This window comes from Ptychodera flava, chromosome 4 (assembly GCF_041260155.1).
Source record: "Ptychodera flava strain L36383 chromosome 4, AS_Pfla_20210202, whole genome shotgun sequence".
Taxonomy (NCBI): Eukaryota; Metazoa; Hemichordata; class Enteropneusta; family Ptychoderidae; genus Ptychodera; species Ptychodera flava.
Window position 1 is genome coordinate 9097164 of NC_091931.1, and position 243982 is coordinate 9341145.

Consider the following 243982-nt stretch of genomic DNA (forward strand, 5'->3'; position numbering starts at 1 on the left):
CCCGAGCTTCATTTCATTGTTGTGAGAGAATACTAAAATGTATTTTTTTGTCAATTACTTTTTAGCTTAGATCAAATACCAAAGGACAGATAAGTCGAGTAATAACCCTATTTTGTTTTGCAAGTAGCCATGTTGTTTCAACAGACTCGATGTATCCGATTATGAAAGTCTTAACAGAAGTCAAACAATACAACGTAGTCAATTACGCAAAAACAGCTGGTTAAAAATTGATCTGGGAATGTCTAGGTTTCAAAATTTGGCGGTCCATTTTTATTATTTTTGTCTTAGTTATTGTGACTTCCGAAAGCTCTTTGAGTCAATTGCGGTCAATATAGTTTAAAGTCCTCCGTGAGGTTTGTTTGTTCTGACATATAATGTGATGTCAATTGACTATCTTTCCGTAATATTTACTTGACATGCTTTAAATAAACACATTTATCTACATAACATTTTCACTTGCCACTGTAACCGTAATTGACATTGCATCACCGATGGCAATGGTCAGAGTAAGTCATCGGGATATGTACGTAAAGAAATCCAACGCCCGATGAATTCAGTGAGGAAAGATGTTTTAATTGAGGGCTTTAATGGAGGGCGACTTGGCACATGACTGAATTTGACGCTCGAGATATCTTACTTAAATTTCTTAAATTCCTATGAGCAATACTGCACAAAGCAGCATTCAAAAATGCAGCTTATGCGGCCCGTCTCCCATTAACTGCAGAAGATTTTATTTTAATCGCATACTTTCCAGTTTGTAGCCCAATTCTTTAAAAAGGGAATCTTCCGCAATCAACACATGACTTATTTTCATGACTTACGCTGTACTCTCCGCACACGAAGACGATTCGATCTCACTGAGATCGAATCGCCCTAGTCTGTGGCACAGACGCCAGGTACGACCGTTCGCTAATAATACTACGTGAGGACTGGTGGCGAAGAAATACATGTATTTCGAGTAAAAGGTATTAGAAAGATTAGATAATCTAATAACACACCGTAATTTACATTGTTGAGTACCTTACTGTAAAAAACTCGATCTGCCAGATATAAAAGTCTTCAAAATTAAATAATGGGAGCCCACAAAAAACATACCAGAGCTGGTTAGATGAGTTTGATGTAAATAGTCAAGCGTTGATTTGAAGGTCTACGAAATTATGACTCTTATAGCATATAAGGTCGATGATATGCAAAAATGGCCTGTTTCATCGCCAACACAGACAATATTGATTCAGGAAAGGCTTTACACTAAGCCTTCAACTCTTACTTGATCGTAGCAAAGGTATGACTATTGCAAAGAAAGGAAACCATAATAGGTTTTGGAAATACACACGTGACAATTTTGCAAGTGTTAATGAATGTTCTGAATTTCGTTCGCTCGAAAATGTTGCTTGCCTATGCGTTCAGACCGCCATATGGAACAGAAATTAGTTCCCGTCAACCATCGTGATTGTCACTTAGGTCTTCTCTTTGATTTACACCGTACCACTAAACCAATAAAATAAATTGTCATAAAATATAGATGACCTGTTTTGCGATCAAAGAATTATATGAAATCATTTTACGATAGAACGCGCCTCGAAACTAAACGACTACATCTTTTCAAAATTGTCCAAGGGCACTTTCCCAGAGTCGTACTGTGTAGGCAAATAATGAAACATAACTTGTTGCGCGAAGAGCTGATACTGATTTGGACACTGGTCTCTGTGATAGGTGAAATTGCTGTAGTTGGTGTATCGTATTTAGGGCTGCTCGCTGAAAAGGTAAGCTGATGTAACTAAGGCTGTAGATATCATAAAACTCAACTGTGCATATGAATAAATAGCGTGGAACATCGACATCGCTCGCTGCTGTAACTGTTATAATGGGCCAAGGCATTAGAAGGATATTGGAGTAAGAACAAACCATGGCATTATGAAACCGGAATAAGATCAGTTTGATTCATCAAACGTGACCATGGGGTGACACGATAGTATGAAAATGTTGCGATAATGGCCGTACTGAGGGATTATTTCATGGTATCCTCGCTTTTACGGAAAAAATAAATTTTGCAGCTTTCATAATTATTGTAAAAACTAATTGTATGTGATATTGATAGTTGACTTTGTTCAAGTCGATGAATTTTCAAAAAATAAAATATTTGCAACAGTTTTTCCTGTGTCTCTCCTTTCCATACAAACCTTTCTGATATTTGGCAACCAAGGTCAGGTTTCCTAGCGATCCATACAAACCTTTCTGATATTTGGCAACCAAGGTCAGGTTTCCTAGCGATCGACCGCATTACCTTTCACGGTGAAACTCCCTTGTATCGCATTCATCCCAGTCATTGCGTTCACCCCACTCAACGTTATATAAGAAAACATAAATCATTGCGTCTACCCTTCTAACACATTCACAAATCACAGACTTGAATAAAGTCAATATTGATAGGTACTTATGCGAAATTTTGTCAGGCATTGAGCTTTAATTGCTAAATTTATATAGAACCGAAATAAGTTTGACAGTTTAAGTCCGGGACAGTAGGCTCGGAGCCCCACTTTGCAACGGTTTTTAATCAAGCATGTACGATTATAAATCTCGTTAATACTCAAAACTATTCTTTACCTGCGACTACATTTACGGCGAAAAGTACAAAAAGTTAACAGCCATCTGTTATTCTCAAGACTTTCAAAGTTCATGTGTCAATAACGTCTGACATATACTCGTCACAGAAGTTCTCGCTCGTACAATATCGAGACCTGAGGTTGAATCTTTCTGCTGTGCGTGAAAGAATGAAAAGAAATCACGACTCCTGCATCAGATAGGCAGAAACACAAGGGGCCAAACTGTATTTTACTTGGCATATGCCCGATATTTGCCAGACATAAACATAAAGATGCGCATATTTTCTTGGAATTGCAACATACTGAGCAGATGGAGCGACAAATCATTAACTTTTTATTTAACTTTTACATCTCTATTTGCTGAGATACTCAAAATGCTACTTTTAAGTAACTATGATTACTCCCGTATGATAACCTAGGCTACAATTATGGATACATTACAGAAGAATTATTGAGGGCGCTTCATCCAAAACAGAGTAGTTAAGTACCATCAAAACTTAAGCGAAGTAAATGTTAATATTCCTTCGTGAGTGTGTAGACATGTTTAATTGTATTACCAGGTGTTCTGTGGATTATTACCATATCTTGTAGGATTGTACCATACGTAAAACACGCCAGGATCTCTGATACTATTTGCCCCAGATAACTAATTGTTATAAGTATCCAAATTTGACAAACATTCCCTACACTGCATGTGAGCTATCATGCCTCTTCAAATTACGTCGACGAATAGTTTATTCGCATCGTGACGTACACAATGCTCTTATAGACTGTGTGTAATGTCGAGCGGATTTCTATATAATTATTAATTTATTAAATTAAAATTCTTTTCAATTTTCATGATACCAAGGACTGCTAAATGGGTTATGTGATCCCTCGAAATTGTAATGTAATTTACTAATGATCATTCACATTTCTATCAACTTTGTAACACAACATGAGGAAGGATGCTACATCATCAGTCTTTTGTAATGTACCGTAAGGTAGAACTCTCAGACATTACCAATATTCTTTTTGCCTTGTGGGGGAATTTTGAAGCTTAATATGAAGTACAGTTTTCACAGGCTTGCTTTTTGAAAATTAAGAATCTTATTTTTCCCATAGAGATACCACAGACTGATATTGGTAAATATTGGGTAGTAATTTGTTTCTCATGTACCAAAGTGACACTTGAACACTGTCATTTTCGAGGAACCAACTACCTTGGTGACAGGTTACTGACTATGTGCAAGCAACGTTTTCAATGCCACGCATACTTGTATGGCGGGTAATTGAGGCCAATACTCGAACTCAACATTCAACATTCGTATTCCCAATTTTCAACTATCGAATTCAACATTTAAGATTCGTATTCCCAATTTTCAACTATCGAACTCGACATTTGGGATTCGTAAACGCAATTTTCAACTATCGAACTCAACATTCAACTATCGTAAACTCAACATTCAACTATCGAACTCAACATTTGGGATTCGTAAACGCAATTTTCAACTATCGAACTCAACATTCAACTTTCTAACACAACATTCAAGATTCGTATTCCCATTTTCAACTATCGAACTCGACATTCAATTATCGAACTCACCATTTGGGATTCGTAAACGCAATTTCAACTATCGAACTCAACATTCAATTATCGAACTCAACATTTGGGATTCGTATTCTCCCAAGGCATCCCTAACTTGCTTCAATGTAGTTAGTCACGTTTTTCCTCCTGGGCTATACTACGTCGGAACGCGTCATATATACGTCTTATGACGTTATCGGCCTTCTTGGGTTATTCCTGTATGATGCTCTAAAGGGTCCAGGAAATGTGAACCGGCGCAGTGCAGTTTTTATCCCCTGCCGGTCTTATCCCTGCACATTCTTCGCAAGGATTAGATTGGTAGCTGTCGATCCGGTTCTATTGCTAATGTATATGCAGTGGTTTATACTGCTGAATTTTTACTTTTTATTATACTTTAAGAAGTGATAAAAGATTTTAAAAATATGAAAATCTGCCCATTCATTTGGCCATAATGGCTATCGATTATATGACTGATTCATTTTCAGTGTTCCAAGCCTATCGGACACCCCTATGTCCGAAACATAGTGTATGTAAAAATATTTAAATATGTAAAATCCTATTTGAGACGTCCATGTTTAGAGAGCTGGTGTACATATCTTCCAAACTGAAGTATTTCCGGTCCTATTCAAAAACATTAATGTAATGAAAAATATTCCAGAAAAATATTAGAGCCGTCTTTTCAAAATCATGCACAAAGCATAGTGTTTTGAAAACTTTATGTGATTTGGAACAACTTGGGCCTTAAGAAAACATGAACCTTAGTAAATGGAATGTAAACCATGTGAAAAATATCATGCAGAAATGACATTACATCCGAAACAGGTGATTATACTTAATCTCAGTAATCAATTTCCAGATGTAAACAGGGCGGAACTTCTTACCCATTTCTAGACAGTACTTACTCCATGATATCATGATACATGCATCTAGATTTTGAGTTGAATAAATTTAATTTGGAACACTGAACAGTGTCTCTTTGGCACCGTTTTAGGTCCAAGGACGAGAAAAAGCCTCTAATAAGAATTCTTTGACGAATATTGTTATAGAAACACCCTATAAACTATGTTATAGTGACTGCATTTCAGCGCATCTCGGTAGTATTCATTTTAGGTATAATTCTTACCGCAAATGTTTTAATTCAGAGAGGAATTAGAGAAAGGAAACGAGAACATGATCTTTTCGCCGACAGGTTCGCGGTGGTCGTGCAACCGTAAAGCAATTTTTCGAACTAAAATTGTGCAACATTGTATCCATTACCATCCAGTAGCTTTACGCTTGACAAGTGGAAAACCTATCTAATTAGCAACCCATCTGGAGTCACTTCGTTGTCATTTTATAAAGAAGGATTAAGTACCCTTTCAGAAATCAGTTTTCAGTACTCCCGTATTGACGCTTGCCGGGCAGTGCGACTCACGTCGGCCTACGAACTTTGCCGGGGAAGTTTTTTCTTGAGAAGAAATCAGGCCATTGCCTTCAAAAACAGTTCAAATACACTTTATAACCTTTTTTTATTCCTGGGTACCCTTCAAAAAGCCGAGGTCGTAAAGCGAAGCTTGTCCTTGCTGCCACTTCTTACTTTTTAATAGGTTATTTTGAATGGAGCTTATGAGGGTGACCAGGAGTAGTACGCACGTTTTCATTGGAGCATAGAAAGGTCACCACACTGAAACAGCAATTGCAGTAGAATATAGAATCGTCCGTTGCAATTCATTTACCTTTTTTATTCAGGCTAGACATGCTGTGCTCCAAGGTGATTGTAGTCGATCGTCATCTAAACTTCGTTTCACATTAATAATTTGATTACGTAGGTTGTGATACATACCCTAACATTTCAGAACATAAAACATATTTAGGGCTTAAGCAATGAAAGATCATCAGTGTTCAAAAAAAGGTCGCCGGCGCAATCGTGAGAGTTATTCTCCGGGTGCCGCTGGTGGCTGTTAATAAAATCCCTGTAATGATGAAGTCATATTGCTCCAACTCTCGGGGCCCGGGCAGTTTTACTTTTTTCAAAGGAATTTTCTCAAAATTAGCGCTGAAACTACAATGTATGTTACTTCCGTGTTGACGGACTCATAGAAACTTTAGGGTCGGGGGGAGGGTTTGAAAAGAGTAGGTCGGGTTACCGGAACCACACATTTTTTCCCTGGACTTACTTCTTTCAGGAGATAACACGAAATCCATAAAAAGATAATTTAATTGCAGTATACTATTTAGCGTTTTTTCGTAAATATAATTACCATCTTATCATTGTTGTGGCATTTCATAATAGGTTTTTCCGAATTAGGTCATTCGGTGTACACCACAACAGACTACAGTAGCTCAATCTACCACACTTTTTGATGCTGCGTGTAATACCTATTGAGATAGCCAAGACGTAATAGATATGAGAAGTAAATTATCAGCAGCAGAGCCTTCACAAATCAACCAAAAAAGAGTCGCGGAGTCCAAAGTTACGGTTAGTGCATTTTAATAGTTAAAGCCACTCTTGTCATGGGTTATATAAACTGAAATGTTATCGAATGCACAAGCCAAGTTTGTCCCCTCCCCCAAAAATACAGAGTCTATACACCTTTCTTACTTTGTCGTACAGGATGCCGCGCATGTGATATCACCAGTTTCTTACATGACATCTATTTTGCACCACAGAACAGAGGCACTGCGTCGGAGACCTAAGTTCAGCTCGAAAGTTGACGTTACATCAATATTTCCATGGACTTCAACGAAAATAATGGCGTATAACAGGGATTAGACTTCACGTTTTCTTTGTCGAGCTCATTTTCGTACATTTTCGAAAGGTAATCACAAGAATAATCTTCGGAAACAACTAGCAGCTGGTCGCGTTGCACGTCACTCTACTTGTTTGGACTCTGAGGAGTTACAACTTTCCTTCGATCTTCGAGTGTCAACCGTGGCGAGTTTCAACGGGGTGAGTGTTCTTGCCGTTGAGATTCTGTCGAATTGTGCCCCTTGTCTGACGTAAATTTCTGAGCAAATGCAACTTTTGAAATCTCATGTAACTTTGCGATCTTTCTGATGACTGTAGGTAGAGGTCTCTCGCGACATCTCGACAGGATTGACAACTCGTCCGCAGCCTATTGATATCGTTACAAAGGTTGTTAAATTTTGACGGTGGACTCAATTGAAAAAGCTCAATGTATTTTTTCAAAAATAACATTTCTTGGCTTGTGCATGTGCTAAGTATACTATCAATACAGCTTTTCTTCGTTCAGCTCAGAAAATACTACTATAGTCATCTTGTATTCGTGGTAATAGTTATTTCATCACGTGTATTTTACTTCGCTCAACGAAGAAAAAAAGGTAAAAACCATCAAAAATCAATGACTTGCTTTCTTACAAAAAATCACAGAGGCAAGAGTTATCGTTAGTCTTAATAAAAAATATGAAATTCCGATGACATGCATTTGAATTACTGTTAGGTAAATAAAAATATGTGGTTCCAATTACATGCATTTCAAAAATAGGTAAAGGTATGTAGCCTGGGGATATTTTTTGTTTGTTCAATAATTTTCATTTCTACAACGCAGTTTACTTCCGTCACAACACGTTAAGTGTCAGATTAGATAGTTTTGTTATATCCATGACAACACTAGTGAATCAACGCATGAATGTGTTTTAACGACATAAAAACTGAACTGACTGATAGCAAATCTACAGAAAACTGTACATTTCATCGGTCACTACATACTAGGTTTTAACAGATGAAAGCATATATATATATATATATATATATATATATATATATATATTATATATATATATATATATATATAATATATATATATATATATATATATATATATATATATATATATATATATATATATATATATATATATATATATATATAACTTGATTGATACACACTACCACACCCAGTTGTTTGGTCCGAACGTATTTTAATGAACTTGTGACACAACATTTCTCTCCAAAACTGGAGCTTCTTCAGGTGTACTGTATAACGGAAAATACCAAGATCGTGCTTATAAATAAATGCTGTACATTAATTTCTTAATGTACAGCATTTATTTATAAGCACGTCCTATTGATGCTATATATATATATATATATATATATTATATATATATATATATATATATATATATATATATATATATTTATATATTAGGTCATCGGTGTATATATATATATATATATATATATATATATATATATATAATATATATATATATATATATATATATATATATATATGCTCATCAATTTATTACTAAGCCAGTCTTTTCCGAGACAAATCAATTTTTCATTTCATTGGATGGAATTGGATTGGTCTAATTTACCAAGAATTTGTAAAACTTAAATTGAGACTAAAAAACAAAAACAGAGGAAAGCAGACTGTAATGGTGATGAATTAGCAACAAAAACCTACTCCGCTCAAAGCGTCCCCGATCCAGTTGTGCCTCCACTCCTTTTGTTGTAAGACCAGTCAATACAGATTTACACTTTGTATACATTTCTAATCGATTTGGACTACGATGATAGTACTGAAAGTCGCTTTAAGAATGTCCGAAAACACATTTATCCGAAAGCTCATACTGTCGTTCCCAACGATTTTACACAGAACGTGCAGGTCATTGGGTCAATCGTGCCATGAACCTACCGAAGATAGGGTCATCGTGTCACACCAGTCGGCTGGTTGACGTTAAAATATATTGTTGCTGTACTGAGGACCATTAATCATGTCGATGATACATACATGATATACGAAGTATCGAAAATAATAACGAATTCTCTGCGAGCATTTTTATCTTTAACGGCAATTTCTTTTCGGACATGGCACGATTACCTCGGAGACCTATGGATGTGTACTGCATGGCCCGTCAACATCGTTGGAAACATTGACCGCGAACGGAAAGGGCTTTATATAATAACAAAACACCTATCGTCTCAAAAATTGCTCGAAAGTCTGTTTGTGAGCAGCCAACGAAAGATTTCCCGTCTCGATGATTACATTTTCGGAAGAAATCGAGTAAAGGTTATGGGTATCTTTGCAAATGTTGCTTTGTTGCCTGTTTCGTACTTGCAACAAAGATCTCCTTGAAGTAACTACAGATTTGCACTTCGCCCCATTTAAATTGCATTATATAATGTGTTTCAAATTCCGCATTTTACGTAGGTCTTTACAAAGTTAAGGGCCAGGTAATTGGAACCACATAATACTTTACTTAACTTAATACTTAATATGTAATACTTAACTGAGATAATGGATACTATAAATTGATTACTGCAATTGATTTCGTTTGGTTCATTACATCAATGTAGGATTATTCAAATCGTAGTAAAAGACAACTCCAAGAATTTGTCAGCTTTAGATCGTCACGCTGAAAATTATCAATATCTCGATTAATTAACACTGCTCTGTTTAGTAAAATTAACTCCTTATTCAATTCCAAACTATGAAATGTAGGATAACAATTCATTACAATCGAAATATTACATAGCTAAGAAAAATTGTCGTCAAAACTATAGTAATTGTGGTTAATATGTTTAATATCAGTAACTTATTTAAATTTGACACTTATAATCGATCTTGAAAATCTAAACAAAATATGTTTACTGAAGCCTGATAGATAAAATAATATGAAACGTACTTTGTGTACACAAAGAAAAAAACCTACAGATTTGCAACTGATCAGTATTTGTTGTTTGAATAGATTGATGAGTGTCAATTGATATTAGTGAACAGTATTCGAATTTGTACCTATAGAAATGACACTTCAAAGTTGACAGTATTCGATCGATACCCAAATGACGCTTCAATTTGAAAAGTCTTTCTTTGAAGCTGTGATTTTGTAACGATGACCAAAGTAAACACATTAACGTAATGAAATGATTGTTTTGGAGTTGAATTCCAATTTTGAACTTAATCGTTCAGTCAATCGCTTGTTTCTATTTCATACTAGTAAGTTGCGAATCATTTTCGTTTCACTTCCACTGATTAGCATTTTTTTTCGATATTGTAGTCATGTGTCTGTGATCATATCATTTACATAATCAAAGTTCTATATTGATAAAGCCTCGCTGCGCTCTAGGAATGATACATTTTCATAGTGCAGTTTTCGCATTTGCCACATCGGTACACAGGAGGTGTTCCATCAGTAGCAACCACAAAAATACCTGGAAGCAATATAATCTGTACGGGTTTGTAGGTCAGCTTCTGGGGCTCGTGTCGAAGTCGTCTTACCATTGAAACTGGTATCTTTGCAAATGTCGCCTTGTTGCCTGTTCGTACTTGCAACAAAGATCTCATTGAAGTTAATACGGGTTTGCACTTCTCGCCCTATTCAAATCGCATTATATAATGTGTTTCAAATTCCGCATTTTACGTAGGTCTTTACAAAGTTAAGGGCCAGGTAATTGGAACCACATAATACTTTACTTAACTTAATACTTAATATGTAATACTTAACTGAGATAATGGATACTATAAATTGATTACTGCAATTGATTTCGTTGGGTTCATTACATCAATGTAGGATTATTCAAATCGTAGTAAAAGACAATTCCAAGAATTTGTCTGCTTTAGATCGTCACGCTGAAAATTATCAATATCTCGATTAATTAACACTGCTCTGTTTAGTAAAATTAACTCCTTATTCAATTCCAAACTATAAAATGTAGGATAACAATTCATTACAATCGAAATATGACATAGTTAAGAAAAATTGTCGTCAAAACTATAGTAATTGTGGTTAATATGTTTAATATCAGTAACTCAATTAAATTTTATTCTTATAATCGATCTTGAAAATCTAAACAAAATATGTTTACTGAAGCCTGATAGATAAAATAATATGAAACGTACTTTGTTTACACAAAGAAAAAACCTACAGATTTTGCAACTGATCAGTATTTGTTGTTTGAAAAGATTGATGATTGTCAATTGATATTAGTGGACAGTATTCGAATTTGTACCTATAGAAATGACACTTCAAAGTTGACAGTATTCGAATCGATACCCAAATGACGCTTCAATTTGAAAAGTCTTTCTTTGAAGCTTTGATTTTGTAACGATGACCAAAGTAAACACATTAACGTAATGAAATGATTGGTTTTGCGGTTGAATTCCAATTTGAAATTAATCGTTCAGTCAATCGCTTGTTTCTATTTCATACTAGTAAGTTGTGAATCATTTTCGTTTCACTTCCACAGATTAGCATTTTTTCGATATTGTAGTCATGTGTCTGTGATCATATCATTTACATAATCAAGGTTCTATATTGATAAAGCCTCGCTGCGCTCTAGGAATGATACATTTTCATAGTGTAGTTTTCGCATTTGCCACATCGGTACACAGGAGGTGTTCCATCAGTAGCAACCACAAAAATACCTGGAAGCAACCTAATCTGTACGGGTTTGTAGGTCAGCTTCTGGGGCTCGTGTCGAAGTCGTCTTACCATTGAAAGTATCCGTGCGCGTTATGCTTTCTGCATTCAGAGATCGGCTTTTTGTTGTACTATCAAGGTACCGGGTGACCTCGGAGGCTTGGTGTTACCCATGACCTGATCATCGACCTTGTGAAGCAAAGAAGGTAAAAGGAATGTCCTGAATGTCATTGACTACTTTAACGACTGAGCAATGCAGTTTAGTACCCTTTTCGTTGATTTAAAAAAGTTATGATGTAACAATCACTAATAGGGCTGTTTTATTATTACCAAATTTTCCTGTTCTGATTTTCTGCCAAATTAAAGAGAATAGGCTAGCTGCATTAACAAATAGGTTAATCGCTAAATGCCAGTGAATTGTTTTGCATTCAAAGTGTTTGACTTACCCAGTTCGTTAATCATTGTATCCTTCATCTGCTGATGTATCACTTGCAAGAAATCAACAACCATTGATCAGAACTCGGAATTGCCAGTCCTCGGTCCATCTACGGTATTGATAAACTTTTAGGTTTCAAATGTTGATGGGATCATCATCAATTAGTAATCAACTTGACTGACTAAGACAAGTTCATGTTGGATCTTGATGAGTTACTCGATTAAACGATTGGCTCCCTTCAACCGAACTACAGCAACCTCTACACAAACGTCATCAACTCCGTTGGAAATAAAAGGTAAGAGTTTCGATAGAGACATGAGCAAACGTCTCTGGATAGAACTCTTTATCAAACTAAAAAGAATTAAAGACCATCTTCTCAGTAGAGAGTACTGTATACGGATAGATGTCATCTGAAAAAAGTGGCGTAGGTCACAACTCGAAAAATCTGAGAGATCTAAAAGATTTACTGTGAATCCTGCAAAAACGCAGACTGATTTGCGAAACTAAAGTGACTTTCTATAAAGACCTCATAACCCCCCCCCAAAAAAAAAAACCAACAAATACAAAAACCCAAATAAAAACACATGACCAAAAGTTTACAGGTTCAAAACAGTCATCAATTTTGTGATCACCAAATGACAATTAGTTCTCAATCATGCGCCTACTCTTGTATTAAGTACAAGGTTCAGTACCTTTTTTCTCAGAAGATCACGGATATCTGTTCAAGCTTAGATGCGCGAAGCCAAGACAACGACTTTAGCGATGCCAAAGCATTTCAAACCCATTTTAGAGAAGGAAATTCATGACATCATCCAGGATGCATCAAATGAAACAAGCAGTTTGGATCCGTTTACGACATTGTTTTGAAGCAAGGTCTAAATAAAGTTCTTGTGATTATCGCTGAATTATTGACCTGCCACCGCAATCTCCTTGTGTACTGCATTTATGGAACTCTGCAATCGTCAAAGTTAATGTCAAGAAACCAAATCTATCTCCAATCAACCATGTATGTTTAAGCTGATTGGAAGTGTGGTTGCTGCTCAGTCCATAAACGCGTCGAACGACAAAATATTACTAGAGCCTTATTTTCAATCTGTATTCAGTCCGCACCATAGGGAATAGAACTTCTCTTTGTCCATAATGATATTCTGAACAAACTCGACTCCGTTGTTGTTCTTGTCCTACTCGATCTATCGAGTCTATGATACCATCGATCATGATATAAATCTACAGCATTTATCAAATATTGGTATCAAAATCACGTCTCACATTGCGTCACATCTAACAGAGAGTTTCAGTCATATATGGTAATGAAACATGTCACAGTTATATTACGATTTGGAGGAATGCCTCAATACCTTATATCCTTACCACTTCCGTTGGTCATCTACATTTTACCACTTGGCTAGCTTATACGCCGTCATAAAATTCGAATGATAAATTCGCCCATGACAGCCAGTTGTTTTTCAAGGAATCAATTCGCGTCAGCTGTATTATTGATTACAACGCGTTCGCCATCAGGCAATCTTCTTTCTTAGGATACATGCCTTCTGCACAGACCCGGATTGAACGTGACTTTGTACAATCGCGACGAATTCTCTCCAGCGGCTCCTGTCTTTGGGAACTTTCTACCCTTTGACAATAATACCTCTTCCAAGATCGACACTTTCCAAAGACGCCTAAAATCGTAAATTTTCAGACACCATTTTCATTTGCCTCATCTCTAAAAGCGCCATTGAGCCAACTTCGGATGCTAGGAGCTATATACATTTGTCAGGTGGATACATAGATAAAGGTCGATTACAAAGTAGAAAAAAATACTTTTGAAAATCGAAGAAAAAACAAAAAGTCGCAAGTAAATGGAATGGTCATGTGCTCGAATTTTCTCTTCTAAACTTGGCTTCAAATAAATCTTGTAAGGCCATAACGTCCACCAAAGAGAAAGCTACCGTTCACGTTTAAAATGACAATCAAACACTTAGTCCAGCTACAGGGAATTAATCAGACTAATAAAAGCTTTACAAACAAAAGCAATGGAAAGGAAAAACGCATCAGTCGTACAACAACACACAAAAATTAGACATAAAAAGAAGACAAATCTGTGAGAACTTAAACATCATTGGAGATCCCCCATAGACTCACAATAAATTCCAGGCACAGGGCATAGTGCCAAATCGCATGAGCTCATGGTAAACATCAACAAATGCCTTTATAGAATGAGAGAGTCTTTCAAACAATCAAACACTTATCTATTCAAAATAACAAACAGCAAAGTAGAAATCCCGAACAAACAACAATCTTCAGCTTTTAAAACTTTGCTAAGAAAAAAGTATCAAACATACAACAAAACCGAATATAACATGAATAAAAAAGACATTACAATAAAACACCGTCAATTAACAAGGAAATTTCCCACAAAGAAAGTGGTGTCATAGAATAGTTTCAGTGAATGGACAGGCATCTACAAAATAAAGACAAATGACGCGAATATTTAGCATAGAAAACACAAAAGATTGACACAGAAATATATCACAATAAGCTGAAAAAAAATAAAACATTGAAATGTATTGTCTTATCAACATTAAAATACGCAGACCCAAATGACCACTACTGCCTAATATTCACAAACAACGTGAATTAATTTTATCGGACATCTCATAGCCAAGGTTATTGAAGCCCAAAACGAATCATCGGCAATTAGAAAAAACGAAACACAACAACAAGACTAACAACAACAAAAGCAACGAAACAAAAACTCAACTGATTTTGTCAGTAATCCCTGTACAGGGCAAATACCTACAAACCATTCATAGTCACAAAATGTACACTGAGAAACCAGAAGCTGGAGTAAGGCAACCGAAGAGTCCGAGAAAGAATGTTTTAAGGTTACTCAATATCGCAATATGGACAATCTTTCCAGCTTTCACAAATACTGCAATATCAATTTTCTTTTGACAATAACTCACATTTTGGTTTCATGATCGACTTCACTTGTAGTTTGATTTTTATTGTCGAAATTAAATGAATTGTCATTCTCACTTTGATTATCCTCCTGATTCCAAAACAAAATAGTTTAACAAAGATTTCATTTTCAATTGATATTCTTATGTTACTTTTCTGTGATTTATATATCATCGTCGTTACAATATTTATTATGATTTATGTTCTGATTGAAAAAAATTCAGTTTGCTCTTGATTTTAATTTTCATGAAATTTTCATTCGAATTTGACTTCATTTTTGATTTTGGAATGAAAAATGGCAGCTGTAATCACTAGCCTTTGAAAATCGCCCTGTTCAAAGTGATTGTAACAAGAAATTTGCATCCAATTTTATGGTTGTCCAAAGTTTACGGACACTCATGATTTCACCAATGTACCAATGATTGTTGATATTGCAGGTGATTTGTTTCACAAGAAGTGGAGGGGGCCAAAATACAAATTTCATCTTATCGGAGTTAATACTAATGCAATCTTCACCATATAATTTTCAGGCCTATTTATGAATTTATTTGTGGAAACAAAAATCAAAACGTTAAGGAGAAACAAAACTAAAATAAAAATAAAAGTGAACTTTATACTTGCAAAAAGAACACTGAAATTACACAAAACAATTTGATACTGAAATAATGATGAAAGAAGGAAGAATGGCCAATTTTACGATATTAAGGAACTTTAAAAAATGAGTTTGTAAGCCTCCTCGGTTGCTATACCTGAAACGATTAAACAGATATTGATGTGCTTGAAACCATCCATAAAACGATTGACATCAAATAGCATTGACATTTGACTTCAATCCAGAACAATGCTGCGCAATCTGCCCAGCCAGTTTTCGAAAAAGCAAACAAAACAAAATTAACACACCACCAAACAACGGCACAAAACACAAAACCAGGAGACTGAAAAATTATTAAATGATTCACTAGAATCTTATGAAAGAGCAAAATCGCAAACAGGACAAAATATACCACTCTCCCGACTCAAGGCTTTTCCAAAGAACAATATTAACTAAAACACGCATGTTTACCTTAAAATAACTGTGATAATACACTAACTCAATCGACTGATTAAAAGGCTTCATAATCAGAGCCTCGAAACGCTCGTCAAATGGATAACAAATTAAGCGAAATTTTCACATGTACTTTACGGGTAAAGTAACGCCCTATAGTAGCATTTCACATACAACAATCAGACAATAAACACTAAACGAATCCTGACTAAACACTAAAACAGTTTCTATACGTTGAGCTTGCTCAGATCTGCACACTGTCCTGGCCTGTTGGTCCAGAGTTTGCTGATCTTCCCTTGTCGTGTGGTTTGCGATAGTCATCAAGCCTTTTCTTCCATTCTACTTTCATTTCATGTATGACATACCCTTTAACATTTCTAGATTCTAGATCGGCGATCATGCGATTAACCTCCTTGTCAGCTTGTGCTTCACTAGGTTGTGTTTTTCTCAGGTGACACGCAGCTCGGAGAACGGCTAGACGACGATAGAAAATGTTATCAACCGGCTCTCCTTGGCTGTGTAGATGATCAATTGCTTGTTTTGTTGATTCAAGAACTTCATCAGCGAGCACTTTGGGATCTTCCTTCTCGACTTTAAGGCTTTGTGTTCCTATTGAAAGCGCTTTCCTTGATGAATAAGCGAAATTTCGATAACAGAGTGCTGCTATCTCCAAAGCCAATTCTTTACAATCTTCGGAGCTTGCAAGCTCCTTTGTGATGAACCATTTTGTCTCCTCATATCTCATAGAACTTGAACCACCCAATGCTATGAACTCACCAACTCTGTCAGTGAAGAATTTATTGAATATCTTCGGTTCACCCTTGTATTCCTTGATTGTAATTTCCACTGGTTCCGTGACAACATTGTAATTACCAAACAAGTAGACAGCCTGGATGCTATAATCCCCTGCTTCTTTGAAGTAGAATCCCTTCGTCCCATAAACTAAAGGCACCACTTCACTTATTCTGTCTGCCTCATCTTTAGATTGAGGTGGGTAGAGTTCTTTCGGACAATAAGTAACCGATCCACTTGTCAAGGAATCAACTGCCTTTACAGTACCATTAGGATCGCTGATGTATATTGTAACCCATCCTGCAGTGGGGTCTAACTTACTTTCAACTTCGAGTACCTGATTGTGCATATTCTTTAGCTTCAGTTCCAGTCTGACCACTTCCATCTGCATATACCTCACCTTGTTTGGTTTTAGAGTAAACTTCAACCTCTGCGAGATTTTGTCTTTACTTTTCTCTGGCATGTTGAGTTGTGGTGAATGCATCAGGAATGGCGAAACTCCAGGCTGCACCCAGTTTACTGGGCCATGACGAAGAAATCGAATCTCCTCATCGTCAAAGGAAAACAGGAAATTCTTGAAGTAGCTATCTTTTCCATTTCTGATGTTATAGATATGCTCGTAATTCATGAAAGAGAGGGAATCTGGTTTGCCTTTAAGAAAGGAATGCCACAAATTAAATGAGTGGCCAATCTCATGCACAATGGTATGGAGAAGTCTTCTCTGAGCAGTAGCTTTTATTTGACTATCTTGCGAGTCCAACCCTTGAAACCACAAGTGACCTGTGAAAACAGCACACCCTTTGCGGTTTTTGCTGTCGAACATCAACCCTAATAAGTCAGGGTTAATGTAATGAGGAGCCAGCAGAATCCATACATTCCATCTTGAGGGGTCCTTGTCATGATGTGTAGCCATAACTTCATAAAGCTCAGAGTTGGTCCAAGGTGTAGAGGGCTCAGGGTCATAAACCTAGAAAGGAGATGGGTGGCCAAACTCTTGTTTTTGTATATACAAATACACAAGATTGATGTATAAAACCAGCAGTAACAAAAAGTTTACATGTGATTATAACGAATTACTTTTGAAAGCAAATGGTATTCTCGATCGGAGCAGTGTTATGCAAAGAGGAATTTCTGTCATCTTCTTCACTATAGTAAGCCAATCATGTTTACTGCTGCACTAAAATAACAATACAAGAATGACCTAAACGCTTTTCTTGGAAATACTTGTATTCAGAATCATTGTACAAATTGTTCATTCTATCGTGAGTGGAAATACTCTTACATACATGCAAATGCATAATAACAAAAAAGGTGAAAAATTGATGTGTATTTGTAATTTTCAAAAACATTTTCTCATGGTTTGTAATTAAAAATTAAAAAGCTTCCTATTTGTATTGGGAACTGTATCGTTCGGCGTTATTCATCGAAGTTTAAGAAAAAATCCCCGAGACTCCACTTCCAGATTACTCTTGATGATTTCATCAGTATATTACATTTGAACTAACCTTATTTGAAGTGGCCTTAGAATTCGTGATTTCGATTCCGGCATCTTCTAGGACACTGAACACGGTGATTTCACGATCGCCGTCCACAGCCCTTTCAGGGTGACTTGATGTATTATAAATCGGTAACAATAACTCGTCACTTCCACTGTAATCTATATCAACTGTAACATGCCTGAAAAACTGCAAAAATGCCAAGTACACACGAAACAGTTGTTACATATTCAGGTACAAGCAAACATGGAGGTAATATCGATGTAAATAAACGATGGGAAAGCGAAGAGGCTGGATGTTACAGACATTTGAAAGTACTTCCGATATTTAATTACAATACTCATTGTGGGCAATTGAAATTTACCTTGCTATATCTGACACACTTATGAGCGATGCCAAGTTGGCGCAATGTGATTTCTGCCGTCCAATCACCATCAAGATACTTTATACTGACTGAGAATGCAGTCGGTACCTGTCTTCCTCCTGAAATAGCATTACCATACCCGATCAAATTGCCATCTTCCTTTTTCCTTAAAAGGAAACAGAGAGCGTATAAATTCCATGTTATTGCGATTGTTTTGGAATCATGAACCTTTAATCTACTAAATTTGTCACCACATTATTGTAAATAGAAAGCTGAACTCCAGTTGCAAGATGAAAATATGATATTAGTTTCTAGAAGGTAGTGACTGATCATGATATCTTTCTCAGTAAATTGACAAGGTGCTACGCTTACTTGACACAAACGTAAAGAATGGGCCGACTATATTGGATATAATTGTAGATATACTGCAAAATGAAAAATAGTTTCAATGAACGGTACGCGATTACGTTTTAGGTAACTCATATGGACGTAAAATGCTTTCCTATTTGGTTTTTAGACATGTAGACTTCGGTTCGACGTATCAGCACCCCAACATTCTTTGTATTCCTGCTAGAGCTACAAACTGCAGAGATCTAGAAGACCTTCCTCAAATGAAACTATTTATAAAATTTAATGAACTATCATAAATGAAAAGCAGGGCAACTTCACTTCCTTAAGTGTGAAAGGAGGGAATAGTTATTCTAAAATAATTTATATACAAGACGCGCCTTATTGGAATTTATCAGTGCTGAATCCCTCTAAGATACCAAGATCAATTGAAATTAAAGCTGCAAGAAGCCTTGGCGGGGTCCAAGCTCTTGTCACGGTTTCTAGCATATTGTCTTGATTTGTGTCCAGTGCATAGTTGATACTTTTGCTGCAAAAAATGCCATTGGCTTGTTGTTATGGGACTAGTCACCAGGGAAGACAAAGTGATATTTAGGTTGTTTGTCAAGAGGAGTAGTGTTAACGATGTTCAATATGGTCAGAAAAATATGGGATTTTTGTTGCTAAGGACGTTATTGCTATTAAAAGTATGATTTGACAGTTTTTTGCAGCATTATTAGCGCTTTCACACTGCTTTATGGATGCGTTTGCTAAAAATAATCCACCATTTGCTTGTTTCTGTGGGTGCGTCATTGTTGCTAAGAAGGATTGGTCATATCTAAGGTGTTTACTGAGTGGAGCAGCCGTATCCTTGTACAATTGGCAAGAAAAATATGTTGCTATGGGCGTGGCATGGGTGCTAGAGTCACTTATTCAAATGTGTGTGGTGACATTGCCACTTGTACACTGCAGAAAGGCTATTTTTGTTAAATTTATTAAAATTTTCCTGTCGCTGTCGGTGTGCTCAATGTTGCTAAGATTACTATGTTCTTATTGAATAGAGCAGCTGTCACTCTTGTTACTTTGGCGCGAAAAACATTGAGTTTGATATTGCTATGGGCGTGGTCATGGTTGCTCGGGTCATTTCTTCACTTGTAGTGTATTTGACTTATTTAACAGCTCAGTGGACAATTTTGTAATCACATTAATGAGTTTAAAGGTAAACGTTGAGCTCAAATGGTCTTTTCCAAAGTCCTGTCTTGTCGCCACCAAGGCAACAAATTGAAACAGCGGGCGCAAACTTGCAATTACTCGCACTAATGGAAATGTGGCAAAGTTTTAATACAGATGGTCTGTTGATCACTGTGAAGAAGAATTTTAGAATATTATTTCTTGGTTCTAGTAGGTTTTTTGCAAATACCAATATAACGACCAAACCGCGTGACTGATTGAAACCACTTTATGAAAAATTCAAGCACTCCAGTAACAATGATATTCGTAACATTTTAGTTCAAATTTGGTGCGCTCTTACAAAAGTAATTTTTGTAGATTAAACTTGATGTTTCAGAAGTTTACGTGTAATGGTTTTGAGTCCGAGGTTGACAAAAAAGAGAAGAGAAAGAAGTAGATGAAAAACTAGATCAAGCACAAATGAGATCCAAGCCTCAATACTGAGAAGTCGAGAATCTAAAGAAAAGTGCAGTCGTCGCTTTGGCGTGTATTGATGTAGGGGCTCAGCGCGATATTGCGGTGCATTGCCCATAACTTAATTGACGCAAGTAGATACAGTGGACTTTGATTGAGCTCGACGAGTCTACATGTTGCTTATCACTAGAAAACTAAACATTTGCAACAAATTGAGTCTTTGGTCTTAGATTACAGCGCGCTGTGAATGTTTCCCATACACTGACTAGTCTACAATCACGACAGTCGTTTAGCATGCCACTCACAACAAGCTTGACACTGCTCTACACATCACCAAAGTTTTGTTTCAGGTATTTACCTTGATTTGGGAAATACAACTCCGACGAAAATCACTGGCATATTTTTTGAGTGTACATGTCGGATCTATATCTCGAAGAAAGTCCTCAACATCAACCTGACTGACTCTGGACGTTCAGTTGAACATTGCTTCGGCAAGGTGAAGAACATTATCGCCGTCTCCTACATGCTAACTTTAATACCCGTTGCCGTGTGTGATGCCGTCTGGGAAATTACGTGCCAAAATACAGTGAATTATTTCAGAAACGCTGGATATGTTATTTAATGGCACAAAATGTACTGTGTTGATTGAGAATCGCACTTGCATGTGTAAAACCAACACTTTTTTCCAGTCCATTTTGCTGCTGTGTTATGTATTTGAGAGAAGTGTCAATGAAGAAGTTTCATTTAACTGAGACAAAAGAGAAAGCAGGAAAAAAGTTTCACGCAGGAGCATGAGGAGTGTTAAGAATTTTCCGGTTGATAATATTAATTGAAGGCCCTATTGATTCAAACTTGTTGATAGAATTGACTGCACTGGACATGCAACAGACTGTATGCCAAAGGAACTGTTGTCGTGATTGCTGACATGGAGAGTAGAAGAAAAGTTTATTTTGAAAAGAGTTTACTAAAGCTTGTTCCTTCATAAAGTTCAAAAATTAAACACCCAGAAGAAAACTTTGGTGATGTGTCTGTAGTGCAGTGTTAAGCTTGTTGTGCGTGACATGCTGAAATGAATGTCGTGATTGTAGACTGGACAGTGTATGGGAAACGTTCACCGCGCGCTGTTATCTAACACCAAAGACTCAAATTGTTGCAAATATTACTTTCCTAATGATAAGCAACATGTAGACTTGTCGAGCTCTGCAAGGCAAACAGGACACTCAAACAAATTGCAGACCCTTGTATTCCAACTTTCAAAAACAGAGTGACACCCCGCGACAAAGGTAAAACAAATGGTGATATATATATATATATATATATATATATATATATATATATATATATATAATATATATATCAAAGAATACGGCCTGATGTCCTCGTGGGAAATCACAGTGCTCGATGCTAAGACCTTAAATTTGCAAACATCAAGATATCTCTGATATATATCTGTGATATATTAATGATCCGCACCCGAAGGGCGGGCCAAAACATACCAAAAATGCAGATATCACTGATATATATGTCTGATATATTAAAGTCACGCGCCGAAAGGGCGCGCTGAAAAGTATATGTCTGATAATATGTTATAGTTACTGCCCCGAAAAGCGGTCGGAGTAAAAATAAACTTTTCTTGCATAGTTCTTACGCTGTTGTTCGACACTATACATCTTATCAACAGGTGTTAGAGCCCTATAACTATAGGGCAAATTCTTAATTTGATTCATTTTTAAATGCATCAGTGGACTTTTTGGATTTATCCGCCCCAGCATACTTTAGTTTATCCAACTCTGGCAAAGATCAATGGCATCAGCTAAAGAGCACACAAACTGAAAATTATGAAAGAGTATGCAAATTGTGAATTCCTTGGCGACATTTTGCCAAATTGTGAAAAATTGAGCACAGTAACCTACCGAAAAACATTTTTCCGAAAAGTACAAGACATATACAACTTAATTGGTACTTAAAATGTTTTTAAAAAATGACAATACTGAAAGGTAAAAATATTCAATTAGATAAATGTTCTAATCTCAGAATTGTTGGCTGTGAAAATTGTAAATTTGGTAAAAAATAAATTATTCCATTTAGTCACACATTTTCTCATTTAAATTAGTCTTTACTGTTCAAAGGTTTACTTTTTTGTTACTGTGCGATGAAATGTTTGAATTTCATTCACTGTATCATAGACCCTAGAGCAAAACTGCATGAACTGGAAATGAATGGTTTTACATATTGATAAGTGATGTGAGAAATTGATTTGATTTCATCATAGATTTGTATAAGATCAAGCGTGGTGACCCCATCATTTTCTCCAATATTTGACTATTCTCATTTGCCAGAATTCAAACATCCATGGTAATTGTTAAGTCTCCTAGTCTTCTATATGTTGCTCTCTGGCCTGATCTTGTGTACAAGTATATATGTTTCATTATCAATCGAGTGTCCTATGGTAAGAGTTTCTTGTTGCGACTTCCACGTGGATTATTGTCTGAACTTGTGCGTTAAGCTGCTGAATATTGTCTGAACTTGTGCGTCAAGCTGCTGAATATTGTCTGAACTTGTGCGTCAAGCAGCTGAATATTGTCTGAACTTGTGTGTCCAGCTCTGTGGCTGTTTCCGTGGACTGACGCGTCGTGGAGCGGAGTGGGCACTGAGAACCAGCATGATTAAAGTGAGGAGAGAGCTCTCGTCGTCGGGTCTGTGAACATTCTGTTAATTTTTTAAGTTTAAACAATTTTTTGTTCGTACCTGGTCACGCTTGTAGAACAAATAATTTCAATATTATGAATAGTTGCTTTTGCTGTTACTATGTGACGCTCTGTGATTAAATAAGGATAAGACATTTTTAACCATAATTTTGTGTATAGTTTCCTTTATTTGACCATCTTTTGTTGCAGCCAGCGGGTCTGTTTGGAGTCGTTTTACTTGTTAAAAAACGCAGTAGACGACAACTTTCATTTTGCCTTGTTGAGTACTTGTGGTCATGACAAATGTGACCGGACAAGGTTTAAGGGAATTTCAGCTTCGAGTTTGAGACAACAGGAATACTACAGTACCAACTCTTTTCACATCCATTTGAATGTTTCATCGGGGAATTGCTTCGTACATGTACATAAATCCAGTCCTAGCGAGACATAAAAGGTACCTTTGTAATATTTTTGTAATTGAGGACGAACACGCCGGTAGAACTGAGGTTGATGAAACTTCACCCGAGTTACAATTTCAGCAGGCTAATATCCTCTGTCACATAGAATAAATGCCATTCTCCTTTGTTATGAGGAGTGTCCATCTTTTAACGAAGTGTATATTAATTCCGAATGTCCTACTCATCCACTTCGTTCATAGAGATAAATGTGGCCAGGGACAAATAATTACTGACTTAACAGTGACCCAAGGCTTAAATTAATAGCTTCAGTTTAAACATGACCATAAAAAAAACCAAAAAATAAAATAAAAATAAAAATTGCGTAATCTTAGCTCTATGTGATCTCTGACCTCTCAAAATTGAAAATGGCCAGCTTGGATAACGCACATGAAGGAAAAGTATGACTCACTGACTATTTTAACCCTCGGCGACAACTTCTGCTTAGGCCGAACAAAACAAGTTGTGCTGTTCCGATAACCCGACGTACCCAAACTTTTCAACCTGTCGACCCATAACTTTTTAGAAGTACGTAAACATGGAAATAACCAAAAAATCAAACAATTGAACCCGTAAAATCACGCGTTCGTTACTTGGCATTTGATTCTTGCTTGAACGAGGATGTTGTTTAAGTTTTTTCCTTTCATATGTATCATACATTTTTCTGTAAATGTTGTGGCCAGTGTTTGACTGCCCTGAACCCCCAAAAATGCATATTTAAAAATCAAAATATTTTGGGGAAAAAAATTGAACAATGTGTAAATTTTGGAAATCAAGCATGGTGATCCCCATCTTTTTCTTTAATATATGATCATTCTAATTAACAGATACCACAAACCTTGCTCTCTGGCCTGATCTTGTGTACATGCATGTTTTACTGTCATGAGCGTCATTTGAACCAAACGCTTGTTAAACTATCTTGTACATCAGAGTCAGAGCTAGCTCTGTCAATGTTTAGGCATGCAGTGAAAGTGACACTGCAGTAGCACGGCAGTACCTGATAGTGACACTGCCCGTAGTTAGTGGCTGTATTAACATGAGATAATTTTGACAATATTTTGGTTTAGTTTATAAAGCTGCGTGCTTGTTCTACTGCCTACAGCATATTGAACGGTCGAGTATTCAGCTTGCCAACACAGCATGTGTATCTATAACATTCATTTATATCATTGACAAATGACCGTCAGTCTGGACTCTACTTATTAAAATTTATATTTCTATAACCTGAGTGGACAGTTCTGCTGGTGGATATTTACTTGTCCCCGAGTCTGTCTGATAGCTCAGTAAAAAGCTTCGTACTTTCCGATTACTATACATGTGTGTACTTTGTGTGTGTACTGTGTCTGTGTGTCGTCTGCTCACGCATACCGTGTTGCTCGGTCGCGCACAGAATTGAAACATCTAAGTCGGTTACTGTGACCAACTCTTTTGGGTTGGAAGCAGTGGCCGACTGGTTTTGTGTGAGGCCTAGCAGCTAGGCGATGTTGCCGTGAGTGTGTGGGGGTTCGAATCCCGTTTGGATTATAGTAAAATTTACATTTATATTAAATTATCACCTAATACATACACAAGCTTTATATCTATACTTATTTATTTATTTATTTACACTTAATATTTTACAGTTTTATTGAACATTTTACACATTTATTAAACAGTCATTTTCATCGGGGCTCATTCAAAAAATTGAAATAACAGATCATAGAAATACGTACAAGAAGAAAGAAACTACAGGGAAACAACACTTGGATGATATAAAAATGGTATTTTTTTATTATTAAATTACCTACCAAAACTTTTGAAATGTGTCAGAAAATATAAAAAGTAAAAGGGGACCAAACAATTCTCAGGTCCCCTCGACAAGCATAGCAAAACTTTCAAGTCCCCCTCTACTATCTCCAAAGTTTCGAATCCCCCTAAATTCCTCCATCCCCTCTCACCGTTTTTGTTTTAAACGTAGCCTCATATAATAATATTAGACTAAACATTTAGTGCTCATCACTTTAAAGTGGTTGTCTTTTCAGGAAGGGTTAAGTCTTAAGTCTTTGTCTGGTTACAGTGTGACCAGACAACTTCTAAGGGAATTTCAGCTTCGAATTTGTGACAATAGGAATACTACAGTACCAACTCTCTTCACATCCATTTGAATGTTTCATCAGGGAATTGCTTCGTACATAATCCAGTCCTAGCGAGACACAAAGGGTACATTTGTAATACTTTTGTAATTGAGGACGAACACGCCAGTAGAACCGAGTATGATGAAACTCCACTCGAGTTACAATTTCAGCAGGCTAATATCCTTTGTCACATAGAGTAAATGCCATTCTCATTTGTTATAATGAGTGTCCATCTTCTAACGAAGTATATATTAATTCCGAATATCCTACTCATCCACTTCGTTCATAGAGATAAATGTGGCCAGGGACAAATTACTGACTTAACACTGAACCAAGACTTAAGTTAATAGCTTCAGTTTAGACATGACCAGAAAAAAAATTGCGTAATCTTAGCTCTATGTGATCTCTGACCTCTCTGTCAAAATTGAAAATGGCCAGCTTGGATAACGCACATGAAGGAAAAGTATGACTCACTGACTATTTTAACCCTCGGCGACAACTTCTGCTTAGGCCGAACAAAACAAGTTGTGCTGTTCCGATAACCTGACGTACCCTACTTTTGAACCTGTCGACCCTTAACTTTTTAGAAGTACGTAAGCACGGAAGCAACAAAAAGAAAGTAAACAATTAAACCCGTAAAATAACGCGTTCGTTACTTGGCCTTTGATTCTTGCTTGAACAAGGATGTAAACGACATCCTCATTTTTTCCTTTCATATGTATTTTTTTCCTTTCATATGTATCATACATTTTTCTGTAAATGCTGTGGCCAGTGTTTGACCGCCCTAAACCCGCGAAAAATGCATATTTAAAAATAAAAATATTTTGGGGAAAAAAATTGAAGAATGTGTAAATTTTGGAAATCAAGCATGGTGATCCCATCTTTTTCTTTAATATATGATCATTCTAATTAACAGATACCACAAACCTTGCTCTCTGGCCTGATCTTGTGTACATGCATATTTTGCTGTCATGAGCGTCATGTGAACCAAACGCTTGTTTAACTACCTTTTATATTAGAGTCAGCGCCATCTCTGTCAATGTTTAGGCATGCAGTGAAAGTGACACTGCAGTAGCAGGGCAGTATCTTATAGTGACACTGTCAGTAGTTAGACGCTGTATAAACATGAGATAATTTTGACAATTGTTATGTAGGTCATTTTCACACACTCATCATGACCTGAGTTCAATTAGTATAGAACATTCTCAAGGTCACTGCCCCTAATGACCTCACAACCTTGAATTCAATTAGTCATATTTGGAATGTTCTGGAAATTTAATTAGTTGTGTAAGAGGATAATCTTAGAACAGTAATTAGCATGTCGATAAAAGTTCTATGTAAGCACATGGGTATAAAAAGGGACGTGCACAGCTTCCAGTCAGACTTTTGGGATCGTGTCTCTTGTGTGTTACTACAAGTGTTTCGAAACTCCAACAGTAGCCATTCTCAAGACTTTTCAAGACCTTCACTGCCAATGCTGGATTTATACTGTGGACTTGTGCAACTTCAAGCCTCCCAGCCAAAGGACTGTTCACTCATCCGACTGACTGTTACAACTCTGAGACTGGAGCTTTGCCGTCCCAGCTGGGATAAGTAGTCTGTACACTTTTAAAGCTTGTACTCTATCCCGACCTAGCAATTAAATTTATTTTCGTAATAAATTTTGTTTAAACGTTAACTGCTGAGTTCACCCTTTTGTTCGTTTTTTCTGCACGTAACAAGAAAAACGAGCAATGTAGAGTTATAAGTCTGTGAAAATCTGGAAATGTACATGAATGACAGGAGAGACTAAAAAATTACAATGGTTGAATTGTATAGAAAAACGAGCAATGTGGGGTTACAAGTATCTGAAAATCTGTAAATGTACATAAATGAAAGGAGAGAGACTAACCTCGAGGTTGTGAGTACGGTCAAAACTGTCTGGACCTACGCCGAGAGCTGGAAATTGGCGCGCTGAAGTCCAGGGGGGTCCCTTTAAATACTCAATACTTTTGAGTATCATCAGATCCCAAGTCTCATCTCCTTCTGACAAACAATTCTGTACACTTTCTTGTAATTATTGTAAGGAAGACGGTCATTTAATGTCAGAGTGTTTCAAATTGAAAAGAAACTGTGAAGGTCAAAGTGGTCAAAGTGGATCTAAGCCCACCGGCTTTATTTCTTCATCACTCAATTAGAGTCTAATAATGTGTGTAACACATTTTCTAAGGTTAAACCCCTCTTATCCCCAATTAATGAGGTCAAGGTCAATTCTTCTCAAGATAGTATTATGGGTATTTTCGAACCATTTATTCATGATGGTTTATATCACTTTCTAGTGATTTTTCTTCCACTACCCCTGTCAAAATTTGAGAGATACCGGGGCTTCCCAGTCTTTTTTGTTGGCAGATGCCCTGCCGTTTTCTGAAAAGCCATTTCAGGTTCTAAAGTTCTTATTAAGGGGGTAGATTGCAATGACTACATTCCTGTTCCTCTCCATAATGTCTATTTGTCTTCGAACTTTGTTTCTGGACCTGTGACTTTAGGTATTAGGCCTTTTTTGCCTTTTGAAGGGATTCACCTTCATCTTGGAAACGACCTTGCTGGGGACAAGGTCATTACTAATCCACTCGTGACTGATAATCCTAGTTTAGATCAGAATCCAGAGCCAATAGAGGAAGAAATTCCCGGCCTTTTTCCTTCATGTGCTATTACTCGAGCCATGTCAAAGAAAACTTCCGAGAATCAAAATACTCTCAAAAATAATGTCACAGATGTTGACTTAAATGACACCTTTCTCAGTCAGGTGTTTACGAGGATCATTCCGTCATCCCTCAAGGATTTGAAACTTCCAGTAAAACTTCTGCTGACAAAAGTCAGACATTTTCTAGATCAAATATCATTGCAGAACAACACAAAGACCCAGATATTATGTGTTTGTTTGCCAGGGTAGATGATGAAGGTTAAGCTTCAGATAGCTCTGTTTCCTATTATACAAAATCTGGTATTCTCATGCGTAAATGGAGACCTCCAGACGTTTGGTTGATGACGATTGGGCTATAAAACATCAAATTGTGGTTCCATAGCCCTATCGTGCTGAAATATTGCGCCTGGCCCATGACACGCCCTGAGCTGGTCATTTGGGAGTAAGGAAAACTTATCATAAAATTCTCAGTCACTTTTATTGGCCAGATCTCAGGCAGGATGTAACACATTTCTATAAAACTTGTCACACATGTCAAATGGTAGGAAAGCCGAATCAGACCATTCCAAAGGCCCCTTCACAGCCAATTCCTGCATTTCAAGAACCATTTAGTAGGATTCTAATAGACTGTGTTGGGCCCCTACCAAAAACAAGATCAGGAAATGAGTACTGTTGACAATAATGTGTACATCAACTCGGTTCCCAGAAGCCATACCTCTGAGAAATATAAAGACAAAGACTATAGTGAAAGCTTTAGTCAAATTTGTCACTTTATTCGGCCTCCCTAAATTTGTCCAGTCCGATCAAGACTCCAACTTTATGTCTGGTATTTTTCAACAAGTAATGGATCAGCTAGGCATTAAACAGTATAGGTCATCCGCCTATCATCCAGAAAGTCAGGGTGCTCTTGAGCGATTTCATCAACTTTGAAAAACATGATTTATACTGAGGACTTTGTGCAACTTCAAGCCTGCCAGCCAAAGGACTGTTCATTCATCCGACTGACTGTTACAACTCTGAGACTGGAGCTTTGTCGTCCCAGCGGAGATAAGTAGTCTGTACACTTTTAAAGCTTGTACTCTATCCCTGACTTAGCAATTAGATTTATTTTCGTAATAAATTTTGTTTAAATGTTTACTGCTGAGTTCACCCTTTTGTTCGTTTTCTCTGCACGTAACACAATATTTGGTTTAGTTTACACAACTGCGTGCTTGTTCTACTGCATACAGCATATTGAACGGTCGAATATTCAGCTTGCCAACACAGCATGTGTATCTATAACATTCATTTGTATCATTGACTAATGACCGTCAGTCTGGACTCTAATTAAATTATCACCTAATGCATACAGAAGCTTTATATCTATATTTACTTATTTATTTATTTATTTATTTATTTATTATTTATTTATTTATTTATTCATTATTTATTTACTTACACTTTTTTTTAAAGTAGGTCAGTGTTTGGCCGCCCCGAACCCCTGAAAATGCATATTTGAAAATTAAAATATTTTGGAAAAAAAATCCTGCCGACCTACCTACCCTATTTTTTAAAACCATGTTATCAGAACAGCACAGTATTTTTTTGCCTTATCTTTACTGATCATACGGGCCGGAATTGCATTCGTCGGCGGTGGAAAAATAACGCGTACATGGCGTTTTTAAGGCTATATGTGCCTCTTTCAGTTGTATAAGCACTGTGAATTGGAAGACTTAGTCTCGTTAGCGGAGCTATACATGGTGAGTTAATTTCGTTCTGACTGTGCATGGGATGATAAGGACTGGATTGAAATCTTTCGGGAAATGTAAATTTGACGATCAAATCATAAGCCTAGACCCTTATAAACGTGTAAGATCAAACTTGACGGTCATCTTGGACGACGGCCTGCTTACTTATTTTAAATTCTGATACAAAAGTATCCAATTGAATTTCACCGTGCTGAAGTTTACTTTGATGAGGATTATGATTGAACACCGGCTAATTAGATAATTCTTAAAGGGCCTGTGGAACACCTTTATCTACTAACAACCCGTATAATCGCTCTCTGAATCTTGAAGTCAGTTTGGTTCGCCGTCTAGCATTATGTATGGTTTGGTAGTCGGCTTGAAAAGTTGTAGAAGGGTATGTTCCCCAAACGCAGTCGACTTTTTTCGCCATTCCGAAGTTTATCCGTCAGCATATCCTCTGTAACTACCATAGCCACAAGTGTGAAACGAGTACTTTCGTTTACATCGTACGAAACCCCCTGTCATTCTCACTCAGTACACTGAAGTTATGCGGGCTTTATCACAAATGCCAAATAAAGACAAGTAAGTCATCGTTGATGACACAGTCCCATTATTGGGTAAATTGATTACGAGTCCTCGGAGAGGATAGAATCCTGTTCATGAATTGGATTTGCGATTAAAGATACTGCGATACAGATGGGGCTAAATTGCGAGAATTAGTTCCGTGGTGGTGAAAACGTAAAACCAATCTGGGCTGGCACCCTATCTACCAAAGGTCATAAAATAAGTCAATTAGTAATTAATCGACAGAATGTTGCCAAAACGGTTTGTATCCTATAACACCTGTACTCAATTTAATAAAATGTGATGCAGTGCTTCTGGACTTTTACCCCAAAAATCATTATATGCAAATAAGCAATAAATTTCAACACTACTGCTAAGTGTCATTGAGTTTTATTTCAGCACTAATGGATCAATATCTGTAGCAAATTTCATCAAATTCTATGCAATATTTCTGGACATATCATTCTTATTACGAAAAGTCATGAAATATGCAAACGTAAAATTTATTAACATGACACTGATAAACGTAATTATTCACCGTTAAAGCTATGTGAGCTCAACATCTGTATCAAGTTTTATGAAATTTGTTGAATTATTTCTTGGCATATCAGCCTAATTACGAAAATTCATTAGATATGCAAATCAGCAATTAATTGACATGATACTGCTACATATCTTTGCATGCCATTTCTCTGCAAAGAGGTCAACATCTGTATTACTTTCCATCAAATTTTATGCATCAGTTCTAGACCTATCACAGTAATTATGGAAGTTAATCAAATATGCAAGTTAGCAATTAATTGATATGATACTTCTCAATGTCTTCAAACGGCATTACGGTCATGAGAAATCAACATCCGTACAAGGTCTCATCAAATTTGGAACTGTAGCGCTAGACATATCACCCTAATTACAAAAATTCATAAAATATGCAAAATAGCCATTAATTGACACAATATTTACATATGTTGTTGTGTGCTATTAGAGCACTGTATGAATAACATCCTTACAAAACTTCATTAAATCTGGCGCTGTCGCAACAGAAAGAGAACTTTTCTAAAAAGTCCCTAATTATGCAAATTCACGCTAATTATGCAGATCGGACGTGCATATATGAGCTACTGTGTTTTGTTTTTGTACTAAGTTTGAAAGAAATTGGCTCAGGCATGTCTGAGATATCTGCGTGAATGGACATATGGACGGACACATGGACATGACCAAACTTATAAGTCTTTAGGGACATTGTCAGTCGGGACTAAAAATGCTCGTACACAAAACTAGATTTAATAGCATTATTCTTTATTATCTTAATCGGCCAATCTCGAGCTGCTGTGCGTGGACTTAAATACAGGAAACAAATGGCCGTCACGCGGCATATTGGATCGGATCATAAAAAATCGATGTATGACATTGAGAGTAATCCTTGTACAAAGTATGAAAGAAATCGTTCCAGGCGTCTTTGAGAACTTTGCGAGAGAGGACGGACGGACGAAAGGACATAATCAAATTCATTTGTCCCCCGGACGATGTTTGTTGGGACTAAAAATTAACTATTTGACAGAAAGGGCTGAATATTGTGCAATCGTGAAAAATTAAACTTACTTGACTTCTGATGACTTGAAGTAAACTTCTATTTGGCCATTTTCTATTAACTCCCCGCTGATAACATTCAGGACTGGAGAATATTTACTAAGTTTGTCGACATCGACACGGAGTTCGAAAATTTTTCCTTTGGTCCTAACATCATGGTAACTGCCGCTGACCGGATGTTTATCTGTACTGTCTTTTATCTTGTCATCATCTAGTGCACGCTGAGGGACTTAGAGAGAAATAATAAGAAAATGTAAATCTTGACATTTGCAGCGTATGGTCTAAAATTTATTGCGTATAAATAGTCCGTTGCTATAAGTTTGACATTTTTGCGTTTAAAGGAGCAAAGCGGACCAAGATCGAAGTTATTGCATTGTCAATTTGCTGTAAATTTCTAAAAAGCCGTTTAACAAGTTTCTTTCAGATACATTGACATACAGTGGGTTCCTGTCCGAGTAATTATGATGCCATTGATGAAAACGATGTTTCCACAAATATAAATGGTTGTAAAGAATGATATATTTCGATTCCTTATAATTTTATATCAAGCATTGTCACAATATTTTTGATTCATATATCAATACTTCTCCGAAATCTTTCTTTGATATGTCCAAATATCCAAGAAAATGAAAGCTTCATTCACAATTCTCTTGCTCCGGAATGGTGTCATGGTGCTTATACAATAATATTCGAAATGAAGCGTATTTAGATATTTTAAAGTATCAGAACAAAAGTTTTACGAAACCAAGGCGTGCAAATTCACAAATTTCTTGCAGGTCATCATATGTACCAAAGCAGAAAGAAGATAGAACGCGAACAACACAACGCTTTTATCCTGATTCCCTGTCGTACAATTTTGATACGATGCAGCATGCGATGAATAAATTAAATGAAATTACGTTAAATCTCTTAATGCAAAAACTGTTGATGTTCGTATCAGCTGCCCATGCAAGAACATCAGAGTAACAATGATTGAGGTTAGATTAGCTTGATGTAAATCACATGCCACGTCTACAAATGGGACATGATCACGTACAATTTTTTCGAACTGCCATTGTAACTAGTGCCGAATGAAATTATCAGAAATAATGGCTTCAATTTGTGTACTATTTGTTGTATCGGTGTACTTTAGGCACAAACGTGTTAGCATTAATCGTCACAGATTCATCTAAACCAACCTTTTGGGAGTTCTCCAGTCGCCATTCTAACTGTAGTGTAGCAGCTGGTGTGTCCTCACCGGCTCTCGGTCGGTTGTACATTAAGCTGATACAAGGCCTAGAATTTATAAGTACCCGTTGGCAATAAGTCAAAGGTCACTGCGTTTGTATATTGCTACGTGCCTCTCTCCGGACAGGAAGCTGAAAACGCTCTGACGATTTCGCAACCAAGGAGAGGAAAACATAATATCATCGGACTTCGCATGCAAAATCACATAACTTTTTACGAAAAATGTACGAAGCCAGCCATTTCTTAGCTTTATAAGGAACACTACAGTGTACAGTTAATACGCTAGTCTATATTAACAAGAAGATTATCCCCAGATTTAACTCCGAGTGACAGTTGTTCTGTAAATAAAGCTTAACGATTACGCCGCGAACTGGCTGTTTCAATGTTCATTTTCTTCCAATTTTCACGTCATGTATTATTTCAATGATACCTCAAATTCAGACAATTGTGTAAAAAAGTCTTGAACTTAATTACCGGCTAGGAGTTTCCACCGAAAATGTGAGCGAACGGGCTTTTTAACTGAGTTTTTACGACTCTAAAGGTCGTATACACAAATCTCTGTCATTTACTCTCTTCCGCTTTTGGCATTTCAGTGCAACGTCTGGAGAGTGTAACTTGGCGCGACGTTGACGGATTAGCCTCATCTTTGCACAGGTGGTAGCTAGTGACTATTTCTACAATACCTTGTCCCAAAATTCCGATAATGTTCCGTCAACAAAAGATATAGTGACGACGTGGACAAAAGCCGTTAATTTATTCAGAATCCACCACATGACTTTCAAGGCTAATTGTGCAAAAACAAAGCTGAGTATCAAAAATCAAAGACACAGTTTTTTAAACACTTTACCCTCCTGTCGATTGCCGTAAGCAGCTCACGCAATGTCATCACTTCCTCGTACTTGAGTGAAAAAACACAAAAACACACATTTTTGAGCAAAGCAAACACACGCACACAGGTTTTGAAACATTCTCACAAGTTTAGTAATCTTAAATTGTCGAACTACCAAAATATATACTGCATGTCGGGTGTGTAGATTCATTTGTATAGTGAAAAGTCTGTTTAAAGAAATGCAGTGTCTGCGAACAATGGTCTCCCCCTTAAATTTGGCCACTTCATGGCAACCCCCATTATAAATGGTACATCAACACGATTGGAACCAAATTTGGGATAATTGGATTTTCATATTTTTCAAATTTCTCAAAACTGTGTGGTGTCCTATAGCTGAATGTTGCGATATTACAAATTACTCATAAAAACAAGTGCATAACTTAAATCAAAAGCAGACGAGCTTACATTTGCAGATCAAATAGACATATATGACTTCACCATCCAATTATCCCAAATTAGTTCAAATCGTGTTAAACATAAACGGTGAGGCCATGCAAAGGAAGCCCTATGAAACGTTCCTGCGTACATAAATCCCGTCAAAAAACTTTCTTGAGCTCTGATTCACAATATTAGGTCTTGCTTGTCTAATTTTAAGAGGGACAGCATGATACAAATAATTCTTGCTGTAAATTTTAGAGCAGCCGAACAGTAAACTATAGCGAGGCGTTTGGAGAGCGAGCCACTCACATGACTTAGCGACGTTTTATTCGCTGTATCACGTGATAGAGGGATTTTTTGTTCTGGCCACGGGTCGGCTGTTCTTTATTTACACTACTGTCGAGTACGATTTGTTCTTGTTAAATTGGCTGCAAATGATTAAATGAATTGTAATTTCAATGTTAATGGTGAGAAAATTTTGTGGACAAAATGGCCATGAAAATAATAAATGCTCAGTTCTAGATAAAAGTAGCACAAAGGGGGATTCAAAACAATAGTATTTTTACTGTATGTCAATTGTCAGGCGCCTGTCGTTAGTAAGCACCTTTCCAGCCAACTACTCCTATATTTCACAGACAAAAGCGCTCATTATATTGTACAATAAGTGATGCATAGTTGCTACATTGCAAAATGATGTGAAATTGGTTGCGACGCCCCATAAACCAAATTCCAAAGTACTACCCCGGCCGACAACCATACAAGCCAAGTTCTGTACTTTTGCATGCCTCCATGCACCACAGTGCCCACCTAAGTGGCGACGGTTTTTCAATCGTGCGTAGGATAACATCAGTGGCCAATTTTTGATAAGGAATTCAACTGAAATTGGAAGAAATCTGTACATTTTTGTTTAAAGTAAAGAGGATTTTCTCTACACTCAAAAGTCAAGGGCTTCCCCGCATATTTGACTAAGCCATTTAGCCGATTACACCACGGCCATTGTATAGCTGAATGATCTGGGCCTGACAAGACGTGTTACACTTTGACAACTCACAGTATTGTTTTATTTAGATCTGGCACTTTCTCCCAAGTTTTGATAACAAACAGCTGTTTGTTTAACCTTATGAAAAATTTTACAATTTTTTTCCTGTGTTGGTTGTCTTCAGTTGGATCGAGTGGATTTTGGCTGAAATAATTGCAGTTAGGCCAACTTATGCATCAGTCGGTCTCCCAGTAGTCCTCGGGCATGTACAGGGAGTATTTATTTAGTAGGACCGATATCATGAGGAGTTACCTAGTCTGTAGCACTTGTTGCATTGCTGTCAGAGTGCACGCTAGTAGTTATAATAGAACAAATGTATGCGTGTTGTCATGCTCTGATTGTCGCAGTTCCTGGTTTTGACAATATCCACACTCATTTTGTCAAGTTGGAGCCCGCTTACACATTTAATATGCAGTGCATAAGCTTAAATCATTGTAATAGAATTCAACAGTATACACAATGGATATAGAAGTGTATTTTCTATACCTGCACTTCTCACACCCCAGGGGATCTGCAATGCATTATGGTTAGAGAATCCAGCAATATTCAATGGGATTACGAAATGTATTCCCAAAATCAACTTCTGAGTGTTTAAGTAGATACTAACGGAAACCATTGTGTATTCTACCACTATATTCTCTACACTGGATAGCAACGGATTCGCTTGTGGATTCCGCTGTATACTAGTAGAATCCATCGAACTATATTCTAGTGGATTTTGAGAAATACGGAACATTTGGCACAGTGTAAGCTGATACAAGGTCCTAATTTATAAGTACCCGTTGACACATATTTAGATTAAAAGGTCACTGCGTTTGCATAATACTACATTATTATTATGAAGCACAGGTAATGGTTTCTAAAGCCATGGAAATATGATAGTGTGAGTCTACACTTTAATATATCACCGTTGTAACCGAAAGAATGATAGCGCATTGTATTCGTTGCTAGGACAAAGGCAGCATCATATTAAATTGACTCAATAAACGGTTTTTCTCAAATGTCAAGGGAAAATAAAATCGTTAAGCCACAGTATCATATAATTCATTGTTGGCGGAGCAAACGTCTTTTCAGTACGCTAGTGCAAAAAAATATAAAGAACCCTGAGAAATACTAAATTCAATAGGAGCTGAAGATTTGATTCAGGGCATAAAAGAAGAAAGTAGTCCCAGAACTAAAATAATTACTTATACCGCATATGTCATCTTGACATATCCTCAAGAGTCATATTCAAGTTTTCATTAACAAAAAGTATCTGCTGGAAATCATCTAAAAACCTAAGCATGTTGTGTTTATAATTTAACATTCTCCGACAAATCAACTTTAATTACATGCTTTCCTGCTCTGTGAAAAGGAGGGTAAGCATATCTGGTTTGATGTCTAGTGGTTTTATAACTTCTTACTACTTTCCGTAGGCAATACTGGTTTGTTTGCTGAAATTGTTAGAAGGTGCAACATCTTATGAAGGTTCCTTTTCAATACTGTGGCAAGCTGGATGCTATCATAAAATTGTTGTATCTGCAACCGCTGATGTTGCTGTCATGCACTGCATGATTACTCGTTGGTGTAAATGTTGGTTGAATACCTGCTGATTTTGAGAAATGTGCCCATCGTTCGTATTTTCTTGACGATAAACATTCCACGACAGGATTTGTTGGCCTGTCTTTCCCAACATTGAAGAACAGTAGAGAAATTTTAAACAGCAGAAAGAAATTTCAAACAGTAGAGAGAAATTTTCCGGAGAATTGTCGTTTTCGTTCCTGGTACATGTGTGGTTTGGTTTGCTTTACAGATCAACGTTTACCTGTCGCCATTCACTACGCCCTAGCCACCAACGATTGTATAGGTAAAATTCTACTCTGAGATGTTCAGGTAACAAAGCTCGTGGTATCTGATTATATCGTAAAGAAATCGGTTGTCTCTGCTCCTTTGCCCGTGATTGCATTCGGTTGAGCATTACCGCAGGTATATTATCAATCACATGTACGGTTTTGTTTACATAACAATGTAACGTTTACCCGTCGTCTTTCACTACATCTACGATTGCGTAGCTGATACGTTACAGTTTAGAAAATAAATGTGGCAATTTTGTTCATTTGACAAAGAAATCTGTTTTCTCTAGTACTTGTACTGACTATACCATGATTGCGTGGGCGAAACTCTTCCGCGGGCAGTTTTGGCAATAAAGCTCGTGGTTTTTTAACACAATAAAACGAATCTGTTTTCCATGCTACTTTGCCCACGATCCCATGGGTGGAATTCTACCGCAGGTATGTTTACAAATATAATCGTGTTTTTGTTCCATTAAAAATTAACTTTTACCCGTTGCCTTTTACTACAACCATAATTACGTGAGAAAACATTTATACCCCAACAGTTAGGATAATAAATGTTATGGTTTTCAGCATTTGACAAAGAAATATCTTTCTATGTTATTAGAAGCACGATTGCATGGGTGGAATTCTATCGCAGGTAAAGAAATCGTTTTCCCTGCTCTTTGGCCCATGATCGCATCGGTGGACATGTACCGCAGGTATATTACCAATCACATGCATGTAGGGTTTTCCTTTACATAACGATATAACTTTACTTTGCCTGGCTGCAATATTACAGTTTCGAAAACAAATCTGGCAGTTTGTTCATTTGACAAAGAAATCTGTTTCCCCTAGTATTTGTACTGACTTCTGAAATCAGTTTTCCATGCTACTTGGCCCGCGATCACATGGGTTGAATTCTACCGCGTGTATGCTTTCAATCTTATTTGTAGTTTTGTTCAGTGACAAACAGCTCTTACCCTTTGCCTTTCACTGCACCCACGATTGCGTGAGAGAAATTCTACCCCGTCAGCTTCGATAATAAAAGTAGTGATTTTCATCATGTGACGAAGAAATAGCTCTCTATGTTACTTGACCCTCCATTGCATGGGTGGAATTCTATCGTGGGTGTATGTTGTTCATAATATGTGTGGTTTTGTTCACAAGACTAAGAAACTTTTGTCGTTTGCCTTTAACTACGCCAGTAATCTCGTTGGCATGGAGCTCACCAACTACACGTAAAGTAATCAAACTGAAGGGAGATTGCTAATGTAAAACAGTAAGTTATTTATAATTCTACCTCACTAAAGTTAATTGGTATTGCAAATGGTTTTGTTTGGATGACAGTACAACTTGATTTCATTTGCTTTAACAACTACACGACGGCATGGGTAAAACTCTACCAAAGGCATATTTAGTGCTCAAATCTGTGATATCGTTTACACTACAGAAGAAGCAGGTCCCCTCACTTACTCTGTAAGGTCGCTTTGGTTAAGAATCAACCTCAGGCAAATTAGGTCTTTATTGGTACAGTATCTATTGATCACATTGGTAGATATAGGGACATAGTTTCCAAATATGAAATAACTGTTACACAAATGATGCGTGACAGTATTCTCAACTTTGACTTTATACGGTAGTTTCATTGAGTTGCCATTGATATTGATATTTCAGGGCCATGCTTATGGGTGTAGCATGCTAGCAGGGTATGTTTACCTATTCCGGACACCTAGTACTACAACTTATGTTTTTATTCGTGGTACAAAATGGTCCTCCATTACCTTGTAAATATTTCATTTTGATATTTTATAAAGGACCTGGTAATTTATTACGTTGCATGATTTGGATTGTTGACTTTGTTTTGACGTCATACTGATTTGAAAAGCAATAAAGTTGTAATAATTTGTCATTTTCTTTTCAATAACTTCTCACATGATCTTCGACACTCTTTCAAGTTGGATTCTAGCTCCATGATTGGTGATTCGCTGGGTTTTGAGCAAAGAAGTAGACAGTGTCAAGATGGTATCTGAACGCACAGTGCGTGACGTACATTCAGTCCATTTCAGTACATTCGTGGGGAAAATACATATAGCACTGCCTTCTCCTGATAAGAGTTGGTATAAAATTTAAATTCAGTTATAATCTTGCTGGTGCGTTCGTTGTTGACTTTGTCAATGTTAATCCGGTGATAATCTGGTGACAGCGTCCATAGATTAGTAATTTACCCTTGATTGCTTTGGCAAACTCATCAGATAATAGACTAAATTACTACCTTGCTTGCTTGGCGAATTAGGCAATCAAACTGGCCAGATAAAAGACGCAACACAGTGACGAAACTTCGCTTTAAGATTGTCAAAGGACAAATACGTTGCACGGCGAAGGAGGAAAATAAATCGTTACAAAACCAGTGCTAAATTAAGACAAAACACCAAAGCTGCAAGAAAGGTTGGTAGTATAAATATTTATTAGCAATACATATCATAGTCAAACGTATTAAATTAAAAAAGTAGCAATAAGGTCTTTGTTCTTAGACACCCCTACCCCCAACCCTATCCCTGGGGAAGGATTTTGTGCGATCCCCTATGCTTGAATCTCAGTGCACGCGTAGTTCAATTAAAGAACTATAATAGAAATTATTTTAGCATCAATGGCTATATTTCACCAATATTGTTAAGTAGTACTATTTGTTTTCCCGCGTTCCTTCGTTCTGAGCGCATCGAGGTGACAGGAAGCACCAAATTGTATGAATATGCAATGCCTACTCTTGTAAACATCTCATTGCGAAGCGTCCCTTGCATGGGCAAGGCTTAAGAAGGTTACTTCAAGATCATAGGAGAAGTATTCATAACCATAACTTTATTATTTTACACTCTTGCTATCACATATAATGCCTTACGGCCCTTGTATTGACTGACACATGTTCATTTCTTCAGACTGATACCCGGCTGACAAAAATCAGTACGAACGTTTCCCGCTTGGTGAAAATGTTCATGTTACAAAATGAAAACCAATCTAACAGCCGTTTACGAAGCCTTCGCGGTCCCTCCTTTCTGCCTTTTTGATTGGACCGAACGTGGTTTGACGTAACCGTAACGCTGTTGTTTTCGAGGCCTTGAAATACCATTCATTTACCGATTGAAGAAATTTTTTGAAAGTCAGGTCATTCAGTCGAATAAATAGAGACTGAGAGACTGCGATAGAAATGATATAGAGGTAAAATAACATTTTGAGAAAAAACAGGGTGGTCGAATTAAAAGTTATCGAACCAATAGGGTTTTATAACAAGGACACTGCACAGTGATTTTTTAGTGTAATATTGTTCAATTACATGACAAAAGTAAGTTCTTTATCGCAATAGGTTAACACGATTAGCCATACACAGTAAATGCTATCCCATCGCATACATGAGTTATTTACGCAGTGCAATGATCCCGTTTTCATTGCAAATGTATGAGAATTTAGGCCTCTGCGAGTCTCTGAATGACTGACAGTTGTTTGAAACAGGCAACAACCGTTTCCCACGGGCGCTAAAGAATGGTTTGCGGCCGATTTTCCGGTAAGATCTTCCTTATTTCGAAAAACTGTGTGTTATATATAGATATGTGCCCAACGTGTTTACAAAAATCTTACGTGCCCGTTTAGACCTCTTTGGCGTGGTTGAAGCTCGTTTAGGGCGATTTTCACGAAGCACCAGGCTGAGCTGTTGCCACTTGTCACTCAAATTGCTACTGAATCTCTGACGAATTTGGCAGCTTTTCATACCGCGCAGAGGGGTTTAAGACAAAATGAACATGATATAACGCGGTGTAACTGATAGTTTCCCATTTTATCATAATTTCAGGAATTTCCCGGTACGATGTGAACCAAATTTTCGCGAAAAGGAATGGCACGTCTTAGGGAGATCAACATTAAAAAAAATGTGCTTTGAAACTGAAGCGCAACATAACCTTAAGTGTGGTGCTTTGTATTTTCTTAATGAAGATTTTGGGAGAGAAAAAGCCTCACAATATGACACAAAAAATGCTATTGCTGCAGTCTAGTAGGGCTTTGCAGTCGTTGACACCTTTGACCATGATACAAGGAATGACCAGAAACAATCATATCACCCATAAAAACGTCCACAACCTTGTGGTTCTCAAACAAATCCTCACCTTTCAGAATAATTATAATGTTCATCGTTGCATTTTCAAGTAATTTGTTGCCGATTCTTTATTTAACTAAGTATGGTCACTAAATATTCTTTTCTAAACTGAAAAGTTTGTAATTCTACTATTTTAAGTAATTTCAGTAGCATTTTTGTAAGTAAGGCTGGTTTTTTATTGTGCAAGAACGTATCACAACACTTCCTGCTTACTTGAAAAATTACTTACTGTTGATCATTTTATATCAAGTAAATTGCAATTGTCAGCTATCGCAATTTTTTGCCGGCGATAATGCTTGATATTAAAAAGGTGGGAGAGTGTAATGCCCCACTTGTAAACATTTTATCTCCAAGCATTCCTTACGCGGCCAAGGCGTGTGAAGGTGTGTTCAAGATCGTATGCGCACGATATAGAGATTTCGTACATCTTTAATTAATAATTGGTAAAAAATGATTGAGAACAATCGAGAACAGGATTTCAATGATGTGATCTTGTTTAATCTTAAGAAGCAATCAAAGACTGACGGAATTTTCTACGTGATGACTGAAAATTTGAAGAGATTATACAATAGGGAGAATTGGAGACGGTGAAAGAAACATTTGCAATTTTATAATAAATATCCAAAGCCGTGCTTATAACCGACATTTTATTGCCTCAACTTCAGTTTATTGCATTTCAATGTAGGCTCCTACCTCACCTCTTATTCCGTAACTACGAGCGCAACAAATATCCATTCACAACACATTGGGATTAGAGGCCACTACGTTGGCGTAAACTCCCTTGTTTGGTATTGTTTGTCAAGAAATCGTGAGATGTGATTGATTACGTTCATAATTGAGACAGTTTGCCTTTGTCGAAAACGAAAGAACGATAAAGCAATGAATTCGTTGCCTGGATAACTCACAAAGACGGCATAACGCCAGTCAATAGATGATACTTCTCACATGCCAAATTTATTGAAATAAACAAGCTATACACAGGAATCATAACGCGTTTCTGAACTACAAAAGAACACGGAGAAGGTAAGAATCAGGACTTGCAAAGAGATATTGTGAAATCAGAATATGAACTTAAACGTAATTCGAGTTAACACTATTGACACATTCTTTCACGTAGACGAGAAAAAGGTGACAACTATGCTGGGGATCTGTTAAAACTGGAAATATTCATGCACAATATTGATTGCATACGTAAAGTATATCTTTGCATATGGAACATTTCAATACATTTCAATACGTAGTGTATATCGATGCAGATCAAGAGTATACGTAATGCAGATGTTTGCACACCAAGTGTAGACTGTAGTTTTGCAATTTAGGCATTAACTTAACGCATTTGACAAATGTACAGAATCAGTATATATATTATATATATATATATATATATATATATATATATATATACACACACACACACACACACACACACACACACACCACACACACACATATATTATATATATATATATATATATATATATATATATATTCATATGTATATATAGCATGTTGCCCAGTGAATGCTTGATATATTCAACAATATATACACATATACTGATTCTGCGTAATTGTATTAAAGCACAGATGTTTTCCTTTTACCCATTCTCTGCAATTGTGAAATAATGCTCATTAGTATACTTAATATCTCATCTACTTCTAATAACTTGAATGCAAGCTCGTTGTTTGCTTAATGGAAGTATCTCCTCTGAAGGCCTTTGCAGAATTTCCTTTCCCTTCTGTGAAAAAGCAGCCAATTCAGACCTTGTTTGAAATCAGGCAGTTGCAGCAGCAGTCACTTGATATGTACAGTGGCTTCCGTACTGAGAAAACGCTAGACCGGCCAGTGATGTGTAAGTTTAGTCTGTGAGTGCAGAACACCAACTCTAGGAGAACGGAGAGAAGGGACGGTCGAAGTCTGGTTCCCTCCCAAATGACTATCACTGGCAACGCTCTGGTAGCGAAATAGGGTCAGTGATGGACTTTGTAAGTATGGTCGTTATTGGTTCTGAATATTGATCGAAGTTACATTTCAATAACAAGACAGCAATGGTTTGGTGAAGTTGAATTAATTAGTCATAGTTGCAGAAACCGACTCAGTTTGAGGTCCCTTCCTTACAAGGTAAAGTATTGATTGCCCAAACAAAGAGTGATAATCGTCGTTTGACTTCTCAAAGTTATCACACTTATTCATACACACTTATGACACACACTTATTCATTACGAATAAGTGTGTAGTTTTATGGTGTATTTTGGTCTAATTTCGTGGCTTGCTATTATACATGCGTGTTGTCTTTCAGTTAATGCTAGCATGATTTTTTGTGTAATCTAAGTCCAATTAACGAACTTAAATAGCAATTATATGACCATTGTTCATCATGACTTATATCAGCCAATCTTGTAAAGCACCCTGGTCACCCTCTTGACTTCTTTGACAGTTCTTGCTTTCTTCCCACGTTCCTTCGTCTGTTGTGCATAAAAGCGATACAAAGACCTAAATTTATGAATATCCGAATATTGAAATTAGATGCCATTGCGTTTTCGTAAAATGCCCTATAGGGTATTGTTTATTGACACGCACGGGAGTTGTTTTTTCTGAAGCTATGGAAACCTGATGGAATGCGTTCATATTTGCGACACGATAAAGCAGTTATTTTTTTGCTAGGATGGCCCACAACGACGGCATAACAACAGTGAATATATGACATCCAAACATGCTAAATTTAATTGAAATAATCCAGCTATACTCGAGAGTCACAACGTGTCTCTCAAATACAAAAGCGTCAGGCATGTACAGAACACGAACAAGGTGAGACCCAATGCGCTAGAGATTTTGTAGAATAAGAATATGAGCTTCAAAGTATTTCCCATTGGGTATACTATTGAGGAATTCTTTTCTGGAGAATATCGGAAAAAGATAACTATGCAACGGATATGTTAAAACTAGAAATATTCATGCACATATTTTGAAGAACGACACAAATTGCAAACCATTGTTTTTTCAATTGTAGCATAGATTTTATCTATACCCATCCTTCGCAGTCATAGAAAAATTTCATTAATATACTTTATCTACTGCTAATAATTTAGAGGCAAGGTCGTTGATAGCTCAATTGAACAATCGCGAAGGTCTTTTAGATGATAATAATATATCTGTTGTGCGAAAAAAGCAGTGCATTCAGGCCCCTTTTTATATCATGCAGTTGCAACCACGGGCACTTAACGCACATTGGCTTGTGTAGCGGGAAAACGCTAGGCCTGCCATTGCTATGGAACATGAGTCTAAATGTATATTACCAACTGTCTGAACTGATAGAAAATAAGATGAGGTCGTAGTCTGGTTCTCTGCCACGTGACTACCGCCGGCTGCACTGTTGTAGAGAAATAGGGTCAGTGATGGGTTTTGTATGCCATTTGTTAAAAGTAAAGAATACAGTGATCGAAATTACATTTTAGATACCGGACATAAATGGTTTGATGAAGTTGATAAGAAACAATTATCGTCGCACCCTGGTGATCAGGCGGCTGCTACTTTGCTACTTAACTGCCGACAAGCGTTCTTGCAATGGAATTGTATTGTATACCACCGACTGGTTACGGAAAATGGCTCATTTTCGGACTGAGTCCCTTCCTTATATACAAAAGAATAGATTGCTTTGACATTTAAAAGTTACCTCAGGAGAATAGAGCCTGAGGCTCGAATGTGAAGTCGCTTGGTGTTTCCTCGTCCAAATTCGAGGCTTGCCGTTATATGCGTTTTGTTCCACGCTGAAATCACACACAAACGTGACATATTTCATAATGCGTATAGGGAAATGTGTCCAAGAAAGGTAGCTCGTATTCTATCCGACGAAGCCCATTTTATTAAAGTTGAGTTCACAAAACAGAGTGGGGACTGGAGGAATTCAGGAGGGGGATTCAAAAATTCTGGAGGTAGTCGAGGGGGACTTGAAAGTTTTGCTCTACCTAGGGGGTCGTGATTGGTTCGCAACATTTTGTCGTCATCCAATAGTTCTAATGTTAGTTATAATTTAAAAAAAACTACAACCGATTTATCCTATTTTATGGCTTTAATCGCGAAAAAATCTAAAATGTATGTGTGATATTAAATTTCGTGAAAACAAGTTTGCATTGTAACGGGGCAGAAGCTGCAACTCTTAATAATTTTTCAATATTTCTATGCAATGTATCAAATACAGTTTCTTTGTGTTTCACGATAGCATGCTGAAACACATTATATTCAGTTTGTCAACAAAGCTTGTATATCTAAATATAGGTGATAATTGATTTATAGTCCAGACTGAGAGTTATTTGTAATGATACAAATGTACGGAACATGCGCACAGGCTATGTTGGCAAGCTGAATACTGGAAAGATCAACAAGCTGGGAGTTGGGAGTAGAACAAGAACGTAGTTGTCTAAACTGAACAAAAATATTGCCAAAATACAAAGTTAATACAGCTACTGCCCTGCTACTGCCTCAACGCAATGTCATTGTCACTGCATACCGGCAATGACAGCGATAGCTCTGACTCTGATGTAGTTGAAGAAGAGTTTGGGTCATAGGGCACTCAATTGACAGTGAAACTTTACACAAGATCAAGCCAGAGAGCAACACATGAAAAACTAGGAGACTCAACATTTACCAGGGATTTTTGAATTCTGGTATATGAGAATAATCAAATATTAGAGAAAAAAAGATGGGTCAGTCACTATGCTTGATTTTCTACAAATGTATGATTAGAAGCCGCAGTTTTTCTCGAAAATCGCTTAAGATCAATATATAAAACCATTCATATCAAGTTCATGCAGTGAATTAAATTTTCACCTCTTATCATACAAAAACGGAAAAGTAAAATTTTAAACATAACGACTCAAATGTAAATAAAAAAATGTGTCACTAAATTAAACCATTTATTTTTGTACCAAATTAGCCAGACTTTTGTTCCACAAGATTCAACTACACCGAGTTCATGAAACTCTATGATAGACGTTTAAAAAAATAAAGTGTTTACTTGAGGTGCGATTTGACAACGAGACGAGCGCTTAAGTTCGAAATTTTAGTTTGCTTATAAAGTCTTACTCTTTCAGTTGTGAGCAATTTCAATTGAAAACAAACATCTATATCCCATGATCCCCTCACCTTAAAACAAACTCGATACTCAGTATCAAGTGTTGTCAGTTTTGCAAAACATTTATAACGAGGATTTAAATCATATTTGTCTTGTACTTTTTGAATAAAAAAATCAGTAGATCATTGTCCTCAGTTTTTCACAGTTCGGCCAAATGTACTTAGAAATTCACAATTTTCATACTCTCTTATGATTGTCATTTTGTGTGCTCTTCGACTGGTGCCATTGACCTGGTCAGAGTTGAATAATATTTAGTCGACTTAGACCGATGAACTAAAAACAACCACTGATGCATTTACAAATGAATCAATTTAAGAACTTGCCTTTAGGAATATAATTCTACAACCTGCTGATAAGAGGTAGTGTCAAACGTCTGCGAGTAGAAGTACGCAGTACATGTTTATGTTTACTCTGCGTTTTTTCCTAATAAACATGCGGCTAAATTATAATTTTGGGGGACATGAAAATGTTGATCATATAGACGGCAGGGGACTTGAAATTTTTGCGGGTATTGAAAGGGATCTGAGGGGTGTCTGGGGGGATCTGTGTCAGCCAATATTGTTCGTCTAAATTAGAATGATGTTACCCTAGGAAGAGATTTCAAAACACAAAATGCTAAAACATAATTAAAGTTGTCTTGTCAACAAATGCTGGCATTAATCTCCTTAAATGCAATCAAGGAACTTATAAATTACACGGCAATTGTAAGTCATTGTACTATATATCATCCAATCTTGTAAAGCGGTACTTATCACCATTTGAACTCTTTTTTTGACAGCTTTTGTTTTATTACCCACTTTATCTCGTCTTTTGTGGACCAGAGCGATACAAAGCCAAAAATTTATGAATATCCTAAAATTGGCTGGGCTGGCAAGCGCTGAGCAAGGCTAGTCCGAAAGTGTACAGCACCACCAGAGGACTTAGGGAAGAGAAAACCAAGTCTGGTCCCATACCCCATGAGTACCGCTGGCTGCGCTCTAGGTGCGACTTACTGCCAGTGGTTGGCTTTGTAAGCACAGTATCGAGTACAGTGATTTAAAGACGTTACATTTCATTTACCGAAAAAAATTTTGGTGAAGCCATATGATAATAATAACCGTCTTATTCTGGTTATATGCTACGTTATGCCTTTGAGCACCCTCGCAAGGGGGCTGTATTGGTCTGCTATCAACTGGTTACGGAAAACTGCTCATTTTGGGTTCCGTCCTTACGTACGAATGAACGGATTGCTAGAGCAAAGAGTGATAATCGTCATCTCACTACTGCATGTTATCATAGAAGAATATAACTTAGGGTTTAAATGTCTATCTGCATGGTATTTCGCCGTCTATCAAATTTCAAGGCTTGTCATTATACACGTGTGCTGCATCAGGCTGGTAACACACACTGAGCTAAAGTTTTGTCTTTGTATATTTTAAAGCAATGGTTTTATTGTGATAAAACATCATTAACAGCTGCTTTAATTTACTTGTAGCAGATAAAAAAGATGGTATTGATGGTATGAGTGATGAAAAATTTCTATTTGTAACTGTATTTAAGCCTGTGGAAAAGGTATAAGTACAAATCTTGTCAATTGATTTTGGTCATATATGTTATTGTCAGGCGATTGTCCCTGTCACTAAGGAAATAAAAAAATCAAATAAAAAATATCAGTCGAAGACCTATATTTAAGAAAACATTAAAAAATGTATCTAATATATGAATAGTTGACATTAATTGTACACATTTCTCAGGTGTTTTGTTTGTCGTGTATTACTTTATTGGGATACTCTTTATTGTATTTTCTATTTAAACATGCGTTTTTCAATGTGTTATACCTATTTATTAGGATAGTGTAGATTTGCTCCCCTTATTTTGTCTATATATTTTTTATCAACAAAGTCTAAGCTTGTGTATATTTTCTTCCAACTATTACGAGGTTTCCATGGACTCATTCCGCATATCTTGTATTGTAAACATCAATATCTTACACAGGTGCGCACTTCTTCAGTTACATTATGATTTACTATTACCAAGGTCACGGACTAGACTAGTTCAGATAGAACTATTTTCCCACTATTTTCAGCACACGTGTATTTTACCTGGTACCACAACTAACAATCAGGGGTTCAGGATGGTCCTAATTAAATTTGTAAATCACAAATGTCCCATGGACGTGGTAATGTATTACTTTGAATGGAAATGATTATTGGACCAGTTTAATGTCTTATTACATGCCTCGTATATCGAACGTCGCGCGCTCGATAGGATTGAATGGTAACTCGTCGATGACGTCGCGGGCCGCATAGTCATCATTGGACTGAAAGTGAACCGGAACTATTTTCAACTTGACAACTTTTTGATGTAAAATGTCGAAATGTCATGTTTTGTTTGTCCGGTTTTGGAAAGTTTTGCAGAAAAAAGATTGATAAACCGCATAACAGTAGTTTAAATATATCATTGCGCCATTCGATGATGAAAATCGTTCCATTTTTAACGGATATTCGTCTAAGATGGAAATAAAGCATTGAATTATCGTTTGCCAATAAGTCTTAATATTTTGAGTGAAAATTGTGTAAGAGAGGCATGTAATAAAAATATTATAGCCCAAACATGGGACTATGTACCCTCAGGGTAGGAGACAATTTGCCCTCCTTACGTCGGGCAAATGGTCACCTGCCCTCGGGCACATAGTCCCATGTTTAGGCTATAATATATAATATTTCCGTGACCCACATCAGATGTAGACGTTTTGACTTTGATTTTGTGTTATTTGTTCTTTTATCATCTGATGAAATAAATGTACAATACAATACTATTCAGCCAAATTTCTGACTCAAATGGCGGCCCAGACCGAACATCTTTCCAGTGGTAGAAATTGGGTAGGGACTAGATACAACCAATTGTAGACATTTGAGATCAATGTTTACTGATATGACATGCAGCTAGCTTGCTGATATCTTCTTGAGAAATGTACAGAATTGTACAGTAACAGCGGAATCGAAAGACTCTAATCCGATCATTCAACACAATCATACCTTTCCGTCCAACCAATGGCGGCGCTGTGCAATCCCAAGTTAGCCACCTTTCTTTGTAGGACTGTAACAGACGACAGGTTGATAATCTGAGCTAGGAGACATGGTGACGTAAAAACATTTTGGGGAAGAGTGGCATGCACTTTACTTTTTGTAGTCTGCTGTATGCCAACATAGGGATCCTGTGTCTATGGGTCTAAGTCAAATATGACCTTATGACACTTTAAGGTAGCGACTCAGGTTCATTGACACGTATTTTCAATCCGCATTTTCACATAGAAGAAGTGGTCACACATCCAACATGTAGTACTTTTTTATCTGTTCGGTCACCAAAGAGTTCAGAAAATTTGTTAGTTTTTCAAAAACAGTCCACATACGGTTGTTTTACTCAAAAACACTTGTTTTTTTAGTATTTTTTTACTCAAAAAAGTGTAAGTACAAATCTCCAATCGGCCTTGGTGATCTGTTTACGGCAATCGACGGCTGGATAAACTGGGCAAAAAAACCGTTTCCCGGATTTTTGAAATTCGCTTTTGTTTTTGCTCAATGAGCATTAAAAATGTCAATTTGACAATTTTTGCATAGATTATCGGCCTTTGTTCATGTTTGTCACGATAACTTCACTTCCAGGCCTTTTATCGGAAATCTGAGACACTGTCTTTCAGATATGTTCATTCACTGTCCACGGGTGAAAAATCAGGTTAATCTGTCCAAGCGCCACCGACTTATACTTATTTGAATAATGTATGCACTACCAAAAAACGGAACTGAGAAAATCGGCGATTTGTGTAAACGACCTATGCGTCACACATTTTGGCCAAGAAGTCCGACTCGCGCACTATTTTCTGCGAATGTTATTACACGAAGGACTAATTTGAAATATCTAGCGTCAGTTTTGGGAATTAGAACATGTTTGGGATTGCAGATTGTGTGAAAATAGAAAGAAATTATACACTGAACTGACAAATGCTTAGGGCCCGCAGTGGGTGGTATTTACACAACAAACACAGAAGGGTAATTAGCGATGTAATTATCCAGTTTTCGAACGTTTAAAGCCGCAATTTTCAATCCCAGGTTCTCGCATTAGTGGAGTTCTCCTCCCAGTCAAACACTTGGCCAGTACGATGTTTGATTTCTATAACATTAATTACACAAACTGATCTCAACCTTTTGTCACCTTTTGCTAATCCTGCAAACAGAGTTTATACAAGCGTTTGATTGACGGTCGGTTAAAATCGCCAACGGTCATTGATTCCCAACCACAGACGCTCGAATTTTTTAAATATTGTCTTCCAGTTGCGTGAGACTTTGAATATAACCACAGACTTCGATCGGCAGCAACTTCGCGCTGACCGCTTGGCAGTCTGTGTGCGTTTTTGCGGCCGGGGAGTACTAAAAAGTGGAATTTTCTGGAGCGTGTGCCCGCGTGTTGCCTGTTTGGTGTCCACTTACATGATGAATGCCGCCATAGCTTCGCGTCCTTTTAAAGGGAGTCTCCGCCAGTATTATGGCACGTGGTGTAGCTGATAGTTTGCCATCATTTTAGTAATGTTTCAGGAATTTCCCGGTACGATGTGACCAAACATTTTTCGCTAAAAGAAAGGCCACGTATCAGGGGTTCGAAATTTGAAATAAAAAAACATTGCTAAAATTGACCTTTGAACCTGAGTCGCATCGTTAAATTTTAACAAAATAAGTGTTATTTACACAATGAAAAACACAACAACAATTTAATATAACAGCAAATCACGATAGGATGAAACTAGCCGAGACCTTGAATTTGGACACTTAACCGATGACTTTGACCTTCATGGTGGCCTTTGGGCATCGTGAAATCTAATATCGTCGTTCGTAAATATGTATGGAAAACTGGATACAATAAGGGTGAGTCATTAAACACTCATCAGGAATGCACGATTGTACTGTGACGATAAGGTTGACATCAACAGAACGGTAGTGGCAATGAGCCCAAGCAAGAAACGTTACAACCAGAAAGAAGCGAGGAAGCCTTCATGTTCTACGGGAAGTGGTTACTTGCCCTGTAAATGAAAATATTGACTACTCTTAAAGCGTCAATTGTAAACTGTGTCAACAATTTGTCATCGACAGTGGTGTTTTAAAATTTTTGCACTTATCTCTTCAAAGTGATAGTCTGTCACTCCATATTTATCGAATGATGAAAGGGATGGTCAGAAGAAAACGTTAATATTCAGAGTAATTTTACAAGAGGAAACGAATTTCAGGCATCTCGCTGATTGTGTGTGTACCCGTCCTTTTTCTTCACTTTACTTCTACAGCAATATTTCTCTTTAGAAGAACAGTAACAGTATTGAGAATTTTCATTGTTTAAGGTCAAACAAGTTGTACTAGGTGACAGTGTTTCGTCATCTCTATTAAAGAAATGTTAGTAAACACTTTGCACCGTTCACATTTGTACAAAACCGCAACTCTCAAGGGATTGTGAAACCGATACGTATTCCAACAATGTGCCATTGTGCTGGAAGACGGATGTGTTATAATATATCATTTTTATGATCGATTGCGACGGCCTCGCTTTCGTCAAAATATGTTTGTAGGACGAAGAAAACAAACAAAGCCGTAACATGTTCCATGACAGCAGTCTATCATAACGACAGAAATAACCTTGTTTATTTCAAATAACGCCCAGCCTTGAAGTTTGAAATATTGTCATCTGTGCGGGATTGGAAAATAAACGAAAGTCGGTGTACTTTCATAGGTTATCGAACCACTCTCACAATATAGCTAATCACATATCGGACGTAATAGAAACATAAATACATATCATATCATATCAAATATAATTCATTACAGGTAACTACTGGCATGGATGGACGTGTATCAATGCAGTCCAATACAGTACTTTGGATGAAGCCAATTACAGGGCGTATGTAGACTTAAACCGATGAATATCATACAAAGAAATATCAGTAGACTAAATCAGATAACATGTTACGGTTTAGGCAAGTACTGACCATTCCAAAATACTAAGCATGATGTTAACATGAATTACGTCAAAGTTAGTCAAAGCTGATTTGTTTTCTTGAATCATACAGTACGTTTACGTAGAACGCCAGTCAGAACGTTCTCTGTCCTGAGAGTCTGAATAAAGCTCTTGGTTACCTTTGAAACAGCTTCCACTAGGCCACCATGTATTTACCACAGAGTATTACTTAAAACATATTAAACTGAAAATTCATACCTCCAGAAACTTATAAATGATTGTAAATGATTATTCCGCAATCAGACTTTGAGATTACGTCATTCAAATGTAGGTACAATCTCTTTCTGATCTCATCACTGTGATTGTGTTTACATATAAACAGAAAATGATATACATATCTACAATTTCATCAGGGCAAAACTTGCATCTTCCTGTCTCTTTATATCATTAACTTATTCCCTTCAAGGTCAATACGATTTGAGCGTATTTTAATGAATAACCGAGATAGCATAATGGTCTTTTTAACCAACATGTAATACTGTAAAGATTGCATATTTTCAATATTTCGCGGGAATGATGTAATTTCCTTAAGACCACTTACAGTCTTAAAACGTTTCAACCATTGCTCGTGTAACGGTGGATCTAAATAAACATGGTCTAGTCCATTTTATATGAAAACAGTATGCACATACTTTAGGCAATTCCATATAATATTAATCTTGCTTTAATATAGTTAATTAAGTTTACAAAAACGACTTTGGTCGACATATTATAATAAATTCTTTGTACTCTATCTAAATATTAAACCCGTGTTCTTTAGAATAATGTATGTAGATCAGTCCAGCCTAAATCCCCTCATATAGCAGGACGTGCAACATTTTTGTTCTCAAAAAAAATGAAATTTCCGAATTGACATTGTAAACTTTTCAATTTCATAATATCACAATTCTATCTGAGGACCATACTGCTTCGATAGGTAATTTATCGCAAATTTATACTGCTCCACAGGGGTGTCATTATATACAAATCTATTAAAACTATTATGGTGATTACTATATGATAGACGTGCCATTCATTTCTGAGAAACTTTACTAAAATGCTCATGATCTTTTAATGAATATGTGAGAGTTCATCCTTGTAATAAACTTACGGGTGTATTTCTGTTAATAACAAATCTCCAAATTTCCATTATATCTTTATTATAAAATCTTCAACTAAGATCTAGAATTACCTGGTCGTCAATCTTGACACCTACTTCTAATAATATTATAAAAATAAATGAAATTATTATTATTATTAATACTTTCCGCATTTTCGCAAATTCATGAAACAGTGTAAATTGAGAAAAAGTGAGTGCTGAGAACAAAATCTTGTTTAACTCCCTCATGAAAGTAGTCTGTTTCGATATCATGCACATTAATCCTTATTTTGACATTGTAATGTATATCGTCAGTAATATCCCGAAAAACATTTCCACAGGGTGTCATTATATACAAATCTATTAAAACTATTATGGTTTGTTTAGGGCAAACAATCCATTAGCTGGACGGAGCCCTCGGATTATAATATCGGACATACTCAAAGAAAATATAGAATGTGATTGCTCTGTGTCACCGTGTACTACTAGAAACTGCAAAACTTGCAACATTCTTATTTCAGATACTGTGACACAGAGTAATCTATCCAAAAAGACTTACCACACAAAGGCATTTGAACCACTCTCTTGCCAATCTAAAAACATCATCTATGGCATAGAGTGTTCTTTGTGTGGTTTAATATATGTTGGAGAGACCGGGGAAAAACTTTCAAAGAGGATGTGTGGGCATAGGTCTGGCATAAATAACAATTTGCCTACCTGCCTATACACCCACTTTAATAATCCTCTACATTCAGTTTTAAACATGAAAGTTAGAATATTGGAAAAAATCTACCATCCTTCCAATAGTTCTAAACTAAGCAGGAGCTATCGCAAACAGCGTGAACACCATTGGATCACTGAACTCGGCACAGCTATGCCATATGGCTGTAATGACAATGTTCTAGGTGTGGGTAATCTATCAAGCCCTAGAGGGAAATCTGTCAATGTCATGGGTTTGTTCAACTCTCGTCCGAGAAGACGACGAAGCCATGGTCATAGACATGGTAACAACACTAGAAATCCCCAGTTCAGTGATCTCTTACCCATGCTTAACCAACCTTTTGGTGTTCACAAAATAAGAACTGAGCTGTTTGGATGTTCCTTGCAAAAGTTAAGATCGCTTTTGTTGACTGTTGATAACATGAATTACAATCTGGAAACACCCGAACATCGGTTAATATCTATTATTATAGATATAGGCCATCATCGGCTATTTAGACCTGTTCGGACGGACAGCATCAACAGTCAGCAGAGGATGTTTTTCCCTGTACGGTTGTCAACAAAGGAATTGACAGTATTAATATCAGCAATATTTTACACAACAAGGATGTCATTGATAAAGTTCCTCCACATTTTAAATTTCAAGAACCACCTATAGTTTCCTACAGCTATTCTAGAACTATAGGTAGGAAACTATTTAATTACAACAAGGTTTTAAAGGATCTAGACCTGGAGAACATTCATGACATTACTTGTGATTGCACGTCATCTTCCTTTTGTTACAAGCCGTATGGTCATGTAATAACTGGTGACCTTAACATCGTCACGAATAATAAACTTCGGCAGTTGTTCCAGTATGGCCCTAAATATCGTGAGCCACCAACCATAAACTGGAACTATAATTTTAAAATCATTATGGATGCTGCCGAGACTTATGCAAAGAAGTGGGCCTCTGTAGAAGATGAAGACGTTGAGTGCCTCTCTGACTGGTTACGTACTGTCAGAGATAAAGTTCAGAAACGTATATCACGTCTTCGTTCTTCATATACTGTCATCAAGACAACATCTTCATTTGATGACTCCACCATACGTGAATGCCTAGATGCATTGCATGATAAATATGTTGTCGTGCCTGCAGACAAAGCTTCTAATAACATCATTTTTGTCTGCAAGCAATTCTACATTCAGTGTTTGATGAATGAACTGAAAATTAATTCAGGTGACAGTAATGCCACCTACTGTCCATCAAGCCTGTCCAAACAGGAAATATTTGATAATCATTCATCGGTTTTGAATGCATTTGGCATCAAGCTATCAAATGATGACAATGTTCTACCTCGACTATATTGGATTCCCAAAATCCATAAGAATCCATATAAGCAACGTTTTATAGCAGGTTGCAGCAGATGTACAACCAAACGCTTGTCACAACTCTTGACCACAATTTTGTCAACCATCAAATCTGGTCTGGTACGATATTGTGACAAGGTTTATGAAACGAGTGGGATTAATCAGATGTGGATATTGAAAAATTCTAAAGAATTATTACATACTCTAGATACCAACAAAAGCAAGTATGGTTCAATCCGCACATTTGATTTTTCTACACTTTACACCACCATCCCACACAACAAGCTTAAAACTAGGTTGTCATCATTGGTTAAGCAGGCCTTCTTTTACAAGAATGGCAGTCGTAGGTATGATTACATTGTCATCAAACACAATTCAGGCTATTTTAGTAACAACAGTGATGCCAAATGCAAATACACTGATACGGAAGTAATTAAGATGCTACACTTCCTAATTGACAACATATATGTCTCATTTGCCGGTATGACATTCAGGCAAACTATAGGCATTCCTATGGGTACAAACTGTGCACCACTTCTTGCTGATTTATTTTTGTATTCATATGAAGCTGAGTTCATGCAGACTCTTCATAGTTCAGGATCTAAAAGAGTTGCAAAGTCCTTTAATAATACCTATAGATATATTGATGATCTCATCAGTTTGAACAATCCTGGAATTTCTAATTACCTCCATCACATATATCCAGATGAATTAGAAATTAAAGAAACAACGGAGAGCATGAACTCAGCATCGTATCTTGATCTATTTATTGAAATTAGACACAATGCAATACCACACCAAGTTGTATGATAAAAGGGATGATTTTAATTTTGAAATCATTAACTTTCCCTACTTGACCAGTAATATTCCGTCGAGTCCAGCTTATGGTGTGTACATTTCACAACTACTGAGATACTGTAGAGCTTGTGATTCATATGGAGATTTTCAAGAGAGACACAGCTTATTAGTCTTAAAGCTGGTGAGACAAGGATTTTCACAAAGTAGGTTGGTTAGATCTTTTAAGAAGTTCTATGGTAGATATGGAGATCTTATATCTAAATATGGCAAATCTGTCACTCAGATGATGAAAGACAGTATTCCCGACTTTGACTCAGAACAGTAATTTAGCAAATAGCTGAATTACCGTACAATAACTTTGTCACACTAGTTCAATCTTGACGGGTGTAGCATGCTAGCAGGGTACGCTTACCCATTCCGGACACCTGGTACCACCACTTATATAGTGGTTCAAGATTGTACTACCGATTTTGTCAGTGATCTTATGTTTCTTTGTGTGTTTGTTTTTACTGTTTATTGGACCTGGTAATTTATTTGCCTTGAATGATAATGATTGCTGGAATCGATTTGATGTCATATTATCATAACACGCCGTAAGATTACTCTGGGATCATCTCTCCATACACGATCTAATTCTTTCGACAAGTATATCTGAAGGATACGAACCAAATAGTAATTTTCGTATTCACGCAAAATCGCAAGACGAAAGCAACAGCACGTACAGATATTACAATGATCTAAGAAAGAGCACATTTTCTACACACTGTGCTTATGGAGTACATGTAAATCTTACTCGAGAAAGAACAAAATCTAACTATATTTCTAATCGCAAGATTAAACACCAAGCATTCTCACTCTAGCAGCCGAACAATCAAAATGGATTGTTCAGTGAGAAACGGCTCAATTGATATCAATATTCATAGTAAATTCAGACTTCAAAACCTTCATTTCACCAACTGGACCCGCAGTAACACTAAAATGTTCCGTGTAAACACAGTTAACGAATGCCACTTAGTGTTGTACGTTATACTCTGAATGCACTGGCTATGCTCCTAAATGATCGCCATGTCGCTTACTTTGAGACAGAGCTTGTACTTGTTCAATGATGAATGACTCGAGGAGGAATGTAATGCATTCAAATTGTTACCAATCATAGACGGCACAAAGAGAGGCACAAAATCCTCCAGTTGTATGTCCGCAAACATTAGCGCACAGGAGCAGAATTTCACATTGTATGATAAGCAGTCATAGTGGTTCTTGAGTAGAAAAAACATTAATCCTTGCCGTACGGAATTGCTTGAAACTGTAAATATTGAGAAATTTACACTTCTCGGCATATGTTCAGAAGTGAGTGGTTCCAAACAAAACCGTGTCATGAAAATAAACATAGCCAAGCTTACTGCTGGGCTTACGCAACAAAGAGAAACAGAACCCGACACGGCGTTAAATGATTGACTTTATCCTTTGATTGCCCTGCAGTGTGAGAGATTCACCGACAAAGAGTCGTACTTTCCACATGAAGCAAAGTGATTTTAAAAGATGAGTAAAAGATCGGTTTTACCTTGGACATTCCAGTGTCTGATTTCTATATTATCACGCAATGTATCTACAATTCACATAGTGAGTGGTACAATTGCATAGAAAATCAAGAACAACAGAAAGTTCACAGTTCAAGGAACCGTATGACTCACACCTCGCTGAAGTTGATTTCGGAAAACCCGGGCATTGGCTTACTAACAACAATTGTACTGGTCATGTCACATGTTGCACGTGATTACGCGTCGCGCCGTGTCTAGGGTTTGAGCTGTGGTTGAACTTTCAACCCGGAACTTGCCCTTTGTACTACACAATACCTTGTCAGAGGGGCAACCGAATGGTTGCTATGTTCATGAGCTACAGTTGGCATATTTGCCAGCTTTACTGTTCGGTCAATAATAATCTGAAAAGAAACAACAGGAATCAAGAAATTGATTGTCTTCAGCTACTAACGCCCATTGGTATATAATGAATGGATTACCGATAATTTTGATTGAACTTTCTGTCGACACTAGTCGATAAGTGACATTATCGCGTAAATATGGTTCTCGTCACTGGTACAGCAAACAGTATTTACATTGAGAGATGGAGACATACTTATATCCCGTAGAAAAGTTGCACCTGTGTAGAAATGATTTCTGAGTAAATTGGCCTTTGAGTTGACAGTTCGTATAGTACCTTGCACAGGTATATCGTCTTGTACAGTGGAGACCTTACTTTTCACGGCAATAAACTGAAAGGGAACCATGTATCCTCCTATCCGTTTTCTTAAATTTGTGTTTGTGGCTCCAGGCTAGTAAAAGCAAGTACATTCCTCTATTTTCTTTTTCACGACTCTCTCCACTAACGCAGAACGAAACGAAAACTTACCGGGGGGGCAATATCTTTGCTATGAGTAACTTAAGTATCAATACCACAAGAACACTTCCCCTTTTGTCTGAACACATTTAGTTCCTTCTTGTGTACGGCATCGATGCGAAACACTTGCAGTTACGTTTATGACAAACCCGCAAAACATGGACAGAGGAGGTAGCTCACGCCAAAATCGTAGAACATCTTGGATTGCATGCACTGTGTTGGTGTTTGTGATCCAAACGTGTCATTTGTACGAGACGGAGGGAATCAAAGATGGGTATGGATCGAACACTACAGGTAAGGAATAAGTTACATTTTACAATGAGGTCGGTGTCTTTCTATTGCAATTTTTCCTGTATTCAGGCCAGTTACACAGTGAACGGAGATTGCCAACAGCAGAACACATCTTTGATCTAGCACTCCGGCAGTCGCTCGTAACTATTTTGTAGGCTGTGTCCTGCGGCGGCGTCAAAGCCGATCGTGCCTACTGTTAGCAAATATTATATCCCATTTTCTGAAATATGAATGCTCGTTTGTTTGCTCCAATCATGATAGAGGGACCGTGCTTTAATATAGCTGTAGAAGGTCAAATAAGCGGAACAAACAACTGTAGATGACCTATTGCGGGGTTAACTCTCTCATGCACCATTGACAGATTCTTTGGCTTTATAGTTGACAATTTTACAATACTAATGGAGACCTACTTTTTGAACCCGCTCTTTTGGGAAAGGAATCCTGTGGTATCATGTTAGCTACGATTGGATATTTTCAACACCTTTATAATTTTATTGGTGTTACTGTCGCCAAGATGCTGGCTCTGCTGCCATTTTAACTCTAAATTAAAGATGACAACCAAATTTGTAATTTGTTTTACATTAAGTTTCCTTAAGCGCCACCAGTAAGCATTTCGCGGCGAAGTGTAAATGAAGTCAGTTTGCTGTCAGTATTAGGTAAATGAGGGGATTATTGACGATGAATTTTCTGGCCAGCATTATTGCAATACGGACCGTGATATGCTCACCCTTAATCTCTCAATACGACACGGACTGTGGATGACCACTACCTCAATAGGTTGATCCATAGAGCTGGAAAATGACGTCTCTTGCTTGGAGGAGGGACTGTCACAGTAATAATTCGATACCGGTTTGGCCCTGCAATGCAAGGGTACATTGGCACTTGACCATATGTACCTAGACGTGTATACATCCTCAGCGACATATACAGTAGTGCAAAGTATTGGTATAAGCATGGAGCCAGATCCGTGTCTAGCTCCATGGTGTAAGACTACGAGTTTATTTTTGACTGACTACACCAGCGATGGTCCGCATCAAACAGCACTACAGTAAAAAATTTACATGGCGAATATCCATTGAATTTTTTCATTCTTTTGAACTATACTTGCACCTATCGTGAAGGCACACGTCCCAGCCGTAAAACATTAGTAAAAGCTACGTTTTCATATGAGTGACGTGTGCATGTGCGCAATTTTACTGTTGCTAAAGAGTGTCGATCGACCTTGTTCTGTATTAAATGCTCTAACACTTCTCTGAGCCATAGACCCTCGAGGGTCTATGTCCGAGCCATAGAGAAAGATAGATAGAGTGGCAACGGGTATTGTTTAAGGCGTGAATCGGTTACGTAACCCATCCATGTTCGCCTCGCCTAAGGTTGCTCTCGCCTCTCTTTTCCGAACAGTGCCGACCATGAATCCATCGGTAGTTTTCGGATTTTCGCCAATTGCTAAGCGAAAGTATGTCGGCAAAGTTTGTGTTGTTGTTGTCGTGTGGTGCTGAGCAGAATTGACGTGCTGGCGAAAACGGGAGTGTTTTGAGCTTCAGGAAAACGAGTTTTACCGTTTTAAAATTCCTCTCATATTTTTATGAATAATAATGAGTGTGTTTGAACCAAATTTGAAAGTCTTTTATCGATACTGTCTGGTTTTACTCAATGGTTTACGGTCAGTCGTACCCTGTTTTACACGTGCGTCAAGGAAAGACATGTTTATGAAACTGCTGGCGTGTTATGTTTTGATTGGCGTGAAGCAGTGTTTCTGCCTGAGAGCTCACAAAGTAACTATGGTTGCTACGCGACTGGCAGTACGATGCCATCTCGTCGTATTTTTCGCATAATCTCGTGTAATCATCAACCACAAACAAAGCCTCCAAAAAGTTTAACACCTTTGGAGCTCATTTTAATATGAAAAGCCAATAGTCTACCGAGACGACCATGGAACAAAAGGCATGCAAGTGTTGCTACTCTGTCTATTTTACTCTGTGGTCCGAGCATAGCATCAATAACTTGCAGTGTTGTGAAGTAACATCCCCGGAAGGTTTTATTTGCTGACATTTTGATGCTGCATACCCTCCGCTTTTAAAATACTTAAACATCTGTCTGGAATCAATGGTCAATGGGCACTGTTTTTTTCAGCGTTTTGACTTCATCGTCTGTTAAGCCATGGCAGATTATATGCAACTAGCGTGGAGTGTTGACAAGCGATGAAGCGAACGAACGTACTACTGTTCAACATATCGTTGCCGCGAAAACGACTACTGGGCAGTTAATTTCAACTTTTCAAATTTCCATGGGAGCACGAGAAAATGGATGTAACCAATATTTCAGATAATTTCCTGGAACTATCAGGCTATAACCACATGTGACCCTATCATCACCCGTTTTCCGAACGATCTCATGATATTATTGTAGTGTGTTATGATCAAAGTTTCACTTCATTACAATGCTGAAATTCTTTCGAGAAACTTAGAAATAAAGATAGATTATTTTTACCATGAATACACGCCAACGAGTTGAAGATGTTTAGCAGGAGCGGAGATTTAATCCCCATGGGTCATGAATGCGTTCTGATCAGAATAAAACGTTGTGTATCTTCACAACGGCAGTGTTTCACACAAGCGGAGTCGTCTTTGTCTCGAGACTTACCAGAAGTTGACCAGGCAATAATTCATTTCGCTTTCCAGTTTCTTCCAGTTATTGTCATTGCGAGTGTTTTATCACAAAGGAACGAACTATAAAACTTCTCGAACAATATTTGCAATTTGCATAAATCAAAATATAGCATTAGATAAACAGAGAGACAAATTAGTAGATAGATAGATCATCTCCGTTGATAGATAGATTCTTTGTGTGACAGTATGGACGTATAGTGACAGCGAATGTGTATGTACAGATAGACAGAGAAGAGAGAGGAACAAAGAGACAAAGAGAAACAGGAAGAAATATAAATTACACTATAACCCAAATGGGATTCAAACCCTCACACACTCACGGCAACATCGCCTAGTAGCTGCGAGGCCTCACACAAAACCAGTCGGCCACTGCTTCCAACCCAAAAGAGTTGGTCACAGTAACCGACTTAGATGTTGCAATTCTGTGCGCGACGTCGACCGAACAACACGGTGTGCGTGGAGCAGACGACACACAGACACAGTACACACACACACACACATATAGTAATCGGAAAAGCACGAAGCTTTTTACTGAGCTATCAGACAGACTCGGGGACAAGTAAATATCCACCAGCAATACTGTCCAATCAAGTTGAAGAAATATAAATTACACTATAACCCAAACGGGATTCAAACCCCCACACACTCACTGCAACATCGCCTAGCTGCTAGGCCTAACACAAAACCAGCCGGCTACTGCTTCAAACCCAAAAGAGTTGGTCACAGTAACCGACTTAGATGTTGCAATTCTGTGCGCGACCGAACAACACGGTGTGCGTGGAGCAGACGATACACAGACACAGTACACACACACACACACACACACACATAGTAATCGGAAAAGCACGAAGCTTTTTACTGAGCTATCAGACAGACTCGGGGACAAGTAAATATCCCCAGCAATACTGTCCACTCAGGTTAAAGAAATATAAAAAAAGAAATAAAAAAGAAATAAAATATAAAAATAAAAATAAATAAAATATAAGAGAGAAACAGTAAGAAAGAAAGCGATCATTGTTCGCCGCGTTCGTTCAGTGAAATTTAAAATCATCGTGGGTGACGCTATACCAACAGAACTAAAATACCAACATTGATGTGGAAATGAAAATTGGAACTTATGGTCTCTGTTTAGGCCATGAAATGATGTGATTTAAAGTGACATATATCCTTTTAAAAATTCAGCGATGGTACATCACAAAACTCCTTCAGGTGAGTCATTTTGAAGGCACGTCTGCAATTACATAATATGGGGATTGCGATATTGGCGTTGGTTGCCTTTTTAACCACAACTCGCAGTGAGAGATATCCTTGTTTTAGTGTAAATTGACTTCCTTCAGTGACTGTCTTTCTCACTGTGTTTTTAGCCTAAGGGGACTTTTCAAAAATAATGTTTACCACCGACAATTTGTAGTTTGTAAGCTATGATCCAAAAGGGAACGCAGTCCTCGCTTCTAGCGTTTATGTTGGCATTAACATAATCGAATTTGAATAGAAACGGCTAACAACGTAAAAGAGAGCTCTGTAAAACTCTTGCGAATCACTACCAGAGAAATAATTTCGACATGTTTTCATGCTCCATGAATCCATGAATGCCCATCAAATGTTGTTTCAACAAATTTTGCTATATTTTGATCGCATTATTTAGACAAAACATTATCTAACCTTTCGCTAAAGGAGATAAGCAGCCTGGACCACGTGATCCACTGCCGTCCGCAGATAGTATGTAAAGTTATGGTGAACCGTTCGTCTTACACTTTACACGCTTTCGTGCAGCAAATACCGAGTCCGAAGCACAACAAATTCAAGTAAAACAAAGTCCAAATCAAAAACCTTTATCTGCGACTGAAAATGAACACCATTCCGTTCGAGGCCCGCGGCCCCCTCAATATCACCGGCATGAAAATCGGCGTCATCAAGGGACTTTCAATTTCTATTATTATATTTATTGATTCGGATTTAGCTTTACCTACACTTGGGGTATTTAAAAATTGAATTCGTTCTCCACTGCTTGATGTAAATGTTTCGCAGGGAGTGTTTGAAGACTGTGAGTTAATAACAATTATCTTGCTGAACCTCAGGAATGGTCCAAATTTTCATTACGATTTTCTTGTGACGAAAGTCCTTGTCTGATTCAAAACGTTTGATAATACTATTGTGACTAGCAAGGCTACATTGGGATGCAATGCACTATAGTCGAATACGTAGACGATGCTTCTGTCTTTCTTGTGAGGTGAGGTGAGGTGAGGTAAGGTATTACAGTTGCAGCTATGTCATAAGTACGGGTTGAAACAAAGTAGGAGTTATACTTGCAAAATGTGAATTTTAGTAGCAGTCAATACTACAAGCTATAGAAGTCGAGCGAAGTCTGTAAGCCACGGTCATTCCACTCTTTTGTGAAGTGACCGTGTTTATATCGAACTGGCTTCGACCATTTTCAGCTTTTGTGCCAGGTGTTGGCAAAACGCGTCTTTTCAGTTCTGTTGTACGATGTCGCATCGCAATTGCCAACTGGTATAAGGCTTTGGAAATACCAATAACCTTCACGAAACCACAGTCCCTCGTGGAGGGACTGTGACGAAACTAATATTCAGTCAAATAACACAGGAGAAATAGTCACCGTTTCCACACACTGCCTTGCATACAAATGCTGTTCAAGTAGTTTGATTTTGGTATTATCTATATGTACGTGATTCACACCTTCCGACCGGCTTAGCATGTTACTATTAGCTAACCCAGAAATTTCGGGGTTGCATACATGGTGAGTTAGCATCGGCGAAGTTGTAATGTTTTGCAACGTTTTAGATTTCTTGTTGATATGTAAGTACAACTTATTGTCATTCACCATTATTAAAATCTAGTTTTGTTGCAATTTTAAAAATTTTGATTGAAAATGAATCCACTCATTGAATTTTATGACGAAGATACCTTTTGCAATAAATTTTGAAAAGACTTAGAAAATCGTATCTTTGTTAGGTAACTCTGTAGTAACCCCATGATTAATTAAGGTAGCTAGATACCTTATAGACAATTTCAGATTTTTATTTTTTTCTCGGTTTTAGAAGTCTCAAACCCGAATAGTATATATTTTCTAAAAGCCCTGGTATTGGGAAATGTGACCGTGCACAGTACATAGTCATTATTTGCATAATAGGCACGTGACAAGCGTTTTCAAAAACGGTTTTTCCTCCCTCTAGTGAACACGATTTCCGGTTGAAATTTGTGCTTTGACAAGCCTTTGTAATACCCTTCAAATCCGTGCCTGGGATTTCCTTTATATGTCTTTTTTTGTTATGCACTATTAAAGTGCTTTTCAAGGAATTGTAATTGTCGCGCCATGTAATTTGAATGGAGACTCGGAGAAAAAATCGCTGACACGGATTGGAAGGGTGTTTGCAAGGCTTGTCAATGCATAAATTTCAACCGGAAATGGTGCAGACTGTTCGCTAAAGGGAGGATTTTGGAGGGTTCAGCAAAACGCTTGTCACGTGACTATTATGCAAATAATGCCTGTGTACTGTGCATGGTGGGATTTCCCAATATCAGAGCGTTTTAAAAATTTATACTTTATTGGGGTTTGGGATTTCTATAATGAGAAAAAAAATCTGAAAGTGACTATAAGGTGTCTCGCTACCTTAAACCTGTATTTTTAAAACAGTCAATAATTGTTAAAATTCAAACTCAGAAAAAGGTGTAGCCTTGAAGCAGTGATTCTCAGAAACATTTTCTTTTGTGGCTCAATATGCAAGTGTGCATTTCAAAAATAGTCGGTGACAATCAGTAATAGTTCATTTATATTTGTTTTACATGTAAATTCACCACTTAAGAGATACAAGGCTTCAATGAATCGTCTCTTTTTAGATTTTTATTTTTCTGTCCTTGTGTAGGAGGAGATCCTTTCTTCAGAGCAACAAGTTTAGGATGAGATCCTTGAGCAAATACTAAAATGAGTATCGTCGCTAGACGGCAACCTTCACGCGGGGGCTGTAGCTACTGCTTCAGAGGTTTCCAGGTTACTGCCCCCGCCGGTGCCACTTTAAGTGAACATTTCCGTCTCACGGTCTTATTAGGATTTCGAGACCTTTCGTCTCGAAACCCTATTATCATCGTTCTGTTTTTTATAATTATTCTTCCAACGGTTTCGTCTCCAATTCAAATGTGACACATAGGTGACTAACGGGACATATTTTTATTTCGTTACCATGCCAACTGGTCACATGACCCGGCAACAATCTTTAATATAAACATTTGCATAAATATTAATCAATCAAAATTCCGCGATGTCATATTATAGACCATATGGCCAGGCTTCTTCATCCCACATTTCAAGGGCACAGGCCCTACCACGTTTGAGAAGATTTTTAAAGCATTATTTTTCATATTTTTCTATGACCTTTGACCTGCCCTATAACTAAGCTATGGCCATATCTCATTCCATATAGAGGTCCATAAAAGGGGCCTATTTAAGAGTCCCAGAGGACTGATGTCTATTGAACAATGTCAGGCATGGGACCAAATTACAAACGCAAAATTCGGGAATGACTTTTTACCCTTATACCAAATTGTACCTCATTCAGTATGCAAATATCTAATTCTGGACTTTCCAAAAGAGCTAAAGGTCTGAATTTTGGTACATTAGGATAACTATACGATAAAAACCTTTGACAAAATGTCACATAACCGAGCACTTCCTGTACCACATTAATTATGCACATATCTAATTGTAGGCTTGAAAGAGTTCTGATTTTTGGTATAAAGGGATAACTATGGGGAGAGTTTTTTTGAACAAATGTCACATGACCGGACATCCCCTGTACTTCATTAATTATGCACATACCTTATCCTAGGCTTCCTAATAGAGCTGGAGGCCTGAGTTTGGTAGACAGCGCTAACTATGGGAACAAACTTTTCTGATAAAAGGTAACATGAACGGGCAAATCCTGTACCTCAATTATTACGCACTTACACTTGACGATATTTGATCTCACGTATACTTTTATACTGATTGATTAGTATTCACGATGTTATAGCTATGTGACTTTTCACTCATTTTCTCGAAACCCTTGATTTTATCATCACTATTATTAAACTGTATTTACTGTCGATATCTTTTACGGCCAATTAAGCCGGTTTTCCACAAGGTCGGCGATAAAAATTTACAAAAGTTAAAAGTACAAGTATAACGGCACACCATTTAAAATTGATGTCTTCTGAGTAAAGGATAGAGACAAAGTCAAACTTGGAGAATATAACACGCACAAATCTTGAAAATCCAAGAGCGACTTAGTTGTGTTTTGTGTCAGAACGCACGAGACAGTGTACGATTTGGTAAATCTAAGCATCGATCTTACAATTCGCCTGGTTATCAGTACCTTTAACTAAATCTTGATTAACTACAGGTGAGATATTTTTACAATGAGTAGCGCTAGTTTTTGTGAAAGTTATTTTTGAAATTTCACGAAGAGAAAATCGATTATGCACGTCTCGGGTATCTGCGTCCGCACGGCATTGGTCATCTGCTGTCAACGCACAGGCGGCGTGTAACGTCCAGAAATGTAATAATCACCATAAAAAGAAATAATAATCTACCACAAAGGCAATAAAGCAATCAATCACTGATTTAAGAACCCGGAACCACACAAATCAACATAAATGTAATAAAATTCAACCATAAATGTAATAAATTTGACCTTATATATGTAATCATTTTTTATCTATGCCCTGAGTAAATAATAAACTTTAATAACACTAATGTAGTGTTATTGCAAACTTTCCTGAAACTAGGTTTCCTTTCAAAAACACAGAATAGAATACATTAAAACATTAACAGAAAACCGTGCCGATCAAACCGTTAGATAAAAGAAGTGGAACGGCAGTTATAGACGCTAATGATGACATAATAATGAAGCGTCAAGATAGCTCGTCGACCAGTGATACCACACAAAGTTTACAACAGACGACTCAGAACAAACATCAGGAATGTAAAACCTTACGACACAAAACATGTTGACAACCTTATAACAGAAAGTTACGACACGAAAGTTTTTTACGAGAACATATATCTGTAATTCAACCTTTACGAGCGTTACCTTGAACACATTATTGACAAAATAAGACACCCTTACATCCCAAGTATAAGAACAAACTTGAAAAGGTACAACACGGGAATAATGAAGATCTATCAATTATTCCACACAATTTATCCACTGAAGATATATTTGTAGCGACTGATGAAGAAAGTATGGCAAATTTTTGATAAACAGCGTTAAAGGATCATAGTGTTATACAGTCTATCCACTCTAGAAAAGAGACTGCACTGACACACAGTTTACTGCATGTGTCTCTTCGTGGCCAAGTTCTAGACACAAAACAGCGAAATGTAAAAAACACTATGTGTCGAGGCAATTTATCCACCATGACGTTTACCACTTGGTGTCTTCTAATAATTTATGAAATAGTTCTGTTCAATAATTACAAATTTCTAATCCCTTATATGTAAATGATGTAACAGCCGCCCAATTTCGTGAGCCCCGGTGCCGTGCCGATGTTATCCCTCGCTGATTTCGTCCCTGCACATGCGCAGACTATATCCAACGTGGTTTCTATTCATAAAACGGCCCCAGACATGTAGCCCCGAATCTGAAGCCACTTTCTTCTATCATATGTCAGCCGTTTCGACTTTTTGAAGAGAAGCATTCTTATCATAGCCTGTCAAATCGTATACTTGTACCGAAATTCCTGCAGATGAAACAGTATTGGTCGATAATGGGGCGCAAACTGGCAAGATCGCGTACGCATCCGAGGCATGGCCGGTAAGTAAATGCATAAATCACTACAATACCCAATATTAACGCCTTCGTCGCACGTTGATTTGACAAGTCTTTAAAGGTGTTTTCGGCATAAAACAATTAATTGCTTTGATCAATATGTCATAATGGTTATGGCCTACGCGTGAGAGCGTGTTTAATGCGCCTGTGGATGACTCTGTGTAAGATTTTGCCGACGTACTTGTGAATATGGGCGGCCATTTTTAATGCATTGTATTTGGCGTTATCCGTTCAAACCTGTGGTGGGCGATGGTTCGTTTCAAATATGATTTTCTTTGAGAACGAAGTATTTGAAAGTGATAATTTATTCCTATGTTGGCGATATAAGTGCTGCAATCTAAGCACAGAATGGCTGAATGATACCGTCATCAATCATTGCCAGTTCCTCATAAAGCAGCAGCATCGACATATTGATGGCTTGCAGGGCGTAGGTGTCACCACCACAGGTGTCTTTGTTGGCACACCAGATAGGGACTTTATACATATTTTGAACATTCCAGAGAGTCACTGGATTGTTGCATCAAATTTAAACTGTAATGTAGGAACTGTTAGTATTTATGACTCTATGTCATCATCTATTGATCAGAATGCAAAGAAGTCATTAGCATGGACGTTGTACCACAACATTCCTACCATGAAAGTTGTTTGGCCGTCTGTCCATAAACAGAATGGTGGGTCTGACTGTAGTTTGTTTGCTGTAGCTAATGCATTTGCACTTTGTGTGGGTGACGATCCAGCAAATATTATCTGGGATCAGGGAAATATGCGTTGTCATTTAAGTAAGTGTCTTGCCAAAGATAACCTTGTCCCTTTTCCAGTAAGGAAAGTACGTCGTGGTTGATGTTTAGCCCCCAAAGTGTTATCAGTTGAGCGTTATTGTCATTGCAGACAGCCTTATGTTAGGGACACACTGATGGTTCAGTGTCAAGAATGTTGACGATGGTACCACAGCTCATGTGAGAGTATACCAGGAGATGTTTAACAAAATATCAGTTAGTATGTTCTCGTTGTTAGTATACATGTTAGGGCATGATAAATAAACTTGGAATGTTGCTTTCACTGCAGAAATTAGTACAAAATGCTAAGACTGTCATTACTGGATGAAATAAAAATTATATTTTCCTTGTAAACCATATACCAATGCTGTTTCATTTTAGTCGCCTCATACATCATGTAACCACACTCTATTGATAGAATAAAAGATGGAAGTATGACAATGCAAAGATAAACCGATTAAGTACTCCATTAAAATATTGTATTGTTGCATTGCTACTGAAGACAGTAAAGGCATACTCATACCTAACATCTTTCCTATTTTGCATGAATTTATGGCAAGGTGTGAATTCACATGGATCTTTGAAAATTACCCCCAAAATATGTTCATAGCTCCATTCCACATATGTTATCTGCCAAAAAAATCTAAATATTTTTCGTTTGCTTTGATTTGTTTGAAAACGTATTTGGAGTGTGCCGTTAGAAACATGAGAGAATTTAATTTCTAGGGACCCTTGAGTTTCAAATGGTCACTGACTCATAAAAGGCAGTGACTCAGTTACTCACCGGCCTTTGGCAAATGGCCGGTTTTTTTGCAAAATATCGTAAAGTTTTCTTGGAATTTCTGACAAATGGCTGAAAAAATTGTCACAAACCAACTTCAATCGGCCCTTGAAGCATAGTTAAAGCTGGTTCCACACTTGAGATTGTAAACTGCGTAAAAGTTATTCAAAGTGGCTACAAGATTTTTGATTTGGCTAATGAGTTGGATAATCATTTTGGTGATCTAGGGGAGCCTTACAGTTTATGCGAATGCAATAAACTAAGTGATACTGATATTTTCATGTTGGCATAATTTGACACAACGCTAGTGGTCTATTATAGACTTACCTTTAATGCACTCACCAGACTTGCCTATATAACACCAAATATGGTACCAAGTCATGATGACACTGTACTGTGTTATTTTATTGAAATACTTTACCTCCCTCAAAATGTATTTTGTCCCCATTTAAATCTACTATGGGTCACTGTGTCCCCATGCTAGCAAAACCTGGGTGAAACACTGCTTAATTATGGTATAATACCGCATAAATAATTACAGTAAGAAAAAATGAATATTTATTGATCTTATGAACAATGTCCCCCCCACCATTATCAAAAGAAGCCCCCAAATTGAAATCCATGGGCCAAAATACCCCTACTTTCTAGATTCAACACAGTGTCAGTATTTTATTTCACAACAAGTGTTATTGAACAAATCATATCCTCACACCCTTTAGAAATCGTTGAATTGTTAACCATCAAGATATGATGGTGAGAGTTAAAATTTAGGGACCACTGATATTTGAGATGGATTTCTCAAATATTCTCTCAGGGCCATCCTATGGAAAATCTTTTCTGCTATAGATGAACCTGTATGAAAATTAAAATTTAAAGTTCGAAATCGGCAACTGCAGAACCAAAATCGGAACTTGGACTTGAACTTGGATTTTGAGTTTAGGGTCGAAATCGGCAACTCGGCAGCTACAGCAGTTCTATGTTCCAAGTAAATTACACTAATTGATGCACTTCCCCAAACTTATAATACATTTTCAACTAATTTAGACACATAAAATTGACCACCGGATAGATTATATACGAAGAAATTTTAGCGTGAACTTTTAGCGTGATTTTTAGTCGAGGGTCGAAATCGGCAGCTATAGCAGTTTTATGTTCCAAGTAAATTACACCGACTGATGCACTTCCCCAAACTTATAATACATTTTGAACTTATTTAGACACTTAAAAGGGACCACCGGATAGATTATATACGAAAGAAATTTTAGCGCGAACTTTGATTTTGAGTCGAGGGTCGAAATCGGCAACTGCAGAACCGAAATCGGCAGCTATAAGCTTCGCAGTTCTATGTTCCAAGTAAATTACACCGACTGATGCACTTCCCCAAATTAAAATACATTTTCAACTAATTTAGACTCTTAAAGAGGCACTCCCACTTGGTAACATTTTTAAAACACATTTTTTAATGCCAACGGTCGAAATTTGACATGGCGAGTACGTGCGGATCACGAGATATCGATAAAAATATATCCTCAAAAAAGTTAAAGTTTGAATTCCGGTGGCCCACCTGAATTCAGCTTCCGAACATAGAACGTTCGGCACTGGGGCCATTGTCAACTAAGCTATGGAGTACGAGTCTACGCTGACGCTGCTGTACGCCACAGCAGTACCACTCGCGTCGGTGATCGGTCATGTCCCGCGGGAGAAAGCCGAGTCTTACTGACTCAGCAAAAAAACGAAAAACAAAGTTTGCTGATTCCACAAGAATTCACATAGGTGACTAGCACAGATAGGTGCGGTTGATACATAGCATGCATAGTGGCCGCCGCGTGGTATGCGCGCATACACACGCGGCGGCCGCTATGTATCGAACCACGCGTAACTGTGTGGCAGACGACAAAATGTAGTCATCAGAGGCAACTAATATTTTACACGTTAAAACTGATATCTATGTGGTATTGTTTAAAAATCTAATACAACTGATTGAGAATAATGAAAACGACAAAAACTAAGGAGAAGTTTTAAAAAAGAATTACCAGAGGGAAGCACATTGATAATGATGTATATTAAGTCATCACAGTAGGAGGTAAATTAATTGCGTCATTCGAACGTTTTTGGACTCCCTAGAATATCGCATATCAGCACAACAACACACTTTCGGGGGATTTCGGGTCATAACCAAAAACGATCGTAAAACTTCGGGATGTGAAAATACGCTCGGGAAATGACATGTTTTTATCGATATCTCGTGATCCGCGCGGAGTCGCCACGTCAAATATCGACCGTTGGCATTAATGAAATGTGTTTTAAAAATGTTATCAAGTGGGAGTGCCTCTTTAAAAGTGACCACCGGATAGAATGTACGAAAGAAATTCTAGCGTGAACTTGGATTTTGAGTCGAGGGTCGAAATCGGCAACTGCAGAACCGAAATCGGCAGCTATAGCAGTTCTATGTTCCAAGTAAATTAGACCGACTGATGCACTTCCCCAAACTAAAATACATTTTTATTAATTATATGAATCTTAAAAGGGACCACCGGATAGATTGTACGAAAGAAATTTTAGCGTGAACTTGGATTTTGAGTCGAAGGTCGAAATCGGCAACTGCAGAACCGAAGTCAGGCTATAGTAGTTTTATGTTCCAAGAAAATTACACCCACTGATCGCACTTCCCAAAATTATAATACATTTTTAACTAATTTAGGACTCTTAAAGGACCATCGGATAGATTGTACCCTGAAAGAAATTTTAGCGTGAACTTGATTTGAGTCGAAGGTCGAAATCGGCAACTGCAGAACCGAAATCGGCAGCTATAGCAGTTCTATGTTCCAAGTAAATTACACCGACTGATGCACTTCCCCAAACTAAAATACATTTTTAACTAATTTAGACTCTTAAAAGGGACCACCGGATAGATTGTACGAAAGAAATTTTAGCGTGAACTTAGATTTTGAGTCGAAGGTCGAAATCTGCAACTGCAGAACCGAAATCGGCAGCTATAGGAGTTCTATGTTCCAAGTAAATTACACCGACTGATGCACTTCCCAAAACTTATAATACATTTTTAACTTATTTGGACACATAAAAGGGGGCACCGTGGACCAGTGGTTAGGGTAACGGACTCACTATCGGAGGATAGTGAGTTCGAGACCCGGTTCAAGTCCCAGTAGATCCAGAGTAGCGGAATCACTGTCAGCGGACGGTGAATTCGAGACTCTAGCTCGATGTTGTGTCCTTGAGCAAAACACTTTACTCCTCTGTGCTCCATTGGAGTAGCGGGTTGTGGGTACCTCATCTTCTAAATGGGCTAGCGCGCGTTGGACGATGGACTAAATAAAAAAATAATAAAAAAAAAAAAAAAAAGAAAAAAAAAAAAAAAGGGACCACGGATAGATTATATACGAAAGAAAATTTAAATTTTAGCGCGAACTTGGATTTTGAGTCGAGGGTCGAAATCGGCAACTGCAGAACCGAAATCGGCAGCTATAGTAGTTTTATGTTCCAAGTAAATTACACGATTGATGCATTTCCCCAAACTTATAATACATTTTGAACTTATTTAGACACTTAAAAGGGACCACCGGATAGATTATATACGAAAGAAATTTTAGCGTAAACTTGGATTTTGAGTCGAGGGTCGAAATCGGCAACTGCAGAACCGAAATCGGCATGCAGCTATAGAAGTTCTATGTTCCAAGTAAATTACACCGATTGATGCACTTCCCCAAACTTATAATACATTTTCAACTTATTTAGACACATAAAAGGGACCACCGGAGAGATTATATACGAAAGAAATTTTAGCGCGAACTTGGATTTTGAGTCGAGGGTCGAAATCGGCAACTGCAGAACCGAAATCGGCAGCTATAGTAGTTTTATGTTCAAGTAATTACACCGACTGATGCACTTCCCCAAAGTTATAATACATTTTGAACTTATTTAGACACTTAAAAGGGACCACCGGACAGAATGTATACGAAAGAAATTTTAGCGCGAACTTGGATTTTGAGTCGAGGGTCGAAATCGGCAACTGCAGAACCGAAATCGGCAGCTATAAGCTTAGCAGTTCTATGTTCCAAGTAAATCAGACCGACTGATGCACTTCCCCAAACTAAAATACATTTTCAACTAATTTAGACTCTTAAAAGTGACCACCAGTTAGATTGTACGAAAAGAAATTTTAGCGTGAATTTGGATTTTGAGTCGAGGGTGGAAATCTGCAACTGCAGAACCGAAATCGGCAGCTATAGCAGTTCTATGTTCCAAGTAAATTACACCGACTGATGCACTTCCCCAAACTTATAATACATTTTTAACTTATTTAGACACTTAAAAGGGACCACCGGATAGATTGTACGAAAGAAATTTTAGCGCGAACTTTGATTTTGAGTCGAGGGTCGAAATCAGCAACTGCAGAACCGAAATCGGCAGCTATAGTAGTTTTATGTTCAAGTAAATTACACCGACTGATGCACTTCCCCAAATTTATAATACATTTTGAACTTATTTAGACACTTAAAAGGGACCACCGGATAGATTATATACGAAAGAAATTTTAGCGTGAATTTGGATTTTGAGTCGAGGGTCGAAATCGGCAACTGCAGAACCGAAATCGGCAGCTATAGCAGTTCTATGTTCCAAGTAAATTACACCGACTGATGCACTTCCCCAAACTTATAATACATTTTCAACTTATTTAGACACTTAAAAGGGACCACCGGATAGATTATACACGAAAGAAATTTTAGCGTGAACTTGGATTTTGAGTCGAGGGTCGAAATCGGCAACTGCAGAACCGAAATCGGCAGCTATAGCAGTTTTATGTTCCAAGTAAATTACACCGACTGATGCACTTCCCCAAACTTATAATACATTTTGAACTTATTTAGACACTTAAAAGGGACCACCGGATAGATTATATACGAAAGAAATTTTAGCGCGAACTTGGATTTTGAGTCGAGGGTCGAAATCGGCAACTGCAGAACCGAAATCGGCAGCTATAAGCTTAGCAGTTCTATGTTCCAAGTAAATCACACCCACTGATGCACGTCCCCAAACTAAAATACATTTTCAACTAATTTAGACTCTTAAAAGTGACCACCGGATAGATTGTACGAAAGAAATTTTAGCGTGAATTTGGATTTTGAGTCGAGGGTGGAAATCTGCAACTGCAGAACCGAAATCGGCAGCTATAGTAGTTTTATGTTCAAGTAAATTACACCGACTGATGCACTTCCCCAAAGATATAATACATTTTGAACTTATTTAGACACTTAAATGGACCACCGATAGATTATATCGAAAGAAATTTTTGCGTGAACTTGGATTTTGAGTCGAGGGTCGAAATCGGCAACTGCAGAACCGAAATCGGCAGCTATAGCAGTTCTATGTTCCAAGTAAATTACACCGACTGATGCACTTCCCCAAACTTATAATACATTTTTAACTTATTTAGACACTTAAAAGTGACCACCGGATAGATTATATACGAAAGAAATTTTAGCGCGAACTTGGATTTTGAGTCGAGGGTCGAAATCGGCAACTGCAGAACCGAAATCGGCAGCTATAGCAGTTCTATGTTCCAAGTAAATTACACCGACTGATGCACTTCCCCAAACTTATAATACATTTTGAACTTATTTAGACACTTAAAGGACCACCGGATAGAATATTACGAAAGAAATTTTAGCGCGAACTTGGATTTTGAGTCGAGGGTCGAAATCGGCAACTGCAGAACCGAAATTGGCTGCTATAAGCTTAGCAGTTCTATGTTCCAAGTAAATCACACCGACTGATGCACGTCCCCAAACTTATAATACATTTTTAACTTATTTAGACACTTAAAAGGGACCACCGGATAGATACGAAAGAAATTTTAGCGCGAACTTTGATTTTGAGTCGAGGGTCGAAATCGGCAACTACAGAACCGAAATCGGCAGCTATAGTAGTTTTATTTTCCAAGTAAATTACACCGACTGATGCACTTCCCAAAGTTATAATACATTTTGAACTTATTTAGACACTTAAAAGGGACCACCGGATAGATATATACGAAAGAAATTTTTGCGCGAACTTGGATTTTGAGTCGAGGGTCGAAATCGGCAACTGCAGAACCGAAATCGGCAGCTATAGCAGTTCCATGTTCCAAGTAAATTACACCGACTGATGCACTTTCCCAAACTTATAATACATTTTTAACTTATTTAGACACTTAAAAGGGACCACCGGATAGAATATATACGAAAGAAATTTTAGCGCGAACTTTGATTTTGAGTCGAGGGTCGAAATCGACAACTGCAGAACCAAAATCGGCAGCTATAAGCTTAGCAGTTCTATGTTCCAAGTAAATTACACCGACTGATGCACTTCCCCAAACTAAAATACATTTTCAACTAATTTAGACTCTTAAGGAGGCACTCCCACTTGGTAACATTTTTATGCCAACGGTCGAAATTTGACATGGCGAGTACGTGCGGATCACGAGATACCGATAAAAATATATCCTAAAAAAAGTTAAAGTTTGAATTCCGGTGGCCCACCTGAATTCAGCTTCCGAACATAGAACGTTCGGCACTGGGGCCATTGTCAACTAAGCTATGGAGTACGAGTCTACGCTGACGCTGCTGTACGCCACAGCAGTACCACTCGCGTCGGTGATCGGTCATGTCCCGCGGGAGAAAGCCGAGTCTTACTGACTCAGCAAAAAAAACGAAAAACAAGTTTGCTGATTCCACAAGAATTTACATAGGCATTACAAACATAGGCATTGTTAAACGAGAACAAAACTGAAGTTATGCTCTTAGGGACAAAACAACAATTAGCTAAATAAGGAGCAAGCATTTTGATATCGGAGGTAATCAGATCAAATTAGTTGACCACGTCCGCAATCTTGGAGGCTGGCTTGACTCAAATCTATCGATGTCTTTTCACGTCAACCAAGTTTCCAAGAAAGTCAACCATAACTTATATAATCTACGTCGTATTCGTAAATACTTGAATCAGAAAGCTTGTGAAACTTTGGTCCATTCTCTCGTCAGTTCTCATCTTGATTATGCAAATCTGATATTGTATGGAATGCCGCAGTACTTGTTCGATCGATTGCAGCGAGTACAGAATAATGCTGCACGACTAGTAAAAGGTCTGAGGAAAAATGACAGAATATCACAATCTCTCATTGAGCTTCACTGGCTGCCTGTAAAGGCGAGAGTCGATTTTAAAGTAATTTTGCTAGTTTTTAAGGCCTTGAATGGCAAAGCACCTATGTATATTCAGGATTTGTTCACACCTACCAGCAATACACGTTACAATTTACGTAACGATAGTATTCACAATCTTCTTGTACCTCGTTCATTTAATACACTCAATGATAGAGCGCTCACTATTTGTGGGCCAAAACTATGGAACTCAATTCCCAGACAACTAAAGTTAACCACTGACATCGATCTTTTTAAGCGTGATCTTAAAACACATTTGTTTAAACAGTACTATAAATTGTAGGGACCATTTGCAATGTGCTTTTTTAAGCAACAGCTTAAGCCCAATTTTTAACATTGTTTCCAGTTTTATTATTCGTTTTCAGCAGTGATTTTTAACTTGCAGACTTTTTTATGGTTTATTATTAATGTGTGTAGCGCTTTTGAATATTTAGGAATAGAAAAGGAGCTCTAGAAAATAAAAAACTTTAAACTTTAAACTTTAAACTTCCCCGATGCTAACTTGACACCTATTTGTGAACACACCACCGCTAAGTTGAGGAAAGACAGGAGGGTTTATTGCAAAAGGAGAATGTAAACGCCAACGAAGTAAGAAAAAAGCACAAGATGAAACGGCAAATAGAAAGCAGTAAAGGGCATAGAACTAGTGCCCTCGCAGATCTCAAACTAAGTACTATCAAAACTTACAATACAAAACAGTCAAAATAGAAGTAGCAAACTAACCTACAATAAAATGAGCAAAATATATGGGAGAGGGCCCCTTCAGTCAAGCAACCGAGCAACAGTCATTGGTGACCTTGGGGTCAAGGTCTGAATGACCTTGATGATGAATCCATCCTGAGAGGCCGCAATGTGGGAAAGGAGTGGAATTCCCGAGAAATGGGGGTCAGGATGGAATCCAAAGCCCAAACGAAGGAAGTATGACTGAAGTGACCCCCAAAAGGAGGGAAGAAATTGAGAATGATGTTAGTAAAGGGTTCTCGCACCCAGGGGAACACCGCGGTGGTGATACGGCCTGGGGGAGGGGGTCCTGGGGGACAGGTAAACTGTACGAGCCCAGGTGGAAACATGATGAAACGGAGACGAGGTTCTCGCACCCAAGGGATCACCGCGGTGGTGATACGGCTTGGGGGGGGGGGGGTCCTGGGGGACAGGTAAACTGTACGAGCCCAGGTGGAAACGTGGATTGAACAAGACAAGGTTCTCGCCCCCACGGGATCACCGCGGTGGTGATGCAGCTTGGGGGGAGGGGGTCCTCGGGGGACAGGTAACTGTGCGAGCCCGGTGGAAACATGGAACGAAGACAAGGTTCTCGCGCCCAAGGGATCACCGCGGTGATGATACGGCTTGGGGGGAGGGGGTCCTGGGGGACAGGTAAACTGTACGAGCCCGGGTGGAAACGTGGATGAACAAGACAAGGTTCTCGCCCCAAGGGATCACCGTGGTGATGATACGGCTTGGGGGGGAGGGGTCCCGGGGGACAGGTAAACTGTGCGAGCCCGGGTGGAAACAACGTACATGTAGGAACGTTAGGTGACAGAACACAGACGTGAAACACTACATAGGCTGAGCTTGTATGCATGAACTCAGCGGCTGAATGAATGAATGAATGAATGAATGGGAGCGATGAGACAAAGGCTTGATTATGTAGTGTCGTGTGCAAACGTGGCTGATTGGCTGGGAAGGAGGATTGATAACAGTCATGGGTAGAAGAGCCGATTGGCTAAGGGGATGACAGTGAAGATGTAAGGAAGGCAGATAGCTAGGTGTAATCACAAAAACACATCTGTGATAAAACACAGATTCCACTTAAAACCTGTTAATCAGATGCGAAAAGCGCCACCTGTATGCATTTTGCGGCGAACTGTAAATGAAGTTAGTTTGCTCACAGTATTAGTTAATGAGGGATTATTGACGATGAATTTTTCGGCTAACATTATGGTGAATGCGGACCTTGATATGCTCACCCTCACGTCCTCAACACGATACGGACATGGCTGACCCTTATAGTCGGGTCGGAAGGTAGGGTTCCCATGCACCCCATGGATGTATTTTTTTAACCTACATTTTTGTAATCCTTAGGGTCTATATTTAATGAATTTTGATGTTCCCAAAATCAAATCGTGTCCCATGGGGTTCATTTGGCGCCATCTTTGCCGCCATCTTGGCCGCCATCTTGGATTTCAACGATGGGGTAGGGGTCACGTATCTACCGCTCGACGGAAACAGAAACAATAAAATACTATAAACGTTACATTTTTAGAAAGCCAAGATCATGGCCTTTTCATTGATATATAACTTAATAGGGATTAATTAATATTCGAACGTCGATTAGACTTTATATCGGCCATTGGCCGTAAATCGTAAAATTTGCTAAATTTCACACCCAATAATTAAGTTCCCGTTCCTCCAAACAATTTTTCATAAGGTATTTATATATTTTTTGGAAGAACTCAGTGCAATAAACAAGAAAAACAAGATTAAAAGTATGTGTCTTGAGATTTAGTGGGTGCATGAGCTTGTTTTCTTATTACGCGGTATGCCACATATCGGTGTGTAACATAAGGGGTAGGGGTAATGTTTCCCTTTCTGTTTCGAATCATGAATGATGAAACCATAAAAATGTTACATTTTTTGAAAGTGCTGCATCAGACCTTTCTAAAAATATATAGATTTATGGGGAAAAATTGCATATTTAAAAGTTACAAAGCTTAAACCTTTCGGTTTGTGTCGATTTGAAGTGATTTTTTAAGAACGAAATTACAACATATGGGGTAGGGGTAATGTTTCCCTTTCTGCCTCGAGCCATGAATTATGAAACCATATAAATGTTATACTGTTTAAAAGCTCTGAAATTGGCCTTCCCAAACATGTATAGTTTTATTGGGAAAAGTCCATATTTGAAAGTTACAAAGCTTAAACCTTTCAGTTTGTGTCAATTTTAAGTCATTTTTTAAACAAAATTATAATATAAGGGGTAGGGGTAATGTTTCCCGTTCTGCCTTGAACCATGAATTATGAAACAATGTAAACGTTGTACCGTTTGAAAGTTCTGAAATTGGCCTTTTCAAACATGTATAGTTTTATTGGGAAAAGTCCATATTTTAAAGTTACAAAGCTTATGCCTTTCAGTTTGTGTCAATTCTAAGTGATTTTTTAAACAAAATTATAATATAAGGGGTAGGGGTAATGTTTCCCGTTCTGCCTTGAACCATGAACTATGAAACCATATAAATGTTATACTGTTTGAAAGCTCTGAAACGGGCCTTTCCAAACATGTATAGTTTTATTGGGAAAAGTCCATATTTGAAAGTTACAAAGCTTAAGCCGTGCAGTTTGTGTCAATTTTAAGTGATTTTTTGAACAAAATTATAATATAAGGGGTAGGGGTAATGTTTCCCGTTCTGCCTGAACCATGAATTATGAAACCATATAAATGTTATACTGTTTGAAAGCTCTGAAATGGGCCTTTCCAAACATGTATAGTTTTATTGGGGAAAATTGCATATTTGAAAGTTACAAAGCTTAAGCCGTGCAGTTTGTGTCAATTTTAAGTGATTTTTGAACAATATGCACAAAACAGTTAGTCCGTGGCCAGGTATCGAAATCATCCCCTCTAAGGCATTTACCTACTATGATTTTCTGTTAGCTAGTATTCTCAGCTGTCATAATCTGCTTATTTTTCATGGTGTGTGAGTGTAACGACTTGTTTGTGAAGGGCTGTCACGCCCTCAGTAGTAAAATAGGAATGGGTTAGGGGTAACATATTTACCGCTAGTCGGAAACAAAAACAAAAAGTACCATAAACAATACATTCTTAGAAAGCCCAGATATAAGTTTTTTACTTTTATGATAATTATTCGACTTTAGATGGCGCCAATATTCCGTATGTACATGGCGGTCAGCAGCTGAATCATTCACTTAAAAACTATCTACTGTTGATTGACCAATCAGAGTGCTCAATTCAGGGGTGTTTTATTTACTCGTAAAGCCCTGGTCACCAAATTCCAGAAATGAATGACAGCGCCGTAGTAAAGTACTGTCCAATCAAAAGTGAACATGTCATATTCTGTAGACATCTGGTACGTTTTAATATTCTAATTTGGTAACACAGCGGAAACCAGCTGCAACACAAATCTGCTGTGCCCTAGGGCATTATATAATGTGCCCTAGGGTATTTATGGGATGTTCCATTACATTGGAAGGCTATTTCACAAATAAAAGTTTTAATTCATATCCTAAACATGTTACATTGACAAAGGGGACGGTTGACGTAAACACATTAAAAACGAAAATATATCAGTTAGGGGCGATAGTTTTTAAGTCGGATAAAACCCTCGTACTCGGGCTCTTCTGGTATATAAAGTCCAACCCTACGATAAAATGTCTCGGCCTGCGGCCTCGACATTTTATCGTTTGGTTGGACTTTATATACCAGAAGAGCCCTCGTACTCGGGCTTTATCCTATACTTAAAAACTATCCACTGTTGATTGACCAATCAGAGTGCTCAATTCAGGGTGTTTTATTTACACGTAAAGCCCTGGTCACCAAATTCCAGAAACGAATGACAGCGCCGTAGTAAAGTACTGTCCAATCAAAAGTGAACATGTCATATTCTGTAGACATCTGGTACGTTTTAATATTCAAATTTGGTAATACAGCGGAAACCAGCTGCAACACAAAATCTGCTGTGCCCTAGGGCATTTATATAATGTGCCCTAGGGCATTTATAGGATGTTCCATTACATTGGAAGGCTATTTCACAAATAAAAGTTTTAATTCATATCCTAAACATGTTACATTGACAAAGGGGACGGTTGACGTAAATACATTGAAAACGAAAATATATCAGTTAGGGGCGATAGTTTTTAAGTCGGATAAAACCCTCATACTCGGGCTCTTCTGGTATATAAAGTCCAACCCTATGATAAAATGTCTCGGCCTGCGGCCTCGACATTTTATCGTTGGGTTGGACTTTATATACCAGAAGAAGCCTCGTATTCGGGCTTTATCCTATACATAACGAACGTTGATATCGCCCGAAACTTCGGTAAATTCATTCAAGCAAACTCTTGTTTGATTAAGTTGATAGTTTTCCTTTCTTTTTTATTTCGAGTATTTGCCATGGCATGACTGAAACGAATCTTGAAACGAAGGCTGTACGTATCTAAATTAGTCCGAGCCTGAGCGTGATCTGAGAGCAAACAGATCCGCAGATAATGCGAACGATCGCAACCGTTACCAACAGACTCATTATGCAGAGCCATGCCCCAAAACGCCCAAACCAAACTTGGCACTAATCATGATCCCAGTCCATTTCGAGCCGGGCTTTAAGGGAAGTGCGGTGGCCTTTGAAAGACCCTTTGGTTTGGTTTTGTACCGTAGTATAGGAAGAAAACCCGACCTGTCGTCGTTGCTATGAATTGTGTTGTTTTTAGCCTCTTTTTTTGCCTATTTGAAGAATCGTCTTTGCAGCCTTCCATCCTGCGTTCTGTGTAGCGAGTGTCTTCGATTGCTCTCTTAAGTTTGTGATGTACAACTGTCTTGAGTCCCGGTGCTTTATTGGGTGTAGAGGTAAATAGTTAGAGATCAGGGTGATAAGTTGGTTGGCGCAGTGTCTTTCCAGGTGTTGACACTTTGAAGGAATTCAACTCTCGGTATTTTGCCTGGTAAGTATTCTTTAAGGTGTACCTGTAGGCTACGTGGTACTGAATAGGGGCCACTTAGGTTTCAACACATTTGATACTCTTGGCTTTCGCTTATACCCCGTTGTATGAGTAACTGGGATCGGAAATGGGAAAGGCTCAATTAATATCCATCTTTGCTAATATTAATTCTCGTTTGGCTTACAGATGGCCACCTCTACTTGTTTCGGTGAAAATTTGACTTTCAATTGGAAAAACATGAGTATGACTTTCTTCTGTGTGTTATTTAGGCCTATGAAAAATATGAAAATTGCATACATATTGTTGTCAAATATCTCAAATCTTAGATTGTAAGAGATAGGCTTAGGCTTCCCTGTAATCATACAAATGAGTTAAATGGGAATTTATTGGAGTAGATTACAGTAATCGAAGAGAATGGTTGACACTATAGAAAGACTTATCTCGGATTGCGGGGACCTAACTATAAAAGAACAGCACAGAATACTTGCCGGATGTATATTGACTGTTCATTTATAGTACAAGCTAGTACAACATGGAATGTAAAACATACAAATCAAAGAAGAGGCAAATTTTCTCAACTTTAAACAAAGTTTATATTCCATCAATACTATCAGGATTAGGATTTTCCCACTCTTTAAATAAGCTATTACTTGATTACACCTTGATTCAGCATGACTAACATTTTGCATTTGCCACGCAACCAGCCATGCCCGTCCCTGGGATCGCGAACAATGCCTTTAATGAAGCTTTTGAACGCTTTTTTTGAATTGTGTAAGAATGTCCTCTCTGTGGAGTATAATGTGTGAAGCCGTTGTCTAGCTCGCTTGACTCTGATGATTATGTTGACTTATTTTTTCTCAGCTGCTGGTGGCTGATCTAGCTCGAAAGTTAGATCAATCTAGTCTCTCTGATTCGATCATGCTGGTGGGAATGGTATCTTCAAGCATTGACCCTAAAACGTCCGTTTGTAGGGTCTTTGCTTCAAAGACGTCAGGGTCTAACATTGGTTAAATGTCATCCATGATAAGAAACTAATGATAGATTCACTCACAAGGCATTTTAAACATTGAGGTGTCAATGGGAATATAAGCCTTTTTAGTCATTTTCTGAGGTTTGTCTCGCCTTCTTATTGCTTGGTGTAGAGAGTGTTTGTTCGCCTTCTGTTTACTATTTAGTTGCGTAATTTGAATGCGTTCTGTGACATTTGGCTTTTCGGGTTTTAGTTCCGGAATTATTTTGCTATTGAATTTTAGTACCCAGTCGAAAATATAATCCTCATTGGGAGTATATAGTGTTCTACGTTGTAAAATAATTTCGAAAAATTGGTATGATCTCTTGTTTTCTGGTAAGGAAGGTAAAGTGTGTCGATCCAGCTATCTTATTATGGAGAAGCTATATTGTGGATTAATGGTGATTGGTTTTCAGCGATAAAAGATTCTCTCGTGTTCCCGTGTGGTATTAAAAGTAACACTATTAATAGTGAGCTCTGATTTGCCCAGACGGTCACGTGACTGTGCATGTATTTACGATATACTGTAAAGTTGGCCATTCTATCTCCAAGTGGGTTTTCTTCACATTGTTTGTATTTTCATCACAAGTTTCAATATACTGATATAATATAGCGATAAACACCCCTATAAGTTGGGTACACCACTCGAGCTCGGTTTTGACCATTTCACTCCTTATACACACGACTGAAGTTCGTGCGTATATGTTGTTTACCGGTCGAAACCGTGTGGTATCCTTTCAAAGTGGGGCTTTATTGCTTATGTATCTCTCGCGATACAATTAAAGAAAAGGTATTGATTGTTGCTGCTGTCATATCAACTTTGCATGACGACTATGACATCCAATTTAGTGTTTGTGGGTTTGGAATATATAATTTTTGACATATTATAGCTGTTAACTTTCTTTCCTAATTTGAGTTATTGAAATAAGTAAAACGTCTTTTATTAACCACCATTTTAGCTTTTAGTGCTATTTAATGCCTATAGAGTATTTTTCTATGTTCCTTTTAACAAGTAAATGTCAGTAAAGTAACACAAACTTTTGAGTTTAGGCATTGTCACTGCATAATTTTTGAGTTTACCCATCAAGCCATATCTTGTTGGAAAAACAACTGCGTTAGTGTTTAAGAGATATGATATTTATGTGGCTTCCTTATTCGCTGCGCTTGGTAGGAGAGGAAACATTACCCATACCCCTATCCCTTAAATGTATATTATAGAGGGATGTACGGCATACCATATATTAGGTAAACAATCGACGCACCCTATAAGTCTCAAGAAGATACACTCTTTTAATGTTTTTTACTTCTCTATTGCATTAAGTTCTTTCAAATGATATATAAATACCTTGTAAAAATTGTTTGGAGGAACATGAACTTAATTATTGGGTTTGAAATTAAGCAATTTTACAATTTATATTTCATGTCCGATATAAAATCTAATCGATGTTTCAATATCGATTTATCCCCATTTAGTTGTATACCATGGTAAGGGGATTATCTGGGCTTTCTAAGAATGTATTGCTTATGGTATTTTTTGTTTTTGTTCCCGACTAGCGGTAAATATGTTACCCCTAACCCATTCCTATTTTACTACTGAGGGCTTGACAGCCCTTCACAAACAAGTCATTACACTCTCACACACCATCAGTTAAATGGAAAATAAGCAGATTATGACAGCTGAGAATACTAGCTAACAGAAAATCATAGTGGGTAAAATGCCTTAGAGGGGATGATTTCGATACCTGGCCAACGGACTAACTGTTTTGTGCATATTGTTCAAAAATCACTTAAAATTGACACAAACTGCACGGCGTAAGCTTTGTAACTTTCACATATGCAACTTTCCCCAATGAAACTATACATGTTTGGAAAGGCCCATTTCAGAGCTTTCAAACAGTATAACATTTATATGGTTTCATAATTCATGGTTCAAGGCAGAACGGGAAACATTACCCCAACCTTTATATTATAATTTTGTTTAAAAAATCACTTAAAATTGACACAAACTGAAAGGCATAAGCTTTGTAACTTTAAAATATGGACTTTTCCAATAAAACTATACATGTTTGGAAAGGCCCATTTAGAACTTTCAAACAGTATAACATTTATATGGTTTCATAATTCATAAATCGAGGCAGAAAGGGAAACATTACCCCTACCCCATATGTTGTAATTTCGTTCTAAAAATGACAAAAAATTGACACAAACTGAAAGGTTTAAGCTTTGTAACTACAAAATATGGACGTTTCCCAATGAAACTATACATGTTTGGAAAGGCCAATTTCAGAGCTTTTAAACAGTATAACATTTATATGGTTTCATAATTCATGGTTCAAGGCAGAAAGGGAAACATTACCCTACCCCATATGTTGTAATTTCGTTCTTTAAAAAAATCACTTAAAATTGACACAAGCTGAAAGGCATAAGCTTTGTAACTTTAAAATATGGATTTCCCAATGAAACTATACATATTTGGAAAGGCCCATTTCAGAGCTTTCAAACAGTGTAAAATTTATATGGTTTTGTAATTCATGATACGAGGCAGAAAGGGAAACATTACCCCTACCCCATATGTTGTAATTCGTTCTTAAAAAAATCACTTAAAATCGACACAAACCGAAAGGTTTAAGCTTTGTAACTTTTAAATATGCAATTTTTCCCCATAAATCTATATATTTATAGAAATGTCTGATGCAGCACTTTCAAAAAATGTATCATTTTTATGGTTTCATCATTCATGATTCGAAACAGAAAGGGAAACACTACCCCTACCCCTTATGTTACACACGGATATATGGCATACCGCGTAATAAGAAAACAAGCTCATGCACCACTAAATCTCAAGACACATACTTTTAATCTTGTTTTTCTTGTTTATTGCACTGAGTTCTTCCAAAAAATATATAAATACTTATGAAAATTGTTTGGAGGAACGGGAACTTAATTATTGGGTGTGAAATTTAGCAAATTTTACGATTTACGGCCAAAGGCCGTTATAAAGTCTAATTGAAGTTCGAATATTAATTAATCCCTTTTAAGTTATATACCAATGAAAAGGCCATGATCTTGGCTTTCTAAAATGTAACGTTTATAGTATTTTATTGTGTCTGTTTCCGTCGAGTGGTAGATACGTGACCCTACCCCATTGTTGAAATCCAAGATGGCGGCCAAGATGGCGGCAAAGATGGCGCCAAATGAACCCCATGGGACACGATTTGATTTGGGAACATCAAAATTCATTAAATATAGACCCTAAGGATTACAAAAATGTAGGTTAAAAAATACGTCCATGGGGTCCATGGGAACCCTACCTTCCGACTAGACTATTACCCTCCATGGGTTGACCCATGGAGCTGGAAAAGGACGTCTCTTGCTTGGAGGAGGGACTGTCACAGTGATAAATCGATACCGGTTTTGGCCGTGCAATGCAAGAGTAGATTGGCACTTGACCATGTGTACCTAGACGTGTATAGATCATCAGCGGCTTATACAGTGGTACAACGTATGGGTGTAAGCATGGAGCCAGATCCGTTTCTAGCTCCATGGTGTCAGACTACGACTTTATTTTTGGCTGACTGCACCAGCGATGGTCCGCATCAAACAGTACTACAGAAGAAAATTTACACCGCAAATTTCCATGGACTTTTTTCCATTTTTTGAAATCACATTATACCTGCACTTATCGTGAAGGCTCACTTCTCAGCCGTAAAACATTAGTTAAAGCTAGGTTTTCATATACTAAAGAGTGTCGATCGACCTTGCTGTGAATGCTAAAACACTTCTCCGAGCCATAGACCCTCGAGTGTATATGTCCGAGCATAGCATCAATAACTTTCAATGTTATAAAGTAACATCCCCGGAAGATTTTATTTTCTGACATTTTGATCCTGCATACCCTCTGCTTGTTGACAAGCAATGAAGCTAACGAGCGTCCTACTGTTCACCATATCCTTGCCCCGAAAACGACTACGAGGCAGATTATTTCAATTTTTCAAATTCCCATGGGAGAGAATGGATGTAATCAGATAATTTGCTGGAACTACCAGGCTATGATCATCTGATCCAATCATTACCCGTTTTCCGAACGATCTCTTGATATTAATTTAGTGTGTCATGATAAAAGTTTCACTTTATTACAATACTTAACTTCTTTCGAGAAACTTAGAAATAAAGATCGATTATTTTTACCATGTGTACACGCAAACGAGATGCTGTTGTTTAGCAGGAGCGGAGATTAAACCCTGTGGGTCATGGATGCCTTCTGATCTGAGTAAAACGTTGGATATCTTTAAAGCGGCAGTGTTTCACCATGAAGGCGCGACTTTGCACTATTTTTAAATATCGCATATTTACTATCTAGTACCGAAGTTTGACGATTTCGGGACAAGTATCGATACTAGATGATACTAGAATGAACTGCGGTTGTGCTACCCGATATTTTCGGCGATTTTGGGACTCTAATATCGATACAAGAAAATACTAGAATTACTTGCCCTGTGCCTCGGCACGCTGGATCTGTGAAATCTTCACTACGGCCCAAAGGCGCCCCATTTTGTACGGTAATAGCGTCCCGAATTTTCGCCACACATAGGTGGAGTGCGCGTTCAGAGAGTCAATTTCACCTCCCGCGTCATGTTGAAAATTTCGCCGTATTTCCTTGCTGCACATCTAAATATTAATGAAAGAGCAACAGGTCCTATTTCCGTATATGCTGCCCTAACAATTACAATGTTTTGGGAAGAATTTCACGAGGGAATTCCAAAAATACGTAAGCGATAACAGACATATGCAAAATCAAGTAAAAACAGTCAACAGCAAAACGATCTTCAACTCGTCATTTCATAAAAATAAGAGGGAAACTCAAAAAAAATAAAACCATAGAGTTTTAGTTACCCTTCATGATGTGTGTCATACCAAATATTATAAAAATAACAGCGAAATTAAAAATTTAAACCAACGGGTTTTTTTTAAATGTATTTTTCATTTTACGATGTGTCTAATCTGCTCGCTTTCCATAGAAAACAATGGCGTTTAATGTACTGAACAGACCGTACAACTCTCGCTCGTTCAAATTTCTCAATTCTGAAGCAATTATAGTGAAAAGTGGCACGGTGTTTCCTTGATATATATGCAAAATGGCTGTCGTTTTAGTTTTTTGAATTTCTCGACGAAACTTGTTTTAGTTGCATTTTTTTTTCCGACCGCTGAATTTTTGCTCTGCCCTCAATAAAATGCGATCTTACGGCGTTTGCATATGCAAAATCAGGGTCTAATATTGACCCATTTTAATCGGTTAGCGTCTCTTAAATTGTACAGACCGAATACCAGTCAGGTGTTGTAATTTATACCAAATTTTGGCGAATATAAACTATGAAAATTCCAGTAAACTGCAAAAATAACACAGTACAGAGGCGAACGGGTGTAGAGTCGCCACTGTAATCGTGCAGTGAACGTTATCGATCGATATCCTTTTGTCCGAAATTGATACATGGTGTCTCGCTCACTCGCGTGTAGTCCCCCCCCCCCGTTCACAATGGCGCCAAACTACGCCGAGGTGCGCCAAAATGTGCTGAAACGTACGTAAAAGTATCACCAAAACTGAAAAAAGTGTTGTATATTTACTGTCAGTACAGGAAACAAAGGGATACCTTGATATTAAAGTGTATAAGTCAATATATGGGTTATTGCGGAAATTTTTATGACGTGACCTCAACACATGAGCGCCCGGCACAAGCGGCGCCCAAACAGATTTTCGATCGATAATCTATTGAAAATAAATTGATACAATGTTCGCCGTTGTCAATAGCGACCGGCTGAGAGCGCTGTTCGATAGAAATTATGCTTCGCGGAATACCGTACACTGAGGCATACTTTTGGGCCGTAGTGCTCCGATATTTATCCGATATTTTTCGGCGACTTTGGGACTTTAACATCGATACTAGACGATACTAGAATGACTTGCCTCGTGACTCGGCACGCCGGATCTGTGAAATCTCAGATATTTACCCGATATTTATCGGCGATTTGGTGACTCTAATATCGGTACTAGACGATACTAGAACTACTTGCCTTGTGTCTCAGCACGCCGGATCTGTGAAATCTCCGACAATTACACGATATTTATCGGCGATTTCGGGACTCTAGCTTCGATACTAGACGATACTAGATTCAGTCAAATCGCGAGTAAATATCCGATATATATCGGAGATTTCACCACCTCACAGTTCTGGTCAAACCAGACTTCCAAGGACTGACTCTAGTTACGATCATACTAGACGATACTAGATTCAGTCAAATGGCGCGTAAATATCCGATATATATATCGGAGAATTCACCACCTCACAGTTCTGGTCGAACCCGACTTCCCAGGACTGACTCTAGCTTCGATACTAGACGTTACTAGATTCAGTGAAATCGCGCGTAAACAACAGATATATATATCGGAGATTTAAGCCCTTTATAGATCTGACTAAGCCAATGTAATTTCGATATTGTATAGTCTAGAAGCCGTAAATATCGGATATCATATAAAAGTGAAATGTCGCGGTGTCCTCTGTTTCATACAAACGAGGTCGTCTTTGTCCGACAACGAAGTTGACCAGGCAATTCATTTCGCAATCCAGTTTCTTCCAGTGATGTCATTCGAAGTGTTTTTCACAAAGGAACAAGCTATAAAACTTCTCGACAGACAAATAGCTAGATAGATAGATCATGTGGGTGGATAGATAGATTCTCTTTGTGACAGCGACTGTGTATGAAGATACAGACAGAGAAGATACATGTAGATGGACAAAGAGACGAAGAGAAACAGGGAGAAAGGAAGCAATCATTGTTCGCCGCGTTCGTTCGTTCGTTCAGTGAAATTTAAAATCGACGGAGGCTACGCTACACAAACAGGACTAAAATGCCAACATTTATGTGGAAATGGAAATTTAAATTTCATGGTCACTGTTTTGGCCATTATAGTAAATGATAAGACTTTAAAGTGACACACACACATATATATATATATATATATATATATATATATATATATATATATATATATATATATATATATATATATATATATATATATATATATATCCCTTTAAAAAAATTCAGCGATGGCCACAAAACTGTTTCAGCTGAGTCATTTTGAAGGCACGTCTGCAGTAATATAGGATGGGGATTACGATATTGGCGTTGGTTGCCTTTCAACGACAACTCGCGGTGAGAGATATCCTTGTTTTTCGTGAAAATTGTCTTCCTTCAGTGACTGTCACTCTCACTGTGTTTTTATCTTAGGGGGACTTTTCAAACATAATGTGTACCACCGGTAAATTGCAGTTTGTAAGCTCTGTTCAAAAAAGGAACGCAGTCCTCGCTTCTAGCGTCACGGTCCCTCCGTGCTTGCGTTTATGCGGCTTATGCTGGCACAATTTTGTTTATCTAATTTAAATAGAAAAGGCTAACAACGTAAAAGCCAGTTCTGTAAAAAGCACGCGAATCACTACCAGAGGAATAATTTCGACACCTTATCATGAATGTCCATCAAATGTTGTTCAACAAATTTTGCAATGTGTTGATGCATTATTTAGACAAAATATAATCTAACCTTTCGCCAAGGGCATTTGGCGAGAGATAAGCAGCATGGACCACGTGATCCACTGCCGTCCGCAGATAGGATTCAAAATTATGGTGAAGTCACCGTGGTTTGATGACCAGCTCGTATATACTGTAGTCATGAGCGTTCATCTTACACTTTGCACCCTTTGATGCAGCAAATACTGAGCCCGAATCACCGCAAATTCAAGTAAATCAAAGTCCGAACCGAAAACCTTTATCTACGACTGAAACTTAACATCATTCCGTTCGAGGCCCGCGGCCCCCTCATTATCACCGGCATAAAAAAATCGGCGTCATCAAGGGACTCTCAATTTTGTATTTTTTTATATTTTTTATTCGGATGTGGCTTTACCTACACATGGGGTATTTAAAAATTGAATTCGTTCTCCACTGCTTGATGTAAATGTTCTGCTGGGAGTGTTTGAAGACTGTGACACAATCACAATTATCGCCTGTGTTGTTTGCTGAATTAGCAACCTCAAGAATGGTACACATTTTCATTACGATTTTCTTCTGACGGAAGTCCTTGTCTGATTCAAAACGTTTGATAAAACGATTGTGACTGGCGAGTCTACATCAGGATGCAATGCACTCGAGTCGAATACATAGACAATGTCTCTGTTTTTCTTGTGAGGTGGGATGAGGTAAGGTATACAGCTGCCGCTATGTCGACATAAGTACGGTCCGAAAAAAGTAGGAGTTATACTTGTAAAATATGAACTTTAGTAGCAGTCAAGTCTACAAGCCATAGAAGTCGAGCGAAGTCTGCACGCCACGGTCATTACACTTGCTTTTGTGGAGTGACCGTGCTTACGTCGTTCGACCATTTTCAGCTTTTGTGCTAAGTGTTGGTACAATGAAGCGTCTTTTGTCTTTTGAAAAACTATTTTCACCATTTATAACTCGCAAGATTTTTTACAAAAACGATAAAAATAGTACAGGAAGTTGCCCATGTAATTTGAATCATTGGAAAAAAGCTCCAAGCTTGGAGCTTGCATAATGTGATATGGAAGGGACCATCTCCGGACGGGTATGGCCCCCACATTGTCCACTCACAGAAACACAGTAGTACACAGCAACACAAAATCTGACAGTGGACAGTTTATTATAAGTGAATCATCGTTTATGTAAGGATACTCAGTATAAACAAAAGTTATGTAAATACGCACAGCCTGGTTTAAGCATGGGTGAGTGGGAAAATGGTCCCTTCCATATCATATTATGCAAGCTCCAAGCTTGGCGCTTTTTCCCATGATTCAAATTACATGGGCAACTTCGTGTACTATTTCTATCGGTTTTTGTAAAAACTCTTGCGAGTTATAAATGGCGAAAATAGCTTTTCCGGGGTAAGTGACCACAAAGCTAGCACATATGTAAAAATCATCCTTGGTGAACTTCCCCTTTAAACAGAATACAAGTTTTCCAAGGATTGGATTTCAAAGTCCAGTGTCCATTGTAGAACGAAGTATCATACTGAAGAAGAAGGAACGTCCATACTTTCCTACAATACACAATCATTGATATGTCTTACTAGTTGAACTGAAAAGGATTACAGTAATTGATAGCCCTTATTTGCTATTTTGGGCAATGTGTGTATCTTCATTAATATTCTAGAAGAGTAGTGAGTCCAGAAATATCCAACTGTTAACAAATGATATAATGTTCAATAGGTATTGCACATGTATTGAACGTTGAAGAAAAGCAGAAGTTGACACCTTGTTTCTGACGTTTTGTTTTTTTATTCCTAGTTTGACCTTTGTTTTAGGCGTTAAATAAAAGTTGAAACAAAAATATCATATATTTCTCTCTCCACCATAGGGACCATTATTACGAAAATTGAAGGAGGCATGCCGCCGATTCTGCAAAATATTTCGGTCACAATTCAAGAGGTAAGTATTCATAAATCGTATCAGAAACAGGTAGTAACAAGCCAATGTCCTTAGGTTAGATGATCATCATACTGAAGTTGGCATTAAATATATAATACAGAAGATTTAGTAGCCTATCGATCATAATATAATATTGTCATGGTAATGAATGGTTTATCTGACGGACAAAACCTTGTGCCTAGCCTGCACTAGGTTGCTATACAAGTACGTTTGTACATTGTCGCGTTGTTCTCAGGGCATCTGAAATCCAGCTTCACTACTGCCGGACATGCAGAACACAGAGTATCAATTTTAAAATAAAAATAATGCATAAACATGATAATATTTCACGTGACCAACACTGTACTTTACATTCGGTGATTAGCAATGTTAAGTACGATTTATTCTTACCATACATTTATTGCCGTTATAATGTCATTAAAATACCCTGATGGTGAATATATAGCTGATGAGAATTGAAGCGACGATGAGATGAAATTAATTTCAAGTCGAAGGCATAAAGTGATTAGAAATAGAACAAGCAGATCTCGCTACTCCTGAAGAGGGCGATGTTTCCAAGAATGGTGCAAATATTTTTCCTTGTTAAAAATGATGTTGTGTAACTATTCGTACTCTTATTAAGTTATCTGGAATCCTTGCAGTACATATCAGGATAAAAAAGAGTCATTAAAACGGCTCATTATATTCAAACAAATAGTCAACAACTCTGCATTGGCATCACTTGGCGTTTATGCTTGCAAAACATGCACAGACACTGTAATATGATTTAAATGTGATTGATTTAATATCACAACATACACTCATTTTAATATATTTACAAGGATGCTGATGTAAAAAGCATTATATATGAAGACCCATATCAAAGAAGAAATGCTGAGAATTTCGCATTTGCCGAGGGTAACACGGTAAGCTCAAGGAAGTATGGTGATAATTACGTAAGGGTGGGTGATGTGCATTTTACTTTGGGTGTCTGTTGGTAGGCGCACCTCGTAAATGAAAGACTTAAACTTACGCTCAAACTTTCCTCAAGCAAAACTGTTTAAGTCTTCTCTTTCAAAATCAAAACAAGCGACCTAGCGGCCGATATAGCTCCGCTGTGTTTATGTAGAGAATAACTATTTTGACACATGGTGATGAAGAAGGGTGGAAATCTTTGATAGCTCGATGCAGTGGCCAGAAAAAAGTGGCTAAAATAAGCTGCAAAAGTGCGCAATGAAGATTTCATCATACTTTGAATGTATCACATAGGATCATCCCTAAGAACATGTCAACCAAAGCTATCTGATGAGTAGTTTTTGAGAATAAATTTTTTGACCAAAAATGGCAACAATTGCCCCCAAAAGTAAAAATTGCAGATTTCATCATAATTTCAATATATATTACTTAGCTCATCTGTAGAAATCTGTATACCAAATTTCAAAGCTATCAGAACTGTCCTTTTTGAGAAACACATGTTTTGACCAAAAATGGCAAAATATGCAAATTTCAACACGATTTGGACAAACTGAAGTGAGGTCACCCCAAGTGAACTGCATATAAAATTTCAAGGCAATTGGACTTGCGGTTTTAGAGGAGAAGGCAATTGTTGACAGACGATGATGACAACGGACGATGACAGATGACGACGGACGACGACGACGGACGACGACGACGGACGACGACGACAGAAAATCAACCTATTTGATAAGCTCCGTGTCACTGACAGCGGAGCTATTAAACATCGGTGGTCACCATGCAATTAAGTACTGAGGAAACAAATTCCCAATATTTACCTACATTTACAATTCGAAATGACCGCCATCTCTGTGATATCTCTGGGAGGAAAATTAAAATTCCAAATTTTTACAAATCTAAGCCAGTGAAAACGATATTTACTCCATAAGCTTCAAAATGAGCCTCAAGTACTGGGCCAAAAGAATATTGTAAAAAGTTTGAGAGTCCGAATATTTTTCCGTAAGGTTCATTTTACATGTCACTGATACAAGCATAGAGAAACATAGATAGAGTGGCAACGGGTATTGTTTAAGGCGTGAAGCGGTTACGTAACCCATCCATGTTCGCCTCGGCCTCAGGTTGCTCTCGCCTCTCTTTTCCGAAGAGTGCCGACCATGAATCCTTCGGTAATTTTGGGATTTTCGCCAATTGTTAAGCGAACGTATGTTCGGCAAAGTTGTGTTGTTGTTGTCGTGTGGTGCTGAGCAGAATTGACGTGCTGGCGAAAACGAGAGTGTTTGAGCTTCAGGAAAATGAGTTTTACCGTTTTAAAAATTCCTCTCATATTTTTATGAATATATAATGAGTGTGTTTGAACCAAATTTGAAGTCTTTTATCGATACTGTCTGGTTTTACTCAATGGTTTACGGTCAGTCGTACCGTCTTTTACACGTGCGTCAAGGAAGGACATGTTTATGAAACTGCTGGCGTGTTATGTTTTGATTGGCATAAAGCAGTGTTTCTGGCCTGAGAGCTCACAAAGTAACTACGCGACTGGCAGTACGATGCCATCTCGTCGTATTTTTCGCATAATCTCGTGTAATATCAACCACAAACAAAGCCTCCAAAAAGTTTAACACATTTGAAGCTCATTTTAATATGAAAAGCCAATAGTCTACCGAGACGACCATTGAACAAAAGGCATGCAAGTGTTGCGACTCTGTCTATGTTTCTATGTGATACAAGCAAGGAGAGGCCACATTTGTTGAAATCAGTCTTTGTGTACACCATCCCTTGGCTAATCTTTTCCCTTTTACAAGATTAATATTAGATTTTGGAATACTATAAACGCGTAAAATCTAGATCTTGAATGCAATGATCACACTAAATATCAATCCTTTAACTCATTGCGTAGAATGAGGTAAAAAGGAAATGGAACCTCGATGTAGCCTCGATGACATATAAGCGAATATAAATGGCTGTGCGAATGACAACTTGTTTCTTGTTTTCATTCTAAGGACGGTTTTTTTGGCATAAATACTTATAACGGAAGTATATATCTTGCGAAATATTTGGACTACAATGACAGCAATATTTACAATCTACTTGTCTCAGCAAAAGTGGTAGGTGTTAATTAGTAAGTTATAGATGTCAATGAGTGAGTTATAGAAAATATATGAATAAGAGATATATAACAAATGGATAAATTCCATGTGTTGATGCGTTTTGATACAACGCTGTTGTACGATCAATACGGAAATCCATCTATCTATCTATCTATCTATCTATCTATCTATCTATCTATCTATCTATCTATCTATCTATCGAAAAGAAAATTGCAGATATCCTGTTGGGATGCATGAAACTTAAGTAACAGAGATTATTATTTTGTACTTGTTTAATCATACATACATACATATATATATATATATATATATATATATATATATATATATATATATATATATATATATATATAAACCAATTTCTTAAGACTCAAATTAATTTGTGTGCAACTACTGTGCGATAGCCGTCTATTTATGATAATTCTTTCCCTCTTAAATAAGATGAAGCAAATATCCGAGCTTTGAATCACGTAATTCATTCGTATATAAGCTGGAGCACTCAACAGGCTGAAGTCTTTTCCTCAAAAAAGTATTAATAGGCAATTCTAGCTAGAAAATATCTGCTTCTCTTTGGCTTACACCCTTTCTGGGGCGTTTCAAACACTGCACTGAATGTTAGCCCTCGGAAGTATTTTTTCCATTGCGTAGTGTAACAGAAAAATAATCACTGATTGTGTAATTGGACGTAGTCTGCTGTAACATGTCATGGGTTAAAAAACTTTGCACTGATAACAATACTGGAATTTGTAATCTTTAAATGGCGGATAATCAATTTGGAACAATTACAAACAAATTTCCCTAAACTGGTCACACTTTAAAATCTTATCTAAATAGATTGTTCATAAAACTTTAGCTAAGACGTAGCTGCTCTTGCGTTCTTCAGATGATTCCTGACAATGTCGCCATCCAGAATCACACAAAGCTTACCAACTGGACGTTCTAGGTCTTGACTTTGGCAATCCTGATGAGTCCCCTTTTGTCCTTCTTCACCTCGGTGATTATGCCCATGGACAAAAGGTTCCTCGGCATGTGTTATATATGATCAACACCATGTTTCCAATGCTGAGGTGTTTTTCTGATTTTGGATCATTTTTGTCTCTCTGAAGCAATGGGAGGTATTCTTTCACCCATCTCTTCCAAAATAAACATATGCCAGGTGGCAGGGCTGTTTTGGTAGTAGTATCAACAGGTGGCTGTGTGTTACTTAATGCTTCCAAGTCGTTAGGATCATATGCATCTGACAGCCTTGTGATTGATCGGCTGTTTATCATGGCCTTCACTTCACCTCACAGTGCTTGGAGCTTTTCACCTCATAAACCAAGGGGTTGTTCCTTGATCAAGAAATATGCAATTTTCCTTACCTTTCAGATCTGCTCCTCCCATACTCCTCCAAAATGGGAACCGGGGGGGGGGGGGGAGCTTCTAAGACTTCCCGACTGTTGCTCACCCATTTTATTAGGTGGAAGCCACCCTTAGTACACACGGCAGTCAGATCTTGTGTCCATCTTATTGCCTTCTCAATGTTTTCCATTGACTTCAGGCAGTCATCTACATAGCAATCTCTTTTGATTGTGTCGATGACTTCAGCGTCGAATGTGTCACTGTTGTCACCAGCTGTCTTACGTAATGCTGTGATAACACTGCACCAAACAGGTGATACTCGTTGAAAATTTGCCAAGCAGTTGAAGATGACATGGATCTTCTCTGGTTTCTTGAAATGATATGCACCATGGTGTGGTATGTGCCTTACCTTTCCATCATTCGGTCTAGTTGGTCGGGAGGGACGTCTATGGCATACCCCTTCTCAATTATATCCGCCATAAACTTCAAATAGTCGGTCCTGAACTTGAGCTTCTTTCTGAATTTCATCTGAAGACATCTGAAATTATGCAAGGCATATTGCTAATTGTTGGTTGAATTTATCTGTCCCTGAAAGGTTATCTCATCTCGTAATGGCCATCCACGAGTTTTATGGATTGGTTCACTTCTCGAATGAATTTCTTGTCATCTGGGGAATCTAGCTTTGGTATCAGCTATAGCAATCTTTGTGGCAAGTTCATGTTGCTTTTCCTTCAGTTAAGGCTCATTCGTTGCACGCTTCATTTCTTGCTTCTTCCGTTCTTCTTTGAGTTTAAGCTTATACTTTGCACGCTCAATTTCTTGCGTCTTCTTAAGTTGAACAGACATTGTCAAAACCCAGCCCTTCACCTTTCATCTGCTATTTTGGTAATCGAAAGAGAACTGTGGCCCACTTAGTGCACTGACTATAGATAGTTTGGTTCTCGGTTTGCTCACTTGAGAGATACTAATTTCTGGTTTTAGCTCATTGTGTGGGTGAACTGTAGTCGGGCCCTTTCCATGTTTAGTCAATATCCCACAGTTTCTTCGAGGAAAGTCCCAAACACTCCACCAATACTTGGCAACCAAGGATGACACATGTCATCCATCCGATCCTCCGGGAGTACTTCTCATATTCCTTTCCAGTGGAGACAGAATCTTTGCGAAGCTCCTTCACACTTCCAATTCGACATTATCATAATAAAGTCTGCCCTTTCACCGATGAGAGCAACACATCTGTTACTTAAGTTTCATGCATCCTGCAGTCTTCGGACAGATTAAAGGATGGATGCATAAAATTTTACTTTGTACTTGAAGTAATATGTGTTATTATCTATCACGCTCTGCTCTATAACGTTCTGCTTAGCATCGAGCACTGTAAATCGCACGAGGACATCTGTATACTTCTTCAATATATATATATATATATATATATATATATATATATATATATATATATTATATATATTTAAGTTGACTTTTTAACTAATGATGCATGAGCCAAAACAGTTATTTGAAATTCAATATATCATTTATACATAGGTGCTGCTTTATACTCGAATAAATGATACAATATAAACATTATCTTATGATTAAGGTGATACATGGTGTTCGTAGAGAATGTCAAGTTTTCAACATTGAAGTAATCGTCATTGACGTCACCGGATGGCCGCCATATTTTAATGAGACCTGTGCCTGGCCTGTCAGAAAAGATGACGGCTATGTAAGTATACAAAGTATTGTACCGAAGTAGCTTACAAAATCGTAAGAATTTCATAGAGGATAGTAGAAAGTGTATTATTTAATGTTGCATTTAGTGTGGAATTATGAAAATGCGAACCATGGAGCCCGTTTCAATGTATATTAACGCAACTGGATGCATCGGAACTGTTATTTTTAAACCAAAGATCAGTTTTTCCGAGATACATTCCACCGTGGCCTTCAGGCAGCTATAAGATTTCAAGCCGTTTATGTTATGTAGACGAGACTACACGACCTATAGTGAAATTCAGAATAAGAAAAATTTACTCTTTGTTTGCACTGTGATCAGATTTTGCCGCCAGTTCGCCATTTTGCTGCAATCGCCGCCGACATACTAAGGTGGACCTGCACGTTACCAACATAGTGGTTTTCCAAAGGAAAATTTCTTATATAAGATAAATAACTAGGAATCCCCCTCATAATATATATATATATATATATATATATATATTATATATATATATATATATATATATATATACACACTTTATTTATTTCAAAAAGCAGATAATCTGACGTTTAGTATGGGGGCAATAGTTAGCTCGAAGGAAGGAAGGGGAAAATATCTGCATTACCTATCTTCATTCTAAAACTTCAGGGGTTCAATAATTGACGCTCAAAAAGCGAGTAGCCATGATAACTATAACTTTAATGCCTTTGAAAGATAAGTAATTTTATTTTATTTTATTTAAGTGTTTTGTTATATAGCCTGTAAAGAATGTGATGTACAAATGTTTAGAAAAGTTGATCCAGCTGAAGCGGAGTTACATTCTTTGAACATCTTATAAAGGCGGAAAAAAAAAGCTAGCGAGTCGCAAAAATGTTGACTTGAAACAAATCTAAAATGGCAGCCAACAGCAGGCTTGACCAATTTAATTTTGCAGTATACCGGCGATTTAGATCAGAACACTTCTGTTGTTGGCGCAATAATGGCTAATCTCATTCTATTGCATGAAGGAAAGCACCATTTGGAATATTGTAATTTTTATGTCGTCATTGTCTTTATCTTGAAATTTGACATGGCAAAAAAATTAGAGAAAAAATTCAATAATTGGCGACAGGTTGCTAGATTTTAAGATAAAACAAAAAAAGTGATACTAAGTCTTTCTTTACAAGGAAACGTATGAAAATAATGACTTTTAATTTTTTTTCCGTGTCTGTTGGTATAAATTTAACATCATGTATCTTCATTCCCTGGTCAGCAACCAAAATTTTTCGCCGTGTACGTGAAAGTCATAACTTTATGGATGATTTTATTCAGAAATCTACTACCATGAAATAAGCTGATTCAGTCTTGATCAAGTCATCTATTTATTTCTTTGAACTTTAAAGTTAAAATTTATCCTGAGGCACTTTAATAGTAGGTTCTTATATAGCGCACATATCCATAAGTACATGTGATCAAGGAGCTTTACAATTATTATTACCCCTGGTCACTGGACCTAATATGATACCACTCAACTCTCTGGGGAGCAAACAACAGCTCACATGTGCAGCCAATAAGCGCAGCAGAGTAAACGCTCACATTACAACCACTGTCCTACCAGGTACCCATCACTCCTGGGTGGGGAGAAGCAACGAGGAATAAAGTGCCTTGCTCAAGGACTCAACACCATAGCCATGCCAGGGCTCGAACTAACCATCCTCTGATCGTGCGTCCACTGCTCTAGCCAATGGCCCATGATGCCTCCAGTTCCATAAAACCACAGGCTTAGATTTATGCGATGTCTCTCCAAGTAAAATTGACCCAAGATATTTTGTTTTATCGTTATATATCTTATCTGCTCGCTGTAACCTATAACGCATACGCTTATAAGGATAATATCCATTCTCCTACTTTACTCACCGAACTTGTACATCTACCCTGTCTTGTATCTTTCAGCCCTTACCATTTACTTTTTACAGTAGCTATGGAGATTTCAGGAACGTCTATGCACCCTCGAACCCAAAGCACGTGAATTCGTACACGGTTTTAGATCTAAATAATGACAGATGTGAGTATTTTTGCTGTATAGGATTTATGTTATTATTCACAAAATACCGGGAATTATGTCCGAGTACATTGTGCAAAGGGAATATATTGTCTATGACGGGTAGCGAAGCGTACGATTTTCGAGGACCTAAATCCCCGTATTTTTGGAATAACTTTATTATACACCTTTTTAGTCCAAATTCACCAGCAAAAATCGAAATTAAGGCGTTTTGAGGATGTCCGTCGAACACTGCGTCGCCCGATCGCCACAGACTGGGAACGCGTTCAGCGCGTCCGCATAGATTTTCTCAAGGATCTATGATAGAGCGAAACTTCAAACCGCGCAGCGCATTGCACGTAGTAGAAATTGTAATTCAGTAGGAAAGTTTTACTGAAAGTCACCGGCCTTGGACTTACTATTATTCACACCATTAAGTAATAAATGTTTAGATGTTTATTTCGTGTAAAAAATGTAAAATGTCCTCTTATTTATCCACGTGGATATACAGGTAATTTGAGGTTAAAGGTCTGACAAACACCGTCCAATAACACATAAGGCCAGGAAGAAAAAATAAATCGTTCATCGCGAATCGCCGCTTCTACTTTGGCATATTTGGATTTTTTTGATCACGGCAAATACTTACTTACGCATTACAAATATTTTTAGTACTGCCGCTGGTGGCGCCCTACACTTTGTCGGGTTTTCGCGGGCACGGGATTTCGAATGAGACTTCCGACGTGTGTGGACTTAGTTGACCGCCAACACGTTGTTGTGACGTCTGAATTTGGCGAATCACGACGAAAAGTGGGTCGATTTGGCCAGAAATGTCCTCGTTTTGTAAAGGTTAGTACATGTCACATGATCATCAAGAGTATTAATTTGATCGCCAACATTCGACGTGATGGCCAACAGTTAGTTCCAAAGACGCTATTCAGTGTTTGTCCTGATATTACGTTCGGCGATTTGTTCAACAAGATCGTGACAGCAGATGGATGGTGCATCCGATTGAATGAAAATTGCATCGAAAGTATAAAAAATTACGGCAATGACAAAACACTTGGTTGCGTCGATGTTAAAGTACGATCTGAATGATGACTATATAACTTCACTCCGATCACAGTACAGTGTTGTTTAATAGACCATTGTGTAAAATGTGTAGAGACAGTGGTAAAGAGGCCAAAACATGGGGCCAAAGTAAAATGAAAAAACTCAGATGCTAGGTCCCACAAGGACAATATTAAAGGACAATACTGAATTGTTGGATTTCAGTGATTTGCTGTACATTTCAGTTTTATTCTGAGAGAATGTTGAAATACTCAGAATATGTTGTGCAAACACTAACTGTGAATGTAATGGCCTATGTTATTGTTGGGAAATATAGTATTGAATTCAGTTACCAGTATCAGTGTTTCTTGTCTGAGATATTTCTGGTAAAAAGGGGAACAATTATCTTGCCTTGTATGCATCTGTGCAAAAATGCCAGAGAACCGCGTTTACCTTCGGCCTAAAAAAAATTTAAAAAAAAAAATTCGCTCGCCGCTCCTGGAACTTGGTCCAAAAATCCGATGAACAAGGTTTTTTTTCTCTGGCCTAAAGTTATTTTACTCCGCGTCCAAGTTATTGTATTCCGCGTCCTCTGATACTACAATTTACTGTACAACGAAATTTTTGCAGAAGTACATTTTGAATAATATGCGGATATTTACAAAATGCAGGATTTAGGTACGAGTACGTCTCGCATCTTACCTTCTTTTTGCCGGTATTGGCGTTACGTTGTTTGAGGTAAAAGGTCAAATAGCGCCTAATAACACCTGAGCTATTAATATATATATGTACTCCGCGTCAAAGGTATTGTACTCCGTGTCCAATGATACCGAAACTTACAGTATGTCCATAGGTTACATATTAAGGTGTATAATAATTGCTTCAGTAGACATACATTTTGCTATTAAACTGATTCAATACGAATGAATAAACCAACGAATAAACCAATGTATTAAAATTTTAGTATCTTTATTTTAAAGATCAAAATTAATCATCTCGGAAGAAAGACAAACTTAACTTTTCTTTTGATGAAAACCAAATTATCATTTTGTTATTGTGATCTCCAATAATGAAAAAGGATGATCAAATGTGGCTGGTCGCAGCTAGAGGTCAACAAACGTGGATATATCTTGATTTTTGTGATCAGATAGCGATTAAAATTGTCGTAATTTAATGTTATATATTCAAAACGCCCTTTTTCTTAGTGGAAGATGAACAATATCCTTATATTCCTGACCATTTGGCTAGGCCACCTTCGAATCAAGACCGTGCAGCTATAAACTATATTATTAACTTTTTGAAATTGCTCCGAAATTAATATCAAATACCAACACAACATGTTATCGGGAAATGAATAAGAAAATAAATCAATATTCACGTCAAAAGCTTAGGATAATCATAACATTTATCTTCATTCCTGCCAATGTATCTTTCTGCGATTACAACTTTAGAAGTTCTCACTTCCAGGTGAAATGAATGTTTATTTCTCACGGAACAAAGCTATGTACCAAAAAAATGGGATAGACTGTAACAGTAATGTGTTCATACGCAAAACCAGTGATCCCCCAAATGCGGTTAAGAAGTTCTTCTATCAATGCAGATGTTATGAGGTACGTCTTCAAATTTCTGTGCCAATGCATTCAAATTATTTCAGTTGAAATACATCATTCTAGTTTTAACATTGTAACCGTCTTCTCACGTAGACTGTATTAATGTCTTCAAATTGATAAACCTGTCGTGAGTTGAATGTGTTCCCTTTCTCCAGGACGTGCAGTCTGTCCATTTGTGTATAATTGACACTTTCATTTCTTTGCCATACCACCTATTCAACCAGTTTGCAATCGAGTTAAAATTAAAATTCATTAAATATATACGTGTTAGATGACTTACTGGCTTATGGATGCTAAATGTCTTCCACTGTACCCACGCGATAATGCATTAAACGTAGCTGGCAAAGTGTATCATGATTTGTGCAGCTATATTGGGAGAAATGAGTTATTTGTTAACTTGACACTGCCCAATGCTTCTCGAACAGTAAGATATCTATCAGATCAATATATGTCGCAGGTATCATCAAATTCGGTGTAGAAAAAGCGCAGTTATATATCACTTATTACAAAAGTTCAATGTAAATGAACAGATTGACATAACACTCACATTATGATCAAAATGTTCTGGGATTGTCATCTGTGAAAAGCTTAAGGTTCCAAGACAAGAAATGGACCTATTTATTCTAACAATTCTCTGGTGCTTAATAAGCTTAGAACCTCCTTACATTATACATTATTCTGAAAGCCCAGATATAGGGGAAGATTTTGGTAATCACAATGTCACCATTGTTTACATAACTATGACAGGTAATTTGCATAACCTTTCAAAAATCGGTTTTCCCTATGTTTTGTCTCAATACTTCAAAATATCTGACTCAAACTTACTGGAAAGCAAGCTGTCACAATGCTCTTCAAAAGTGTGTCTCAGATTTTTTATATCTTGCTTAGTTTTTATTTGAGCACAATTTTAAAGAAATCAACTAGGGTTGAATTCACCGCTCTGGAAGTTTTTCTGGCATAAAAATTGTTTAAGAAGGTTTAAAAAAATTCTGAGACACACTTTGGAAGATCCTTATGACAGCTTCCATTCACACGAATTTCAGCCAAATATCTCATAGCATTGAAACAGAACATAGGGAAAACTGAGTTTTGAAAGGTTATGCAAATTACCTGTCACGTGACAGTTATGTAAACAATGGTCACACTATGGTAACCAAAATGTTTCCCTATATCTAGGCTTTTCGAAAATATATAATTTACGGGGGTTCTGAGCTTATTAACCACCAGAGAATTGTTAGATTAAAGAGGTCAATTCTTGTCTTGGAACCTTAAAGGGAAACCTAAGTCCAGCGACATTGACCGTTTATCCCTTCCAAAATCACCCTTGAATATAATGCAGCTCAAATTTGCAACATAATTGCACGCGCTGACGACTACGGCGCGACGAAAAGAGAAGTTGAAGTAGACGACATTTATGGAAATGAGCTCGGAATCCCATGGGCGCAAAAGGGTTCATGGGAGAAGCGTGCGTGACGTCATCGGCGATACAGACGATTGTAGCTTGCAGCTGGAGGAGTACCGTGAACAGTTTAGCGCGTTCGTAAGACGACTCTGGAGAGTTCGGACAGCGATATTTCTGACATCGAGTATTACTTTTCCCACACTGAAATTAAACCATACTAATTTGAACCAAGATATGTAACAATGGGAAAGTATCTCCACACATCGTTCGTAATTCCGCGGAGGGAGTCACTGTGCTTGTACAGACCCCGAACTGGATTGGAGACCTGACACTGAGTGACTCTGCGATCCTTCAGCGTTACCTTTCTAAAACAGAGTTTTCTTTATCAGTCGCTTAAAATTAATTTTTGGTTCGTGAATGATACGTAAGTCGAGCTTAGCCAGATCTTTAAGGTTGCTAAATCTTCAATATATATCGGAAAATATTTATTCGCAATTTGACAAATGTATAGCGTCGTCTTTTTTTCGAAGTTGGTGTCGAACTTAGGAAGTCGGGCTTACTCAGATCTACAAAGTGATGAAATCTCCGATATAATGGATATTTGCCCGCTATTTAAAGGGCCATTATTTGTAACTTTTGACCATTTTTTACCTCGGCAAATCCATGTTGGAGGCTCATATGCAGGCGCAGGTGCAGAAGAATGCCTACGTTGCAATCCGCGTGTCAACAGAGTTTGTATTTCTGTCCGGACAAAAATTGAAATTTTCGTTGTAAAATCACATGTTATTTAGTTGTAGGGCACGTAATGTTTCCGAATAATATGCGATTCTCTGTTATTTGTCAGGCTATTCAACATGAGCCATGATTATTTCAATCAAAACTAACGGAAAAATCGCAAGAAGATACAACTAATGGAACTTTAAAACAATAGTATCGTCTATATTGTTGTAAAGAATGCATTTCATACAAGACCAGCCAAAACTCTCGACGATGTCCGATATGTCCTCTGTTCAAGTCTCGATCGCCAAGTAAAAATGTATTAGGCCTACATGTAAAGAATGTTATTCGTGCAAGGCAATCCCCAACTCACGGTGATATCTGATCGGCCCTCTCGACGAAGTTCCGATTGTAGTGTATGAAAGTTCGTGTGGAAATTTAATGAAAAAAATCCTTTACATGTAAAAAATGTATTTCGTGCATGAATAATTCTAATAATGTAAAACATACATTATTCTTGACTATCGGCCACGGATGCTATGAACTAAGAGTCGGACAGAGGTGGTCGGTGGTCAGACCTGTTAGGCACGTGGTGAAATCTCCGATATACATCGGAAATTTACCCACATTTTGACAAAGTAGCGTCTAGTATCAGAGTTAATGTTCAAAGTCGGCGATATTTATCGGATAATATCCGTGATTTCGCAGACCCGGCGTGCCGACACCACACAGTGCACGTAAATCTAGTATCGTCTGGTATCGATATCGATATTAGCCTAGGAGTCCCGGTGCAATTGATATTTATTGGGTAAATATAATATCGGCGATTTCTCAGACCCGGCGTGCCGATCGAGGACACATCATTCTCGACCGCGGGCCATCCGGGTACTTGCGGATTCTTACGTCATTTTTGCGTCAGCGCCGTTGGAAGTTTGAATTTTTCAACCACCAAAGAAATATTCAAAGTTTCAAATACATAAATGACATAACTTATAGTTCTGCTTTTTTCCACACAATTTCTGTATCATTCTCTCTTCTGTATCGTCTGATCTCTCATTCACCTCGCTCGAGTGCGTTTCACCTACTGACGTCACTCCGCGGTCGAGAATAGGCAAGAAGTCATTCCAGTATCTTGTAATATCAATATTACCAGATATAGTCACGAAATTGCCTATATTTATCGTGTACATAAGAGCGATTTTGCAGATCCGGGCTGTCGAGATGAGAGACGCTTTGTGTAGTTTCGTCTTCGGATTTTAGAGTCCCAAAATCGCCAATATTAACATTTATCTGGTTAAAACCGGCGATAGTAGGCTGACTCAGCATGTCAAGATACGAACCGCATTGTGTAGTACCGTCTTGTATCGGTATCAGAGTCCCGAAATCCTTATAAAATCATCCTGAAAGAAGTAGAACATAACTTTGTATCTTTTGAGATTTTAAAACTCGCCCGACCTTCTTTAGCCACTGTCTTCGAAAAAGCTGTTCTGTGGGACGACGATAAAAGCTGACTCAGTTTGTTCTTCCTTGAGTGATTTTTGCACTCAACTGAACAACAGTAATAATAATTTTTTATGCTACTGATGAGAATTAAAGAGTCGTAACGTGCAGAACTGCACTCCTGCAGTCATAGACTCCAATGCTTTGGTAAGCGGTCACACACGTTCGTGTATCACCGATGACGTCACGCACGCTTCTCCCATGAGCCCTTTCGCGCCCATGGGATTCCGAGCTCATTTCCATAAATGTCGTCTACTTCAACGTCTCTTTTAGTCGCTCCGTAGTCGTCGGCGCGTGCAATTATGTAGCAAATTTAAGCTGCATTTATTCAAGGGTGACTTTGGAAGGGATAAACGGTCAATGTCGCTGGACTTAGGTTTCCCTTTAATGAAATTTTGTGCAGTATTTAAGCAATAATGCAGCCCCTCCCGGACCGTAATGGACGAAAGCAAACTTTGCACGGCATAATGTACGAGGCGAAGCCGAGTACATTATGAAGTGCAAAGTTTGCTTGAGTCCATTATGGGCCGTCAGGGGGTACATTATTGCTATTATTTTATAGTTTTGGCAATGCCGGTGAATTTTTAGTTGTAGAAAACGCATAAAAAGGAAATTTAAACTGAGTTTGAAACCAGTCAGCGTCGTCCCTTATGATCAGCCCGGACTCTGTTACACGCACTCCAAGCTGCACTGCACTGAACACGCACGTTCAACACACAAATGAAAAAAATTAGCAGCACTTTCACGGTTCAATTTGGAATTAAAAAACGATGTCTTTTCGAAGGAAATGAAAAATAATTGCATCCTTACCGTCTATATCGAACTTGAAACATCACCTTTAAATATCTATTGAGTAGTTTATTGCGTTCAAAGGCCTCTGCCCCATATACAAGTTTCCGAAAAATTATATATACAATGAGTTGAAGTCATACATAATGTAGCGACACATATTCAGCATGTACTGTCTTCCTCTTGGAAAAAGCTTTGAAAATAAATTTACAGAATTTGAGTAAAGTTTTCGGATGTTTTGTCTGCACAAGTGTTGTGAATTTAAGAATATTCGCTTCTGTCTGAAAATACACTGGTAAGTATTCATGTCTCAGTTCTCTATAAAACGGGCATACCAAAAGAAAATGGAACTCATCCTCAACTTCCCTTAGTTTACATAGTGTACAAAGTCTGTCTCGTAAGTCTATATACTGTTTTCGCCCCTCTTCAATAGCTAATGGTAAAATTCCACAACGAAAACGAGCAAAAGCTTGCATATATTGAATATTACAGTCAAGTGAAAGGTATTTTTCTGGTTCTAGTAAAGTTTTGAAATAAGCGTAGGTGCGACGTTTTGGTTTTCGAGTTATTCTGAATTGCTATTGTTGTTTACACACATCTGACACTCGTGACACGAATTCCAGCAGAAACTTATTTTTTTCACCAATCTCCTGGAATATCCAGGCATAACCAAAGCCGTAGGAAAACAAAACATTTTTCAGGGACGTAGCCCAGGTTTGCCTGCCCATATTATCTAGCCTATACAACATTAAATATGCTTGTTTTGGTATTGTGTCACCTGGCATTTCAAGTAATTTCAGCCAGCATTTTACACAGCGTTTTATTGTTAAGACGAAAATGGGCACATTCCCCAATGACTGCCTTAGTAGTTGTGTTACTTGGAACACACATTAATCTTGTACACCATCTTCGCTGGATGTTTTCAAAACATTCATAAACCTGATATCCCCAAACCTTAGCACCATAACACAAAATTGATGTAATCATCGCATCGAAAAGTTTAAAATGACATTTTTGTGGGAAATTTCTAATCCTATAAGAAGCTGTCAAAATAACATTCGTAGCATTACTGGCTTGGTCTGCCAAATTTGCAACTGCCTTGGACCATGAATTGCTGGAAGATAATAGTAAACCTAAGTACTTACAATGTGAAACTACTTCTATTTCAGTATTGCCGAATACCCAGCGTTCATGACGAGACCTGTGACCTCACTCGCGAAAAATGACTATTTTTGTTTTATCGAGGTTAACTTCCATATTCCATTTGTAAAAAAAAATTAAAGAGAACATTTACAAGTTGTTGTAGATTTCTGACTGAGTCCGCAAACATACCAATATCATCAGCGTACAGAAGACAAAAAATATCACACAATTCCTGTTTGAGCTGTATACCCATATGACCTGCATTTGCTAACATTGTATTTAATTCTTCAATAAAAAAGAGAATAACAACGGACTTAGAATGCAGCCCTGACGCACACCATTAGGACAATTAAAATATTGAGAAATACAATTTCGTGACCGGACACAAGCTTTTACACTGTTGTACATAGAGTGAAGTAACGTGTACAGTTTCCCTTTTACACCAAGAGACATCAGCTTGTATAATAATAATGTATGGTTTACCCGGTCAAAAGCTTTTGAGAAATCAATGAACAGACAGTAGAACTTTCCACGTCTTACACTCAAATATACCTGAATAGTTGCATGTAAAATAAAAATGTTATCAATTGTTCTGTGTCCCTTGCGGAATCCCGCTTGACAATCGGATACAGTATTCATTGAATCTGACCATCTTGTGAGTCTAGCATTAATGATAGAAGTAAAAAATTTACGGAGTACATTTAACAAGGATATACCTCTATATTTATTTACATTGTCTCTTTCTCCCTTTTTAAACAATGGAACTACAATAGCGCTAGACCATTCAGCAGGAGAACTGCCAGAATCAAAAATGTAATTGAATAACTCAACCAAAAGTGGTAAAACCACGTCTGCAGAAAAAAGATAAAATTCACCAGGAATCCCATCTGGACCTGGTGATTTTCCAGGTTTTAGACTTTGCAGACTTCTAATGACTTCACCTTCTGTAATGCGGGAATTCATACAAATATCAAAGTCCTTATTTGGCTGATTATGATTGATTAAGTTATCGACAGTTTCTTGCACAGAATTTAAAAACTCGAAATCATACTCGTCGCTTCCATTACATTCTCTATACAGGTTTTTAAAATGCTCATACCACGTGTCGATAGCAATATTGTTATGAATGGTACTTTTCCGGTTCATGACAGTTTTCAAAACATCCCAGAACTCATTGGAGCCTTTCGTTGAGGCATCGAATAACACATTTATTATGGTTGTTTGGTACTCTCTCTTACTATCTCTACAGGTATCTTTGAAAACCCTTTTTGCAATTTTATACTCTGGGATGTTTTCCTCAGTACAATTACGTCTTAAAATACTTAACTTCTCATACATTACTGTTTTCGTTGCCCTGCAAGATCTTCCGACCCAAGGTGGCTGTTTCTCAGTGCAATGGGTTTTACTATTTGAGTTCAATAACTCATTTCTTATGGTTGTTTGGTACTCTCTTTTACTATCTCTACAGGTATCTTTGAAAACCCTTTTTGCAATTTTATACTCTGGGATGTTTTCCTCAGTACAATTACGTCTTAAAATACTTAACTTCTCATACATTACTGTTTTCGTTGCCCTGCAAGATCTTCCGAAACCACGGTGGTTGTTTCTCAGTGCAATGGGTTTTACTATATGAGTTCAAACAATACAAATCGGTGCCTGCTATCTTCAGAGCTTCGTTCAAATGTGAAATAGCAGCACCTGTGTTCGGAAATGAGGCTCTTGCCAGCTCCAGAAGATTTTCGACATCACTTGAAGCAAGATTCTGCTGAAAACTTTGTTTGGCGTTTTCTGCCCACCTGTACCGACCTGACTTGTTTGCATTACAATTCGTCCCAATAGCTTTGTTGTGTAAATTAACACCTGAAGGGACGATACCCAGATGACTGATAAGTGGGAAATGATCTGATTCGGGCCTTGCAAGTACATTGAAGTAACAAATATGACCAAATAATTCTGAAGATGCCAACAGATAGTCAACGACACTTGCACCATTTGCTGTCATGTTCCCTTCTTTGTCATCTGAAAGTCTCCCTCCCCTTTAAATATCATGCCATTCAAAAAGCCGAGACGATGAAATGCCGGACATGAAGAAAACGGAATGTTCATGCATCGACATCAGCATGATCAGCTAGCTGCATGGTATCAAATCACCCTGTACTGCGGCATTTTGTAATACGACGCATTTTGTAACAACTTACGCAAAATGTAATAAGGGTATCAGCATTTTGTAATAAAAATGGTCTACGCATTTTGTAATAAGGGTATCAGCATTTTGTAATAAAATATTGTTTACGCGATTTGTAATAAGGGTATCAGCGTTTTGTAATAAAACGCGTTTTGTAACATAAGTTAACGCATTTTGTAATAATTATAAACATCCGCTGATATTGTATGTGTTTCAAAATGCTTTGTGGTTTCTGAATACGTAAAAATGTAATAGCATATAATGATGTCGATATTATATCTCATTACCAGGCTAGGTTATCATAATAACGCCATATAAAGGAGGTCTGAGTTGATAGTCAAAATGCAATTGAAGACAGAATGAGATTTATTGTATGCGATTATAATTGAGAAAACAAACCGAGAAAGTTTTAGTAGGTTTTACATACAGTACTGTACTTTGAAAAGACAATATACTGCAGACCGTTCTGCATTTTTTCTCTTCAATGTTACTGTTGGTGGATGGAAAGAGAAAGGCTTGGAGATGACATGCAGAGCTCAGAATATGATAAAAGACAGCGACATCATCAACATTGACAGTGTTGTGTTCTAAGACCTAATTTTATTATACTAATGATGTACATGCCACAAAACCCACCTTATCCAGAAATGGTTCCCTTGTGACATTTTGAGGGTTTTGGTCTGATTTTTAGGGCGTTGCTACATTATTTTTACTTTTTTTACTAAAGATAAACAATAAATATTGTTTTTTGGTTACAATAAAATTGTGTATTCTTATGTTTTTGCATGTATATTGGATGAAGTTTGCAAACCTCGAATAATCAAATTCTGAATTTTGCAAAATGATTGTAATGTTAGTGTACACTGTGATTTGAACGAAGCTTTTATTGAGTTCATAAAAATTATGTTACAAACATTTTCCTGGAACCATCAGTTGTAGACAACAGAATCTAATATACATTCAGACATAATTGAGAAATAGGAAGTGATAATTCTTTAGAATGTCGTCAGAAAGAGAAGCAATATGTGAAAATCATTGTAAATTTAGAAAACTGGTGGCCATTCTGAATATTTAATGAGGTCATGTGACCAGTATTTGCATATTTTGGGGGCAATTGTAATACTACAATTCAAACATATCTTGTAATTGTGGACAAAGTTTGATAAATTCAATAGTCAGATTTTATAAAATAGGATACCTTGACCTGTCTGACCCCTATTCAAGGGCTGCTGTGTGTAATTCTTGACTTATGAGTGAAGACAAGAAAATCTGTGTAAGGTTTATCAAGTCTGTGTAAAGTTTATCATAATGTATAAAGTTTACATCAAAGTGCATGGTAATGGGACTAAAAATGTGATTTAGCATTGGGATATGATAAAATATCGATAATCTTTTACTGGAAAACTGGAAAACATGTAAAGATAATGATAAATTATATTGTTTGCGGCCATTTTGAATACCTAATTAGGTCACATGACCAGTATTAGCATATTTTGGGACAAGTGTGTCATTGTCATTCAAAATATACATACTTACTGTGGGAAATATTTCATAATATTAGGTGCTGGATGTTATGTTACATTATGCTTTGACAGATTTAACACTTATACAGAGCCTTTGTTTACATTACACTTAGCAGGTCAAAATGATACAAAATATCAGTGTTTTTTCAAAATTTTTGTCACAATTTCATTTCAGTCCATGCTGACGTGATAGAAAACAGGTTTGGTGATGAAAAATTATGAATTAATGAGGAATTCCCATGAAAATAAAGAAATATGTTAAAAAGTACAATATTTTATATATTGGCGGCCATTTTAAATACTTAATGAGGTCACGTGACCATAATTTGCATATTTTTGGGACAGAGTATTTTATGGTGATTCTAAAAATATAATGGTATGGGGACAGTCTTTGCTAATTTAAGAAGTCAGACGTCATGCTAGATGGTACTTCCAAATGTCAAGTCCACCCCAGGGCCTTAGGGTGCAAAGGTTAGAGTGGAAAATAAATGTACGAAAGGTTGCAGTATTCCAAGCAACTTCTATACGTATGATATGTGTTTCTCTAAAGTTGATTGTCGATAATTTACGGTAATAAGATGGGAGGGGCACGTTAATATGTCAAATCCTGACAGCTGATATTTATCAAAATATACTGATAAACACTGACGTGAAGCAGTCAATTAAAATACTGAATGATAATTTATTTAAATCATCCCATAGACAAGGACAAAATAAAGCTCTATCGACAGACCAGCCACTTTTCCTTGTATGTAAAAGGTGACAATTCATATGTACTGAGCCATGGTTTTGTTTTCTCAGATCTATTTCTTTCCTGTTCTGTTCCTCCTTTAAATCTACGCTATCGCCCAATGGTAAAATTTGTCTAGCCAACGAGCTAGGATAAGCTGCCCTGCAATACCATGATTAAGCTACATTTTATTCGCTATCCTACTGGTTATACCTGCCAAATATCTGCCATTATCATTAAATAACAGCCATAGAAAGATAGATGGACAGACAGACAGACAGATAGATAGATACTTAGATAGATAAATAGATAGACTCAGGCACTCTTTCCTCCTTCCTCCCTTCCCCCTCCCTACCAACATAGATGCAGACATACATAGATACATAGATAGATACATAGATAGATAGATAGATAGATAGATACATACATACATACATACATACAACATACATACATACATACACATACATACATACATACATACATACATACATACATACATACTCAACAGGTCAGATATACTTCCGCTTTAGTAGCTAAACAAGTCAAATCACTAAAACATCAGATTATTCTGACTATTTTAGTTTCGTTTAGTTTAGTTTTAGTTTTGTTTACGTTAGATTACTTCAGTATAGTTAAGGTTATTACGAAAATAACGCAAAGAATGTATAAAGACACACATGTAGTCATTAGCGCGCGTTAGCGCGTTGGGCGATGTGTTGCACTAATGTCTGAGTGTTTACTTTGCGGTATTTTCGTAATAATTATTATCATACATCTCCTTTTTTATCAAGAAGATATGCACCCGTCGTTTCCGATGCATTATTCCATATACTTTAGAGGCATATTCTCCATCGCCCTCTTAACTGCGAGCGGGTTAAGGGTAAGCGCCATCTTTGTTTACATCGCGCGCTCATCCAACATTCGATGTACCAGCCGAGCAGCGATGTCGTGCCATATTTGTACAGTGCGGTCTTGGTGAACTTTCGTTATTACCTCATAATATTTTTCACCTTCAAACAGTCGTAATACATTTACTTCTGTTTCTTTTATCAGAAGTTATTTTCAAAGTACAGTATGGAGTTTCAGTATGGAGCCATTCAATGACGCACGGTTTATCGTCAAATATGAAAGTAAAGGGGTTATTGCATGCCCGTTACGTGCCCGTTTTTAAGGAAGCTCGATTGTATTGTTTGCGAAGGCAGATGTATAATAATTTATTTTATGTTATTATATTTTATTTTATCTGTGTATCTACCTGTTGATTGCTGGTTGTCTGCAATACATCAGAAAGAATGTCGTTATCCTCTATTTAATAAATCAACTGACTGTGTATACCAATTATTCTCTCAAATATATAATAATAAACTAGTCAAAATCTAGTAGTTACCTGCCTCAGATGATCAGTTGGTAAAAATACTGATTGACAGCTGTCTAAAATTAAGTCTTTCTAATTTGAAATGGAAGTCAGGGAGCGATCAATTTTTGTACTTACTTAACGAGTAAACACACACTTTGTAATACCATTCCAAAGTCAATAAAATATCTGTTATGCTTTAAAACTGGGGAAAGTTTTTAAAATTATTACAAAATGCGTTAACTGTTATTACAAAGTGCGAATTATTACAATATGCTGATACCCTTGTTACATTTTGCGTAGACAATTTTTTATTACAAAATGCTGATACAAAACGCGTAGACTGGTTATTACAAAATACTGCAGACGTTATTACAAAATGCGCCAGTTATTACAAAATGCTGACACCCCAATTACATTTTGCGTAAGTTATTACAAAACACGTCAGTATTACAATATGCCGCAGCACACACCCACACATCTGAGCAAGGACATATAGGACACAGGATTGGCGGTAAAGGCAAAAGGTGCCCAATTGCGTGGAGGCAACCTTGCAGGCTGAACATGGCCAACAGAGAGTTACAATACTGTAAAATCCAACAGCGGAAATAACAACTTGTGTTACATAACTGAACTAAGGGAGGGTGGAGGGTTATCAAGAGCTCCCAGCTTAGCAACGTGAATACCGCTAATGAGTATAAACTGACGACGCATGCGTGTGTAATTATGGACCCTGATGAGCACCGAGGGCGCCCTTCAGGTTCCCCAAATCACCCACACATCTGAACAAGGACAGATAGGACACAGAAAGATGCCCATTTATTGCGTAGAGGCAACCTGGCCAAACATGGCCAAAAACGGAGTGGCCACCAATCCTGTGACTCTCCTGCCTTGAGTATGGTGACAGACAAATAGCAATTTATTGCTTGAAAGTTAAGCTATCATAATACAAGTCATTGACAATGACATAGTCCCAACTTGTAATAGGAGTATTAGTCTTGATGGGACAGGGAAATGTGGTCATTAAGAAGTATCACTGGAGTGTATATGTTGAGATCTATGGGCACATAGGTCTATGTCGTTGTTCCCAATTTGAAACACATGAGGCATGTCAAAGTTATGGTTCTCAATCGGGAAAAAAGATCAGACCTGTAGCTGCATTGGCCGGCCAAGAAATACATATGTGCATAATAAATGAGGTAAAAGATGTGACATATTAAGGTCTAATATCCTATCAAAATTGGAGGGTATAGAACTTGTGGTTAACTTCACATGACATTTTGAAACAAATTGTATCGCTAATTAATCCCTATATGCCAAAAATCAGACCTCTAGCTCTATTCGCTTGCCCAGAATTAGATATGCACATAATTAATGAGGTAAAATATGTGGCGTCATAATGTGTCCCATCATACCATACATGAAGGGTGTAGCACTTGTGGTTACTTATTTATTGACATATACGTATATTTTAGGTAAAAGGTCATCGAGGTCACATGACATTTGGTCAAAAAATTTCTATCCTATAGTTATCCCTATTTACCAAAAATCAGACATCCAGCTCTATTGGGCTTGCTCAGAATTAGATATGCGCATAATTAATGAGGTACAGTATGTGGCGTCATAAGGTCTTCCATCATACCAATTTGAAGGGTGTACCACTTGTGGTTACTGAGTTATGGACAAATATGTATATTTCAGGTCAAAGGTCATTGAGGTCTTGTGACATTTTGTCAAAAAATTGTATTGCTAAGTTATCCCTATATACCAAAAATCAGACCTCTAGCTCTATTGGCTCGCTCAAAATTAGATATGCGCATAATTAATGAGGTAAAATATGTGGCGTCATAATGTGTCCCATCATACCATACATGAAGGGTGTAGCACTTGTGGTTACTGAGTTATGGACAAATATGTATATTTGAGGTCAAAGGTCACCGAGGTCACGTGACATTTTGTCAAAATAGCTGAGATATCTACATGAACGGACGGACATGACCCAATCAATAAGCCCCTAGACTTCATCCGTGGGGACTAAAAACTGTGTCATTCCATTCTTTTTGCAATATGAATACAATTAGAAACTAAATTTTTATTTTTCTTGGCCTTATACATGGGAGTCTATGGAGAACTGACTTATACATGGGAGTCTATGGAGATGCCTATACATGGGAGTCTATGGAGGTGTAAACTAAAAAGTCCTCTAAATAACACGGTCAAATTTGATCGCATTGTGAAACAAATCGACGTGCATCTGTATGGGGTAGGGTACTATCCTTGTGCAAAGTTTGAAAGAAATTGATGGGCATGTTTGAGATTTCTGCGTGAATGGACGGATGCACACACGGACGGACGGACGGATGCACGAGCGCACTCATGGACGCACGGACTTGACAAAACCTATAAGTCCTCCTGGATGGTGTCCGTGGGGACTAAAAATCACCTATAAGTAACATCTAAGTACTGACAACATAGAACATTGACATGCAAACACGAAGTAGTTCAAAGTGAACCTCTAGAAAACTGTTTGAGAAAGAGGTTGATGCGCATGGAAACTTCTAGGCGCTTGGAAGAGGGAATATTCAAATACAACAAGTATGCTTGAGATTTCCAGTCACCATGTGTCTGAATCAGTTCCCCGGGCACTTGTGCAGCAAAGGCGCAGGAGGCCCCGCCTCTTCTGAAGCTATGACCTGAAAATTGGGAAGAGGGGAGTCCCACCTGGGTGAGGAGCTGGCGGAGATTGGAAGTGAAAGTACTGTGTGTTAAAGTAATTAGTCCCTGGGGGCTTGGAACCAGGAAGGCTGGGGAAGGGGGGCGGCTGGAAGTAATCTGCACATGCGCCCCAAGGCTGAGACAAGACACAGCGGTGAGCCTGGTAAACTAGCTATTGGAATAGTAAGTATTCGTTCATGACACTGAATTGTCTTTGACCAAGTAATGCCAATGACGACACCTGATGATGTGAAGTGAAAATTATGGTGTGCTAAGTGGACATGTGGATCGAATGAACGGGCACTGGATGGAAATAAGTTTGATTTACGTAGAAACAAGTGAAAGGCAGTGAGGAATGCTGCCCATAGGGTGACATTGAGTGGGTTGGACAAGTTGAGTAAACGGTAAATTAAAAGCAAAATCTCTGGGGTGATGGCAAGTTTTTGTCTGAGGGTAACTTCGACTAATGCTGCTGAGTAACAAATTGGTTGTAAAGCTGTGGACTGATGCGCTTGGAAAATCATTCACCTCATGAAGAATAGCTAAACTGTTTAGGTAGCCATGCAGAACACCAACACTCTTTATTGTTGATGACAGGAACTCAATGAACAAGCTAACAGTCTCTTGTAAGGCTGGAACTGGTGACAGATCCAAAACAACAGAGAACAAGAGCTATGTTTTCCACTGAGAATGCAGGTTACGTAGTGTGCCTGGTGCGTAGGCTGTTGCCACTCGCTGTTTAACTCTGATTTGCGGATGTTACAGGACGATTGATGTTGATCTTGTCACTAGTGTTGGTCAAAATGTGGAATTGTTCTTGGTAAGAAGGGGAGAGGGACCACCGGCTGAGTAGGTCAGCTGTACGGTTTTAAACTCCGTGGATGTGGACAGCCTTTCATTCAAATGAATGAATCACAGCAATGAACCATAGTTCCAATGGAAGGGTCAGCATAACTGGGTCGTGACAGTGTCAGGAGTTTATACCTTGAACAGTAGCTTCATTGTCACATTGAATGACGACTCGTTTGGTTTTAAGGCGGTGTGCCCATAGTTTGCAGACAATTACTGTGGCTAATAATTCAAGGGCTGAGATATGATGATTTTTTGTTAAGATGGTCTCAGGAAAGGTGGTATGGAAGTACTCGTTTCCGCATGTGCCGCCTGCTCCCTGGAGACAGGCATCTGTTGTGAGGATTTGGTCGGGTTTGGACCAATCTTCTCCTGGAATGTAAGAAACACCATTATAGAGAGGGAGGTAATTGCGCCACCAGTCAATGTCTTTTTTCATTTCTTTATTGACATAGAAATGGTGGTGATTGCGTTGCAGTTTTCGTAGAATGCAAAGAAGTCTGGCGATGAATACTCTGCCTGGGCGCACACATCCTGCCAAGAAGGTGAGTTTCCCAATAAGAGACTGTAGTTCCCGTTTGCGAGCACAGAGAAGGGGGAGTGTTTCATGTATCTTCTCCTGAGGTACACTTATAGTCATGTCAACAGAATTAAACAATCTGCCGAGGAAGATCATTTTAGTTGCTAGTGGGCAAGCTTTTTCTTGAGACTCTGCTAGTCCTAATTCAGACAATATTCGTCCAAGGTGGGCAAAGGCAGTATCAGCTTTCTGTGGGGTGTCGGCTCCACCAAAGTCGTCGATATAGTTGACACATGCATAGCCATCCTCATGAAAAATGAAGGAGCCCTTACGAAAGATCAAAACTTGCCACAAGTTCGCATTCCTAATTTGTTACAAACTTGATACAAATTCTTACGTCCAAACAAGCACCAATCTTGCTAGTCAGTTATATACACTTTGATTTTAAATATAGGCTAAGTTTGCAGCAAGTATGTGTTGAGAGTGTGATGAACATTGCACCAAGTTTGCATGTTTTTGCTTGTACGGAGAGTGCTCCAACTTTGGGGTGCAGGGGGGGGGGGGAATTCCATATCAAGGTCATGGTAGCTGTTGCCTTAGCAACAATAGAAATACTTTTGCCCTGGTAAAATTTAGGGGATTAAGATGATTGTAATTCTTGACATGTCTTTTTCACAGCAATGTTTACACAGCATGTGCTACATGACATCGTTGTGCTGCTTCTCCCCACTGTATTGTATACAGGTGATTTTTCTAAACTGACTTATACATTTTCTATCTTCAGATAAGTTTACCTTGTGAGCAGCAAATTTTAAAATTCACCTTAGAGTCATGTATCCAGATGCTAGATATTAACAGTTATGAAAAAGCTGATAGGATATCACTACGTCCAGCATGCATTCATCTAAAACGCATTCCACGTTCTGTACTGTGATGTACTGCACTATACTGTAAAAAGAAAAGACTCAGGCAATAAATTGTTCATTAACACAATAATGTATTACTGTAGAGCAGAACAGAATATCTCTTCTATAATAAACATATAATAACAGTATTTTCTACATAAAATGAGCTGTAAAATATATATATTCTTTATAAATATTGGTTTGATACAAAATATAAAAAGTTTGTAGGTTGATCTATCATATTAGACAATAAATGCAAAATGTTTGTAGAAAACATTATTATGTTGGAAACATAACCGACAGTGTAGACAATGAAGTGAACATGAAAATCGTTTGGTAAATTCTGTTTAAAAACGCTTTGGCAAGATTAATACAGATCCGTCATCCACTGTTAAACATAACAAATTTTAATTAGTTCTTGTAACAGTTAGTAAAAATAAATCGATATTGAATTTTTTGTAAGAAAAATATCCATTATAAATTCTCAGTATTTTTGTTGATATTCATTTTGGCGTACATGTATGTTGTACGGCACTTACAAAGAAATAATTAAAACTGTTCCCTGAGAATGGAACTTACATTACAAAATAGTAAATTCTGTTGTTTTAAAGAGTTCTGGCCAGATCATACTGGTCACGAATTTTTAAAATGTATACCAAATAGAAACTGATTGGTGAAAAAACGTTATGTTAATTTCTCATATCTAAAGATGAATCAAAAACCTGGCATTTTTGTCACAAGTATACCATATTGTTGACAAATGAAATTCATTTCAAATATTTTGAAATGCCTTTCCTGTGTACATGGAAAACAAGAGATCTTTGACTACATGTTGAGTTTCAATCAAAAACAATTTCCATTATTACAAACAGGATTGAAACTGTGATGACCTTGACTTGATTTACTGAATTACTTTACTGTAGAAGACACATATCAGTGAAACTTCGAAAAGCAAATAACTAAAAACCTCCAAATCCAACACTACTTGGAGAGAGTAGTTCGTCATGTCGAAAAACATTTATTCCACCATTAAAGGGACATTATTTGTATCTTTTCATTTTTTTTTATGTTTTCGATGACTGAAATCCCGGTCAAATCAATAGGAGACCTAAATTGTGACTATGGACGGCTTCAAGGATATGTAAAACCACCTTCTTGCTCTTTACGGCAAGGTTCAATGTTGGTAAGGGCGTCCGCGCGATTTGAACCAACCGCCATGATTGAACCCCAGCACATGACCAATATTACTACGCATACGTCAACTATCAAAGTACAGGTAGAACGCTGAGCGGCCGTCACCTACACACTAACTTCAGCACAGTGCATATCAAGGAGCACACGACGCATAAACAAATGCAAGTCTCACAAACTACTGTCAAATAGTGAAACTAAGCAGGGCATTGACTTGTAAGTTTGATTTTAGTATCGATGACACAGACTGTGAAACAGAAATAAAACCATTGACGCAATTAGGTCAATGGTAAAGCTAAAAAGATATTGGATTACTGTGGTGATAGTGAAACAGGTACAGAGTAGTGCATTTTCTGTGCATTGATCTTCGTCAACTTTTAAGATTTTTAGGGTGTTTTCTTGCCATTACGTTAGTTCGTTTTACAAACACGATATGATCACTTGTTGAACTTGGAAACATCGCACTCGAACTGAACAGTGCACGGTGTAGCATCTGTGACATCTTGACACTGCGCCGAGCAGGTACTGTACTGTCGATTGATACTGCTCGCGATTGGAGTCACCTCTTGATACACAAGATCTGTTCGAATGTTGTTATTCTCTATGCATCGTGTAATTATTTGTATCAGTTGCATCGCATTCAAACCAAAAGTGAGTACATCGCAATGACAGTTGCCTAGACCCTGTACGTCGCTTACGGCCTCCGTGCCTCTGACCCACTCCCAACAGTGGGTTTTGCGTAAGTTAAGAAGCGCAGCTGAGCACATTGTGTACTAGCCTGCATACAGGTTTGTGTGTTCCCGTATAACGCCCGGAACACAAAGACCTGTACGCAGGGCTAATCGTGTACCACAGGCGAGGTGGGTGCCCTTACGGAAAATTGAGATCTAAATCTAGTCCACATTAGATCTACAGTAGACTTATTTTATTGGGCAGTAGATGAACTGCTTCATCTACTTTTGTGCATACTAATGAGGTCATAGTTCAGAGAGTAGATGAAATGTAGACAAAATGTGGATGAAAAATTAGATGAAATGTAGATCTCAGGTAGATGACATGTAGACAAGATGTAGATCTATTGCTTGTCTACTTTTGTGCATATTAATCATCAGGTCATAGTTTAGAGAGTAGATAAAATGTAGATGAAAGGCAGACAAGATGTAGATGGAATAAATTACGTATAAGATGTAGCTAAGACAAAGAACAAGAAATTAGTGAGGCATGGAGATCTTGCAAATTTTTAGACTTTAAAAATTGACCGATGGCCATGGCGTAGCACAGGCTAGGGCTGCAGTCAGTTCATGAGAGTATCACAATATTGCATATCACAACAACATCCGTTTGATGTAATTGGTGGCAACTTCACTGAGCACCATGGTATCGATGGACCTTTGCATAAGATATCTCACGCTGGAAAAATCAATCATTCAATGACCGATCATGAGTGGTATTCAGGTCGAAATAGAGAGAACATTGTGCATGCTTAGGCCTACTCAAATTTTTCAAATCTTTCTCAACTGTACATACATCATTACATGATTAACAGAATAAACTGCATACAAAGCATTTCAGTACATTCAACGACGCTTTATTAAAAAATTTAGAACTGAAATATTCTACTTGTACACAATCAAAATTCATATGGTCGTGGTATTAAAACAGGCGATCAACAAACCTTGCCTACCTCAAGCTCACGGGCCTACCTTACAAGTTGCATTACAATTACCGCAGTACCAGTACAGCTGTATACTGGGCAGTGTAGAGGCACTGCCACGTTAAGTTATCGATGCCAACCTATGTCTCAACCCGATGTAATTCTCGATCGGAACACTTTCTATGCACATCAGAATTGATGTCACATTGTTTCCAAGGTGTACAGATGACGAAAATGTGCTTGAAAAATAAGATTTGTTGAAGTACGAATGGTGAGCAGGCTGGCTTCTCTCCCCGATATGCATTGATATGATGAACCGTTGAAAACATGGCGCCTTCTGATTGCGCATGCGCATAAGGTCAACTCTCACAGTTGACCCGGAAATCGAAGCCAGTTACAAGGTCATTTGCTCTGAAAGAGCAAGAGGTGGAGGCTGAAAGATGGTGGGGAGATCAGTCCATGCGCGAACTCTTCATGAAAATGCAAGAAAATACGTCGCTCAGGTGAAGAAATTATTTAAAGCAGTACTGGTAATTTTAAAGCTGACTCGTGTTATGCATGTGTACTGAAATGCCATTGCCAAAATAACACTGTAATCTGTTATGTGGCAATGATAACAATGTCAATACAATTATTTGTAAGTTGACCGAGAGATAGGGCCGTGGCTGCTGATTTTCACACGATTCAGAAGTGACTTAATGATACTCAGAAAGTTTTATACGAGGATAGTTTTGATTTTATTTTTTACAATTAAAAGCAGCTGGGATATCAAACAGGTTCGTTTGATTGTTTGTTGGATATGAAGCCGAGGAAATAAAGTTGCAGTTAACAAATAGCTCACTTGCATATTTATGAAGTTTTGTAATAGTCACATAACTAAAAAAAAACAACTTATGAATTAGATCAGGGTCCGGCCCGTGGTTAGATGCTACTGTATTGACCAATCTGAAGAAAGTATCAATGAAAACATTGATTTTTTTATTCTTTTTATTGTGATTCACTTTAAAGTCACTTTTTCAAAAATAATTACTGGATAATCTTTACATTTTTAACTTTACCACAAAATTGTAGTTTGATCCCTGTGATATTTTGCATTTGTGTTTCTCGAGTTAAACAGGAGTGCCTTAGGATGAAATGAAAATTAATTCACTAATTTCTTCTCTCTATTGTTGTACCGTGGCAGTATATATTCAAATGTAAGGTAAAATGTCTTGTCTTTTACTCATGCCTTCTCGCATGGAGCCTGCAGTTTGCCAATCATAGAATTTGAAGGGATTGGATTGTTGGACATAGTATACAGCAAGAAACAATACATTAGATTAAATGTAGACAAGATGGTGATTTTTGAATTAGAAGTAGATGAGTCTTTGTTTGCCTAAGTGAATTTTGTAGATGAAACTCCCTTAGATTGGATGGTAGATCAGTGTAGATCAAGCGTAGATGAAGTTAGTGTTAAATGTAGACATAGTCATGTCTGGTGTGGACAATATCTGTAGACAAAGCTTCATGTAGACTAACTGCTGTGGCTGTTCATCTACAAAACCCTGATGTAGATCTACATAAAGTCTACTGCAGACGGTCCGTAGATCTACTCTCATCTACTGTGGACATAGGTTTTCCGTAAGGGTGTGCTCGAAAAGGAAACTCAGTGCGAGTTTGGGATTAAAAATGGGTTGTTTTTGGTTGTAGAAACTGCACGCCACAACCGAGGTGCTGCCAGCGATTTGGCACAACCCTGCCACACAGAGCTAGCTTTCACCCAACAATGTACAGATGTACGTGTCAGTCGCCAAAGCAGCTTCAATCATAGACAGTAGAGGCCCCTCTGTTGTATATGCTTCAATGTCGCGATCATCTCGACAATAACGTGACTGTCTACTGAAGTTTATCCTTCATTGTACTCTGTTTGACATTTCTATGCCCACAGGCTTTGGGCAAGTCTACATACGGAGGTACAAACGAGACGAAAATAATCCGCAATTATGGGCCTTGTCCGAGTCGTCGGCTTCTTGCATCTTGTAGACATTTGAAATGCCCATTACAAAAATGTGCTCTGTAGCAGCAAAGAATGGTGTATCTAAGAGCAGGATTGGCCGTCAAGATTTCCATGAAAAACTGACCGTCAAAATGTAACTGAGCAAACGGCATCGGTAATAGGGAATCCCGAAACTGCTACACTGCGCTCTCGACTTTCACTCTGTATGGTTTATTTTTTTACACGCGGATGCTTACAGCTGCCTAGATAGCAGTTACCAGTGTGGTCTGATCGCAGGTCAACGGTAGCCCACCTTAACCTCGACCCAACGTTTTCTTATACAGTGTACGCAAACGGGATAGAAGTTGTCTATGGTCGACCGTTCTTTAGACATCTTTCAATAAGTCGAACAACATTATCAACTTCTCGTTTGCAAAAAATAAGGTCAAAAGATACAAATAATGTCCCTATTAAAGCATCGACAAGTGAGATGACAATAATACTGCATCATGTCCGATTTGCACTGTGTTCTTCCTACCTCCTGTTCTAGAGCCTACACACAGCATGCAGTAGAGTTGCTATCGACGTACAATACCAATGCAGAGATCTATACGGACTGAGATCACTTCTTGTCGTCATATGTTCTAAACTTTGGTTTGAAACAGTCCTCTTTAGTGCGGAAAGTGTCAACGCAGCAAACTCTCGGTCGACACCTCACTAAAAACCCGGAACTCAACGTGTCCACGGCCATTTAGAGTGTACATAATGGACATCAAGTGATCCACTGGTCGATGTATGTAACTTACACGTGACCTCTCAGCGTCGAATGCAGGCAGTCTCCTTCAAACAATAGTTGTACTCTTGAATCTCTTCTTTGTTCCTAATCGTCCAATGAGAGAAATAATCAACAATTTCTCCCTATAACGGCGTTTTAAAAAGTAGCAATTAAATTTGGGCGGCTATCCTCACTCAGTATGCACTTGAATTCGAATGATGATGGCGTTGGCAAAATTGACCAATCAAGTGTCTTGCTTTATGTAACGTGATGTTGTGAGGCCAAAGTTCGAATACATAATGACCTGTTTGACTTGTGACCTCGCCACTGCCATGCATCCAAGCGTCCGTCTCTCGTAAAAAAAATTGAAGTACTTTTACTTTTAAGCCAACTTTAATTCTCTTGAAATAAATTACTTGAAGACATTTGGTGTCAGTGTACGTCCATGGTCTTCTGACATGTGCAATAATGCAAGTAACAATCGTGATTAGTCTGTATACCTTTCTGTGGGTTCTGTGGCATTAATCATGGTCCCCTCAGCAGTAATGTACGCCGGACTTGCTTTCTGGCGGGCACATGAGAGGTACATTATTCAAACAAAAAGTCTAGTAACTGGAATTTGTGAACCTAATCGTGTGAAATACGCCAAAGGAAATTGTTTGAATATATGGATGTCATGCTTTTTTTTTAATTTTTTCATTACATGTAGGCCTAAAGCAGAAAATGTTGCAAGTTAACAATTTACCAAATAAAAACTTAAAACTCTCAAAAAAGAATTATTTTTTCATTTTGCAAGAACACAGGGGTTTCTAAGCTGTCTTTCATTGTATCAATGCTGTACAACAGTGCCATGTGTGACAGCACAAAAGTCTGCAGTACCAAATTTGACGCATATTTCACATATCTCTACAAGCTTGGTACAAATTCCGCCACAATCACGGTGAAAATCCCCTTGTTTGTACCAGAACTAGAGCAAACTTTGTGCATATTTCACATGTTCAATTAAAGTGTTTAGCACATTTGTAACATTATGTACTAATATGTAGCCAGTTTTGATCTTTCGTACGGGAAACTGCATTTGTGGTTCTCTGACACGCGATAGAAGCTTTATGCAAGCCGAACGGTAAAACGGTGTCATGGTAAAGTTCGTCGTTCCATTTGAAGCCAAGCAAATGGTAATCACCAGGATCGATTGGAATTTGGCGGTAAGCACTGCAGAGGTTGCGTTTAAACATTAGGCACCCGCGGCCTTTGGATGTTATGATATCACTAAATGCATCAATACCAGGATAAGACAGAGAAAATGGGGCATCCAAATAAGTTTCTTTTGGAATGCCGTCGTTAACAGAGTTACCGGCTGGGAAGCTGAGGTCAAAAACGACTCTACGCTTGCCAGCGGAACCTTTCTTTTCCACTGTTTGCAGTGGTGATAAGCATAAGGGTTTAGAATCAAAAGGCGAATCGTGGAATGGGCCTAGTGTCGCGCCATATCTGATTTCTTTTTCAATGAAGCTGTCAACTATGGCAGCATATGAGACAGCAGACTTGTGATTGGACTTAGTAGAATATAGTAGATATGGCCTAGTGTAACGATGTCTACATTTCGCACTAACTTCGTCTACGCTTGATCTACACTGATCTACCATCCAATCTAAGGGAGTTTCATCTACAAAATTCACTTAGGCAAACAAAGACTCATCTACTTCTACTTCAAAAATCACCATCTTGTCTACATTTAATCTAATGTACTGTTTCTTGCTGTATACTGTGTCCAACAATCCAATCCCTTCAAATTCTATGATTTGCAAACTGCAGGCTCAATGCGAGAAGGCATCAGTAAAAGACAAGACATTTTACCTTACATTTGAATATATACTGTACAACAATAGAGAGAAGAAATTTAACTTAGTGAATTAATTTTCTTTTCATCCTAAGGCACTCCTGTTTAACTCGAGGAACACAAATGCAAAATATCACAGGGATCAAACTACAATTTTGTGGTAAAGTTAAAAATGTAAAGATTATCCAGTAATTAATTTTTCAAAAAGTGACTTTAAAGTGAATCACAATAAAAAGAATAAAAAAATCAATGTTTTCATTGATACTTTCTTCAGATGGGTCAATACAGTAGCAATTCTAACCACGGGCCGGACCCTGATCTAATTCGTAAGTTTTTTTTGGGAGTTATGTGACTAATTACAAAACTTCACATATGCAAGTGAGCTATTTGTTAACTGATAACTTTACCGGGTATTTCCTCGGCTTCATATCCAACAAACAATCAAACGAACCTGTTTGATATCCCAGCTGCTTTTAATTGTAAAAAATAAAATCAAAACTATCCTCGTATAAAACTTTCTGAGTATCATTAAGTCACTTCTGAATCGTGTGAAAATCAGCAGCCACGGCCCTATATCTCTCAGTCAACTTACAAATAATTGTATTGACATTGTTATCATTGCCACGTAACAGATAAGACTACAGTACAGTGTTATTTTGGCAATGGCATTTCAGTACACATGCATAACACGAGTCAGCTTTAAAAATTACCAGTACTGCTTTAAGTAACTTCTTCACCTGAGCGACGTATTGTCTTGCATTTTCATGGAGAGTTCGCGCATGGACTGATCTCCCCACCACCTTTCAGCCTCCACCTCTTGCTCTTTTAGAGCAAATGACCTTGTAACTGGCTTCGATTTCCGGGTCAACTGTGAGAGTTGACCTAATGCGCATGCGCAATCAGAAGGCGCCATGTTTTCAACGGTTCATCATATCAATGCATATCGGGAGAGAAGCCAGCCTGCTCACCATTCGTACTTCAACAAATCTTATTTTTCAAGCACATTTTCGTCATCTGTACACCTTGGAAACAATGTGACATCAATTCTGATATGCATAGAAAGTGTTCCGATCGAGAATTACATCGGGTTGAGACATAGGTTGGCATCGATAACTTGACGATGGCAGTGCCTCTACACTAGCTGTACTGGTACTGCGGTAATTGTAATGCAACTTGTAAGGTAGGCCCGTGAGGTAGGCAATGTTTGTTGATCGCCTGTTTTAATACCACGACCATATGAATTTTGATTGTGTAACATGTAGAATATTTCAGTTCTAAATTTTTTAATAAAGCATCGTTGAATGTACTGAAATGCTTTGTATGCAGTTTGTTCTGTTAATCATGTAATGATGTATGTACAGTTGAGAAAGATTTGAAAAATTTGAGTAGGCCTAAGCATGCACAATGTTCTACTCTCTATTTCGACCTGAATACCACTCATGATCGGTCATTGAATGATTGATTTTTCCAGCGTGAGATATCTCATGTTATGCAAAGGTCCATTGATACCATGGTGCTCAGTGAAGTTGCCACCAAATTACATCAAGAGGATGTTGTTGTGATATGCAATATTGTGATACTCATCATGAACTGTAGCCATAGCCTGTGCTACACCATGGCCATCAGTCAATATTTAAAGTCTAAAAATTGATTGACATGTTAACATACTAACATTTTCATTTCCAACACTTTCGCAAGATCTCCATGCCTCAATAATAGTCCAGTCAATCTACGAGATTTTGGCACCTAACCCACCACAAATTGCAACAGAATTCTTTTCTTCAGAATGCATTTTAGTGAGGTACCCAGAACAACATATCAAAAGTTTACTCGAATCCACCTTGGGGAAATATGTCTAATTTGCATAAATCAAATATGGCTGCCAGCCATCCGACAAAATAGCATAATTGGCCATATATCGCATATTAAACAAGCTATTTCAGTGATTTCAAAGTCTGACACTTGTTATTTGGCTCAGGGAATCATTTTGGAGGTATAATGTTTCATATAGGCACTTCATTAATTTGCATAATTCCAATATGGCGGCCAACATTCCTACAAAAGACATTTTCGGTCATATACCACATATTAAACAAGCTCTTTAAGTAATTTTAAAGTTAAAAGTATATTTCTTAGGCATGGACAAACGTTTATCGAGATGCAATGATTTGCATAGGTAATTTGTTAATTTGCATAAATCCAATTTGGTGGCCGACATACCTACAAAAGACATATACCACGTATTAACCCTTTGGGCGCCAAGGTCTATTTTTGTCAACTTTATAAAATGTACCAGAGTCATTTTTTCTGCCTTTTGCCAAAATTTTGATCAAAAAAATGTAGCTGATGAAAAATGATATCCATTTGGTCAAAAATTATGAAAAAACGTACAGAAAAGTTCGCAGAAATTGGTAAAATATTGCATAAAAATTTTTGTGTAAAAAATTACAGCAGTCAAAGGGTTAAACAAGCCATTTCTGTGATTTCAAAGTTAAAAGTATATTTCTTTGGCATGGACAAACAATTTTCGAGATGCAATGATTTGCATACTTAGGTATTTCGTTAATTTGCATAAATCCAATAGGGTTGCCAACATACATACAAAAGACATTTTCTGTCATATACCACGTATTAACCCTTTGGGCGCCAAGGTCTATTTTTGTCAACTTTATAAAATGTACCAGAGTCATTTTTTCTGCCTTTTGCCAAAATTTTGATCAAAAAAATGTAGCTGCTGGAAAATGATATCCATTTGGTCAAAAATTATGAAAAAACGTGCAGAAAAGTTCGCAGAAATGGGATAAAATATTGCATAAAAATTTTTGTGTAAAAAATTACAGCAGTCAAAGGGTTAAACTAGCTATTTCTGTGATTTCAAAGTTAAAAGTATATTTCTTTGGCATGGACAAATGATTTTCGAGATGCAATGATTTGCATACAAAAGACATTTTCTGTCATATATCATGTATTGAACAAGCTATTTCAGCCATTTTGAAGTTTAAATATATTTCTTGAGCATGAAGAAACACCTTTTGCGGTTCAATGTTTTTAAAAGACACTTTGATAAGTTTCAGAAATTAAATATGGCTGTCAAATTAATGACCAAATAGCTTCTTATATAAATGAGGTTCTGTAGAGTTTTTAGCAACCGGAATATCAAGAAAAAACTGTTAAGATGGCACTGCACCCAATGCAGCGTATTTTGCTCAATTTTTTTTTTTGCAAATATTCATCCAATTTGATTAATTTGTTAACCCAAGATTAAAAATTGGTTAGGCTCACCTTTTAGCTTGGCGAGCAGTCGTAAGTTGCATGATATAGAAGGGGTAATTTATGCAAATTTATGCAAATCACCCGATTTTCTGCTTCCCTTTTATCCGAATTTCAAGATTTCCAAAGAATATAACTCTAGTCTGGCTGGGTCAAATTTTCTGAAATTTTCACATTGTTTTTTAAATGCTATATAACAAAACAACTATTTTGTTTTGCAATAAAATTCTGATGCAAGAAATGTCAGACTGTTAAAAACTTGATCAACACATAAACTCAGAAAAAATTGAAAATTGCATGCTTAGGAAAGGCTTAAAATTAATTCAAACAACTCATCAGCCCAACAGAATCCAACTGTTACACGATACAAGCATGTACATCTGGAAAAATGGCGCTTGGAAAAATGACTCAAGATGTACTTGTTTGTATCGTGTAATAGTTGGATTCTGTTTTCTGATTAATTGTAAGCCTTTGCTAAAGCATGCAGTTTTCAGATTTTTTGAGTCTATGTGTCCATAAAGTTTTTATGAATCTGACATTGTTTGCAACAGTGCTAAGTTTCAATTTGTGTGTATTATGGCATTTTTATTTTGTTCATATCATTTTTTCTGTTCAGCTTTGTTGTGTTTATTGTATTTTTGCTGTTATGTGTGATGACTTCTTGCCTGTCATCTAGGGGATCTTATAAAGATGCACCTATCCATAAGAAGGGGGTTCTGTCTAAATTAAAAACTAAAGATTTTGAACACGTCTTTTTTAACAGTGAACATTACAGATTACATGTTTTGACACTGTACAGTGTAAAACACCCATACAAATTACGAAAATGCCGTACACAGATGAATCCAATGTTATATTCAGAAAGAGAATATATTATTAAGAAGACTAACCAATCATTAACAGTCGACATATATAGAAAAATTAAAATTTTAAAATACCGTAATTATACGGTGTCGCTCAAATTTGATCAGAATAGGTACATGCCAAAGATCAACAATAAGTGTTGTTTCTATCTGTTCAGTGCAGGAAAATTCTACGTTGATGTTATGACAATGATTTCTGCACAACCAGAAAAACAACAAGAAATATTTAAACCAGAAAAACAAAAATGACAAAAGTAAATAACGTCTGAAACTTTAGGTACTGAAGGTCAACTTTAGCAACATGTATAGCATAGAATGTTTCAACCATGGATGTACAAAAATAGACATCCATGGTTTGAGCAGGTCTGTTAATATGTAACAGTTCATAAACAATCACAGGAAATGAATAATAAGCTGTTTCAGTTACTGCCACCACTCCCGCACATAATAGGTACCCTGCATACAAATAGGTTAAAGGTCAAAAACCTCTTACTCAGATGTGTGCGCTGTTTCAGTTATTGCCACCACTCCTGCACATTTGCAGGATTTCCCCTTTTTCTGACCTCATTTGCATATTTTTGACACTAAACAACGTCACATCTCAACCCCTGCATCTACCTGTACACCAAATACTGAGATGGTAGCTTTGGCGGTATGGGAACCTTTGCGTGTGACGGACATACATCCGCACATACATACCTACATACAGACATACATACAGACATACAGACGCCATAGACTCACCATATAAGCTCTTTTTGATATTTATATCAATACCAAATATGAGCTAAAAATGAATGTCGAAGGACTTAACAGTGTCTTCTTGATAGTTTCCTAGTGCTAAACACCATACCAAACCCTTATTTATATTAGAAGCTATTAAGCCTTGGGGCATTAATATGGCAGCCATATTTAATTTATGCAAATTATCAAAGGTTCTTTGTAAAAATTGAACCACCAAAAGTGTTTCTTCATACCCAAGAAAAATATTAAAAGTTTAAAATCACTAAAATAGCTTGTTTAATGCATGGTATATGACCGACAATGTCCTTTGTAGGAATGTTGGCCGCCATATTGGATTTATGCAAATTAAAAAATTACCTATGCAAATCATTGCATCTCGAAAATCATTTGTCCATGCCAAAGAAATATACTTTTAACTTTAAAATCACTGAAATAGCTTGTTTAATACGTGGTATATGACCGAAAATGTCTTTTGTAGGAATGTTGGCCGCCATATTGGAATATGCAAATTAATTAAGTGCCTATATGAAACATTATACCTCCAAAATGATTCCCTGAGCCTAATAATTAGTGTCAGACTTTGAAATCACTGAAATAGCTTGTTTAACATGTGATATATGGCCAATTATGTTATTTTGTCGGATGGTTGGCCGCCATATTTGATTTATGCAAATTAGTCATATTTCCCCAAGGTGGATTCGAGTAAACTTTTAATATGTTGTTCTGGGTACCTCTCTGAAATGCATTCTGAAGAAAAAAATTCTGTTGCAATTTGTGGTGGGTCTAACCCTATTTTGACTGGACTAAATTTATTGTTCTTTGTCTAAGCTACATCTTATACCGTGTATACGTAATTTATTCCATCTACATCTTGTCTGCCTTTCATCTACATTTATCTACTCTCTAAACTATGACCTGATGATTAATATGCACAAAAGTAGACAAAGCAATAGATCTACATCTTGTCTACATTTCATCTACCTGAGATCTAAATTTCGTCTAATTTTCATCCACATTTTGTCTACATTTCATCTACTCTCTGAACTATGACCTCATTAGTATGCACAAAAGTAGATGAAGCAGTTCATCTACTGCCCAATTAAAATAAAGTCTACCGTAGATCTAATATGGACTAGATGTAGATCTCAATTTTCCGTAAGGGCATCCATACTCTAGGAAATCGCAAATGGCAGAGTCAGGGTAGCTATGTAATTTGGCATGCCAGACGGGAATGTTGAGTTTAGAATCGACTGGTACTTTAATACTGAGATAATTATGAATACCACTATAAGAAACTGTGAACGGCTACTGAATCTTTCCATTTGCAATGATGGTGGAGATGTAGGGCTAAATTCAGTAGCATATGGATTAAGAGACGGTGCACTATTTTTATTCAGCAAAGAAGTGTGTTTACTGTTTAGCGGCTGATCGGGGTCTATCGATAGGCAATCGCAGTCATTACAATCATCCACTCCAAGGCTTTTCTGATATGGGATTTCAGTTGTGTCTGTTGCATTGAGTTGGGCGACCCCTGGGGAGTAGTCAGCAATAGCACATGTATGAGCTGAAAATTGACAGGTGCAGGTGTCGCCATGGGAGTGACAACAGTCAGCTAGAAAACCTTCGTTTACACTCTTATTAGTAATGGAAGATCGATAAAAATGCTGGGTATCGCCTCGAGAAAAAGGATAAAGGTTACTATCACTATAACTGCATGAAATGAGAGACTCATTATGATCAGGATCTATGGCTGGTGGATGACGTTCACTGGAAGAAATGCTGATATCTGGCTCATAACTAGATCTCGCATTATTAAAATTACAGTGGTTGTGATCACACTGAAACTTACATGAAATGACAGACTCATTATTAAAAGCTGAATCAGAAACTGATAAAATTCCATCACTAGAAAAATATCCATCATCAGATTCATCACAGTATAAGGGTGTACCATTGCTATCAATGGGAAAGTAATGACTGAATGGTAGCTTTGAAGGAGCTGTATCGTGTGAAAATACAGTTACAGGTGGAGTTCCATAACTGGAACTACCTTCGGGTTAAATGGTAGACTGAGTACAGGCGTCTTTCATGAAAACATGATTATGTTCTGTTTGAAAATAATGTTTATCAAGCATAGTACATTGCGTTACTGTGCCTACACTAACCTGAATTTTAGACTCAGTTTTCTTATCCTGATTAGATTTCTCAGCACAATACTTAGGGTCGTTATATGGGCACTTGGTTTTACTGTGATAAGCGCTTTTATTGCGGAATTTCAAACATGCGTTACAAATATGTCTGAATTGCATCTATTTATTTATTTATTTATTTATTTCGAACTCCGACACAGATATGATACAGTTTAAAAATCATATACATCCGCACTTGATTTTAGTAAAAAATACAAATAACATGATGTTACAGGACAAGAAAGCAAGTTAAAACAAATGACATGCGCAACAAGGACAAAGTAAAAATCAAAAGCAAATGCTTTTAGCTTTTCTTTTAAAACTCGAAACAGAAATGTTAAAAATTGGTAGACATTGATAAAAACTATTATATAGCTTTGGAATGCGTTAAAAAGTGAATTGCTAGTAAATTTAACTCTACCACCAGGTTCATGAAATGTCCGTTTCTGTCTAGTTGATCGCCCAGGAATATATAAATTAAAAATTGGTTGGCAATCAAGAAGGGCATTCATTGATTTGTGAAGAAAAACAAGGTCAAAATAAGTGCGCCTTTTAGACAGCATTGGTAAATTAAACATAACACATATATCGTCATATGAATAGTCATCAAACCTTACTTTTACGAGATAACACAAATATTTAGCAAAGTTACGCTGTACAGCTTCTAGTTTGTCTGAGTACACTTTGTCAATGCTATTCCAAACAACTGATGCATACTCGAGTTTAGTTCTAATGAATGTGTTGTAAACCACGAGCAATGCATCCACTGACAACCGTTTGCCAAATCTTTTTAGCCTGCCAAGTAGTCTTCGAGCATCAGTGACAATTGAAACAACGCCAAATGATATCAGCAACTTCTTTTTGGATGAAGTAATTTCAAACTTCAATATTGATCAACACTGTTTACTGCCTACAAGGGAGAACAATTTTCTTGACCTGTGTCTGTCAAACATTGACAAAGTACGTGTTGAGGTCGGAGGAAAACATCATTACCTCTGATCATCAATCCCTCTGTATTACTGCAAGGCATTACAAAACCTGTAAAATTTGCCTTTGCGCAGAGGGAGATGTACAATTTTAAGAAAGCCAACTGGGAAAATCTTCAATCCGATCTTGCAGCTATTCCTTGGATCGATTTACTCACAGCTGGTACCGGTGATGACTGTGTAGGAGACTTTTTATGATTTAATTATGCCAGCTATCAAAGACCACGTGCCGCAAATCACACTTCGTCGCCGCGTCCCTCCTGGTATGATGCAGAGCTTATCGAAGCTTTAAAATTAAAGAACTTAGACATCGTGCCAAAAGACGTATACCTGTGCCTGAGAATATAGAACTTTTCAAGCAGGCTCGTACGTCATTCCAGAAACTGGCGAAATTGAAATACAATGATTATGTTGCATCTGTTTCAGCAGATGTCAAGTGCAACCCCAAGCGATTTTTCTCCTTTACTTCAGCTTGTATGAAAGGGACAAAATCGCGTATTCCTGGTACTATAGAGTTGGATGGACATGAAGCTTGTGACGAGCAAGCTCAGGCCGATATTTTCAATACCTTCTTTGAATCTGTTTTTACAAATGATGACATCAATACCATTCCTGAATTAGACACTCAATTACATGATCCTTTGCGTAAGTTCACTATATCTGTGTCAGAGGTGAAGTTAGAACTTTTAGCCCTAAATGAACATAAGGCAATGGGTGATGATAATTTGCCAGCGATAGTTTTAAAAAAATGTGCTGATGCACTTTCCATTCCACTAACTTTCATATATAATCGGTCTATCCATGAGGGAGTTTTCCCGACAAAGTGGAAGAAAGCTTTGGTTGTACCTATACACAAGAAGGGTATAAAAACTAACGTTAGAAATTATCGCCCAGTGTCCCTTTTGTCAATTGTTTCGAAAATGTGTGAGAAAATGATATCAAGGCATGTATATAACCATGTAAAGTGTGTTTTGTCTGAACAACAGCATGGTTTTTTGCCTGGGCGATCATGTGAGTCTAATCTATCTGTCTTGCTTAATGAAGCTCGTATTGCTGTTAATGAGGCAAGACAGTTGGATGTTATATATACAGATTTTTCCAAAGCATTCGACAAAGTAAATCATAAATATTTAGTTTACAAACTTAGTAAGTATGGAATACAAGACGCCCTCCTTGACTGATTTAGTAGCTACCTAACTTATAGATCCCAGGCAGTTAATGTTAAAGGGTGTAGATCAGACCCTGTCTTAGTCCGGGGTTCCGCAGGGGTCACAACTGGGACCACTGTGTTTCATTCTTTATTTAAATGATATATTTGGTAATTTTAAATGTGGCTCCTCAGGCTTTGCAGACGATCTGAAGTTGTTTAAGATAATACGTAGTGAGCATGACTGTTCAATGTTACAAGAAGATATCAATTACTTGTCCACATGGTCTGAGAAATGGAAAATGCACCTTAATTATGCAAAATGTGTAGTACTTCGTCTTTCATTGAAAAGATTGCCAATTGAGAGGGATTATAATATTGATGCTCACAACTTGAAGACTGTTTATAGTTACAGTGACCTTGGCGTGACACTTGACACAAAGTTAACTTTTTCAACTCATGTTGCAAGAGCCATTGTTGTTGAAGGACCAGCAGTTCTGATTACGGTCGGACGAACTGGATCGTGTCTTACGTCTCGCCTTTTCTGCGGCCCTAGGGAAGAGAAATACCTCTTTCAGGTCGCTTGGCTCATCACCCCAATTCCGGCGGCCACATTCTATATCCTGCAAGTACGCTCAATGGTACTTTAAAACTGCATCCCATGGGTAGACGGCGGCGATTTCATGAGATAATTGAGGTGGCGTAGACGGTGAGACTTCTCTGTGTCGTTACCCTTACTAAACACTGCAGATCTGCAAAGAGCTGATTAACAGCTGAGGCAGATCTGCACAAACAGACTCACTGCAGCTTTTTGGATAGAGCTGCAGTAAGCTGATTCTGTGAATATATAATTAGTTATTGCAGCTCTGAGACAGACCACTGCAGACCACCCACGCTCTGGGACAAACCTCTTGCAGACAACCCACAGCTCTGGAACAGACCTTGCAGACATCGTGCAGCTCTGAGACAGACCTCTCACAGACAACCTGCAGCTTGGGGAAGGGGGTAGACATCAAAGGTCAAGGAAGCTAACAGGCGAGCTCATGACAATGAGGTCACAAGTAGTTAGCTAGATGGGATTAAACATGGCTATACGGCAATTCAGTTTACACCCACTGCAGCCAACAACAATTTGTTGGCTTTTGTGGTGGCATATGTATAATGCCCTACAAAGAGGCTCCAAAAATGGTGCATGGGGAAATGTAATTTTATTGGGCCATTTTCTTTACTGATAAAGCTGATGCAATGGATTTCATATTTGTACTTTTAAGATTCAGCATACAAAAAATAATCCAGTGCATTCAGCCTTTGATAAATGTACCTTAACTTTTTTATCCAGTGATTTGATCAAAGTCCATATTCTCTCTGGTACAGTTGGACCTCTACGGAGGAGAAAGAAGCAATACAAGAGTGGTAAAATCAGCAGACAACACCTTCCTACACAAATAAAACAAGTTGAGAGCTATATAAATTTAAACAAAGTTTATATTAATAAAATAACATATATTTTTTAAAAAAAGTGTTTACATAAAATGTATTATTCTGAGATAACTGAGCCAAGTTGACTTATGAAAAATATTGCCTTAAAGGGACATTATTTGTATCTTTTGACTTTTTTTTCATTTTTTTGATGACTGAAATCCCCGGTCAAATCAATGGGAGACCTAAATTGTGACTATGGACGGCTTCAAGGATATGTAAAACCACCTTCTTGCTCTTTACGGCAAGGTTCAATGTTGGTAAGGGCGTCCGCGCGATTTGAACAAACCGCCATGATTGAACCCTGCACATGACCAATATTACTACGCATACGTCAACCATCAAAGTACAGCTGAAGCGTGAGCGGCCGTGACCTACACACTAATTTCAGCACAACAAATATCGAGGAGTACACGGCGCATAAACAAATGCACGTATCACAAACTACTGCCAAATAGTGAAACTGAGCAGGGCATTTGCTTGTAAGTTTGATTTTAGTATCGATGACACGGACTGTGAAACAAATAAAACCATAGACGCAATTGTGTCAATGGTAAAACCATGGTAAAACTAAAACGATGTCAGATTGCTGTGGTGATAGTGAAACAGGTACAGAGTAATGCATTTCCTGTGCAATCGATCGTTAGCAAATCTTCGTCAACTTTTAAGATTTTTAGGGCATTTTCTTGCCATTACGTTGGTTCGTATTACAAACACGACATGATCACTTGTTGAACCTGGAAACATCGCACTCGGACTGAACACTGCAGGGTGTGTATAGCATCGGTGACATTGTGACACCGCGCCGGGCAAGTACTGTCATTGATACTGCTCACGATTGGAGTCACCTCACGACACACGAGATCTGTTTGAATGTTGTTATTCTATGGGCATCATGTAATTATTTGTATCAGTTGAATCGCATTTCGAACCAAAAGTGAGTACATCGCAATGACAGTTGCCTAGACCCGTTCGCTTACGGCCCGACGGTCTCTGTGCCTCCGACCCACTCCCAAAAGTGGGCTTTACGTAAGAAGCGCAGCTGAGCACATCGTGTACCTAAAGCCCTGCGTACGGCCTCCACGCCGTATAACGCCGGGAACACACAGACCTGTATGCAGAGCTAATCGTGTACCCAGGCGAGGTGGGTGTGCTTGAAAACGAAACTCAATGCAAGTTTGGGATTAAAAATGGGTTGTTTTTGGTGGAGAAACTGCACGCCGCAACGGAGGTACTGCCAGTGGTTTGGCACAGCCCTGCCACGCAGAGTTAGCTTTCACCCAAAAATGTACAGAATGTACGTGTCACGTCAGTCGCCAAAGTACATTTCGCGATCACCTCGACAATAACGTGACTGTCTACTGAAGTTAAATATCCCTTCATTTTGCTCTGTTTTCACATTTCTATGCCCAAAGATTTTGGGCAAGTCTACATATGCATATGGAGGAACAAACGAGATGAAAAAGATCCGCAATTATAGGCCTTGTCGTCGTCAGCTGGTATTGGTAGGCATTTGAAATGCCCATTCTAAAATGTGCTCTGTAGCAGCAAAGAATGGTGTATCTAAGAGCAGGATTGGCCGTCAAGATCTCCATGAAAAACTGACCGTCAAAATGTAACTGAGCAAACGGGATCGGTAATAGGGAATCCCGAAACTGCAATACTGCGCTTTCGACTGTCACTTCGTGTGGTTTATTTTTTACACGCGGATGCTTACAGCGGCCTAGGTAGCAGTTAGCAGTGTGGTCTGATCGCAGGTCAACCTGCCAACTCTGAGGTTAACAGTACCCTCCATTAACCTCAGACCCAAGGTTTTTCTATACGGTGTACGCAAACGGGATGGAAGTTGTCTATGGTCGACCGTTTTTTAGACATATTTCAGTAAGTCGAATAACATTATCAACTGCTTGTTTGCAACAATATGAGGTCAAAAGATACAAATAATGTCCCTTTAAAGGACAATTACTTCTAGTAATATACTGATATGTACTTTACAAGTAGCTGTAACAACTGGTTTCTGCCCTATTTCTGTTCTTTGTATTAACTTCATTTTCTTGTTCTATTGCCAAAAGCAAGTTGAAATGTCTACTATTATCATGTTAACAGTCTATTACCTTTATAGTCAAAATTGTTCTAGTTGACGATGCATTGTATGAAGTCTGGATCTATATGTAAATATACAGATCATGCTGATAGGCTGACAAGTGGATATTTCAACAAAATTCAATTACAATGTGTAAAATATGACTTTATTAATCATAATCATAATTTATTCATAATTATCAAAACAATGGAGTTTCCAGATGGCATCTACACAAATTAGACGACATTGTGTGTAAAAAAGTTTTAATATTCTGTAACATTCATATTAATAATTTATTAATATTCATAATTATTTTTTATGATAATAATAGGAAAAAATCATCACAAATTATGCCTGCTGGACCTGTGAGATCACTTCTTGTCGCCATATGTTCTCAACTTCTCAAAAAAAGTGGTTGGTTTGAAATAATTCCCTACGGTGTGGAAAGTGTCGAAGTAGCAAACTCTCAGTTGAAACCTCACTAAAAGGCTAGAAAATTCAATATGTCCACGGCCATTACACTGTAAATAACAGACATCCACTGATCAAAGTTTAACTTACATAAACTCTAAGTGTCTAACGCAGGCAACGTCCTTCAAACATTACAGTTGTTCTCCTAAACCCTCTTCTGTGTTCCCTTCATCATCCACTGAGAAAAGTAATCGACGATTTCTCCCCAAAACCGTGGCTTAATGGAGTGAATGATACCTGCAGACTCACACATTTAACACTGGAATTCAAAATGGCAGCCTTGACAAAATTAGCCAATCAAAAGTCTTGTTTTACAACATGTGATGTTGTAAGGTCAAAGTTCGAATACATGATGATCTGTTTGATCTGTGACCTCCTGGTTGCTGCCATAGCCTTTCAAACATTAGTTTTGCAAGAATGGGAGAGTGTATTACTTTTACGCCAACTTTTATACACTATAAATCAGTCAGTGTACCTCTATGACCTTCCGACATGTATGATTATGCAATTATAACGATTGTGAGTAGTCAGATTTTAAGCCAATTACCCTTCTAAATGTGTTTGCATGTATCAATAGACATCAAATCAGGTCCGATAATCGTTATCATTCAAGGTAACTAAGAAAGTTACCAGGTCCAAGGAACATATTGAAAATGACAAAGGCAATGGGGTCATCTTGAACCACAAAATAGTGGTGGTACAAGGTGTCCGGAATGGGTAAGCGTACCCTGCCAGCTAGCCGCACCCGTCAAGATTGACCCAAAGCGACAAATCCATTGTTATTTGGTGAATTCACCAAATTACTTTTGTGAGTCAAAATTTGGTATGCTGTCACTCATCATTTGAGTAACAGACAGGTCATCAACGTAGGACTCACTTTCTAATCGACACATGACTGAGGGCAATGGCCTTATTTAGTGCACAGTGCTACACGGCAACACAGAAAAACCTGTACAGGCCCATGGGCTACATTGCAGCTATTCGGTTGTATGACTTGTAAACCAAACAAAAAAAATTGTAGTTTCTTTTTCAGAAATTTGTCATGGCTTTTTTGAAACTTATCATTTAAAAACAATGTCCAGAGAAATAACCTAAAGTTTATGCATTGATGTTTTTCAGTACATTTATTTCATATTCCAAGGTAATGTTGCATGGTTTGATAAATTTGCGCATTCCACACACTATTTGACCTTCTATTTTTTTTTTTCAAAAAATAGTATTTCTCAAATCATTAATCCTTTGACTTTTCTTTTTCTTAAGGATTATGTGGTATTTACAGTACATACCACATATAACTTACCATGTAGATTTTTGTTTATGTATTGAGTGATTATGATATTTGGTATCCTGTTGTTTTCATCATTGGACGACTGTGTTAAATTCTGCCTGAAAATATTCTTTATGACTTGTTAAAGAGAATTTTGCAAAGTTACAATTTAACCAAAATAAAAATTTAAAACTAAAAAAAATTCATGTATCATTTTGTATGAACATACTGGGGTTTCTAAGCTTTCTTTCATTGTAATATACTGTACATTATACAGTGCCACTTGGGACAATAAAAAGTCTGGTTAGTACCAAACAAGATATATATTTCACATATATCTACATGTTCAGGGTGCAAATTTCACCATTATCATTGCGATAATCCCATTAGTGTTTACCAAACTAGAACAAACTTGGTGCAGATTAAAAATGATCAACTAGAGTGTTTATCAAATTCGTCACAAAGATAATGCTTATATTGTAAGTTTTGATTTAACTGTGGTCATCAACAATGTTTAAAAACTATCTACTGTTGATTGACCAATCAGAGTGCTCATTCAGGGTATTTTATCTACTCATAAAGCCTTGGTCACCAAATTCCAGAAACGAATGACAGCGCCATAGTAAAGTACTGTCCAATCAAAAGTGAACATGTCATATTCTGTAGACATCTGGTACGTTTTAATATTCAAATTTGGTAACACAGCAGAAACCAGTTGCAACATAAAATCTGCTGTGCCCTAGGGCATTTATATAATGTGCCCCAGGGCATTTATAGGATGTTCCATTACATCGGAAGGCTATTTCACAAATAAAATTTTTAATTCATATCCTAAACATGTTACATTGACAAAGGGGACAGTTGACGTAAACACATTGAAAACGAAAATATATCAGTTAGGGGCGATAGTTTTTAAGTCGGATAAAACCCTCGTACTCGGGCTCTTCTGGTATATAAAGTCCAACCCTACGATAAAATGTCTCGGCCTGCGGCCTCGACATTTTATCGTAGGGTTAGACTTTATATACCAGAAGAGCCCTCGTACTCGGGCTTTATCCTATACTTGTTGGCCAACAGTGATATACATTACAATTTGACATGGCATCCTTCTTTGAGCTGCAAGCAGTCTTCAGAATGATCCATTTATACAAATGCAAACAAAGTTCTTAGGGAGAGCTGAATTTGGTCTGCACTTAGCTGACAATTGTCTGCATTGACTTAGTAGACAGCTCAAATTATCAGTTTTGTCCGCTGCCAACAAACTACAGCTCAAGACAACCAAAACAGATCTGCAGTTGAGCTGCACAGAGCTATGGCAGACTGAAATCAGAGCTGGAGCAGCTCAATACAGATCTGCAGGTTTGGTAAGGGTAGTGTTGTCAGATAGTAAGGTGGAGGTTAACCCTTCCACGAAATCATTGATGGTCATCGAATCGTAGTCATTTCCCTACCAGATCCGGTGGGACGGGGCTGAGCTGCCATGTGGGGCCAGTCGACCGAGAAGGTAGCATTGTTCTTTCTGTCTGATATCGTTTAGACTTACCGCTGGGTTTCTGTCCAGTCGAGCAATTCCCTTGCAATGCTGGGGGTATGAACTGTCGCTGAGTGGCTTACAATTGCTGTTGTAGCGAATTATCGGCCTTCATTAGACCACGCAATAATGAAATGTCTTTTGGCGCGTTTTGTGGTGGGGATGTGGCTACTGGCGGAGTGGAAGATGTAGCAAAATGGGTGACGTCAGCTGCGCTTGGCGCCTTCGGTTGGAGACTTCGAATTTCCTCCCTCATGTCGGTGAAGGTGGACAATAGTTGCGAGAATGCAGTGCGTAAGTCGGAAACGTCTTTATACAACGAGGAACTTGGTGTGGCGACGCCATTGCCCATCAGTTGTGCGTCGAAACTGTCACCGTCTGCAGAGAGTGGAGAAGTTGGGGCAGAGTGAGCATGCAAATGTTCCTTGCCGCGGGTTGTAGGTCGCCCGCGACCCTTCCGTTGCTTGGTTCCCTTTCCCTGCGGAGTTGTGACTTTAGTTGGTGCATCACTCGGGGTGATGTTAGTGGTGGCCTCAAGCCGGTCCTTTGGTAAAGCTTGGGCAGAAGAATCGGTCGGAATTTCGATGGAATCGGTTGGAGAAGCCATGACAGACGTACAAATTATCAAGAGCTCCCAGCTCAGCAACGTGAAACCACTAATGAGTATAAACTGATGACGCATGCGTGTGTAATTATGGACCCTGATGACCACCGAGGCCGCCCTTCAGGTTCCCAAGCTGATCAATATGATCATTATTATGTCTCTAGTAGTACAGCATTCATTTCAAACGGTATCAACAGAGTTCAACAATGATATTCAAATGTTTAAATTTCATTAATAATTGTGTCTATAAATTTAATTTTCGAAGAGCTATTTTATTTTGGCGAATGAGAAAACGACGTAAACGGGTGCTTAAAAGGTACAGTTGACAAACATATAGCTGTGATATCGCAGCGGTACTTGTGGCATGTATCGAACGCGCTTGGGTCATTTGGGTCATCGCCACAGTCGGGACTGTGGGACTGTGGCGATGACCCCAATAACCCGAGCGTTACACTTCATGGCAGAACCTTGTAAAATAGCCCTTTCTTTTCTGGTGAACAAAAAAATATACCCCTGATCAAAATATGCATGGGCTACCAGCCAGTGTTACTGGGCTACCAACTTCAAAATATGGTTGTCCAAGTGGACTACCAGGGGAAAAGTGAATTTCGAGCCCTGGGCAACATTAAACTGAAACATTTAACTTGTAATATTTCCCCTTGTCTTGGCCTGCTGGGTTTAAAAAAAATGTTTAAAGGTATTTAGGGATCATGTTAAAATTTAGCCATTGCTACCATGGAAAGGGAGATGTATCTAATCGTCAGAATCATAGAGTTTATGGGGTCACACCCGGTCACACACACAAAAAATAAGCACCACTACATGGCCATAATTTTACTTTAGTTAAACAATCAGAAATATATAATTTGTCTTCATTATCCTTCCGGGAATGAGGCTGAGAAATCAAAATAAATTATTATAAAATGAGCATTATTATACGTTGTTAATATAAATCCATAAAATAAATAAGTAACAGCCCTTACCGAAATGATACCCATTTACATAGTGTTTCCTACGGGTAACAAACATGTGTCATATGCATGTTACCTACAGGTTTCAAAATATGTGTCTGACCATATTGATTTTAACTTTTCGTTATGTATTGAAAACATGGACAATACATGTTGGAAACATGTATGGCTTGAAATCCAGGCAGTTGCACCCGAAATCTGTGCTGCTCAATGAAACATGTTTGTCACATGGACATAACACCCCTCCGACATGTTGGCAATCAAGAATCTATTCTCTTCCATGAAGGTCCCTCTCAAGGGTACAAGAGCTTGTGGAATATCTTTCCCGGAGAGCCCAGAATTAGATTTTCTGGATCTCTTCTAGAAAGATTAACAGGTTAGCTGCCACTCTGCCTGGCAATTAGCTGCCTTTCTGCTAGTAGATTTCCTACTGATGTGCTTTATAAAATCAACCTACCTTCTGCACTCTGAATTATAGTCACCCCAACAACTTGAAACTTTTTTATCAGTGCTGCTGAGAAACTGCCATCACCTTACCACTTCAGAACACTCTGCTGCGCAGACAAAAATAATGCGAGAGCTAAAAAATTTGGTAGGAATAAAATTTAATCCACCAGATTTTTAAAGCCAATCAACATAATCAACATCAAACTGTTAAGTTGAAAAATGTTCAAGTGTCCATAAAGTCCAGAACTTGATATTGTCATGGCCATGAGCTCTTTTTAAAGACCTGTGATTGTCTGTATGGTTTTAGTTATTGCTTGACCTGTTATCTTGAGGTTGTCCTGTGCATATGCTGGAAAAAATAAAAAAACATCAAGTTAGATATAAAGCTTATAACAAAAATATGTAATGTTAAGAGCACGTGTGTTAGAATCCTTGCTAAAAGCTGACAATTTTGACTCTTTCCACAGCCATCAAACATTGAAGAATGAAATTCGCATGTAGTCAGAAAATAATGTACCCTCAATTTGCGAATGACCCGATGTGATTTGTTGTACAAGTACCCTTCAATTTGCGAATGACCCGATGTGATTTGTTGTACAAGTATCAATCTGTTCATATTGCAAATAGCTTCAAACTAGTGTATCCATAGACAGTGGAATCAATGGCATAAAACAAAATATATTTTTTCAGATGATTTATCCCGCAGGAAAAAATGTTGATTGCCTCTTTATTAAGTCAATGAATTTTTAAAATTATTCATGTACGGAATAAGACAGAAACGTTGCCACAAAAATTGATCTGTACTTTATCTTAATGTATATCTGCCAAAACATTTTATCCAAGTATGTTATTATTTAATTAAAACTTCATCAGTCAATTATGTATGATTTGCAAAGGTTCAAGTGAAGTAAATGTTTATTGGTATAATTCAATTAAAATTGTACAGAGTCTACTACGTAACGTCCACTCATTTGGTTTGAGTACACATTGCATATCTACATGAACATTCTCAAGTCAAATTGGAATGCAGCATAGGAAAAAGGTAGGTCTTTGTATTAAAGGGGAGTTCACCAAAGAAGATTTTTAACATTTATTTTTGGTCACTTATTCAAGAATTGCCATTTTTGCCATTTATAACTTGATAATTTTTACAAAAATGGATAAAAATAGTGGCAGAAGTTGCATTTTTGGGCTTCATAAACTAAATTTATTTTGAATGATGGTAAAAACAGACCAAGCTTGGCGCTTTCATCACATGATATGGCAGGGTACATCTTCTGATTGGTATGGCATTGTACACTCTCTCACATTCATGCTAGGCTGTGAGCATTTGCATAACATACACAATAGTTAAGCAAATACATAAAGCCTGGTGTGAACATGAATGACAATGCCACACCCATCAGAAGATGGTCCCTGCCATATGACCTGATGAAAGCACCAATCTTGGCACCTTTTCCCCTGATGAAGCCCTATAATGCAACTTTTGCCACAGATTTTATCTTATTTGTAAAAACGGCACCATTATAAATGGCGAAAATTGCTTTTCCGGAATAATTGACCTTAAAGCTAGAACATATGTAAATATCACCCGTGGCAAACTTCCTCTTTAAGCCAAGCTCGAATGCAGAGACTAACTGAGAGTACTATTCATTTAGGAATCTTAAGGTTGAATTTTACTTACCATTTAATGTTTCAAGGTTATGGGTAAGTCTTTGATATCCAGCTCGTAGTTGTTTTCTTTTGTGAAACAAAACTCTGTTGAGAAAAAAAAGGTGAAATACAATATTATAAACACATTATGATTAGTAATAATGCCATTTGATGTTTATATTCTGCTCCCCACAGAATCCTTAAAAGTACAGTGCATTGTTTGAAAACATGTCCTTCACAAGTGTAATAACTGTTGTTACTGTTGATAAATGAAATCTGTCCAGTTATACATTAGTATACTGAAATAATTTGCTTGCTCTATTTAGTTTACAAAAAAAAGCTATCATGTATCTGTGCTCTCCCTGTCCTTCATAACGTTCATAAATTAAGTACAAATATGAAAAATTACGGAAAAAAGTAAATGCATGATCGGCCATTTACACTTTTGTAGCCTGATTTTCTGTTAAGATAATGATTTCTCGGGAAACACTCTGTCATATCTCATCTTTCAAAAACTACTCTGCCCCTATCATCAGCCTTTGATCGACACATGGTGATAGCACAGCCCCTCTACTGTAGTGATAGCCAGCTTTGGAATTTGACTTGTGCCCACATGAGCAATGAAGTCACCCCAAGTGAATAATTATCGAATTTCAAAGCAATCGGCTTTACGGTTTCAGAGGAGAAGGCAATTGTTGACTGACGACAGATGGACAGACGACAACCGAGAAAGTAGCCTATTTGATAAGCTCTGAGTCCTTGACAGCAGAGCAAAAATATACGAGAAAATTGCAAAAAAATACAGATAAATAAATTTCACCACAATTTTAATAAATCTGACAGAGGTCAACCAAGGATCATGCATATAAATTTTCAAAACAAAATGATTTTTTGACCAAAAACCCTAAAAATTGCCCCCAAATTACAACCATAAAAAATTAACCACAATTCGGCTATTTTTGGCTTGGCTGTCTGACTGAATTGAATTTTGCCAATGCATTTTATAACAATACAGATATACAAATGATTTAGCTACACTAGCCCTGCGTACAGGTCTGTGTGTTCTCGGCGTTATACGGCCTCCACCAAAGCCTTGCAACGGTCTATGGAGATAACTAGGGCTCTGCGGTCCGGATCCGGACTGCAACGAAAAAACGGTCTTTTTTTGACGAAATTCTGCTCTATCGAGGCAAAATCCTTTCCCTGCCTACCTTTACCTCCTAACCGACCCAAGAAAAGGTGCGATTAATTTCTCCTAACGTCCAAAACCGTTCGTTTTCTGAAACATAACGTACTCGACAGGTTGTTTACGACTTTACCCATGGAGGTCGCCATTTTGAATCTCGCTAGCGCTGCAACTTGCAAGACCCCAGTTATCTCAATAGACCGTTGCAGGGCTGTGGTGGAGGCCGTAAAACGCCAGGAACACACAGACCTGTACGCAGGGCTACAGCTACACTTACCTTGAGTAATGTAGATGGCATCAAGGATGGTTTTTGTCACCATTCTGCTACCATTACATCGCAAAATTTGAATTCGTGTCAACCACCGGTGGCACATACTTGAATAGATCCGTAGACTGTACAGTGACGCCGTCTCGAGATTCGAATCGCCCAGTCTTCGTGGACATGCAGAGGAATCCGCTACAATGGTATTTTACAGACTCAACTCATTTTCTGACGTCTGAATCGTTCTCACCAAACACCAAAGTCATGATTTCTTGTGTAAAAATGACAGCGATTTCACAGCAACGGAGACAGCTAACGTGGAAAATGAACCAGTTCAAACCGACGTTCAAACTGATCAAGCCTCGTTCTGGTTCATAACGGAAGTCAAGCGTCGACCCCGTCTTACTTGCGATCAGAAGATTCGATTCACTGGAATTTTTCGGCAACAAATTGAAATTTCTGTGCACAAAATTTATACGACAATTACGGTTACTATTCTTTGTTTAGAACAAAAACAAGCGTTTTTAAGGCGTTCGTTTAATGACCTCTGACATCACATGACTAACCTTTGACACGGAGTCAGCTGTTGCACAGAGCCACCGTGACAGAGCCCAGAGTACTATGAGCGTAGAGTTAGTGCAAACCTAACTTATTTCGTGCGTCCATCCTTAAAATATTTCATGAAAGTTACTCAAGATGCTTTTAAAGTCTACCGGTAACTAATACTTCGTCAAGCTTTAGTTTTGCAGCGAGGCATTCTTGTAAACCCTGAAGTATGCGCCATGGAGGTTGCTATAACCATGGCGGTACCTCTGCTACCTTCATGCTATAACGTAGAATGACCGTGAATTTAAATATTTTTTCCATTACTGAAACTCAATGTGTTTGTGTCATGGGGCTGACAATTAACCACATGGTTGTTTGACTTCGACAGTAACTGCTTTCAATTCACTCGATGTTGAAAACGAAAACAAAATACATGAAGATCTTATTGGTCCAGTGCTCGTGATTATGAGTCGTCAATTTAAACAATGAATGTTTACAAACAAAGATGACATTGGTTTTTTTTAACAAATATGTCAACGTTAGCACAGTTGAGCATGGATGTAAAAAATAGATTTACATCCATAAGTTGAGCAACTGCATACATTAATCGCTTCTTTATTTAGCTCCGCGGTTTTTTGGTAAAAAAATCTTCTCTAAAACCCCATGTCCGATTGCTTTGAAATTTGATATGCAGTTCACTTGGGGTGACCTCAGTTAGGTTTGTTCAAATCAAGGTGACATTTTTATATCTGTACTTTAAGGCAATTTTTGTCATTTTTGTTCAAGAAATATTAAAATCTTCAAAACCTACAAGTCACATAGCTTTGATATTTGATAGATAGGTCCATATAAGGAGCTTTTCCAGATATGTTCACATGTGCAGAAATACATAAATTTCTATTTTCAAGATAATTTTTGTCAATTTTGGTCAAACTATTGTTTTCGCCAAAACTACTTGCCTTATAGCTTTGATATTGGTATACAGATTCATAGGGATAATAAAAATGTTATGCTTTCAAACGATGATGACATCTACAATATTGTAATTTCAAAAAATGAGTTTCTCAAAACTTAGGAGTCTGATAGCTACGACATTTGGTATGCTGGTCACTATACAGATAAGATGTGATGTATTTTATAAAACTGCCCTTCAGGAAAAAAAACTAAGTCAGAAATACACATATATTAAACATATTAATCTCATGTAAACAGTGCATGACCTGGAATCCGCTCTCAGACTTACCTGTTTCAAACATGAATGCAAAAAAATAACATGTTTGATATATGTATAAACAGCACCAACAGAAGTGTCCTTGGGCATAAACACTTCAGCAGCTATTTGTAAACACCTTTTGTGCATATTGATTTCCAACTATCATGCACTGTGTATGAATCTGGCATGCTAGAAACAAGTTTTCACTTTGTCATTTCGGTAAGGGAGTGAATTATGTTTTAAATTAAACAAAAAAACTGTGCGCTTCTGTTACTGCTTGTGATAAATATAATGGTACATTGGGTGATAAGGAGGATTGGGTTTGGATACTAGTGGAATTAATTTCAGGACATAAATTAATTTGGAGGCATAAACTTAATTCGATAAATGCATAATAAATATAAATTACACTATAACCCAAACGGGATTCAAACCCCCACACAACTTACGGCAACATCGCCGGCTTCTAGGCCTCACACAAAACCAGTCGGCCACTGCTTCCAACCTAAAAGAGTTGGTTACAGTAACCAACTTAGATGTTGCAATTCTGTGCGTGACCGAGCAACACGGTGTGCGTGGAGCAGACGACACACAGACACAGTACACACACACATATAGTAATCGGAAAAGCACGAAGCTTTTTACTGAGCTATCAGACAGACTCTGGGACAAGAAAATATCTACAAGCAATACTGTCCACTCAGGTTAAAGAAATATAAATACACTATAACCCAAACGGGATTCGAACCCACACACACTCACGGCAACATTGCCTAGACTGCTAGGCCTTACACAAAACCAGTCGGCCACTGCTTCCAACCCAGGAAGGAATATACTATATACTGTAAATGTTATATAGTATATTAGGAATATACTATATAACACTTATCTGGGATGACTGCATGAAACACAATTAAAAATGCTTGAAAAATTATTTCTGGTCTATGTAAAATTAATTCTAACACACTAAAATTAACGGAAAACATAATTTTGACCAAAATGACCCCAATATACATTATCTTTATCATTCTTTCTAGAATGAAGGCAAAGAAATTACAATTATTATTATTATTATTATAGAACAAATGTTAAAAGTTGTTACTTAGAAATCCATAAAATAAATAAAAAACAGTGAATTATATTTTAACATAGACCCTCTCGAGGGTCTATGGTTTTAAATAAAAAAACTGTGGTTACCGAAATGGTTACTATGGCAACATAAAACAAAAATGAACATGGAGTTCATGCTGTTATAAATACACTTAGGAGAGCATTTGCATAGTAACTGGGATTACTTTTAATGGACTTAGGAAAAAAATTGAAATTTTAAAACGCAAATAGGTTACTATGGAAACACTGGCAGTAAAAAAGGATATCATATTTTGTCTTTCTAACCCGAAATATCCCTTCGATATAACACATTCTGTTGATTCCTTGATTTTAGATGGAATATTTGAAAAACTGGTAATTTTTCTACTGAATGGTTGCCATGGAAACATCTCACATAAAATTAGTGTGATTTTTTTTGGTGTGCTAAGTAGAAAAACCCTTATTGTCAATTTTTACATCAATCAATAGTTCTTTAATATTATTAGGGAAAAAGTAACATTTTCAATCCCAGAATAGTTACCATGGCAACTCAAAACATTAAAATATGTCTTTTTTTTGTTCTCTGACCCGAACTCCCCCGCTTGATAATTTTCATATCAATCAAGTAACTTTTCATTGGATATTAGAAAAACTGAATTTTTCAACCCTTAAAATGGTTACCATGAAAACATGGGCAGTGAAATCGATATCAGATTTGGTCTTTTCGACCCATTTTACCCTTATAGTGAAATTTTCACGGAAATTGAACCCATTATTCGACTCGTGTGATGTGGCCCACAACCACACTCGCAGCAATACGACCCCACCAAGAGGTGATATCGAGCGATAACCTCTTTATCATATACCTATGCCCACGTTATTGAATGAATAAATCTCGTATATTAAAATATGATATGTTCACTGTGGTTTTTCTTGATGGACTACATTTGTTTGCGTCATCTTGCTAAGGCGGATTGATATACTAGCGTCTGACGTAATCGATCAGCTGGCTCATTGACAATTATTTTACGGTTGATCAGAGAAATCTTGAACTCTGTCATCAAACACGTAGGATATCTACCGAATCCGTACGGTACATGCAAGTGTTGTGTTAAGTATTATTTTCCAGAACGCATTTACCATGAATACATGATATTTTTGAAAGTTGTGCTTTTGAATTTGCCGGTCCTCCGACATGTCCGATAGCACTTTGCTTGTCGTCTGCGCGTCTGTGCTTATGCACTGAAGGAACAGCTGGTCTGTCATCGATCTGTCAGTGCTTCTACGGTGTGATGCTCTGCTCTTTAATTTGTTCAAATTGGTAGCACTAATAGCAGGCTAATCCGATATCGACACATGTGTTTTATTTAGTTACCCCACATTTCCCTATGCTTCAAAACCCTGCCACTTTTGGAGATTGGACATGATATCGTAGTCAAAGTCAAGATCATAGACGGGCACCATGGTTTGTTTTGATTAGGGAGCCACCATGTAAGTAGTCCGGTATGCAAATCAACAGGCCGTATCAGGCTTTGTTATGTAAATCAACAGGTCGTATCACTTTTTCATATGCAAATATTCAAGTAAATAAAAGGAAGACGCGCTGATCATTCCTTTCATATGGAAATCAACAAGGCGTATCACTTTATTGACATGCAAATCAACATGATAAATCATGTCACTGAACTCAGTACAGACACAATACAGGGCATAGGTATATGATAATTCGCGTCATTATTCTATATAATACTTATATTAAATACTTATATTATTATTATTATTATTATTATTATTATTATTGTACTTGGGCCTCAGCCCAAGTACATTTGTTTTCATTCCGTGGGAAAAAACTCTGTAAGGTATAACCATTTCTGGCTGAGACCAGGGAGGGCAAAATATCTTGGCTTCATCTTTCTTGGCATAATAAATGGCGTAATGATGTTAACTGAATGGAAGTGCTGCTCTCAGCCAGTCTTGAATAAGTGAGATGTGAATATTAATGCTTCTCTATCTGAGTTTTTGCCACAAAATCTTCTGAATATAATCAAAATGTGCATCGAAATGCAACAATTAATGCACCCTCCGTTTCCTAGGCGATGGCACGACCCTTGCTACACCTACTGGACGAGCCAAAGTGGGAGGGGTAATTTCAGTTTGGTCGAACAAGAGGCTCGAGACCAGAATTTAACATTTAAACTTGAAACATGTTTAATCGCTGACAAGATGTGGACTAGTCTTAATCGAAGTAAAATTGTGAAAAGGAAAGGTTTTATATCCCGGACACAATGAAAAACATTACGACTGAAAACTGTACCCCCAGTTGAGAATAGTAATGCCCACAGCGTTGGAGAACACTTATCCTTGAGCAAAGAAAAACAGACCATCATTTCGAAATAGAGCTGCAGATTCGAGAAGCTCGTTCAAAATAGCTAGGTACACCCCATAAAGGGGTGGTTTCGAGTTTTGAGGGCAAATTTCGCCTCCTTCATATAGAAATCGTACGTTTGTTTTTCCAGGAGAACACACCATTTGACACAAAATTTGCATGTAAAGGGGTCGCCAGTAAGCACGTGGTCAAATCTGGCATAAGAAACAATATGAAATGTTGGGTAAAGCCAGTCCAAAATAAACTGATTTGAACTTTTGTGTTTTGTAATTTATACCACTGCAGTAACATTACCTTTTTTTGACAACATCACACAATGTAATACGTTTTGAAACTGAATACTCCGACGTATTCTGTGTTTCCTTTGCTAAAAAATACGGTATGCCGATTACCATATAAGGAGATGATGACGTCAGGACAGATTTGTAGTGTGTTTGGTCCTGGATGGTGCACGAAGTTTTGTCAAGGTAGCTTGTGTATTTATTTCCTAAATGGGAGAGATTAGGGTCGATCTAAACGAAGGCCGAAGAATGTTATGATCCTCTAAGCGAGCTGAACTCTAACGCGAATGGTTGGATAATTTGGAGGATGTCTAGAATGATCTCGTCTCATTAAGATTATTTGGCGGTCAGTATTGAATTTCAACTGCGTCACAAGTTTGCGAAATGAGTATTCTGTCGAACGGTCAACGAACGATATTTTAGAAATCTGGAGACATGGCACATCGCATTTTTATTTTAATATTTTATATTTTACAAAAGATGTAAGAAGCAATGATTTTGTCGAAAATTCTGAAAAAAATATAGGAAGATTTGATCGCGAACACATTTTCACTTGGGGTCAACTAGCTCTGCGTACGATGCTGTGTGTTCCGCTACAGCTAATCGCCCCGCTCACCACAGCCCTGCAAAGACCCGTACGCGTACGTAGGGTCGGTGACTTCAAATCCATTTTGGGACTTGACGTAAAAAGCCAAATTACTGCCGAAATTCAGTGTTCTTGGGCCCAAGTCGTATCCCAGCCTACCTCAGCTACTCGATCGCTTCCAAAAATGACAGTCTTTTATTCACTTCTCGTAAATAACCGTCGATGTCGGCAACTCTCTCGCTAGCCCTGCGTACGATGCTGTGTGTTAGCTGTAGCACATAGCATCGTACGCAGGGCTAGGGGTCAACATGGGGTCGCAGCCATGTTGCCTCAAAACTTATTTCTGTCTGCACTCAAAACTCAAAAATGTCGGATATGAACCTGAAAAATCGATGCAATTTTGTCAAACTTCGGCGAAATTTCAGCATATAGACAAAATTTCATCTAGGTAAGGTAAATTTACTGAAATTTGATCGACAAATAATCCTGAGCTTGAACGTGACAGCTCGCCTTCTTAGTCCAGTCAATCTAGGTTTAACCTAGGACTAATTGCAACAGAAATTATTCTTCACCATGACCTTTGGAAAGGTCTCACTAATGACATATTAAAAGTATAGGAAAATATAAGGGGTGCAAATTGGTTAAATTTGCATATATTCAAATTAGCTATATATCGCCTTTAAAATGACCGCTATACTCACATTTTGGACATGTAAACTGAATTCAAGTGACTATTTTCATTGCAACACAATTTAGTAAGGCTCAACAAGATATTTTCTAAATGTCTTGAACAATAAATATTATGCAAATTAAGTAATTTGCATATATTCGCAGTTTTTCCACTATTTCAGACAAAATGAATGTTTAAGCTCATATTTAAACAATTTTTTTTCTCAATGAAATTGTTAAGGTTTTGCAAGAATTACCTAAAACAAATGAGGTTGACCTAATTTGCATGCTAATTATTTTAATACAAAAGGCCTAATTTGCATAATTGACACAAACGGTCTTCTGAATACAATAAGACTACAATAGCTTCCATTGACATTTTCTGGTTATTCAGAAATGCAATGAATAAAGAGAAGAGTTTCAGAGCATTACTATTTAAATAAAGGGAATCAGAATTCTTTCTTTGGATATTCTTCTTTCTTTTACGACGATAAGGTTATTCATAAAAAATCATTGGACGTGTTCAATAATTTGACATCAATTGTCATTTTCAGTCATTTTATCCTCAACATGTTCGATTGCAGTAAAATTTTTGAAGGAATATTTTATGCTTTTGGTCACTATCTTCAATGACGATGGAAATATTCAGTTACTAATAAATGGTTCCCCACACTTAACAGTTGTGCCTGTGAATCATCTTTCTCATTATTAAACTATCATTAGTATAAATACGAACATCATTTGAATCACCATGATGGTAGTGGTGATGACAATTATTATAATGGTCATTATCATATCAAAATTTCTTCCTCTTCCTCTCTGTTTACATCTTCCTCTAGGTGGTTCATTTGTTTACAGCCAGAATCCTTTCGTTGACAACAGAAAGTCTAGATTTTGCTTTCTTCTGGGGTTATTCATGCTGCTGCAGTTCATGGTAGAACCCATAAGTATGGGGAAGGGCAACTCAATGAAAAGATGTGAAGCATAGGATGATATAATTGTACTGCGTATCATATCAGATCTTAGATGTGCAAGTATCACTCATGGGGCTGTTATGTAATGGACTTCCCATTTGCAGATTATTAGACTTTTGTATTATCACCAATAAGATCGATCACTTAAGGAATTGAGAGTCTGGCAAATCTGAGGTGAGACTTCCATAAGGTTCAAAATACAGGATAATCAATTTTATGATAATTTGATGTCCAAATTTGATATCCTAATTGATAAACTCGTTAACGGCAGCTTCTGTGATGCAAATCCCTTCACATTTTGGTTTTCTTGTTCCACGGTCATGAAAATTTGAAAGAGCAGCTAGACCATGTAACATTATGAAAAGTATCTAGATTTGCATTTACCAGTGATTTAGATTATCATGATTCAATCAACAGATTTTTTTCAGTTTTTCCTTAAATGCTATGGCTGTGTACGGTAAGATTAAACAGGAAATCTCTCTCTTCAGTCCATTATATGACTTTATATTAATTTTCAATTGTTGTCTTCAAGAAATTTCAAATTTTGAGAAATGCAGTGTCCTTTGATTATTGTAATGTCTTTCAGCTGATAAAGGAACAGTTTCCTTATCTATATTTCATGATAATTGGCAATATAGTATCACAATTGTACCTCTACATCATCATAATCATTATAATTTATTTATCATTATTATCATAAATTTCTGTATGTGGCATGAACAGGCAAGTTGCACACAGTCAAAAGTATATCTGATTTACCAGTGACCACACAACCTGGTCTTTAATTACATTTTACCAACACTTAATCTATATTAGTAATACGGGGTAAGGGTGAAAATAAAAGAAAATAGAGCTGAAACACAAATTTTCTTCAGCCTCGCTTAGTACAAAGTGTTGGTTATTTGGCCAAGCATTTTGGTATGCATTAAGAAAATCCAAATCTTCCAGTAAGTTGCCAATGTTATTGACATTATGCAAATTCTCTAGATAATTGAAATGAACTATACGAATAAATCATTGTTTATTTTTACAGGGCTTTTCATTCTGTAGGCCCTATTTGTATATAATCATTACAATGAGTTAAAATACACAGAAAATAAATAAACACGTCAATTTCTTTGTACTGAGCAAAATGTTCATTCAAGTTATAAAATGGACATCTTTCGATAGGAAGAATTTAAAGTATTAAATAACTTAAACAAGTAGTGTCTCTTAATGTAACTTCTCATTTTACTGATAACATAATTAATTAAAATAAGTTGACGTCAATTTGAAAAATTAAAGAAAATTATTTTAATGATCATCATATAGGATTTATGCACATGAGGAATCGCTAAAAATTAGGTAAAATATATTTGGCAATGTTAGTAAAAAACTTCCAATCTCTCTTTACAATATTGTAAAACATTTCAAGTTTCAATTTTACATTTAATACAGTGTAGGCGTTTTCCTATAAAATCTTTTAAAATTATCCCTTTGTACAATGTCGATTGTATTAGACTTTGAATATACCTTTCTTGGACCTTTAAGTATTTAAGGTGAAGAAATAATTCATATTCCAATTAGAAAAAGGAAGTGACATGGTTGACTTGTTGGACAAATGCAAATAATAATTTTTTTATCGCTGTAAGATATATTTGAAAACATTCCCTGAACTAAAAAAAAAAATGATGTTACATAGTCATTACAATGTCAGCTTATCTCTTAAATCACTTTCGTAAATAGATTATCAGCACCAGGTTTGTATAGCATCTATGACCCATTTAGCATTTGGGTAAATTAGCTGTCTTATGCACAACTTCATTAAATGCACTTTTCGCGATCCCTGGGATCGCCTTGTTCTAGTCTGTAAGAGAATGATTGAGGTGTAATAGCCTTTTGTTTTCCATTGATATTGTAATCTGGTGGGTAAAAGTTTCTGATGAGAAAATCTGGTGCCAACACAGGCCTTTAAACTTGCGATATGTAATTTCCATGACCCTACTAAAATTTAGTTCTAATGATCTCCGTTGTTTTTTAACATTATATATAGTCATTTATACTATAGGTCAAAACAGGGAAAAGTAAAGTGGTAGGAGGGGCACATTGCAGTTATGTAAAATGAGGAGTCTTAAATGATTTTATGCATTGCCTACAAACACAAAAAGTACATTAAATAATCAAATTGCTTGAATTAAATATCAATTTGCTGAATATATTTTTAAGAAATATATTAACAGCAACGATTTTGTTCCCTTTTCTAAGTTTTATATTTATTCAAATTATGCACTGTCTCCCCTCTTAATAGTCATTTTGTTTGTCATTCTCCACATTCAATACAGAGTGGAAACAAAAACTACTTGTTGTGTAGATTAAATATAATTTTTAAGTGAAATGCAGTGGCAGCTATACTTGATTTAGGCAAATTAGGAATATTTCTCGGGCGATAAAATGTATTCAAAAATATTGCCTGGACAAAAATTAAGATAAATGCATACATTACTTGAACATGATGTCGCATTTTTCTCAATTCAATATGCATATTTCTTTTATCAGTGAATGTATTGCTCCCATTATCCGTTTATATCTATACATATTAGGTAATGTTATACCTCTTAGATTGTATTGGACTTTTAGTATGTCATTCTAGGACCTCTCTAAAATACACAAAGAAAAATTAAATTCTATTGCTGTCAGAAGTAGCTTTTAATTAGGGACATACAAAGAAAAGCAAAGTGTTGTGGTGGCCATATTGGATTTATGCAAATGAAGAATATTTTTATGACGACAAAATATTTTAATCAACCTTGCCTGAATCAAACACAAGGCAAATAAGCCCAAAATCCGCATATATCATGTTTAGCCGAATATTTTTAGTAGGAACATTCTATCAGCACCTAGTTAATAACATAATCTTTTTACATATATGCAAATTAGGCATTGTTTACATTTCTAGATTGTAAGAGGCTTTTAGTATGTCATTTTAGGACTTCTCTGAAATACACAGTGTATAAATAATTCTATTGCTGTCAGACTTAGCTTAAAAATAGTTATTAATTGGGAAAAATACAAAGAAAAGTGAAGGTTGTGGCGGCCATATTGGATTTATGCAAATTAGGAATATTTCTATGACGACTAGATATTTCCATCAACATTACCTAAACCAAAAACAAGGCAAATAAGCCAAAAACCTGCATAACATATCATGTTTAGCCAATTATTTTTAGAAGAAACATTCTATCAGCACTAAGTTTGTACCCATAATCTTTTTACATCTATGCAAATTAGGCACTGTTTACAATTCTAGATTGTACTCGGCTTTTAGTATGTTATTCTAGGACTTGTCTAAAATACAATGTGAAAAAATTATTCTATTGCTGTCAGTAGTAGCTTAAAAATAGTTATTAATTCGAGAAAAACTAAGAAAAGTGAAGTGTTGTGGCGGCCATATTGGATTTATGCAAATGAGGAATATTTCTATGATGACAAAATATTTTCAACAACATTACCCAGACCAAAAAGGAGGCAAATAAGCCAAAAAACCTGTATCAAAATCATGTTTAGCCACATATTTTAAGCAGAAACCATCTATCAGCGACAATTTTATACCCATAAGCCCCCTTTACATTTATGCAAATTAGGCACTGTTGCACCCCTTAGATTTATTATACTTTTAGTATGTTATTTCTAGGACCATTCTAAAATGCATGGTGAAGAAATAATTTCTGTTGCAATTAGTCCTAGGTTGACCCCTTTTTTGGCGTAGATTGACTGGACTATTCTCCGGGAAGTCAAGCATCCAGCTGCTCATACACAGTTGCCCATATGGCCAGGTTTTATATGAGATCGTTTTCAAGCGACGGCGGCAGACCGTACGGGGCTCTGGATATGAACCTACCGCCAGTGTAGCTGTAATAACTGTTGCGTTGTTTTTAGTGCCCACGGACGAAGTCCTGGGGGAGTTGTAGGTTTGGTCATGTCAGTCCGTCCGTCCGTCCGTTCACGCAGATATCTCAGACATGCCCTGGTCAATTTCTTTCAAACTTTGCACAAGAATAGTACCCAACCCCATACAGATGCACGTCGATTTGTTTCACAATGCGATCGAATTTGGCCGTGTTAGAGGACTTTTTAGTTTACACCTCCATAGACTCCCATGTATAAGGCAGTTCTCCATAGACTTTCATGTATAAGGCCAAGAAAAATAAAAATTTAGTTTCTCATCGTATTCATATTGCCTAAAGGATGCAGTGACACAGTTTTTTGTCCCCACGGATAAAGTCAGGGGGCTTATTGATTGGGTCATATCCGTCCGTGAGTCCATCAGTGAGTCCATCGGTTCACGCAGATATCTCAGACATTTTGACAAAATATCATGTGACCTTGGTGACCTTTGACCTCAAATATACATTATTGTCCATAACTCAGTAACCACAAGTGCTAAACCTTTCATATTTGGTATGATGGGACACCTTATGACGCCATATATTGTACCTCATTAATTATGCGCATATCTAATTTTGAGCGAGCCAATAGAGCTAGAGGTCTGATTTTTGGTATATAGGGATAAGTTAACAATATAATTTGTTTGACAAAACGTCACGTGACCTCAATGACCTTTGACCTCAAATATACATATTTGTCCACAACTCAGTAACCACAAGTGCTACACCCTTCATATTTGGTATGATAGGACACCTTATGACACCATATATTTTACCTCATTAATTATGCGCATATCTTATTTTGAGCGAGCCAATAGAGCTAGAGGTCTGATTTTTGGTATATAGGAATAACTTAGCAATACAATTATTATGACAAAATATGACGTGACCTCAATGACCTTTGACCTCAAATATATATATTTGTCCACAACTCAGTAACCACAAGTGCTACATCCTTCATATTTGGTATGATAAGACACCTAACGACACCACATATTGTACCTCATTAATTATGCGCATATCTAATTTTGAGCGAGCCAATAGAGCTAGAGGTCTAATTTTTGGTATATAGGAATAACTTAGCAATACAATTATTTTGACAAAATGTCACGTGACCTCAATGACCTTTGACCTCAAATATATATATTTGTCCACAACTCAGTAACCACAAGTGCTACACCCTTCATATTTGGTATGATGGGACACCTTATGACACCACATATTGTACCTCATTAATTATTCGCATATCTAATTCTGAGCAAGCCAATAGAGCTGGATGTCCGATTTTGGTATATAGGGATAACTATAGGGTAGAAATCTAAATATGCCCATCTAAATATTAGACATCTACCATCGATAACAAAAGAAATTTGCTGTAATTTGAATATTTAAGGAGTTTAAGCAATTTCACTATAAATAAAGAACCCCTGCCTCAAACTCCACAAAAGTTGCTAGACATATTTTGCCGTTGTCATGCCATTGCTTCATTTAATAACCAGTTAATCAAATGCCTAATTGACAGGAGGAAATTCAAGACCATATTTGAATAGTAGTATATATTGTCCTCAAAATTACTCTATCTCGGCCCAAGTACTCATTGCCTTCAGCAATACTGCCTTGTTATTATTATTATTATTATTATTATTATTATTATTATTATTATTATTATTATTATTATTACTATTATATTACCATTATTATTATTATTATTATTATAATTATTATTATTATTATTATTATTATTATTATTATTATTAGAATCCTGTAGATGTACCAGCCAATATCGCAAAGACGATAGTGGAACGTGGGAAGACAGTATCGCTTAAGTTTTTTGCTCTGACAGTAGCCTATGAATATGTGTCTTTAGCCTTAGAAAATATGCTTGAACTCTCATGGAATGAGTTAACACTGACTGGTCAAGCTAAGGCATTAGGTGAAGTTAACCTTTTACCTGTTCTTATGGTGTATTGCATTCTTCAGCGTTTGTGTATTTATGTGTACTAGATAGAATGTAGCTGACAGAGAGATCAGTAACGATTGTGTGTTGCATAAAAAAACAGTATTTAACCTCCAATTTCATCTTTTTAAAACAGGTCACGATCTTTGCTTAGTTTTATGATCTTATAGAATAGTGCGTTCTCTTTCTTATATTTATTGAATTGCTTCCGATGAAGCCACATTTAGAACATGAATATGCGAACAACTTTCCTGTGTTATCCAAACGCAATGGTTCTTGTGTGTTTAGTCTGTAGATTTTTTCCTGAATTTGGATATTTTGTGCTTTACGTATTTCATCATATACCTATGCCTATATTGCTACATCCTAGTGACGTTCACCGTATATCAGCCGTGATATTTCATGGTAAACGTCGAGATATGCACGATGAACGTCATCAGTTTTAGAGTTTTCCTGAACTACATTAGCAGTTTGTTGGTAAACAACGTAAACAACAAAATGGCTGCCGCTTCCAGCCTGCGAAGCGATGTCGGCGACGTAAAAACTTTAGGGGCTTCGAGGAACACGGGTATTTCTGGTTGCAAAATACGGAAATAACATGTTGAGTCTTGAAATGTTTTCCAATGGTATTTTTGGTCAAGTTCTGGCAAACATTCTGCCGTTCGCACGGCGCCGGTACTGTGCACGGTCTCCCCCGAACAGGTAGTGAGCGCGTGGCGTGACAGCGATGTCGTACGCGCGAAGACTGTTGACATGGCAACTCTCAGGGTAAACTAACAAAATGGCGTCCCCTCTCAGCGCGAGCTCCGTGCCGACCGTGCGATGATCGAAATCAGGATAGATTTAAAGCTGAGGACAGTTTTTGATCGGTTACAATTGTAATAGCATATTGCACCTTAAAAAGTTCCTTCTGTATGACGATTTTTGTATCCCGATGTCTTTCTTCTTGGATTTCATTGAGATATCATTATGGACTACTTGCGATGTCGCGCGTGATGTTGACAGCTTCGTCGTATACTTTATGAATGAAGCATGTTCAATTAAACATTCTGATATTTATACGCAAGGCGTAATAAAGTAAAGCCTCAAAGTTTAAGGTTTTTCGTTTTATTAGTAAAATTATGGGCATGGGTATATGATAAACCGGTTATTTAAGCAATAAAGCACACCCAGCGACGGTATACCACGAGATTTTGACCAGTTCACGACATATATGCACGAGCGATAGCGAGTGCATATATGAAGTGAAATGGTCAAAATCGAATGGTATACCGTCGTTGGGTGTGATTTATTGCTATTATATCATAACACTATATTGAAATTCTGGCATGGAACGTCAAAAACGGATTTTTGCTCAAGCTGAGAGCTCGCGCGTGTGCCAACCGTGGCATAACGCCAATATACAACGGTTCTTTTCGCGTCTCGACCAATCAGATCATTGTATTTCCGCCATCAATATATGGTATGATATAATACCCAATATCGCCTGTTCCTTGTGTCGTATTAGCATTCGTGTCATTTGTGCTGCGTCAGACGCAGTACAAATGACACTCATGCTGATACGACACAGGAACAGGCGATATTGGGTGATAACGTCTAAGAATCAAATAAAAAACAAAATTGTATGTCTGTACTTGTTTTGGGTATAGGCCTAAATGCACAAATGAATGCATATATGCCAGGAAGGTTCGAGATGAAGTGTGTGCTGTGAAGTATGACGGTATGGAAGGATTATTGACTGGTCGATGTAGCTAAGAGGATATAAAACATACTTATCTTCATTAAATATATTTTTCTGATGTCTTTTGCAGGTTGTCCAGCAGGAAAATATGGAGGCTTTTGCCAGTACAATTGCATTTGTCAGAACGGAGCTATCTGTCATACATTTAATGGAGCCTGTAAATGTCGGAAAGGTTGGAAGGGACTTGCTTGTGATATTCGTGAGTTGCCAAGAAATATTTTTGTTTCCTAACTTTAATTGGCTGTCGACGTTTTAACAGCGACATCCAATTGGCCCTGGAAGATAATTCAATATTATAATTAGCATGGAAAGTGCGCTCTATAAAGGAAAACTTCATAGACAGCATTCTGCAGTAAGTTGTGGCATTCCCATCATCTAGCAGATGCTAGTAAATTGGTAAAAATTACAAATATTTGTTTTTTTAAAAATATACAAGCTAAGAATACAGGCACAAAACGATGCGAACATGATTGGAACTAGTTTAGGATACTTGGATGGTGAAGTAATGTCGGTTTAATCTGGAAATGTACGCTCATCTGATTTTCTTCTTAAGTTATACACTTGTTTTTATGAGTAATTTGTAATATCGGAACATTCGGCTATAGACCACCTAACACTTTTAAGAAATTTGAAAAATATGAAGGTCCGATTATCAAAAATTAGTTCCAATCCTGTTTGCGATTCTCGGGTGTAAAATTGCTAATTTAGATATTTGAGATTTGAGCAAGGATTTAGAGATATGATGATGACTTTGTTTTGAAATTAGACTTAAATTAAGAATAGAAGTAAAAATGGTGATGTATGAAAATATTTAGAATATACAGTAGGGGTGGAGGAGAAAGGCAATTGTAATTCTTAAAGTATTCCAGAATTCACATTCAATTTAGTAATGAATGAGTAATCATTAATGTCATATAATCAATTGCTTATGCAGCTTACAAACACTTAGAGATGGCACCACGAACGATGTCAACACATTACGACAATACAGCATCCTTCTTTTGTCACGCCTATAACATAGAATTTGAAAATTATCTTTGGAATCAATCACATATTTCGTGGTATATAAATGGTAGGTGCACGACAGCAAGCAAGACAATAATACCTACATATCAGAACATATTCAAGAAGCCTACAGGTAAGTAAGGAAAATGATCAGTTGAACTAGGTTGCAATAATTGTACATTTGTTTTAATACATCAAATGAAGAGAAGTGTTTTGCGTCGAAGTCCCGGAAAGTGAAAGGTTTTGTCATGTCCGTCCTTGAGTCCCTCTACAAGCTGTTCTTGGAGATGCCTCAATAGATTTCTTTCATATTGGTACTAGTACGTAGTAAGTCTATGTCATACATATGCATGCAGATGTGTTTTGCGATATAATACGATTAAATGTAGTCGGGGGCGTTCTGCTTCAATGTTGTCATGTCAAGAGCTATATATGTGCACCATTTTGTTTCACAATATGAGTCAGTATGCCATGGCCGCTATCTTGCATTGTCCACAGCCACAACAAAGACGTGTGCCTTCACATGTTTGTATTAAAGTTGAGATATGGAAATAACCGTATGTTGTTCTATGCCCATCTATTACTATCGCGATATGATCTAATAAGGCTGACAGGTAGTGATTTCATTTAAGAATTTATGTCTAAATCTTTAACACAGACATACCTCGACTATTTTTTTTTCAAAGTTGACATAAAGACATAGTTCTATGTTTACATGCACTCAATAGTTTGTTTTGTAATACGATCAAATGTGGCTGCCAGATGGCCCTTATATTACAGTTTTCATGTCTATTGCTTTACATCCTTTGCACCAATTTTAATCTTTTAAAGTTACTGCAAGAAAATAATCACTGTTAATACATTTGCCGTTTGATCTTGGTCATGATATGATCGTATAGGGCAGCACAGCAGCTGTGGTGTGGGCATTTTAATATTAGTACCTTTTATGCCCATTACAATTACCGAGCCATTTCACGAATCAATTTGTTTTTGAGTACGCGCAATGAAATAATCCTACGTAGTACACATGCCTGTCGGTTTTTATATTTGAACGTCGAAAGCATAAAAAACACAAGTACCTGAACTGATTTCTTTCTTTATTTGTGCCTGAGCTTGTCTATTTCCGTGCAAAATGAAAGTGTGTATGGCTAGATTTAACATGGAGTTGGGCATTGATGATGACTTTTATACTCAACGTTCTTTTTCTTAGCTATAATAGTGTAAATCTTAACTCAATTTAGTGTTATCATAATTTATAAAAAGGCTTGTGCAGGCTTATATCTTTTCTTTAAACACGTGATATTTTTATTCTTTCATGAAAGATTTACTTGGTCAACGAGAGAAGACAGTCGTGACAGACTAAATGATCGTCCAAAATTGTATGTTTTATCGATCGATTTCACAACTGTAATGTAGACCTGTCTTATTGTAAATGAATTGCGTGCTCGTATTTCATGTGATATTGTTTTCCACAATCATTGTAAATTATTTTTTGTATGATCTTTTAGTTATAGTAATATTCAGGTGAATCCTTTGACTGAGAACTATACCGGGGAATATAGATGTGTCGTTGAAGATCTATCAGGAGTAGAGTATTCGGATACAGGATATGTTGAGATCACTGGTAAGGACAGCGTGTTTAATCTTTCTCTGTCTTTCTGTAAAATAGGAATAACTAAGGAATATTATTGTCAGCTAAGTCAGGAAAATACCATGTTTCCACCGTTAGTTATACAAACGTCTCTATCGTAACTTGCCATCATCCTCATTCTCGTTACTCTAAATGTAATCCGTATGTGTGAGCCCATGTGAACATAGAAACATGCCGTTCACAAACTTGATACGAATTTGAATTTGCACAGGCTGATAACTATTCTTTTTTCACTTATAAGCTTTTTATTAGAGTCTCTAAAAGTAAAAGTAGTCGCATTTCTCATTACTGTCAGGAGTATCAACAAAGTCACAGTAAAATATGGTCAATGTATCAGTTAAAATAAGAAGTCAATGTTGTTGACCAGTCCTCTGTAAATATTTCCCCGTAGTATGTCTTTATCTGATTTGGGTTTTTGGCAATGAAGAGTTCTATCTTCTGCACATTCTGAACACAGTTCGTAAAGTTAAACCCCTTTTAATTACATCTCACGATATAAATATATCTCTGTCCAACGAGTGGTATATGATATAATCTTATTCTTTTATTAAAGGTGAAATGAAAAGAAAATTTTAAAATGTGCAAAAACTATAGCATTTTGTTTATTCTATCTCACATATGCTCATTATGATAAAAAATTTCGGCGATGCGAAAAATTAATCGCATTCCTCGAAAATGTAGTTGGGTGTCAGCAGGGCCTACAAATGCCCGCCATCGTCCTTACTTCCGAGTTCTGTGGTTAGGGACGTCATTTTAGTAAAACACAAGTTGCGTGCTTGCTATTCACCGCCGCGGTCTAGCAGAGTGTATTATCTTTTCTTATATCTAAATAGTTGTTGCGCTCTTTGTTAGCCATATGTAAACAGAGAGGATGGTCTATTGTGTTCAATTTAATTGCAATGACGGTACAGGGTCAGGAGCAAGCTTTTTTAGCTTCCCTACAGAACTGAGACGCAGAAATAAATGAATTGAAGCAGTCCGGAGAAAATATCGGCAGCCGGGTCAATACTCACGGCTGTGTTTCATGCACTTTGGAGACTCGGCATTTGTCGTTTTCTCAAGAATCATAACATTCATTGGATTACAAAAAAGTCATTACGCCTGAAGCCGGATGCTATTCCAACACATTTTTATTACCGCAATACTGATCAGGAACTTTTGAAGGCTCATCCTAAGGCAAGTTCTCGAGCTAGATCGGAGAGGTGTACGATATCGAACGACCCCGCACAAAGGTTTATGCAGAAATGTCGGCGGGAGGTAATTATGAGCAGGCCCGTCCCATGTTTTCACTTTCCTTATCTGTTACTTTTAACTGTGCATTACATTTTGTATCATTGGTAATCGCATATACAATTCAGTCATAATTTTGCGAGAAAATTGAAATGTAAGCAAAAAGTCAGACCAGTCGTGTTAAGCTTTCAGAACTGCAAGCTGTTTGTAATGTTTACAGTCAAGTGGATTGTAGGGAAACACAGTCCCTTCTGTGACATAAATAATAATTGTATTTTTCATATTTACAGTAGTTTAGACCATTATGTTTTCAAACACAAAATGACGAAAAGTTTAAATAAATTTAGAGTCCCAAAATCCTGCAATTAGGTTCGTTTGGAATCGCCGGTACTTCAATATCGCAGCGCTGCATGCTGCAGTTTAAACACTAACAAAATGTGTTACATGAATACTCAAATTTGTGAGAACGCGTGCATGTACAGTGTATAGGACGCGTGAACACCGAGTATAGTTTTCTGTGAGTGTCAGAGGTAAGATGTAGAATCTTAATATTATTAAACGGATGATCTTTTTTTGGAGGATGTGGTCGCCCCGAAATGGACCGTTTGGTTTATGATCTTTTGATGATCGGATCTATATCACTTCAGTATCAGCAGGTCATTGCCGGCGAAGTATCTCCGACATCCCGTGGGTGACATCGGTTTTCTAGTTCAGGGTGTCAAGAAGTTCCTGCGTCCGCGAACGCAGTCTCCTTAGCCTCTGTGGCCGGAAACGGTATTGGGATACTTCGGTAATGCCGATCATCAGCCGGCATCGCTGGCAGTAAAGATTTACCAGCATTACCTTGAGTACCTTGATTTCTTGAACGCGCTCGTACGGGTGTCGTAGCCTCGACGCCGCCATTGTGTTTGGTATTCTGATCGTGTACGCATGTGTATGGAGTCCTTTACAGAGTTGTGCGCTTTTTATTTTTAAACCTGGTTTTTCATATTATTTAATTACTAGAAAAGAATGTAGAATATGTAGAGTTTGAGACCAGATTACCGTTGTACTCTGGCTAAGTCTTCTAGGTCTGAATAGTCTGCACCGTTCTCGCTGTCACTGAGCGACATTTTGTTTAACTCATATGACGTCACTAGACGCTCTCAGATGGCGAATTTGAGAAATCGATAACAAAACTTTCTTGGCCAGTCTTGCTGATCGTTTCTTTGTCGAAACGAAAAGGTGGTTTTCAGACGTATTCTTTGCACTATTTGTCTCTAATCTTCTTTTACATACTTAATACTTGGAACATGGTAACTTTTTGGCTATTTTTGTCTTTTCATTTCACCTTTAAGTTGGAATACACGTTACCAACTACTTTTTTCAAAGCAATAATTTTTATTCAAAGATGATAAGAAAACCCCCTCATAAAGCAGAGTATCTAAAGTTTAGCTGGTGACGATGGTTTTCTCGAAGAATGAAGAGCATATATATATATATATATATATATATATATATATATATATATATATATATATATATATATATATATATATATATATATATATATATCAATGTTGAGTAGAAAACCTCAATTTTTCTATTAATGATAACAATTAAGGTGGAGCTGTATGTTGCCAACACAGTTTTTTTTCAAAGCAATATTTCTCATCAAAGGTGATGAGGAAATTCCCTCATACCATATATTTTCAAAAAGTAGAGAGTCAAAAGTTTAGTATGGTAGCAGTAGTTTACCCAAAGGATTAAAGTTCCATTAGCTGTATCTTCTGGCGATTTTTCCGTTAGTTTTGATTGAAATGATCACTGGCTCATGTTGAATAGCCTGTCAAATAACAGAGAATCGCATATTATCCGGAAACATTACGTGCCCTACAACTACATAACATGTGATTTTACAACGACAATTTCAATTTTTGTCCGGACAGAAATACAAACTGTGTTGACACGCGGATTGCAACGTAGGCATTCTTCTGCACCTGCGCGAGCCATTGACAGAAATTTCAAAATAAATATTCATTACTTATGCCCGGTACTTACGTCGTAGTCCATTGTCTGAGTACGTTGCGTAGCTAGATGTCTGGCAATCCACGATGCAATGTTGTTTTGATCCCGCAATAAACGTGAACTTGTACATCTGGCGTGATCGCGGCGTCACCATATCTGCGTTCTCCCCAGCACGCTGAGCATGCCAGACGTCAACAAACGAGCTCGGAAGGGCAACACATTTGAACAAAAATTGGCAGTTTTATGTGGTTATAACATCACTAATCATGTTTGTTTCTTCGTAAAACAACATTTTGCAACAAAAAAGAGCCTCCAACATGGAATTTTCCGGGGTAACAAATGGTCAAAAGTTACAAATAATGGCCCTTTAAATAGATGTATATTTAGGGAAAAATCTCACTTTTCATATTTTATGATAAAAATAAATTTAAGGTAGAGACACACGTTAGATGATACTTATTTTAAACTCACTTTTTCTCAATAAATTTCACTTTTAGACCCCACACATTATATATTTTCTGTTAGCCCTATATCTCAACATTATGAAAAATATGTTTATTTTCCGAAATCACAGTGTTTGTGACCATTTCTCTCAAAAATATGCGTTTTTGAGTTTTTTTACCTAAAAAAAATTAGGTGTTACAGGACTATGGCGACTTGAGATCTTTTAACAGAAATCAACAATTGAGTAGTCTGGGGGGAAAACGGTGTCCCAGATTTTCGGTAAAATTGATAGAACAAGAGAAATTCTTGCTGAAGTGAACGAAACCCGGTAATTTATTCAAAAACCCAGAGTTGTTACTTTCACACCTTATTGTGCTGAAACAAAAGGGAATAGAAAAAATCTGGGACACAGTTTTTTCCCCAGACTACTCAATTGTTGATTTCTGTTAAAAGATCTCAAGTCGCCATAGTCCTGTAACACCTAATTTTTTTTAGGTAAAAAAACTCAAAAACGCATATTTTTGAGAGAAATGGTCACAAACACTGTGATTTCGGAAAATAAACATATTTTTCACAATGTTGAGATATAGGGCTAACAGAAAATATATAATGTGTGGGGTCTAAAAGTGAAATTTATTGAGAAAAAGTGAGTTTAAAATAAGTATCATCTAACGTGTGTCTCTACCTTAAGTCAAATACTTGACGCTATTTTCTGAAATGTAATATTTCACTTGGAAGAAGAGTACATGTAGATAAAAACGACTATAGTATTTTGCATTATCTATCCTCATTCTGAAATGGCAAGGGTTGAAAGACTGACACTCAAAAAGTGATTAAAAATCATGATTAGCACAATTAAAATGCCTCTTATTCAAAAGGTAAGAACTTAATTGCCAAACAAAAAATCGTTTTGTTATATAGCATTTAAAGTATATAATGTGAAAATTTCAGAAAATTGACCCAGCTAGACTGGAAATAAATTTGAAATTTTGAAATCTGAAGGAAAAAGAATGCAGGAAATAGGATGATTTGCATAATTTGCATAAATTTAAACGTTTTTGCCACTCAACGTTTGACTGCTTTACAAGTAGAAGGTGAACCCTACCATATTTCAATTTTTTAACAAATTATTAATAAAAATTGAATGAATAACAGGGGTTTCACTAAGTTTTCAAGTAGGGGGCCACAATGAAAAAGTAGGCGGCTTGCAGCTGCGAAGCAGCTGCCACGACCGCGAAGCGGTCGTCGGGGGAAGGTTGCGGGAGGGGGGTGTCCCCCCTCCCGGCCGAAGGCCGGAAGCCCAGCAAAATTAGCAAAAACACTCACTTTTTACTGCCTACATGCAGTCATTTGAAATTCTAGTATTTCTAGTATAAATGCCATTTTCCTAGTAAGTGTTTTAAGTCCATTCATGTGTCACAGAGAATATTCAAGTCAAATGGGCTCATAGTGTCACTGTATTCAGTGTCTGAGTCAGAGTCATAGTCATCAAACTCGCCCAAATCCAGAAGTTTCAATGCTGTTTGGACCTCGGCCTGGATTTCATCTAATGTGATGGTGATGGGAATTTGTTCAGTCTGAACTGAGGCGTCAGCCATTTCTGTGTGACTTTCGGTGTTAGCACTGGCTTCTGTGCTTGCAGAATTGGATGATGCATCTCCTGTTTTAGGTAGCTTCCTCCTCTTCTTCAAGGCTAACCACTGTCTGACAGCTTCATGTATCAATGAATCACAATCAGGTGAGTGCAGCTCTGGTCCATTTAATGTTATGTGGAGAAGAGCATTCATGACATCATTCTTCAGTTGGCTCCTCAATCTGGTTTTCAATAGCCTCACTTTGCTGACTCCTCTTTCAGGCCAAGCATTTGACACTGGTATGGACAGCAGTATTTGTGCAATTTGCACAAGCTCTGGGTAAACATAGCCAAAGCTAGATTTCATCCTGACTACACGAGATGCACACCATTCTGTCGGGGTTGTATGTGGAAGCACAGCTGGGACATCCTTTTTCCAGGACAAGATGTCATATTTCATCTTTCCCCATTCTGCTATAAGCTTATCACACATTGTGGCACCTTCACTTGGAAAGACATGGGCTGCTAATACACAGATAGCTGTTTCTCCATAAGTCTTAAATTCTGGACTATCTTGTGTCGGCATGGCAGTGGGATCAAAAATTGAGAATGCACTCAAAATTGGAGCTGATTGGCCTAATCGATTGTCAATGTTCTCTTTCAGGGAAGTGATATATTTTGTCATAAGACTCTTCAGCTGGGATTCATCATGATCTGTACAATTCAAATCTAGGCTACTCAATCGCCCACCATCACTGAGACCAATCTTTAGTTGCTCAATGGGTGAACCATTATCCAGGATGTCCGACAATTTGTCTTTTGTGTATTTGATTAAAGGCTCTAGATGTGCATAGTTGATGGTATCCCGCTGGAATGCCTTGCTCAATTGAGCAAGAACAGGCAGAACTTCTCTCAATATGTAAATTGCTCCAATGAATTTTACAGTGCGCATCTTCTTAAATAGCCCAAAGGAAACAGCGTCACTTTGTAGTTCCTCAAGAGCCCGCAGTACAGGAACTATCTCATCATATATTGAGTTGACAGCTGACTCAAAGGACAGCCAGCGGGTTTTGCATGCTTTCTTTAGTTTCTTTGCAACGGTTTTCCTTGAAGTCTGGCTGGTCAGCTTTATTTTTTTCATTTCAGTTTGAGTTTTCAGATAAACCGCCATCTTCTTTGGAGAGTACTCAAACAGCTTCCACAACTGGGTTACCATGGTTTCTACATTGTTTATGTAGTTGAGACTTGCATTGGTATCTGTACAGGCCAAAGCTAATCTGTGACAGATGCAGTGCACAGAAACAATTGTTGCATTAACTCTCTTCAACCTGGCTGCTAGTCCATTATTTTTGCCAACCATCACACTGGCACCATCAGAGACAAAGCCTTTCATATCCTGTAATGAAAGCTTGAGTTCTGCAAGTGTCTTACACAGTACATCAAAGAGAGTTTGTGAATCAGCTGAATCTGAATCTTCCAAAAGGTTTTCCATGAACAGGAAACCTGTTTGAACCCTGCCAGTATCATGGTTGAAGAACTGTATGAAGCCAACCATCTGTTCGAGTACAGCTATGTCAGTCATATCATCAACTAACAAACCGTAACATCCAGCTTTATTGACAATCTCCACCATGGACTGCATTATTGTATTACCAATGACTAACAATATTTCACGAAATGATGCTGGTGCTCTGTGTTTAAAATATTTCAATTCAGCAACTCCGAGTTTTTCAACAAGACTGAGAGGGAATGTGTTTTACTGTTTGCAATAGCTTCTTTGGCGAGCCAATAAACTGCATAGAATGTTTTCAACAACACTTCATCATGCACCTTTTCTTTGGTGTCTAATTCACTTTGAAAACATGACATCCTGTTCATGAGTTCATCAGTCACTGCATTTTTGTGCTTCAAGGAATCAGTATGATTTTCAAAAGTGCTTTGCTTGAATCTCACTGATGGTCTCTTGGAGAACACCTCAGATTTATTTTGGGGACTGACACCACTGTGTTTTCTGCAGATTAGGCAAAACACTCCCTGATTTTCAATGTATACACTCCACCAAATCCCAGTTTTACAGCAGTAGCTACTGGACTTCGAGAGCAGCCACTCATGTTTGAATCGATCTCTCTTTGTAGCAAGTCTCTCTCTTTCTAATGGACTGAGAGATGTACAGCCATTGTCCCGGCATTTATAATAATGGTGGATCAATTTGTTGTCAATATAAGGGAACAGGTCCTTTATCAGTTGTGAGGTTGCTGTTGCTGATTCAGGGACTGAAAATTGGTTAGAATTATGCTGATCACACGAGTTTCCTAACTCAGTTTTTGGGTCAGATAGAGTGTTTTTTGTAACATCACAATTCAAATTCTCTGTCCTTGCAGGGGGTTGATCTACTCTCTGACCCGGATCTGGTTCCTGTGCTGGAACATCTGGAAAAATTGAAAAAGAGAGAGAGAGAGAGAGAGAGAGAGAGAGAGAGAGAGAGAGAGAGATTTTAATTATTCATGTTCATGTGAAGTAATTTTTACAAATATTCACACTGTCAAATTATTTTTCACGACATAATGCCAGCCTGATAAAGCAATGGGGAAAAACAGATTGTGCTTTCAAATTGGTATGTGTGAACTTTATGTCGAACATTCAATTTGGGAAGCAAAATAATTTTCGATTTACAATGGGAAGCAATAGCAACAACACTGGGCTTAATACAAAGGTAAAGGAAACGGCAGCCAGAACTACAGTGAGTTTGCTAGCAGCCATAGTATTGCATATTATTTGGAAGCATAGTTAATTTACACACAATAAAGCAATACACCAACAAACAATCTAGTCTAGTGTTACACCAGCCCACACCATGCACCATAAAAATCACTCCACTTACCAAAATTTTCTCAAACATGTACACCACGATTGATCTAAAATCGAAAAATCCCCGAATATTAAAAAAATAATGACTGAGTGACGTGACTTTGTATGTTTGAAATGTGTACAGTGTAGTGTTATGGGTTTGAAGTGGCGCCCTGGAGCGTCGTATCGTGAAAATTATAGCACAAGAGCAACACTGCCAATTTCACAATCATTAACAATCAAATCTCATCGACGATCTAATTTCAATCTTTGATAATGGCCAAGGCAATTTGTACGAATTATTTATCACTTCTTGAAATACGCGATGGTCCGGCAGTGTACTATGGCCATGCACATCACTTCATCGATCTGTCTTGCTTGACCACGGGTAGGAGACTAGCTGTCGATGCGTACACATTGACGCCTACAGCATTGCAACGCACATGGGCTTACTGAAATTCGAACTGTAATGAATCGGAAAGTTTTTCCGTGACAAAGATATCAGGCCGTTGCTTTCGAAAACAGTTTAAATCTGTTACCTTTCTCTTGTTCTTTAGTTCGCTTTACAAAGCCAAGATCGTACAGGGAAGCTTGAGCTTGCGACCTCCGTTTTCTTTGTGTATCGGCCATTTTGGATTGAGTTTACAGTGGCGAACAGGAGTAGTACGTATGTTTTCATTGGCGGATAGAAAGGTCACCACGAGGAAGCAATCGATAGCAGCAGCCAATAGAATCGTTCGTTGTAATTCCGTTTTTTATTCAAGCAATACTCGCTGGACATGCTACTACAAGGCTATCGTGGTTGATCGTCTACTAAACTTTGTTTCACATATCATGCACAATGATTCGATTATACAGCGTGTGATACTTTTCCGAGCCATTTCAGAAGGTAAAAAATATTTTAATGATGAAAAAGTAACAACTTTTCCGAAAAAGTAGCCGGCGAAATCTTGAGAGTAGCCGGTCAATTTCGCCGGCTGCCGGCTCTTAATGAAACCCCTGAAATATTTGCAAAAATGGGATTTTTGAGCAAAATACGCTGTGTTGCATGGGTGCAGCGCCCCTTTATTTAAGTCAAAAACCGTCATGTGTTATTGCTTTGTTACAACTTTTCTTCAACTGAAAATATGTGACTCATGAAATATAGCTACCATTCAATATCGATATATTTACAGGTTGTAAAAGAAACAAATGGGGTGATAAATGTGAGCTTGCCTGTGCCTGTGTACATGCGGTCGAATGCGATCGACACTCTGGGTGTATATGCGGTCTTGGGTGGACTGGTTTACACTGTGAACAAGGTCAGTAATGTTTTCAAGTCTGCATCGAGAGATATTAATTTCCACTTACAAAGCTCTAATTGCGAGATACTGCGGCTGAAAAATATAAGCTTAAAAACCTTTAAACGTGAAATTGGAAAATTAAACAAGACTAAAAGTTGAAGTTTGATTCCAATTCTATGTAGTCATCATGAAGCGTAGGGATCACATGAGATGTAGGCTGCGCACGCACGTCATATATACAAATCAGGCTTGAACGCACCGAATGTGCACATCCATGCGTTGAGCCTTATCAAACCTGGACTATTCCAACACCATAAGGCGCTATTAGTTGTATAGAAACCACTAATATCTCCAGTAAGTAACCTCCCCACTAGGGCGGGACACTGGGAGGGCATGTGATCCCTACGCTTCATGATGACTACATAGAATTGGAATCAAACTTCAACTTTTAGTCTTGTTTAATTTTCCAATTCTATTACGTCATCATTCCGCTTGGTATCACATGAGACTTTAAAGCAATGTGCACATAAGGTTGCTCTGTATAAGTTCAATTTATTACAAAATAAATATTGTATACTTAAGTCAACAAAGCTGAAGCAAATACATTATTTTTCACAATAGGCTTGTCATAAAACTTAGAAAATGTACAAGTCGATGACCAGCCCGCTGTAGCCATAATATGATCAATGGGCACAAAACCAAGTTTTGCCTTAGAAACAGCTGCCACACGCACACTGTGAGGTTTAAACCTATTAATGTCAATTCCTGCCCTGACCATAACGTCTCTAATCCATCGACTGATAGTGGATCTTGCCACAGCCTTATGTGGCTTCCTATAACTAATAAATAGCTGTGTTACTGTCTCCCTAATATCTTTGGAGCGTAATAAGTACTCAGTCAACGCTGTGCACACACACAACCTCCTATCTGGAGGATATTGTTTCAAATGAATAACAGGGGGTGAATACCCTGGTCTGCTTTGTTTCACAAGTTCATGGATCACAAATTTATCCGAGTAGCACCTCGATCCAAGTATCGTATATCAAGAAGATGCAAAGATTGCCCCCTAGCTGCAGTGACTAGCGCAATCAGCATAACTAGTTTCAATGCTAGCATTTTCAAAGTAAGCTCTTCCACTGGAGGTAGGCTTTTTAAATACACCAGTACCTTTGAAACATCCCAGATTTCTTTATATCGAGGTAGGGTAGGTCTCATATTAAACACACCCCTCATGAACCTAACAACCAATGGGTGAGTACCAACAGTAACAGAGTTTCTGGTAAAACAAATTGCAGATAGTGCTGACCTTGCTGTATTTAAGGCACTATAGCCCAGTCCTGACTCAAAAAGACTTGTCATAAAGTCCAGCACAGTTTTTATATTCGCCTGAAATGGATCTCTCTCTGACCTGACTACAAAACTGTATCCACTTCTTGGCATATGTGGAGTATTGTTTCTTTGTACCTGATCTCCAAGACTGCAACATGATATTGACTGTTGCTGGAGAAAGTCCATGTTTTTGGAGTGACATCCTGATACTTTGCATGCCATCAGAGACATTGTCCTCCATAATGGGTGTGGTTCCTTCCTGTTCGGAATCAGAAGCAAGTTTTCCTTCCGTGGAAGTTCCAGAGGTATAGCAACTATCATCTTCAGAAGTTGTGAAAACCATGGCTGTGTTGGCCATATTGGTGCAACAATAATCCCGTCTGCTTTGTCCTCCCTCACTTTCTGAAGGCATCTTCCAATTAAGCTAAAAGGAGGAAAGCATAGAAATATTTACTTCCCCAGTCAAAAGTAAATGCATCAACATATTGAGCATCAGGATCTGGCCTCCATGAAGCAAATTTCTCCAACTGAGTGTTAAGCCGGGATGCAAACAAATCAATCTCTGGCCAGCCAAACTGTCTTACTATTAACCTGAACATTAAGGTGTCTAATTTCCATTCCGTTTCATCATGAAAATGTCTTGATTCATGATCAGCTTCCAAATTACATACACCTGGAACATGTGCAGCAGTTAACCAGATATTTCTGTCTCTACTCCAGAGCCATAAAGATCTCGTGATGTCATTACATTGCCATGATTTGATGCCTCCCATGTGATTAATGTATGCAACTGCTGTGGTATTATCTAGCATTAATTTGACATGTATATCTGTCAAAGATGCACAAAAAGATTTTAATCCATAGAAAGCTGCTAACAATTCCCGATAATTTATATGATAAAGGGCTTCCTGCCCAGTCCAACGCCCACCTGTTTTATTGTTTCCAAAAGCTGCTCCCCAGCCCAAACTGGAAGCATCTGAATATATTTGCATATCTGGATTCCCCTTGCAAATGTGTCTCACCTGAAATGGTAGGTTGTCACACCACCACCTTAAATCAGTTTTCATATCTGCTGAAATTTGCATAGTTGCATCAAAATTTCCCTTGTGTTCTTTTAAGGCCTTTACTTTTTCCATCTCCAAACACTTAATGTACAGTGGTGCATAATCCACACCTGGAATGGATGCCACCATAAGACCAATGACATGTGCCATAGTGCGAATCGAAACCTGATCTTTATTAATTAACTTAGTGCATTCAGACTTAAGTCTGTCAATCTTTGATTTGTCAATTTGACAGTCATAGTTACAGAATCAATAAGAAATCACAGAAATAAAATCTGTTGTTTTGGGACAGTATCAGACTTTACCGGATGTGGTAAAACCCCAGTCGGGTAACCAGCTTCAAAGTATCATCTACATTATATTCACATTCTTCTACAGTATCCCCAATTAATAAAGAGTCATCAATATAAGCCGTGTTAACATGGCCTAATGCTCTTAATGTGGAAAAGACAGGTTTTAATAATTTTGTGAACAATCTTGGTGCACATGCCAGCCCATTTGGCATACATGTATATTGATAAATGGCACCTTGCCATTCAAACTTAAGGTATTTTTGATGTACCTCTGCAATGGGCACTGAATAGTAAGCATCACGCAGATCAATTGAAGCCATGTAACAACCCTGTGTTATTAATTTCAAGGCAGACTCCAGAGTATCCATCTTGAAATGATGATACTCCACATATTCATTCAATTTCTTTAGATTCAAAATCATTCTGAAACTATCATCTGGTTTAGGACGTAAAAGATGTTTGAAATAAACTCCCCATCACAATGCACTGAGGGTTTAATTACTTGTTTACACAATAATTTCTCTATTTCACCATTGATAACGGCCACCTGATCTTTGCTACAGGGATAACTTTTTGGCACATCACATTTTAACTGCATAGGCATGCTAACAAAACAAATATGTGCATGCATAACCAAATCCAGTATATTAGGATCACTTGTAACCGTTTTCCAATTATGAGCAAATAATTTCAATCTACCAGCCTGAAAGGGCTGTTCAGTAATTATGTTGCTTACCTGAGTACTACTCTGAGTCCCTGGTTTTACTTCGACTGCAGCTTCGCAGTCTGGCTTCCGTAGTTTTTGAAGCTCCTTTATATGGTGCCTGACGCTGGTATACACCACGTCCTCGTCCACCTCTGCCTCCCCTAAAACGAAGTCCTCTGTATCTGGAACCTCTGCCATATGAAGCTCCACGGTAAGTACTGATCCTACTGCCAGCCTTGTTTACTTCCTGGATATCCTTCACCCCGCTTTGTAACGTCATCGCCAAATAAATCGCCAGTAAATGGCACAGACGACGAGCACAAATGTCCATAGTCATGTTTTAAATCATTTCTCATCGCATCTCGTCTGCGCATATTTAACAAATAATTAGTTTGCCCCAGCAAAGCTAATGCATCAGTACCAAGATCCAACATTTTCTGACTTTGCTCCGTATTTGACTGTTTCGCCAACAAGTCAACCATCTTTACTAGAATAGCAGACCCTTTAACTAGAGCTGCCTGAACTGTTTGAAACTTCGAGTCCATCGACCGAGTATCAGCACGTATGATGTCCCATACCAACTGATTAACCCGCACTTTCATCAGGCCTTCACAGTTATCTGGTCGATTATGTTTCTTAAGCAGTTCCTCCATTTTCTCGTCTGAAATGCCTTGACGAAGCAATCCATTAATAATTTCTGCTAGGCTAGCATCAACTGCCTCGTCACACTTCTCCTTGACAATAAACTTGTCGGAAAAGTCTTTAAATAGCCCAGGATCAGTAGATTTATAACCTCCAGAGCTCGTGCCTGCACCTGTGTCATTTAAATTTGACTCGGAGGCATCTGAAGTCTTTCGTTTCTTGGCAGGACTTTCAACCTGCTGCGAATTATCTCCTTCCTCAACATATTCAAATGCTTCTTGCATATTATCCACACGCTCACAAAGAGCAGTAATCTTACTGTTCTGCAAAGTTTGGTTGCGGGAAATATTTTGTAACATCTCCAAAATGGCTGCCGTACCTCCATCAGCTGTTTTTGGCTTCTGCATTTTTCCTTTCGCTTTACCAGCAGAACCACTGGAATTATATCCGTCCCGCTACTAGTCTGACTAGTGCTGGCGATATCCGCCACACTTTTATTCTCCATTGCTGCCATCGTAACTAAAAATAAGAGAACGACCACGTCGTTCTACTTCTTGTGACGTCAAATAAGAAAGTCGTGAAGCAACGGCGTTACTCCAGTCGGTCACACACCAAACTCCGCTATCACTAGTATCAGTGAAAATTCTATGAAGCAACCACGTTGCTTCAGTTAGTAAACCGAGCCACGCTACGGTTACAAAGTAGTCTATCAACGTACGACGTGCCGAGAGTAAGACAAAGAAGTCAACGCGTTGCGTAATAATTAACGTCTTACCTCGTTGAACGTTCACAGCGCACTGATTTGTATATATGACGTGCGTGCGCAGCCTACATCTCATGTGATAACAAGCGGAATGATGACGTAATAGAATGATTATTTTCGTACGCAGCTTGTCCAGATGGAATGTTCGGGAGTAATTGTTCCGAAGAGTGTTTATGTCATACTGAATACACGATATCTTGTGACTCTGAAAAAGGATGGTGCAAATGTACAGAAGGGGTTTGTGGGGGCCTATGTGAAGAGAAGTGTTCTTGTCGATCTTGGGAAAAATCGACATGCAACGGCACAAGCGGTTGCCATTGTGAAGAAGGTAATAATTTCCATTATTCGTTGTGTTCCTGCGTCGTTCATGTATATTGTTAGCTATAAGTACAAGCAAACAACTATCATGACACTTCATTATTAAATTTTATACTGGGACTGTGAGCAGTCTGACTTTCTGACTCTGCATAGTCGTAGGGGCTTTTGGTCACGTAGATGTTACTGTATACTGAACATAAATGTATTTATTTATTTATTTATTTATTTATTTACTTATTTATTTATTTATGGGATCATCAACAGCGCCATAAGGCAGCCACTTACAGACGAGAAAATGAAAAAAAAGGGATAAAATACACTAAAATTTAAAAATTTAAAGTACCCTAAACATCAACAGTGACAAAAAAAATTAACATGTCTTTTAAAAGTTGAATAAGATTCATCAAAAACATCGATATCGCAAACCTTATCAATCAAATCATTAAAAAGTCGTGACGAACGTCCAATCAGGCCATTTTTTGTAACATCAACTCTACAGTAAGGGATGTGTAATAGAGGTCTGTGTCTAGCAGAGTATCTAGGTACGCATAGGCCATAAAAACCTGTACAATCTGTAGAATCATAAGAAGATAAAAGGCATTTACGCACAAACATACAATCAAACAGTTTTGTACTTGTTTATTTCGGACTACATTCGTCCATATAAATTACACAAAGGAAATACAGATACTGTGATAGAAAAATACAACTGGTGTTGGATATACTATCCATATATAAGTTCATTCACTATCCATGAAAGATGGACTTTCTCCACAGGTTACGCAAGTCAGAACTGTAAAACAGTTCATCATTAACCATTCTTACAATTCTATTTTCACTGTAAGGTATTCTTTTCATCAGTCTATACATTTGCTTTCGTAAAAGAGCATCAAAACTATCAATCATATTAGAAACAAACATAGAGCTTGCACTACTGCGTCTCTCATAGCCCAGAAAAATGCGAGCTGCATTATTGTTACCAACTTTCACTTTCTTCAAGACACCAGCAGTATAATTAACCCACAGATTACCACCATATAATTCATAACAATATGCTTTGAAAAGATTACACTTTACCTTCACAGAACATAAAGAAAATTTCCTGAAGAGCATATTTGCAGATACATATAATGCTCTCTTTTGACGCTCAATATCTTCATCATCACTAAACTGATCAGTCAACAAATACCTAAGATGCTTTTTCTTTGCTACAGATGTAATTTTCATACCATTAGGATAAACAGATGGAGTGTATACAATCTGAGTACGTTTTGAAATGACACACATGCATTGTGTTTTCTTCGTATTAGAAGTAATGTCATGCAGGTCGCCATAGTGGCTACATAATGTCAACCAATTTTTGAGTTCCCTTGATCAAACAGATATAATCATCGTACATTAAGTGATTTATGAAAACACCACCTATGTTACATCCCACTTTTGAATTAACTAGTCTTGTACTCAGATGATCAACATAGGCATTGAAAAGCTTCGGAGATAAAACTCCGCCCTGCAGATACATATAACAGTGATCCAACCAAGACGTAGTACAAGGAGCGTCGCTAACATAGGTAAATGACAAATAGTAAATGAGCTTTCATTGAGAAGGATCTTATCCAAAATACGGTAACTATATTCATTGCAAAAATTGTGTAAAGATGAACCAAAGATGAAATTTGCATCTGCATTCCAATCTCCGATTACCGTATAGCTAAAACAGTCACTAGATTGGACAATGTAATGTATTTTACTTAAATAGTTTCCAACTCAAGAATAAAGGTTGAATTTTAAATAAATTACAGAGAAATTGATCGTCACAATTACACCAAGATGTAACACTCTGAAGCAAATGGTAAAATCAATAAATAAATCAAAATAATTTATAACAAAGGAAAATGTATTACAGTACCTCTGAACTCAATACATGAAACTTGCTGTATAAGCGTACAATACTGTTTAACTCTACACATAATTCTCAAAATGAATATCTAAAGTGACAACAAGCATTTAGTATGAGTCAACATCTAAGACTACATAAACCTGTTGACATAGTTCCAAGCAGATGATTCAAACAATGCTATACAGTCATTAACAAATACAAGAGCACTCTATATAGAGACTTCCAACTGCTGGTACTCCATGGCTTTAATGTCGACATATACGGCAATCTTCATTCATACTGACAGCAAATTGACTTCTCGATATTAGCAACTAACATTACAGATACAGTACTTGAATTTATATTCTCAAGTAATAATGTGAACAACAAGCGAAGGTCTATTCTCGCAACACTCGACACAAAAGTTTCTCAACTTTGCTAATTTGCATAATGCACATGGCTGAGTTGCTTGCTTCTTTGTGTTCGCAACTGCTCAAAACAACACGGAGAGACACTTGACAAAATGCTTGATATACGTTCAGTATATTTACGTATATTGACGTATATGGAACACAATATCAATTGTATAAGTAAAGTATATCTTTGTATATGAAACATTTCAATATATTGATGTGCGTGCAGTGTATATCTATGCAGATCAAGAGTAAACGTAATTAAGCAATAACCCCCTTCGCAGTCGGGTATACACGAGATTTGGTACAATGCGCGACATATAGCACGATCTGATAGGCGAGTGCTATATGGAGCGAATTGTACCAAAATCTCGTGTATACCCGACAGCGAAGGGGCTTATTGCTATTATATTATATCAACTTGTGTGTCTTTGTTGTCTTACCTGGGTATTTTCATCACTCTAAGCCCCAAATGCAGAAAACGGACGTCTGAGAGATCGAACGTCGGAAATTCTGCGCCCAAGACCGAGCATTTTTATAAGTTAGGATTACGTACAGGCACACAGTATCCTACGATAAATACGCATTACGTTCATATCGACATTGCATTTTATTCGCATGCAACATAAACACTATACTTGTCAAACATACCTTCTGCAGTCATATAAAATATGGGTCAAGAGTTCAAATCAAATGAAAAAAGTAACAATTTGTTTTCGTAAATTTACATAAGAACATTGGTCCTGGCTTTTTTGGCATACTAAAAATAGATTTGTCTCATTCTGTACCGCATACGCGTATACATACGGTATCGACCGTCGCGACATTTAGAGGTGGCACAGTGAAGTTACAGGATCTATTTTTGATGGATAATTTGGACGTTAATTGTACCAAAAAGCAAGCAGTTTTGAAATAATCCAGACTTGCGATGACTGCAATTGTGATGAACAGTTGTGCAGAGTGTGTTGCTCGATTCAGCGAGAGCTGGCCGCTGACACTGCTCGTTGCATTTGATTTCAAAATTTCGTCGCAGTCGCCAGGAGTCATCCCATCGTTATTTTGAACTTCTTGGTCTACATCGTTAGGACACCCCGGTCTGTTACAGCCCAAATTTTGGTGAAGAATATCTGACATACCGTTACTGTGAGGAAGTGTCAATTTATTTACTATCTCCATTTTAAAGAGCGGTAGGATGTATCGCGTCTCGACTCCCGCAATATCAAGCAAAGTTCACGGTGCGCTATGTCGCCCTAATATTTATGTGCATCACAACCCGAATGTGCTACTTCAAAGATGTCTTTCATCATGTATCCCAACTTATTTACACCAAGAGGTGAGTTACAGACCCCCACTTTATCTGTGTATCAAAATTCGGTCTTCGGTCTTTGAAACAAATAGACGAGCGGCAGGCTCACCATTTTTTCACACTTAGTGTACCCTCCCTACAATCGGCCACATCATACATCATTTGAAAGCTTATTATCTCTACTTCAAGGAAATTGACGATGTGGAGCTGCCAAGTAGGGCCATAACACCCTTATTTGCGTAATGAACACGGGTACCCCATTTACATATATGTGATATAAAATTAGGAAATTTATTGTTAACTACTCTAAACATACGTTTAAACTATCGAGTGATATATCAAATGAAAGGTGTTTGCTTTAAGAATACGTAATGGGTATCCAAAAAGATATTATAATTCATTTCACTGAAATATATTCATATTTATATTGAAAAAAAATATGTTCCCCTTTTGAATAACAATATTTTAAAACTTTTAACACATACAGCCACATCATACAGCCACATCATGCATCATTTGAAAGCTTATTATCTCTACTTGAAGAAAATACACAGTATTTAGCTGTCAAGTACGGCCTTGGCCCTTAATTAGCATAAATCACATGGATACCCAATTTGCATAATTGCGATATAATATTAGAAATTTATTGTTAACTACTCTAAACACACTTTAAAACTATCGAGTGATATATCAAATGAAAGGTATTTGCATGTAGAATACTAAATTGATATCCAAAAAGATATTTAAATTCATGTCACTGAAATATTTCATATTTATATTAAAATAAATATTTTCCCCTTTTGAATAGCAATATTTCAAAATTTTTAACACATAAAGCAAAATCATACAGCCACATCATACGTCATGTGAGAGCTTACTATCTCTACTTCAAGAAAATTGACATTGTTGAGCTGTCAAGTACAGACATGGCCCTTAATTAGCATAATTTACACGGGTACTAAATCTGCATTTATGCGATATAAAATTAGAAATTTATTAACTACTGTAAAGATACTTTAAACTATCGAGTGATATATCAAATGAAAGGTATTTGCATGTAGAATACAAAATGGATATCCAAAAAGATATTAAAATGATTTTACTCAAGTGTTTTAGTATTAATGTAGAAAAAATATTTTTCCTTTAGAATAACGATATTTTAATAATTGTAACTCATAGAACCGCATTATACAACCATATCAAACGTCATTTGAAAACCTACTATCTCTGCTTCACGAAAATTGACGATATGCAGCTGCCAAAAGGGCCTTTATTCTGTAATTTGCATAATGTACATAGGTACCTAATTTGCACGAATCCGATATAGAATTTAAAAAAATCCATTGTTAAGTACTCTAAACTTACTTTTAAACTATCGAGTGATGTATCAAATAAAAGGCATTTGCATGTTGAATAGAGCTATGAACTCAAAACGTGTATTTTAAGTATTCTTATTGAAAATTTTCATTTACATCGTAAATATCATGAGTCATTTTTAATATACATAAAATTGTTTAGTATATACGAATAATGCCTACATTATGGGGATAAATATATGAATTTGTATTGCAATTGATTTTTGTTTATTTAGGATAGGCAGACGGGATCCTTTCCCTGTCTAATTCCCTTATAACTGAACAACAAGAACATATAAAACCAACTGGAACTAATTCGGGATAATTGGATCTTCATATTTTCGAATTTTCTCAAACGTGCTTGGTGCCCTGTAGGTGAGTGTTGAAATATTACAAATTATTCTTAAAAACAAATAAAAAGAAAAGCAGATGAGCTAAATTTCCAAATTAAACCGACATTACTTCACCATCCAATTATTCCAAATAAGTTCCAATCTTGCTATAAATAGATGTGTGTTGAATAGCCCTCTTGTATTATTGATGTCTTTAGCTTGAATTTCTCCAGAAATCATCTTGTTTTGATGGATAATTACTTGCTACCACATCTGTGTTACATCGACTGTTTCAGTTCAGTTATGTGGAATATGTAAACGGAGGACACCATAGTTCATTTTATCGTATTTATTTTTAAGTAATAAAGGTAAAGCAACTCAACACATCGTTCATATATATTTTCGTTGTTCACGTTTTGTGTATGATATTGTGTACATTGTCAGTGTATATTATGTTTGGCTGTTTTATATAAAGTGTTGATTAGCCATGGCGATTATTCCAGTCAACAGTAAAATATTAACACCACTGTCAAGTTGGTACCTCATGCTGAAAGTACAAGACTACAAAATGACACCCACCAGGAAATTAGTTCGTAGGCCGCCCAATTAGAAGTGCAGTCTAACCTTTCACAGATCAGAATTCATTGACTGTTTTCTCAAACAAATGTGAAGAAATAAACAACATACAGCAAAGATACAACAGATTTTACACGAAAAATTGAGCAATAAAGGTTCAGGCCAATGCGACATTTGTAACAGTAGACATCGTGGCAATTTACACAATGAAGCAATGGAATCGGCAGAACATTAAATCAGGAAAGATCATCAAATGATTACATACTCAAACAACCAACAACAAAATTCATGGTAGCTATGCTGAAAATGATCTTGAGAAACAACACGTTTCAATTCAACAATATAATTTTACCGTCAGATATTTGGGTGCAGTATGGGATCTCCAGCTTCGGCAGAAATTCCCAATCTCCTGTTCCAATGAGCATACACAAACACAGCCTGACCGAACAGTAGACATTCTAGCTTCCCTACTTGAACGAACTGAACTTCAGTGGAACATCTTGATTGGTAACACGTACAATCATTCAATCAGTGCACACGTTTCACCAACCGAAAATGAATCTTTAGAAACTGATGAAGACAACTCTGTTCTCGAAAGGTAGCATCAAAGGATCGCAGTGTCACATTAATCTTGCCACCCGATAGGGCAGGGCACGTAGACTAGGAGCACGTCTCGCCATGTCAAATCAACACTTTACATAAAACAGCTAAACGTAACTACACTTAGCATATACACATGATTTACTTGAAATGTATGACACTGTATCGCCATGAATGATTTGGATCATGAATCATGCCATTACTTTGATTGCAGGTTACTCTGACACATTTTTTCGACTACAGAGTTACTTTCAAACAACTACATTCATGTGGGTCTTTCTTTATGTTTATATTGTACTTAATAGTAATTGGTGATATTACAAGAAAATGTTGGTATTCTTGAGTAACATTAAAAAGTTTCTTTATGCTGTGAAGACTATAAGCCTTATTATACTCCAAACAAAAGGCATGTTTGAAGAAACAGCCCCTGACCTATAAAACCTAGACATCGGTATTGGATAATATTGTAAACAAGTAGAGGTCTTCGTATGTTCTAAAACATACATTCAACAAAAAAGTCATCATTTTCAGAACTCATTTCAGCTGTTTATTCTTCATGTTCTATGCACTTATTTCACATCATAATGCTTGTGGTTGCATTGATACTTTTGTTAATTTTTTAAAATACCATTATTCAAAAGGGGAAATATTTATTTCAATAGAAATAAAAAATATTTCAGTAAAATCACTTTAAATATCTCTTTTGATATCAAGTTTGTGTTTTACTTGCAAATACCATTACCAAAGACCATATATCACTCGATAGTGTAAAAGTATGTTTAGAATAGTTAACAATGAATTTGCCAATTTTGTATCTCATTTCTGCAAATTGCTTACCAGTGTAAATAATGCAAATTAAAGGCACGGCCTTCCTTGGTAGCTCAACATTGTCAATGTTCTTCAAGTAGATATATTAAGCTTTCAAATGACGTATGATGTGGCAGTATGATGTGGCTTTATGAGTTTAAATTTTTGAAATATTGTTATTCAAAAGGGGAAAATATTGTTTTCCATATAAATATGGAAATATTTCAGTGGAATCAATTTCAATGTCTCTTTGGATATTCATTTTGCATTCTACATACAAACACCTTTCATTTGATATATCACTCGATAGTTTAAACGTGTGTTTAGAGGAGTTAACTATAAATTTATAATATTAAATCGCATTTATGCAAATGGTATATGCGTGTTAGTTATGTAAATTAGGGGGTAATGGTCCGATTTGGTAGCTCCACATTGTCAATTTTCTTGAAGTAGAGATAATAAGCTTTCAAATGATGTATGATATGGCTGTGTGTTGTGGCTGTATTTGTTAAAAAATTTAAAATATTGTTATTCAAAAGGGGAAAATATTGTTTTCCATATAAATGAAAATATTTCAGTGAAATCAATATAAACATCTCTTTGGATATTAATTTTGTATTTTACATGCAACTACCTTTCATTTGATATATCACTCGATAGTTTAAACGTATGTTTAGAGTAGTTAGCAATGAATTTCCTAATTTTATATCACATTTATGCAAATTGGATACCCATGTTAATTATGCAAATTAGGGGGTTATGGCCCTACTTGGCAGCTCCACATCGCCAATTTTCTTAAAGTAGAGATAATAAGCTTTCAAATGACGTATGATGTGGCCGTATGTAAGGCGGGTACATTAAACTCCTAAAATAAGGCCCTTTTTGTGGATTCGCCGCTCGCCTAAAAGTTGACTGTTTCAGTTTTTCTCGACGGTCTATAGTTTAGATAGGTACGTTCAAATACACCGACAGGGCAATTTTCGAAAATGCTGGTTCAGGGGCCCGTTTTACCACCGCTATCAGTGCTAAAACAGTATTTTAGCATCGCTGGAATGAGGTCTCGTCCAATCAGAATGGCGCATGGTAGCATGATATAATATAATGCAGATTTTTGCACACCAAGTGTACACTTTGCTTCTACATTTTATTGGTGTACGTACGTATATACGTAACGTAACGTATAACATGTACAAAATCAGTATATGTGTATATATTATTGTATCAGACATTTTACCCAGTGACAGTTACTCTCACAATGTCCATGACGACAGTTTAGCGTTCAAACTAACCATTATGTTACAAATTGCAACTGTCTAATATCAAGTTCAGTTGTAGGCTCGCCAAGGCTTACTGACTACGCATGTGCAGATTCATAATATACTACGCGAGTAACCGGAAGTTTTCCCGGCTTAATTCATGGGCGCGGCCATGTTTTTTGAGTGCTAGTGGCTGCAAAATTTTAGCGCTACGGTGAGGCGGTCGGTGATTTTTGGTTTTTGCGACTTCGCTCACCAGTAGCGCTACAATGCCGATGGCCCTGACGACCAAATGCAGTATATATGTAGCATTTCACATCAACACGCCCTGGTTCAGTGGGATGCGCTTATTTTACCCTCTACAGGGCCATCGGCATTGTAGCGCTACTGGTGAGCGAAGTCGCAAAAACCAAAAATCACCGACCGCCTCACCGTAGCGCTACAATTTTGCAGCTAGAGTGCTAGTAAATAAACAAATACGAAACTTAAAAAGTACTATTCTATAACATGCTATATCTCTTTTATTAGCCAGTAAGTATTATTATCCATCTTTTTCACTGATACAAAATATCGTTTCTATCACGTCTAAAAAAATAAACAGAGAGAAAAGTGTCGGACATATTAAAGAGGGCATACGCAAAGAATGTTTGGATTAAATTTTAGAAAAGCGCCCCGCCCCGTCTGTTAATAACTAGGTGCAAAAATTGCCAGTTTTGAGACGGAACGCTAGTTTTCAGCTTGCAAGTGGAAGTTGGGCAGTGCAGTTACTGTTGCAACTATAATGATGGCACGATACGTCCCTTGTTAAACACAATCATTATAGGTTGTTATCACGGTAAAAATTGCCAATTTTTGTCCAGCATTTTACACATTACAGAACATCTTTACCCGCAAGGTCTGACATCGTGTACGTGAACTGTTTTCATCAGAGGGTAAAATGGGCATAGTTGTCGTACAAACATATATAGCAAGTAACAGTTCTATTTTATCTTGAATAAATACAAATAACATTTCTAGCTTTAACCCGTGGCGCGACACCGAGGGGTGAGCCCTATATAAATAATATAAAATTCTGACATAAATCTTGACATTAAAATATGAACTTTAGCAGTATATCAAATGTGGTATTACTCATTTGGTTCTTTCCACAAGTATCGCCTGGTCAAGACAGCTACGAGGCATTGTACAGAAGAGGGGTAATAATAGCTATAATCGTACTCTCCGTCCTTGCAATATTTGGTGCTGCTGTAGTTGTCTTACGCAATAAACACAAGAACAAAATGTATCAGCGTCTTGAAGACGAAGAGAGAGAGATATGTAATGTTTTCAAGGTAAGTATTTAATAAAGTATAATTGTATATGTTATGCTATTTGCAATAACCAGGTAATATCAAAATGTAACACATAAATAAGACAAACCTGAATAAGGTTTCATCAGACGATTTCTTAGGAGTAACTGTAAAGTCTATATTACCATGGCATGATCATTGTAATGAGATACATGTATCATGCAAGGAAAGTAAAGTATTGGGCCTCATTAAACTTGTGCTGGAAGACTGTAAACCAGCAAGCATCGCAAAAGCATGCCAGTCTCTCGTACGTCCCAAAACTTGAATTTGCTTGCAGGTCTCGGACCTGTGTGAAAAGGTCAATTACAACAAAAAGCACAATACCGTGCTACATGTTTAATTAGTCCTGTTTCAAAATGACCTACATTACATGTCCTACACACATGTACTGCATGCTCTGATTGGTTAATCCGCTTCTCTAAGGTCCACTTTCGGAGCAGTCATTGGAGGGACCTCATGTGTTAGGTCTTATTATTATGTATTATTCAATTTATAGCTTCCTGATTGGTTAATGTGTATTTCCGGCCCTCCAGTGTCCACTACCTCATTATGCAATGTCCCATGTACTTTTGGATGATGCCTGCACGTGGTCGCAGCTCGATCCCAGTATACGAAGAAAGGTACTCATCGAAATGTACAAAATCCTCTTGGAGTAGTAATTTCATATTTCTACAATTTCAATGTGTGTCATACTTGATATCTAGCTTAAAGCAGCTGCATTTTTCATTTCCAATAGCGCTCCAAGTTATACATTCTGTCCAACAAAGAGTCCAATATTATTTGCAATGATTGAATGGATCAAATACCCTCTGCAGCTTTGTGTTCTCTTCAATTGCATATGTCAGTGTTTTATTTCAATAGTCAATAATTTTTCAGTATATAATATAGTACATTTCCACGTTTAATCCTTATTTCTGTGTAACTTTACATACTAAAATCATTCTGTAATGTAAATTGTTTCCAACCACGAAATTTGATGTATAGTACTCTGATAAATTTCTTGATCAAGTCAATTGTGCATTTCTCCAAGAGTTTGCGAGAAAGGTATTCATACATTCTGTCCAAAGATCGGTATTACTATATGTAGGTTACGACTGGTACGACAGACCCACAAGAATCTATGACGGCTGGCACCAGCTGCAGTCAGTTGACTGCGAACAACTGTTCTTACACGGTCACAATTTTCGAACTTTGGAACATGGTAAACGCCATGTGTTTCCCTTGAAGCTCTGTTGTTTCCTCTTGTCATTCACAGGCCTCACTGTTGTCGATGCGGCCAATGCCCACGTCAAATCAAAATGAAAAATGAAAAGCGTGAACTTTGTACGTAACCAACAACGAGCAAACATGTCTGTAATGCATAAAGGGACAGGGATAAGTAAAAACATGGAAATTTAACGCATGAAGGTTTGTTGGGCATTTTTTGTTGTAACTTTCGGCCGATCCGTGAACATCACGAATAACGTATTACTTCAGCGGTAGCCAGAAAGCACGTGGGACATTGCACAATGAGGCAGTGAATTCTGGAGGACCGGACCTACACATTAACCAATCAGGGAGCTGTAAAGTGAATAATACATAGTAATGAGACCTAACGCATGAGGTCCCACCAATCAGCGTAACGCAAATGGACCTTAAATTACCAGATGAACCAATCACTGATGTTGGTACATATTTCATGGACCTGACCTATGAAACAGGACTATTACGAAAGATTGCATCAGTGGCAATCCCCCTCTATTAAACCAATTACAATGGATTCCACTCCACACCAGATGTATATATTATTATAGAACAATTATGCTTTATAAAATTAAGTGGAATTATATCGATATTCAATACCATCAGCACTTTACAATTTCACCTATTTCATCAAGTAGACATAATCATGATCTTTTGCTACAAATGCCAAAGATAGAAGAAATTATGTGTATATCATTTTTCTTTGCTTTTTGTATATATATATATATATATATATATATATATATATATATATATATATATATGGTAAAATCTAAATTGGGGAGTAGTTTTAATCGATGAAAATCTGCCCATAACCAGACTTAATCAGACTTAAATAAATGCAAAGTATTGCACCTTTAACATTAACTGTTATATTTTCAGAAAAGGTTATTCGGCCCCCATAATTTGTTATCATTTCGCTATATTCATGCCGAAAGATACGTAGTCACTATGATCACATTTTGTAAGTTCTTATGCCTCATTTCAAAAATTGGTGTGAAGATGCATCAAGAGTTTTAGATTGGTCTGTTTAATAGAGCTAATTCAATAATAAAAAAAATGAAAATGATATCATACATTCCTCCGTAGTATTCATTCAGTTTTATACAAATTAGCATAAATATTTCATGTGTAAATTTCAATTTAATATGATTTCTTCTGCAAAAGGTAGAAAATTCCTCACTTATACCGTCAAAATTTTAATACTTTTGATTTCCTCATACCTTTTAAACTTGATTTGACCTCATTCAGCTTGTTCAAGTAGTAGGGAGTTTGTTTTTTACATGTAAAACGTTTGTCCAAGTTTCTTGTCACAATTTCTATTACCTATTTGAGGCTGCCTTGGATATAGCCTATAAATTTTGTTCTTGGTTGGATAGGGACGCTGTAGGACACGTACTCAGATATGTTAAAATATCATATAATTTTGAACCACTCTTTTTTGGGAGTGGAGATTTAGCCGAGCAGTTCTCTCTGTGGCCTCTCCGCTAGGCGACTGATGCCGTATGTTGTGGGTTCGAACCAGATTGAAAACTAGCCGTATTTAAGCGAAATCGATTTCTCCCATATTCCACCGAAACATGACAATTTGACATCGTAGGGACTTTTTGAGATTATGATATTCAAGTAAATTCCAACTCACTCGCTCAGGAAAACATTGGACAATGTGAATACTGGTCAATACAGCCAGCCAGGTTAACAAAATCAAATGAATTGCTGGGACAGGGATCATTCGGCCAAGTATATAAAGGAAACTTCAAGCCGCAAGGAAGTAAAATTACCGAAGATGTAGCAATAAAATCTCTCCTACCAGGTAGGTACTATGTAGGAAACATTTGTTTTTCTTGTTTTTAATGCCTAAATTTTGTGTTATTATTAGTTGATGATCGTGAACTTCAGTCCTACGCTAAAGGTAATGCAGCAGATTTAGTGTTTGCTATAAACACATTCATTGACAAAGAATGGCTTACTGAGAATATTGTTTTTCTTTAAAGAGCTGTAGTTCATTATTTTTCATACCTCCTGTCTTACATTCCAAATTAAAGTTTCATGAATTTGCGTTTTCCAGCTAGAAGAAACTACCAGTGCTGTGCTGACTTCGCACGAGAAATCTCTTGTTTAATCCAACTACAGGGACATCCGAATATCGTAATATTGAAGGGCATCGTTCTACAGCAAGGTAGGATGCACGATAATGAAAAGTAGACAATCAATCATTTTTCTTTCGCCTTATTACTTGAAATTGACAAGACTTGGTAAAACGTGCATAATTATATCCAATGTAGATCGCTGCTGAATTTCTATAATTTGCATGTTCAAGTATTCACAGAGCGTATTAAAGGCATAGGACACACTTTATTATGAACGTATTTTGACTAAACGAATTACTATAGCGAATATGACCATTGCGTATTTTTCTATCTATAAACGATGAGCAGATAGTCGCACAAATATGCAGATAACACTCAAAAGTAGATGAAATAATATATATTTTTTTGCCAAATATCACCTGATTCTGTGTTGTATCTGCAGAAATGGCACTCGTTTTGCGTCGGACAAGGAACGTAGTTGAGTGTCTGATGACATGGTTTCTTATACGAGGCAAAGAATAGGCAACATTATATAATGAATCTATTGATGATATTTCCATAACCGAAATTATAAAGTGATAGGGAAACCTTCAGGTTAAGGACTGATTTTTATTTCCATTCATAGAAATGAAATATTTGTATAAAAACGCCATCTTTATAAATTTCACGGCTTCTTTGAACGAAAAAATGACACTGCAATATTTATTTATACAATCGTCAGCACAATGACCTTGTTCGTCAAAGCCCTTTTATTATTTTGATGACAATAACGTATTGTAGGTTGATTTACTATTTGTCAAATCACAGAGGTAATTCGGGAACACTTTAAGACGGATGACGTTTGTTGTTCACACCTAATATATATATGGGATTATTTCTTTAAAAGAAATTTTTCACCTCATTTTACAGGAGATAACTGCCTAGTAATGGAGTGTTCAACCTGTGGTGATCTTCTGAACTATCTTCACTGCCTTGGAAAGCGCATATCTAAGAAAACGGAGAAAGAATTACTTTGCTACACAAGGCACATAACGTTGGGAATGCAATATATGCAACAGAAAAAGGTTACAGCCGTGATTATCGTTGTCGGGTGCGACAAGAAAATGAATGTAGTGGTTAAATATTAAAGCTCCATAAGCTGTATCTTTTGGCAATTTTTGAAACTTTTGTTTTGCGGTTTCCATACACTTTCTGCATTGAATCCCTAAACTTTAATTTTATAATGCCAAGTATTTTGCATATCAGCACAACCTATATGACTATAATCAACATTGTTATCGTTGAAAATTGTATTCAAGTCCGGACTAGAATTCATTTGTAAACAATAAACCATGATCACTACAGACAAACAAGCTGTGATGACAAAAAGAATACCCGAAATTTCAGTATCACAAACGGATGAGGGTCAGATATAGTAGTTGATATACAGAAGCAGAATACTGAAAAAACTTGCTTCAAGTTACAGCTTTTGTCCCTCTAGAAAAAACTTCAACCATGTTAAGCATGTCAACATCTGTATTCAAGCAAGTTTAGATGACTAGTCTTTAAGTGTTCCTTGTTAATAAGGGCAATGTTCTACTTGTTTTATTACATACCTCGATATGAGTGAAAATTAGTGCATTGAATTGAATACGAACATTCAGGGTGTTAGTGGGCCATTTAAACTATATACGGACAGGTTTCCGTAGTTACCCGGTCCGGTGAAGACCTTCGACGTTTTTGTCCTTAAAGATGACGCTTAACGCTAGATGTAAATATCCGTTCGCGCACTACTATTTTGACATTATAATCTGTTTGATGTTGGCCGATAATTGTAAAATTGTTTGAAAATGCCCTGCATTAACTAAATGTCATATAGCGTTAACTGTAGAGAGGCCTATATGAAATACAAATGTAATTGCCCGGATACATTGGTCTATGTGCCCTCTCAGCACGTGATGATTTGTCCTACCCGCCGTCGGGCAAATTGTCACCTGATCTCGGGCACATAACCCATTTTTTCAGGCAATAATATATACTATTTCGAAAATTATACCGTTGAAAGTATCATATGCACGTCCAAACTAGGTCGATTGACACACTCTTACGCAGACGTTCACTTCCTTTTGTTCAGATTCTACACAGAGACTTATCAGCGAGAAATATATTACTATTCAATGAAGGAGTAGCAAAAATTAGCGACTTTGGTCTCAGTAGAGACGCAAGTGAAACGAAGGGAGTTTATGTCAAACTGCCCTGGGTGAGTTAAATTATGGTTTCACATCGTCAGAGTTTATAGATATTATAAAAATGACGAGAGACGAAAATAGAAGCCACAGCCATTTTCGATCCCGACAAAAGAAAAATGTTACTCCTGTTCTTTGCCCGGCATTTGTTATTTGTAGTTAGGCTTAAGGTCTTCTGCCAATTTTATGGACAGCCAAGCTTTTACTAGGTTTTCTAAAATTGTTGAAATTGACTATAGTTACACAATGTACGCACGAATCAAGGTCCGAGCCATAGTTGAATTCAGCGTTTGATACACTTACTTCGCGAATGACAAATAGTTACTGAAATGATAAGAAGGTGTGCCGTCGTTTAACCTAAAATTAAAGTCATTTCCTAACTTTTGACCAACAGGCTGAGAATCAGACTGCCTTGCCATTAAAATGGATGCCACCAGAATTCCTCACAAGAGGAGAATTCTACTACAAGAGTGATGTGTAAGGAAGGAGAAAATATTAATATATATTATGGAGTTGAAAATTTCATTTTCGCACATTAATTGCATAAATGGATAATTAGCTATGTATGTTATTATCTTCCGTTTATGTAAATGCTTATTGTGCCTCTCGTATAATGATGCATCGATCTGCCGAGTTAGCCTCATACTGACATACGCCTCATATCAGGTATATAAATACTTGGTTTTGCTAAAAATGTGCTAATATGGTGGTGACATTTTGAAAGTAAATCGCGTTTGATTAACAGCATATACATATCAGCATTGATAAGGTGTAGCTTTTCTGATAGTCAAAGAGAACATCCATTGCTTTAAGAAGAGTATATATATATATATATCTATATATATATCTATATATATATATCTATATATATATATGTGTATATATATATATATATATATATATATATTATATATATATATATATATATATATATATATATATATATAGGGGCCTATATATATATTATATATATTTGCAACTAGACGAGTAGTCGTTTGAAAAGGCTATATATATATATATATATATATATATATATATATATATATATATATATATACACATATCGTCTAGTAGCAAAAATATTTTTACTTACTTCGCTTTAAGAGTAGGACTTCATAAGGTAAAAAATATGCATGTGTTATAAATAATGGTGTAGCATTTATTGTATTTCCTGTTGTACATATGTGTTCAGACATTACACAAACTTAATGTCCGATGAAAAGAATATATTTTAACTGACTCAAAATCCCATTTTGTTGTTCCTCGTAGATGGTCATTCGGAGTTCTACTTTGGGAAATTTGTACACATGGTATGTAGAGTTTATTACGTTGACAATGTGATACATTTTCCCGCTGTATCTACTTATGTCTGGGCCAAGACAATCAAAACTTGTTTCTTATCGCCAAAACTTAATTTCCGATTTACAGTAATTTAATTGAATTCCTCAAACTGTAAGAACACCGAAGTGGGAACATTATAGAATCGTAGTGCTCGTCACAGTTCTTCATACTTCCTTAAAGTTAATATGGTCGACATTGTTGCAGTGAAGTCGAACGGTTTGCGAAAAGATTTACAGTACCTCTACGTTAGCCATTTATATACTAGTAAATTACTTTCAGTGTTATCATTTTAATGTCGATTCAATGTGCCAAGCCAGGATTACAGTGTGATTGTAAAAATCTTGGCAAATAGTACCGTAACTTTGAGTTTGTAATAATAGGGAATATACCGGATAAAATCGACAGAGCGTCTGACATATATGTTTAGGACATACAGTAGTATTCAAGTTGGAAGGTATTTTTTGAAATTGTACTCGTATGCCATATGCATAGTTGAAAGAATAGCATAGGTGTGTTTCCTTAGAAATTAAAGAGTCCATATCGGTGCAATAGAGCAATTATTGCCATTTGTTTCACTGCAAGGTGACTCGCCTTTCAAAGAAGACACGCCTTACCAGTTTATTAGGAGAATAGCCCGTGGGGAGAGACTGCCAAGGCCAAACACATGTACTGAAGAATCGTGAGTTACCAACTTTTATGAAAACTATCTTAACAAAAGTAGTGAAATAATGACAGGACCGTGATCTTCGAGTCGCAAAGAGCCTTCCGAACGTGATTGGGGATGATTGTTGATGGAAACCTTCGGCGTCAAAAATTGTTAATGAGAAGTAATTTTCACATTTCAATGGAATTAACCAAAATGTAAAATAGGTTACCAAGGCAAACATGCAAAGATTCAGCTTATATTCGATCATCCAGTCATATCCAGTGGAACTAATACCGGAGTGTATGAATAAGAAATAAACAACAATGGTTATTATACTTCTGTTTCTCCCTTTAGATATCAAGTTATACGGCAATGTTGGCAGTCACCTTTACAAATGAGGCCGTCCGCTGAGCAGCTAATACCACAAATTGAACATCTGATGAATAACGAGGTAAATGTTATTTCTTTGTGAAGAATACTCTAATATTGGAATATACTTAAAATACCCACGCAAATGCCTCTGATAAATTTGTTTCTCGTAAGTTTTTTCTTTTACAGTTTTATCTTTTGTGCCGAAAACAATTTTAGGTTTTTAGCTACCTTTTCTCAAACTTATCGCTGGGGTATGTTTCGTCAAGCATGATACAGCGACATCCGATTATGATGTGTACAAGAGCGCGTTACGTGGTTCTAATTTTTGCCAGGTTATAAAACGTTGACTCAATATTCTGATGGTGATACGTCTGCTAAATGTAAAGACATGTAACAGCTTTGTTCTAGTAGTTGCAAGTGTATAACATAATGTAAGTGACGTAAATAATTCACCTTCTCATGGATATTTCTTGTTGTCCGAGAACGTATTGGTCATCAACGTGATAATTTGGAGCACACTCTTACAACCTTAGTGAATCACATTAATCTTCAATGTCGATGGTTATCTAATGCCATACTTTGTAAATTGCAGGGCCTCTTCAACGAAATTTATGACGAGAATCCGATTGAGCCATTCGATCACATTGAATAAAGCGTCACGAATGGAAAGATTAGTTCCATGAAGATATATATTTAGTGATTCAAACTGTCATTTATTGATATTATTCTAAAATCGAATGATACAACATTGTGTCAAGGGATTTCTATAAACCTTAAGTATGAACATTTTCAATATTAAGTTGACAATAGATTGTTTGTAACATTGCAAGAAAAATTGGCGCGTACAGTCGCCCAATCATTATGCACTGTCGATCATACTTTACAAACAGATGTCTTATAAATCACCATGGCATATGGAATAAGTTTTTTGTGAAGTTTATTTTGTTGCTAATATATATCACATTTTATTATCGGCGTCAGGAACTCTTATGTAAATACACTAAGAACATGCAGAACTTGTTGCTTGTCAGGGTGTCCGATCAGCGTCGAATTTGCAAGTTATTACTAGCCTCTTTAGGTGAAAAGTAATCATGTTTTTCACAGCATCAGAAATGTTGTATTAGGATAGAACTCTTTAAAATAAGAAGAATGCACTTTATTTGATGAAAAGCAGATTATCCATTTTAAAGATACGGATTTTTGAATAATTAAGGTTTCAGCATTAATTTGGAAGGGTCTTTGTCATTATTAATCATCGTTGTACAGGAAAGACCAAGGCACCAATTTAGGCAAAGAAAATTTGTTAACTGCTTGCAACTTTGCCATTTCATGACCGATTTGCATCAAATCTTCATAAAATGTAGTAATAAGTGATACTAATTGTACAAAGTTATACTTTTGCATATCTACACACACGTTGCCATGGAACCGTGATATTTTATTAAAAATTATTTCAAACAGGGCGGTTGCAACTTTTGCGTTCGCTTTAAACATTGAAAAATTAGCTTTAAATGAACAAATGATAGTTTGTCATTATATTTAGAGGCAACATTACTGGATAAAAAGGTTAATGTTGGTAAAATGTCGTGTCAAAAGTCTTATTTTCGATGCCGTTTCCACATTTTACGGCCGAGTGTCGATTGTGACCCCTCATTTTAAAGCTTACATACTGCCCCCTCCAACTGTGTGACTTTCACAATAGAACATTCCTCATCAGCCTTGGGAGACACGTTGGAAGTTTTGTGTTTGGTCCGGTTCATTATTAAAATGGCGGTCATGCTTATCAGTGGGGCAGTGTGTGGATTTGAGGGCCGTTTTCAAACTTTGTGAAGTCGATCACAATTTGCTAAATGTATTGGATTAAACTTTTCACAGGTTATAGTATACTTACTACAGAAAGCCATGGGCTATTTATTCCTGTACTATTTTATTTGATCATACTTAAAATACGCACAAATAAAAATGATACAATTATAATCAAATGAGTTTTAAACACATTTGTCATGTCACTGAACAGGCTATTATTGCATCATGAAATGGAACTTACATATATAAAGGCCAGACAGGGCAAACACATTATGTGTTTCCTTTTTCTCAAATGTATCTGCTGTGTCTGTCGTCAGTGCAGTTACAGTTCGCTGTTATTGTATCACTGAAAAACCACTGTCTGTATTTCGCCCCAGTGACTACTGTGTCAAGTTAGTGTGGTCAGCATTGATGGTGAGTTGGTGACAGACTGTCAGATTACAGTGTTCGGTCGACGCTCGTAGTCAGTCCTCGGTCATTTATATGTACAGGTTTCATACAAGAAAAGGGGAATATCTAACAATACTTAGTGAAATGCCGTGTGCAAATGGTTAGAGTTATTAAGCCGAGATCAACCACAATCTCATATCTCGTCGTGACAACAGTACAACTGCAGCTACCCTTTTTGTGACTTACGCGCTAATTTAACAGTATTGTAATTAAGCATAGCGATGGGATAAGGTAGGTTCTAACTGTTTTGCACTGAAGAAAACTGGGAAACAGACTATTATTGACAATGTGCATCATGTTATGGACAGAGGACTGAGAGTGGGAAGATCAATAGTACGAATTTCTTCGTGTTAAACACCCAAAATCTAATTATGAAATTTGGAATTGACGTGGAAGTGTCTAGGTGATGAATTTCAGAGATTTTGAAACGTTTACGCGGTAAATGTTTGCATCATTGAGAGTTGTAAATTCAGCTATAAATAAACTATTGCCTCCCGAAGATTTCTAACTGAATGAATGGAGAAAAGTTAGCCCTGTTTTTTTTTTTTTTTTTTTTTAAACGTTTTTTATTGGAGTTATCAAAAATTTTCAAATACATGTCTCATTAAATCTGAGAAAAAAAAGACATTACAGAAATCAATAAAGTAGTGATCATACATCATTATTGTGTATGTCTGTTGTGCTAGGGTCTCGGTGGATATTAGTACTGTAAATTCTCCACTTTTTATTATGGGCAAAAATTTTATCTTTTCTCAGGCAATGTGATACTCAGTTTTTTGTATAGAGTTCACAAATCTATTGTATGCTGTAAAGTTAGGCAAGGTCTTTTTACAACGACAAATATAAATGTACCTTTTACCAATAAGCAGTAGGAAATTCACAATACTAGAAATTGAGAGTAAAGTTAGCCCTGTTTGGCCGATGAAATAGTTGGTTATGTCGTTTATTTCACGTATAAGCGTATAAATATTTAAATGAATATGGTTACATGTAAAAACATCAATGACCTTACCTACGATACCTACGATATATCCAGCATAGATGTCTCCATTCTGAATTTCAACGATGGAAGTTTCATCGGCTAACGTGTCTTTGCCATTCCATACGAAAGTGAAAAGGAAACTGTTGATTTCTGCAAGATATCTCCGATGACTTGATGTTAATGAAAATAAGAGCCTAGGCGTCAAGATACTGTGACTTAAGTATGTTTTAGGGCCCGAGCTTCATTTCATTGTTGTGAGAGAATACTAAAATGTATTTTTTCGTCAATTACTTTTTAGCTTAGATCAAATACCAAAGGATAGATAAGTCGAGTAATAACCCTTTTTTGTTTTGCCAGTAGCCATGTTGTTTCAACTGACTCGATGTATCCGATTATGAAAGTCTTAAAAGAAGTCAAACAATATAAAGTAGTCAATTACGCAAAAACAGCTGGTTAAAACTTGATCTGGAAATGTCGAGGTTTCAAAATTTGGCGGTCAATTTTTATTATTTTTGTCATAGTTATTGTGACTTCCGAAAGCTCTTTGAGTCAACTGTTTTAAAGTCATCCACGAGGTTTGTTTTTTCTGACATATAATGTGATGTAAATTGACTATCTTTGCGTAATATTTACTTGACATGCTTTACATAAAGACATTTATCTACATAACATTTTCACTTGCCACTGAAACCGTAATTGACATTGCATCACCGATGGCAATGGTCAGAGTAAGTCATCGGGATATGTACGTAAAGAAATCCAGCGCCCGATGAATTCAGTGAGGCAAGATGTCTTAATTTAGGGCTTTAATTGAGGGCGACTTGGCACATGACTGAATTTGACGCTCGAGATATCTTACTTAAATTTCTTAAATTCCTATGAGCAATACTGCACAAAGCAGCATTCAAAAATGCAGCTTATGCGGCCCGTCTCCCATTAACTGCAGAAGATTTTATTTTAATCGCATACTTTCCAGTTTGTAGCCCAATTCTTTAAAAAGGGAATCTTCCGCAATCAACACATGACTTATTTTCATGACTTACGCTGTACTCTCCGCACACGAAGACGATTCGATCTCACTGAGATCGAATCGCCCTAGTCTGTGGCACAGACGCCAGGTACGACCGTTCGCTAATAATACTACGTGAGGACTGGTGGCGAAGAAATACATGTATTTCGAGTAAAAGGTATTAGAAAGATTAGATAATCTAATAACACACCGTAGTTTACATTGTTTAGTACCTTACTGTAAAAAAACTCGATCTGCCAGATATAGAAGTCTTTGAAATTAAACAATGGGAGCCCACAAAAACATACCAGAGCTGGTGAGATGAGTTTGATGTAAATAGTCAAGCGTTAATTTGAAGGTCTACGAAATTATGACTCTTGGAACATATAAGGTCGATGATATGCAAAAATGACCCGTTCATCGCCAACACAGACAATATTGATTCAGGAAAGGCTTTACACTAAGCCTTCAACTCTTACTTGATCGTAGCAAAGGTATGACTATTGCAAAGAAAGGAAACCATAATAGGTTTTGGAAATACACACGTGACAATTTTGCAAGTGTTAATGAATGTTCTGAATTTCGTTCGCTCGAAAATGTTGCCTGTGCGTTCTGACCGCCATATGGAACAGAAATTAGTTCCCGTCAACCATCGTGATTGTCACTTAGGTCTTCTCTTTGATTTACACCGTACCACTAAACCAATAAATAAATTGTCATAAAATAAAGATGACCTGTTTTGCGATCAAAGAATTATATGAAATCATTTTACGGTCGTACGCGCCACGAAACTTAACGACTACACCTTTTCAAAATTGTCCAAAGGCACTTTCCCAGAGTCGTACTGTGTGGGCAAATAATGAAACATAACTTGTTGCGCGAAGAGATAATTTATTGTCAGCTGATACTGGTTTGGACACTGGTCTCTGTGATATGTGAGATTGCTGTAGTTGGTTTATCGTATTTAGGGCTGCTCGCTGAAAAGGTAAGCTGATGGTTCCGTCCCGTGACTTGGCGTGAATACGAATATTATTATTCGGTTAAAAATCTCGTGATCAACTTATTTTGCTTTTTCATTTGATCATGTATGGCGAGATAGGGCTCGAAATTAGCGGTATTCTCGCGTCCACAGACTACCAACGTTTTACTTGGGCTACCAAAGTCCATGAAATGGTAGCCAACACGGACTAACAAAGCCTGGGACATGAAATTCAGTCAGTACTTGGCTTGCCATGTCCCTTCTTTTACTTCTGGACGAGCTAAATGAAGCCAAACCCAGCTGGACACAGTAAGGCTGGTAAGGCTGACTTTGCTTTGCAAATTACAAAGACGACCTTGCGATGGAACTTCGCAATAAAGTTTTAATATCTCTACTGATGTACTTGGATGACAGACAGTGAAAATGACGGCCAATGAAAACATATTCCCACTGAATTTGATCAAAATATATCAATCACAAACTCCTCCCTATTACAGAAAGTCCATGGTCTGTTTTTAGCCCTGCTGAAGGTGGTGGACATTGCCATGACGACTATCGCATTTGGCATAAAACTCTGAGAATGAAAAGGGCTGTCAATACAGTGATAGCTCACCAAACTTTTTTTTTTATTCACATCAAATGACTGACAAATTCACTTCATGGGCAGAATCTTGAAAAATAACTTTTCCTTCTCTTGTTACTGAAAAAGAATCCTTAAACTAAAATATGCATGCGCTACCAGCCATTGTCACTTGGCTACCGATTTCAGAAAATAGTGACCAAAGTTGACTACCAGAGGAAAAAGATAATCTCGAGCCCTGAGAGATTGTCGCAGAGTAATCGTATGGCCTTTTGGATTTCGATCGCTCTTGAAAGAAGTGTTATTTTTAGCGTTTGGAAAGTTGGATACGGGAGTTGGAAGGTGGCTTAGCTTGAACCCCTTGTTTACTTATAGGAAGAGAGAGTACGTTCAGAGAGATGCATTGGGCCATGGTCAGGGACCGTGATTGGGTCAATTAATGATAGACTAGTGCCCTTGTTGTGTTACTTATGACATCTACAGTACTTATGAAACAATAGCAACACCACAATATTCTGTTAGTTGAATTTTATTAGCCAACAACAATAATATCAGCAGTGTCTCAATTATGAATGCAATCATAAGTTTACATGACTTTAGAAAACAGCACACCTTGTAGTGCATTTTGCGCAGATGCAGTGGCCTCTTATCCAAAAGTTCGGGTATTAATACATTTTGGATGTGTGTTACCTTGGAACTTGACACACAAAGGAACATGGAAAGCAAAAGCTGCGAAACAAGATTCAATAGAGTGACTGATTTACTGCTTCACCAGATTGAATTGAAAATGCCACGACGAATAATTGTCGCTTAATTTCTATTTAAGTTCATTCATTGAACTTAGCGAACAAGATTCAAGAGGGTGACTGATTTACTTCTTCGCAAGATTAAATCGAAAATGGGAGCCTCCTGCGTTATTTGATTATCTTACACAAATCATCTCATCATTGACGTTACGTTTAAGTTGCTAATTTTACATTTAGTGTTTCGTCAAAATTGAGTGTTCTTAATGCATGTAGACCAGAGTTCACTACCCCGATAATAAAGCTTGATATATATGCAACAACAACATAAACTTTACAACAAAGTATTTCATATGCCATGGTGGTTTTAAAGACATCTGTAAGACATCGACAATGCATAATGGTTAGAAACTGAACACGCCAATTTTCCTAACTATTTTAAGACAATTTTCAAACCTAGGCCATCTGTTGTCAAGTTAATACTGTAATAGTTCATACGAATTGTTCACGGCAACCCCTTCCTTTAATATAGTATCATTCAGTTTTTGAATAATATCAATAAGTGAGACGGTCGGCATCACCAAAAATAAATACAAAATATTCATCTTCTTAGAACTACTATTTTCGTCGGTTACGTCTTATTCAATGTTATCAAATGGCTCAATCTGATCCACGTCATCAATTTCGTTGAACAGACCCTGCAATTTACAAAGTATGACATTAGTTAACCATTGACATTGAAAATTAATGTGATCACCTAAGGTTATGAGAGTGTGCTCCAAATTATCACGTTGATGACGAGTATGTTGATCGTTCCCGGACAACAAGCAACATCCATGAGAAGGTGAATCATTTATGTCACTTACATTATGTTATATACTTGCAACTACTAGAATAAAGCTGTTGCACGTCTTTACATTCAGCAGATATATCACCATCAAAATATTCAGTCAACGTTTTAGAACCTTACAAATACACAAGAATTGGAACCAAGTAACGCGCTCTTGTACACATGATAATTGGATGTCGCCTTATCACGCTTGACAGAACACAGTCCAGCGATTAGTTTGAAAAAAGGTAGCTGAAAACCTAAAATTGTGTTCGACACAAAAGATAAAACTGTAAAAGAAAAAAACTTAGGAGAAACCAATTTATCAGAGGCATTTGCGTGGGTATTTTAAGCATATTCCAATATTAGAGTATTCTTCACAAAGAAATAACATTTACCTCGTTATTCATCAGATGTTCAATTTGTTGTATTAGCTGCTCAGCGGACGGCCTCATTTGTAAAGGTGACTGCCAACATTTCCGTATAACTTGACATCTAAATGGAGAAACAGAAGTATAATCATCATTGTTGTTTATTTCTTATTCATAAAATATGCCGGTATTAGTTCCATTTGATATGACGCGATGATAAAATACAGGCTGACTCTTTGCATGTTTGCCTGGGCAACCTAAGCTTATTTTACTTTCCGGTTAATTGTAATGAAATGTGAAAATTGCTTCTCATCAAAAGTGTTTTTGTCGCCGAAGGCTTCCATTAACAATAATCCCCGAATCACGTTTGGAAGGCTTCATCATAAAACTGGGTAACTCACGCTTCTTCTGTACATGTCTTCGGCCTTGGCAGTCTCTCCCCACGGGCTATTCTCCTAATAAACTGGTAAGGCGTGTCTTCTTTGAATGGCGAATCTCCTTGCAGTGAAACAAACGACAATGATTGCTATATTGCACCGATGTGGGCTCTTTAATTTATAAGGAAACACAGACCTATGCTATTTCTCTAAACTATGCATATGAGTACAATTTCAAAAAAATTAATTTCCAACTTTAATATTACTGTATGTCCTAAGCATATATGTGAAAGTCAGACGCTCTGTCGATTACATCGGGTATTCCCTATTTTAAAAATTCAAAGTTACGGTACTATTTGCAAAGACCTTTACAATCACACTGCAATCCTGGCTGGGAACATTGAATCAACATTAAAATGATCACACTGAACGTAATTACTTGTATATTAATGGCTAACGTAAAGATACTGTAAATCTTTTCGCAAACCGTTCAACTTCACTGCAACAATGTCAACAGTACTAACTTTAAGGAAGTGTGAAGAACAGTAGTGAGCACTACGATTCTATAATGCTCTCACTTCATTGCTCTCATAGTTTGAGGTATTCAATTAAATTACAGTAAAACGGAAATTAGGTTTTGGCGATAAGAAACCAGTTTTACTTGTCTCGGCCCGGAGATAAGTAGATACAGTGGGAAAATGCATCACATTGTCAATGTAATGAACTCTACATACCATGTGTACAAATTTCCCAAAGTAGAACTCCGAATGACCATCTACGAGGAACAACAAAACGGGATTTTGAATCAGTTAAGATATATTCTTTTCGTCGGACATTAAGTTTGTTTAATGTCTAAACACATATTAACAACAGGAAATACTAGAAATGCAACACCATTTATGCGCTACATATGCATATTTTTCACCTTATCAAGTCCTACTTTTAAAGCGAAGTAAACAAATTTTTTTTTGCAACTAGACGAGTAGACGTATATATATATATGTATATATATACATATATAATATATGCCTTTGCAAACATCTACTCGTCTATTCGTCTAGCTGCAAATATATATATATATATATATATATATATATATATATATATATATATATATATATATATAAACTCTTCTATAAGCAATGGATGTTTTCTTTGACTATCAGAAAAGCTACACCTTATCAATGCTGATAAATCCATGCTTTAATCAAACGCTCTGAATTTACATTCAAAATGTCACCACCATATTCGCACATTTTAACAAAACCAAAAATTTATATACCTGATATGAGGCGTATGTCAGTATGAAGCTAACTCTGCAGATCGATGCATCGTTATATGAGAAGCACAATAAACATTTACATACACGGAAGATAGTAAGATACATAGTTAATTATCCATTTACAGAAATAATTTACGAAAATCCAATTTTCAACTCCATAATACAAATTGATATTTTCTCCTTCCTTACACATCACTCTTGTGGTAGAACTCTCCTCTTGTGAGGAATTCTGGTGGCATCCATTTTAATGGCAAGGCAGTCTGATTCTCAGCCTGTTGGTCAAAAGTTAGGGAAACAATTATAATCTAAGGTTAAACAACAGCACCCTTCCTTATTATTTCGGTAACCATTTGTTATTCGCGAAGTAAGTGTATCAAACGCTCAAGTGAACTGTGGCTCGGACCTTGATTCGTGCGTATAATGTGTAACTATTGTCAATTTCAAGAAATTTAGAAAACCTAGCAAAAGCTTAGCTCTCCATAAATTTGGCAGAAGCTAAGCCTAACTACAGATAATAAATGCCGGGCAAAGAACAAGAGTAATAGTTTTATTTTGTCGGGATCGAAAATGGCTGTGGCCTCTACTTTTGTCTCTCATCATTTTTATAATATCTATAAACGTTTACAATGTGAAACCATAATTTAACTCACCCAGGGCATTTTGACGTAAACTCCCTTCGTTTCACTTGCATCTCGACTAAGACCAAAGTCGCTAATTTTTGCTACTCCTCCATTGAATAGTAATATATTTCTCGCTGATAAGTCTCTGTGTAGAATCTGAACAAAAGGAAGGAAACATTTGCGTAAGAGTGTGTCAATCGACCTAGTTTGGACGTGCATATGATACTTGCAACGATATAATTTTCGAAACTGTGTATATTATTGCCTAAAAACATGGGTTATGTGCATAAGAGCAGGTGACAATTTGCCAAACGGCAGGTAGGACAAATCATCACGTGCTGAGAGGGCACATAGACCAATGTATCCGGGCAATTACATTTGTATTTCATATAGGCCTCTCTACAGTTAACGCTATATGACATTTAGTTAATGCAGGGCATTTTCAAACAATTTTACAATTATCGGCCAATATCAAACATATTATAATGTCAAAATAGTAGTACGCGAACGGATATTTACATCAAGCGTTAAGCGTCATCTTTAAAGACAAAAACGTCGTAGGTCTTCACCTGACCGGTAACTACGGATAATGGCCTGATAACACCCTAGATGTTCCTATTCAATTCAATGCACTAATTTTCACTCACATCGAGGCATATAATGAAACAAGTGGAACATGGTCCTTATCAACGAGGAACACTTAAATACTAGTCTTCTAATCTCACTTGAATACAGATGTTAACATGGTTGAAGGTTTTTTTTTAATATTTAACCACTACATTCATTTTCTTGTCGCGCCCGACAAAGATAATCATGGATGTAACCTTTTTCTGTTGCATATATTGCATTCCCAACGTTATGTGCCTTGTGTAGCAAAGTAATTCTTTCTCCGTTTTCTTAGATATGCGCTTTCCAAGGCAGTGAAGATAGTTCAGAAGATCACCACAGGTTGAACACTCCATTACTAGGCAGTTATCTCCTGTAAAATGAGGTGAAAAATTTCTTTTAAAGAAATAATCCCATATATATATTAGGTGTGAACAACAAACGTCATCCGTCTTAAAGTGTTCCCGAATTACCTCTGTGATTTGACAAATAGTAAATCAACCTACAATACGTTATTGTCATCAAAATAATAAAAGGGCTTTGACGAACAAGGTCATTGTGCTGACGATTGTATAAATAAATATTGCAGTGTTATTTTTTCGTTCAAAGAAGCCGTGTAATTTATATAGATGGCGTTTTTATACAAATATTTCATTTCTATGAATGGAAATTTAAAGTAAGTCCCTAACTTGAAGGTTTCCCTATATAATTTCGGTTATGGAAATATCATCAATCGATTCATTACATAATGTCGCCTAGTTTTTGCCTCGTATAAGAAACCATGTCATCAGACACTCAACTGCGTCCCTTGTCAACACAGAATCAGGTGATATTTGGTAAAAACTCCAAATATATATTATTTATCTGCTTTTGAGTGTTATCTGCATATTTGTGCAGCCATCTGCTCATAATGTACAGGTAGAAAGGTACGCAAAGGTCATATTCGCTATAGTAATTCGTTTAGTAAAAAAAAAGGTCATAATAAAGTGTGTCGTATTCCGTTAATATGCTCTGTGAATACTTGAACATGCAAATTATAGAAATTCAGCAGCGATCAACATTGAATACAATTATGCATGTTTTACCAAGTCTTGTCAATTTCAAGTTTAAAGGCGGTAGGAAAAAGATTGATTGTCTACCAATCATTATCGTGCATCCTACCTTGCTGTAGAACAATTCCCTTCAATATCACGATATTCGGATGTCCCTGTAGTTGAATTAAACAAGAGATTTCTCGTGCGAAGTCAGCATAGCACTGGTAGTTTCTTCTAACTGGAAAACGCAAATTCATGAAACTATAATTTGGAATGTAAGACAGGAGGTATGAAAAATAATGAGCTACAGATCTTTAAAGAAAAACAATATTCTCAGTAAGCCATATTTGTCGGTTGCCATTCTTTGTCAATGAATGTGTATATACCATGCATTGTGATTAAGTACATCTCCAAAACACTAAATCTGCTGCATAACCTTGAGCGCAAAACTGAAGTTGACGATCATCAACTAATTATAACACAAAATTTAGGCATTTAAAAAAAGAAAAAACAAATACATTTCCAACATAGCACCCACCTGGTAGGAGAGATTTTATTGCTACATCTTCGGTAATTTTACTTCCTTGTGGCTTGAAGTTTCCTTTATATACTTGCCCGAATGATCCCTGTCCCAGCAATTCATTTGATTTAGTTAACCTACTTGGGTTTATTGACCAGTATTCGCATTGTCCAATGTTTTCCTGTTCGAGTGAGTCGGAATTTTACTTGAATATCACAATCTGAAAAAGTCCCTACGATGATGTCAGGTTGTCATGTTTCGGTCGAATATGGAAGAAATCGATTTCGCTTAAAATTGTATGATATTTTAACATATCTGAGTACGTGCCCTACAGCGTCCCTATCCAACCAAGAACAAAATTTATAGGCTATATCAAAGGCAGCCTCAAATAGGCAATAGAAACTGTGACAAGAAACTTGGCCAAACGTTTTACATGTAAAAACAAACTCCCTAAAACTTGAACAAGCTGAATGAGGTCAAATCAAGTTTCAAAGGTATGAGGAAATCAAAAGTATTAAAATTTTGACGGTATAAGCGAGGAATTTTCTACCTTTTGCAGTAGAAATCATATTAAATTGAAATTTACACATGAAATATTTATGCTAACTTGTATAATACTGAATGAATACTACGGAGGAATGTATGATATCATCGTCATTTGTTTTTTATTATTGAATGAGCTCTATTAAACAGATCAATTCTAAAACTCTTGATGCATCTTCACACCACTTTTTGAAATGAGGCATAAGAACTTACAAAATGTGATCATAGTGACTACGTATCTTTCGGCATGAATATAGCGAAAATATATCATCACAAGTTGAGGGACTGATAACAAATTATGGGGGCCGAATAACCTTTTCTGAAAACATGACAGTTAATGTTTAAGGTGCAATACTTTGCATTTATTTAAGTCTGATTAAGTCTGGTTATGGGCAGATTTTCATCGATTAAAACTACTCCCAAATTTAGATTTTACCATATATATATATATATATATATATATATATATATATATATATATATATATATATATATATATATATATATATATATATATATATATATATATATATATTCATCTGTTAAAATCTGGTATGTAGTGACCGATGAATTCAGTTTTCTGTACGTTTGCTACAAGTCAGTTTAGTTTTGATGTCATTAAAACACATTAATGCATTAATTCACTTGTGTTGTGATAAACCAAAACTATCTAAACTGACACTTGACCTGTTGTGACGGAAGTAAACTGCGTTACACTGTTTTGAACAAATACGGAACGAAAATGGAGAAATGAAAATCAATTGAACAAACAAAAAATATCCCCCGGCTACATAACTTAACCTATTTTTGAAATGCATCTAATTGAAACCACATATTTTTATTTACCTGACAATATTTAAAATGCATGTCATCGGGATTTTATATGTTTTATTAAGACTAACGATAACTCTTGACTCTTTGATTTATTGTAACAAAACAACTCACTGTTTTTTTATGGTTGTTCCCTATTTTTCCATATAACACGATTGGAAATATTTTGGGTTTAAAAGATTTTGAAAAGTTTATTTCAAGGCCACCTTGAACAAGACCCTCTATTTTTCAAGGCCACCTTGGACATGACCCTCTATTTTTCAGGGCCACCTTGGACATGACCCTCTATTTTTCAGGGCCACCTTGGACATGACTCTCTATTGTTCAAGGCCATCTTGGACATGACCCTCTATTTTCTCAAATTACCAAAACTTTTGCTATGGACAAAACAATAATGACAATTTCAAAGAAAACAATAGGATCTGTCATTTTGAAATGGTAGAAATCTATTTATTGTGCAAATTTATCAAAAGTGTCGGGTACCCTATAGCTGAAAGTTACAATATTACAGATTACCCTTAAAAACATGTGAATTGCAAAAACAGAAGAGTAGATGAGCTTAAATTTACTGAATAAACCAATATTACTACAATATCCTATTATCCCAAAATATTTCCAATCGTGTTATATATTTTCTTCGTTGAGCGAAGTAAAATACAAGTGATGAAATAACTATTACCATGAGTACAAGATGACTATAGTAGTATTTTCTGAGCTGAACGAAGAAAAGCTGTATTGATAGTATACTTAGCACATGCACAAGCCAAGAAATGTTATTTTGAAAAAATAAATTGAGCTTTCTCAATCGAGTCCACCGTCAAAATTTTAACAACCTTTGTAACGATATCAATAGGCTTCGGACAAGTTGTCACTCGTGTCGAAGCGTCGCGAGGGACCTCTACCTACAGTCTTCAGAAAGATCGCAAAACAACATGAGATTTCAAAAGTTGCATTGGCTCAGAAATTTACGTCTGACCAGGGGCACAATTCGACAGAATCTCAACGACGTGAACAGTCACCCCGTTGAAACTGGCCGCGGTTGACACTCGAAGATCGAAGGAAAGTTGTAACTCCTCAGAGTCCAAGTTGGCGAAACAAGTACAGTGACGTGCAACGCGACCAGCTGCTAGTTGTTTCCGAAGATTATCATTAGGGGAAGGCTCCATTAACTTTGATGGTACCTGAAACCCGAGTTGCTGCCTGCCAACTCGGGTGACAAACAGAAGACTTTTAATCCCCAAGGTGTTAATTTTCCATTGTTGCGATTATCTTATCGAGCTGGTGCTATGATAGGAACGTCAGGGCTGTAACGACTCACTCAATACCACGGGCACACACATATGCTTGCACATGGAACTATGTTGACAGGAAAAAGTGAACTGCCCTTTTTCAATGCAAGTAATCTAGTTTATTCTTTAATTTAGGCTCTAAACTAAGTTTTAGAAATATGGTGAAACAAAATATCGTTCTTCGTTCATTTTCAGTCAAGTTTCCTATTTTCGGACGCTTCACTTCAGTAACGCGCATTGATCATATATGCAAATGTGATCAGAACAGCATAGAACGTTCTTTCCATGTGGCGAGATTTTTCTTGCACTTGCAAACAACGTAACGAGTGAGTAAGGACTCCAAGAGCTGCGCGTATCCTGTGACATTACATCTCGTATAGAGCGAATTTAAGTCAATGAATTGCAAGCCGGATCCGTCTGTAAACAGTATGGCCACTGGTACATATTATAAGAAAGGAGAAATAGTAGAGGCAGTTATTGAGGCCGGTCGGCGGACGGCACAATTTTCAGTGATTTAATTCACGGTATTAATTTCACAATAAAACGAATTCGCGAGCTTACCATTGATTTTTGGTGATGTTAAATATAATTGAAAAAGAGAGCTAAATTCCTTGTTTGGTAAAATTCCAAATTGACGACACCCAACGTCAACCTGTACGACACCGTATGTGTACAACACACCTGCAGTCGATTAGTCGATTGTGACACAGTAAGCTTACACATAATGCAATATCGGTCGACCCACAGTCCCTCTATCCATGCATTTCTGCAGTTGTCTTTCCTATTCTGTTCAGTTAACAGACATGATTTCACAGAATATTACACAGAAAACATATTTTATCATATTTGGAGGCACTGAATACTAGCATTGCAAGAGAAAGCGACGACAAATTTTCCGGTTTGATTCCAGCCGTTGCTTGCGCTACGTCAACACACTCGCAGCGATCAACCCCAGAAATTATCGCACACTATCATCATTTAGGATGGGAGAAGGATCAAAACACCGGTTTCAAGATATGATGATTTCTGTCTTCGTGTCATAGATAGACGCAGAGAACACTTAATAGAGCCAAAAAACAGCGAAAATTCGAGAAAAACGTACACACATCGGGGACTGTGGCATGCAGGACAAACCCAAGCTACGCATTATCACGTGACTGCCCCTCGTATCGCGGTTTGGCTGTGCGGTCCAGGTGATTGACACCTTTACAATAGGCGTTTTCAGACCGGTGGATAGAGGGACTGTGGTCGACCTGAAATTTGACACTGTGATCGACGTAGCGTTTCAAAAGTACGAAAAATGAGACCAAGTAATTGTTTGTTTATTTAGATTTGATCTAAAACCTCCCAAAACCAACAGACAAAGTCCTACTCTTACGCAGAAAATCAACGTTTTCAAGCGTAGACTCCCGCGTAGACTTTCCCTTCCGCTTAAACCACGGCCCCTCCACAAAACGCGATGTAGATCTATGATCGTCTATGGATGGATTGACGTGGCGTTTCAAAAGTATGAAAAATGAGACTCAGTAACTTTTGGTTGCTTTACATTTGATCAAAAACCTACCCATCAGACAAGGCCCAACTCTTACGCAGAAAACAAAAGCTCTGGAGCGTCGACTTTCTCTTCTCTTCCGCGTTTGAGACTTTCTTCTCTTTCGCGTTTGAGAGAAACAAACGTCGGCTTTATTTGGAAATGGCCGGCTATTGGTGGGCGTAACGTCAGTCCAATGGTAAGCTGCACCCGATGTGAACGTCGGAATAATTCGGGCTGTAGTCGGGAAAGCAAGGATGACCTCGAGAGCGATTCCCAGTACAGTACACGTTCGCAGATCGCGGTACTACAGGCTGATACTAGATAGCAACAAGTTCACCGCGTAAATTGCTAGATTACATATAGCCACATAGGCACTTCTGAAATGTTATCTCCGGCTTGCAAGACAACAAATATCAAAATATTATTATCAAAACCAGAATTTCGGGGCTAGAGAGCGAAACATTGCTGAAAAGTAGCCGGCCAAAATACGGAAGTAGCCAGTCAATTTGGCCGGCATCCGGCTAAAAATGAACACGCGGATTCAAACAGAGAGGCTTGTTGCGATAGACAAGTAGCCTTTGGCTTTTGACCAGAAAAATAAGTGAGTGTTCATTGATAATTCAAAGACTGGATCCGTTGACACCAAAGTTTGCTCGTGACTTTCATTGCATTGCATGCACCTTTCCGCAATGTGAGTCTGAACTGAAATTGAAAGAGTACGTTTTAGTAAAAGTCCTGTTTTGTTGTGCTGAAGTCTGTTTTGTTGTGCTGATTTTCGCTACCTTTCTTTTATAGGGGTATAAACATTCATACAAAAATAGCTTTTCGTATGCAAAATCAGCGTACGTTAATTAACTGCTAGTATTGTTTAAACATCATTTTATTTGAAAGGGATTCTATAGTACACTCGTTTTTGTAAACTCTTCATGCAATTTTATGAACTAAATGATGACCTCAAAGTAACAGCAAGTGCTGGACGGCACTTTTAACGCTGGTTGGAAATCCTGAGTGCCGGACAGGGGGGCCATCATCAAGTCAGGCGCCGACTGGCATTGGCCATGCTAAAAGTAGTTCCGGCAGTGCTAATGTTTTGTTTACACTAAAAGATAATCTGTTCGCATATGTTGACATAGAGATTAATCCTCTGATAACCAACTCGGGTTACTGAGGTACGTCCAAGTTAATGGAGCGTTCCCCTCATGTTCTTGTAATTACCTTTCGAAAATATACGAAAATGAGCTCGACAACGAAAACGTGAAGTCTAATCCTTGTTATACGACATTGTTTTTGTTAAAGTCCATGGAAATATTGATGTAACGAAGACTTTCGAGCTGAAATTAGGGTCTCCGACGCAGTGCCTATGTTCTGTGGTGCAAAATAGGTGTCATGTAAGAAAACTGATTACATCACATGCGCGGCATCCTGTACGACAAAAAAAGACAGGAGTATAGACTCTGCATTTTTGGGGGAGGGGACAAACTTGGCCTGTGCATTCGATAATATTATAGTTTATATTACCTGTAACAAGAGTAGCTTAAACGATTAAAATGCACTAATTGTAACTTTGGACTGGTTGATTTGTGAAGACTCTACTGCTGATAATTTACTTCTCATATCTTATTACGCCTTTTTTGGCTATCTCAATAGGTATTACACCGCGTGACGCAGCATCAAAAAGTGTGGTAGATTGAGCTACTGTAGTCTGTTGTGGTGTACACCAAATGACCTAACTCTTAAAAAACTATTTTATTATAAAATGCCAGAACAATGATAAGGTGGTGATTAGATTTACAAAACAACGCTAAATGGTATACTGCAATTTAATTACCTTATTAGCTCACATGTGTAACACGTGGGCTAATGTCATAGCGATGTCTGTCTGTCCGTGTGTGTGTGTGTGTGTGTGTGTGTGTGTGTGTGTGTGTGTGTGTGGTGTGTGTGTGTGTGTGTGTGTGTGTGTGTCTATCTGTCTGTTTACACGATAACTCAAAAAGGCCTTAACGGATTCAAGTCAGATTTGATAGACAGGTACCATATGCTACTTGGAAGAATTGATTAGATTTGGTTAGTGTGGCTTGCATATTAATGAAGTTATGCAATATCGTTTTTTTCCGTACAATGGTTTCCCTATGGAGACGGCAATAACAGAGTAGACATATATCAAGAAATACTGCACCAAATTTCATGAAACTTTTCAAAGATGACAATCTAAGAACATTTTGATGATACTGTGAGTGTCATGTCAATTATCTTCTCATTTGCATATTTAATGAACTTTTGTTATTAGTGAGATAACTCTGAAATTTTCTGCACCAAACTTGATGATACTTGCAACAAATATTGATCTGATATATATCTAATTATACTTAGAAGCATTAGGCAGTGTAAAGTTAAAAAATAGCTCATTTGCATATTTTATGAAGGTTTGTAATTAGTCATATAACTCCTATATAATCTCACCAAATGTGATGAAATCTGCTGTAGATACTGATCCGACTGATATCTAACTGTCGTGTAAAGCATTTAGTAGTGTTAAATTAATTAAGGGTTCATTTGCAAATTTTATGAACTTTGTTATTAGGTATATAACTCTGAAATTACGGCACCCAAGTCAGTGAAATTTGGTACAGATATTGTTTTGATAAATATCTAATTGTACTGAGAAGCATTTGGCAGTGTCAAGTTAACAAATAGGTCATTTGCATATTTTATGAGGTTTGTAATTAGTCATATAACTCTAATATTACTGCACCAAATGTGATGAAATCTGCTGCAGATACTGATCCGATAGATAGATATCTAATTGTGGTGTAGAGCATTTAGTTGTGTGAAGTTAATTAAGGGTTCATTTGCATATTTAATGAACTTTGTAATTAGTGATATTACTCCAACTTACAGAGTTAAATTTGATGAAACTTGCTACAGATATTGATCTGATAAATATCCAATTGTACTGAGAAGTATTGAGCAGTGTCAAGTTAATAATTAGCTCATTTGCATATTTCATGAAGTCTTTTAATTAGTCATATAACTCCAAAAAAACTGCATCAAATGAGATGAAAACTGCTGCACATACCGATACGACAGATATCTAACTGTGTTGTAAAGCATTAAGTAGGGTTCATTTGCATATTTAATAAACTTTGTAATTAGGTATATAACTCTGAAATTTCGGCACCAAAATTTTGTGAAACGTGCTACAGATATTGATTTGATAAATATTTAATTGTGCTATGAATCATTGAACAGTGTCAAGTTAATTTAAGGTTTATTTGCATATTTAATGAACTTTGTCATAGTGACATTACTCTAAAAGTACAGCATTAAATTAAATAAAACGTGCTACAAATGTTGATCTGATGGATATCTAATTGTTCCATAAAGCATTGAGCAGTGTCAAGTTAATGAACAGCTCATTTGCATATTAAATGAAGTTTTTTAATTAGTCATTAAACTCTGAGAGTACTGTGCGAAGTTGAAAAAAACCTGCTACATATAGTGATAATATATCTCATTGTTCTGTGAAGCGCACTACTATTAATGAACCTGTTGTAAAACACGTGAGCATATTCAGTTCATATCGGTTTTGGATTTCGTGTTATTTGCAAATACGCATGGAACCCAACTCAAGAGCAAACAGTGATATTTGTAGAGCAATCATCGATTGACAGTCAGTTAACACCCCAAGTTAGGCATTTTTTTCGTATGGAAATGATTTCGAATCTACAACGTTGGCATAATCCCAGCAAGCGAATATGATATTACAGCGTCCAAAATCGCCTGCTGCCGTCTTCTAAGGAAACGATGAAGTCTCTGTAGATCTCTTTGTATAGGCAAAATGTAAACCGCACATCCACCAAAATGATGAAAGAATACTATAACTTCAGACTTTATTCTCATTTCGATGAACACTTAACTTAATGTAACATTCAACCATATTTGTAAGATAAGAAGACAGCTCATTCAAGTCGTACGCAGGAAGGTTCAAAACAGATATTTTGAAGATTATTTGACTAACTAGTATCAACGTTGAGAGAACTACGTAACTTTTCACATCAAACCAGGTGAAACGCATCAGTGCTTTTAATGACTAACGAACAAACAACATGTTTTTGGAAAGATATGCAGCAAATGAGCAGAATGCTATGAAAAAAATATAAATTTTAGAATTAGTCTTAAGGTTACTTCAAAATATGGGAATCTCATTCATCATATCTTTCTTCTTCTCCTATTAGAGAGGATAAAGTTTATGAGGGATTGGATTTGCAGGGTCATTTTACGTCAAAGTCTCAAGCTATACACACTAATTGACAAGTCTTACTAGTTAACTTGAAGGGGTTACATGAAGTCTTTGGCCATATTTGCCAAAGAGGCCAGTACGTATATCTCTATCAATATTTTAGAAAATTTGTGCATCAAGAAATATTATTGTAATGTTACCGGAATATTAGGCCGCATTCAAAAAATGGTGAGGGGGTGGGTGGGGGTTGGAGGAATTCAGGGGACTCGAAAATTCAGGGGTAGTTAAGGGGTACTTGAAAGTTATGCTCTGCCCATAGAAGGATCTGAAAAAATTTTGGCTCCCAACATTTGATGTCGTTCAACACTGGGCAAAATGATTGATATACAAACATACATATATACATTTATTACACCTCACTCATTCAGCGTGCACTGCCATTGGTTAAACACGACTCACGTGACATGTAACAGAACGTGATGATGCCCTCTGCATTTGATATTACATGGATGACGTCATTTTACTTACTGCGCATCCTTTCTGCGCAAAACAAATTGTCGTTCGCTTGTTGTACTTTGCAGTTGGCAACTTATGGCTGCGAAATGTCATGCAGAGCTGTTCCGGCATAGTTAGACGATATTTTGTTGCAGGTAAACAGCAAACGAACGAAAATGGCAACAAGGAATGCAATTTCTGTGTTCAGCGACTATGCAAGCAACAAATTTGGATACGCCACCGAGGAGATCGGCAAACTTTAGCGGCAACCCTAGACACTGACAACATTTTACGCTGAGGTCCGGACTCAGAAGGCGAACTGTACTCGAAGAAGTCTTTGTGTTTTTGTTTCTTTGCATGTTTGCTTGTTCGGTGTAATAAAAATAATAACACATGAGAGCTAGGGCAATATCACGATTTTTTGCCTGCCCTCGGGCTGGTGGTCATGATCGAAATACTGATGACGCCCTCGCCTACGGCTCGGGCATCATCAGTATTTCATTCATGACCACCATCCCTTGGGCAGGCTATAAATCGTGATATTGCCCTCGCTCTCATGTGTTATTATTTAAATATACTGATTCTGTACATGTGTCAAATACGTTGAGTATACACGTACGTGTACCAATAAAATGCGAAACTACAGTGTACACTTAGTGTGCAAAGGTCTGCATTACGTATACTCATGATCTGCATAGAAATGTGTTATGCATATCAAACGCATTGAAATGTTCCATATACAAACAAATACGTTGCGTATGCAATTAATATTGTGTTCCATATACATCAGTATACGTAAATATGCTAAGCGCATATCATGTATTTTGTCCAGTGCAATGCTGCTAATTTTAGTAATAATTGAACAAATTCAGAACAATTTTGTTGCATTTTATGATTTTTATCTTGAAAAAATAAAAAAAATCTATGAATGCCATTAAATTTTCTACAGTCAAATACCTAAAAAATGGACGATGAAATCGATCTTAATGTTATCACACTTGTATAATTGGTTTGTAAAGTTGTTCCAAATTTGCCTCCAGAGTTCCACTGACTTATTTCAACTGCGGTGAGCTGCGGATCCATATTAAAGACATACCAGCTACACTGTACAGTGCACTTCATAGGCACGAATCAGATACTACTTTACCATGTGCACCCCGAGTTACAATGTATCATGGCTAAGTCAGAGTCAAGTTAACATAAGACTCTTGCCCTGGCTTTTGCAAGGTTTGAAGTTATTTGACAATAAGGCAGCACGAAAAAAGTGTATATTAATGAGAATCTATAGGGGAGGAAGTTGTCAAATTGTACGTGGGCCATCTTAAAACATTGACATGGAGAAATTAGGTACATAGCCATATCTAAACAATAACATTGGAAGCCTACAGTGAAATTACACTATCATCCATCTGTTATTTGCTGCAATTTAATTACAAGTGATGATACTGCAGTGAATTTTGGAACAACCTCACGAACGAATTACACAAGTGTGATAATATTTAGATCCACTTCATAGTCAATTCGAAAGTGGTTTTTACTGTAAATGCATTAGTGGACTTTTTCGATTTATTAGTCTCAGCCGACTTGTGTTAAACTAAATCTGGCTTGGTCATTGGTACCTGCTGAAGAGCCCCCAAAAGACGATCGTAAAGCGTTGCTTCAAAGTGAACGTAGAACGCTCACAAACCAAACGGCCCCTTTAAGGGCAACCAAATGTTCCAAAAACAGAGATCTTCCTGCCATTGAAAGATCAAATTGAACGAGTTCACAGTTACTGTGATGCATGCATGAGACCTGACGTCACGATGCACGACTTTTTCCTTTACCAGCTACAAATTGGTATGCTTATCCTGCCCGCCTCCAGATCATGTCAAAATAGACTGCTGGACGTATACGACGTCGTTTTTCGGACTTTCACTATCTGACATTTTTGGCAAATTGCGAAAGCTTACAGTGTTCAAATGCAGCCGACTACAAAATGTGTTACTTGACTGAATGTGCTTGTGCGTGTGCGCTTCTTTTTTTGCATTTTCCCGCACAAATTATTCGTTTAACCGCAAAAGAGCTTCAGCACACTGCAAAAAGTAACACTTGATTTAGTTTACCCGGCGTACAATAAACTCTAGCAACAATACATCGGCAAGGCGTACTCCTGGGCTAAATGGAATGTATATCTAATTTAATTGACACAAATTAATCACACCAAATGGATAACAGCTCTAGCGTGAACCTTGCTTTGATAAAGTACACGTGTAATCAAATCCCATTCCGTACCCTGATTTTCAATGCACAGTGGTAAAACACATCGCTTCGACCCATGGAAAATAAATAATTTCAAATGCATATGTCTCTAATAGGTTCTCGATCTTCAACAAAGTTAAAGTACTACAAATGTACACATTTACTTGTATGGCACGATATCCTTGTTGGCAAAAGACTGGTACACTTTCAGACAATGCTATACTGTATATGATATAGTAAAATATTTACGCCGATCTAACAGGGAAAGCTGAATTAATTACCGGCGGTAAACATGGAATATTGAATCAGGAAGCACGAAATCATGGCCTGGACCCCTGAAAAATAAATATTGTAATGTCCAAAATGTTAAATCCCTAATAAATAACGACAACACTCACAGTGGATTTTTCGAAGTACACGGCCTTTTGATTTCAAATGTATGTCGGCATCTCAGGCTTTCTTAGTCATTCCACAGAGGGCGCTATGCCCCCTCGACCCAAAGCAAACAAACTCATTTTCATCAGGCCTGCGAGCCTAGACTTGCTCAAAGTATGTGCGCGTTTAAAGATCGTAGAATATATTGAAAAAATAACTTCAGCAGACTGTCGTGTTAGTGGTATACCGTTGCGTATTTGTAGGGTGAACGCCTTGGTTCTCATCAGCCAGTAACTGCTGCCAAGAAAACTTTGAGCCAAGTGACTGCGGCCAGTCTCAGCTGGTGAGCTAGCGTCGTAGCGATGTCTGTGTGTGTGTGTGTGTGTGTTTACACGGTAACTCAAAAACGCCTGAAGGTATTCAAGTCAGATTTGGTAGACATGTACCACATGCTAATGGCAAGGACAGATTAGATTTTGCTTAGTGTGGCTTGCATGTTAATGTGCTCTTACACTACAGTGTGTCTATCTGTGATTCTTGAAATCTTAACAAGTCAACACATCAAAGACAGTACGACAAACGTTGTACTGAATACTGAAATACTGGAAAAGTCATCGACCATTTCATCATTCGTAATGTCTGACTCTATAATATTACTGTTGACCATAGTTCCTTCGAGTCATTGTATTCATTGTCATGGCTTACACTTGAATTTCCGCTGCCAGCATTACTAATAATGATATATATATATATATATAAATATATATATATATATATATATATATATATATATATATATATATATATATATATATATATATATATATACACGAAAAACGTTTCCGCTGTCAAAGTATATCGCTCATTTCAGCTGGGCGATAATACCAGAAATCGTAGAATTTGTCATTGTCCTGGCATAGTTCTACTGTTTTAGGTTGATAATATTGTTCCCGCAGGTGTCAAGCTTGTTCATCCAGCATGTTTCACGCGTTAATCTGTAGGTCTTACTGGTAAATAGACCCTTGCATTGTCTGGTTAGGTGCCATGATAAATAAAAGCTGTTTGCCTGTTTTAAAAAGCCCCTTGGACATTTGATTTCAACATACTTCCCTCCACCTTTTATGTATATTTTTATTGGTGTCAATCGCAGTTTAAAACATTTTACTATATCAAGGCCATAAATGCTTCTCCCCCGAATATCTAGATGCTGAATTTTTCTACAACAAGATTTTGCGCTTTAATTATTAATATAAAATATCAGATGCATGATAACAACATTTCTGATAAATAAATTGTATCTTCTTTGTTCCTTCGACAAAGAATATTAGACATTAGAACCATACTTGATTTGTATAGGGAAATGTTTTGAAAAATGCCCTCTGTGCAATCTGAACTTATGCAAGCTGCTTGAAAACGGAGATGTATAGCAGGAATAATATTCCAAGATCAAACATATTATATTAAATATTGCTGGTTGAAGACTGTCAAGGATGAGTATGACATTTTACTTGTAAGTCCGAAGTATGTTGGCCTGCGGGCTGAATGAATTTATTCCTACTTATCCAACGCCCTGTTACTGAGTATATATCCAGAATGTGTCTTTCGACTTAAAATATAATAAAAAGTTACATCAAGAAAACTTAGTCCATTAATTTTTTCCAAGCAAAATGGCAGCACAGGGTTTACAATCGAAAGCACGACTGTATATGTAGTCACTGTGTAACAGCTGCTATTTTTCGTTTTGTTTCTGCTTGACTAGCGCTTGTTATTTACGTGTACCCTCTTTTTCTCAATTGGATATGGATATTTGCAATTGAGTAGCGGTCTGTGGCGTTTGTAATCCTACAGCGTGTACAATTAAGCTTAAGCCACAAAAACTAAATGAACTAAACTGAAGTGAACTGAAGCGCGTTTTTTCTGAAATCTGATTCAGAGATAATATCTAACATATTCTGCTTTCTTTTGATATCCCTTTGAATGTCAGACTTTCTTTAAAATAAATCTTCATTGTTTGGCGTGGACCTTCCCCTTGCTTTTCTAAATACAGCAATTACAATACATGCAAATACTTTTCCAAAAATATGATTTCTTTAAGACGTTTCAGACATAATCCCTTATTGAATCAGGGTTTGATCAAACGATTCTTTGAAATTTTTCCTTTACAAACATCACTTAGAATCTTCTTCCTTTTGTTCTTTTTTACAATATTAATTCTTCCATCTCTTGTCTATCGTCAAACATCACTGTGAACAGACCCTGGCATTGAAAGAAAGCAAATCGTACTTGTGAGCAATGGATGGAATATGGTAACAAAAACAGGCGAAAACTTTGAAATTAAAACTGTAAAAGACAACTTAACCTTGTCAATACTTTTACCCACTATCTTGTTGTGCTTTGTGAATGGTGCAATTCGTCACGTTGAAGTCCCGATGGCAAATCTCTATATTTGCGTACCTGAGATTAGGCTAAATGTAACTACTGATCCAGTCGTATTTTCGTATGAATGTTGATAAAATGTTCTGATATTGTAATCGTTATTACTACAACCTAATTGTTGTCATTGCACGCCTCAATGATTGTAAACTTTATTAGCTTGCGATAAAATAATACAAAGTCTCAAATACTAGATGTTAAAGATTTGGAGATGAGACGTCTCCGATGTGCTTATGTATCGGGCGCTGAGATGCCGACCGTATTTGCTTGACTGTTGACAAATAACCATGAATAAAACATATACATTAACCACAATCATCGTAATATCATTGATACTGTGAAGCCTGTAACAAGCCCATCTTCCAACAATCATACACAGCATTGAAAACATGCACAGAATACGTACTTACAAGCATCATCTTATTTAGGAAAACTAATCTATTCACCTGGTCTTCCATAAGTAGTTCTAAGTCTACTGTCAATTGCTCAGCTGATGGTCTCATTTTCAATGGCCTCTCCCAGCATTTGCACATGATTTGATATCTGAAATACAATTTAGCGTCTAAATGACGAGCTTTTCGAGTAGAATTGGCATTGCAAGTTATGAAATATAAATTTACTCGGAGAAAATTAACGTCAGACTGTATTCAACAAACCGAAGAATTTTACAGAATTTTTGCTTGCAATGGACGTAATCCAATAACTAAGATTATCTCGTATGCAACTTTTCTTTTTTTATATGTATTTCAGTATGTTCCTATTAGTATGGAATTTGATGTTTGAGACCCTGTTTTTCATTTATGACTGTATTTTCTGCTTTCCTTTTCAATCCCATCATCTTAATGGAAAATAATGAACCAAAGTCGAGCCTAATAGTTTTCGTGTTTCTTGTGAAAATAGGCAGCGTGACATGGTGAATGGTGATAGAAAGCAGATGCTAAGGAATCTTGATTACATTTCAATCCTTACTCTGGAGAAACGGTTACGGCTATTTGCATCTACGACAAATTGACACATCATCCAATTAGTTTCTCAAGCAAACAATGAGACTCAGCCATTCCTGTGTCTTATTAAAGGACAAACAAATTTTCACTCATCAATATGCCCTACGCCCCCTGTTTAACAAGGGCCTATAGAGAATTAATCGACATGATTTCATGAACGTTTGCTCTTTGTTTATCGTTAAACTTCAAGCCATAATTGTTAGACATAATTATGACGACAGTAATCGTGCGTGAGCAGGAGCAAGGTTATGATAGATGACATTGATCAGGGCGGATTCGACATTTTTATCTCGGTTACCCTACGGTAAACACGAGGATATCTGGGTCATGTGACAAAGAATAAAACTCACGCTTTATCTGTGCACATCTGCGGTTTTGAAAACCTTTCGCCACGAGCTATTCTACGAATGAATTGGTAAGAAGTATCATCTTTAAACGGGACTGCACCTGTATGTAAAACAGAAGCAATATGTCATGCAAGAGATGCAATTAGAAGGCTACTATAATTTCCTATCAATAGGATTTATCGATGTCTATACTTTATGTACTCGCACATCACGATATGCATTCGAAACGAGAAGACAATGTGACATAAAACATCAGTTAATTCTACAGCTAACTATTATAGCTCATCAGCTAGTCAGTGACATATTTGATTTGACCGCTGAAATAATCACAAAGTGTCATCTTTTACCAAACGTACCATGTGTGCCAACTTCCCAAAATAACACGCCGAAAGACCATCTGCAATACCAAAAATATGAAAAGAACTATGACCATAAGGGAAAAGTGTACACTCTCAACATTTATTAATGTTTTTAGAGTATTTTCTTGATTAAGACTTCTTGGTATAATCCCACAAATGTCATTATTTTCTCATTAGCTACGAAGCTAATGGTGTTTTTCCCTTACCCATTCAAAGACAAAATCGCTGCCAAAACGAATTCTAATAGACTACGGAAATGTTTTACGACACAATCTGGTAAATTCTTGATCGGATTCAAATTATAGTTCTAGTGACTCAGTAAAGACATCGCAGTCAGTTCCTCAGGGCTATAGATCATCCCTGCGCTGAGAATAAGTGATTCAACGACCAAGCTAAGTTGATAAATCTTTCTGACCTCAACCACTCCACATGATGTTGATTGCGTGAAGCATTCGAACAGAAATGCTCGCTATCGTACAACGCACGCACGTAGGCTTAATCAAAACAAATAGTAACCTGTGTTGCCAATGTAACGTATAATATGCATGAAAGAGTGTGGCCCATGTAAGCATTAATTGGTATGGATATCTTTGGCAGATGTATCAGAATATATTCTTGTGACACATTAAAAGACATACAACTTGATGTTACGTATACTTTCTTACATGTCACTTTTGAAATGAAACTCTCCCCTCGTGAGAAACTCAGGCGGCATCCATCTTAATGGCAGCGCTGTTTGTTCTTCGGCCTGTAGGCAATAAAGAGTGGCGTGTTGTTTAGTATGTTGAGATGAAGGAAATTCCGTCTAAAGAAATACACTTGTAATTGCCTTATTAAGTTCATCTGACTTCTTCCTGACAATTGTGTCTGCAAAGGGGTTCCTGACTCTCAAAAGTTCCATGCCTACCTTTTAATTATTCAGAGTTTTAAAAATGTAGTTATGAGGTAAACAACCGACTGACTTCGACAGCTTTTTATACAAATGAAGGTTGATTTTAAAAATGAAGATGATGTGACTTACCCACGGCATTTCTATGTGCACTCCTCCAGTTTCACTGACATCTTTGCTTAGACCAAAGTCACTAATTTTGGCAACGTTGTCATCAAAAAGTAAGATGTTTCTAGATGACAAGTCCCTGTGTAGAATCTTTATTGTAATTAAAAGAAAAGTGTGACATTCATTTGGCAAGAAGGTCAAAACACTTGATCTTGTTCTGGTTTTTAAAATGTGATAAATTAAACTACCGTTCATTAAACGTTCCAACAAATTCTGTCTGAACATTTACACTGCTCCAAAGCAAACTGAGATTCTTGCTTCAGCGCAAATATGCTCGAGTTTTAACATTCCATTTTACACTACCATTACCTGTTTAGTCTTCATGTACTGCATTCCCTTAGTCACGTGACATATATAGCAAAGTAGTTCCTTTGCTTTCTGTTCCGTAATTTTGTCCCGATGGCAACGTAGATGGTTCAGAAGATCGCCCCTGGCAGCACTTTCCATAACAAGGCATTTATCATCTGTGAAGTAGATATCAAACATAACGTAAACATTACACATAACTTAGTGGCAATTATAAATGAAAGCTACCCTTTTCACGTATGTATTAATTCTGCCGTGCCTCCTCATCTTCCTACACCTTCCTACAGTTCAATATGGCAGCAATGATATATTTGAGAGTCTCTTGACTTGTTGGTATCAGACAATTAAAAAAAACCAATTCCCTTTCTCGTTTTTTATAAGGCCTTGATTTCACAATCAACATTACATTGCTAATTAAAGGAGTTGGATACCAGCCATCTTTAAAGAAAAAAAGTGACGTATTGTATTTTATGAATTAATGTATGTGCATGAACATGTGTAGCTATAGTGTATTCAAGGCTCATAATATTGACCATACCTCTATGCAAAACGAATCCTTTCAGTGTCACTATATTCAAGTGACTATGCAGGTTTATCAAACAACAGATTTCTCTTGCCAAGTCCATGTAAGACTTGAAATTTCTTCTTCCTAAATGAACAAAAATGTAACATTCTCTGACGTACCATTACAAAAAGATTCAATAGTATCTAAGAATTGACAAATACTTTCACATGTAAAAACTATTCCTTCAAAAAAGCATAAACGCCAAATGTGTAGGAATGCTCTCCATTGATAAAACGCTTTGTAGGAGTAAAGTAAACGATGATTATGGCTTGAAGATCCAGGAACCATTCAACGTTACGTTGTTACGGAGAAACTAGCGAAACAATTCTGTTTGTGCTAGATACCAATTAATATATGATAGATGACACAAGAGACCATTGATGCTGTTAAACATTAGGGAATGAGAAGGTATGACAAGCATGTGTGACACCTCATGATGAAAAGAATTAGTCAGACTGTTATATTAAAAATAATATAATATGTAGACAGAATAAACTCAAGAAACACTGTGCTATTGATATGACCATGAGAGTATGTCAACAATTCAAGAATCCTTTTCTTGTGACAAAGTTTGTGGAACTGACTCTATGACATCCGGCGTTGTAAAGATGTACAGTATGTAGCATCTCTGCGCCATCAACCAAGTGTCTTGACCAACTATTCGGGATCAACTATGCCTCAGCTCCAGTGGTTGCCACACCAGAGAGGAAACTGTGGGAAGAGTAGAGTGTAGAATGTCACAACACCAGCCTGAGTGAGTAAGCTCTGGGTGATGTTTGAGACAGTCTGCCTCGTTAGGAAAGTCCCATTATTGAAGATGAATGCTGGGTTCCCTGTCGTGCCAACGTGTCATAACCATTGAATGGTTTTTGTAAGTTCGTATCATACTGATAGAGGTGTTGTTCGGTGTGATGGTTTATCTGATATCCTCGCCTGTATGGATCCGTCTTTGCTGCCATTATATTAATAACCAGCCTCAGCTTGTCAATTGCAGTGATGTCAGCCTTTAAAAGTGTCACAAAAGTCGTCATAAGACATTTATGTATAACATGCAAACAAATCGATGCATAGGAACCCAAAGAATGAAATGGTGAAAGAGGTATTTGACAGAACAAACGTTAGTACTCTGTCGACAAAATAGTAGCCTTACCATTTAAACCCGACATGCTTCTGAAAGTATGAAAGTGTGTTTTCATGTCTATCTCAGGTAAAAGTGTTCAAGGGCCATGCTTGGTGATCATGGCGATTGCTCTGTCGACCCTGGAGTAGTTCAGTGCGTAGTCTCCCTTGAAGCGATGTATTCATTGCCCGACAAGGTTTGTGTGCGATGTTCGATAGCAAGTATGTGAGTGCGCTGAGTGCTTCATGAACTCTACAGTGTGTTGAGCGGTAGCAGTCAGAAAAATTGTAACAACTTATCTCGGTTATTGAAACACTCATTTTTACGGCTGGGGATTTTGTTCGATGGTTTTGACTTTGATGACTTCTCTAGGTGACTGGTTGTAATATGTAGTGAGTTCGAATCCGATAGAAAATCTAGTGAATTTTTAACCTTGGTTAATAGCTCTGCTGGTGGAGAGAATTGTCACCTAGGCTGTCTTTCGCCCAGTTGAGTGATTAGCTTTGTGTGCGATATTTGATATGTGAGTATGTGAGTGTGAGTACTTCATATACTCTAAAGCATGTGGAGGGGTGCAGTCAAAAAATGTGACAACTTATATCCGTAATTGAACCAATCGTTGTTATGGGTGGGATTTGGCCGAGCTCTTTTGACTGTAATGCTTTCGCTAGGTGACTGGGTGCCGCACGTTTTCAGTTCGAATCCGATCGAAACCCTAATGAATTTTCTACCCCGGTTGATAGCTCTGCTGTTGGACGGCATTGTCGTTTAGGCTGTCCTTCGCCCAGTGAAGTAACGTATTCATTACTCTGATAAAATTTGTGTGTGATGTTTGAAAGCAAGTCTGTGAGTGCTAGTGCTTCAAGAACTCTACAGGATGTGGAGTGGTTGCAGTCGGCGAAACTATGACACCTCAGCTCAGTTATTGAACCACTCTTTTTTAAGGGTGGGCATTTGGCCTAGCTGTTTTCGCTGTGGAACCTTTGCTAGTTGACTGCGTGGGTGCCCTGCATTGTGAGTTCAAATCCGATCCGAAAAGGTACTGAATTGGATATATGGGCATTGACACTATCAGAAAAAGGCCTAGACACGTCCAAGATAAGTCAGGCTCCACCGTTTTTCTGCATATGCATCCCAAAAGAGTTTATAACAAAAGTTTTGTAGAAGTGGTTCAGTAAATGATGAGATGGTGTGCCTCAATCTTAAGTACTTCATGATGGATTCTTTGATAATATTCGGCTAGGAGAGTGCTAACTTGGAATTCGGTGTAAATCGAGGATTCCGTTGACTGATGAAGCAAAGGTGTACACCATGAGAGATGTTGTTGTCTAGAGCACGTTGGCGACGAATTGCTTGTCGGTGTGTTTTTGCAAAGACGCTAAGTGAGGAAGTGTTGCTTCGACCCAGCTGTATGTTGTTTTGGTCAGCTTGGTGTATGGTTGAGATATTGTTTGCTTGTTTCCATGGACCTTAAACGTCTATTGGTATTGCTGTTCTTGTTAATTGCCGGTAAAAGTGGCAGTGTGGCCTAAGTCGAAACAAATGTTGCACAATGGAAATTTGATTTCTGGAACAGGTTGATCAGCAGATGCCATGGTTGTAATCCTAACATATTTTATTGTTGTTTCTTTTTGGTATTGATGTTTGATGTAGTTTGATGTAGTAGGCATAGCATAGTGCAAATGTGAGTTGTACACAGGGGCAGCGTAAAGAACAAAGTGAGTGACTAGCATTGGTGGACTTAATTTAAAAGGTAGAGGTGTGAAAGTCAAAGGTGGAATCACTAAGGCTTTTATTAAAAATTAGGATACCTCAGCAGAGGTGAGAAAGTCAAAGTCCGGTAAACAAAGAGGGGCACCATGGATGACGATATCGTGGTAGAAGAGTGAAAGTCAAAGGTAGGTGGGCAAAAAGGGACATGCCGAATTGAGATATGAAGCGACGGGTGTGAAGGTCAAGTGTTGATGAACAAAGAGGACCGTAAAAGATCAAAACAGGTTGATAACACGGGAAAAGAAACAAAGACAAAAAACAGACAGATGCATATGGACTGCTAGGCAATCAATAGAGAACGGACGAGTCAGGTGTGAAGGTAGATTGTAATGTATGTTTATCTTGGAGCATTAACTAACATTATAGTTTGGCCTAACATAAGCAGTCGACTTGCGTTACTAAACATGGATGACCTGTAATGCCATCTACCTACCTGGTAATAATGATTTTATTGCCACCTCTTCGACAAGTTTACATCCTTTAGGCTTGAAATAACCTTTATGGACTTGACCCGAAGATCCCTGTCCGAGCAATGTCTCTGACTTTCTCAAACTGGTGTTCACAATTGACCATCTATCATGTTGCCCTATACATTCCTTTAATTAAAATGATCAAAATTGATGATTGATAAAAATATAAGTACATTTTACTACAAATCTTGGCCAACCTTTATTTTCAACCATACTCATCCAACACACTGCCAAGTATTTACTTTATATCATGATATTGTACAATATTATAAATGATGCAAATTTCAACTCTTCCTACTCGTCTGATGCAATCCAAGTTTTGTAAATCATAGTATGAATCAACGTTATTGAATATATATGCGTCTTCAACACAACAGTCTTAAACTTACCCTCATAATCTCGTGAATTTCTTCTTGATCGTTGGTAACACGTCGATACTTCCTGAGGTTCTGTTTCATTCTTCGATAGCACAGTACGCTGATCAGTAGAATAATGACGGCAATCACCACACACGTAACCAGAAGAATTATCAATATTTCATCTTCAGACAGATTTTTTGGCAACAGTAGAACTGCAGCATGGAGATGGACGAAAATGTGACTAGTTGAAACGTACTGATTTTCAAATAGCTTGTCAGTAATACGCTTCAAAATTAATGGGATGTGCGTACCTCTTACCAGTAATACACATAGAAAACAAACCAAAATTTCACAAATTTTAATTTCGAATATTTATTTATCATAATAATTATGCACTGCTGTAGAGATACATGCAGCAGTGAGTACAAAACATTTATAAAATTAATATATTTCGCTTGGCGTTAGACGTGGATGAGTGCAGATGGTTTTTTCGAAGATAATGATAAAAGAAAGACATCTGTTGTTGCAGTTGTTGTTTGCGATTAAATACAGCACCAACAATTAATCCGTGTATGAAAGAGACATGAAAATAAGCAATGATCATACAATGGAATTATCGTACGAGTTATTTGGCAATGGGAACCTATCTCACATTGGCTGGAGACGACTATGAGACAGGAATTTTTCATCTCGTGTGAGACATTCCTTCTAGCTCGGCACATTGTATCGCGGGAGTCTCGTAGTCTTAACTTCACCTTAATCTCTTCTAAGAGCGGTTTCCACAACCACTCCATTTGTAAAAAATATAACAAAACAGCGTTTTATATATAGACAGTAATGCCATATACATGCATGACTAAAACGATGAAGATCAGTTGATATTGTACCATATTGTTGTAGAACCGTTATGTAATGCTTTCATGACGTCTTATTTCAGTCAATTCAGGGATTAAGCTAGAACTATGTGCAATTGGGATTAATTCACCGTGTCTTTGGAAAGGTCCCGGAAATGACATATCAAAAGTCTAGAAACATAAGAGTGGTGCAAATAGAATTATTTACATTGATTCAAATTGATTAATCTTCTTACAAAATTGGTGCTAAACTAACATTTTGGCCTGGACTTGGTTCAAGTCGTTAAATTTCTAAAAAAATAAAATCATTTGTACCAGTTCCTCTTTTGTCTCTCCTATTTCATGCAAAACTATTTGTAATATGGCAGCCCAGGCCATGCTTACGTAGCGATTGAACGGAAAACATTTGAGTCTGCGCAGAAGTGAGTTTGGTTTTGCCGGATTCACCGACTTAGACTTCTTGCACGGTACAAGCGGCTAGACAGATTGTGTACACAGTGACGTAAAGCAAATACAAAATAATGGACAGTCCTCGACTGTACACAGTGACGTAAAGCAAATACAAAATGATTGACAGTCCTGCACTGGGCAAAATGCTTGCTATACGTTCAGTGTATTTACGTTTGTTGACTCGTATATGGAACACAATATTAGTTGTATACGTAACGTATATCTTTGTAATAGCGAACTTGCTAAATGCATGGACGAAACGAAATGAAAGGAACGATACACGCCCTGTGATTGGCTAGACACTGCAACGTTCGTTCTTTTCGTATGCAATCCTTTGTTCTGATTGGATGAACGAAAACGACGAAAGAGTTTTCGCTCCTTTCGTTCACATTCTTTTTTTCGTATATGTATATATCTGAATATTTTCCTTGGATTTGACTCTGACAGCCACCTTTCTACTAGGCTGTACGACAAGAGAGATTATTTCAATTGTTCTATCATTAATTTTCCTCAGCTTGACAGAAATACTACACCCTCTCCTATAATACTGCATTTCCCAGGTTATATATTATACTGGGATATGTAGTTCAAACACAATTACAATTGATTTAGTGGAAGGACAGGGCAATCTATCTAGCAAGCTTTTAAACAGGGTTACTCGAGAAAAAGGATTGTCTTTACATTCAAACGCTTTTAAGGCAGGTGTCATGAACTGATGGATGAGTATGATGCATAATCTTAACAAATGATCACTCTTGGCGTTGCTGACATTTGTCTGTAGATTACTTACAGATTGATATATTGCGGGTGCCAAATGTGGGGCAGGATGTTGTTACCATTTTCGAAAAAACTGATATTAGTTCTCGGTTATTTTTACTGGTATTCCATATATTTTTCTTCTACGGATTTTACTTTTTTGTATGTACCAGTACTTATTTGCTGTCCATCTCTGCTTTGATGTTTGTGTGTTTAATATAGACTTTGTCACTATGGAACGTATGACTATGATGTAGATTATGACTTGGTACTGTTTTTCTGATTTGCATGCTTTTCAACATACAAAAATAAATCAAATGTCCTAACCCTTGTAGTCGCTGAGATACAAGAAAGGCAAAGGTTATTTCATCCCAAAATTGTCCATAAATTGTCAAACTCCAACAAAATTAAACTCTTGTCCTTGTTGCATCTGAAATATGTAACAGTACGTCAAAGTTGTCCCGGTCATCCAAAAGTTTTGGGGAAAATATTTGTGCATACTTGTCAATATAAAAATCAAACTAAACTCCTAGCTCTTTCAGTTACTGAGATATATAAGATATTCTTAGAATTTAAAAAACTTTCAGTAGGAACCTTTTCAAAATGTTTGATGAGGAATAGGTTTATTATTTTTAGTTTTAGCTTGATTAATATCATTTAGCAATGAAGTAGAGAGAAAAATGACGTGTAGTGGCGGTCATTTTGGATTGCTGTTGACGAGGAATCTTTCTAAGATTCAAATTATGTTCTAAACGAAAAAATAGTAAATAATCTCCCCGAAATTGACATTAAGAAAATCATTTGTGGACCTTGTAAAATGCAATAATAGTGATAAAAATATTCTTACGTTATTTGTATGTTAGGTATAATAATTTGTAAGTAAAATGGACAAAAAATGAACATCTTCTTACGGCCATATTCTCTGTATGCAAATTAGGCATATTGATATGACGATAAGAATAGTTGAAAGTTAGCCTAAACTATACAATAAATACTGTAATAGCCTAGATAAAGTATCACATTGTACTTAATACATTGACTAAAAGTTTGTTATTTCTTAGTGACACTTCTCTACAAATAACTCAACTTACATTTTTATGCTAACAATGAACTGTTTAACCATTAAGATTGTGTACGACATTTGGTATGTCATTTCTTGCATCTTGCCAAAGTGCAGGTGAATGAATAATTTACTTACATTTAAGTCTAGCTTCACCCATTTTAGCTTAGATTGACTGGACTAAATAGTGAAACCAATTCTTTGTGTCACCTTCTTACTTTTCTATGTAACTGTTACTGGTACAATACAAGATCAAACGTTTCTTCAAACTCCAATGCGCATATAAAGGAAAATTCAGATTCATGGCTTGTGACTCTATTACAATTGACTAGTGAAGGCATCTCCATTCAGATTTGTCACACGAACTATATCAACAATTCGAATTTGCATTTGTGCAAGCCGAGTATATAGACAGATTAAATACGATGTAAGCTTTATTCATGTTGATCTCGTCCTATATTGGTATTATATCATACTTCAAACATAACCATAAACCGTTCATAAGCTTTAGCATTGAAAATGTTCGTTTTTGGTTGTACTTTTGGCAATCTTCTAATTAAGTGAATAACAGCATCATTTCACCTTGATCACAGTGGTGTCCTTTCCATCCGGGACTACATGTACAACCTATATACTGATCACAACTGTCTGAGTGTAGACAATCGCATGTATTCTCGCAATCTTCACCCCATCTGTTCAGAACACAACCTGCAAAACGATGTAAATGCTATTTCATTTAAATATTTTTATATACCATAAGCTGACATTAAGATAATGTTGGTCAACCAGTAATTATAATTTATGATTTCGAAAAGCTTAACTCATCCCCTTTGTCACATACCTTAGTGTGAAGCTAATTTGTGGTAATATAGAGCAACATAGCTACATGTAAAACTGAGTTCGTACTCTTTGTTGTTTCATTTATCTCAAAAAGGATGAATAGGATTTGTAAGTACTCGTCGCTACTCAGGATGTGTAGTTAAGGGTATGTTTAATATGAACTAAAATGGAGTAAAACACTAGAGCAGCTTGAGCAAATAAACTAGAAATGACAGCATAAAAATAAAAGCACTTAATAAATGGAAAGGTGTCAAATAACTAAGCCTTAACTGAATAATTAGTCAATAAACTAGGTAAACAAAAAGAGCTTAACGGATGGATAAGGGGTCTACACAAGTCTGCTTTTGAAGCAAAAGTATTGGTTGCAAACTTGGGTTTGCAGACCTTTGTGGAGCCGAAAGTGAAAGTGGTTACGCGAGGCCAGAGGTGACGTCATTCTTGAAAGGTTGAAGGGCCCAAGGGGAGGATATTTTAACAGAATGGACGGATGGACCCCAATGGAAGTGCAGAGGAATAGGTGGTTCGAAAGGAAGTATTGGTGATGGTGACTATCACAGCCAAAGTTGACTCGCTCAGCTTGAGATTAAATGGGGACTCCGATTGGTAGTAGCATGGTTCAGGTGAAGTTACAATCTGGGGAGACAGGTGCCCCTGTACATCCCATGCATGGAATGGTGCAAGATGGTGGGATAGGAGGCGCCTTTCCGATATGATGGCTTATGTTAGGGTGGGGCTCAAGCCCGGATGGCATGCAGCAGCAATGCACCCGCCCAGCTCGAGTTGGTGATCAGAAGTTACAGGTGTCCCTGTACGGCCCAAACATGAATGTTACGAAATGGTGTTGTATGGGGATGGCAGGTGTCCCTGCACAGCAGTGGCATTGAATGTTTCAAAATTGTGGTGTACAGGAGAAGTGTGTCTAAAGGATGAAAATTGTAGTATTTAGAGGGTTAATATATGGCACAGAAAAATGGTTTTAGCACACTTCTCCGAAAACAAATTGAAAAATCAAGCAAATGGCAAATTGGATTGGAGAATATCAAGTGTGCCTATGGATAATTCAATGCTCACGATGCATAATGGAGGCTTTCTTGTGTGCGCATGTAAGTCCGATAACAAATGATTGACCGTCTACCTAGAGTTTAGGTGAGGTGATAAGGAAGGTGGGTACGCGCTGCTGTAGTGGCTGCCCCAATACAAAGTGAATGCCCTGCGTTAAAATGAGGCTTAAACCCAAGTTTGGATAGCAAAATGCGGAGCAGATTAGTGAAAGTACTCGGTTTAGGGAACCCTTTCAGGAAGCACGATAAAGCTTCATCGGGTGGAGCACACATTTGACGCCGGACTTCCAGGAAACGATGGATTGTTGAGACTTAAAGAGCATTGATTTGGTAGCAAACAGACGTAGGAGGAAGCCCTGACCCATTTGATCTGTTTGTAATGCTTTAATATTCACGGAGAGAGCATCTGGACGGCCGTGGGCGTCAGAAAAAAACTTGAGGTCACATAAAGAAGATTTTTCAGCAGGGTTAGATCGTGTTGAGCAGGTGCTTTCGCTGCATTTACAGAAACCGAAGAAAGCTAGGAGGAATGAAGATTACAGCAACAGGTCAACGTAGTCTCCATACACTGTTGAGCAGAGTAGCAAGCATAGTTTGTGCCTAATGTCAAATGTAATAGGAAGCCCAGTGTGAGATTATAGTCCTTGCAGACTTTGAATTCCTCTTTGGTTGTAGTGGAGTTGAAGGTGGGGTTGATTGGGGGCAGAGGCGATAGGGGTTTCGTAGACAAGACTGTATGAAATGATGCCAGCCAGGTAGATCTTAATGGTAGAACACTTTAAGTGAAAGTACATTGCACAGTGCACAACAAAGAAAATCAGCAGGTCTTCAGAGATGGATATATAGCACGTCCTTTGACTTTGCGTGCTATACATAGTGCAGAATGGTAGCCAAGCTCGTACGCCTAATGAATAAGAGTCAATTGCCTTGGTGCCTAGGGAAGCTTGATCGTAGGTGGTGACGGCCCTATTCAGTTGACCATGGTGTCTGAGGGAAGCTGGCAGGATATTGCACTGGCAGAAGGGGCGGCTTGACAGAAGCGGGACATCTGAAAACGAGAAAGAGAATCAATGATTACGTTAGATTTTCCCTGTATGTGGTCAGCTTAGAACATGAAATTGTGAGAGGCAGCACAAACGATGAGGCACCGCATCAGCTTCATGTTTGCAGTTGACTTGGAGCGACCCCTGCTCATGACCTGAACCATAGTTATTTTATCGCAATTAAAAGCTCTATGTTTGCTGGTCATAGTTGACCCCTCAGTAACATTTCATAGACTGCTGGGTAAAGTTATAGGAAAGCAATGGAGAGATCATAGTTGGCGTCTAGCTTGCGATCGAGAGGCTAGTTCACACGAAACCTTTTGCCTTAGAAGTACCCGCCAAAGCTGATACCACTTGCGTCTGTAAAGAGCTGCATAGCTGAAGCATTTGACAGAGGGGGTCATGAAACATTGGCACTCCATTCCAGATGGATAGAAAACAATGCAACATTTGTAGGTCGCGTCTGCTTTCTTTATCCAAGCGAATGCGGTAGTGAAGTTTTTAGACTCCATACAACTTTGAGAGGCCGTAAGAGGCTTCCTAATTTGCGTTTTTACACTAGAGCCGAGATAAGAAGTATTGTAGAAGGTAGGCAATCCTTAAGGGTTTATCATGAGGAAGGCTTGCTTCCATCTTGATTGTGTCGAGCCCAATTTCAAGGTATTCTAACATGGTAACTGGTCTGACGGTCTTATGTGGTACTATAGGTACGCAGAGTTGTTTGAAGAATCAGGTAATTAGTGTATGGTAGGGTTCAAAAGATAGTGCATCAACTGTTAGGAAGTTGTCCATCAGATGGAATTTCCATGTGTAGCAGATGGCCTTGGAGAGCTGGCCGAAGATTTTGTTACTACAGCACGACTCTAAGGGTAGTCGAGTAAAGAAGCAAAACAGGTTGTTCTGGTGAATGCCACAAAATGCCATAGCAAGGGGCGAATCAGGAGGAGCATGAATGTATCGACAATGTCCATCTTGCACAGCCACGCTCCTTGGCTGGCATGTTGAATAGCAGCAATGGAAAAGTGAAACTTTCCGTTTGTCAGTTAGGTCATTGTTGCTAGGCTTCTCTTCGTTGTCTGTACGAGATGATAAATCGACAATCAGGCGCTATTTATCTGAACATTTCCTTTCTGCTACATCTATTGGACTACAGCGACAGTTAGTGTATGGTTGCGTGGTAAATGGCCCGATAGGAAAACCTTTATGAAGCTCTGATTCAATTTGCTGTGAGACAAAATACGGATCTCGACTGGCTGAGAGAAGATTGTGACAGATGAAACGTAGCGAAGGTGGATGATGTTTGCCATTGTTAAATCCTTCTGAAAGACATATGATCAAGTAATCGACTTATGCCTTGTCAGAATGGTTGTAAAGTTCGGTAGCCAGAGCGTCAATATCAATTGGTGATGAGGGGGTACCTTGCAGTCAAGGTCTGCAAGTTTGGTCTCTAGGTTTGCATTCTCTTCGGACTGATGAGTGTTCGGAGGAGTGGCACGTTAGGCATGTGTTGGAAAAATGTTGTAGCTCTGTCAACCATTCTGGGAATTAAAGTCGTTGGAAATCTCTTGACCATGGTAGGTGACGTGTTCCCTTCTGCCTATGTTGAGGGGGTGTTGAGAGCGACTGAAACCTTGTAAAATTGCTGTTTGACTTCTTACTGTCGAGATATTGCCAGATCTGGTAGGTGTGAGTGTTGCATATGTTGCACAGATTGGCCTTGAGATCAGAGAATATCGAAGTGTATAGGAACACATCGCAAAGCGTCTACTTTGATGCCATGATTTAGCAGAAGTGCGGCGGCTTTGGTAGAAAAGACGCAATGGCCTGTAGAAGGCAAGGCAACTGCAGCGTTTTGAGATTTTGACAATGTCCTTTTGGTACATATCAAGTTCTTCTCGACGATTAGGTAACAACTTGCACATGATGTTTCCTTGTAAACGAAGATGCTTGAATAAATTCATGAATGGCAAGGGATCTATTTATCCTGCTATCCTAAAGGGGTTTTTCGACAGTTCATCCTTGCCGATGAACATGTGCCGCTTGCCATCGTTACAATTGTAGCCTGGTATAAGTATACAGGCACGATTGACGTCCTTATCTGAAAGAATGTCCCAGAATATGGCAGGATAAGCCAGTATGACATTATGCAGATCTTCAGATGGAAAGCCGCGGCTGTGATGGATGTTATTAGCAATAGAGTTCGAAGTATGTGAAACAGTGCTAGCCGCTGGCTGCATCGACTGGACAGAGGGATTGAACGTTGACTGGACTGCTTTGTCTACAGCATTTCTATATGCTTATTTAAAGGCAAGTTAAAGGTGTCGCTCACAAAGCCAAGGTATCAACGGGAGTCAACAAGGTAGTTGTTTACATCGGCCTCACTGACAACACCTTGAAAACGCGCTTCATTATTATGCAATCACATGAAAACATTCCCGGACATGTCAAAGATGATTCGGTCCCTGAAAGACAAAAAATGCCTTCGTCGTTTCGTGGTTAATTATTGACAAAGCATCGAGTTACACTCTAACATATATAAGCAAGCGATGCCGTCACTGTATGTCAGAAAAGCTACACATTATCAATGTTGATAAATCTATTCTGTTAAACAAACAGTCTGATTGAGTTTCAAAGGTCACCAACGAAACAAATATTGTTTATTAAATTTTATTACCTCCTAAAAATGTAATGGTACGTCCTTAACATATGAATGAGAATGTGGAGCTAAGAATTCTGTTAGCTCTGTCTGAAGATTGCGGGATGCATGAAACTTAACTAACAGTTATTAATACTTTGCACTGGATGTAATGTTGTGTTATTATTTATAACGCTCTACTTTTAGCACACACAAACACACATACATATACACACATGTAATTTGTCTTATTTTCAATTTTGCTTGACAGAATATATGATTTCGTTTAGTGTTATAACATTATGTGTTTTTTGAAAATACGATTGTTTTTTACACCATAAGTATGAACAAAATATTACTTAACGTATCTGTAGATAAAATACTACAAAGTTGATGTTAAAATTTCTAACCTGAAATATTAAAGTATCCTACATCAGAATATCTTATGCCTGAATGGTCGTGAACACGGCATTCATATTTCCCAATCAAATCCCTTGATGCCTTAACAACTTCTAATGTAGCACGACTGAAAAAGGAAATGCCCAAACAATGATGATTCGCATTTAAATTGCAAGTTAAGTGATACAGTAATAAAAGTGTCACAGCCTTTAGATGGCCAGATAAGTTATAACACTATTTGATGAACATAAACTTTTTTATTTTTTCCTCATGGTGTTACCCATAAGTCAAACATAACGAATTTTGCAAAAGTAAATTTATATAATTTGAGCATAATCCATTAAAGATACATTTCCTTAGATGATAATTCATAATGATAGTTTTTTAATTATAATTTTCAAGTTTTTCAAGGAAACACCATGTGAAATGTGCCGCATCCAGAGAGCTATAGCAGAATTCATTTTCATGGATTCGTACAATATCAGTAGAATCTGTGGGGAATCCATCAACCTCAAGCACTCGGAATCCACAACCAGATTACACAATGGATTCCCTCTAGATTCCAAGGCATTCTGATAGAATCCACAATAAAATCCAGCATATCCTTTGTGGATTCAGCTCTTTTGGCATAGTGAAATTAGACAAAATCTGAGTTTCTAGATTCCTGACGCATAGTATCAATACAAACAAAAGAGGAACAAAACATCAATTTTGCTGAAGTGTCGTGTTTCACATTATCTCGCTCATTTTATACAAAAGATCGTACCTATTGTATACCTTGCCATCTTCTTTGACATATATTCCTTGGCCTAGCACGTCTATTGAGACATCGTTTATAAACCACTGAAAGCTCGATTGGTTCTTACTCGCTACTATAAGTGTAATTTGATGGGCATAGCAAGTAAACACATAAAAACCGCCATAGATTGTGGTTATAATCTTAGGTGATATTTCAACATACGGATTCACTGGAATAGAGATTGAGAGAGTGTTTAAGGAAAGCGACCTTTTTTTAATTTTTTATGAGACATGACTTAAGGTAGGTGGTAAGAGAACATCACTACAAACATTACCACCTTGAAGTGATAATGAAATAAATGGCATCAATTATGTAAAGTGAAGTTGCAACAAAATGAGATAACTTACTACCATTTGTCAAGGAACTTTGATTGATTGTAACAGAGTTATTCTGGTAATA

General features: G+C 37.3%; 6 protein-coding genes and 1 long non-coding RNA gene across 8 annotated transcripts; 2 read left to right on the top strand and 5 right to left on the bottom strand.

Moving 5' to 3' along the window:
• Positions 1-13835: 13835 nt before the first annotated feature.
• Positions 13836-33625, bottom strand: LOC139130587 (uncharacterized). Its single transcript, XM_070696336.1, has 5 exons — positions 33601-33625; positions 32435-32651; positions 18632-18797; positions 18277-18456; positions 13836-17738 (listed from the first exon to the last, which is right to left on the bottom strand). Exons 1-5 carry the CDS (start codon positions 33623-33625, stop codon positions 16224-16226), a joined length of 2103 nt encoding a protein of 700 aa, XP_070552437.1. The 3' UTR covers positions 13836-16223.
• A 25878-nt stretch (positions 33626-59503) lies between these two features.
• LOC139130843 (uncharacterized) lies at positions 59504-165450 on the top strand. Its single transcript, XM_070696640.1, has 9 exons — positions 59504-59709; positions 94070-94140; positions 94962-95045; positions 97092-97196; positions 100135-100260; positions 102181-102292; positions 104783-104925; positions 163274-163448; positions 165284-165450. The coding sequence occupies exons 1-9, from the start codon at positions 59556-59558 to the stop codon at positions 165442-165444; spliced, it is 1131 nt and encodes a 376-aa protein (XP_070552741.1). The 5' UTR covers positions 59504-59555; the 3' UTR covers positions 165445-165450.
• On the bottom strand, positions 147044-150224 carry LOC139130838 (uncharacterized). The gene is made up of 3 exons (XR_011551994.1): positions 149864-150224; positions 148432-148505; positions 147044-147096 (listed from the first exon to the last, which is right to left on the bottom strand). It is a non-coding gene; the product is annotated as an uncharacterized lncRNA (long non-coding RNA).
• Positions 165451-166147: 697 nt separating the features above from the next.
• On the top strand, positions 166148-202150 carry LOC139130842 (tyrosine-protein kinase Tec-like). Its single transcript, XM_070696639.1, has 14 exons — positions 166148-166351; positions 167727-167842; positions 177146-177271; positions 182178-182378; positions 192045-192223; positions 195134-195296; positions 195552-195662; positions 196483-196637; positions 197687-197812; positions 198193-198275; positions 199068-199108; positions 199722-199818; positions 200140-200236; positions 200750-202150. The coding sequence occupies exons 4-14, from the start codon at positions 182192-182194 to the stop codon at positions 200807-200809; spliced, it is 1299 nt and encodes a 432-aa protein (XP_070552740.1). The 5' UTR covers positions 166148-166351; positions 167727-167842; positions 177146-177271; positions 182178-182191; the 3' UTR covers positions 200810-202150.
• On the bottom strand, positions 172960-174765 carry LOC139130588 (zinc finger protein 862-like). The gene has a single exon (XM_070696337.1). It carries the CDS (start codon positions 174763-174765, stop codon positions 172960-172962), a length of 1806 nt encoding a protein of 601 aa, XP_070552438.1.
• LOC139130839 (uncharacterized) lies at positions 177940-181494 on the bottom strand. Of its 2 annotated transcripts, XM_070696636.1 has the most exons (3): positions 180676-181494; positions 179511-179604; positions 177940-179006 (listed from the first exon to the last, which is right to left on the bottom strand). In XM_070696636.1, the coding sequence occupies exons 1-3, from the start codon at positions 180841-180843 to the stop codon at positions 179002-179004; spliced, it is 267 nt and encodes an 88-aa protein (XP_070552737.1). In that variant the 5' UTR covers positions 180844-181494; the 3' UTR covers positions 177940-179001. The 2 variants fall into 2 exon arrangements, with proteins under 2 accessions (XP_070552737.1, XP_070552736.1); XM_070696635.1 differs by lacking the exon at positions 179511-179604 and having other exon boundaries at positions 177941-179006; positions 180676-181485.
• A 22701-nt stretch (positions 202151-224851) lies between the features above and the next one.
• Positions 224852-233892, bottom strand: LOC139130409 (tyrosine-protein kinase Fer-like). The gene is made up of 10 exons (XM_070696207.1): positions 233717-233892; positions 233291-233453; positions 229938-230048; positions 229403-229557; positions 229058-229183; positions 228702-228784; positions 228034-228074; positions 227681-227777; positions 226773-226869; positions 224852-226149 (listed from the first exon to the last, which is right to left on the bottom strand). Exons 1-10 carry the CDS (start codon positions 233783-233785, stop codon positions 226093-226095), a joined length of 999 nt encoding a protein of 332 aa, XP_070552308.1. The 5' UTR covers positions 233786-233892; the 3' UTR covers positions 224852-226092.
• Between the last annotated feature and the right edge of the window lie 10090 nt (positions 233893-243982).

Excerpts from the sequence above, each read along its gene's own strand:
- LOC139130587 (XM_070696336.1), bottom strand. The coding sequence starts at position 33,625 with ATGGCGACTGGAGAACTCCCAAAAG. Across the intron at positions 18,457-18,631 it reads AGTGTGTCAGATATAGCAAG|TTTTTCAGGCATGTTACAGT; the intron begins GTAAATTTCAAT and ends GCATTTTTGCAG. Across the intron at positions 17,739-18,276 it reads CTAAGGCCACTTCAAATAAG|GTTTATGACCCTGAGCCCTC; the intron begins GTTAGTTCAAAT and ends TCTCCTTTCTAG.
- LOC139130843 (XM_070696640.1), top strand. The coding sequence starts at position 59,556 with ATGACAAACCCGCAAAACATGGACAGAGGAGGTAGCTCACGCCAAAAT. Across the intron at positions 100,261-102,180 it reads TCAGAAAAGATGACGGCTAT|CCCTTACCATTTACTTTTTA; the intron begins GTAAGTATACAA and ends TGTATCTTTCAG. Across the intron at positions 104,926-163,273 it reads ATCAATGCAGATGTTATGAG|AATCCTGTAGATGTACCAGC; the intron begins GTACGTCTTCAA and ends TATTATTATTAG.
- LOC139130588 (XM_070696337.1), bottom strand. The coding sequence starts at position 174,765 with ATGCAGTCCATGGTGGAGATTGTCAATAAAGCTGGATGTTACGGTTTG.
- LOC139130839 (XM_070696635.1), bottom strand. The coding sequence starts at position 180,843 with ATGGCAGAGGTTCCAGATACAGAGGACTTCGTTTTAGGGGAGGCAGAG. Across the intron at positions 179,007-180,675 it reads GGACTCAGAGTAGTACTCAG|CTTAATTGGAAGATGCCTTC; the intron begins GTAAGCAACATA and ends TCCTCCTTTTAG.
- LOC139130842 (XM_070696639.1), top strand. The coding sequence starts at position 182,192 with ATGTTCGGGAGTAATTGTTCCGAAGAGTGTTTATGTCATACTGAATAC. Across the intron at positions 196,638-197,686 it reads AATATATGCAACAGAAAAAG|ATTCTACACAGAGACTTATC; the intron begins GTTACAGCCGTG and ends CCTTTTGTTCAG. Across the intron at positions 200,237-200,749 it reads AACATCTGATGAATAACGAG|GGCCTCTTCAACGAAATTTA; the intron begins GTAAATGTTATT and ends TGTAAATTGCAG.
- LOC139130409 (XM_070696207.1), bottom strand. The coding sequence starts at position 233,785 with ATGAAACAGAACCTCAGGAAGTATCGACGTGTTACCAACGATCAAGAA. Across the intron at positions 229,184-229,402 it reads AGTACATGAAGACTAAACAG|ATTCTACACAGGGACTTGTC; the intron begins GTAATGGTAGTG and ends ATTACAATAAAG. Across the intron at positions 228,075-228,701 it reads TTTCATTTCAAAAGTGACAT|ATGGTCTTTCGGCGTGTTAT; the intron begins GTAAGAAAGTAT and ends TTGGTATTGCAG.